Consider the following 288358-nt stretch of genomic DNA (forward strand, 5'->3'; position numbering starts at 1 on the left):
CTGCCTGCTGCTGAAGAGCAGCTTGTGTCAGAGATCACCTAGACTTGACTGCTGTCAAATATTGGCTGCAAGTGAGATGGGTTTCCTGAATGCTGTGTTTTACTTGGTGACATATCCTGAACCTTTGGGAAGAGCTTTTTCAAATAAGCTTTTCTCAAGTTTTTTGCAGATGTCTTTTTTTTTTTCTTTCTTTCTTCTTATAAAGAGTATTAGGCTATCACAGCTTTGGAAATGCTGACAAATTGGTGTAAAAGTCTTGTCTGCTATTCCTTTCCCTATCTAATGTTCATCTCTGCACTGTCCTCAGAGCATGTCCTGCCCATAGTTCCTCTGTTAACTTGTCCCTGCTCATAACACCCTGCACAAAAACTACAACTGGGCGCTTTTTGGTCTGATTAAAATCATGCTGTGCAATAGGAAATACAAATTAGCTCTGGCCTTTGGGCTCCTGACAAGTTTCCAGTGCTGCTTTCAGCACCACGCAGATTGTGTAACTCCATCCGTGCGTCCTCCGTGTGGTGACGTCTCCCCCTCCGTCATGAGCTGGGCTGGCTGCCACACATCCAGGTTCAGCTGTTAATACTTCAAGCAGCTTTTAGAACTGAAGGAGGAAGAGAGATTGCCAGCAGCCTTGTGAAATGCGGAAACCAGCTTTTTCTTGCTAGGAGACAGTGTGGGAAGGGGCAAAAAGAGGGTTTTTTCTAGGTAATTCCCCAAATTTTGATGTTTGTGCAAATACCTCCCTGTCTAATGAGCAATTGGGGAGCTCAGCACCAGGACAGCCAATGCTTCAGTACAGGATTAACCTCTGAAGGAAGAGCACAGTAGCATCTTATACAAACTGTGGCTTAAGTTTGCCTGGCCATGAAGCACACGGCACTTTCCTGCCTCCTCCAAGGATTCAAGCCGGGCAACTATGTTGCATCATTTCGGCATTGCTAACAGAAGGGCTCAGGCAGCAGCTACCGTGTCATGTCTTCAACAGAAACCTTTAAGTCTCGGCAACTTCCTCTGAGGATGCTGAAGCAAACACTGTCCAGACCTGCAAGTGAACAAGTTACAAATGACATCTCTGGTTCGAAATGGTGCGTGGGCGCGACGTGGGTGAATGTTCCCTGCCCTGGGTGTTTTCTAAAGGTCTCTGAAGCATGAGGCATGACTGAATGACTTGTGTTTTCTTTAAATGACGAGTGGGTGAATCTTGAATCATTGGTCTGCTTTTATTTTTGTTAGATGTGTGTGGGCTGACAACATGACTCAGTATTTTCTCTGCAGATGCAAAGATCGTACTGCCAATTCTCGGTATGCTTCAGACAGTTTCACGCAGAGAACTGGAACGCTTTTTCAGTCCAGAGCTTTGCTTTTCGGCAGTCTTAAGCCTCTTGATGTGAAAATAAATAAGTAATTTTAAAAATGAGTGCTTTGCCAGAATCTGCAAAAATACACCGAAGAAATGGCCAAACATGGGGAAAGTACCTCTACCTCAATGTTTCCCCAATAATTTTGTCTGATTTTTTTCACGTTATTCTGGAAATGGCCATTAACATCTGATTTCTCTTTGTGATTCTCCCTAGCCTCAGTTGCTGCTGGGCCATCTCTCTGTCTGCTGAGTATCATCTCTGGTGTTTATTTAACCACCCTTGCCCTGCTGGGTGAGAGCCACCATCCTCGGACTGATGGCTGTGAGTTCTCCCCTCCTCCCAAGAGACAAATAGGCATATTTGTGGGTACCTGTATGTGGTTCGGACAGAAGTTCCAGAAAACGTTCCTTTCTCCCTTCTGGCAACCTCGCTGCCTTGCTCCCCCTTCTTTATCCTTCCTTTATGCCATGTACAGCATATGGCACGTGCTTTGGGAGATATGCAAGGCTAGGCATGGGCTTTGGATGCTTTTACTGTGCAATGGTGAGTGCTCTCTTCTCCCATATCCTCTTTGCTGATGTGCAGTGTGCTGGTAGTCACGTCCTTAATAAGAATGGCTTTCTTCCTAAGACCCTCATCTGTAATCATAGCCCAGCATCTTACTGCCAGCAATAAACCATTTTTCCCTGCTGATAGCAGCCCTCAGCCTGCCCTGGACCTTGCTGAAGATTTGTGAATGGCTAGAGAATGACAGACTAGTGGATGGAGGATGTTGCAGAGCAAAGGTTGTCTATGAAGACGATGTGACTATAGATTTGCTCTGTAGAGCATGCAGGGTGAAATGAATTCTGTACACTCTGTTTATTTGATTGCTAACTTCTACCACAGAAGAATTTTCACACTCAACCCCTAGCAATGTCCTTGGCTAATGTGACCTGTACTTAGCAGAAGGACCAAACCCCGCTATGACCCTGACTCTGTACTGACCCATACAACAGTGAGCCATACCTGGCCCATATATGCACAAGCATATAATACAAGCATGTATTATAGTGCTAGGGAACTGTATCATCTTTCTATCATTCTAGTTGCTCAGTCCTAAGATTTACTCCCTATTCCTGGCATTTTCTCTACCTTCCACTGCCTACCCATGGCAATCTTTCACCCCAGGCTTAAGGCTGAGCACATCCACCATCCCTACAAACTTCACGGAAAGCCACTTGATGTGACTGGCTCAAGTGCTTTTGCAGCTGTATCTCATAATGACAAGAACTGGGTACCAGGCCTTATAATTTCTCCACAGTCCTCACATTATTCAGGAATAATCCTACAATTTAAGCTCTTTTTACTCCACAGCCTAATTCCAGCCTTAAGCACAAGCTATCAGCCAGCACTCCTTGAAACATGAGCAGAAGCATTCTGCTTTACTGAGTACCAGCACTCAGGCTTGCCCTGAGGAGGAAAGAGGTGGTGCTCTTTAGTCCTCAGAATCCCAATCCCTAACCTTGACTTTAGTGTCTGAAGATCTGATGCTCTTTATCTCTGTACCTCTGAGTTCCAGAGCCACTCACCCCTGCCAGCCCCAGCCATGTGTTTCTAAGGTGTTGGCTAGATTCCAGGCATGGGGATGGAGGCATCCACTGGGACTTGCTGGGTTTAGGGGCTGGAAGTTCTGTTTGCCAGAAGTTGTGCTTGGTGGGGCAGGGCACGTATGGTGGAGTTTAGGGTGGAAAGATTATGGTTGGGTACAGCTTGAAGGATCAACTGGCTTACTCCAGCTGCTGAGGGGATGGTAGGCTGGGTGCAACCCAGAGCATGGGGCGAGGGGGAGTGTGACAGTGTCTGTACATCAGACAGACACTGATGGTGTCCACTGATCACTCTCCTTTCTTAAGAAAGGCTTCTTTGCTCCTGCCTCCTTACTTCTCACTATGAGCTTTACTTTGCACTCTTAAGATCACAACTTCCTTTTTTCAAAAAAAAAAAATAAAAAAATTTCCTGTAATCAAGGCCTGTGAAGGGAAGCACCCACAGGGTGCTGAGATCAGCCTGCTGCCTCATTCTTTGCACTCTCGTGGGTGGGCAGCTTTCTTGTGTGTCAAGTGAAAACTTCCTCACCGAACCCCATAGTGCTGGACTCACCCTGAGCCAAGCCAGGTCTCCTCCCACGTCCCTCACATTTGGCAGCCTCACCCCATCTCTTACAGGAATACCCAACCTATGCAATGTGTGCCTTACCGAGGCTCTCTTGTTTGCAGACACCTCCTGAAACACAACACATGTGCATTTTTATGGCCAATTTGGACAAAGTCATCCCTCCAGATGGTAACTGCAACTTCTAGATAAGACCTGACATGTGACAACCCAAGAAACACCAAATTGAGGAGGGAAGGAAGGAATTGTCCATTTTCAGACGCCAGCGTGGCTACATATACTGACACTGTTGCACAAACACAAACAATTTTATCTGGAACAGTTGCCTCTTGGTAGTTGTTCCATTACCTGTAATTGATTATGCCAGAGCTTGCAGCCTCTATGATCAGAAAGCAACTTCCTCTGTGTGCTTTTGAATCAGATTAATAAAGGGAAACAATATTTCTACTGAGAAAGCCTCTTGGTATGTATTATTTCCTGAACCCCTGAAATTGACATTTGTTACCTTGCTGCTGTTTCTTACCCCTATGAAACTTAACATCAGCGTTTTAGACAACTGATATGTCCGTGGTCACATTTTCAGTTGTTGAAATACTGGGATGTGTTGGGAACCAAAAGAGTACTGAAACACCCACTATCAATGTCCTGCAGGTCAGAACCTCATGCACTTTCTAAATAGGTCAGGGTTTGGTCCGAGAATCTGGTGTTTCTTGAAGATATCCTTTACGTTTCCTTTATATCTCTATTTCATTCTCCGTTCAGTCACAGAGCCTGCATGCTGGATTTATTTGTTTTACATTTTTTTGCTGTCCAATTTGCTGCCAAATCATCATCTCATATTGCTGTCTTATATAAACGTTAACATTAGCAAGCTTCACAATAACAGCCTGGAAAGGAAACATTTACTTCTGAGCTTTCCCCTGCCAAACAAATGTACAGCGTTTGCTTTTTTTGTGGCTACTGGTTAAGGCCATGGGATATAAAATTATAATGCTGTAGGCAGTGTTAGTCTATTACGGTTATGATCACTGTAACATGCACTTCAACATATTTATTGTTTTGCTTTTAAATTCCTACGTTCAGTGTGGAGGACGCGAGTCCCCATTCCCTCACATAATCTCCATAGCTCCTTGAGAGTCTGCAGGAAAAAACCCTCCATTTTTAAGCTCTACTTTCTTGTTCTGGGTGACACATAGTGAAAGCATCGATGTTACTTTTCTGTCCTGAAAGGAGGGGTAACGGTGTGAAATGGAATAATGATGCAAAAGTACAAACGTATGCAGAGAGCTTGAACAAGAAACAAACGAGTGGAACCCGCAGCTGGGCAGCACGGAAACACTGGCCTGTCCTAAAATCAGACGTGCCTCTACCCCGAGGTCCCTCCGGGAGAAAGCATCAGTGCGTGTCCACCAGCATTCCGTGTGTGGAATTCAGTTTGTGCCTGATGAGTTGGGGACAACACTTTTCAGAAATTGTAGTATGCGAGTGGTACGTCATTGGCTTCCTCTGCCCCTCGGCGGGGCCCTTCAGGTACCTAACTCGCATGAGGAGGATTCAGCCGGAACCGGGGAGACCAGCAGAGCCCGGCTGGCCCCGGCAGCTGCTCCGACCGACCTGCGCCGGCTCCTCGGGGACAGGACGGGAGGAGAGGGGACAGGACTGGAGGAGACAGGGCTGGACAGGGCAGGACGTCCCGACCCTCAGGCGCCGCCGCCGCGGTCGTTACATAACGGGGGGGGGGGGAACGGCGCGCGCCTGGTCCCGCCCCCCCCGCCCGTGTCCTCGCGGCACCCCGCCCCGCCCCCTCCCCGCGTGACGCTAACGGGGGGGGGGCCCAGCGCGTGCCTCCCCGCGCCCCGCCCCCCGGTAGGGGCGGCACGTGCACGCCCCTCCCCGCGCGCCTGGCGGGGGGGGGAATGGCGCTCCCCCCGCGCACGCTCAGTGCCCGCCGCCCTCGGGCCGGGCCGGGCGGGGCGGGACCGGGCGGGGCAGAGGGGGGGTGCTCCGTTCGGCGGGGCGCAGGCGCGGCGGGGCCGGTCGCCGTGCGGGGCGGGGGGGGAGGGCGGGGCGGTTCCCTCCTCCCCCCCCCTTCCATCCCCATCCTCCTCCTCCTCCTCCTCCCCCCGCCTCCGCGGGGGCCGGGTGACGCACGTGCGCGCGCCCCCGCGCGCTGTTGTCCGCTCGCTCCCGAGCCGCCCGCCCGTGCGCGTGCCTGCCGGCGGCGGGGGGCGCGCGCGGCGTGCGGGGCCGGCACGCGCGCTGTTGTTATTGGCGGCGCCGCCGCGGCCGCGGCGGAGGGAGCGGGGCGGGGGGGACGGGACGGGACGGGGAGGAGCGGGCGGCTCAGTCAGGGAGTTCTTTAAAGATGGCCGGAGCGGCGGCCGCCGCCGCGACCCCCGTGTACTGCGTGTGCCGCGAGCCCTACGACGTGAGCCGCTTCATGATCGAGTGCGACATCTGCAAGGACTGGTTCCACGGCAGGTACGGCGCCGGGAGCAGCGCCGGGGTCGGGCGGCGCGGCGGGGCAGCGGCCGGGGCGGGCGGCCGGGCGGCCACCGGGCACAGGCGGTGGCAGTCGCCTCCCCCCCCTCCCTCCCGGCGAGGGGACAATGGCTGCGCGGCGGCAGCACGGAGGGACCCGCGGGCGCCCGGCCGGTCCCGCTCCCCGCGCGGTGGGGACAGCGCCGGTGCCGGCGGGGGCGGCCGTCCCCGGGCACATGGGTCCGCGGCTGCGAGGGGGCGGACGGGCCGGGCCGGGCGGGGGGGCCGGTTACGAAAGAGCAACAGATGCGGTGCCGGGGCCACCCCGAAGTTGTGCGGGCTGTGCGGAGGCGCCGCGTGTCCCCCCGCGCCCCCGGGGGGTCTCTCCCGGGACAGGGCGGTCTCCCGGCGGCGAAGTGCGGGCGCCGGGGCTGCCCCCGGCCGGGTGCGAGCTCCAGGATGCCCGTGCGTTTTGTTTGCGGGGCGGGGGGAGCGTAGGAGGAGAAGGGTCGCCCCGCGCCTCTCTCTGCTTTGACGTTTCCAGCCCGGTCCCGAGCGGCCGCCGCCGCCGCGTGTGTGTGTGTTTTGCGACCCGAGCGTGCGAATAATAAAAGGCCCGGCAGGAGGAGGAGGAGGAGGAGGAGGCGGCAGCGGTGGGGATCCACGGGCAGTTAAACAAAGGAGCAAGTTGCGGGCCCGCGGCGGCGGCGGCCGCTCGGCCGGGCCGGGGCTTGCGGGGGCCGCGCGGTGCCGCCCCCGCCGTGCGGGGAGCGCCGGGGCGAGCGCGGCGGCCCGTGATTGACAGCGCGGCGTTTAAATACCCCGAGCGGCCACAACAACAGCGCCGGCCGCCCGCGCCGCGCCCCCTGCCGGGCAGGGCCGGCAGCGCCGCCCCGGCCTGCCCCCGGCGCTGGGGGGGGAGCTCTGCTTGTTTTGTGCCTTTATTTGTGGGTTTGTTTTTTTCTTTTTTTTTTTTCTTTAATTTGTTTCCTCTCCTCAATGGCAAAAGGCAAGCGCTGGCTGAAAGTAGGTTGCGTATCTAGGTGTTACTTAACAGTGATTGTTGCGCACGGGTGTTTTCACGCCACGTTTTTTTAGGATGAAAGGCAGGCTCTCAGCGTTTCAGATGTTGACTCTTACGCCGGGGTTGATTTGTTCTTTGTACACGGGTTTTCCCCCCCGGCTCGAACCGCAGTATAATAGAAACTGTGAAAAGGGGATTTGTAAACCATAAAAACTGGTCAAAGCAGAATTGTCATACCTTGAAAACAACTCCTCGTTAATATTTTTGTCTAGATTACTGCCAGTAAAAAGATGCTGAGCATGGTCAGAACTTTGAACGTGGAGTTTAGTAGGGCTTTTTTCTCAGTGCCGGCATCAGCCACAGATGTGTTGTGCCATCAAGGTACATTCGCGGTCTTGTCTCTTCTGTGGCTCTTTGTGGCTCTTGGTGTGGCAGGGCTGGGTTTGTGTTCGTTTTCCAAAGAAAACTCTTGCCAGTGCTGTTGTTTGGAGCGAACTGCACAGCAACTCTTTCGGGTTACAGCAGCTTAATACAAGTTTGTCAAAACTCGGTCACTGCCTAGAGTAAAGGTGCAGACATCCCGTGAAGGTGTTTGTGAGGTTATAGGTTCTCTTTTTTCCAAGTGTTTTTCTTCATTTGTGTAGTTGCTCTTTCAGTCTGTCCTGGCAATTGCTGAGGTTCCATGCAGGCTGAACTTAAATCCCAGCCTTGCACATCAGTATTACTGGGGTACGGGGGAATTAGTTTTTGGAATTGTTATGAGGAGGAAAGTATTGCCTGATTCAAAGGTGGGACAGACCACTTGGTAGCTTTCCTGAATCCTGATCCGCAGAAAGTTCCACAGTGGTTCCTGTGATTGAGCTCTGTCATGTAATGGGTAGAAAAACTGTGTTAGCACTGAACAGCTTTGACAGTCTGAAACCCTAAAAGTGGAAAATAAGCGAGCCAGCAGGAACTGGCAACAGCCATGCTGCTCTGGGATTTAGTTGCACGCTCACCCAGTCCCGTGACTAAGGGACAGGTTTGTGGGAGACCCGATTCCCTCTGCCAGCTGTGGTCTGCTCTGGTAGTGCCTTTCCCCTTGTTTTAAGAGTGTCTAAAGACTGTTACATAGCTTGTGAAAGAAAATATACACTCTCAAATCTTGAAGTTTTTGGTGAACTTCTTGGTTTCATGTTTTCTTGATTTGATTTTTTAAATTTTTTTCCCCTGGCCTATGGAATGGGAGTGATGTTTCTTCTGTATTAAGAAATATATAAACCCAGATTTACTAAAGGCTGTGAAGGCTAGCATGATACCTAGCACGTATTACTGGATTATGGACTCTTTGCTGCCTTCCTGTGTATAGTCAAGAGAGTGTCTGAACAGTACAGTAGAGGCAGTACAAAGCCTGTTCTGATAGATTGGTACTTAGTCCCTTTAAATTTTATGTGAATTTTTTCCCCCTGTGTTTCCTTCTTGCACTCTGTCTTCAAATGACTGTATTTTGGTTTGCTCTTACGAATACAGTAGTATTATCAAATATGCATTTTATTGCTTCTGGCAAATATTTGTATAAAACCAAATGTTTTGTTGTGCCTGGCAATGCTGTGAACCTACATTGTGGGTTTTAGTTACTCTACCAGTGGGCCTAACATGCCTAACATCCAGCCACAGTCTTGTGTAATTACCCCTTGCTGAACAAAAGAGCAGAACGTGTGCTGTGCAGCGTTTGAGGCTTGGTGGCTGTCTTGAATAGCTTGCAAGAGTGGAGAGATTACAGAGACTTAGATGTGACAAACTGTCAAATCTCTCAGATGGGCAAATCCATTTATACTTTAGACAATTTTTGTGTTTTTTCCCATCTTTTTATCTTTTTTAAATGAAAATGTCACATTAAGCTGCTTCCTGCTTTCTGACTTGTCTAGGATATACTCCAGCTAGAATGCAGCATAAAAAGTCCTTTATTCTACTCTAAGTGTTCAACTTTTTCTTGGATCTGTTCAGTAACTCTTGAAGCCTGTTTAATTTCTTGGCTTCATCTTCAAATGATGTGTATCATAGAATGATACTTCTCTGTCTCCCTTCATTTTTTTTATGCTCTCCCTCAGTTATTAGGGTAACTACATGCTGTCATCTTTTCTCACTTGTGTTTTTTTGCTGTGATATATGTAACCTTATGCACAGAATATCTTTTTTTAAACCGATCTTGCAGTCAGCTCTGTTCTTGAAATATGTTTGTGAAGTTTGCAGAAATCCTATTGTCAGCTTTGAAATTTTTGTCCTTTTTTGTGTTCGTGATATCTGTACTTGACTAGATTTATGTGTGTCGCATAGATGTCACTTATTTCTGTAGACTAGATTTCAGACAGGTCACAACAAACTGAAGTTTAAGCATATAATTCAGGTGTTGTCTGTAGTGCTTCAGGAGTAAATGACTGTAGAGTTGGCTTTTTGGGGAGGTTTGCTTTGTATAGCTGCACTGGTTGTATCCTGTACTGATTGTAAAGGAGCAGGGAGAAGTCAGTCAGGTAAACTGAAAATTAAAAATGCAGGTGCCCCTATGAAGTCTTCTGAGCAGCCCTTTTTCTGGGGTTGTTTTGTTTCTCAACAAAAATACAGTAAACTTCTAACATGTCTCAATGATGAATAGGTTAAGAAATTATCAAGTGCGTGGATGTCAATTACAGTAATGGCCTCTGCCTTTTGAAATGCCTGCAACCTTTCTAATGTATTTCCTTACAGTGACAGAAAATTATTTTTTTTAAACAGAAGAAATGTTTTATTCTTCAAAGTTAGAATAGTGGGGAATGGGAAAGGAAAACATCCTTTTTTTTTTTTTTCCCCCCAAAATTAGTAGTTTTTCTGAAAATTTCATAATGGTGTCCACTCTTATGTCTTCCCTCTCAAGGAAAAAAAAGACAGAAAACAGCCCATCCAGCTTTGCTCAACTCATATCTTCAGTGTTTTGTGTAAATGAAGCTTAAATTTAGAAGCCATAAATATTTTTTCTTTTATAATTTTTTGTGTTTACAGAAATAAGCATTTAATTTGAGCAAGTGAGAGGGCAATAAAGGAAACACAACACTAACCTGTGTGTAGTGTACGTATTCATGCACTTCTGTTGTAAAGCAAAGTCAAATTGATTAAATTTATACGGAATTTTTAAAAAATTGATAGCTCTTGCTCTCAGGATTAATTTTGTATTCTGTGTAGTCTTGAAAGAATTAACTTTCCTTTTCCCTTTCCTGGAGCAGTTCATTGATGGTATTTTGCCATTAGGTGTTTGATATTTTTTGCAGCTTTGTCATTATTGAAAAACATTTAATAACATCATTTGAAAAGAAAGGTGATTCATGTACCTTTTGAAGATGATTATTTAAACTGCAAATGCCTTGAGGCTTTTTTTCCTCAGATGGAGGAAAAATTCAGCACCAAAATCACGTCTGAGTGAAGTTCACATAGGACATAGTTTTTCTGATATTGTGTAGATTTGAACATGTCTTCGTTTGGTCTCTGAAGAAACATAAAACTTCTCAGCCACTCCTTAGTATGATCTTGATTTAAAGTCAAGGTTCCCTCTTACAGCTGTTGGGTTACGTGCTGCAGGTCTCTCTGAATGCACTGGTTTATACTCTGAAGGCAAGCTTTCTCCTTAAGAAAAGAAGGAAATGTACATGCTATAGTGACTATTTTTCCTGAATTGGTTCTTTGTTTTGGAGCTTTATACATGAGGTTCTGCACGATGGGCTTCGCCAACTCTTTACTGTTGAAAGAGGCTGTCCCACTCCTGACTGCATGCTACTATAATTCCTCTTTTGCTGGTTCAGTGCTTGCCTGATTGGTAAATCAACTCTGCTCACAAAACTGACAGAACCCATTCTCTTGCTGGGTTAGCTTTTTGTTGGGTTACTGAGCTGAACGGGCTCATCAAAGGTTAGGATGAGTCTGAGGGTGTTGCAAAACACTGATGAGGACTGTGTTGCTGGAGATGATGATAGTGGGTGGGAAAAGACAGAAGAGTTGCTCATTTTTCTTCCTCACTGCCCACTTTGGGATCAATAGCTTACCCGGTCTTGTGGAACCTTGTTTTTGTGTCTCAGTCACCATATGTGATTCTGCTTTGAGTGCGATGGACTCGGCCCAAACCCAGCTGCTCATCTAGCGGGGTCTGTAGGAGTCAAGGACTTCCAGCGCCACTGCAGGAGTGCAACCCCAGAGCATCATCTGTTTGCAGGGGCAGGTGAAGCTCCTGCATCTGTCTTAAAGGGACTTGAAGGACAAGGCATGGTGATGCTTATGGCAGGAAGTGTGAAGGCTGCAAAGCGACTATTGCAAATGCCTTCTGGTGCAAATGCCTTCTGTTTACAGAAAATTAAGGCCTTGTAGTTAGAAACTACAAGGGACCTGAACTGAATCAACAAATCCTTGTCTGGTCAGTAGAGCTTTGGACTGTCATCAGAGGCTCTTGAGCTGACTTTCTGGCGTTTGTAATGTATATGCCTTAAATTCTTTGGGTGGCAATTTGGTGTATCTCAGGGAAGTGTTTGAGACCTCAAGGGAAAGCTAATGTGTTTGTTAACCTTACTTTTCCTTGTCTTAGCCTTGTTTCCTCAGAAGTAAGATGGAAGCCTCAAACTTAAGTCTAATGAGCTGTGTGTCCTCTGCCAAAGAATTAAGTAACTTCAAGTGACTTGAGCTCTTCTAACAATACAAAAGCTGAAACAGTTTTGGTTAAACTGAGAAGAAACTAGTTATAATGAGGCTGCTAGACAAGCACTTGTGTTATTGGGTGTGTGCTTCCAACCCTTTTATATTCTTCATTTGAGCAAACCATATTTTTCCTTCTTGGTTCCCATCTGTGAAGTGGGAAGACTTATTAATATATATTAAAGTTAGATGTATTCTACTGTACTAAGCACTGAAGAGTTGCAAGTATTCAAATTTCTTCAATTTTGAAGCTGTATAATAACATGTGGAATTATGTGTAGAAGTTTTTTTCTTTCTAGTTTTCTTGAAAAACTGGCTTTATTTGAAGTATGTATACTTTGGAAGTTAACGCTTCTTTCCTTTAGATCTGTAATTTGGTAAATTTTTTTGTTTGCTGTTTTGGAATAGAAGGCAGTAGATGTTTTAGAATATGCTTTCTGACATAGTAATTAGAACAAGAAAAACTGTATTTCCAACAAAGATCTGTAAGAGAACTGAACGGTACGTAATGCAGCTTTTTTAATTAGAGCTCCAACAAGATTCTAGTGAGTTATTAAATGATAGTAGTTCTAATTTCTAATTAATTATTAGAAATTATTTCTAATTAATTATTGCCTTTTCCCTGTTAGTTAAAAGATACAGGTGTTCAGATTTAGTGATTGAAAATACCTTAATTTTTTATAATATTATAGTTGACCTGTATTTTTGGTACAATATTTTTTCCTTTGGCCGTTCTTGACTTTACAAACAAAGGCACTGTTAAGTATTTATGTGTAATTTAACTATGTAGTAGTGAATTTTTTATTAGCTAGTACAGTTATGATGATTTTATACTCCAAAGTGTCATTTGTTGGTGCTTATGTAGCACTTCAATATCTTCCTTTCCTTTTGTTATGTTTAATACATGCACGATTTGACCGAAGTGTTCAAAATGTTTTCAGAAGGCTCTATTTTGTGAATTTTGTATCTAGAAACTACTCAGGTAAGAGACTGCTGCTTGGTACACTTAATTTCTATATATATTTGCTAGGTGCTACAGTGCAGAGTGTGAAATATGTTCTTTTATTTTAAGCTTATCTCAATCTGTTGATAATGCTGAGTTCTCTTAGGGTAACACAATGGCAGTAAAATGGATTAAGCCTTACAGTGGAGTATCACTCTGTTAACTGCCAGTGGGCAAAATCACATTAATTTTGTTTTCATTCTTCATTTGTGGTTTCTAGCTTTTCTTTTTGTGGACAGTTTTCATATTCATTAGTAGGTTTTTTTATGCTCAGTGCAGTTTTCTATGCACTGTCTGCATCATCTTTTGAAAGATCATGTAAAACAGTGTCTCCATTCTGTTGACATAATAGTTTGCACAAGTTGAAGATGAACTAATACTCTTCATGTAAATATTTGTAATTTCCCTACATCATTGTAAAATAGAATACCATTGTCTCAAAACAACTCTGAGTAATCGGTAAAGACTTCTGTAGGTACAACGTGCATGCTTAAAACCGTAAACATGCTGAAATTTTACCTTTTGTCTCATTGCTCAAGTACGAAAATTCAATTAACAACATTGCTATTGCTGTATTGTCGATGTAGGAGAGATATTTTAGTGAAATATATAGCTTTTAAAATAGTTTAACTATTTTTCATTTGTCAGTCCTTTCTAATGTGTTGCAACATTAGCTCGTGAATACACAGAACTAACAGTCTATGGAGTATGAATAGTCTTGAGATGTCTGCTGTATGGTGGTAATGTGGATTTATGTGGCTAGTTACATCTCCTCAGGTCAATTCTGCTTTTGAATGGAATTAATATTTAATACTGGTTTCTCCATTACTTCAGCATTAACTAAAGTAGACTTCAAAACTGGTTTCTTTTTGAAAATATTGAGTTCATTGTTGCTCAGGCAGGCATATATGCTGATGTTTGCCACAAAAGCAAGAAAGCTTTTTTTACAAAACCCTCCCACATCATTCTGTCTTAAAAGCCAACTGGAGTGAGAATGACTGTTGTAGATTTTTAATATATTGTGGTATGAAGTCTATTTATTTTCATCTGAAACTGTCAGCTGACACTGCATCTAGCCTGGGAAATTAATTTCATAAATTTAATTGTGTTTATTCTGTTTACATTAATGCTTTATTCACTTAAAGGCTCTTAAATCAGTATTCATGGAAGTGAGTGCAAGGAAAGGTGACTCTCTGAGAAATGGAATCTTTGATATTGAAGGCATGGGATTGATCTGATCTGTCATTCTTGCCACTTGTCAGGCAGTATTTTCTGAAGAGACTGACATTTTTCTTTTGGGATATTGATGTTTGACTGCCAATAAACAAAGGCCAGATCAGATAAATGGAGAGCAACCAAAGAAAGTGCTGTGTCTTATTACCCAGTAGTACTTGTAAAACTTCTAGTTGGCTTGCCCAAGGTACAGATTTTTAGTTTTGTTTCAATAACAAAAATATTTGGATCTTTTCACTAAAGGATTACATCATGTGCTTGACTTAAAAAACTCGGTGTCAAGAACAAGCAGAAGAGAAATGAGGTATTGCGAGTTAACGTAGGGCTTTCGGAGGTGTTGGTGGGTGCATCTGTGAGCTGTGGAGTGCTGTATGGAGCAGTCTAGGAACAGTATCAACAGCAAGGTAGCTGTGCTCGTGTGACACTGTGCTCAGGCAAATGTTGCCAATCTGTCTCTCAGGATGGTGTTATCCCTTTTTATTTCATGAAGGTGTGCTGTGTTGACATATCACAGCCTCAAGCCCAAACACTCTGTCCTAGGTGTTTCTCTGTGCTTCATTGCTTATGTAAGAGGGGACCGAAAGAGTGTTAGGAAAAAGGTGTACACATGTAGTCTTCTGAATCTCAAGTTATGTTCTGACTACAGTATTTGTCTGCCTGGAGGACAGATCAGTGTGAGGCAAAGGTGAGCAGCAACTTTCTGCCCCTGATGCTGTGCTCTCCTGTGTGAACAGCGAGGGCATCTGGGGGCATCCCTTCGCATCTCTTAACACGGCGGTAAAATGTGCTGCTCTGATGGAATGAATATCACAGAAGGAGTTTAGAGTGCTGTTCTTATTCTTGCTAAGAACGAACGGGACAGCTGTAGTATTGAGTGATTGGACTAACGTCCTCGCTGAAAAGTGCTTATTTAACATTTAACTGAGTGAAAGCAGATGCCTTGGCTGTACTTACACTTCCAGCATGGTCAGCTGGCTTGTGCTTGAGGCATCATGAAGCTGGAGGATTTAGGTATTAACTAGAGTTAGAAGCGTCATTTGAGTAAATCAAAATTTTCTGAAGTGAAGGTGTATATCTTAAGTGCTTCTACAAATTCTGTCATTTCTATTTTACTAGTAAGGGCAAATTCCAATTTCCCTTTGTTTTTTTCAAATTGGTGTCTTAGCTACCATCACCAATAAGAATGCATTCATCTTCCTGGCCCTTATTTGACTGTGAAAATAATTCTATTTTCTAATGAAAAACCACAAACCCTCTACTTTGTAGAATAATAAACCTTTTTACTCCTAGTTAGTTCTGGTACTGGATACTGAATAGATTTATTACTATAAGAGAGATCCAAGTCCTGTATATTGGTGAAAGGAGGATATCACTGGTGGCAGTGTTTAACGTGTTAATGCCAGGTGTCATTACTTACTTCTGACGAAGATGCCTTGCATACAAGCAGTCTTTTCCCAAAGGTTATTCCTAACATTAAGGAATAGATACAAGATTTGTCTACAGTCCTGTTTGTTTATTGCACATTAGTGCTCTTGAGCCTTTTTTCTTTCTCCCCAGCAAGGTCTCTAGCTGGCTGAATCTCTCGGTCTTTCATAGGGTTGCACTGTATCTAATGCTCATTTTTCTTTGATGCTACACGTAGTCTTAAACAGTGATGTTATGTGTGGAGGAGGACAAGGAAATGAAATAAAGTCATGAAAAAATGGTAAAACATGGGCAAATAAAGCTTCAGCCTTTAAATATGGTCAGATGATCAGTGAAATGATTCTGAGCAGACATCTTGTTTGTCTGGACTAAGCTTACATGAAGCAGGCACTGATACATTTACATCATGTGATTAAGAGTGAATTGCAATGCATTCCTTACTGCTTTTGGTACATGTGTGCTGAGAATGGAAGTGAACAAATCTTGTAGTATGTGAGGTCAGTTTTCAATGCAAACTACATGGACAATTCCCAGAGAGTTGCTTGTGGACCATATAGCAGACTGAAGCAGTAAAGTCTGTCTGCAGTTTTCCACACCATTCCAGGGCAACACTAGTAAACTATAACATGCTTTTCATAACACATTAGTAAATGCTTTGAATAGTCTGTTTTTCTGTGGAGCTTGCTTTTTTCTTTTCTTTTTGGGAGGTGTGCGTGTGAGGTTTTTTTGTTGGTTTGGTTAGGTTTTTTGTTGGTTTTTTTTTTCTTTTCTTTTTCTTTTGGTACAGTTAATGGAGAATTTGGAAATAGAAGTAGCATATAAATGTGTTTTATATAAATGTGTTTGTTAACACAATGTGGTAAAATTCTATTTCTTATTATGCCAACCTGAGGAAGCTGGACAGGCATCTTTCTAGTGTGAATGTAGGCATTGTTCTGAGCCTCTGAGAAATTCATCAGCTTTCTATGAAGTTTGTGCACCATGATACTTTGGAATGGGGTTTTTGTTAGGAAATGTGCTTTGTCCCTTAATATGCTTGCCATGTGTTTAGAAGAAAAACTGTAAATCTCTAGATGATCATTGTTGGAAACTTACTGAATATATGCCAAGAGGATGGGAGTAAGTAGATACTTCCTTTTCAGAATTCCGTACCAGACAGAAAGTAACTGAATGGGACTTCTGGTTTTCAGGTGTCTGAAAAATTGGAACATCTGTTCACATGGGGTATCTACAAAGGAAATAAGCAGCCTAGTGAAGAAGAGATAGTCCTCTAGGTGAAAAGCTGGATGGAAAGGTGTCAGAAAACTGAAGACAATGGGGAAGAAAACTGTTACCAGAACAAAGAATACTTGGGGGATATTAAAACTTCCCACTCTTGCAGTAGAAGTTAATTTTGAACATTAATTTGTGACTGAAAAAAAGCCTCTGTGCTAAAATGTCCATTACAGTGGCCAGTCACTCTGAAGTGATGTGTGGAAGATCCAAGTTCTAATGCAGCCAGTAGGCTTGGTGATGCTTGCTGATACAAATGCATGGCTGAGTTATTGGTTAGGTGGAAACGGCTTTATTGGTGTGCAGAAAATAAGAAGCTATGATTAAAATTAATTTAAATTTAAAATGTAACTTTCAGTAACTTTCTCTGAATGGAATGTAATGTGAATCAGCTGCATCAAGTCCAATTTTAATTATTGCATTTTCTGAAGATAGATGTGCAGTTTGAGGTTGTCTTATGTAACTCTACAACTTGCATTGCTAAAAGAAAAAAAAAGTCTTTTTAAAGAAAGCTGACTCTGAGTGTATTTGAATTAATGTACTACAAATTATATTGTAAGGTTGGGGAATTCTCACTCTTCAAATAGCTTGATTATTTTTTTCTTAGTATTTTTAGTTTTAGTTTCATAGCCAGTGCTATGTAATTTAAACAAATTGATAAATAAACTTTTCTTCTGTAATTGAACTGTAAGAAAATGGCTTAATGGTTCACATTCAGTGAATTGTCAGACTCATTAAAGGCTCTTTAAAGATCATTGACCTCTAAATCTTTATCTAGAAAACACTTGTGGTAAAGGATTTTTCTCCTGTCAAGTATTTACTACTTTTTGCTAATTATTAAAGAAAAATCTTTTTGGCACTTTCAGATTACATTAGTGGAGGTTGTAACAAAAAAGCAAAACATTACTATTACTTTCAAGCTAGAAAAGCAACAGCTTCCAAAAAGCCTGGCAGGTATGAGGCAGGTTTTAGGCAAATTTAAAGTCCTCTCTGGTTCTTGAAATATTTAGAGAAATGGACAGTTCTACCTTTTTTAAAAGGAAAACAGGTGCATTCACAGTCACAGCATAGACTATTATGTTCCTGTAAGAAGCACTATTAAATCAGAAGACTAAGAAAAAGTATCAGTATGTCTTAAGACCTGGAAAAGATTGTGCTGTAATTCATGTTTACTGTATGTATATGTTCAGTAATGTCAAGAGCAGGGACCAGAACTCAAGATAATCTTGTCAAAGTCTGAGTGCCTTAACCAAACACTTGTGTTTGGGTCATGTTACATTCTGTTCTGGGCATATAATTCTTGGATACTTTTCTGCAGAGTAGGAGGTCATAAGTGGGGGAGATAAAGAGTATCTTTATACGAAAAGTAACATGGAGGTGAACATGCCCGTGAGATGTGTGGGCTTGAACTCCTACACCCTAAATAAGCGCTGCTGCCATCTTGCTTGGAAAAACAAAAGCTTTTCCCTTCATAACTACTTTTTAGTGCCCGGTAGTTTGGAAGTATGGCAGCTGTGCTTGCCTTGTGGCTTAGATGCCAGGGAATGTGGCACATGCTGGCTGAGTTAGAGGTTTTCTCTCAAAGAATTAATTTTGTGTTTTTCACAATAAGCGAACCTTAATGTCTCCTGTGATTTTTTTCAGGAGACTTTTTTCACTAGGTCCTCTGCTTCATGCTTCATGCTTTCCTTGTACGTTTTTTTGAGCATTCTTGTTTGAATTATGAGAGTTTTCTCCATTATGAAGAAGAAGGTATTGTAAGAGCTGTATGTACATACACTATACATACACTGATACATGGATAAAACCTTTTTTTTTCCTCTCCCCATATAAAAGCTGTGGAGCTGAGGAGCACAGACTGAATTAAAGATTACTTTTGAAAGTGTTTGTATGTAAAGTCTGGAATATAAGATGTAGATTTGTGGTTTTGCAAATATTATAGATGATTCTAAATAGCTTTATGATAGAACAAAAATAGTTTTGGTAACCTGGATCTGAACTTTTAAGAATTTGAGATTAAAATCAGCATGTCAGATTATATCCAGAATAAAAATAATGGATGCAGATAAAATTCATTCTTAGTTCTGATGTAACTCAACCTCAAAATTCTATTTACTTTTGTTCTGCACTATTTGAAGTTTCCACATGGTCTGAAAATTACTGTGCTCCATTAATTCCATCTGAAGAGGATTGAACAGTTAGATTTCTGTAGATAGAATAATGTGTAAAAGTAACTTCTTGAGATGTTATGGACTGCATGGATGCAGTTTTGACTGGTATGCCCCTCTGGACCTCTATAAGCAGCTGAGAATCCAATAAAGATCTCTAAATTATAGGCATTATCTAGTTGGTTGAAGGAGCTTATTCTGCTTACAGCTCTGCCAGCCAGCCAATGTAACATCTGATATTTAGACTCATTATCTGTGTATCTGAAACAGTTTGCTTGTATCATAGCTTAAATAGAAGTTAATGTAATCAGATACTCCATCTGCTTTTGAAACGAGCATGGTGAGCTAGAGATGATGAGCCAGTTTGCTCTCAGATTTCTTCAGAAATGAAGCATCTGTCTCTACTTGCTATTGACTGCAAGTCTATTTGCCTTATAAAAGTAAGGTATTTCAAAGCTTTAGGAGCCATCATGTATTATTTTGTGTTGTGGTTAGAAGATGAAGAAATTATTCAGCTTACTAAAAAGCTTACTAAAAAGTTCTTAGCAATGTCTGAAAAATATTGTAGGCTGGAGGAGGAATTACTCATCTGAGAAGCAGAGGAGTTTAAAAATGTCTTCGATTTTTATTTTTCTTAAAGGAGAACTACTTAATGAGTTGAATTTTGAAGGCAATAAAAGATTTATTTCAGGTACAGCTGCAGACACTCTGAATGCTACTGTGGCTTTTAAGGCTACTTAGGAGAAGGCTCCAGGAGGTCTTTAAAACCAATCAGGATAAGAAATTTTTAACCCAGCTAGGTGGTAAAGTGTATTTGGTGTAAGGAGCCAATTAAAAGGTGTGTAAAGGAGGCTGAAGCCAAGTTTGCTGTAGCTGCAGTCTGTAAAAGTAGTAAACCAGACACACAGTAACCCAGAATAAGGCATTTGCAGCAATGTGGTTTTAAGGTTGTGCTAATACTGGTTGCTGGTGCTAGAATGTGGGAGACAGAAAATGGTATTGTCTAGTATCGATAGGAGAAAATCACATTTTCAAATTATTCCTGACATCATTTTCCAATTAAAGGAGCACAGTTTAAAAACAATAATTAGTGTCCTAATCAATGCCCTCAGGTTAGGAAGTCATTTTGGTTTGTTGTTGTTCACCTCCAAACCTTTTTTTATCACTTGAGATACTTCAGAACAAGACAGATCGGATGGTGTCTACTGGCAGTGTTACTCAGGATGTCGTAAGCGTTGCAGACTGTGCATTGCATAAAATAACACAGTACTGATAGTACTTGTCAGGCTTCATGATCTTTTTAAACAGCTCATCTTTATTAAACAACCTGATCTTTCTAAACAGCTCATCTTCATTAGGCAACCAGAATAACCAGCTAATACTCTCTGTAGGAGGCTGCAGTCCGTGCACTTCCTTGATGAGGAACATTCAACACTTGTAGCTATTGAGACGGAAATGGAACCGCTGAAGACATACCAAAACATTCCCAGATGAATTTAAAAATGCTTACAGTGCAGATTGCCTAAAAAGAGGTGGTTGAACTAAAACTAGTGTTAGAGATGTTTGTTACATAAATGTTTTTTTTTTTTTTTTGTGAGACTTGGGTGTAGATAATTCTGGAATTTAGAAACTGCTGTGAGTGAGTATGCAAGTCAGTGAGTGTTAAAGAACCATTAGTGAGTTTTTTTTCTGATCAGCCTCTAAAAAATAAACCCCAAACATTAAACCTTGTTGTTTCCCTGATAGTGATATTTCTTTAAATAAGAGCATATAGATATCTTCCTGCTTCAAAATCCTCATCATGTTTCTTTTAAACTAGAAGGTGAGAATCTAGCTGAAAGTTTGTCCTTCTAATCTTGCCCTGCTTTATGAAAACCCATGTTTAGAAATGTATCTTCCAAACTGTTAGGATTACTCGTTTTATAGTTACTGTGGTACTTTAGTGAGATATTGGAAAGAGTGTTTTGTAAGCAAATAACATACCGGTCATGACATAAGGTCAGACATCTGCCTGGTACTTGCATCAGCTGCTCCTGTAACTGGAGCTACAGATAACTGGTCTCAAGGAGCTGATTAGGCACTTCATCAGAGAAGGACTGGGTACCTAAAGGCATTCAGACTAAGACCATCTTAAATGTTGTGCTAAGAAAACCTTGGCTCATATATAACATCTAGTGCCAATGCATGCATCTCTTGGACTTAGTAATGTCTCCCTTGATGTTATGCGGGGTGTATGATTAAAGTCTAGGAAGTTTTCCACATTGCAGGGATGTTCCCTGCAATCTAATTGGTAAACTATTGGCAATTTATCTATTAGGTCGGAGTAGTTCTAGGTATTACTGAATAATGAAGTCCACTGGTAGGCCTGACCAGATATAGTGACTTGCATGGCCAAGAGGAGCAATCCTACTTCTCATATCCCTCTCTCTAGATTGCGTAGCTCCATTCCCTCTCATGAATTGGCTCTGGCAGTTGCCCAGCTGTGCTGTAAGCTAGCTCGATAAACAGACAAAAGACTGGTGAGGTTACTTTCTGTCAGAGAAACGAGTGAAAACAGGTTGCCTTGTAACCTGGCAAGTACCAAGGCCATTGCAGGGAAGGGGAATAGGAGTGCTTGCTTGGAAGGGAATGAGTAACCTGCCTCTTCCAGTGGGTGCAAGCTGTTAGATTAATGCAAGCTATATCATGTAATGGCTTCCTAGGATTTGTTTGGCATTTTGGGTTGACCCTCAGTTTCTCTTCATAGGATGTTTCTGTGTTTAATTCTGTTAATTTCTCTTTTCTTTCCTTCCCTTCCAATGTCCTCTCTCTTAGAAACAAGTAACTAATATGTCTGTTCTGTGTATAAAAGGCCCTCGCTCTACTTAATAGGAAACTGCACTGGCACTGAAATTTCTGTTGATTGTGGTCAAAAAACTTGGGATGCCAGTAGATCTTAACCATATCATGTGCAATGTTTCATTAGGATGGCTAGTGGGAATTAACAGGAGTCTATGGGCAAGTTGGAGCTGAAGAAGCTCAGGACAAAAAACTAAGAATGTAAAAGTTAGGTGGGCAAATGTGTCTGGACTATATATCATTGAATCATGGAATCATTAAGATCAGAAAAGACCTCATAAGATCATTGAGTCTAACCATTGAATTAACACTGCCATGTTCACCACTAATCCATGTCCCCAAGTGCCACATCCACACATTTTTTGAACACTTCCAGAGATGCTGATTCCGTAATTTGTATATGATATATATATATAAAAGGCCATATAATATATAGCCTTAATTTGCTGTATTGAAGTTTCATAGTTGCTTTATTCCTGAATGACTGAAAATTTAATTAATTTGTATACTGACTTCCCTTTTTTATCTTCTCGTTATCTCTGTAGAGCTTAGCTTATTTCTTCCTGTTTTTCTCCTGAGCAGGTAATGGTAGCCATTTGGAGTAGTAGTTTGTTCTTGGGTAGAATACAACCACACACAAGCACTCAGTTTAAGATGTCTCTCAACTATGGCAGCTGTTTTAAATGGTTGAAGATTTTGTGGTTTGGTGGTGGGGCGTGGGGCGTTTTTTTTTTTGTTGTTGTTTTGTTTTGTTTTTGTTTTGTTTTTGTTTGTTTGTTTTGTTTTGTATTTTTCTTTTCATAGAATCGAGACAGAGTGTCAGTTCTGCCTTTAAAACCTCTGGTTTTGAAGGTATTATTTTAAAGTACTTATTTTTTGCTTGTTTTAAGTTTTCGATTTTTTTTTCTTATTTGTAAGCACAATTGTAAGAGAATAATCCTGGCTGAAAATTGAAATAAGGCAAATTACCTAAATAAGATGCAGTTATGTGTCAGGGGGTTTTACTAGGTAGTGGTATGTCTCAGGGGAAGAGGTAAACTTCTGTTGACTTGGAGTCTTGAGGAGGAGATGAAAATACATAATTGAAAAACTTTCTTAAACACCTAGAAAACCTTTGTCATTAGTATATATGAGGGCGATTATTTCTGTCTTTTTTTTTTTTTTTCTCTCTTGCAGTGCTTTCTCTCTCTGAAACAAATACTAATATGTGTATTCCTTTGTGTATATCGGGCCCATACTACCTCCTAGGGAAACAGAACTGTTGTAGACTGTGCATTATAACCCGGACTGAAATTCATGTTGGCTGCGGTCAGATAAATTGGGACTCCAGCGTTCCTAGAATTAATTGAAATCCAATGTTAATCCTCTTTCCTGCATCAGTTATGGGAAGGACAGGATAGCTCTCATTTATTCCAACAGGCTTCAAGCAATTGCAACTCCACTAAGATACAGTGCCTGAAGTCAGACTGGACTATTGTTCCTCCTTCTCTTTGGTGTGTCAGTCTGGCCGCGCTGGGAAAATGAATGGAGAAAGATGAATCTGAACTGCTGTAGAGAATGTTTGTAATTCCTGAGCACTGCATTTTGCTTCGTATACAAAGGATTACACAGATTGTTGGTTTTAAAAAAGAATTTCTTCAGGACAGATCAATGGATATTTTTTTCTTTCTTTCCTACAAATCTTATGTCTTGATTCTCTTGCTGGTATCATCCTGGTTTCTGTCATTGGTTTCACACTGAAATAAGGCCGTCAGCTGTCACAGCTGCTTTTAAAATGCTTTTTTCTCTGCTCTCACTGACAAGCTGTTTAGTTTCGAGATCTGCTGTAGTTTTCTTAAATATTATTTTTCTGATTGTCTTGAGGCAGTTTGTTTTACCCAAATCTACACTAAAATGTCTAGGCACCTTCAGACCTTCATTTCTCTAAAATAATGATTTTAAAAGGACAGGGACAAAAATTAATTGTAAATACTCTTTTAAAGTAGCTTGTTGCAATCAGTAATCCCATTTGGCATAGGAAGGACAGAGAAATTTGGTATATGCTTACCAGATGATACAAAGCAGAAGGAATACATCAGAAGTACTTCTGTAATGTTAAGTTGGTTCTGTCAGAAATAGTGATTATGAAAAGTACTTCTCATAAAACTGCTGCACATTAATACATGATGGTTGAGGCCATTATGAATTAACCTGGACTGTGTGTCTCTTTCTAACAGTCTTACATTGTAGCAAAAATGTTGTTTAACCTCAGTGTGTACTTTTGCATGTAATGCTGTTTGGATTTTCTGAGCATGTAGTTCTTGGTCTTCAGTTGAACAGTCATTTTGCTTTATTTTGCTTAAATTCTTAATAGTTGCATGAAATTGTTGTATAGAAAATCAGCTTTCCACACAATCTTTTTATAGATGATTAGAAGTAAGAATATGTTGATTATACCAGATATTCAGTTATCAAAGTATTTTGTAAAAGTTATGACCCTTTCTTTCTTACCTTCATTCTAGCAATTTCAATAAATTGAACTCATTGTACTTAAAATCCAGATCTTGGAGAAAAAGCATGTGTTAAGTTTTGAAAACATACCAATTTGTTTTCAGAGTGGACTGGAATTGTGGAACGAAAGAGCCAGTTTACAAATAATGCACCGCACTGTTGTTTCCCTGAGATTTTGGGTAGCATCATGATTGTGTTGAATATGCAGCTACATCGTAGATGTAGGTAGAAGGTTTTATTGTATTTGTAGCTGAATATATTTTATTATGTAACTTGATAGCTTTGTTCCATTGACCGTAATTTTCCTTTTGGGTGTCTAGTTTTCAGAGTCTGTTCTGTGGAGTTGAGTTTTCTTTGACAAGATTTTATTTATCTTAATCTCTGTGCTTTGAGGGAGTGAAAAGCACTGTTACTTGAGAAAGAAATGATGTATACTAATTTTCTTTCTCAATGGAAAATTGTGCCTGAGTATTGCCATTAAAACTGTCTTCTGAAAGGACAGCATTAGCATAGCTATCACACAAAATTTAATTTCGAAAGGTGCAGGAAGTTTGAGTCTTTGGAAGGCCCTTTGGAATTCAAAATAGGTCATATACCTTTCTGCATGTGTGTGTTACTGCAATACCTCATTTCTGAGAAATATTACATAATTTAAAAGCAATAGGTTTCCATTACATTAGGAAAGTCTAAACCTATGTAATGAACATTAGCATTTTTAATGTGCAGTTTGATGGTTAATCGGAAGTAGACCGTGATCTCTTAGGACTTTGGAAGTATCAGAACAGATGTCTCTGTGCAATCAAAGGTCGGAGTTTTATGTATATTGTGGCACACAGCATTGTTATTCTTGGGATTCTTATCTGTGTTGTAGGATGATGCAATATTTAATAAGTTAGTATATTTTCAGGTATTTTGAGAGTTGACCTTACATGTAATTTTCTGTCCTTAAGAACTTGGTTGGTGGAATGTGTGTCAGTGAATATGTACTAAAACTAGGTGTGCTGTTGGGCCAACATGCATATATTTTATGCAAATCTTAAAAAATGTATTATTAATTTTTTTTTTCCTGGAGAAAATTAGTAACTTTGGGAGAGGGGAATGTTTGCTACATATAACTGTTATTCTGTTTTTCTATTTTTTAAATTGTTTTTTAAAGTGTATTTATGCATGTTCATTAAATGGTGTTTTGTTTTGGAAAGTGAATATGGCAAAGTCAAAAGGTCAAATATTTTTATGTTGTGTATTTTATTCTGATTTATTTTAAGGCAGTATGGTTCTGTATCTAGTGCATAGAAGTTTGGCATTTCTCTAAAATTGTTTAATTGCCAAAGTAAATCCTTGTAAGCCTGCTGTGATTCCAAAACTGTTGCCATGCTTATCATGGCAAGGTGAAGAGATAGCTGGTGTTTCCTTTCACTTTCTCATGTTGCTTTGTGGTTTCTTTTGGTCAGTTTTGTTCCTTTGGTGTACCTGCATTCATTTTGAAGAGGGGGCTTGGAGGGGAAATCTAGCTAGTTTGAGGTTCAGGTTTTTAAAGCTCACTACATTTATTTTAAGTTTTAAACTGTTCTTCAAATAAACTTCAATTTTTAGCTACTTTGATGCTATGGGATGATATGGAGCCTGTCAACAGTATTGTCACACTAGGACTTTGCCTTTCTGTTCCTAATGAAGTATTTAAATATTGTGCCAAATGAGTGGCAGATGTGGCTATTTGATTGTGGTAGAGACATCTTTAGAACTTCCATTGTTTAAACCTGTAAATATTGCATACTTGGCATCCTTTTCCCACTTTGGAAGGCAGAGGCTTGAAGTAAATGACCAACCAGAGTTCCTTAAAATTTGCCAAACTGGCGTCCTATTCTGTGCTTATCTTTGCGTTCTTGGGATGGAAAAGGAGAAGCTGTTCTTTGCATAACTTGCAAGCTTGCTAATCAATTTTGGCAATAAATGCAATAGTATTTTGGGTTTTGTTATGCTCAAACAGATTAGGACTGAATGTAGCAACTGCAGACCTTGTTACAGGTAAAATGGAAATTTGTTATAATGCTTGCCTACTACTTACAGTGGTATTTGCTCGGTATACTTTACTGCTTGATTATTTGAAATTTGATAATAAGGCCTGATACTAAAAAGCTATATTGTCAGCATAAGATTGCTAAACAGTTGTCTCCTTCCTATGGTTTAGCAATCATTTTTAGAAAGACAAAACAGTGTAGAAATGAAATAACAGAATATTTTCTTTCATATATAATGTCTCTAAAATAATATTAAGCTATATATTTGCTAAATGACTGCATATAACTGTAACATGTACCTTTTTATTTATAGGAATCTTATTGTTAAGGTTTCTAAAGCCTATCTGAAAAAGTGAGTTGAGTGGCAGTTAGTTTCTTTTCCTTAGGATCAGTTTATTGAACTGACTTGTCTTGTGGCTCCCTGGTACTGGTGAGAGAAACTATGGAAGCCCATGGTCAGACAGTTGGAGGAAGGAGGGTGGGACCTTTTTTCAGCATCCACAGCTCCGCTGAGTTTAATGTTATGAGAAGCTGTACCCTGTGGTAGTGACTTCAGTTTTTGGACAATTAAGGCTGTCCTGTTACTAATGAATCTTTACTACTTCTAGAAGTGACTTGTTCCTTTCCTCATTGCTGTTAAGATACAGTAGAGATTCAATATCTATGTATCTTCTTGGCTGTTCTGTGGATTACTGGAAATTGAAAAACAATTTTGGGAATCTGCTCTGTCAGATGATAGGAAACATGCCATGCCCCTAAGTAATTGTCTATAGCCCCGCATTCCTGGTAAGGGGGAACATGCTCTGATACCTCTAGTATTTTTCCACTGTTCCAGGATTTTTGTTGATTTCTTTTTTTTTCCTGTTGGATGTCAAGACCTGTGCTTTTTTTCTCCTTTTACAGATAAAGCCTGCAGTGCTCACTGAGGCATAGCAAGGAGAGGTTGTGGGTGCTGATGCAAGGGTGGACATGAAGAGGATGTGCCAAGTTTTTGTTCAGAAACAGGATAGTACAGAAAGAAAAAGATTATCCATAGTGTTTATTCAGGGAGAAGATAAGGGGATCTTGGAAAATGTAATGTTAAGTAATTTTATAGCTTGGAAAAGGTGCAAGGTTCTGCGCCTAATCAAATGTACTAGCAAGAGCCACTAATGTGCATTTTTACTGCACAATTACAGCAAAAAAAGTCAGACTGTTGAGATTAGACTGTGGAAAACCAAGAGGTCTTGGGGCTTGAACTTAGTGTGTCCCAATAAGAAATAAGAGACTTAAAAAAACCACTTTGGCTGAATTTTGAGCTGTAAATCAATGCCTAGTTGTAAACCAATATCTATCCAACAATATCTGTTGAAGAAGTGGGCAAACATGCCTGTGATGGCCTGTCCTGTGAAGCTTATAGATGCAAAGCATCATGCTGGTGTGCAGAGAAGTAGAAGCTGTTGTGGGAGACTTCTTAAAATGTACAAGTGCATCCAGAAAGATGAACCTGTTAGATTGGTTTGTACATGCTACTCAAAGAGGTGAAAAAGGACCTTATAGAATTGAAGCAATAGGGGAAAGGAACAGAAGATGGAATCCAAGAGGATTGTGCCCCATGTACAACCCAACATCTCAACAAATTAACTCTTTGCTGTTGATGGTGATTCATCCTTTTTCTCAGTCCTTTTATTAGATCGTTGAGAATTGCTTACATCTCTCAGTTTTCAAGATTTATATTTTCAGTATGCCTTGTGTACAGGGAATCTTGGAAATTTCCTAATTGGAATATCTTGCCAATTAAACTGAGAAAATGGGCATTCAGACCACTCATTTTTTTTACTTTTGTAGTGCTATTTGTGTAATCATTCCCTTTTATAGTTGGAGTTTTATGTGAGGGTAGAGTACATATGGTACTTATCTTAAGAAGACAATGATGATAATTATAATAATTTAATAAGAAAATAATTAGTTTTTCAAGTAGTCATATCTCTTAAAGGACGCTGAAAATAAGACCTTGAATCAAGTGCTTTGAGTTTTTTTCTTAAACCAGGATTCTTTGTCTTACCAACAGAGGCAGTTAAGCAATCTCTAAAATGTTGTGGTCGTACTTGATAACATCAGAAGTAGGCAAGAAAAAAGCCAGACTGGATTGAAAGCAAGCAGGTATTAGATTTGGAAGGTGCAGCAGCCTGTGTGGTGACTGACATGGATCCAATACTTGTTTATGTTGTGCTGCTGTAGGAGAAATGTGCCAGGTGCCTTGGGTGGCTCACAGTGTACAACCATGCAGTTTTATCTTCAGGCGTAATACTTCCTTTAAATGTTTTGGACTTTTGCAAATTCTTTGTACAAGACATTCTAGCATAATTGTGAAATAGTTGTTGAATCCGTCATGCTGAATAATCTGTACTCATCTCTTAAATTCTAAATTAATACTGCAGTAGAGACCAGCTTTTGCAGGATTTTTTTCCGCCTGTGAAAGAAGCCTTATTTGCCCTTTACAGAAAAGCAGAGGTCCATTGGTACCTCTCAGAGATGTTAGATCATCCTCTTCTGGTTGTTTTTGATTTACACTTGCTGCTTTTACATTGCTACAAATATAATAATCAAATGGAAAGTTCAGACTACATAAAAAATATTCACCTTCCAGTGAGATTTAAGTGTGGAGAACGGGTTCCTCCAACTTCTAGTAGCAAGAGATTCCTTCAGTTGCCAGGTACGGGCACGTTCTTGTGTGTGAAAAAACTTAGTAAGTTCCCTGATTCTTCTGCTACCTCTTGCTGGCTCTGCCTTGATAGTAGACACCTTGGGGAAGTTATGAGTGTCTGACCACTCAGACTGATGTCATGGAATCTATTTTTAACTAAATTTTTCTACCTTGCTACTCCTTACAGAACATTTCAACTAATATTGGGCCTGTTTAGCCCTTCCACCTTCATGAATAGAATTAGGGATGTATTTTTGCATAGTCTCATACAGTTGGTTTTTAAATTAGTATTATTGTATTCTATTTTGTAATACTATAAATATTTCACTGTTCCTGAGGATTAGTCTACCACCTCCCTGCAGGAGATGAGCAATTTAAAAACTAGGTAATATATACTAAAGGCATTTCAACCCAAATGGATTGGGTTGATTGCAAGGTGAAGGGTAATAATATTTCATTCAGAAAAACATCAGTGGATTGGGAGTGTTGCTGTGTTTGAGTATGTTAATGCTTTCCAGGCTCTCTGCTACCTCTTGGTGACCTTGCTTTGATGCTTGAGGTCTGAAGTTGCACTTACCACAGTAATTGATTGCTTGCTAGTAGCCAGAGTGATTAATGTCAGAGTCATCTATGTGTGTTGGAGAAAGGAACTCAGGAAAGTGACTTGCTGTGTGTGATTGATGGGCACTGTGGCATCCTTGGCAATGCTTGTTCCTTGGCAATGCAGGTGCTGTCACCTCGTTTTCTATTTGCTTCAGTCAGGCAACTGCTACGAGATTCACTTCCATGATGCCCAGTTAGTGTTTCGCCTTTCCAGTTAGTTCTGAGTTTACAGCATAAATAGTAGACTGAAAATGTTTGCATTCCTTATTGAATGGATATTCCAGCTATTTTAATACCATTCCAGTCTCTGTACACAAAATCCCATGTACCTTCCTGAAAGGTTATGGAGTTAATCAAGTCAGAAAAGTGGTTAGTGCTAAGCCTCAAAATAAAGCAGAAATTCTGTTACCTGTAGCATTTTATAAGAGATGATAAAATTAACATTCTTAAATAGAATATGACAAACAGTTGTCAAAGCCTGAAGGTATTACTATATTTTTATGCCAAGTTCTTACTGTTAGAAAGATAACCTGATTGGGGTGATGATGAATGTATCAGATAAACAGAAAGAAAAAGGATGAAATGCAAACTTGATCAAGATACAGTGGAACATAAATATCTTTAGCTGTTGAAAAATTAGAAGTTTAGCCAAAATAATGAGATTCCTAAGGATGTATAAAATCAGCCTTCTCATTTGGGGCTTTTAGAATGTACATTTAAAAACAATTTTCCTATAATACATAGGATTATGAGTCACTTAACTATTCTATAAAAAGAGAGGGAACACAAGCAGAAGGAAATGGGACATGCATTTTTAAAGACTGCTTCTGCCTTCCTTTTTGTTTATGTGTCAGCTGGATTTTCAAGTGATAACAATTCCTGTAGTTGTGGTCTTAAAGCAGATGCTAAATATTGCAAGAATTGCGATGAACTATGGCAGCTGAGTTTTGTATTTAGATTTTAAAATAGTGTGCATATAAAAAAGCTATGTAATTTCTAAATTTCATGTGGTATGTACTGCATGGAGAAGTAGAACTAGCTGAATCTGTTTACAGAGTATTCAGAGTGATGTACTTCTCATTGAGAGTTGCATGGGAGATGCTCTTCAGTTTCAGATTGGATTTGCTCATTGTGCTTTCAGTGCTAGACTGCTTCGAGTATTGTTTTGGCAGCATGTACTGACACTTGCTGGAGCGTGTCAGCAGTTTGGCATTAGGCTGCTAGGGAAAAGACTTTGTGGAGCTGGATCATTTCAAAACCTCAGTGCTTAAGCAGTCATTACACTTCTGATATGAAATGGGTTACGTGACTGGAGTACTGTTCAAGTTCTTATGTTACTAGAGTGCACTGAGTAAACATATCTAATTTTGGTGCAAATGTTCAGTGTTGCAGTCTTGCTTCTTATTGACTGTAAAGTCAGCAGTTTTGTAAGCGTCCATAAACTTTTCAGAGAATGAAGAACTCTGCCAGGATTCAGATTTGACCAGCAAGCAGGGATTACATTTTTTTTCTTGAGAACTTTGTGCAAAAACACGTTTTCTCCAATTAACCTCTAGTATTTCAGCTTCTAAGAAAATGTACTTAATTTTGTCTTTAAAATTCTGTTATTTAGATATCAGTGGTGTAGATACTTTGTCAGGAGTATTATAAAGATTTCAATCTTAATCCCACTTTGACTTTTATCGGGGAAAAATGTGCGCTGGGAAAGCACTACATCTGTGTAGTGCTCTTTAAAATACTTGTTGCTATTTTAAACCAAAAACACTTCTACAAAGTTATTTGTGTGGTCACTTGTGTAACTTAGGAAGCTAGTACTAGTGTAACGATTTCAGGAAGAACACCAAAGTATTCTTCATTAATTTGTCTTGGGTGTAGGAGTCAGTTATGTGCTTTCTGCAGAAAAAAAAAAGAAGAAAAAATTGCATTATATCTTCTACAAATTGACAGCACATGAACTTCAGATTTTTTTTAAACTCACTGTCTATAACGAAAATTGCATAAACTGTTTCCTGTAATTAGGATCAAAGGTTTCTGGGGAGCTGAGAGGTAATGGTGTGTATATATTGTGGATTTGCTCACTTTTATAGAAATTTGATTCTTGTTTCCTTTTTATGATTTTTTTTTTTTAATGGCATTCTCTGTTCAGTGGTAAAGAAATTATTACTCGAAATTTATGTGGCAACCCAGTAGTTGAGATAATTTGGTATCTCATTATAATTTTGTGGAGTAAGCATGTTTTGATAAAACCCTAAGATTTAATTATTTTTAGCTTGAAAAATAAACCTTATATGTATTCTCATTAACATTTAAAAAATATTATTCCAGCTGCGTTGGGGTAGAGGAGCACCATGCTGTTGACATTGATCTATACCATTGTCCCAACTGTGCAATTCTCCATGGACCTTCTCTAAGTAAGTATGGCTTATTCAGATTTCATTTTACATGTTCAGACTGTTTTCTCTCCATGTACAATTGAAAAAGACCGTTCAGAAGAATAGTCAAGATGAGTTTGATTATTTAGAAGGTACTGGTTCTACATGACTAACTCTGAGCTGATTAAAAACCCACAAAATAAACAAACCATTCTGAAAGGTTCCCTGATGTGGAGATGCAAATAGAATAAAATATAAGCCACCGCTATAGATTAGAGAAATCGAAGTGCACAGAGCTAGAAGAAAACAATCTGGACTTGGCAGAGAGTGAGAGAATGAAAATTAGGGAATCGTAATTAAAAAAAAAAAAAAAAGGAAAATACAAAAGATGGCTTCAAGGTTCCTACATTTTAATTATCAAAATTCTAATACCATGGAAGACAACTTTGAAAAAATGTAGGAATTAGGTGTCCTACCTTTCGTGCTGATTATAGGCTATTTGCCACAACACTCTAGTGAAATCTGAGAATATGAACATCCTGTGAGCAGTGTTTGGTTGGTTGGGTTTTTTTGGTTTTTTTTTGTTTGTTTTTGCTTTTGTTCCCCCCCCCCCCCCCCCCCCCCATTTATGTCCTTGGAAGTTACACAGCTCTGATTTGTAAACAGGTTTCCACCAAGGTCAAAATGAGTTGCTAGAAGAGTGTGAAACAGAGAGCAAGAGACATCTCTGGTTCTCCTTTCAGTGGACAAATTTGCTATAGTGATCTGCAGTGGGAAAACGGAATAGTTTTTGTCTGTCTGTAACTACTGAAAGAATACTGCTTTATTCAACTCCACAGATTTCCCCCCATGACTTCTGTTCTCAAACGGAAATGGAATTGTAAAAAAATCTAAAAATTAATTTCATATTTCCAACAATGAATTAAGTTTCTATGTTCAGACCGGAAGAATATGTATATGCAATGTGTGCCTTTAACCTCCAAACAGTCGTGGTCATTTGTGTTTTCTAATGTGGATTTGGTTGTGTTTTAGTTTGGTGGTTTTTTTTCTCCTTGAAGGCCATATAATGATTTATAGTCAACAGTGACTTAAGATCTAGAATATTTTTCAAAGCTAAATTTACTTTACATTTAGAAATAAGTTTAAAACCGCTACACCCTCAGTGATAGTCTTGTGGAATATGAACAAAATGATAGTGTCATTTTTTGATGTAATTAGTATATGTTGCATGATATGTATCTTGTGTAATATATGGGTTCAGGGTCAGTCTGCTAAAAGGTAGGATAAATGCTGTTTTATGTGCTTGTAGTTTTTTAGTACTCCAATGATAATTTTCAGTTAAAAATCTGCTTATTTCTCTTATAAATCAGAACACAAACAACAACCATTTCTTTCCCCACCTTTCTGTCTCTTTTTTCCTATGGAATAGAGGGACTAGGAGGAGGAGTAGAAGAGGGATCATATCAGTAAATTTGAAACTTGTTTTCACCCCATGACTTGGGAGAACTAGTATGCTTCACCCTGATGCCTGTGAATAACCTTTCTTGTAATGCGGAATTTGACAGTGAGATAAGAACGATTTTTATTTTGAAAGTTTTTTCAGGAAGACAAGAATCTGTGGTAAAAATTATCCTTATTAAATTATATTGCTTCAAGTGTGTAGATCATCTAGATTTAATAGAAGCTTCAGACATGTCACTTACCAACCCAAGCAGAGGTGATATAATGAAATATGTCTTCACAAGGAATTTTATTAATTGTTCTCAGCTGTCAGAATCAAATCTATGATAGTTTGTGGTTTGGGCTCTGCTTACTTCAGTGTTTAGAGAGACTGATAAAGTCTCATGACTTTTAAGTGTGGCAGCAATGTTCCAGAGTGCTTCAGTCATAAGAAATTATGTACGTTAGTAAAAAAAACATTTTTATTTACAGCTTTGTATTCTAGAATCACTTTGTCTAAGAGTTTTGAAAGAGACAAAAATTCAACTTTGTAAGAAGCTGAATCATATCTATGATTTCAACAGACATTAGTACATATAATCAAATAAGATAGCGCAAAAAAATTACTTAAAATATACAAGAAACACATACTTTATAGTACAAATGGGTGGTTACTTTCAGTATCCTACAAAATTAATTATGTAAAAGTTCCAATAATTAAAAGAAAGCTACTGCATAATTAGATAGAAAGATCAAATTAACTGATCAGTTTCTTCATGCATTTCAAACAAAACATAAATCCTCTTCTTGATTTGAAAGAACAACCATTTTATAAGACCTTTATTGAGAAACTGTGTATGTAAAATGCTAAATAATTAATCCTAAAATCCTAAACAATTAAAAAAGAACAATTAAAAAAAATAGTACTATACTATGGAGGGTTTTTTTTAATATTATTTGGTTTAGAGTCTTCATATTATATTATTTTCTAAATTTTCTCAGTGATCCTGAAGTCTGAAAATGCTGTATTTGCATGAATACTTTGAGTCAGATCTGCAACCAGACTCTAGTGTCCAGAGCTTTGAGAGAGCACAAGATGCGGTGAATATTAACAGGACTGTGTTTGTCAGGACATACTTTCTTAATCTGTTTTTTGATTTCTCAAATTCTGAAAATACCCTCCAACCTGTATTTTTTTATCTGTGGTAGTAGTGTCTGTGCTTGGTCTGAGCTGACAGTATGAGATGGTGTCCCAGGCCTTAGCAGTGTACTCTGTGGTTTACTGTATGCTCCTTAGAATTTTTCAGTCTTCCCATGGAAAAATTTCTCTTGCCCTTTTGGTCACTGGGAATCATCTGAAGTACCACTTCCAAGACTTGGAGCCTCACTGTAGGGTTGTTCACCTCTTGATGGTCCCCATTTGCAGTCTGCCATGTGGTGGTCTCTGAGGCAAACTGTCCAGCAGTGTGAGAAGGCAGGGAATAGTGTCTGCTAAGTAGGTACAGTTATTGGCCCATTGTTTTGAGGGTATAAGGAATGTAATTACAAAAAAAAAAGTAAGCTTTCTGCTTACTTTTCATGAAAACTTCCAGCACACTCCTTTCTTTTTCTAACCCTCCCTGCAACTGTCTGGTGTACTTTTAGTGTGTGTGTTTTTAGTGTTGTCACAGCGAGTTTTGCCTCAATTTTCAGGAACACCAAGGGTGAACACTGCTTCCTTCCACTAGTTTGGAGTGATTGGGAGGGGAGGTGTTATATGTCTGTTTCAACTTCTCTAGGGTTGGTTTGTTTGTTTTAATTTGAGCATTAGGATCCATTTGGTTAAATTTTTTTTTTTTACAACTGTTACTGTAATGTCTTAAGGGGTTAGAAAAGCTCTGCAATCAAGAGATATGTAGGCAGAGAAAGTTTTCATTATTGTTTTCTGTTCTTCAGTGTTCTCTTAGTTATGAAAGGATGATATATATTGCCAAGTACAAGTAGAAGAATTACCTTAGTTCCTGATTTTTAAGTGTTGGAAAGACAGACTTTAGAAAGTCTTTCTGTGCTATAAAGTCTCTTAAGCAGCTGTATCGTCTTACAATTTTAATGACCTGTTATAACAGCAGTGAATTTATGGGAAACTACTCTGTTGCAAATTAGTATTAGCTACTAATTTCTTGTATTATTATTTATGACTGAGAAAATAGCTTTGAAAACTTAATAAACCTGGCTTCATTATTTATGAAGTTTTACAGTGTTTGGATAGTTGGCTCATTAAGCAGCACTGGTTTTCAGTTTAGCAAAGAGCTATAAATGTCAGTTTATTCTCTTAAATGTCTTCTAAAGGGTACATGTTGTCATGTCTGCAGGATACAGATCATCAGTAGGAATAATTGCCTCTTATGTGTAATGATGATATGATGCCTGTTATTCCTATATAACCAATTGTTTTTTCTGGAGAAGCACCAATTTTTTTCTTTTTAGAAACTATTTTCTCCCCTCCTACATCTGTAACTTCCTATTACAGTTTTCAGTATTGTTAGCACTTTTTTAGATTTTTGGGAGCATCATGACTTACGTAAACTTAAGAATGAGCTGTTCCATAAAGTTAAATTTTTTATTAATGCAATTCTTTGTCTGGGTGTCATGTTTACATTACAAGCTGTTTGGTAGACACCTGTAAAACACGTTCTGTGTTGACAAATAACAGTAATTTTTCCCTCTAGTGAGTTTCCTCAGCGTATGTACCTTAATTTCTGCTTAATATTAGTGGTTAAGTTATAAATCTGGTGTTAGTAAATCATCTTGGGGCAGTCCTCCACTAGCAGCTATCTAGCTGTGGAGCAGAGTTTGGCTTTTTTAGGAAAAACTGAAATGCGACCTTAAAATGTCTGTACCCTTACTATGTTTCTTAGTGTTGTAAGTGATAGGCTGGCAAGTAAATAGAAAGGTAGGAAGTTCACCACTCCTGGAGTTTCTTTCCAAGACTGAGATGGTGATCCTTTTTGCTGAGGCACCCTTTTGGTGATTTGTTCTCAGCTTGTTGAAAGCTTGAGGATGACAGATGCAGGTTTATTTGCAGAGAGAGGAAATGCTCCAGAGAGCAGTTTGCTAACAAACGGGTGATATAACCAAGGACTTCCTTTCAAAGCTGTAAGCTTGTGTTCTTTATAAATGAAGATACAAAATGAATGGCTGGTGAAGTTGAATGTATGAGATATCCATTAGGAAATGATTTGTCGTGAAATAATGAAAATTTGAAGACAGGCACTAAGTTCACTACGATATCATTGGTCACTTTGTCCTCTGCTTCACTCAAGGTAGAAAAATTCAAATGGGGACGCTGCATACAGCTTACAATGTTTTATAGTACAACCTTTAAATATATAAAGGGGGCTTATAAGAAGTAAGATAACTTTTTACAGAGGCCTTTAGTGAAATAGCAAGGTCACCCATTGTCACCCCTTGTCACCCCTGGCTTTAAACTGAAAGAGGGTAGATTTAGATTAGATATAAAGACAAAATTCTTTAGTGTGAGGGTGGTGGCACAGGTTGCCCAGAGATGGTGTAGATGCCATAACTCGGAAGTGTTTGAGGCCAGGCTGAATGGGGCTTTGAGCAACCTGGTGTGGTAGAAGGTGTCCCTGCCCATGGCAGCAGGGTTGGAACTAGATGATCTTTAAGGTCCCTTCCAACCAAAACCATTCTATGAAAATATTATTTTTCTTTTTTTCATTTGGGTATTTGTCATTTGTCATGGGGAGCTCACTGCAACAGTTTTTATGAGAATGTCTAGTTTTTCAATTTCATTGGCCCCTTAAGTATAAGGAACTGTTAAAAATGCAGTTTTGTTGCTATTGAACTCTCAGTTTCAGATTCCCAAAATTGTAATTGAACTTTAATTTATCTTTTGTTTCTTATTAATATGCTGTAACATTGCATTAAAGCTTCAAATCACTCTGAAGTTGTATGTTTTGGGGTGCAATGATTGTGTTATATGTATTGCAGAAGTCATTCTTTCCCAAAACAGTTTGCACCCAAAACCATTAGGGAGACATAAGCAGTGGATAAAAGAAATAGCATATGGTAGTGAATAGCAGTAATATTATCAGACTGGATATGGGCTTGCTCGTAGGATGATAGCATAGTGGGATTAGGTCTTGTTAATTTTGTGTGAATTTGTAAAACGAAGTCTCTGGATATTCAAGACGTGTGATTCTTCCATATATTAAAAAAAGTCCAAGGAATTTAGGAAATTAAAGCTCAATTTCTAGTTTCGTTGCTGATTTTTTTAGATTTGGACAACTTTCAGGCTGCAACTGTTTATTTGTGTTGCACTGGATATGGAGTCTTGAATTGTGTATAATGTGCACTGAGGTTTTCATGTAGAAGGAGCTATAGAAGTAGGGAGAATTACTGTTGAGTGTCCTGCAGATTTCATTTGTTGAAAATGGGTAGAGTGTCACCTGATAAAAACAGTAAGATTTGTTAATCGTAGTAATGTGATTGAGGCATGTCTGTCTCACTGATGGGATGACTGCTAATCTGAGCCATCTGATTTAACTAATTCAAAGTTTAACGCTTCTGAAACTTGTAGTGAAGAAGAGGAGAAACTGGCACAGACATGACTACACGGAGCCAGATGATGGTTCCAGACCGGTGCAGGCTGGAACACGGACCTTCGTTAAACAGCTGCGGGCTCGCTCTTTCCCAAGGTACGGACTCTTACACGTTTTGGTGGAAAAAGCAAAGAAACATTGTCGGCAGAGTGTGTCTTAGGGGAGGCAGCTAATATTTCTCTGCTTCAGAAAATGAAGGTCAATGATAACTTCCTTCACCTTTACAATTCCCCACACCCCATCCCTGTTTCAGATGAGTACATTTGCCTTTTCATGCAGTAGCCTCCCCTGTTCAGTTTTGCACTAGGTTATGTTGTCTGTTGGGACTGCTGCAGGATGGTGTGAGAGGTTTTGAGTTTTGGGGGGTTGTTTTTGTGGGGAAGTGGGGGCAGTAGCATGACTGATTGGTTTTTGGTTTTCTTTACTGTGCTTCAACTGTCAGAATATTGTCTGTCTATTCCTGTAGTTCATGAATAGTTCTCAGTTTCATTCCAAATAACACAGAACATTCATATGGGCTGGTAGTCTATCCGTTCTCACATGCTTTAAGGGAAAGTAGAAAAATGTGGTTATACTTTCATCCTGGTCTTTATTGGATATCTCACTGAACCATGATGGTTTATAGTTCTTCAGAGAGCTGCTGGTGGTTGTTGTTGTTAGCAACATGTACTTTAATGCTTTCTTTGAGAATTCCTTTTCCCCATCCTTTCCGATGTATAGAATGACTGTGAGTTCTCAGGTTATGTGTGCAGTAAAAGTTTCTTTGCTTGTTGAGTTTGTTTTCTTTGTCTTTTAGCTAAATGCTTAATATAAATGTACCATGGATGGTACAATGCTCTTGGATTCAAATGTAGCCATTCCCATCCATCCTCCCCCAAACTGAGGCTTCTTTTTCAGTAGTGCTTTTCTGCTAATACTCCATAATTTCTTTCCACCAGTGCTGATGAAGTAATTTTGAAAATGCATGGAAGCCAGTTGACACAAAGATACCTGGAGAAACATGGGTTTGATGTTCCCATTATGGTTCCTAAGTTAGATGGTCTGGGACTCAGACTTCCTCCACCAACTTTCTCCGTTTTAGATGTGGAACGCTATGTAGGTAAGAGTCACTCTGGAGAACTTATTAAAATGATCCTGTCTGTAAATAAAATAAATATTTGCATGTTTATAAGAGCTTCCAGAGTGCTAAATATTTATCGTAAATTCAAGACTAGCAGAGAATACAATTAAAGCTGTGGTTTGGAGTTTTTTTCTTTCTCTCTTTTTTCTTTTTTTTTTTTAGTGTGTGTCTGTTTGGATATGTGATAGGACAACAGCTTTCTCAACTTTCCAATATGTTAATTTCAGTGCAAGCTACATGTGGAATGCTGGACCTTTTTCTGCTACATGTTGTAAACCAATAAAGTATAATGGGAATTGAATTAATCACTCTTAGGATTAATAAGTTTAGTCATTGGTTAGACTATGTCTAAACTTAATGTTTTAGAGTTAGTAAATTGGCCTGTCTGAATTAAATCTTTCTTCCTGGAGAATTTCCTACCTTGACTTCCTTTAGCAGGAGAGCTGGAGCTTCCTAAGAACCATTTCTTTCTTATCAGATCTCTTAACAGTCTGTAATTGTTTCAGCCTCATGTAAGTGTGTAGTACAGAGAAATAGAGACTGAGCCAATTGCAGCAGGGCATTTCCTGTAACACGTGGTACAGTTGAGGAGTCTGTGTATGGCCTTGTCTGCGTTCTTGTGATCTCCTAATGTAACGAGTTGTGCTGAAAGTAGGTTTTCTGCCCATCAATATTTTACAAAGGCATCAGAATATGGAATGTTGTTACAGTTACAATGTTAAACAGTAATGTGCATTCTGCTTTAAAGATTAATTATCATTCTGATACTTCTGAATCTTTTGAATTACTGTCTATTCAAATAGAAACTTGATTATCTCACCCTTATGCATACATTTTGACCTGCCCGGTTGTCCAGTTTAGGGAAAAAGTTGGAATGTGACAGGTTTAGCTTTCTATTATTGAAATTAAAAATAAGAGAATTGAATAAGTACTGTTCCAACTGGAATTTATCAAGGTGATATAAACTTGCTGTTTTAAAGTAATTATATATATAATGTACATCTAGACACGTTCCAGCATTCCAAAATAAATTGTCAAATTTGACCATTGTTTAACTAAATGGACATAAAACAATTGCTATTATAATATTGTTGTTAGTCCTTTCTCTTGGCTAAAGGTTGCTTCTTGCTTGTCTAGTTCTCTAGATGTATCACTTCAAAATACACTGTGTATAAACCAGTCCTTGTTATCAGAAATGAAGGACGCTTGTGATAATTATTAAATGAAATGGCTGTGCTTGCAAGTTGTGCACATATATAAGGAAGGTCGAGGGTTGCTGATGATTTATAGGAAAAGTGAGGAATAGATCTGCCTTGATGACTTTTTCCATGCTAGTGTTTCCAATTGCAGCCATAACCCCCCGCCCCCTTTTTTTTTAGAGTGAGATACAGTCATTCCATACTATTCTTTCTTTTTGGTTAACCACAGGAAAGAGGATTTATTTTTAGTGTTTTATTTTAGTGTTTTCACTTCTGTCCTTAGCTGATTATAGTAATTAAAAAAAACTAATAAAAAGTTGTTTTATGCTGATCTGTCTCTGATCCAAGAGAATACTGATAGTAGTGGAGTATTTGTGCAGAAATATTTTTATAAAGGCTGGAAAAAAGTTAAATTTGTCTTAAACAACTGAAGTTTTTTAATCTGTCATAGCCTTAAGAGAGTCATCCTGTTTTTCACAGGTGGTGACAAAGTGATAGATGTCATAGATGTAGCAAGACAAGCAGACAGCAAAATGAAGCTCCATAATTATATTAAATACTTCACAAATCCTGACCGACCCAAAGTATTGAATGTGATCAGCCTGGAATTCTCAGACACAAAGTGAGTATTGACTTCAATTCCTTGAATATAGGAAGTGGTTTTCACTAAGCTAAACAATATGTGGAGGCATATAGTGCCTGTAGTAGGAAAGAGAGGAGAATGAGTATTTTATGTAGACAGCTACTGTGATGTAATGTGGGTATGAAACATATTACTTATGAACTAATAAATATCTTTGTAGGAAGCTGCCATTTAAAGAGACGTGATTACTCCTGTTTATATTTACAGTTCTTTTTTGTTTGTTTTTTAAAAGGATGTCTGAATTAGTGGAAGTACCAGATATTGCCAGAAAGCTTTCGTGGGTGGAAAATTATTGGCCGGATGATTCTGTCTTCCCTAAACCTTTTGTTCAGAAATATTGCTTGATGGGTGTCCAGGACAGCTACACTGATTTTCATATCGATTTCGGAGGAACATCAGTTTGGTACCATGTTCTCTGGGTATGAATGCTTCTTGGTGTACAGAATCACAGAATATGCTGAGTTGGAAGGGACCCATAATGATCATCGAGTCCAGCCCTTAGCTCTGCACAGGACCATCCCCAGGAGTCACACCATGTGCCTGAGAGTATCATCCAAACGTTTCTTGAACTGTGTCAGGCTTGGTGCTGTGACCACTTCCCTGGGGAGCCTGTTCCTGTGCCCAGCCACCTTCTGGGTGATTATGACTACGCAAACCAAAATTTATTCAGCATGCAGCCTTCTGCTATGGCATTATCACCTGTGTGAAATGTTGTACTTGAAAAGCTGTGGGAAGAGCTTGAAAGTGAATTACTGATCTTTGGTGTTGCATTTTTATGTTTTTATTGTAGCATGCCACTGGTGACTTCTAGACTGTAATCGGTTTACTGATCACTTTAGTAGACTGGTAGGTGATGTAGTGAGGTTTTAGTAGGAATAAATAGTGGAATGAAAATTGTTGACATACTCAACTTTTTATTGTTCTCACAAACTTTGCTGTGTATATATCATAGAAGAGGCATGTTTTTTCATTTGTATGTATGTGCATATCCATAAATTCTTTATAAAAGCTGGAATTTTTTACACTCCAATGAAAAGTTTTGGTTGGTTTGTTTGCTTCCTTTAAATCACAAGATGTTAACTGCTTAGTGTACTATATCTAAACTTTTGGTGGATTACAGTTGTGAAACACTGACACTGGGAAGCCCAAACATGCCATAGTGGGAAGATGGAATACTTACCATTTAGATCAATCTGTAACTTCATTAGGAGTGACTCAGAGGTTGTAGTATACCTCTAAGAGGACATTAATTTATTTATTTGATATTTTTGTCTTAACAGGGTGAGAAGATATTCTATTTGATCAAACCCACTGATGAAAATTTGGCTCTTTATGAGTCTTGGAGTTCATCTGTTACCCAGAGTGAAGTATATTTTGGGGACAAGGTTGACAAGTGTTACAAATGTGTTGTGAAGCAAGGACACACTTTATTTGTTCCAACAGGTAAGATTTTACTCTTATTATTACTCTTATTATTTACTCTTATTACTTAGCATGTTTAATCAACAGGAATTAAGAATATAATAAAATAAATGTGTTGTCAACATTTGGTATCCCCTAAAATTTTGGATAAGAAAGAATAATAAAAGAAATTTAGAGATTTAGATTTTCAAAACAAGTAATTAGCTTTTAACTTTGCCTGACAGTCATAACAATTACTAGGGAATGAAAGAGTGTTACCCAATTAGAAGACAACAAATTAAAGTTTAATTTGATTATCAGGGAAATAGTTCCAATTAATAGAGCACAGATTTTTCACTATTCGGTAGGTATCCAGACTGAATTCTTATCTTAATTTTATAATACAGTTTTATTTTTACAGATTTGAATATTGCAAGACCTACTAGGCATAATTAGTACAAAAACATCACATAAACTTCTTATGCTGTAGGCTAGAGGATTAAAAATACAAGTTGGGTGTTCTTTTTGGTTTGGTTTTTGTCGTGAGAAATGCCAATCAAATTAAACTTCTTTATTAAAAAAAACCACAAAGCCAACAAAACAAACCAAGCCCCCCCCGAAAAATCCATCAAAGAAAATACTCTATCCCATTCAAACTCCCAGATAGCATAAACTTGCAAGTCTTTACTAAATCAAACCATATTTTGCCAATAAAAGTGAGTGCCAGTTTTTTGTATTTTCACTTATCCAAACTATCCATATAAATACTTTTTATTATTTAATTATTAAAAATTATATTGGGTGCTATCTTCCTTTTTTTGGGGGGAAAGAAAGCTTTAAATACACAGAACAGGAAAATGGTTTATGATTCTATTTCTGGAATAAACCTTGAAGATTATAGTCAGTACCTTATTCTTTCATGGATTTCCTAGACTACTACATTTTTCCCATGTCTCATCTCTGCCCGTGAGGTTCAATGTTTACTGTTCTTGTTCATAGCTTGTGCAGAATAAATACTCCGTGGTGAGGACTTCTCTGTGTGCTTAACATTCCTGAACAGCCAGAGCTTTTAAAACCATATATTTTTGGCAAGAGATTGCATTAATTTTCTGTGTTTAAGTGTGAGTTCACATCTAAGAACAAAGAATGCAGAATTACAGAATGAAGAACTTTATTGTGGCCCACAGATCTTTGAAAATTGTTACTGCTTCCCAAAGTAATCAACTGAATCTGAGCTCTCACTGCAGTGTGGCCGTAAAGAAAAATATCATCACATGGTAATTTCTAATGTGTACAGGTATCTGCATGTGTATACACATAAAATGGTACTTGTAAATGTAAATATGTGTAAACACATGTGTGTATGTGTATACACACATCCTTGTTCATATACTTCCGAGTATAGTGTAAGAACCAATAAATGAAACTAGTTTTCAAGACAAGTGTTTAAGAAAATGGGAAATTCTGTAAGACTGAGTAAAGACTTTGAAAAAAACCCCACCCTGATCTCTACTGAAAACCACTTTTGCTGTTCCTGCTTGCCCTGATGCTAATGGATATCATAATTATTTTATAATCTCTGAAATATGTTCAGAGTAGTCTTCTGATTTAAAATTAATCTTGCATGTAGGTGAATAGCACTGGAAGGGTCTTTAGAGTTATTTAAACATTATTCAAGATATTCTGTGTGGTCTACACTGAATTTTCTTTCCTTGTTACATAGACCTTGACCAAAATTGCAGCATAAAAATAGCAAGTGGAAGTGTAAAAAAAAAAAATAATTAAAACCTTTAGCTGATACAGGTATGCCATAAAAATCCTTGGTGTTGATGCAACAGTGAGGAGGCTTTGTTGTCAATTTTGTCAGTGTCTGGGGAGATGTGTGTTTAAAGGACTGAAACGCACATATCCCTTGGAGAGTCAGAGGTGTCTGTCTACTGTGATGATGATGAGTGAAAATGAAACCATGTACTTAAGTTGCTGCTGCCTGGAGTTAAATGCAACAGTAACTTAACTTCCTTCCCTGCTACAGAGTAGGTGTGTTGCTTAGTCAGCGTAACTGTTAAGTTTCAAGTCTTTTTATATGTGGTACCAACACAAGTAGAACTGGTTGTTATTAACTGAATTAGGGCATGGATTTAGTGGTAGTTTGTGCTGGGTAGTTGCTTGTGACTTGGTCTGGTCTTGCCTCAGGCTGGTAAACTTCCTGTGTTTGTATGTCTTGCCTACCCTTGATGAAACCATGAGTTAATCTGCAAATGTCTGGCCAACTCGTCTTTTGTCAAAGATCACATCTGTATGAGTGCAAAATCAGAAAGAAAATCTTGAAAGAAGAAAGCCTATTTGTAGTTTATTTACATTAAAGCTGCACAGTGTAAATTTGAAAGGTAACTATTTTTAATCAGGAAGCTCAGGTCATACATTCTGCTGTGTACTTAGTTGAAATTATCCAGTAGTAATTAGCCAGATCGATAGCATCATATTGGCCATGCTTTACCATGTTGAATAGTGCAGTTCACAAGGACAGTATTTCAATTATGTGACAAATTTTTATAGAGTGTCTAGACTGGGTTTTAAACTGTTCATAGTTTCACTTGACTTAGAGTGACTGTATTTAGAATAATTTATGGAACCACTTCTGAATTCCTACTTGAGAAACCTCAGTATTGCTAAATGACTTTTTTATGTTGTGCAAACAACCCGGTTACTGTAAGCAACATGTAAATATTGAAAGACATATAATTTCTGTTTTATTTTTTATGACTTTATCTTTTGTTCAGTATATTTTTTCTCTCCGGACTTGCTTATCTTTGTGGATTGGAATGAAAACTTTTACTTGAATTTTTACTTGAATTTTGGAGGCCGTTTTTACTTGAAAAGTTGGCTTTACATACTTTCCCCTCCCAGTAATAAATTTCTTAAGCTTAACTCCTTCAGAAAATTACAGTTCACTAGATTTCTGAAACACTGTAGTTTACATGTTGTTAAAATTTAGATTACTTGTTCCTAGCACAGAATACAAATTTGTTTGCTTTTTTCTTTCAGGAACAGTGTTTTTACTTATATATGTATTTAAAAACAGTCTTAGAATAATTCATATGTATGTATTAAGTTTCACGATCTGTCATTTCAGGCTGGATTCACGCTGTGCTCACATCTCAGGATTGTATGGCTTTTGGAGGAAACTTTTTGCACAACCTCAACATTGGCATGCAGCTCAGGTTAGTCTCAGTTCTTCCTATACTTTTTCCTCAGTCAGTAGGATATTCTTTTCATAGAGATTTCTCTTCATGTGCTTAACCAGGATCAAATTGGTACAGGCTCTCAGACAATAGTGGCATTTTCAGTTAGAATGTATCAAGCACATTCTCTTATTTGACTTCTGCAAAGTTTCAAAAGCAAAATGAAGGTTATGCAAGAATTTGAGTGAATAAAAGAAAAAAAAAGGAAGAAAAAACCTCTACTTTGGAGATTAGTATAAGTGAGTAAAACAAAACTAAGCAAGCCCAGGTGTGCGACACTGAGTTGAAATGAGCGTCCTCAAGTCAGCATTGCTCTAAGGGCAGCTGTATTTAGTTTTTGTCCAAGATGTAGAGCTGTCTTCTAAACATATTGTTTTTATTTATTACAGTGGAATCCTGATAAAATTCCATCTGTTAAAAGATCACACATTGGGTTTGTATCCTAGTTTTTTGAAGTCCAACTTTATTCTTAGAAGTGCCGCAGTCAAACTTGATAAGGTCAGAGCCTGAATGAGACCAGAGTTCAATCTTGTCTGTGGTCTTGTTGGGGTTTAACTATGTGGTACTTGACTTCTTTTATTTATCATGGCCATGGTTATTTTATTTTATTTTATTTTGGACATTGTGTCAATTTGAATGATTACATAGTTGAATAACGAATTTGATAATTAAAACATTCATGTTTTCTAATATTTGCATTTATTCAGGTGTTATGAAATGGAGAAGAGGCTAAAAACCCCGGATCTTTTCAAATTTCCTTTCTTTGAAGCCATCTGTTGGTTTGTGGCCAAAAACTTACTGGAAACATTGAAAGGTAATTCTTGTTTTGTTTTAAGATATGCACTCGTATCTACTTTCATAATTCTTTTTCTTTTCATGGATAATGAAGAAAATTGCACTGCTGTTCTGTGAACAGAAGAGACTTTTTAAGCTGCAAAACTGGACTTGAATTACTTCTTTTTTGCCTTTTTTTGGAAAGTCACATCATTTTTTTTACGAGATTTTAGGGAGTGCTGCAGTGTGACAGTTCTAGATCCAGCAGTTCTTGGTTTTCATAAATGATCTTTCTAAAAACTACTTTGATGATTAAAGCTAGTAATAACCAAGAGGTGATTAAAGGTAATAATGAGTAACTTGCACTGGACAGAAATGTTAGTGCATTTGATGGTGCATGTAACTCACACCTCACAGCCTGCTGCTGGAACTTTTGAACTATTTTATTAGTGTTTTTCATCTAATGCTTATGCTGTATCCAGTCAATGAAAATATTCTAGATTAGAAAGGCAGAGAATCTGAGATGCTTGTACATTGCAATTGTACTACCAGCCAAATAGGATTAATGTGCCGTTATCTCACAAGACTTTTTAAAGGAAGACAGGAAACTTATTTCCATGGCGCCAGTTTTTCTCTCAGGCTTCCTTCATATAATTTAAGATCTTGGAGTACCCTTTGATAGCCTTTCCTTTGAGCAAGTGATTCTGTGAAATGATCCCACCAACTTGTATCTGTGGATTTCTTCTTGGTGGCTTCACAGCTGAACAGAGAAATTTTCTTGCACTTCTACAATTTTCTTTGACCTTTTCAGTCACTGCCTGTTGTCCTCTGCTCTTGGTTGTGAAGAGAAAGGTATCTGTGAGGGCTTTTGTGGGAAAGATGCATCAGTTCCTAGGAGTTTGCTATTCTTTTCCACACTTCCTCATCTATTCTTTAATTGCTATATTTGTACCCATGTATAATTGAGCTTGATAGAGTGTCTGTCTGACTTCACCTTCTTTTCCTCAAATATCTTGCCCTCTGCCTGCTCTATTTAATTTTAATAATATGATGTATTTCAAAGGACAGAAATCAACCTTCAGAGGAGGCTGCTGAATTCAGCTTCTGCTTTGAAAGAGATCAGAGTCTAACGTAACCTTTTTCTAATGTTCTAACAGTTACAAGTTATTGAAAATTATTCTCCTTTCAGCAAATGAAGACACTGAACAACCCTTGTTTCCAAAATGAGCATTTAAAGTTTCTGGTGAACCTAAAGCAGCTCAGAAATCTCACCAAATAGAACAAACTTGCAGAAAATTTTTCCTTCCAAAAAGAAAGTATTTTTGTCTTGAAAGCTTGCTTTGATTGGCCTCAGTCCTGCATATTTAATGCTTACAAACTCATCAGAAGACACAGGAACTGTATTCCTGCTGGAAAAGCAGTGGAATATGTATGTTTCTATATCACCTAGCTAACTATAAGCTGTGTCTGTTGGCCCCACTCTTCCCCCTCCCCTTTTTATCCCACGACTCCTTGAGTTCATAGGCTAGGAGCCTCTTGTGACTTAGGGGAGGAGTATGAAACTTATTCTCATGTTACATTTAATCTTTGGCTCAGCAGATGTTTGTTGCTGAACAATGCTATGACCTATAAACCCATTATAAAAAATGGAAATTGAGGTTTCCATGGCTAGAGTGAAGTTTATGTTGGGCTTTGGCATGAAGACTTACATGAATTAGGTGTTTTCTTGTCAGAATCCATTGTTTTATAAACAAGGGATGACACCGGTTTGGTTGTGTAAGGTAATGGTGATGTCCAACCTCTAAATTATTGAGTGCATGGTTGTTGGCAGTACTTTATAAGAAATTCAGGTCAGTAAGCAAAATCAATACAGCTTATCTTTCGGATTATTTTTATAAAAAGGTAACAGGGTCACAGACATACCAACTGAGTCAGCTAGTGGGCAGGAAGACTACTGCTACAGCTCAAAGTCTGCCACTCCTTCTCATACCCTTTGAAAAGTAGGAGGCCTTTGAGATATGAACAACTGTTTAGTAACAGAACTTCCCTTTTTCTACCAGCATCCTAATACATTATCCATAAGAACAGTGTTTTATTAGTGTATTCTTTTAAGGGAATAAAATGAGCCAAGTAGTTCTAGTGTTGATCCATTTGCTATTGAGAAGTGGAAATATTTGTCAGGAACATGAGGAGAGATTGTAATCTACTTTTGGCTGTTTATGGAGTATGTCTTTTCCCTTCTTTTTTCACCCCCGTGAAGGAAAAGAGAAAAGAGGTTGCAATTACTCGAGAGCACCAGCTTCCTTAAGAAGAGAAGCTTCTGTAGCAGAGTGGTTTCCACCTCATGTCCCCTTTGATTCTGGGAGGAAAAATGCAGTAAACTGTGTGAGGGAGAACTGTGATAACTGGAAGGGTTACAGAAAATGTTTGGGGAATGGAAGTATGCTAGTGTGAGCCATTTGCAGAGTACGTATGGGAATAAGCGATACAAATTCTAATTTAGAGATACATCCCACATTCTTCCAGTCCCCTTTGACTAAAATATTTCTAATGAAATAAAGGTGATTTCTTTCTGTATTTTAGATCTGGGGTTTTCTTGTAATTGACCTTGAGTATGATGTAAACTAACCCTAATTCACACAAGAAGGTTTTATGTAGAATCACTTTAGTGTTGGATTTGGCTTTTGTTGTTATTGTTACAGTATGCACATAAATACAGGATGACACGTTTCATTTGCTTGCACAATTTTTCCTTTAATGTGCTGTTGCACAATGGCAACTTTATTGGCTGAAGGGTAGGTATCATTCTATTGTTTTCACTGTTTCTAAATTGGTTGCTGTATCCTTTTTAGAACTGAGGGAAGATGGTTTCCAGCCTCCAAGCTATTTAGTGCAAGGAGTGAAGGCTTTACTTACTGCTTTAAAATTATGGATGAAAAAAGAAGTAAGTATAAGTGATTATGTTTGGTTTTTTGTTGAGCTCTGTTTTGATTTAGAACTAAGTGAAGATCTGTGCCCTTTTAAAGTTCAAGATTATTTTTATCTGTTAATGAGTATGGCAAAAGTCTATGGAGAGTATATACTGCTGATCTGGGGAAGAATCATCATGACAATTTTATATTCCATAATGCTAATAAAGTCTATTAGACCAATTAATAATCTCAAGTATTGTAGCTGATAGAGGTAGAATCTTGTTCACCTCAGGATGGGATAAGAATGCTAGAGGATAAGATGATAGGGTGGGGCTTTTTTTCTAAGAAATGTGTTTATGTACTCAATTAACCCTAGTCTGATGCAGTGGAGGGTGGAATGCCCTGATATTAGTCAATAATTTGGAAAGCACATTTCAGCTACATCTGCTGAAAAGTCGATTTAGATTCAGACTGAGGAATATTGACTTCAGTTGAATACTGTCCTTGCTGAACATGGATTGACTCTTGTAAAATCATTAGTATGGCATCAATGCTGGCTTTGCTGGTGCTGTTCTCTCCAGGAAAGCTTACCTGTTTTGGCACAGAACTGGATCTGGCCTAACCCCGTGTGTTTTTTCATGTGCCTGTGCTATTAGGCCCCCTTGGAACTGGTGCTCCAGGGAAGTGCTGTGTGCTGACAGGCAGTTGGGTTCTGACTGAGTTTGTTAATTCTAGTTTGTTGCTGGCCCTGATGACTTGAACTGGCTCTTTGAGATCTCTTTGGTCTTTCTGCCCACAAGTCCTACTTTTAAGAGAACTTACTATACAACACATATGATAATTGCACAATGCTGCATCGAACATTACGAGCTCTGTGGAAGTAAACATGAGGTACAAATGCAGAACTGGTTATTTTATGTGGAATCTGCTGGGGTCCAGCCTGTGTAGCATTACTCATTGCAGATGAAGCTGTGCTGACTCTCTGAGTTGGTTCTCCAGTGTCTCTTGGTCTGCGCTGTTCTGGATCAAAGCTAGATAGTGAGCAGTGTAGCAGTATTTGCAGGATGTTGTGCCTAAGCTTCTAAACCACGTGTGAATCCAAGCTATCTCTGCATCTGGGGCACGGATGATAAGCAAGCCAGATAATAAGACTGCTGATAACTGAGATCAAACATAGCCTATATAAATCCTTATTTTAATTTGAAATTGGATTGGAATTTCTTTTTTTCTAGATCGCTGTAGTACAGTATTGTAGCATTTGTGTACTGTCTAGTAGCTCATTAAGTAGTTTGATTAATACTGCATGTGGAATGTGATATGTTTTCTACTTTTCTGTGGAAGAAAAATCAATTGCACTTGCTGCATTCTGAATGATTACTAATGAGACCTGTGAGTATTCCCAAACCAGTGGCTGAACAGACTCATCAATTGTGAGGAAACTGCAGAGCATCAGTGATGTAGCCACAATGCTGTCTGCTATCCACCAGCTATCATGTTTTGTACCTTGTGTTCATCTAGTTACTGCTTCATATGTGAGCTAATCTTTTCTTTGCAGCAGGCCATGTGTGTGATAGGATTGTAGTTGTATGCAGGTGAGAACAGGAGGAGCTTTGTACAGTGCTGTATGATCTGCTCATACTGGGGGTTTCAGACAGATTCTGAAAAAGAAATGGCAAATGTCTTCTCCTCACTTGAGAAGCCTACTTCTCAAGCCTACAGGAGGCTTCACATTCGTATCATGGAGTATTTCTTTTCAAGACATATGGAAGTTTTCTTAGAGAATTATATAACATTTACTAGAGAATTTCAAACTCATCTTCAGCAGGGCGGTGGTATCTTCATTGCTGCATTGTTTAAAAACTGCCAAAAATTAAAAGATGCTGAGGACAGAGGTTGAGTGCTACTAAAATTATTTTAGTTCTCATGTCTTGATTTGAATTCAGTTTGTGCAAGGCTTTCATCAGTGTGTATGTCCTCCAATTGCTTTGGTGCAGGCCATCATTCTGCATTCTAACTGATACACACAGTAATGATGATAACCTGCCCAGTCATCTGAGCTCTTGAATTTTAGCTCTGACTTCCTTCCAGCTTGCATAAGCAACAGGTCTCAGAGTCAGTTTTTAAGACGTTTGGTTCATGTAAGATTATTTTGGGCAAGATTATTGGTAAGATTATTTTGGGCAACTGTTTTGTGTTTTTAAAAAAGATATTCCTAGCTGTTGTGAAGGAAAAAAAACAAACAGGTTTTGTTTTTTTTTTTGTGAGGAGGAAGGTATGTGGGGTTTATTATTTCAATTTTTATTTTTTGTGCATATTTAAGTGTTGATATACCTCATTGTCATGCTACTCTGCATTAGCCTACCAGGATTTTTTTTATCTATACCTCTTGTTTTAAGACAAGTTTCTTTTTCCTTTGTGTATTTCTGACACTTGCAAAACCATTTCTTGAAGCTCTTGAATGAATCATAGCTTTCTTTCATTGTTTTCTTTACCTGCAGTTGACATCTGGCATACTTAGGCTGTTTTGTTGCTACTGGTTTCCCTAGAAAAAGAGAATTCCTCAGTCCCAAAGGCTGCATGTTTCTTTTCCAAGAAGATGCAGAGACAACTTAAAAACAAGTTATTTAATAATAATGATAATTTTTCAGACGTGGCTTCTGAAGGTACTCATATCTCTCTGCCGCAGCTTAATTGAGAAAACTTTGGTGTAAATAGATAGCTTTTATCGTGACAAACAAGTGAGCTTGCCTGTGGAACTCACTTTGCTCAAGAAGTTACTATAAATCATACTGGCAAAATAACGTGTTTCTGATATAAACTACATTTGCATTAGGAAGGCTTTTTAGTGTTTTTAAACTAGTTTTTGGGAGGATTCCATCAGTCACTTCCTCTTGAAGTCTTCATGAAAAGGAAGACTTTTGGGAGAGTGAAGTCCTTAAGCAGAAAGGATTGAATGATCCTAAAATGACCAGTAACTTGCTGGGAAAATTATGCAGTTTAGTGACAGAGATGCTGTGTTCTCAAGTGTGAATGTGTGGAGGTGATGCATTCAAAGAATGAAGAATGGTGGATAATAGCAGCTGATTTAATTTTTCCTGTAGAATTAATGACACTGAAATGAATGATTATACCATGATTATACATTCATGTTGGGGTTTTTTTGGAGGGGGAGAAAGCATTTGTTTTAATGACTGAGGGGAAGCCAGGTTCAATGAAATGCACATACAGTATCGAATTGCTTCTAGCAATCATTTTGCTGCTGAATCTCATTTTTGAAATGTGGGTAACTGAAAGTGTTTGGGATGTTTTACCATTTAAATGGTTGATTAAAGGGATAGCAGAATTCATGTCAGTCATTCTGGTCTATGTGAGTGCTGTTTTGTCTGTTTAATTCTAACTAAAAGTGTTTTGAGATTTAAACATTTAAACTACATACAAAATATTAAACATATTTTTTACTAGATCTAACTGTAGAGCATTTGGAATTACTCAGATTGGTTATGTGTGTATATATGAAATCTGTCTCTGATATGATTTCAGAGGATTAAAGGGAACATAAACTCTTATGGCTTTCTATATTTTGTTATAGGGACTGATTATTTTTTTTTTAATTACATTCTCCAACCTATTAGATTCTAAATAAGCTAAGAAGGTAATTTTTAAATATTACATGTCAGGAAGAGGTCTAAAAATCTGCATCTTGGTTACTGATGATTTTTCTTGATTTGCTCTTTAGATTAAATGTTTGCCATGGTGAAATTCCCTTAGTCTTTAGCTTTAAGTCTTTAGTTTCGAAGGTCACAACTCTAATGAATGTCTGAAGTATGGCTCTATGCTGACCATGCTGAAGAAAAAAAAGAAACTGATTACTGTACTGAGGGTAAAAAAAAGTTGATTGTCAGTATGGCTTTGTATTACCTCTTCTTTGGATTCTTGGAGCCATTGAGGGATATCTGTTGCCTATTAAAACTTGGACTGGAAGATTCTGTGTGTGTGTGTATCATCCTAGAAGCCTACAGTCATTATTATAGAAATGAATCTATTTGGGATTTTTTATTTTATTTTTTCCCCTGTAGATTTGTTTATTTCATATTATTTCTGATTTTATCTGAAAAAAATTAATTAAGTATCTTTTCTTCCCCCTTTGCATGCAGCTTGTAACAGAACATGCCTTTGAAATTCCAGACAACATTAGGCCTGGGCATCTCATCAAAGAGCTCTCTAAAGTGATTCGTTCTGTAGAGGTAAGAACAGAGGCAACCTACGTAAACCTGCAGAAAAAAATCTTTGAATCAGGGAACTCCATAGTAGTTATGCTTCTGATTGACTGTATTCACTTTTTAATTTATTAAACATTCATTTAATAATAGAAGATCAAGAGGAAAACTCTTGGGAATACTAAGCTATGGGTATTTCAGATAAAGAAAATGTATAGTGAGTGTTTATGGCTTTTTTTTAAATTATTTTTAAATTTTAATGGTGAAATTATTTATAGGTCAGTGTTTCTAAAATGTTCTCACTTATAAATTCTTAAAATAATTACCGTTAACGTAATTTGAAATTCTGTGCATATTCCTTTCTCCTACCCACTTGTTTGTTAGTTTTTGGTCCAGTTGTCCTCTCTTTTGCTCCCTCACGTGTTTTGTGGCTGTTTGTTACATAGTCAGTGGGGATGTCTTTTCCCTTCCTTTTGTTTTTGATTGCTTGTACATACCAGTGTTTTTCTCCTTTATTCCTTAATGAATATTGATTCTTGGAAAATTCTCACATTTGTATGTGGAGAGAACAGATCTGAGATGTGACCTGTTGTGTACAATACAGGTCTACCCGATGCTGCCTGAACAAAAGCGTATGTTTTGGTGGTAGCTTTTGGTGTTAAGCACCACTGTTATGGAATAAGCGTAAAAGCCCCTAATGGGAAAGAGGTGCAATAGAACTAAGCTTTGTTCATCAAATCCAAGTGAAATATGTACTGTTTCTCCAAAAGGTCTAACAATTATTTGTATAATTTATATTTATTAGACGAACAAGAGGCAGCACTTAAATATGTGAATTTATTCCTCTGAGACTATTCTAAAATGTGTTTTTAATTACAGGAGGAAAACAGCAAACTAGTTAAAACTCAGGGAATTCTTGGTGTGTCTCCAACTTCACGATCTTCACATGAAACAGCTTCCCCTCACCACTCCAGACGAAGGGTGAGGAAGCTGCGAGACCATGCTACCAAAACTCCTTCTAATCTGGACATCCTGGAACTCCACACTAGGGAGGTACTGAAAAGGCTGGAGATGTCACCATGGGAGGAGGCAAGTGTTAAGCTATGTGCAAGAAAAACAAAACTAGAGTAGGTTTCTAATCTCTGTTGATAAGGAATCACTTTAAAGATGCGTAAGAATACAGACTACGACTCTTTGTCATATGAAACATGGATAGATTTGGGTTTGATTTCTTTTGAGTTTTTCTGAGAGGAATATCTCTTTTCTGTGATAATTTTTTTTGTGGAGGTTCCTGCAAATTATTGGTTCAGAGGATGCCCTGACTCCACTACCCACTTCAAGTATAGTTTTTGAATTACTGTAGTCTGCTGTAGCCGTCAAGTGCTACTTTGAATCAATTATCTGAAGAAGGGAGCTTGCAAAGCCCTGATTTGGTGAGGCTCTGAGCCAGCCTGTTCTCTGTGTTTTTACATAGCTGTTTCTAGTAGTTCTGTATAGTTCTTATAGTTACTGTAATTTGGTTAGCCTTGCTTTTTGTCATGTTCCTATTTCCTATGTGACAGTGCCTCCCTACCATTAAGCTTCAGGATGCCTTTGGTCTCTATAGTGGGGCCATGGACTCTGTGGCTGTATTACAAAGATATCATAGAGCAAATGAGTGAAAAGTACTCTCTTGAAAAATACCTCTTTTCAGGTTTGATGACATTATTTCAAAGAACAGCAGCAGAAGTGGAAGAAGGACTAAGAGAAGGGAAATAAGTAGCTTTATGAAAGCAAATAAGTAGCTTTTTGAGTATAAGCAATGCTGACAAATTTAGCTGGGAGAGGATGGACTTTCATAGTGGAGAAATACTGATTTGGGTCTTTAGATTGACCTTCATAAGGCATGGAACAAGAGACATTCATTTTAGCCCCCAAAGACAGGAAGCTGAATTTAAAATTTGCCACAAATAGTTAACTCATGCAGTGCATTGCTGCAAACAAATGTTTAGGAGAATTAGTCTTTGTCATTCAATGCGGAAATATAATGCTCACTATCAGTACAGAGATTTAAAAAAAATTGATTTTACGTGTTCCTGGTTTGGGGCGTAACTGCATTGCTGGTTGCTTCAGAGTATATGTCGAATGTAAGTTACTTTGAGCTAAGAAAGTTCTGCTTATGGCAGGTTACTTTCCATTACTGATGTTTTACTGTCCTCTAAATTAGTTCTGAGATAGTAATTTCAGGGACCAGATACCCAATCCTGGAGCTGCCATATCAGTTCCAAGCCCAGCTTCTGGCTTGGCCATCTCTACTGGTATTTCTCTAAAGGAAATGTAAAAGGAGTATTACAGGAAAGTTGTAGTTTTTTCAGATGCTTCAGGAGAGTATAGGTGATTCAAGGAAGGAGAAGGTGCAGTCACCTTCTGAAGTTTTTTACATCCAAACATGTTTTTTCTGAGCTTTCTGCAGTTGGTTATTCAGGTGGTAACCATCCTAGTGCTGAGTTTAAGCTTTTATGGAGTGCAGAAAAAAACAATTTAATTTATAAGAATAAATAACAAGCAACATTACTTTTACTTCTTTAGGATATCGCAGGCTCGAAACTGAATGGGAGATTTAACAAGCCCTTTCAGCCATCCTCTACAGTACCTGAGTGGCGAACAAAAGACAATGATCTTCGCCTCCTGCTGTCAAATGGAAGAATAATTAGGTATAAAGGATTGGTTGTGGATCACTTTTTTGTAGTCATTATGGTCTGGAGTATGGTAATTGTTAGTAAGATTTTTATTTGTGGAGCTCTGAATTCTTTTTACCAGTAAGATTCATATTAGGAGTATAGAAGGAATGTCTGTGTCTGCTGTCCCCTAGTGGAGCCATGATTAAGGAGTGAAGAGGGGATTCTTTGCAGGTTCTTTTGTTACAGCATTTCATTCAGTTGCTTAGTTGGGTCTGTACTGAAGGGAATGCTTCAAAGTAGAAACAGTTTTTTCTATCCATCTATTAGAGTGTTTCTCTTTAAAAATATTCTGGTGTTTAACTTCATATGTTTATGGAAATGATAGTTGTACAGGAAGTAAAATGGGAATAAGTACAATTTTGAACGAAGAGATGACCATAAGAGAATATTACTGTTGTATCTCAAGAGCATGTTGTAAATAATGGAAGGAAGCAATTGCTTCAAGTTTCTAAGATTAATATGAATTTTTCTTTACTACTGAGACAGAGATGAGAGACGTCCATTTACAGATCGCAGTCTTTACACAGCAGACAGTGAAGATGAAGATGACAGGACAAGGTCGAAAAAGTCGACTGTTAAGGTAGAAGACCAGCCCTCAGGATTTGAAGGAGAAGGGAATGCAGATGGCCAGAAACCACTGAACAGTAAGATTGTCTTTAAGTCCTATCAGTTGAACATTCTGATGATCTCGAAAAGGGTCTAATGACTATTGGTCAGTCTGACTGAAATTTTACCAAAATATGAAGAGGATAAAGTAATAAATCAGAGGAGTAATACTAGAAGTTACACAAAACACTTGTCAAATATTATCTATCTACTGCAGAAGCCAACAGGATAGAGATGAAAAGTAAAACTCACTTTTTATGTTAGTGCCATCTTGAATACTGTGTACAGCATTTTTCAGAGTGGAGGTTTGGTTAGTGTTCTGGATGAGTATTTGTTACTTTTGGTCTGCTTTATAATATAAGACTGCTGATTTTTTTTTTTTTTACCCAAATACACTTCAGTGTGAAAAGTTCATCACATCTTTCACTGTATAGAATGAAGGATCATAACACGCAGCTAATTTTAAACCTATCTTATATTTCACTTTTTCTGTTCCATTTGATGATTACCTACTTGATCATAAAATTTTGTATGTTTTGATAATGAGTAGGTTGATTGCATACAAGTGATAAGACATAATTTAGCATTAATAAAGTCTTATACTTTTAACTTTTGCAAGACTGGGAAAGAATTTAGGTTATTTATGAAAAACTTTAACCCTACTTTCCAGTGTTTTAAACCATCCTTCACTAGGAATTACTCTTTTTCTGTCTTTCTATAGCATGAAACCTTCCTGCCAAGTGTTCAGCAGCGATGATCACACAGTGTATTAGTGAAGTATCAGTATTGAGTGCCTGTTGTCAGTGCCTGTTTTTAATCGTACACTCTGTGTGCAGTGACAGATTGGTCCTTGACATAACTATTCATCTCTCTTTTTATTTATAAAAGTCACATCCTTTCCACAGTAGAGCTTAGAAGGGCTCAAAGGGTATGTACTAGGAAACTGAAGTCAACACGTAAAAGATAATAAGACTCCTCTAGAGATTTACAGTTTTCTGAGTTTCCTGCACAACAGTTCATAACAACATTTGAGTCCACTGTCAGCCTGCATAAAATATGTAATTATTTTCATTAACAAAGCAAATTATAATCCCTCTTTACTATGCTTCCAAATGTTGCAGAGGACAGTATTAAGAAACCTGTATGTGAAAGAGATCTCTCTTGGGTACTCATGAAACAACAAGGCAAACAGTTTGTTGAGTGAGGCTTACTGTGATGTTTTTCCACTTCCAAAAGCAGACTAATTAAATTAAAGTAAATTTTGCACTTGAATCAAAGATTAAATCATACAGAGAAAGGGTAGATTTTCTTCAAAATTGTTGCTCTTATTTGATACAGAATGAATATGGGAATGGGTATCCAAATGTAAGAAATGTACTTAGAACTAGAAGTGAATGTTGAGATTGTTCTTCCAGAAATTGAGTACTTGGGACTACCACTAATATTTTTAATTGAAGATTGAGAGTCTTCAAACTTCCTTATTAAAGATTACCTGTGTTTGATTATTTTACCTTAACTGAGAGTCTAAAGAGAAAGAAAGGGGAAGGTATTGTCTTCAGAGAATTCCATAAAAGGAACTACCTGTTTCTGTAACAGTTTCCAACTTCCATTGTGCTTATTGGGATTAAGGCCAAGAGGCACTGTCCACAGACAGATGCCTTTAAACAGATCAAGCTCTATAGAGCTTTGTGTGTCATGCCAAGATCCTGGTTTTAAATGGTGACCCACTGTTATCAGAGAGACAAAGACCAAGTGCTGTGCTTAATAGAGCAAGATACTTTGTGTGGATGAAGGGAAGGTGATTTAAGATATTTCTTTAAATTCACAGTAGCTTAGCCTGATCTTAGAGATAATGACTCCTGCCATTCACCTGATTTCTAGAGTATTCCTCCCAGTCTCTGGAAGCATACAGAGCCATAACTTTTCTTGGAAAAGGCAGTAGTCTAAAGGAAAATTCTTTGAGCTATAAAATGATGTTTTCTGTATTGTGCATGCTGTTGCTTATCCTAGAATTTGTTTGCCTTTTTGAAGTGAGCCAAAGGCTTGAGTTATCATCAGAAATTCCTTGGGTTGTTTTCAGCTGCAGTGATTTAAAATATTAATTTTATTGTCATATGTTAAGCATTACTTTATTTAGCTTGACTTCATATATAATGATGTTGCTCATTTAATGTGTTTAGATAATCCTCTTTCTAACACTTTCTGAAGTTTAATTAGTCTTCTCTAGCTTTTGGTACCAACTGTTCATTTTGTTCACTTTCTGATAACAAGTCTCATGTTTAGCTTTCTTCTGAATCTAAAAATAATTACCATTATGCAGTGTTTAGAAATTAATAATACCCTTGAAATATATTCGATGCCTATTTGTGAACTTTACCACAGTTTTCAATAGGAGCAAAACCCTATCAGAACTGCAGTGTATATATGGTTACAGATACATCCTCTATTCTTGCATAATTAGAGTTAGGAAGAATTGTGTATTGTTTATGTAGTTTCATGTAAAATTATGCTGAAAGCAAACCAACATTTCAACTTTTCTTGTGTTCATTCATTCAACATAGTTTTGTATGAAACTGTAAGTACTTGAAAAGTGATGTTGCTTTCTTTAGCTACTACTTTCTTGACATATATTCATAATTTTTTTTATTCTATTTGGCTTTTCTCCAAAAAACTTCTTCTACTTAAACTGCATATTGTCATCTTCAACAAATTTGTACTTAATCAAGATTTTTGCCAGCATCTTTGACATAGGTACACATGCAGCTCACTGGCCTCGAGCTGTGGATTCCAAACACTTATAGAAATGTGTTTCCTACTTGTGGTTCTTTGAGACGTATGCTGTCTCTTAAGAGTACAGGTTTATGAGAACTGCTCAGCTGCTTCATATTTTGAGTTCTTTCAGCACTTAAAGTAAACCATGTGGACTAGTTAGCTGCTTTGATTGATTGCTTTGTCATATTGCAAGTGTTTTTGATGTCTATTTTGACACCTGATTCTCTTATTAGTTCTTTACCTTAGTACTAGCATAAAGCAAGTCTAAGGTTGGTATTTCCTCATCTTCCTTTTCAGGTCATTCTGTGATAAAGACAATGCAAGTATCATCACAGTAATACTTTAATATTTAACAGTTCTGCATTTTAACCTGATTGGCAGCTATGCCAGTAATGGCAGAATATGCCAGTAAATTGTGACATGGAAGTAAAATTGCAAGTAATGCAATTTTTTTACCTTTAAATCATTTAATGTCCTTTGACTTCCATGTTTAGTGTTTCTTTATAACTGCTTTTGTTTTTAAACAGGGAAATCCCAGGTTCAGAGAGCGTAAGGCAAAATAATATTGAACATTATTTCTGATTAATGTTTTTTGAGAGCCACTTCTCTGACTCCACCCTATACACAAAAGCAGAAATTGCCCAAGGTGCCATCTGTGGAGTATGTGCTCTATGGGAGAGAAAAAAAATATATGCTTCTTCTGCACCTGATGTATCTTCCTGTCTTCATCCAATCAATTGCTTGAGGAGTCTATTGGTCAGCAGTAGGCAATTTATTATAGTTCTAAGCAGAATTGTCTTGTGAACCAGATCAGTGTGTGGATGTGCTTTTGTTTGCAGGCTGTTAGAAATTAAATATGTGTTTCTTGATTTTTACTTCCAAAATAATAGTTAAATATTATATGTAATAAATATTGGGTCTTATATTTTAATTTTTCTCTCTGCAGTGTTCTTTGAAAGTGTGAAATCAGAACTCAGGAATGGATCCTCAGAGTACTCTGATATTTCTGATTCAGAAGAATCTGAGCCTGATTGCACTACACAGGTATAGCTAGAAAAAAAGTCACAAAAGTTAATGAAGCCATTAAATATAATTTTGCTCACACATTTCAAATTTGTATGGTCAAAGTTTGTGTTAAAACCGCAATAACAAAGTATTTAGTTCTTGTTCAAGTTAATATGTCAGACTTAATGTTCTGCCTCATTTTTCATTTATTCTAGTGGTGAGAAAAATTATAAGGTATGCTATCTTGAGCCAAATTTTATGATCTCTATTGTCATTGAAGTGGGGCTGGCAGAGGATGAGCCCTGCTCTGGAACAAGCAGTCTGAGAAAAGTTAGAGTTGCTTTGTTTATTTATTTTGTAAAAAGCCCAAATTGTATCTTTTGAATTATAAGTGTCTACCACACAAGTTTCATTTTAGTACATGATTAGTTGGAAACAATCTTACAGGTATTCAGTTTTTTTAAATAAGCTGAAGCAACTAAATTCTCTTCAGGTATTTTAGACTACTGGAAGTAAATGGGAATCTTCCATTTGAGTGTCTAGATTGTAGTGATTTCTTTAGAACTACATGAAATATAAATGCAAACACGTGCATATTTGCAAGCATATATTTTAATACAATGTACATATGCATATATAAATGTTGTAATTATTTTTTTTGTTTGCAAATTGTGCTCTGACTTAGTAATTTCAATTTTTATTGGTTAGCAGTAGGGTGGAGTGATTACTTCAGATTTTTGTTTCATGCTTCTGGAATACTAATGTTTTGGTCTTTCGTTCAATTTTCAGCCTATTATTAGACTTTATAACAAGTCTTCAAATTCCTACTTTTTCCATAATGGTCAAGATCTTTTTTTGATATTTGTTGTCTTTCATCATTACTTTATCTAGATGTGGGAATAAATGATAGGAATCTTCATGATATGGCTTCTTCTGGTTTAAACTGCATTGTCAGCAACTTTGGCTCAGCAGGTTTCCTTTTCTAAGACACAGAATCATTAATTACTCAAATGTGATATATCTCATCTTCCCAGGAGAATGTAGCCAGTTTTGGATGACTTTGTAAATGAGTGAATGTTTTATATTAATGCTATTTACTCTCTTAGTTCTTCCCATACTCTTCTGCTTTTTAATTTCTAATATCTAATGGAATAATTTTTCTGCATGTTTGAATTTATCTTTTGTAATAACATATCCAAAATGAACTCTCTCAGTAGCTCCTGTAAATCCTTTAATGTTGTTACATTGTGCTGAAGATGATCTTAGCAAAACAACACCTTTTTTATTATTAACATTGAATCATAGTTATAATTTAATTGCCCATTGGTGTCACTTTCTAAGTGTCAAAGATTAACAAGCTGCTCTTGTGAATGAAACTATTGAAACTATTGTATAAAAATATCCCTTGGTGGTGCAATGCACTTAATTCATGCCAGTTCCGTTTTTGTTGATAGTGGTGTCAGTCTTGAAGGATCAGAACATATCCATGTTCCGATCTTCCACTTTCAACACTTTTTTATTGAGTGTCATGCATATTCCTTGGCTTGAAAAAAACACTGTAATGTTCTCTGTACTTGTTGAAAATAGATTAGTCTGAATTACCAAGATGGAACATATGTATGGTAGCCCTTGCTTCATGTAAAGGCATATTGAGTCACATATGGTTGCTCCACCTTTGAGAAGCTCTTACCCGTACAAGCTGTAATCTCAGCAGGAGCTGAAAAGCTCTTTCATTCATGAAATGAAGGCTGTCCCACTGTAAGAGAGACAACAGCTGTTGTGTCTCTGTTCCTGCTGTGCTCTGGATTTACCTGAGAGCTTCTGTCGTTCATTAGAGAGATGGTGCTGCTGCAAGTTAGATTTGTGAGAACAGGAACCAGAAGCGGTTATTTGGGGCAGAATGTGTCCTGTTATATGTAACATGCATCAGTTCTGACTGCTGCTTGGAAGCACACTTCTGGGTTTTTTTCCTCTACCTTGAATTAGTGCTCTCTTGAAAGAGAATACAATGATTTGTATATGGTTTAATATTTGTGGTGGTTTGTAAGAACGTGGATTTTGGAAACGCTTTTTATACTGGAACATGTCCTCACCAGTATTACAAAATTTGGATGTATAGCATCTCAGTTGCTTTATTCAAATCAACTGCATTCTGAATACTATATATGTGAAAAAGTTAGACCTGAAAGCTTTTGAGTTATTCACTTATAAATTAAGGTAGTGTCTCCATTTAGGGGGTCTGGTGACCATTCTGCATTCTGTTTCCTCTTGTTTCAGCAGAAGGATTCCTCCACAGAGGAGTCAGAAAGCTCAGGTGATGAAGAGAAGCAGGAAGTAACATCAAATTTCAAAGAGGAATCTAAGGTCATGAGAGACCTTTGTCAAAATACCCAGAAGCCATCCAGAAATGAAACTCCCAGTAAAAAGTAAGCACATTGTGGGCATTTTTTATAAACTGTTAGACCTTTTCACGTATATTTATTGTTCTACCTTATACCAATGTAAAACTCAGTCCTTCAGAGGATTCTGTTTTGAACTGCTTACTACTCCTTTATTTTTCTAGGGAATGTCCTACCTCGACAAGTACAGAAGAAGAAGCTATTCAGGGCATGCTTTCTATGGCAGGATTGCACTATACTACATGTTTACCAGGTCATACTCAAAGCACAGACTGCACAAATAAAAGAACCTCTCTTCAGGAACACAGAAGCTACGCCAGGAGTCGGCATAAAGACAGACAGCCATCTCAGAGCCACAAAACAATAGAATGTGGTAGGTATCTGAACTAATGACACTGTTGCTCTCTGCTTTTGGACAGAGTGCTCAGCATAAGCACTTAAATTTACATTTTTAGATTTGTAGTCTTTATATTAGTAGTTTTTAATCAGACTGACGTTTAAAGCTGTGTTCTTTGGTTTTGTTTGTTGTTGGTTTTTTCTAGTAAAAAATAAGTGTTACTTCTGAAAACTGGGACAAACTTAGCTTGTCATCAGAAAACCCCTTCTAAATATTTCCATCTAAAAGTTTTGTGGCATCCTTATAAGACTGGCAAAGTTTTGGCTTTGCCAAATGTAATCTCTTTCAGAAAAGACAGAACCTTCATGGTTGCAGCTTTCATAACAACTGTGTTGCTTAGATATCCTTAGGAATCTGCTTGGTGATTTTTCATGTGTCTTTGGAAGGCATATTTGGCTTTACTCCTGAAATTCTGCAATGAATACAGTGCATTAAAAGAGGAGAATTCAGAGGTCATTTTTTTTGTCAGTGGCATTTTGATGTCTGTGGAAAGCAAACATCTGTTAAATGCATTTTGGGAATGCAAGACAGGAGAACATTAACACTAATCCCCTCAAAGGAATCAAAATCACTTATTGGAACAGAGAAAAAGTCATAATTTGTGAACATTCTTTGCTTGAGAGAGAAATGGAAGAGGATTATAGCTTTGCTGATGTGAAACAAATAGAACCCCACCAGCAAGCACAGTGCTGATTCAAAGAACTGATAGTATGTTGATATTTGTTTACCTAGATAACAGGAAAGCCTAATGTGATATCATGGACTGTGTTCTGGTAACTGAAGCTCTAGGTCGTTCAAACCCACCAAATAAACAAACAAACAAACAAACAAACCTACAACCAGCAGGAAAAAAAATCCAACCCAAACCTAGCTAGCAAACCACACAGACACATACAGTGTCTGTCCACCTTTTTAACTTCATGAAAGTCATAAGATTCAGGTTTCCAGATTGTGATGGGTTGACTCAGGCCAGCAGCTAAGCACCCACACAGCCTTTTGTTCTCTCCCCCACCCACCACTGTGGAATGGGGAAGGGAGTAGAAATAGCAAAAGTGATAAGATTAATGGATTGATATAAAGACAATTTAGTAAATGAAGAAAGGAGAAAAGGAACAAGTGGTGTAAAGGCAGTCACTCACTACCTTCTTCAAGCAAATTGATGCTCAGTGAGTCTCTGGTCAGGGGCTGCCTTCGACTGCCTTTCCACAAGCCTCTTCCTCTACCCCAATTGTTATTGCCAAGCATAACATTCTATGTCTATTCTGTGGTATGGAATATTCCTTTGGCCAATACAGGTCTGCTGTCCTGGCTATGTCCCTTCCCAATCTCTTGCCTACTCCTATCTTACTTATTGCAGTGAGCAAAGGAGCAAAGGAGAAAGTTGTGACACTGTGCAAGCACTACTCAGCAACAGTCAGAAGTTTGGTGTGTTATGAACACTGGCTCAGCCACAAATTTACAACACAGCATTATATGGACTGTTAGGAAAAAAATCTGTTCCAGTCAGAGCCACTACATGTGTCAAACTACACGGGTGAAGATGAAACTGTGCTTGTTAGCTAGCAGGTTTCATAAAACCTTTCAGTCTCTCCAAATGCAAATTGAATTGGTGTCTTGGGATACCCTTAATTTTACAAGTTAACTGTATTGTAAATGTATTTTCAATGCAGACACTTCTTTTATAGGCCTATCAGCACAGTTCTTCCTTATATTGCACCTGAATAACACATCAGTGCTTAGAAAAAATACGGTCAATAATACCTGAAAACGAAATGTCCATTGTTCTATGAGCTTCTCATGATACAAAGTCATGGTAGAAAACTGCAGTTTTAACAAAGAAAGTAGGCTGTCTTCAACATCAGGGCTTTGAAATTTGAACGATTATATTTGTCTGACCTTCTTACTGTGGTGTATTGATCCTTATTTAGGTTTATTTATGCTGTGAGGTTTTTTTCCCAATTTAGTGTGTAGAACCAAGCAGCTGTAAATTTTAATTTGTATTCAGGAAATATTTTCCATTGGGTTTTCCTTTCTTTCTTGTTTTGTTTTTAAAGTCACTCAAATGTATTCTTAATTATTGATTTTAAAATTTAGGCTTGTTGAACTTCTCTTTAGGTAGGTCTGTGAAGGAAGAGGAAAGAGACTTGGGAACTTCAGCATGGACTAGACACCTAAATGAAGCTTCAAGGATTACCCCTCAGGTAAAGCAGTGCTTTAAACATTTTGAACTCATTTTTGTAGGAGAAGAGATCACGAAGGTGTAAGTACAGAAAGCACAGTAGACAGGTCTTTCCACACTGCATATCTGATGATAGATACTTCTGGTTCTGGTAACTGGGTATTATATTTTTGTCATGCTTTTTTTCATTGTTGTTGTTTAGTTTTTTTTTGCTTTCAAATTCTCTTCTTCCTTACTGGCTAGTATGAAGATGTTCAGGGCAGTATCTTGAAAAATCAAAAATACTTTATTCAAAAAGCATGAATTTACATTCAGTCTAACTGGGGAAGCACTTTATTATTATTATTCCCAACCAGAGCTTAAGAACAAGTGTAATATGTTGATAGTATTTGTAATAAAGATACTTGCTTAGGAAATTGGTACTGCCAAAATGATACAACCTTTCAACAGCCAACAGGTAGGAATATTCTTATTTTCTGATTTCCAGATGGAATCCAGCAAAGAATGATAGGTTGTGTTTCTGACAATCTGAACTTTTTTAGTATTTCTAAACTTGTCTGTATTAGAAGTATTAGAATAATTAATGAAATAGAACAAAGTTGCAAAATTGCAACTATTAAATAACACTGTTTTTTTAACTGCATGCTTTCTAGTGTTTGCTTGGTAAGAATATGTAACTACATGGTACTCGTTAATTCCCGATTTAGCATTTGTTGTCTTATCAGCTGAATATTGAAACTAGATTACCTGGTTACATATACATATATTATACATATTATACAGTGGTATATGTAATTAACCTGTAGTGTTGCCCTTAAATGCATATGGAAAAAATTGCACAGAGACTATGTTGTATGTTATTTTTAAGAGGTATCTATGATGGAATCATAAAGTGTTCAGATACTAGTGGAACTAAAATATCTTTTCCAAAGACACAAATTAGAATTACAAAAACTGGAGTGAACCTGTAGCCAGAAGGTACTAACCTCTACATTTTTTCTTCTCATTTCCATACTAGGACGCAAATAAAACTCAAAAATATATCAAGAAAGAGGGTACATCAGAAGCCAATTATAAGGTTCAGGAAAACAGAAGCATAGTCCACAACAACAGCTTGAGTTTTCAGCATGGCAAATACACACGAGACTCCAGTCTAATTCAAGGAGAATGTCAGCTGAGTGATGGCAGCCTTAGCCCCGACAGGCCGTATGGTGAAACGTCCTTGTCTGTACCACTTCATCCAACAAAGAGGCCAGCATCAAACCCACCCCCTATCAGCAACCAGGCAACAAAAGGTAATGGTTATCTTCATCCTCTTGCCAGGGGAGGGGGAGAAAAAGACTAGGAAAAGGAGCTGGTAAACATCAAAAAGAGCTGTTAGATGCAGAAACTGAGTAAAGGACAGGATTAGACCTTGAGGAAAAATACAAAGTGAGCATACTGTGGACACTTAGATTTTGGCACAGAATGTGTGAAGGTGAATTAAGAGTGATCTAACTGGCTGTGTGGCCAGATGAAGCTTTCATAGTTGCAATTGCACAGGATATTTCTTATGCATTTATTACAGGGAACAGACACAACTATTCTCTGAAACACTGACCTGAATCAGATTTCCTTATCAAAGTGAAGGTTTAAAAATTCTGACACTTCAGAAATAGTCCGATGAGCATACTATTTAGTGTTCAGTTTCTAGTTTATATTCTATAACTTAAGGGAATAACTTGTGTAAAATTCAGGAAGCTCAGTTTAAGTTCTCTCCTACTACACCCGCTGCCTATTACAGACTAGAAAGGTTTGTAAATAATATAATCATTTTATTTATGAGAATGCTAGCCAGAGTTTAGGAAAAACGGTTCCTGGTTATTTTTCCAATTCTGATTCCCTGCTTGTTTGTTTGTTTTTGAAACTGATTTGGGTGAGAATTTTGCCTGCTTCAGCTTGAACCCTGCGTTTCATCGTTGTTCCACAACGACTAAAGCTTGTTCTGAAGTTCCTGATTAAAGCACTTGATTTCATTTTTCAGGCAAACGTCCAAAGAAAGGAATGGCAACTGCTAAACAGCGCCTTGGGAAGATCTTGAAGCTGAACCGGAATGGCCATGCACGCTTCTTTGTTTAATGTAGCTGCTACTTCTACTACTGCTGTCTTTCCTACACAGACCAGTACTGAGGTCGACAGAGCCTGGAGCTGCTGTTAGTCCTCTGCTTGAAGCAGACTTGCATGTACCATCTAAAACACTGCCTGATGAACAAAAACGAGAAAGAGAAAGAAAAAAAGAAAAAAAAAACCACAAAAAAACCCAACCCAATGCTGCATTTTCACTGTGCCACACCTGCTCAGCAATAACCATACGGGAACGGGGAAATCTTCAGAGAGACATGGACTGTGAGAAATAGTCTCTCATCAGGGCTTGAATATCATTTGTTGCTGGTAGTTTCTGACCTAATTAATGAGGGGAAGATGATGAAGGTGGTTTATCAATAATTTATTTCTGATAGATTTTCACAACTTTTAAATTCATTTAAAAAAACTATTTATTTGGAAGACTTTTTCTGTGGGGGTTATTAATTTAGATTTAATAATGTGAAAGTTTTAAATTGTTTTGATAATGTGTGTTTGGTGCAGTGGAGAGCCACATTAATTGTGATTAGTCTGGACTCCTAAATTTGATATTCAGGTTATAGTCTTAAATAGGGGTGAGATGCATTAATAATTATTTTTTAAATTAAGGCATATGGAATCTTATTTTTTTTTCCTGCTTTTTGTAAGCTATTGGCTGGGCTTCTGTTGACTTGCAAGTTGCATATTCTCTGCAAGCTTGTTTATTTTTTGACCTGTCCTCTTTATTATCAGATTTATTTATTTAATGGACTAGAAGAGACTCCTAAAGACAGAAGAATCTTCTTATGTCAGTCTAGTAGCTAGCTTGTTTTAAACTGCACCTCTTTCCTCCAAAATTGAGTGCATACTACTCCTCCTGATGATCTCTCTGTGATGATTTTCTTCTGTGAAAAAGGTCCCTGAAATTGTATTTGTACAAGTTATTTAAGAGTTGGTACAGAGGAGGAAAACCCAATATATCTTTTTGGAGGAACGGGGACATCAGTTAGGATAAATGTTTCTTCAGAACAGTTACTCTGAAATAACTCGTAAGACATACGTTGCAGTCATAAGATTTGGCATATTACTTAATGTAGCATGGAAGAAGCATTAAAATGTTATTATTGTTCTTTAAACACATTTTACTGAAGAGTCAGGAAAGCAGGAGAATGTGCGTTGCTTTCAAAGCTGGGTGAGACAGCCAATTAAAAGTCTTAACTGGTGCATATATAAGCATTTAAGTAGCTTACTGGTATCAGAATGATCATTTGTGTCAGGCTTCTTACAGAGCTGATAACAAATGCCCTTTCTGAATTATTGTAAATAATTTTGATTTAAAATTTGTATTTTTCTGTAATATAAAATTAAATATTTAACTTTTGAGGGACGGGGATGAAGGGGAATACCTTTACTTGATTCTGGAAAAAGGGCATTTTGTAGGGTCCAGCCAAAATGTAGACGTTAATATGCTAGTGACAACAATGTTGTTGGTTGGTTAGGGGGTTTTTTGGTTATTAAGAGTAAAGATACTCCTGTGTCACTGTCCAAGTCATCAAATTGATTTAACTTTCCACACCAGTTTTTCCTTCCTCCATATTCTATACTGGAATAATTTTCTCTTGTTGTAGTTTAAAAGCAAAACTCAGTTTTACTTTCCAGAGTATTTGTGCAGAGTTATTTTTGTTTAGGCTAGATTATGAATGCCTGTAGAAATTTATGAAAATAGTTCTGATGTCAGGTGTTTTTAATTGTTGCAGGATCAAAACCAGTTAGCACTATCCTGTTTCTAAATGGAGAAGCATCAAAATATAATGCAACTGCAAGTAAGTCAGGTAGCTTTCACAGCTTTACTTCATCTAGAGCTTGAAAATTACAGGAGTGTTTTTTGCAGCCCAACTTTTACATTATATTGACTTGGCTTGTTTTGTGACTTGTATGGGTGACCTTTTTTTACTTTTTTGTTGTTTGCTAATTAATGTTTCACAAAAGCATTTTTTCAGTCTTTTAAATTTTTTATTCTTGTTTAATTTAAAACAAGTTCTCAACCTCTATAATATTGGGAATGGAGGTAAAAAAGGATTTCTAAGAAGTAGAAGATAAGCTAAGAGGTACTCTAAGGGTGCTGAAAATTACTATAAGGAGTTGTGATTCTCAGGTGCTATGATTTCCATAAGGAAATAGTTAAAAGAGAATATTTTAACTATCTTCTAATACGTTCTCACCAAAGTCAGTCAAAGAAAGAAATTGTTGTCAATATTAGTTAAAATTATATATCCATATGAATTTTCTCTGTGTTTAAACTTGAGCAAATGCCTGCCAGGCTTTGGAAGCTGTTTTAGCTTTAGCATATTGAACCAAACTGTTTCCTTCCTGCTAGCTGAACAATTTCTAATAATAGAAAATTCCAGTTTAGAGCAGCAATCAGATTCAGAGCGGAATGAAGAATGAGTTCTCTCTCCTTAAAGGCAGATTTTTATCTGAAGTAAATGTATGCCAGAATAGAATCTGGAGTAAGGAATTTTAAAATATGGAGTATGCTTTCTTGTACATGTGACTGGCTTATACAGAGACTCTTTTTTGACCATCCACATTATTTATCTGTACCTTACTGTTGGAACATAGATATGGCTGGACCCATATATATTATTTCTTCTTGGTTTTATTCTTTCTTTTACTCTGCTTTCTACCTTTTTTTTTCCAAGTGGCTCTCCACTGTCATGAATTTATGTAATAGTCTCTTCACAGGCTGTCAACAGGCAGAGGTTCATTCGCATTTTCTTCAGATAATCCATGCTTCCAGCAGAATTTAAATCTGATGTTCCACCTTAGAACAAGTAATTTAAGAGAAATTGCCATGATGAGCAGTATTAAAAAAAAGAAAAAAAAAGAAAAAAAAAAAGAAAAACAACAAAGGGGGAAAAAGAAGTCTCCTGGTAGCTTATGAAGAGGATGTGGTAACCTCACTTGTTTTGTGTACTTGTTTGTAGGGATATTTTTATTGTGTTCTAGATGAAATCACTTCTGCACCAATCTTTCTGTAGATGGACTGAACCTTGTGTTGTTGTAGTGGAGAGAAATACCCCAGTTTTCTTCCTTGCTGTCACACTTGGAGTAGAAGAGGGAGGGAGTAGGGAACACTGGCTGAATGACAGAGAATCAAGCCAGCTATGGTAGTTCGTTTTCAAGGATAATCTTCTTTGAAAAGTCAGGGAACTTGGATTTGGCATAATTTTTTTTTTTTTTTGTAGACAGAACAATAGGAAATGAAATATTGTAGGGGTTTTCCCAGTCTCTTAAGTTCTCTTATTCCTACAATGGAAAAAAAAAGAAACAAACAGGAAAATGGAAAGACCACCTAGAAACTATATCAAAGACTCTTCCAGCAACTTTCCCTTTTCTTCTCCTACTATACTTGCTAATAAACCCTGGCTACAGGGTAGCCTTTGTTGACCTCTGAGGTAGATTACCTATGCAACCTGTAATACTCTACATTAATTCATTCTTCAAGAGAATTTTGAAAGGGTTAGATGTTGAGAGTTAAAACTGTTGTTTTCTGATCACATGGGAGGCTTTGGGGGTTTTGATTTTTATTTTTTTTGGTGGTTGAAGTGCTTGTGTTACCTTTGGTAGAGATGTAAGAGAACACAGTGTCATTATAACATTTTCCACGCTTCAGCTTTCCCTAGGCTTTGCTATAAGGCATAAGCTACTTTCATTCACAAGGCCATTAAGTTGTAAATGTTGAAAATTTTTGCAGGATTTCAAAGCCAGAGCTGATGAGAATCTGGCCAACCCCCTTTTTGGTAGTTGTGGAGACTAAGCAGAACTGAAACTAGAATGACCCGGTAACTAGTGCCCTATTTAGGCTCCACATGCCCACCTATCTCTTCATACTCCCACCATGACCCCAAATCTTGTGTCTTTCCAGAGAGTCATTCACGTAATACTTCCAGACCATTAAAAGCTGTTTATAGTTCTGGGGTTGAGTGATCCCAGAGCTACTCTTTCACAGAAGAAATACAAATGGAACCGAGGGCCTTACTATTTGTCGTTAAACAAGATTAAAAGCTGCAACATCCATTTTTCCACAAAATAAACCCAACAAAAAAACCCCTGGTAACCCTCTTTGTGGGAGCCTATGAGTGATAAGTCATGCAGTGGATGGGAAATAAAAGTAGCACTGATAAGGAAATGCATATTCTTCGTAGGCTGCATTTCTGTTTGGAAAAAAAAGACTTTTTCTACTTTTAATATAAATTAAGCCATAAGAGTTTCATGCTGTGGGAAGGGAATGAAAGGGATCACTTTAAGAGATTATATTGATATGTATTGTCACTTCTGCTGGGAAATGTCTATTGCTGCCAATGCTTGGGTGAATTTTTTTTTTTTTTAAAAAACATGGAATTTGAAAAAAAAAAGGGGCTAGTTCTTGGCTATATTTACTAGTTTTGTAGTAATGTTTTGCTGGCCCATTTGTCTTTTCCTCTCCTTTTTCTACTCTCATAGTCTAATTTCTATCTTTCCTTCTTAATGTTTCTGAAAATATTAGCTTGTCTGCTCAGTAGGGATCGGTGTATGTGTGTCTTCCTTTTTACAGAAACGCACTACTGTGTTAAGTATTTGGCTGGGAAATGGGATGCTGCAGCTTTAAGAGCATTTTTTTCAATTCATAACAGTATTTCCCATCCTCTTTTGCCTGCAGGCAGGGAAAGTGTATGTACAGTATTTATTTTGTTTTGATTTTACTTTAAATTTGTAAGTTTCTATAAGTAGTTCATATTGATTATTCTAGGGGAAGATAAGTGGCTTTGTTTAAATTTGTATTTGATATTCATAGTTTCCACTTTCTGTACTTTAAAATACTGAAATTAAAAAATTGTATTGCTTATGTTTTGATTTTAGCACTCTAAAGCGTTTAATTTCTTCAGACTTCTGCTTTTTTGCTTCAGTGTAAATAGAGTAAAGTGTACAGAATATCGTGAGGAGAAGAATGCTTTTCTAGGCCCAATCTCTGTGCCCTTTACTTGTCACAATTTAAAGAAGAAATTTTGTGGAGAAATGTGAGGGAATATTCTCATACTGTTTTTTAAAATTTATTCAAAGTGCAAATTTTCATTTCAATCCAAGTATGTTATAGGGCAACTGAATGCATTTTGTGAAGATGTCTATAGTCTTCTTGAATCCTAATATAAAAAGGAGGTGGAAGTTTTTGTGATTCATCATATTATCAGATCCAGATCTATAAGAAGAGTGTCAAATGGTATTTACATGTTTTTGCTCTTGGTTTTTGTTCAGGTTTGTCTCATGCTACTGATGACTGACTCATCTCTTGATTTATTTTTTTCTTTTTTTGTTCATTTTCCTTTAAGTGTGTGCAGTTTCTGGAAGAAGAGCTTTCTCTTTCACACTTTCACATGCTTAGACATACTTGCTTTTATCCTGGATGACTTCTCTGCTGATTTCTCCTACCACATGTCATCTTCTGGTTTATAGTTGTCGGTGCTCCCTATTTTGACTCCGTATGGCAGTGCAGTGTTTGCATGTGGGTGCTCTACTTGGGGGTAATGGAAGCATTACTGTCTCACACTACAGCTTTGTGTAATGCGTTTTCTTCTGCATGTAGTGCTCAGTGCTACTGAACTGCTTCAGTGCTGTGATGATGCTTAGATTCCAATGGTGGTCATTTTATGGGAGCCTGAGATAAATGACATGGCAATGGCATTGGAAGAACCAGGTGCCAAAAGGTGTTTAATGGGAGAACCCTGTTCAGCTGTTCAAGTTTCCTTTTTAGCTTGGCTTCTAGTTTACAGAGAATTTAAGGTTGACTGTAATGAGAAGGAGATCTGTTGATTGACCAGGACTTCATTGTGCCAGCTGCTTTACAGACAAAGGACAAGAATGCTGACCTCATCAAACCATGTACTGCTTAATGAAGCAGTTTTAAAAAACTGAACAAACTAGAAAGTTTTGTGGCCTAAAGTTTAAAACATGGTAGTGTTGTAGAGTTTAGAAGCAGAAACTTCTGTGCTTTTTCAAAAGCAAATTTCATAATGGTGTAAGAAATCACGAGGAAAAATCATGAATCAAGTACGGGTGTTGAAGATGAAACATTTATATGTCCAGAAATCTGTTCCCATTGTATTTTGACATGTCTTTACATCTTTTAAATTAATGAGTTAAAACTGATTTTAAATTTGGTTAGCCCAAGATTTGCCAAAGATCTGAAAGAGCTGTTTGTCTGTCAGAGCAACTATGTCTTTTGAAAAGGTTTTAATCACTGTGATTGAAGAGCAATGCTACAACCTATGCATATCCATCAGACAGACTCATCTGGATTTGTCACACTGAACTCACTGCTCATACTAATGTTTTGGTCTTAAAGTGATAGACTTTAAAAAGCTCCTCAGTGGGCCACAAATACAAGTTTCATACCCATCTAAAAACCTACATCAGCACCTTTACTATTTGTCCTTTTGTTTTTCGCCAGCTACACTTCAGAGATTTTTTCTGTGACTGCTGTTTAGAGACTAATAGGATAATACACTGGAAAACATGAAATATCTCAAGTGCTGCTTTAAATGCTACTGGATAGTCTTCAGCAGCTGGAGATGTATTTCCATTAAGAGTCAGAGTTTCTGGTTGTCTGCTTTTCTGTTTGTGGAGGATGGGAAATACTTACCTGGATTGTTCTTTCCTAAGGGAAAGATGGATTTTAAAGATTTCAAGGCTACCAAATGTGACAAAAAGAATTGAATTTCTAAAGTCAGGGAATGGACAAGATACTCCTCTTGGTATCTGAAGACTAAAGTTACTGGTTTTGGTTTTTAATCAACAGTATTCTATTACATTTTAGGTAAAGTACCCCCTTGTAAAGTGCCTACAGACTTGATTTTCTGTCCATTTCGTGAAGTTCAACTCTTTCTCTAGAGGGTTTGTCCTGACCTCCTTAAGTTGTGAAACTTTTGTGCTGGTGGCTCTTTAGTTAACACATTCAACCAAACCTTTTCCAGTTTGTTTTGTTTAGATAGAACTTTGGATTGATGATGGAAACCTGACTAGAAGCATGAATATGTGGAAGTCAATCATGCGGAGTGTTGGTTTCTATAGAAACTTATTTTTTTCTCTGTCTAGAAGTAATTGTCCTGGGAACCCCTGAAATTACGCTTTTAGTGCTGGTAAGTAATGCCAACTGTCTCAAGGCAAAAGTTAATGAGGACTGAAACTGTAAAACCAGAATGTTATTGTTCCTCCTTCTGATATGACCAGGATTGTTAAACACCTTTGTTTCTACAATGATCAATGACTAAAGATTTTTTACCTGCAGAAAAAACAGCTGGTGATCAAGACAGTGAATGAAATCTGTCGTTGCCAGAGCTCATAGTTTTCCACCTAACAGCTGGCTACTGGGACAGTTTGCTTTGTCTAGACTAAAGTCTGATTTCTCTGAAGCCAATTATATTCAGTCTTTAGAATACTGCAAATTTTTGAAGAATTGTGTTTGGCTTAATAGATCTATTTATCTGTACTGCTTCTGCTGTATTTGCTTTGGTCTTGGAAAAAAATACTCTACTTTGGAACATATAAGCCAACTAAAAGAACAGTATACAAAGAGTCTGCTTGTTTGTGATGCTTTGCCCTGAAGTTTATTTCTCGTAAGAAATGTTTTGCTGCAATGACTGTGAGTAAAGTTCCCACCCATACTTGGAGAATGTGATATGTATCTGGAAGAAGCATTTGCCCATGAATTGTACACCTTGGTGATAAGTCATAAAGATACAAGTCAGCTTTTTGTTCTGGTTCAGATAAAAGTCAACAAAACTCTCACATCAACTGCTACTCTGGTCTCCTAAAATAGGATCTGGGCTATGGAAATGTGGTTTAACTTGGTGGCAACTTCAGGCTAGTATTAATTTGAAAAAGATACTAAATCATGTACTTCCTTCTTAAGTTGTTGATTTCGTGTTACAAAGGTTTTTTTTTTTTTTTTTTACTTTTTTATAAAAGGTCCTCAAATAGCTCCATTACAGGTCTGGCCCAGTAAGGATTTTCCTGTACTCAACCAGCACTTGTAGAAATAGTTTTAAATTCCATCATGAAATAGTTACTGAACAGAGCTGTTCCCATGTGTAGAAGTGCCTCTCCTCAAGAGGCAGCTGACCTCTGTGTTCCCACTGAGTGGCACCTATCGAAGGAGAGCATTCATAGGGTATTTCCCGTGCCAGCTGCCCTGAAAGTGGTATCAGAACTGGGTGACTCAGATGTGGTTCCTCATCGAGAGGAACCGTTTTGCTTCCAAGTCCGTCCATGTTCAGCTCAGGTCCACTGGGAGGGGGGACATAAATCTGTGAGCTGTGCAGCTCATCAAAATGAGTTGATCATATTGCAAAGACTGCTGGACAGCTGTGCCTGTCGTAAAATAAGTGCCACAAGTGAGGTTGAATTGCCATAGTCTTAGGAGGGAGGCCAAGCATTAAATGGGACATGGCATGTGAAGGATTGCTTTCTCCCCAGGCTTTTGCAGCCACTCAGAGAAAGGTATTAGTGAGATGCTTTGGGAAAATGTGAAAACACTGTATAGCATACCTCTTCTGGTGCTACAAGAAATTAACTTAGTCACTGTTTCTGCATTTTCTTCAATATTAAGAGGGTTTCACTTAAGGTTTGTACAGAAAGCTGAAAGATATTTTATGCACCCTACAGTCTCCTTATGAGTGAGGTTTATAAGAGGAAGTGATTTGTAGTAGGAAACCTGACATGTTTGAAGAGTGGGAATTAATGTGCACCACTCATGGTTCACATGTAAGACATTTCTTCTCCACACAAACTTTTTGTACTCACAATACAGGGCCACTGCTATGCACTGGTGTCTTATAGACTGTTTTCAGTTATGTTGCCATTGGTTTTCTGTTGCCTCTTATCTCAAATAATTTTGAACAATATAGAATGTCAGCTACCAAACTCCAATAACATTATTATTATTATTGCTGTAGCTATGATTTAAAGAATTTCTTCATTAATTTTTTTATGGCACATTTCGATTGACAATGAAATAGTGCTGTCAATACTCTCAAAATACTTTATTTAAATTCTTTTCTACTTGGTTGGGACATTCAGACGTTTCTGATTTTTTTTTTTTTTTGCACTGATGCTAACTCTTACTATATTTTAGAATTCATGACTTGAAGAAAAAGCTGAGTTATCGTTCTGTGCTAGACTTGTGGTTCACTGAAAAGGACTCTTAAAAGATTAGGAACAACACAAAAAGAAATCACTGATCTGTTAAACATTTTGTGGAGCCTGTACCTCCAGTCATTAGGTAAAGCACTAAAGCACAGGTTATAGTGTATAGATGCCATGTTGACCAATCAGATCAAAATGTACTTAGTGGTGGAAAACAGAAGGGAAACCATATATATAAAATGAAGTAATTTTTTCTCAATTAGCTACAGGAATACTAGATCTTTTACTGTTTCACTTTCATGGTGGAGTTGCGCTGAATGGGCTTAATACCTGAAAGACTAAGGTAATAGAAATCACTGGGCCAAAATAGGGTTGATTTCCAGTTGATTTCCAGCTGGAACCACCGTGGTTTTCCTTTTCTAAGGAATAATCTGCTTAGATTTGCACACCTTGGCTACCTTTAATTTCTGACCAGTTCAGATACTGATGGTGCATATAATGATTTTGGTGAGGGTAGAGTTAATGCCTCAGCTGATGTAGTGACATATCTTTAAATATGTATCTGTGCTTCTAAGGCTTTTCAGGGGATGCTCTGGTTTGCTCTTTTGAGATCCTTGATCAAGACTTAAGATCATTCAGAACTCTCAGAACTTTTTCTAGACTACTTTGGGAAGGAGGTAGGATGACTCTCTGCTGCCTGGGAGTTGCTTTCCCCTGTGCAGGAATTTATTTAGGGGGAAGGCTTTGGACTGTGCTGCTATATCTTAACCTTTATTTTGCTAATATGATAAGGGCCTCTGGGGTGTACTGGTGAGGGAAAGAAGCAGCAAGGGCAGAGTAATTGTCCAGTCAGCAGATTATTCAAACCCTGCCAGCCCATGTGGTGAAAAGGATGGAAGGGATGAGACCCCCAAAGATGTCCCTGCTTTTCCCTGTGTGGGGGGATAACCAACAGCCAGACTAAGGTCTGACCAGTCTCACCAGGCCATCCTAGAGGATGGCTCCCATCCCTAGGCACTGCCCACTGGGGACTGCATCCAGACAGGGAAGGATTCCTTGGTGTTTTCCTAATTCAGCGGCCTCTTCCTGTCCTTTGCATGGATGTCAGGTTTGGAGAGGTTAAGCATGTTTCTGTGATAAAAATGACAGAAAATAACATGGAGTTAGTTATCCAAGCTGGTACCTGGAATGATGTGTGCAACCCCTGGGGGTCAGCTTGAGTTTTTTGTATTTTGAAGTAATATTTAAATCTTACTTTGCCATATCAGTCTTTCACTTACACTACTGGCATAATATGGAATGAACCTCTCAATTTTGCAATTTTGGAAAGGTTCTTTCTGAACCATTGTCATTTTGGTTGTTTCATTCTTCCTTACCTTGAATGAAATTGCATAGAATCTAGCTTTGTCCAATGTTCCAGCCACCTAATAATGTAGCAGCTTTGGCTGGAAAGCCAAGTTAGCACTGAATCATCAGTGTTTCAGTCACTGCAGTAACAGGATGGAAGGACATTGAATAGACACATTTCCTTTTCTATAAAAACATCTGAACCGAACATCTAAACCATGTGACCTCTTGGAGAATTGTTTAAGATCTCTGGATCCCTCTTCTTGAATTTCTTTATCAGCTGCTCGGAAGATTGGGGTATAATGGATGCAAATTCTAGCTGATTTTGCAAAGGATCTGAACTGGAGGATATTTACTGACTCTTCAAATTTTTTTCTTTTTATCTGTTTAACTTCTCTCATGTTTTGGCTTGTATACTGTTGCAGCCAAGTTTGATGCAAGTTAAAAATCACAAGTCTGAAAAGCATTAAATGGATTATTTCTACAGATTTTTAGTTTTTGTAGCTGAAGGCTACACTGGGCATTTTAGGGATCTATATTGATTTTTACTTTTTCTCCACTTAGTTTTTTGTGTATGCTTTCAGTGTTTCTGCATTGAAATACTGAGTCCTTTTCATTCATGTGATTTTGTATGGAAGCTTTCTCTGGCCTTCCGTTCTGCATTTTTCAAATTCTCTGTATCTTTGGGGACATTTCTTAGTGCAGCTCTTGTTAGTTGATTTTCCTGTCTCCTCAAATGATGTTGGTATCTTAAGGTGCTAATTAATGATGCAGCGTGAGCCCCAAGGTTGCCATTCCTGTGAACAGCTGGTAAAACTCAACAGCCCAAAGGGCTTTCAAATCAACACAATCAAGATCATCATCAATAGCATCAATAGCTGGGAAATTAAAAGGTGTAACAGTAAAATTTACAAAAACAGACTTTTCTCTCCTGGAGATGTTATGACAAGGAACTTTTAGATCACTTTCAAACATAGGACCTGCATCACTATTATTTTGTAAGGTATCTTAGAGGTGTGCAGAGGAAAAGACATATTTCTGTGTATGTGTAATGCATCTCATTTAATCCATGCTTTTCCCAGAAGTGAGGATTGACTGCTGAGGTAATTACTGTCTGCACAAGAATGCAGTCTGCCACAGAGCCAGGCTGTGCCTCTGATCTCTGGTGTAATCCACTTCTCTCTCTGTGTGACAGTACCTGAGCAAAAACTAGGTTTTGGAAGCCCATGGTTTGCACCTCTTATGTGGAATAAGTAACAGTGATCATGAAGAAGGGAGAAAAAAAGGAAGAGATGCTGAAGATTGCAGGAAAAACAACCCCTCTGATGTTAGATCAGCTATCGAACAATTCTGTGCCAAGTCATCAGAAGAATATCCTGGACAAAACATTTCTAGAAAGAGTCTTTCTAATCTGAGATGTTGAGTTTAACAGCTCTGACATGAGACATCTTGGCTTTGTACTGAAGATGGGCAGGATTAATGCTGGTCTGGTAGCACACCCTGAGGAAGACTGTCTGATGCCTCGTCCTAAAAACTTCCCAGTATGTCAAGTCAGTTTTTGACAATAAGGCTCTGAGCAAAGGGAGATCTGATGCCAACATTGTTTCTGTTACCTGGCTAGTAGAGTGTGTATAATGAATTAATATAATTTCATTTATGCATTTATTTACATATTCATATATTTAAATAACTTGTTGTTAAAAGAAATCAGAAGATGCTCTGCAATGCCATAATATCATATTCTAATGGCTAGCCAGAAAGGGAGTGGAGACCATTGCTAGCGACAATCTCTGCAAAAACTATTGTATTGTTTTCTTTCCTCCCTGCTGTTTCACTTGGGCGTTACTGCTTGTTCTTTGTGATGTCTCTTTTCTGGGATGGCAGCTGTTGGATGCTGGATGCTCGTGCAGTGCTTAACAAACTGACTTGGTTAACATCTTGAGACAGGATTACCTATAATTTATCTTTCTGTAATATTTTTACCCATGCTATTTGAGTAGAATAGAATTTCCCATTCTATCCATTCCATCCCAATCTCAGAAGGTGACAGGGATAACTCCTTCCTCTTTCCCTCTTCCTGCCCTGCAGACTCAGCATGGAGAATGCTTCAACGGGCATAAATATTTAGGAAGGGTGTATTTCATTGGCTGTGGATCATACAAGAGTGGAAACTGCAGCAAACGAAGTTATTTCTTCTGCTAGGAATAAAATGTGAAACTCTTGATTTTTATGGAAAAAAATAAACATGAGGGATAAGGATGTGTTCATTCCCTTTACCCACATCTGCAAGCACTGAGGAATGAAAGCCTTTACATCACTCACAGAATATATGGTTTACTTTATGTTTCCAGTTTCTTCTCTTTTAAACTCAAGAAACACATAGTGTCAGAAAGCTGTATTTTTATTTTTGAGCTCGAAACACAGGGAAGTTAATACAGTATTCCTGACCACCAGGAGGAGCTCATGACACAGCCTGCAGCGTTAGCCTTCTCCCCGCGAGCTTGTCAGAATTTCTCCAAAGAAGGAACTTAAAATCCAAGCAGTGTGGGGGCAGCCATCCCCTTGCAGCTGTCAGTGCTGGCATTTGACATGGACAAAATAAAACTACACCTGGAAAAGGCGAAACGACCCAAAACAGGGAACAGGTGGGACAACATGCCATCATGGGCAGATGCCATGGGAGGTGAGAGAATGTAATGATTCATCATATTGTGAATAGCCTCTTATACAGGGAATTCCAGCATTAAACTTCACTTCCAAAATCTCTCTTTTTCCTCTTTGTAAAAAAACAAGCCAAGATGGCATAAAGATCAGCTGGCAGCCAGAAGAGGGGAGTGTTCACATGGTACAGCACTTTTTAACATTTTAGTAAAGCTCTTTATAGGCAGGTTAGTAATGCCACTCTGCTCACTAGTGTGAATGTTCCCAGCTATTCAAGGGCAGCAGAACAAATTTGTAAGTTAAAGGATGGTAGTTTTTATTATGGAAGTGATGCTTGATTTCACAAAGCGCAGAGCTTCACCTTGCAGCTGCTAAAGTTTCCTTTGTTCAGGGCAAAGCAGGAGAGAGCCATGAGCATTGAAATTGCTGGGAAAAGTATTGTAAAAAGTTTCTGTAAAACTGCAGGATGGATGAGAAGAACCCACTGTCTGTCACATCTGTTCTGCTTTCTGTCTGTTTTTGTACTCGTTTTAAAATCCAGTATTTAACGTTGCCTCAGGACTAACCAGTTCCCTTTTCACTGAGGCAAGAGACTAATGTCTGTAGCTCAGTGACTGTGGGCACCTTTCTTCTTGGTGAAATAAATTAATACTGAACAGAGTCTTTTTATCATAGCCATGCTCTTATCAGACCATCTCCCTTTATATTGCTTCCTTCCCCAGCCATTGTGGAAACAGACATCCTGCCCAAGGCATCGAAATCCGCAATCTGCTGCTTCTTCTATGGAGCCTCTGGACTTTTGCCAACAGCCCCTTGAGGTGGTCCCAGATGTGATTGCTTTTTCTGTGCTACCCTGAAAATATCCGGTAAAAACAAAGGGCTGCACTCACCCCAGTTACTGCTTTGGAGGCCAGCACTTCCTCTGCTGTCAGGGATGTACAGTGGGAGATGTTAGGCATGATGTACCCCAGAGAAACCATGGCTAAAACGGCAGGGTCACAGTCAAAGGGATATTCCTACAATAGAATAAAGCCAATCTTTTTATTGCATCTCTCAGCTGGTCCTCAAGTTTGCCTCCAGTTCCCATGAACCCGGGAGATGTGTCTGGGTTGTCTTTCCCACAGCATTCTTCTTCAGGGAAAATGCTAATTCCTTGCACCTACGTCGTGTGTGAAAGGAGATCAGGTTTTAATACTGCTTTTCTTCAGGGGAAAAAAAAGCAAACAACTCTGTTTTTATTTCAAAGTAATTTGGACTTAAATTGCAAAACAGCCAATGCCTTAAAATAAACCCAAAATGTTTTTTTGACTGACTTGATAGCTTTTTCGGGTGAAAGCTGAGGGAGAGAGGAGGGAAGTGGAAATACCAGCTCACAACAGTTTTTGTGGCTTGGATTTGTAGGGGCTTTTTGTTTCTTTGGTAGGCTTGATAATTTTCAGTAGTCCTGTCTGTCAGAAACCCAACACTGTAGTCCTGGATGTTACTGTAGGTGGCTGAAGATACCCATGAGGAGTCATGGGGATGAAGGTAGAGCAAAGGCATCTTGCTGTTTCCTTGAGTAATGTCTTGTAACCTTCTGCTTTTTTCTTGTTTCTTTGATCTCCCTGCAGCTTCCCTGCTCTGATGTAAGTTGCCTGACTCCCAGAGTTCCCACAGAGTTCCATGGACATTTGTGCATGCAGTAAAACATTCAGAAGGGTTTTAGACCAGTCATCAGTTTTTAGGCATTCACTCATTGAGGGAGGACAGGTGAGAATCCAATGTGATTTCTTGTGTGAGTTTGTTCTTGTTGGTTAAAGGCATTACTTGAGTGTCACAGGAAAGAAAAAGTTCAAATGTCTGTTGGGATTAATCTTGCAATCTTTCTGCCACTAAAATGAAAAGATTAGAGGAAAGTCAAAGAAGAGAAGAAAAAAAATGGATCCCAATGAAATCTACATATACCGTAATTCAACAACTCTAGAAGGCCACATGTGGTTCAGCTGGGCTGAGAAATTGTTATAATTGAAGGCATTTTATTGCTACTTTATATTACAAAAAACCTCTACTCTGCAGCTTATTTTCCTAATTGGAAGTACTTTGAGTTGATGTTGCACTTTTCACTTGGGGTTTGAAATGTCTTTTGGAAGAATCTTTATGTAGACCCTGAAATGACTATGGCTTTTTAGGGCTGCACTAATTGAGTTATTCTCCCTCACATCTTCTCACCAGTCTGCAGGTAAATCCAGCCAACTTTCTGAGATTCAACTCATGGCTGTCCTCAGGGCCATGTGGTAAATTTATGTCAAGTTGGGGTTGTGTGGTCATGTGCAATATGGCCTTCGGGTTTATTTCCAGAAACAGAAGTGTATCTCTGTGGCATGTGTTCTGTTAAATATTGACCTTCTATCAACAGTGTTAGAGGTAAGGAATCTCCCTGGAAAAATCAACCCCTGAGGATTTGCATGGTGTTTCTATGGCAGGAGCACAATTTTTTTAGTTTGTTTAAGGAAATTGGGGCAGAGGGGCATTTTGAGGTGTCTCTTCATACAAGGCAGGAACATCACTTCAACAAAGCACAAGGGCTGATACTCAGTCCTTTGCAAAGCAAGACTGATAAAGCAAAGCACCTTAGTGACTGAAAGTCTGAAATCCATTGTAAACAGTGCCTGCCTATTTGTTGTTACTCTCCAGAAATGCCCTGACGTTACTAACTTGCAGATGGGCTTTTCTTAACACTAAGTGCTGTGCCAGCTCCAGCCAGAAACATAGTACCCTCTGTAAGCAAACATTCCAAAATAAAAGGTCAGAGGTGGCTTGTAAAGGGTCAGTGAGCTTAAGCCCACAGCATGATGCAACCTGCCACAGGAGAGGAAAATACAAAACTAAATACGATGATCCATGAAAAACTGGTGATAACATCTAAATGGATGTGTAGACAAGAAGTATGTAAGTATATTTGTGCATTTGCAAGCACAGTGGCAACACAAGACCAGTCTACAATGCTTCCACGTGGCACGGTCTTGACTTTCTTGTGTGAGAAGGAACACTGTAAAATGCTCTTAGGTGGGACTTGTAGCTGTCCCCCTACCTATCACATGAGCTGACTGCTAGTCAAGGAGAGCCCATGTCAGCTGATGGCAAGGGTGGGTCTCAAAGGGCTGACCCATGATCAATTCATCCGTAGCCAGGCTCCTCTCATTGCCTTGTCCTCCTCATGGAGGTCTTGTGTCTGAGATTGCTGATGGCTGCACCCTGTCAATGGTAGGAGAGAGGACGTCTCTCAGTGAATGTTCAGGATGATTTGTATTATAGAGCTGAGCTGTGTGGGCCATCAGGTGCACTGTGCTCCCAGGGCGATTGATTATGCTGAATTTCTCTTTGTCTTTTTATTTGGCAGATGTAATTCTAAAGGCAAGTATCAGTCTGATAATTGAGAGCTGTAATCTCTTTATCCCGCAGGAAAGAAAACAAATGGACCCTCTCTACCCATTTATTCCTCAGCACTTCTGCCAAGGCTTCAGTGAAGAAACCAAGTGTGTGGGTGGGAGCTTGCCCTGTCTTTCATACATGTGTGTTACCAAGACCACAACAAAGGAGAGATGTGCTATTGCCTAGTGTAATAGAAGTAGTGTTGTGCTAAAGACACTAAAAGAAGCTGACTGCAGGGCAGGGACCTCTGCCTGCACCCCCAGCTCCCCAGCTTGGCAACCCGAGAGTTGGCTGTGGTTAGTTCATTTCCAGGAAAGAGGCTGATGCTATTGACCCTGAGCTATTATTTGCCTAATGAAATACAGGGAACTGAGGTGTGGGGGCTAGATGTGAGGATCTGAGGCTTGCTGTTTTTCCTCCCTACTTCCCTGGAAGAGTTTTGCAAGAATGCCTCAGCACTGCCAGAACACTGGTGTTGATGGCTGGTAGAAATGTCCCTGCTTCAGGGGTGTCATACCCTGAAATATTCAGTTTCTGTCTGCAGCCCTTACAGATGGAAACCATGTGGCTGGAACTTTCCTACCTGACAGAGGAGCCACGGTCTTACTACTCCAAGAACTCTTGCAGCAGGATGGTGTTTTGCCAGGTGCCCTCAGCCATCTTTTAATGGTTCTAGGCAGCCCCTCATGTCTGGGGTTCTGCCTATGATGCTGAGCTGTCACCTCATCTTTGCGGACCAAGCAGAGCATCCTGACCATTTTTACAGGATTGTGTGACTTGGAGCATTCTACTTTAGCAGGCACCAGGAAGGTATGGCCCTGACAATGTCCTGCCCCCTAGGGGTACTGCAAGGATTTGGCCTTGGGAGCAGCCTGACCTCAGCCTGTGCTGCTGGGCCAGGTGGGCTCTGCCTGAGCTGCTTGCTCCATCAGCCATTGTCACGGAAGGCGGAGGGAGGCAGGTCATGTATCAAGCTGATTTCTGGATAGCGCGGAGTCTTTGTCTGTCAGAAAGCCCAAATGGATTTGCAGATCACAAAGAAAATGCCGTCTGCCTTATTACTGAGCTGCAATCTGTTCTTGCTCAACCCCCCCAGTTATATTCCCCACCAGGGATTCATTGTTCCTTTTCAATCTGATGTTTTAATCTCCGATTCCCCCCGTCTTTACCCCTGTTGTTTCCCTTTCCAGAGCTGCTGCTCTTACTTGTGTCTCCCCTGCCCTTGCCAGCTGGAGTGAGACACTTGCAGAGTGTCTCACTCAGAAGTACCTTTAGCTGCCCATCCCTGCTAGCTGCCAAAAGAGAGGAGCTGGCAGGCATGGGCTATGGGGTTTTCAGGAGAACCAAAATCTAGGGGGGCCATTGCATCTGTGTTTATCCTAAGTCCTGTGTAAGACAACTTGCACCAAAGCAAAACAAGGAAGGAGAATATACATATTTGCATTGCTGTTGCATGCACAGAGCTTGGCCAAGGTCCGTGCTACCTTTGTGCTCAACAAGTTCTTGCTCTGGAGAATCTACAGGAAAGCAGGAAATAAAATGGCCCTGGCTGCTTGCTCTGCAGAGACAAACGGTGGCAGCTGAAAACAAAGCCTTTAGTGACAGGGCCATCTTTCCCTGCAGGTGGAAGCTGTCTGGGAGAAGGGACAGAGGTGTACTGCATTTGAAGAGCTCCCAGAAAAGCCTGACAATTACATATTTCAGAACATGTATGCTCTTAGATGAACAACCAAAATATTTAAGCCTAAGGCAGCTAGTGATGTGGTACAGCAGGGACATACTGTTTATGCCTGAGTGCCAAATCTACACCCCTCCTCTGTGTTCCCATGTCTACGGCGTGTGCTGTACAAGAAGTCCTTTCTCTCCCAGAAAGGGACGTGTTTCCTGTGGTTTGTCCTCTGGTGCTTATTTTTTAGCTTTTCCCGCTGAGAGGACACAAACCTCCAGTGATGCCATCAGCTGAAAGTGAGCGAGCAGCTGCGGCAAGCCTGTGTCCCCCCAAGATTGTCCGTGCTGGCTCCGCAGCCCCGGCGGCGCGTGCCAGGCGTTGTGCAGCTGCAGGGCTCGGTGCCAGTGGTGTGGTCGCTGCCTGTGCCGCAGAAAGCCTGATTCAGCAGCAAAATCCTCGAGCTGTCTCCGAGCCCTCCTGGAAAAACCATCTGCAGGCATCCCACTTGGGTGGAAACATCCAGTGCTGGATGTGCTTGCTGGCTTGCTCCGTGTTCCACGCGTCGTGCGACTCCCTGGGGATGGAACAGCCCCCAAAGGCTTCACCTCGAGCATCCCAGCTCCTTGCTACTTGAGGGTGTGAACAAAGCACAGGGGTTTGTGCTGTTCTTTCCTTCCTTGCCCAAAGGTCTTAACCTGAAGCCTGTTGAAACCTGTGGACAGACTCTTGTTGGCTTTCCCATGTCTCGGGGCTGAAATTACTGCTTGCTTCTCTGTCAGCTACACACATGTATAGCATTCTGCTGGCACCTTTTAAAATTACATTTCTCAGGATAAACCAGAAAGAATATAGGGGAGGAAGAGGGGAAAAGAACACAATAAACTCTTTCCTTCATCTAAAACAGCAGTAGGTGGCTGGGGAGGGTTGAGATAGTTAAAGGAATTGCCAGAACTTAATGGTCTCATATCCTCTGTACCTGCTGCTGAGGAGTCATGTGTTAAGTAGAACCAGTTAAATGCATCTGGGCTAATCTCTTAATGCTGCTCCTACTGTCTTCTTGCCGTTGATCTGCAGGATATGTTGCATCTTCTTTCTGGATGTTCTTTATGAAAGTACAGCAAGATGTGTTTTGCATGTCAGTACAGTTGCACAAGGTATATATGGCCCATTGATCTGGGGCTTTGATCTGGATGTTTGCTCTGGAATGGTAACTTTTTCTCGGCTTTTTGCATTAAACTTTTGTTAGGATGCCTGTCAGATGGTAGCCAAAGAGACACTGGGAAAGGAGAGGGTGATTGTTTGACAACCTTGGCCATGGTGGATGAATCCAGTGAGCAACAATGACCACCACCTCGCTCTTGATTTGTCTCTGTGTCTCTCCAAGGCTCAGCACCAGTGGGCCAGGTCAGCTGTAAGCAGGGGCTATGCTGGGGTGGAAGGTGGGTTGGCAGGGGCTGGCAGCTCCTTGTGGTGGTGGTGGTGAGGTCTGGGGATGCTCAGCATCACTGCTGGTTAAAAGTAAGGACTCTTGGTGGCCCAGAGGTCCAATTCTGAACAGGACTGAGGAGTATTCCTGACATCTAGTTAACTCATTCCAGCTGATCGTGCTTCAGTCCCAAGCTTTGACAAGCACAGAAGCCCAAACTGTGGCCAGAGGCCCTGTGTCCCTTTGTGTGGCAGGGGAGACCCACATGGTTCACCAGCACTGTGACAGAGAACAAGGGCTTGGCCCCAGCTGTGCAGTTGCTCCCCTTGGAAGTGTTTTTTCTGTTTTTGGAAGCAGCACCTCAGCTGATGCAGATTGTGCTGGTCCCAGTGACACGTGGAGGCTGTTACATGCTTACATCAATCACAGCATGCCAGTTTATTTTCTTTCTCCTTAGCTGTAATTATTTTTCATAATTACATTTGAGCAGCAACATCAGTCTGGGATTTGTACAGATGTCCTGAATTCTGCCATGTTCTCACTCATATGAGGCACCTCAAAAACCACTGATGCCCCATAGAGGATCCCGCACGGCAGCCAGCATTGCTGACAGTGCCACAGCCTCTGCCAGAGCAGTGATCTTCCTCAGGTAAACAGTCTCCTTGTTCCCCCTTCTATCTGGTAAGCAGTAGCTGCCCTGAACAGTCGTCCCACTCTTGTCTTACATGGCAAGTCAGCTGGGGACAGAAACAGCAGAGGTTTGAACTGCTGGTGCAGGTGCAGCAAGTACTCCCAAGATGGAGCTGTGTGAAGAGGCCAGGGACTTAGGGGTATTCTGGTTGGTATTGTTTTATGGCATCCAGGAGAGGAGCTGAATTCAGATTTTCCATATTAAGGATGGTGACTCCTTGGTACTGGCCAGAGTGAGCCCAAATCCCAGTGCCTTGTATGGCTGTGGCCCAATCCTGTAACAGTAAATCCTTCCTTCCTCTCTCCACACATATTCTGCATCTGTGCTGAGCCACAGTGACAAGGAAAACACATGGTGTTTCTTCCTTTGTATGGCCTGCAGCAGAGCCTTGGTGAGCTGCCCTGGCCCAGAGCTCAGTGTTGTGCACAAAGAAAACCTCCTCCTGAGATACCCCACAGTGCTCAGATTTGTCTCTGTAGCAGGAGACGAGGTGACCTCTGTTTCAACATGAATAATCGCAATTGTAGTTCCTGCCCTTCCAATGATGCAGGTCTTTATTAGAGCTGACTGGGGTCTGTAACCTCTGCTGGCTGCAGGTTCTCCCAGCTGCCGGCGTGCTGTGTGAAGTGCTGTTTGTTCTTCCTTCTATTCATGCTAACCTTACCTGCCATGAATGATGCAATCGTGCGGACAAGATCATAGGGAGGTTCAAAGTCCAGGATGGAAAAAGGAGAGAGAGAAAAAAAAAAGAGCCAAAAATAGAGCTCCCAAGGCTAGAGGTCATTTGGGTGTGGGGCTCGGGGGATATCACAGGCATGCTGGAGCGCATACTGGGGCCTCCAGATTGGAAGGGAACATCCACTTGGTGCCTTTCACTTGCCTGTAGCTCTCTGTGCTTAAGCCATCACAGCTGCAGCTGTGTTGAGTCCACGGACTTTAGGGAAACCCGAAAAGAAGTGAGTCTCTGGGGGCTGGTGGAGCCCTGTTTGCAGGAGAGGGAGAGGTGGCAAGGACCGTCACCGAAGACCAGTACGAGGTGGTCTGTGCAGGGACAGGTGAGGTTGAGCTCCTGAAGGCCTCCAGAGTGGTAGATGATATGGCCGTTGATGACAGCCACAAGAAGTGATTGGGACGTTCAGGGTGGCCGTTGGGAGAAGCTTCTCCCTGGGAGGGTGGTGCAGCACTGGAACAGGTTACCTAGAGAGGACAGAGACTCTCTGACCTCAAAGGGTTTTAAGATTTGGCTAGGCAAAGCCATGGATGATCTGAGCTAGTGTTGGCAACAGTCCTGCTTCTTATGGGAGACAGGACCAGAGACACCCAGAAGTCCTTTCCAGCAGATACTTCTATGGCTGTACTTACATTAAAATTGAATAAACATGCCCTTGTGTTGACTTAACCTTTTCAGTGAGCATGTTGATCTGGTTTTGTTGACACTCTTGTTCCTAGAATCTGATTCTCATTAAATACAAGTGAAAATAGGGGGTGGCCTGTATGTTACCTGAAAAAACAAGTGAATTAAGTGTTTGGTTAGTTTCTGGTGCCATCCTTCTGGCTCTGGGAAGCTGGCAGGGGCTGCATACTCATTCCTGAGATGATATGGTGCCAAATGCCACTTTGTAGCAAGCTCTACAAAGATTTCTCCTTGTGATCAGGACTCTAATGGCCCTTCAGTCTGTGTTCCTTTTCTGTCTTTGCACTTCAAATTCTGCTGCAGGTAAAATGGGCTGTAGCTGCAAGGGCATGGGGACTCCAGTGACAGATGTTCATTCCCTCACCTCTTCTAAACCAGGAGATATAATGATGTGTGGGATTTCTGTGCACAATTGCAGATGTTCCTTTCAGGCAAGGGGTTAGAGCTCTGCCCAAGCTGCTCCCACCATGGAGCATGCTCACCCCTCCCCTCTTCCCCCTCCTCTCATTAACTGCCATCCTTAACAAAACCTCCTCCCACTCCTGTCACCCACCAAGACCCTTGTCTGGCAGCTGCTAGCACAGTCCATACCCTCATCTGGGCTAGAGATGCCCTGAATGTGCTGGCAGGGCTGAGCATAAGAACCATTTTCTTTCTGACCAGAGGGTTTGCTGTCTAAGTCGCTGCTCCCTGCTACCCAGGACAGACCAGGACGTGTGTTCCTGTGTTGTCTCATGGGGGATGAGGTAGTGGTTCTGGTCAGAGAAAACCCTTCTTGTTCCTCTTCCTTCCATCAGAGGCACGGGGAATGGTGAGCAATTAATCTGAAACTTTGCACAGTAAAATGTAAATCCCCATAGCCTGACAAATTCTGGGTAAGAGCCAAAAAGGGTTAACAAGGAAACATGTTCCTTCCAGCGTAATTTTATATTTGGCTTATATTTTAATAAATGAGTAACAGCTGAGCAGAAAGGCCAAAAGGAGAAAGTCCCCCCCACCCTGAGGTATGATGAAGGCAGAGTTTGGGCTGTGTGCAAGTCAGGTGCCAGAGTGGGTGATTTAGCATAAAACGTGGAGGATTAACTATGGATTAGGCAGTGAGCAGCAGTCAAAGTGAGTGGCTAATGCAGGTGTAAAAGGTTGTTGGTTTTAAGTGTTTAAATTTTCTTTTGAATTCCCTAGAGGTGGGAAGAGAAGGAGCAAACCCAGGCACTGTGGTTGAGTCTGAAGGGAGCTGGAGACCTGGGGTGATAAATCAACAGCACTGCAGTGAGATTAAGGGGAAAACTAGTGTAATATATGAGGCAACATGGAAAGAGGAGTCTTATTACTGCAGTTAGTTCTCAAAGGATTCCATTCCAGATGGTTAAAGCAGGGGTAGATCAGGAGCCCCCATTGATGGGGCCCACCATCTGACAATAGTAGAAGCAGAGGAGAATTTCCTCTGACTCCAGAAAGAGTTTCACCTGGAGAGAGCTGACTCCATAGCAAGATAAAATAGCTTGCATTACTAGGCAATTACCTCTTTGTGAGGAAAGCTGGTGATGAACATGGCTATTTTGGCATTTTCCCCCATTCGGGAAATGTGTCTTGTTCTTGGAGAATATTTATGGAGAGGCTTTGTGATTACTCTGCCACTCTAAAGCACAGGGTGGTTCTGGATGATGGTGTCATTGGCCTGTCACTGATGGGAATACTGGCCTTGATAAAGACTACCACCATAGCAACTCCACAGTCCCAGGGATGAGTAACAGTTCCCCACACAATAACTTGAAGCTGTTAAACTTGTTTTTGCTAAGTCACCAAGCAGTGGCTAGGAAGCAGTATCTTTTAGAGCCCTCGGCCAAGGCAGGAGGTAGAACAAAGACCTGGTTCATGGAGGAATTTTCCCTGCAGGATTGAGAGCTGTTGAACATTGGCACTGCCCAGCTCCAGATCAAAGGCAGATAAACCCCTAGACTTCAGCACTCATGCAGTGCCACAAACTGTTGAAATGAGGGGGTATGTTTCTCTGTTATGGGATTTATTTTTTTTTTTAATTTGAAGTACTTGAGAAGAATTCTCATTTGGGAAAATTTTGGCTGTACTTTGCTACAGCATTAACTTCTCTGTTGGGTGTCTTCTGCTAGAAATGTTTAGATTTATTTTTGTTTGTGTTCTGTCTTACGCAGCTAAGAAAACAGTTTCAAATAGGACAAATTGTCTTGTTCCAGGGAGGAGGTCTGATCTGGAGAGTGAAAACAGCTTGCTACTTGGAGAGCCGTCCACAAAAGAACAAACCTCTAAGGGCAGTTCCCTGCATTGTGCCCCACAAGACATACTGTAGAGCCAAGATGTTGGCCTCAGGAAGCACCACTACGTGAGACAGCATCTTGTTAAGTGGCTTTTTTTTTTCCCTTGGATTTTTGTGTTCCAGTGCCTGGTCCCCTGGGTATTGCTCCTTTGGGTCTGATGGGCTGGGAGGCAAGTGCCTTGAGTATTCTCTTCTGCTTGTAAGAAAGGAAAACTTATGAATGTTAGTTCATTTCACAGGGATGCTGGTATACCTTCCTGATAGTCTTTAATAGTTAGTGTTGTAGAAGAATACTTGAGTCTATTTTAATCAGTTGTGCATCTCTCCCATATTTGTGTTTTGTGTGTCACGGGCAACATGTGAGGAAGAAATGCTCATGAAAGGGTCCATATTCCTCTACAAAATTAATGGGAAATTAGTTCTGGATACATAGTACAAGTTCCTTGTAGCAGATGAATGGAGAATTATACTTGAATGCTTAGAAAAGTGAGATGACATTATATGATCTGTACATTCTGTGAGACTGAAACAGAATATTATTTATAATATTTAATAATAATAATATTATTGATAAATTATTATTAAAACATCTTCTTTTGAAGTGTCTGCTTTGGCAGACTGGTCATAATGAAGAACTATAAACTTGCTGTAGAATATAAATCCTGGTAGGAAGGAACTCTGAAAGCAACAGCAATTTAGCTGCTTGAAAACCAGACTTGGTTTAGTCTAATTTCTAGCCGAAGAGGTAAAGTGTGGATTCAACACTTTTTAGGTTCTCAATTAAAAGGTCATCCTCATATCATCAAGAGGTCCAGACTCACCATATCATCAGCCTCCTCTCCTGAAAAAGTCACCCTTGTCTGAAGGACAACTGGAAATGCCTAAATGAGATGATAAATATGGTGTGACCTGAGCCAAGAGCCATTTTGCAGTCAAGGCAAAAAAAAAAAAAATCATTAAGGCAGATATGTTAGGAAACAGTAGTCTTTTGGTAGACAACTCACAAGACTATATTTGTGAAACTCTGTAGAAAGAGAAGCCAATGGAAATTATTTTTACATTTACATCTAAGGCAATTGCATGGATTTATTACTACATCTGGGGCTGTGAGCCTGAGTCTGATTTATTAACTACTGTCCCTTTCAGTTTCTTATCCAGGGTGGCAAACCAGCTGTAGAAAGCTGAAAAGAAGTAGAGCTGCATGTCTTGTCCTTTCAGTGTGTTTCTTGTGTTCATATTGGTCTGTAAACAAACATCTCTCAGGTCTCCTAAATAGATTTTCTGATTGAGTTCCCAGAACAGACCACCACCGGCCTCATTAAAGCTTATTTATGCTACTTTCATGCATGAATAAAAAAGCTTCCATTCACTGCTGATTTTATTTAGTTAGATCCTGTGCCTTGTGGTGGACATTGAATTGGAGTGACATTTTTGGCACACAAAAAAAATAAAAACAGTGGGACTGTGAGGAACTGCTTAACGCCTGCATCTTCTGCAGTGTGAAAAGGAAGGGGTTAACCTGTTCTTGGCTGTGTGGTATTGATTGAGGCCCACACAAAGAAAACAGCTGTAAATAGTTAGGAGTATTCCCTAGTAGCTGGGGTGTTTGTTGGGGGGATAGGTCATTGAAGTGGAATTCTGGAGGTACAGTCTGTTTCCCAGGGATGCCACCCACTTCCTGTGTGATAGGAGGAGGAAGGTCACTGGTTGCTCTAGGTCTCAGCTCCCCAGCTGAGAATGATGCTGTCTCCCTCCTCTGCTTTTTCCAACTTGCTTGTTTATCTCACTAGCTTTTCAGCAGAGTAACATCTACTCTGCCTCTGTGCTGACCACAGTGGGTCCTGCTCTCAGCTGGGGCTTCTAGACAAATAACAGACATGATTTTCTCTTTATGCCTGTCTTCTCCATCTCCATCCATGCTGCGGTGCCTGTGAGGTAAGATTAACAGCTAAAAAAACCAAACCAACAATAAAGTCAGTATAAATGAAGAACAAGGGAGTAAAGATCCAGTATGTGTGGTAAGTTGTGAAATAGGTTTGAGCAAGGTTTTTCTCCAGCCCTGCTGACTGATGATCTGTCTCATGCAAAGGTACCCCATATTGGGACAAGAATGATTTGAACCTGTATTTTAAGTCAAAGGAGTGAACAAAAAGCAGCTTTGCCTGTTTCCTTTGTGCCAAGCACATTGTGAATATTCTTAAGCATTGCCACAAGGATTAACATCTCTGCATTTTAATGTGCCTGGTGTTGGACTGTAGCTGGAAAGCAGAGCAGGCAGGAATGGTCTCTCCAGGCGGTAGGCTCTGCTAGGTGACTCTTTGAAGTGTTATTCAATACCTTTCTATTACTTTTTATATTATTTTTCCGTTTACCTCTTTTTTTCGTCCTCCTTCAACAGCTTCTGGAACAAATCCTGATAGATTTCATGTTTCTCAGATTTACTGGATTGGACTGTTTTATCTCCAAATACTTTTGCATGGCAGCGGTATTTAAAAAAAAAACCAACAAAATAAACCAAAACAAAAAACCCACGAGGACAGAAGTACGGAGTTTGATGTTTACTTTGGATCATTAACCTGGTCAGCAAATTTGATTTGATCTCTCCTTTTTTTTGTTCCTCCCCTTCTGTCTCTGTGTAATTTCAGAGCCTGCAAAGAGACGCTGTCTTTTGCTGCTTCGGGATCCCAGCAAGAAATGGGAGTCTGATGGATTGTAAATGCACCTGCTTGGTTTAAAGCCCAGCCAAACAGATAAGTGCCCTTTTAATTATCTCAGAACAGTGTTTTAGGCACAGCTGTGCACAGCATCTCTCTTCAGTTTCAATTCGGTGAGCCTCTGTGTTTCACCCCTGCAAATGAATGCTGTGTGGTTCTCACTTCAGCTGAGAAATACCAGATGATATTGGTATTTCACGTTAAGATAATTAATTGGTGTCTGAGGGAACTGCAGCTGAGGGGTTGGGAAGCTCCCAGGGGTCTTTCCCTGCTCCTCCAGAGCCACTGTCTCCAGCAGCCCTGTGAGGTTTTGGGACTCTGAGGAGCAGCTCTGTGGGACCAGATGAGGCTGATGTGACCCATCTGAGCCTTAAGGAGTCCTCTGGGACTCATTAGGGGTTTAATAACTAAACTTGGCTGGTTTGATTGGGAAGATGCGTGTGCAGGCTTGGCATGATCTCAGAGAAACCAGCTCATGCTGCTGGCAGGAGAGAGGGCTTTCCACATGTGCTGGACATATGTGTGCAGAGAAAGTGATAACCCCCACTTCCTCCTGCTGGTCTCCAGGTGGGAAAATACCTGGGGATGGGGGAGAAAAGCCCTTGGTTATACTGAGTTTACACAGGGCATGCAAATAAGTATCGTGGGTGACTGGTAACAAGAATTGTCCCCCTCAAAGTTAAGGGGACATTTATATCTATAGGTAGAAAATACAGACTATCAAGAAAGCACTTTTTGGCTACTTAAATTTGCTTCTATAGGTGACCAATATCTCCTCACAGACACACCACTACAATTATTAAATAATTCAATAAATCCATAAAATAGGGTCTAATGTACAGTGTAACTTCACAATAGTATACAGACATGCAGCTGTGGCAAATATATATATATATATATATATAATTTATATATATTTGCAATTTACTGCATTAGAATAATGAAAAAAAAAAGCACTGAAGCTGAGGGTCTGAGTATTGGTGGGGATGTGTAGGGATTATCTACTACTTGCCTTGCCTGCTCTACCGGGGATAATTAGCAGTGCAAAGTATCTACCTTGCTGTTACAAAAACTACAGACAGGTTTGCTGCAGCAAATTGGACTGCAGTAACTGATCTGAATTCGCCTTACATACCTGAGCAAAAGGTGAGTTCCTTGGTGAAGGTGGCAGCCTAGGACTGAGAGACAGGGGACAGACAAGGCAGGGAAGTGGGTGGTTGCTGCGTTGGGAGCAAACTAGATCTGGATCAACTCATGTGATCCCTGAAGTCTCTGAAGTTCCCTCTTTTCTAGGAAAAACTTCACTGCTTCTGTTACCAAGAAAGTTTTTATATTAATGGAAGAAATGACATGTCTGATAGTAATGACTATGCTCTGTTTTGCAATTGTAAACAGTACTTATTTCTGACTCTTCAATACTTTGAGAGCAAAAAGGCTTGACACCATATTAAGAAACACTGGTAAAGTGAAACTCTAGTGAGAAAAAACAAGGCTTGTTTATTCAGGAAGGGTGGATAGAAAGCAAAAAAGGTTAAATCATCTGTGCACACCAACTAATGCAGCTTAATGTTTTTTAACCTCAGATATCCTCAAGGTCTTAATTGTTAGGTTTGCAACTTTAAATCTGTTTTCTGCCAGCAAGCTGAAATCAATGTACCCCCAAATTAGGTTCCATTAAATTAACCCTAACCTGACCAGTTCCAGTCTGGGTATCAAAGTCAAATTTGCAAATCATATCCTGAAATGTGGCATGCAACATGTAATGCTCTGTGCTGCTTGACAGAAGAGGAAGAAAACACTTAAAGTGCCTCTTGGGAGCTGTACTGATGTGAGAGATGATACCAGTTGTGTTCTGTGCACTTGCGTTTGTTTGGTGCATCCTGCAGTTGAGGAGAACAGATTCAACAGATCTTGACAGGTTTCTGAAAAAAAATCTTGTCCAGAAAAGAAGATCCTCGAATCCCTAACTCCTTGTCTTACAGGTGAGCCTTGAGGACACTTGGGAGACTGTAGCTTCTGAATGCATGACCTTCCTCTGTGATTAGAAGAATGGGGAAGGACAAGAAAGAAGAGGCCATCTTTCTGAGGCAAAAGATAACTTTGCTGAGGGCTTTCTCGCTCCTCATCGGCAGCATGGTTGGCAGTGGCATCTTTATCTCCCCAAAAGGAGTACTGAAAAACACTGGCACTGTGGGTTTCTCCCTGGTTGTCTGGTTTGCCTGTGGGCTCCTCTCAATGTTTGGTGAGTGGTGAGCTTTGTCAGCCTTTGCTTAAGCACCTGGGAGGTGAGGAGAGCCTGCACGTTTTCATGTATAAAAAGCTGGAAGATGAACAAACTCAAAATACTTGGTTCCTACTGCAAGGGAAACAAAGGTTTAACAAGCCAGGGTGTGGTCGTTAGTTCAAATGATTCCCCTGGGGTGACTGACAAAATTCCAGCACCTACCATCTGTGAATATCAATTCATGTTTGAGTCCAGGGCAGAGGAGTGACGGTGACTGCAGATGGAGTCTCAGTCTGGAGGACAATGAGGGGACTCCTTCTATAAGGTGGAAGGGAGATGTAGGCACCTAAAAGAGAATGGAAAGGCTGTGCTGTGCTTCTCATAGGCGCTGTGAAAAGGGCAAGAAGGGACAGTCTCAATATGCCACGTGGGATCCCCTTTCTGTTGGAGAGAATAGCAAAGCTCTAGAGCAGAGTGCCTGGGGAACTGCAGAGTATCCAGCAGCTGGGGGTGGGTGTCTGGGTGTCTGTCAGAAATGGTGTGGGTATGTCTGATGCTGCCGTGGAGCAGGAGATGGAGCAGATCAGTTCAGCCCCACTTTCTGTGCATTACCCTTGGCTTGTTTTCTGGCATTTAATACTAGTCTTTTCTCACAAAGGGTTGTCTTTTTGATGACAGTTTCATTTTAGTTCTTCTGAAATAATACAATTCATAAAGTTAAAATGGATAAAACACATGGCTTTTAGTTTCTTTCATTAACTGCATAAAATCACCATCTCAGAAACTCTCTAAAGGTGCTATTAGGACAACTGCAAGATCTCAGCCCAAGAGAGAAATCTGATGCTTATTACAGTGGGTGACTTTAACATTCTTCTTCTGTTGTAACTTAGAAAAAAGAAACAAAAAAGGGGAAATACTCCATGTGAAAAAACCACTTTGACACCGTGACATGTACATGCAAGTTTAGAAATCGAGACATTCAATTGTTAATATGACAACAAGAGTGGTTCTTGCTCTTAGTGTATGTGTACCAATATTTCACATTGCAGCTTATGTGTGGTTGTTTGGTGATTGATACACTTTTGCCTGAAGAAAATCTTATGATATAATGTGAGCATGGTGTTTCTTTTAACCAAGCAGAGCAGTAAATGATAATGTGTGTGCTAATCATGTAGCCCAAGTTCTGCACTTGTAAAGGTTTCTCTCTCCCCTGCATCCCTTGATAGACTCTGCTGGAAGGGCCCTGGGAGCCTCTTTATGAAGCTATCGTATTTTGTAGCTGAATTTGTTGGTTTTTTCCTTCCCTTTTATCAGCTTGATGACCTCCCCTGGTCATTTCTCTGACACCTTTTTGCAGTATGTTAAAAAGGCTGGCTTGCTTTCTTTTATGATTTTTTTTCTTTCATGATTTTTTTTTCTTTCAAGCGTGGCATTGCAAGTCCCATTGCATGAGTTCAGCAGAGCACTTAAATGCATGCTTAGAGCATGTAAAGGGACCCACTGGAAAAAATGAGATGAGCTGTCTGCCTACATTCTATGCTTTGAACAGGGATTCTGCACAGATTTCCCAACAGAGAGGCAGGAAAAATTGAGGTTGCCACCATTGACATGACCTGAATATGGCATGATTGCCACAGGACTTAAGGGCATGACCATATCACCACCAGGTTCCTCTGCACTCTCCTTCCACAGCCACCTGAGCTGGCTGAAGAAGTGGACAGCACAGCTGGAGATGCTCTTACTTCACAGGGTCACATCCAACAGTGCTCAGTTCCACTGCAAGTAGAGTCATGCTCAATGAGAGAAGTGTTTTAGGATTTCTTTTGATGAGCAAATCCAACATAGGCGGGGCTTAAGATTTGTAAGATTTGTACTTCTTCCTCTAATTTATTACTAACTTTAAATGTATTCATTCAATCCCTGAAAAGTCACACAGAAAAGGGAAAATCCATGGGATGATTTACTCAGGACACTTTTACCTGAACTTTTCCAGGTGCCTTGTGTTATGCAGAGCTTGGAACAAGAATCACCAAGTCTGGAGGACATTATATCTACATTTTGGAGACGCTAGGGCCTCTGCCAAGCTTCTTATTCCTGTGGGCAGAGTTTTTTGCTATCAGGTAAGAGATTTTGTTTGTTTGCCTTTTCCTGGATGCAGTGACAATTTAGAAACCAAAAAGTTATGATGCCAGGTAACAGTCCAGGCAGTTTGTAAAGGAAAGAGTAGAAACAAGTTGAACAATTTTTAAAGATTTTTCAGTGATAAAAAGAAAAAGGCATTATGAGTAAACAGTTACACACGTTCAATATGTTTTGTGCTTGAAGAATATCTCTCTTCTCCCCTGGCAGCTGGTTTCCCCCAAGAGCCATGGTATTTTTCAGAGACTGACAATAGATGCCAGATTTATTTCAGATCTTCTGTTTTCATTGTGAAACTTTTTTGGTTTCTCCAGATTCAGAAAGTGGAGACAACTTTCTGGCTTAGCCCCAAGTGAAATAATTTAGAACATTGCAAATGGCTTCTTTTTTTAAGAGTAAAAAGGAAGTCCTCACTTCTCAATAACCTGTGTCCTTCATGTAAGCTGAGATGAAGCAGGACATATGAACCACACCACGTTGCTCAGTATGATTAATCTCAGCTTTTGCTTTCAAGCTGGGAATTAATCTTTTTGCAGCATGTGGTTTTTAACCCATTTACTGAGGAAAAAACTATGAAAAAGACTCTGGGAACTCACCATCTGCATGAGTGAGCAAGATTAAGCCAGGTGGGGAAACTTGAACCCCTTCCCAAGTTTTGTGCAGTTTTACCTCATGCCATTTTTCGACTGTCCTCAGACCAGTTTGTGCTCAGTTCCCTCCCCCACTCTGACCCCTCTTCAGGCCTGCCAACAGTGCTGTGGTTGCCTTGGCGTTTGGACGGTACATGCTGGAGCCGTTCTTTGCCCCCTGTGCAGCCCCTGTCCCTGCAGTGAAGCTTGTGTCTCTCATGGGGTACTGTAAGTACTAACATTTATGGGACTGTCAGTTCTGGAGCCTCTCTGCCCCAGACCAGGGGCACTTAAGGTGCCTCTGAATATCCTCTGAAATAATGGTGGGATCTGGCTCCTGTTTTACCTCCTCGGCTACACAAAACTTGCTGATTCAAGGTGGTTGATAGTTTTGGGTCACTGTATTCTCCAAGAAGAGGAATGGGCCTCCCTGTTGAGCAGCTGGAGCCCTAAGTCAGGGAGATTTTGCCAGGTATGGAAGCAGAAACTCTTCATGTATAGCTGTGCAAATGCCACCTGGATAGAGGGTGTAAGGCTCAAGATTTTGGACTCCTTGCCTGGTGCATCCAGCCTGTGACACTGTCCTGCCTGCTGTGGATTGCTGTGTGCTGGCACAGGCAATGCTGTGCAGTGCATCTACTGAGATGTCCCGGCACTCTTGCACCTTTCCCTCAGACAGGTGTGGATGACCTGGCAGGAACCAGGATCCTGGTCTCTTTTAGGAGCGTAACCTTCAAATGCTGTACACTGGGCCACACCTGTGATGTTTTCTGACATGTCTCACCCTAAGCATCCTGCATAAAGATGCAGTCTTGTCCCTGGCATCCCTAGAGCAGGGAATGCCTTTGTAATTTTTCCTGTGCATGTCAAACATGGGCTACAGCTGTAGCAGTGTGGTCTTCTCTCCAGACATGGTCCTCACCCTCAATTCCTGGAGTGTCACCTGGAGTGCCCGGCTGCAGACGGCTCTCTCCGTTGTTAAACTCCTGGCTCTTGCACTCATCATCGTGCCAGGGATGATGCTGCTGGCCCAGGGTAGGTGTTGCTGCTGCATGGCTGAGGGAGGGTGCTTGATGTGCCCGCCTGTCACAGCTTTTATCAGTCCCAAGTGACAAGTGTGGTGTTCATTTAACTGGCAGGAGCTTTCTCTGTCCATGTGCTGGATGTGAATTATTTGGGAGATAATCTGGGACCAGCGTAGTTGTCACTAAGCTACATCATAGCACTGGGCTGATGCACCTGGCTAGGTGGTGCTTTCTCCAAAACTAAGTGGGCGTTAGTGCCTTAGGCTGTGTGATCCTACCTGGGGTCATACAGGCACCTTGCTCTGCAGATGGTCTTTCTTTGGAGTCAGACTTGCCTGTTCCCAGCATGGCTCAAAATCTTTCCAAAGCACAAATTTGAAGGACATTAAGGGTGTGTGAGAGCATCCCATGATGACCTGAGCCAGGCACAACTGTGCAATGAGTTACTAGCCCTCAGCTGAACCCTGGTCATGGCATCTCTAACCTTTCTGTGGCTTATGCTAATGTTTTTTTCCTCCAAATCCAGATGGGCAGTAATTAAGGGAACTTACAAAGGAATCCTGCAGGCTTGCATGCTCACATTCACAGTGGGGGCTAAAATACCCTACTAGTAGTATCTTCTGGGAATGATACAAGAGTATTGGCTTTCATCCAAGCCTCAGTTTATAGAAAAACCCGAGTCATTCCCACTCAAGGGAGGAAACTTGCTCCTTGCTCCCTCCCTTCATGCTATTACTTTCCTCTGCAGAGAAAACACCACAGGCAGTGGGCTCCATGTTCATGTTTCTTTCTGATGTCTGGAGTTGGCTCCTTTGAACATGCAAAGATCCATCCCCCCTCCCCTTCCCAGGCTGGCAGCTTCTGAACTGAAGGACTGCCCTGCAGCTAGAAATCCCAAGCCATTATTGTTAGGAATGCCTTCAAACGACAATCTGGAGCCCTGGCATCGGTCCTCCAGAGGGGAGGATAAGTGCTGGTGACATCTGGAGGGAGAATTCACTAAGAGACCCCAGTATGACAGGTTGTATTTAATGTGACTCACAAGGGACAATGCATTGGAGACAATAAATCTGTTTTATGCACCATGACTTATCAGCCATCATTTTAGAACATAAAAAGTGTACCCCAACAGGCCCACTCCTACATTTTGGGTTAGGTTTTTCAAATCTATTTTCACTTTGACTTCATTTCTTTTGTGCTTAAAAATCAGTTTTGTCCTTTTAAACCAGTTTGCCTGATTCCCCTGCTTTGTTCTGCCTTTTTTTTTTTTTTTTTGTTGTTGCACTTTTGTCTTTTCCTCTGCCATTATCTTCTCTTTGGCTCAGGTTTATTTTAGAGACCTGCTGGGCCAGCATTTCAGACCAAAATGTCCAAATTTCATCTCTGAACTTCTTGCAGAAGCACCTCCATAGAAGAGGCCTAACTTTCTCCAGATGCTCCATGCCATTTCATCCCTTTCCTGGTGAAGTCCAACTAGAAAAGCTCCACACCTCTTACTTTTAAAGAGACTTTAATATGGAAAACTGAATATAGACATAAAACCATACCTTCAGCCAGCTAGATTTGAAAATGTTGGAAATGCAACTATTTTTAACTATGTTTGAATGAGAGGCCATAAGACATTTGTCTAAGTTTTGGGTTTTTTTTGGAGTTAGAGAAAATCCTGACTTTGGGGTTTTTTTTGTTATGTTTTGTTTTGTTATTTCAAGCACAGAACTTGTAGGAAAATTGGGGGAGTTGGAAAAACAGGTTTTCTATCTGAGCCACCTCTGCTTTTTAAATCTGTTTGTTTTTCTGTCTGTGTCCTTCTCGTGTGGGCAAGCAGGGCTGGTGGGCAGGGAACCTGCCTGGACAGGGGGCCAGACTTGGCAGTCCCTGCTCCTGTTCCCTCCTCCACCCGAGTTCCCATGCTCTGGCCAGTGTAGGGCTGGGGTCAGTGCTCCGACAGCGGGAACAGGAGGGAGCACAGTGAGAACCGAGTTTGCCGCCTCGCTGGCTGCACCACATCAAAGAGGAGTGTGTGTCCAGCTCCTTAGGGGGCTGGAGAGGGAAAATGGGGGTCAACCCAGAAAATTAATTTTGGGCCTGGAGGAAGGACAGGACTACGTGAGTCTTCTCCTCTCCACAATCTCCTGTTTCCCATGGCAGGCTCTGTTGGAAACAACCATCTGTCACTGTTACCCTTCCTGAAATGTCTCCTGTAGCTGGACAAGGGATAGATTTCTTTCTGTCACTGTGGGGAAGTAAATGTGTCAGCAACAGCACTGCAAATTAAAGCAATGAAAGAAATCTGAATATCTGGCTCCAAGGAAGTCACAAACAATACTCCCAGGTCTGGATGAGAGGTACAAGGGATGTTATCCCACAGGGAAGGAAGGCTCTCTGTGACATTTCCCTACTCCATGTCCATTGTTTATCTCCTCTGCAGGCCACACCGAAAACTTCCAGGATGCTTTTGACAGAGAGTCACTGGTTTTGGATACGCTCCCCCTGGCTTTTTACGCAGGCATGTTCGCGTATTCAGGCTGGTAGGTGGAACGGGGGCACTTCATGAGCAGCAAACAGGTGCCCTCAGCATGATTCAGACTGACTCCCTGTTTCTTCCCAGGTTTCAGGCCAGCTTTGTGCGCGAAGAGTTGGTCAGACCAGAACGGTAAGGCTGGGAAAAAGTTGTCTTAGGTTACCAGCTTCTGGGATATCAAGCTTTGCCAAATGCAGCATGGGAGGAATTAGTTTGTGGGCTCACCTAACCAATGCCAGTGACAGTCTGCAGTAATACCGTGCATAACAAGGGATAGCAGCATGTTCTTTGTGTGTCTGTCTTCCTCTTTCTTGTAGAAATATCCCCCTGGCTGTCATCATCTCTGTGATCACGGTAATTGTGGGGTACATGCTCACCAACGTCTCCTATTACACAGTCCTGGGAACACAAGATGTTCTGGCTTCTCCTGCTGTGGCTGTGGTGAGTTTTTCCACTATTCTTCTCTCTTCAGCGTGGTCAGCTTATGCTGTGATCGTGGCAAGACTTTCAGAGGTAGTTTTCCTATAAAGTATTTTGTTGCTTTGTAATTTCTGTGGATTACTGGGCAACAGTAACGTCTTCTAGTCTTGTCTAAAAGATAAGGAAAAATAGCCTGCAGATGACAGTAGAAAAAGCGAGATTTAGGAGTAGAGTTTTTTCTCTTTTGAACCTGATGTCTCCTAGAGATCACCACATGTTCCTAAAGTCAGGCTTGCTCTTCCTCCAGAGCTTTGTGCAGCGAGCCTTCAAAAGCCTGATCTCTGTGGTCCCTGTCCTTGTCGCACTGTCCTGCTTTGGAACCATGAATGGAGGAATCTTCACATTTTCAAGGTCACATCCCTACAAATTTATTATTCCTTTGGCTTACTGAATCAGAGGGAAGCACCAGCAACCTGTGCAACTCTCCATACACATAATGGCATTTTAGACACTTCTGTGGGAAAAATAAGGCTTTGACTCTCACGTTGTCAACTGCATGATGGTCCCTATTGGCTAAGATTCTGTTCTTTCTATTTGTGGCCAGGCCTGGACTTTGCTGGCTAGGTCTGGTCACAAACAAAGATTTTTATCTTCTCCCCCCACCCTTCAGTTTAAATCCCCAGTTTAAAGTGAAATGTCAACGTTTCTGTTGAACTAGAAGCTTTGTTGACGTTGGCAGCTGCTTGGTGAGACCTGGCTCTTCTTTCACTGGGTTCACCCAGCTGCACTTCTGCAGGGCACAGGGTCCCTCTGTTGTGAGGATCTCTGGCCAAAGGCAAACTCTCCCTTGAGGACTTTGAGGTCAGTGAAATGTTATCGGGATGGGCTATTCCTAAAACAATAGTTGATGTTCAAAAAGTCTTGTTGTAGCAATAAGAAACACTTTGTTCCATGGAAAAATTAACTTTCCAGCTTCACTGTCTACCACACTCTGTGTCCTTATTGGAGCCTTGAGGTTGGAGAGGAGGACAGAGCTCACAGAGAAGTAAGTTGTACTGGTCCTGAGGAGCTGAGAGAACTCTCTGGAGCAGGTTCTGTTTCATAGCTTTGATTGCAAAAGGAAAAATCAGTTGAAATGAAAGAAATGTTTCATAGCATGAAAGATAATGAGATATTTGATCCACTAGCCTGAAGTCCTGTATTAAATACAGGTGTGGAGAATCCTTCCTGTTAGTCCTCTAGATAGTGGTTTTTGAGGATGAGAAGTCTCCAGACAGCGCAAAGGTTCTTCATGTCCCCTATCACCTTTCTCTCCCCTATCCTGGCGTCATTAACATAATCACTGCAGAAAGTCCATATAAACATCCATGGGGCCTCCCTGGCTGCCTGCCAGCCACACCCCTGCAAAGCCACAGAGACAGCAATAAAACCAGTTGTACACTCATGCCCCAGCTGCTTTGGGCCCTGCTCCAGCCCAGCTGATGCTCTGGCATGGTTTGCTTGTGGATATTAAATTTATAAAATTGGATGCAATTGCCTTCTCCCTGCTAATTGCCCTTTCATGAGTCAAAGGAGGCATGGAGGCAAGGAGCTCTATGCTCTCATTTTGTAGCTGGTCTTGTGTATAGCTGGCCTCTTGGCAGTATGACAAAATATATATTTTCCAACAACTGACCTGAGGATTGAAAATCCTCTATTATTTGAGGAAATTGCACTTCATTTTTTTAATACACATTTTATATATATAAATATAGGCGTCAAGACCGACAATCCCCTTTCATAAACTCAACAGCTTCTCTTATAAAGGAATGAAAGTTGTGATCCCTCCACTTCCTTTACCCTGAAAAGACTAACCCCTTTTCTGATGGTGAGACTTTCTTGCTCCTGTTTCCAGCCTGAACTCATTCATGGTCAATTTGGACTTGCGCAAAGGTCTCTGCTAATGAGCCACCCAAGGGGATGCTGCCAGCGGTCCTGATGGTGGGCTGTGCTCTGTGTTGAACTAACTGGTTGTGGGAGAGCTATGGAAACTTAGCACTGGGTTTTTCTTCCAAATGCCCCCGAAATGGAGCTCTGAGCAACCTGGTCTAGTGGCAGGCGTCCCTGCCCATGACAAGGGGGTTGAAACTAGATGATTTTTAAGGTCTCTTCCAACTCAGACCATTCTATGATTCTCTGAAAGTGCAGCTAAAGGCAGAACTGTGGCCTTGACTAGGAGACCTAGGCTGGGTTAGCAAGTGGGTGCCTTGTGGCCTCAGGTTGGTTCAGTGACTGATTTCATTTCTAGTCTAGATGTAGGATGCTAATGCATAGGGCTCCCTGTCTTTTCCTAGGACTCTGTTTGTGGCTTCCAGGGAAGGACAGTGGCCTCCTCTCTTCTCCATGATCCACATTCGAAGGCATACACCCCTTCCTGCTGTCATGTTAATGGTAAGGAGATCTGGCTGTGTGAACATGCTCTGTTCTTGCATTCTTGGCTTTCCTGCAAAGACTGGACAAGCTGAGGAGTTTTAAAGATTGTTGAGACATTAATTCAGCCTCTGAAAAATAAAAAAGGCATGATACAGGAAATGGCTGCAAAGTATTACATCCCCTTGAGCCAACAGTGCCATCAGTATACAAATACACTACTTTAAGTCCCTGCCTTATAACCTTGGACACCTTTTTTAAAAGTGATCTCCCTACCACCTACCACGGTTGCTGCTTGTTATTGTCCTGTGAAAGCACCAATAAGCTTTGGCTTTTTGGAAAATGAAAATTCCCAGGTGCGGTGGAAATGCTGGGAATGAACACTTGCAGAGATTGTTTCCTTTTTGGGTTGGTTGGTTGTTTGGTTGGTTTTTTTATGGCAATGGTCCAGCTACCTCCTAACTGCTGCAGTGCCTCTTAGTCAGCTTGGCTGACCTGCTGAAAACTTAGCAAGTGTCTTTGTAGGTAGCCTGTGTACTGGCAGGCCTTTGGATCTTGCTTGTTTTAATTGCCCTGCCTTGGACATAAGGCATCAAAGATCTTGCTGATCTTGAAAGGATTGCTCCTTTCTGTAGCACAACAGAAGACTGTGTTTAGGCCTTTTGCCTTCAGTCTGTGACACGTTTGTAAAGCTCTCTGACCTCTGAAATGTTGGGCCTGTGAAGTAGCTCCCTGGGGCTGCAGGGGGGCTTCAGGAGGTGACCCATATTACCCTTTCTAGTCTGAGGACCATGACAAGGCTTTAATGACTGTGTTTCATCTTCACACTGCTCAGTTCCCTTTGGTCACTGCCATGGTGTGTGTTGGAGATATCTACCATCTAATGAACTTCTTCAGCTTTTCCCGATGGCTCTTCATAGGATTAGCCACCCTGGGGCTCATTGTCCATCGCCACCGTCACCCGGAGCTGCACAGCCCATTCAAGGTAATGCACATGGCAGGCTGGAATGTGCAGGCTTGTCAAGTCTCTCTTTTGTTTGCTGGTAATTAGAGCATTACATGGTCATAGTTGCATTTAGGCTCTAAGGGATCTCAATCCCTGGTGCTCAGTAAAGGCATGTGGAGAGCTCCTGAAATTGGTTGATGTACCCAAACAGCCTGATGTGATAAATCCTATAAAGCCGGTTGTATGTGGTGTCACTAGCTGCATCTGTTAGAAGAACACTTGCTCCTGGGGACTAAGTTTCAGGCTAGGAACTGGGAGATGTATAGAAAGCAGTTCCCACACTCATCTCTTGTGGGCTACAAGGAGGGACCCTTGCCTGGGTTTTATTTCAGTGGTAGGTAATTCTCAGCTCTAGCTGAGAAACAGGAGAGTATCGGGCTTGGGGTAAAAAGAGTGGCCAGAGGGGTCCTGGGAGCAAACCTGACTCGAGAGGAAGCATCTGCTGGCATAGAAATACTGTCTAGTATAAAGCAGTGGTCCCTCTGGTGGCCCTTCTTAAGCTGCTGGGTGCTGGGATCTTCCTCATGTCAGCTGGAGCAGCTTTCTTGCGCTTGGGGCACCTTTCCCACTGCTGGATAATGTGTAGAAGGCACTTGGCCAGGGTGGTGCTTGAGGCAGGCACAGTTTGTTCCTGTCTCTGGTGATGCCTGCATGGTGCCTCCAGCCAGGCCTGGGGAGGAGAAGAGACTTCAAAGGCCACTGGCAGTGGGCAGCTGGTCAGCAAGAACCTTGGGGGACAGAAACACTTCCTGTGGCTCCCAGGGCTCCTCCTTGAGCTATGTGCATCCTGATGGAAAGTTTGGGGTAATTTTTCTTCGTGCTCTTTGCTGTCAGACACTGTGTTTGAAGCTTCCTAGTTTGTTGTCTGGCTGCACTCATGCATGCCTCCAGAACCAGACTTTAAATAAGTTTTTGCTTTTTCTTTCAAACCAAGCTTCTCAGGGGAGGTTTATTAGTGGGTGGCACTGCTGATCATTTCAGTTGCTGAGATTTTGCCCTGTTTTGCTTTAGACAGAGAATCAGAATTTTAACAGCTCCTAAACACTGGTTAAGCAAGGGAGGGAAATACTGGCCTTTTGGTCAGTCGGGTTGTTTTCCGCCCCTTCTCCCCCCAGTTTTACAAGCACTCGAAGCCCCCAGCGCAGTCCTCTGCAAGAGGAAGAGCTGCGCGCAGGTGGCGCGGGCACATGCTGCGCTCTAGTGGCCGGACTCAGGCCGGCTCCTGCCGCGGGCCTGAGGAGAACGAAACAGGACACACGTGCGACTGTGCTGGTATTTATTCTCCCTATAGCATTTTGAGTTGAAAATGGTGAGAAAACACCGGTAAGAGGAGGGGGAAGTTCTCTCACTCGCCTCTCAAGCAGATGAGCAGCATGAGTGTGTACCCGTAGGAGAGGCTGGCAGGGGATGCTCTGGCTGGAAAGACAGCAGGAGCACATAAGTTTGATGGTTGGATGTCTGCAATATCTAGACCAACTGATCTCTTCCAGCTTGGCATGGTGAGCATCCCAAATAGGATCTTTATTACTGGAAGAGAGATTGTCACCCTTGATGAGAACAGCAGCTCCTTCATTCCATCACCCACGGCAAGGAGTTACTTACTTCAGTTTGGATCCAGAGATGGAGAGGGTGTTTCACAGTTTTCTTATTTATTGCAGTCTTCTGATTTGCTCTCTAAATAACCCAGATGAATTGGCTCATCCAGCAGGGTATGGCTAAAGTGCTGACTGCTGCTTTCATCTTCCATCAGGGTGTTGCTGAAGCTCATGTTCTTGGTAGAGGTACCATAGAGAGAGGGAGTCTGGCTTATCCTGTTTTAGTCACTATAAGTCTTAGGCAAGCTGAAGGCACGTCAAAACAAGTAGTGAGTTTTATAACTAAAGAACAGTTTGATTCAAAGTGTCACTTCTATCCTTGGCTTCAGATTTTCCACCAGCAGTTGCCCTAGGTGACAAGTAGGTATATGTGCATGCACAGGAGCAGGGCATTTAGAGAGCAATGGTGCATAGGTGACTTCTCTGCTTGCTTGGTTTCCAATTGTAAGTGAGGTTTATATTTTAATGCACATGAATATAGGAGGCATGCACCTCACAGGGCACACTGGTCTCTGAATCTGATACAATTGTTTGCAATCTGATTGTACAGAAGTACAGTGCAGGACAGATACATGCTTCTTCTCATCTTCTTTAGATGGAGAAGTAAATACAGTGTGTGCTGGCATGTATGGAGTCTGATTTGCTACAGCCATCAGTTTTGCCTGACAGTCTTCTGTACTCTTTTCCCCAGGTTCCCCTGTTCGTTCCTGTCTCTTTTACCATCATCTGCCTCTTCACAGTGGCTATGTCTTTCTACTCAGACCCTGTGAGCATTAGCATCGGATGCACCGTGGTTTTAAGTGGTTTTCCAGTCTACTATGTCCTAATTCATAGGCAGATGTCAGACCGTTGCCGTAACCTGTTTTGTAAGTATGCGTTTGAGTATTGTGGACTTAAACACACTCAGGATGCTGGTTTGTTCCCAGGGCTCATCTCTAATGCAAATTGTTCCATAACCAACAGACCTCATGAAACCTAAATCATGACCCCTGGCACCCCTTAAGCAGCTTTCCCAAGGCACAGCCTCCACAGCCAAATTTGTTTTAACAAAGACAGGGCTGAGGTCTGCCAACACGGGGAACTGAGAAGGTCGCTTTCACCCCCCAGCCCTGGTTCCTACTAAACTTTATTGTACCTTTGAGATCACCATCTCTGGGTCAAATTTGCCTGAGACTGAGCACCAAGACCAAAAGTTAGGATGGAGACACTGACAGGCGGACACTGTAACCCCTTGTTATTAACAAATATAATTGCTGAAAGGCTGGGGGGAGGACTGGTAGGAGAAGACAGTGCTGCCTGAGGTCTGTCTGCTTGGGGAAGAGGCCAGGATGGTTAAGGCACAGATGTGGGCATGTAAATGAAATACATGTCCGCTCCATGTAGTGTTTAGTACAGATTTCCTTTGCATGTAGCTCTTATTTTCAGCCATATATCAGGATTTCCTCTGGACTAAGCTTCCTTCCTTTTTTTCCCACCCTTTCAGATTATCTTACACACAAACTACAGTTACTGCTGGAAGTTGTCCAACAAGAAATCAAGACTTATTGAGAAAACTGTCAGAACTCACAGGAGAAAATAAAATCTACTTACTCCATTTCTGACACCTTTGATCCTTCCAAAAACAGGCCATGCTTTTATTCTTTTAGTGACTGCAAATGAGGATGAACCTGGGCCAAAACCTTGCTGCAAGTGTTCCCAAGCTTGCCAATTGGGATTGGGATGCACGTATCACATCTGCTTCTGCCCTTTTCTTTTTTCAGAAGAAAAAAATTAGCTCTCTGAAATGAGCTTGCTTTGCCTACAGTGTCTTTGAAATCAAGATCCTAATTTTGCAGCCTAGCCTGGTCCTGAGTAAAACTGTGTGTGTATACGCACACAATATTTTATTTTCCTAACTTGGCAAATAGAGGAAGGGAGCATGTTGCAGTACATAGAATCCAATACATGGAAGCCAAATGCAGGTTTCAAACTGAAGTGCTATAGTATCTGTGCTGTGGGCAAGCATTATGAAGGGAGAGGGGTGGGGAGAGCAGATTAGAGAAAAGGCAGATGAATTGGAAAGGAGGAGGCAGGGGAATAAAACTTCATTCACCAAAAAGTAGAGATTCAGGTTAATAAGATATTTTAAAACCATTTCAAATTCAAATATTAACAAAGTAAGGTCAGAATGTTTTACTTTGATTATTCTATAAGCAGAATAAGTTTTTTTAGCTTTGAAATCATCTTTCAACTTTGAATTTTATTTTTCTGAAATGACATTTTAAAATGTACAAACACATTGAACAAAACCAGCTGAATATCAACTGGAATACGAAAGAATAGATCCTGATCCCTTCCTCAGCTTCCCAGCCCCACTGCTCTCCAGTGAATGACTTGCTGATTCAGTATGTAAATGCTCATTTGAACTAATGGCATAGGAGAGGTTTCGGTTATCGGATTACTTTGGTTTACATTATTAATGTGGCAACGTTATGTCCAGATAAAACAGCAATTAGCTATTTCCAATCACATAATTGTTAATCGTTTCCTAAAAGGTGGGAAGTAGCATGCTGGGACTCCTCTGATGATTGCTGGAGAGAGCAACAGCAGAACACGGAGCATTTTTAATCTTTTGTATCCAGCATTTATGTACTTACAATAAAAACAAAGTACCATTTACAAATCCGATGTCATCTACTGAAACTTGTAAAATTTTGGAACTAAGTAAGGTGGGTGTTTTTTTTTCAAAGCAATTGAGAGTTATTCTTGTTATGACTGCTTCCTGTTCCTGTGCTGAATTAAGCTGGGACAGCAGCAGTGTGGTTGGTAGGGCTCATTTCCCCACCTCCTCCCCTCCAATTTAATTTACAAGCTGCTGGACATCGTCCAACAGGAAATCCAGTCTTATTGAGAAAACCATTGAGAAAACCTACAGGAGAAGATACTGGCTTTAAATGCTAGTGTGGTTTCAAATGAGATCTAGAAATGTTTCCAGGAACCCAGACAAGAGTTGGTCCCTCCTCATGCCAGGCTTTGCTGAAGCTGAACCCCTTGGCACACCTTTCCACAGCAGCCCATGGACAGGACCCTGTGCGAGTGGCCAGAGAACCAACCTGCAGAAGACCTTGCAGAACCAGGTGAGCCTGGTCACCCCAACATTTCCCGAGTCCACCTGCCTAGGTGCTGATTTGGGGGATTTTCCACAGCTTGAGGTAGAAGCATGAGGTGCTGTCAGCCTGGTCCCATGCTGCAAGACCCCTGTGAGCACAGCGTGCCCATGCCGTAGCACCAGTACTCCCACATCAAACCTTGGAGCAGTTTGAAACCGCAACAGAGCTGCTGTGTGTCTGCAGACAGGCACAGGGAAAGGGTGAAATGTCCCTTCTTTGTTTCCTCTGAAGAGAAAAAGTGAACAAGAATCGAAATTCCTGGGAGAAAACTAAGAAACCCTGCCTGGAGGACCGTGGTTTTTTTTAATACAGGATAAATCGTTTGACATATGCAGGGAAACCACACTTGGGTGCCTCTGCTGACTGTGCAGGAATATGATCTTGCAGGGCTGTATATATGATGTCTGCTCCAAGACCTGTCAGATACTGGAAATACAGACAGATATAGGACTGTGGCTGCACTGACAGTGAGAAATCTGAGGTTCAACAGCTCCATGGATGACATTGCAATTAAAAGGGATAAAAACAATAAAAAAAAAGATGCTCACAAGGTATCGATTTACAGTGAGCTCAAGTCTCCAGTTTGTGGAGAGTTGTTTGCTTTTAGAGAGGATGGTATGCTGCTCCCAGCAAAGCTATGTAAACATTTTCTACCAAGCCAGAATGTTTTTCCTAGAGCTATCTCATGCATACTGAAGTTCTTAGCTTCAGTTCAGAAGTGTATTTTACTAGAGAATTCACATAAGCAAAAATGAAGCTCTAGGACCTGATCCTATAAATCTCATCAGTCAAAGGGAAGCATAAAAGCATAAAAGTTATGCTACTGTGGAGATGAAAGCCAGATACTACATAGCAGGTCAAAAGCCAGACAAGACAGGCCAGATGCAGAAGAAAGTAAGTTCAGCTTCATAATCACATTTGTGGCGTTATGTTTTGAATTTTTTTTTTTAATACTATGTCTATGAAATGCACTCAGAGTGCACCCTTTCCAGAAACTCAAACAGAGATTTATGTGTTTCAGCCGCTACTGATCTAGTGTGACTGGATCATCGTGAAATAAAAATGTTCAGGGTAATCCAACTGAACGCAATTTGTGTAACAAAAAAAAATTAAAGTAATGTTTACATCTGAAAAAGTTTGCATAGTCAAGACTACTTGACCTGTTGTTAAGCTTTATGCTTCAGTGCTATGTTGGGAAACACTGTCAGCTTTTTAGACTGAAAGGCTCGAGGTCAGACTGGAAAGCTCCTAACCCTTCTCTGATTTCCATGGGGAAGAGCAGAGCTGAGGATCAGACTTCAAGGTACAGGAATGCAAACACTTGGGACTGTGCACAGCTCAGAGGGCTGACTGAGCCTGCCTCACAGGGCTCTGTGCTTGGCACACACTGGTTTGTGTGGCTCCATGCAGCACTGAATACTGCAACCCCACCAGCAGTGTGATAACCAGCCTGGGGAGAGCATGTTGAGCGTTGTACCCACTTTCTGCACTGAGGTTTGGGGTTCACTTTGCAAGGCATCACCAGCTTTTGGCTTTCAAAGAATGATGTTCAGCAGAAGCTACTCCTTGATGAAAGGAGAAGGTCCCGAATATCCCCGGCCACTAGAAAGTTGGGAGGAATCGGCTTCAGGTAAGTGCTGGTGTGCAATGAAGGGGAACCAAGCAGTAGGAATAAAGCATGCTGCTTCGTAATGATGCTGATTTTGCAGATGTATCTGCCAGAAATGTCTGCTGCGCCTGGCTGGGTGTGCTCACGCCTGGCAGACGCGCATGCGTATGTCGCAATAACCATAAGGAAATGTTACTCAGCTCTGTTTTCCTGAGGGTCTGTGGCACAGAGGTATCCATGCTGTCCCATGGAGAGAGGCTTCGACAGAGACAGCAAGGTACAGATGTGCTGTTGGGAGTTCACAAGGAGTTCTCACAGGCCAGTTGTACTTTATTTTCAAAGGTCTTACTGCACCTGGGGCACCTTTCCCATGCGGAGCAGGGGTTCAACAGGCTCATCCAACCTGTCGGGCACAAGGTTGATGCCCCCAGCTCCCAAGGGTGGTAGCTGGGCAGCCTTCCAGGGGGGGTGGCACATGCCGGGCTGTGACAGCTTTCCCGGGGTTGCTGCTGGGCAGGGAGGGTCAGAGACACAGGAAGTTGGGGATTTCATGGCTTGGCTTTAAGGTCTGTTGGAGTTAGTCGTACCGTAAGTCATGTTTATATTTCATTAATTCATCTTTTCTCCTTGTGTGAGAGAAAAGGTAGTATGAGGTTGCTTTTTATGTTTAAAATTCCCTCTGTATCAAGTTATTCCTGTAGAGATATAAAAAAATTTACAGATGCACAAGATCCGATAGAGAAATCTTCAGCAAAAGGTGAAGGACACTACCTGTCCTGCCAGCAAAGTATTTCTGTCTGCTTTTTAAGTGTTTCATGTCTGTTTATTTCTAGTTGGGGTTAGTTGGTGAGTGGAAAATCCCTGCAAGGAGCAGAAATTGGAAAGTGAAAGCAAGGCATAACTGGACATTTTTGAAGGTTCATGTGATTAGGGCGGACTGGGAGCCCTGGATCTTGGCAGGGGAGCCAGCAGGGGTTAGCATCTGCCTATGGAGTGGGGATAGAGCGAAGAGGGAGGGAGGCAGCAGTGGAGAAAAGCTGCTTGGAAGTATCATCCCACCCCACTTGCCTACTTTCCTCTCCATTTCCCCCATCCCCCTCAAATTCCACATTTCAAATCCACAAACTTCAAATTCTTCAACCAGTGCTAGCAGCAGCACCATTGTGCTGTGCAGAGGGGAGAAAAGGGATGGCCACATCCAAAGAAACCTCCTGCTGGATCTCTTGAATCTCCTGCAGTGGGACTGATCTCCTGCAATGGTCGAGAAGACGAGTTTGGAGCATTTTCTAGGAACAGACCTGGCTGCTGTTACTGAGCAGAAAGAGCGACCGTGGTCTGAAGGCAGCATTGGAACAAGTGACATCTGCAAAGGAGACTTGAGTCTTTCCTCACTCTTTCTTCTGGCAGTCCAGGAACTGCCAAGCCTTTGTTGTGTGGACCTTTGCACTGTAAATAACTCTGTGAGGGAGCTCCTCCTATAACCATTTCCTCTCACTAGCCTGCTCCAAATTCCCATGATCCCTGCCGAAGTATGAAGGACGTCAGAGCCGGATGCATGATCATTTCCAGTTTCTGTTTCCGTATTGTGTTCAAATTCTTCAGGCAGCTCAGAGCAGACCCTTGCCACAGACCCTTGCAAGCTCCACGGCTGGCAGGGGGGCATCTCTCAGCTCTGGGTATGTGATCCACGATAGTTAATGTTGCAGGGACAGTGAAGTGGTGAAAAAAGTGTTGTCTGGGTCCAAAACTGGGATATTGACTGGAGTCTGAAGCACAGCAGCAAGCAAAGTAAAATCCTCCGAATTGGAATTATTGGTGGCTACCTGTTTCAGCTTCTTCTCTTTGTAGGTGCTGTGTCTCTAGGGTAGAGTGCAGAGCAGAGACTTTGCTGGTAAGTAATGATATCCCCTGCTCCAAGGAATTTGACCTTGTCTGGCTGTCAGACACCTGGCTAGCTCTCACTCCTCATCCTCAAAAGGACAGGAGAGAGAAAATAAGATGGAAAAGTTCATGAGTTGAGATAAAGACAAGAAGATCACTCCCCGTCTTCTCAGATTCAACTTCACTCCCCTGTTCCTGACTTTTCTACCTCCCCCTGCCCCTACACCCCCCCTCCCCCAATACAGCAGGGAAGGGAAATGGATGTTGTCCTCGGTAACTCAGTGAGAGTTGCCCTCTGCACCTCCATCATGCTCAAAAATTTCCCATGCTCCAGAACGGTTCATTTCCCATGGGCTGCAGTCCTTCAGGATAAGCCTGCTCTAGCAAGGGTTCCTCTCCACGGACTGCAGCTTCCTTGAGGGCCTGCCCACATGCTGCAGCGCGGGGTTCTCCATGGGCTGCAGTGTGGATATCTGTTCCACCATGGTCCTCCACAGGTTGCGGGGAGGCAGCCTGACTCACCATGGCCTTCTCTAAGGGCTGCAACGGAATCTCTCCTCCAGCACCTGGACCACCTCTTCCCCTCCTTCTTCACTGGCCAGCGCTGTTTCTCTCACATTTTTCCTTACTCCTCACTGCTCAGCAGCTTTCTCAGAGGCACCACCAGCTTGGCTGATGAGCTCCGCTGTGTCCCGCAGTGGGTCTGCTGAGCTGGCTGTGTCTGGTGTGAGGCACCCCAGGGGCTTTGCTCACAGAGGCCATCCCTTCAGCCAACCACTGCCAGGACCTGAGCACCTGCACCTGGTACAGTACCTGTGAGCAGCAGCTTTGTTTTCCTGAACATTGAAGGAGGGATGATGCTATCAGTGCCTTCTGAAAGCACTCTGACTTCTGCAGCTGATCACACACTGCTCAGAAGCCAACTCTTATGCCTGTTAGCCAGGTGGCATCACTGGCCTTCATGCAACAAGCTGAATTTATTGTGTCAAGTGTATTTCCTTACTATGTGTATTTTAGAAAGATATATTGTAGAGAAAAACAGTGATACAGGTCCAAGACAGAGAGGTCAGGGTTATTTCTGTGGTGCTTACCATGCCAATGTCACGGGTTTACTTTTTCTAAGAAAACCAAATGGGAATTTTCCTTTGCCCTGCTGCATGTGGGGGAAGGATATTGAGTTGGGAAGACAGCTCTCTGCCTTGGGTGATTAACTACACAAAGGAGCTGGCTGGCAGAACTACATTCCAGGCTAATGGCCCTTCCAAATCTGCGGGGAGGGGAGTATTTTCTCCTCCTCTCCTTTCAAACGGGGAACAGTTCACTTTTTGCCTTAAGGGAGGCAAGGTGTGTGTGTATGTTTTGCACTCGACCTGGTCATCTGGCTGCTCTCCTCAGCTTGCCTGCGCGCTGCCCCTGCCTCCAGCCCGAATCTGCTCAGAATTCATCGGAGAGTTTGTGCTCGTCGGGGAAACGGAGGAGTCCCGACCGCAGCCAGCCGCAGACAAAGTGAGTTTCGTGGGAAAGAAACCGCCCTTCTTTCCCCTTCTCCCCTTCCCCTCCTTGGAGCTGGGAGATCTCCATTGCGGCTCCTCCCGTGATCCGGGCCCCCCCGCGGTGGCCGCCAGAGCCCAGCAGCGCTCCCCTCCCGACCGCCACGGAGCACTGCAGGCTCTGCTCCTCCAGCCATCCAACAGCGCTCCTGCCAACCCTGATCAGAACCGCGCTAGGGGACAGAGAAGTATCAGGCTGTTTCCGTTTTGAAGGGGACTTTTGGGTACAGGATTATTGCTCAGTTGTTTTTGTGTTCTGTTACTGTTTTTTGCCAATATACATATATCCTTTAAGAAAGGGTTGTTATTTCTTCCTTTTTCCGTGCTTCCTCGATTGGAGCCTTTTAATTTCGGATTTACAATTGCTGAGAGAGAGGAGTTTGGTCTACCTCATAACTCATCCTCCTTAGCAAAACACTCCAGTCTCTTTAAACTGAGACAGTCACATAAATGTGTAAACAGCAGTACCTTGGTTCTGGGGCAAACCTGCACTTCCCAGCTGAAGGGGGTCTCCTTTTTTGAGAAGTGATTAGATTTCTGATCAGACCAGGGATATTGCATACTTTGACAGCTTTGGAAGATCCTACTTGAATCTGGATTTCTCTTTCGATGTAGGGCAGAGCAAGCAGCCAAGCACTGATCAGCTCTTCTGCACCTGTGTTATCTCTGGATTCATCTGTCTGCTCCTGAAATGGAGTACTCCTGGTATTGGCTTGATGATTCTGAGCAGTGGATTGAGTATGGGGAAGAGGTGAGATCCATCTGCTGTTGATGCCAAAAGCTTTTGTTAAACCATCTTTGGACAGTTATTTAGGGCACGTTGTTCTGCAGCTGGTGTGTTCTACACGCACCGCTGGGTGCCCTTGCAGTGCTGCTCCGATGCTCGGGTCTTATTAATTGTCCCTCAAAGCAGGACTGGAACTCTGTGAAAGCTTTTAAAGGACTGGCTTTGAAAGTGTGTGCATTTTCCAGAGCTGACAGACATCTTTTGGCTGAAGCTGACCACACAGGCTGAAGGCTGCTTTGTTGCTGTTGTTACAAGCAGCTGTTCTCTGTGGGGTACCCCTCTGTCACTGCAGAACAAAATGCTTTAAACCTTGGAGGCTTACTTCAGAGCAGCATCACATGATAGAGGCCTGGGGAAACACTGGTACTTCCCCACAGTGACTCCTAAACCGAAGGGTGGTTTCTAACAGGTATAATTTCGTTGTTCTTTCTACAGCATCCAGATCACTGCTCTGCCAGTGTAACGTCTGCATTTCTGGAGAATGAATATCTAGCTGACAAGAACGCTGTTGTTTTTTTCTGGGCTGGTTCTCAGCACTATAAGATAAACTTTGCAGGTGAAGTATATCCTTGTTTTAAGTCTGTTACACAGTGCAGCTGGCTCAAAGGTATTTTCTTCCGTGCAGAGCTTTCACCCTATGTCTGCATCTCTTTGAACAGGTCTTTTTCCTCCTGCAAATTTTCTCCAATGCTACAGAACTTGAGCAGTATGTACATTTCTCTGCAGTTCTGAGATGCCTTGCTCAAGCTTCTACACTTGGGCATCTGTAGTCAAAAAAGCGTCTCTGACAATATTGTATATTCAGAAGAAGGGTTGAGAGTAAATGCTTTGCTTCATGGCACCTGGCTTGTTTGGATTTATACAACTAAAGAGAAGGAACGAGAAACCAGAAAGAAAACCAAAACAAAAGACTTAAAAGTCAAGTGGTGAAGAAGTGAGACCATAGTGGACATCTTGCAAGCTAATTATGGGGAGAAAAAGCACAGAGTGCAGCTAATGAAAATTTAGGGCTGGTTGCACAGAGAGAGAAACGGGAAAATGAGAAATGCTTTTCTGTTTCTAATTTATTTACCCATCTTAAAACTCCTGTTAGTTTTCCAAACTTTAAATCTGTTTCCTGGCATGAATCAAAAGTGGTGTTTAAAGGAGGAAACAATGGATAATTAGCCATGTCACACAGCGTGTGCTCTGTGAGATTGTTACAGGACCAAGAAGAGAGGGCAGACTTTCCTCTTAGCACCACGTAACAACCCAGTGCTGCCAGGAAAGCCAGGTTTATGGCCCCCATTGTATCGAAAACTCTTCCCTGCTGCAGGCCTACCATCAGACCTAGTTTTCTCTGGCTGGCAGCCTGGATGCAAATACATATGCAGGTGCAGTTGGTGATTGGTTGCCTTTGAGTTTCACAACCTGTGCTTGCTGATCTCCAAGTAGGAGCAGTGCAAGTGAGAACGGTAATGAAGTCTGGACTGGGGTGGGTGGGATAGAGAGAGCCCCACAATGCAATATTCAGGGCTACCTCCTCTTTTATTTTTACTTAACATATAAGAGTGTGTTCCTGGACAATGAATTTTTGAGTTATTGTGTTTTTCTTTGAAGACATGGTCCAAACAAATTTGCTCTTTAAAACACAAAGAAAAGTTATTCGATGGCCAAAACATCCGTTACCTGAAGGTGGACAAGACAGAAGGTAATATACATGCATTATTTAACAATGTCTCTATAGGACAGCACCTTTCTGCTAAGAAGTTCCTCCTACCTGTCTAAAATGCAATTTTAGATTTCTTAAATTCATTTTTAGATGACTCTAATGGTAAATTTTGTGGCTACAGTATTTGTAAATTATGCAACACTTCTGTGAAGCACTCTGGAGAGATGTTTGGTGGCAGTGTCTGGCAGCTGTGAGAGACCACTAGAGTGGATTTGTTCTCTCTGTGAGAGGCAAGGCTACGTAAGGCTGACCCAACAGTGCCAGGAATTTTTATTCCTTGATTTATGCCTCAAAGCTAATAAATAAACTGTGCAGAGATTAGGAGCAAGAGACTGCCAATCCCAAGAGCTGTGGAGCATATGGATACCATTCCCTGGAAAGCTGAGGATATATTAAAACACAAATTCAGGCAAATCCCCCTAAATTAAATGAACTAGAGGCACTTACTTGAGATGCCCTATCTCATGGCTTTTTTTGAAGGAAGTTCAGCTTAACAGAATTGGAGCACATCTGCTGTAAATGTCAGTTGTGCTACTGATTTATTTTAAAAAGAGCTGCCTTTGCTTCAGAAACTCACCAATAGAAAGTGCGTGTGAAACTGAGGGTTCAATTTAAGGGCTGGTTCAACCAAAGGGGGGTTAATTAAAAAAAAACCCTAACCAAACCAAACTATAGATCCTGAATGGATGATGATGCTCCTATTGCCTGGGTTAAAACCTGGGTGCCAGGAGGGCATAGTGCTGGAAGTTGTTGAGCACTGACTGTGCAGTAGTGCCTGCAGGGCACAGCTGTGCATCCACAGGCTCCTGGCTGGCTTGGTCCTGGGGACGGGTACCACTGGCCACCCATCTGGCCAGTGAATCAGAGAAGAGTGGCCGCATGGAAGGAGAGGGCTCATGCTCTGGTTTCCTTGATATGTTCAGGTAGCACACGTGGAGGGCTGTCTGGAGCAGTTGGATAAACCAGTGAGCTAGGAAGGTGTTACTTCTCATTTGAAGCTCTTCTACCAGTATCTTGACCTGCCAAGGGATGCATCAGTGCCGCTAGGATGTGTGTGGAAATCTAAACTGGGGAAAGGGATAATAGTTATGAGAAAAGTAAAACAAAAATAAAAATCCAGGGATACCTGAATGCTGCTGTAGAGCCCGTGATTGGATTCTTCAGAAGGGGGTTTTGGTTAGAAGTGTCGACTAAATTGCTTCTCTTTCTCTTCTGCAGCCCAAACACGACTCTATCTTGTTCTGTCTATCCTCCACAATGGGACCAGTCTGCACTACCTGACACTGGGTTCAAGGTAGGTCTTTCCAGCTCTCCAGCGGGTAGGATGAACTGTGTCCTGTACTGATTTTCCTGAGAACATGAGTCAAGGCAGTTGAGATGTTCCCAGCTTTTAAACGTGTCTTATAAAAGTAAGCAACTATGATGTGAAACAAGACTGACAGTTTCACAGTCAGAATAGATGTGTGTTTCCTGGGAAGCTCTCTGAGAAACCCCTACGATACCATGCAGGATAAGAAAGGCTCTTTTGGCCGTTACTGGTCTGACCTGTCCTTTGCACTGTCCCAAGGCACCTCCTCGTCTGATAAACTGGAGGAATTGCATCTTAAGGGGGTATTGTAATATTTCCCCCATTAATTTGAGGCAAAATGTTATTTGCTGTGGTAAAACTACAGCTTAGCCCTGTAGGGAAGGAGCTAGGGTGTCAGATTAAGGCAAAACTTTCCACTCTTCTCCAGCCTGAATACTGCTGTGCATTTTAACTTTAGGTTACTCTGAACTCAAAATAATCTGGATGCGGAGGTGTGTCCACCGAAGGAAGCTCATATGGGATTGCACTGATTTCCCTCAGTTAGTGTCTGTGCTTCCTCATGGGGAGAGGATGGTTAACAGGAAAAACAGAAGGAGCTTGTGATTTTTATGTAGATGTGAGGAGGTTGATGAGTCCTTTGGGAGGACTGGGAGTTGTTACTGTCAGTAATACCCTATTTTTGGTGTTTTTAAAATTTTCAGTTGATACAGCTCAGCTTTGATTCCCACGAATATGGAATAATCAAAAGGCTGTTTGAAAAGACGATGAAAGATTATTGCATCATTCAACTTCAGAGGATCCAGAACCCAACACTTTGGGAACTTTTTCAGTGGTTTGTATCTATTTTTTTTTCATTTTTCTTATGGTATCAGAAGACCAACATTTCCTAATCTATTGTCCTCCATAGCCTACCTTAGGAGTGGCTAAATCCAGTGGCTCAGCAGATGTGAGGCTGCCATGTACCTGTGTGCCTGGGTCTGGTTGGTAGTGAGGTTCAGCAGATGCTCCCAGTAGGTGCATGTGCATACACAGAAAATATATGAATACACACAGAGAAATCAACACGGGCAGCACAGCACTCGTGCAATTGTGAACAGCACCAATGGCCTCACTGCTGTCCCTTCCTCTGGCTGAACAGAAATGAGTGTCAAAATGAATGTCAATATAAAAGGCTGTTGATGGAATACATATACATTGATGGATCCCTCTAGGAGCTGGTCTTAGCCTACTCATCTGCTGGCTCCTGGGTCCTCTTATCCCCAGTTATGTTTTGCATAGACACATACACATGCAAATGGGTCTTGGTAGATTTCACAGTGTCTTCAGCGATTGGCCTGGACCTCCCAGTCCCACTCATAAGCAAGCTCAGACCTCCTGGTCTCTCCAGCATCTGGCCTAGACTTATGACTGCTCCAAAACCTGACTCCTGGGCCAGCTCCCCTCCTTACTGGCTGTCCAGCCTTTCACTGGCTGGTGATCACACACTGGCACACGTGCCCTCGTTTGCTGCAGTTGCTGGGGCTGTGGATATATGGCTCCTGTGACCCAAGGTCCTACTCCAGTTGCCACACACAGACCCCCAACACGTGCATGCACACAGGCTGGAGACTCCATCACCAATGTAAGAGTTAGAAATTGGAGTTTAATGAGAAGATAGGGCAGACTGTACTGATCAGGCACTGGATGTGGCCAAACCAGCCTACTAACCAGGCAGTGGCCTGTTTTTACACAACCAAGCCTTTTTACCCCCTTATCCATCTATTTTCCTGTTTATCTTTCTCAGACCATCCTGATCTCACCCTTCTCCCACCTACAGTTCCTCTTGTCAAACATCGCATTGAAAGTCCAGTGCAATCCCTGAATGCACTTCCCCTCTGTCCCATAACAAGTCCCATACTCTCATGGGCAGTACCCTCTTTATGTCTGTGAGCTGCTCTGGGCCTGTTCCGTTGTTCATGGTGCCAAGTGTCTCCCTGATCTGTGGGGTTGAGGCTTCCCTGGGGCTGAGGCTCCCGTGGGGCAGCCCTTGAAGGAGACTGGGGCTCCTCTCTGTGACTGGGGTTGTCTCTGTGTTCTTTTGTGTGTGTGGAAATGAGCCTTTTATCACATAACCTAATGGGTATGTGTGTGTGATTCTTGCTAGTGTTATTCGAAAAATAAATTCTTTTCCTTCATCATAACTGAGTTCTGGTATTTCAAGTTTATTCCTTTGGTTTTAGTTTCTTCCATGCAGGAGTTTAAGAAAAAAAAAGGGAGGGACTTTTTTTATGATAAAGGTGGAACAGAGATTATACAATCTTCACCATGGGTTCATACAGCTCAGTTTTATAATCATATTTATGCATTCAGGATTTATATAACATGAGAACTGACCATTTTCCAGTCAAGAGATGTTTGTCTCTTTACTCTCTTATGTGGTATGAAGTTGTGGGTGACACAGTCCATAGCGATGCTGAGAACTTTTTGTTTTGCTGGCACGAGCCAGCTGTGCAGCAGGGTACCAACAGAAGTGCAAAGCAGGCAGTAACCCCACTGAGAGTGGTTTGTGTCACTGTTTCTCCATGACCCAAAAGTAGGAGGAGTTGAGTTGGGAAGTTGTCCTCGTGTGAACCAGGATAACAAGTCATTCTTTTTTTTCTTTTTTTTTTTGGTCTCTAGGCAAAAAGAGAAGATGAAGAAGGTCAATAAATCAAAATGGGTGGATGAGCGGCTCCTGTTCCATGGGACAAATCCATCCCACGTGTCTGCCATCTGTGAGCAGAACTTTGACTGGAGGCTCTGTGGGACTCATGGGACAATGTTTGGAAAAGGTACAAGTGCAGAAGTGTGGCTGTAGGGGCTGTAGCAGCATGGACTGCAGACCCTGGCCAGGCTCGTGTGTGGGTGTGATGTGACTGACTGTCCCTGACCCCTGCACTCCTGCCATTAGAGCACTCTCCCCTGCCTCCAGCTGCATTGCTGCAGACAGCATCCACAGCAATCCCTTTCCAGGAGGGACTAAAAACACCCCTCTTTGCTTCAGGTACCTGCAGTTCTGCAAAGCTCTCGGGCAGGTGGGACCGGGAGGCTGATGGCGAAATATGACTGGAGTTTGTCGATGCTTTAAAATAAGCCAACGTGTGTTGCCATCTTGGCAAGAATGTGTGTAGGGCTACCTGGAGTTGTTGAATCACTGGCTACCAAAGTGCTGACCACAGATGCTTGTTCCTCAGCTGCTGTATTGTCTTACCTGTGCCTTTTTCTGGTCCCTAGGAAGCTACTTTGCCCGAGATGCCAGCTATTCTCACGAATACTGTTCTGCTCGCAATGGTCACTACACCATGTTTGTAGCTCAAGTTCTTGTTGGAGACTTTGTTCAGGGAAACTCTAAATACTGCCGCCCTCCAGCCCGAGCCAGCAATTCAAACAGACTTTATGACAGCTGTGTGGATGACCCAATAGACCCTTCCATCTTTGTCATCTTTGAGAAGCAACAAATTTACCCTGCCTATATCTTGAAGTACAGCGCTGAGACCCAGTGTGTGGTCCTGTAATGAATGGTGGAATCTCCTTTGAATTCACATTGAATAAATTACTCTTCATTAATTCTTTTTTAATCTTTGTTCAACTTTAGTAGTAGCTTTGGAACACTTCATAATGTGGTTAACAAATATCATTCCCCTGATGGTTTGGGTGGATAGTTTTTTTGGTAGGGGCTATTCTTTTTCCAGCAGAAGGTGCTAAACTTCAGCATTCACTCTAGCCTGGAACAAGGATGAGCTTGCCTTGCATACCCTGATGCAGTGACACCTACTGCTGCTGAAACCACCACCACTGAGTGTACAAATAACTGATACGATCACTTAGGGTTGATTCCTGCCTATGATGGTACTGATGTGCTGAAGGGAGACTGGGCAAGGAATGTGGAAGAAGGAAAAGTGAAAGAACCTACGTCGTGGTGCACAAGAGAGGAATCATGGCCTGTCTTCTCAGCAAATGGTAGGAAGCTCCTGCACTCGGGAGGCTTTGCAATTAATGCTGGCAAAGAACTTTGCTTTGTTTCCTGGTCTCATTGCTGACATCTCTTCTCACCTTGTTCTCCTATGTCAAGTTCGACCGCCTCTGTGACATCCTGTCCTTCTTCTGTCCCCACTGGGTTTAGGTCAAGAAAAGCAGGCATATTGCAGCTGCTGAAGTTAACCCCCCACCATGCCATGACACCAACAGTGAGGAAGTCTGTGGTGAGCTGAATAATGGCACACAGCAGTGTCCCACCAGTGCTGCAGAGCCACTGCCTGCAGCAGTGAGCAGTGAGACAAAGGGTCTGTGTGAGGGTGGCCACTGGCATGGCCACCTCCTTTCCACTCTGCAGGCTGAAGTTGGTGATGGCTATTTTGTGTTGCCCTGCTGCTGCCTGGCACTCCTCCCAGTGATTGAGAAGTTTCCCAGTGGTGTGTGCTCCAACTGGGATGATGTGGGGGAAGCTTGAGTTGTGGTCATAGTACTTGAAACTTGGTGGATGGTGGGATAACATTTAGGATGACCAATAGCATGGAAACAAAAATTTGTGGTTTATTTTAAAACAGTCTTGGTGTATAAGCTGTCATAATTCATCAAGAGTCACAAGCAGTTCAGCTGTGCATGCCATATGTGGAAGGAACCAAGAGGAGGGATGTGTGTAAGGTCTCATCAGTTTTCCTAAAGCCTGTTATTTTCAGGCACAACCAGTGCCCTTAGAAAATGTCAGAAAGACAACTGAGTGCAATGAGTCCCTGGGCTGCCCTAATTCATGCACTTCCATGTCCCACTGCTTTTGTGGGAGCCTAAGGGTTGTTCTTTTGCAAATTAATGATCTAATCTTGTCAGACACAGGTGAGCAGAGAACTTTCTATGCAGTCAGGAAGTAAAAATGAAAGTCACTTAAATGGACTTTTTCCCTGAATATAAGATATTTTTTATTTTAAAAAAATAAGAAAAGCACCTACCAGCTGCCACACACCTTTCTCAATAAGGAAAGTGGTGAACAGTTAGTTGCTCTCCTGTACTATCAATACTACTGCATTGGAAAACTGCCGTGATTTTGTAGATCTGTTTGCCATGGATTTGTCAGTTGTCCTAGATCTGCATCCTGTGCCTTGCCTGAACATGAACCTGAGCATTATTTGTACAAACAATAACAGAAAGTCTGTTTTAAGATGATAATTTTATAGCCAGCTGGGATTACATAGAGGTCTTTGTTTTACAGACTTGCTGCCTGGCTGTGGCACTCTGTGCTGCTGTGCATGGGCAGCCTTCACCCCTTGCTGCCTCCGAGTTGCAGGCTTGCAAGGATGAGAAGGGACTGAATAATGACCATTTTCAGCTGTCACCTTTCTTTGGTCCTTGCAACATTGCATAGCTTTTCTCCGTGGCTTCATCAGCTTATGGGGGGTTGCATGTGCAGCCTTTGGGCAGGACAAGGGCATGGAGATGGAGGGTTTGGGAAGAGTTTTGTTATTACAGAATTATGAGAGTTATTAGAAAAAATGCTCTGTGGATTGATGCTTTTGCACAAACCATCTTCTCCCATTCTTCTCCTCCGTGACAGAAGAAACCATCCATCATGTGGGAAAAAGTTGTTTCCAGCAAGATGGGCTTCAGAGTATGATTGCCAAACTTGTTGGGGGCAGGAGAAAGTAAGGGAGAGCCTGCTGAGAAGCAGGCCAGCCACTGAAAAAGGGGATGGGGGGGTGTTGATCTGAGAAAGAAGAAACCAGGCAGAGAACAGAGAGCACGTGCAAACGTGCACAGTTTGGAAGACAATGAGATTTTCCAGTAAGTCAAAACTATTTCTGACTGCAGTGAGAGTTTCTTGCAGCCTCCAGCTGCTTCCAGAATTAGGTGCTGGGTGTTATATTGAAAAGATCAGACAGGGCCTGGTGTGAGCAGCTGTAAGTGTGCTGATGTGGGACTGCTATGAGCTCTGCAGGTGCTGCAGTACTGGATCTGACATGGAAGCTGTCCTTGAGGAGCCCATGCTCTTTCACAGTCACTCTCTGCAACACTCCCTTTATGTGTCCCAAAGCAGCAGTCCTGCCTCCAGTGACAGGGAGAGTGGATGGGAAGGAGCAGATACAGGGCATTCACCTGCTTGAAAACTGACCTAATCAAAACCACCACAAAACACAACTCCAAAATACAGTGTTTGGCATTAGCAGTTTCCAGTTCTGCTTGTTTTGACATCAGTAAGGAAGCAGGGCGGGTTGCAGCATGAATTTTGACTGGCATAAGATGAAATTGAACCTCTAGCCCAGCAGATTTGGGAATCTAAAGCTAAAAGACTTGGGAATATTTCAGTTAGTGAGGCACTGAGAGCAGAAACTGCTAGTAAAAGTGAAAAGCAACTTAATCTGTGAATACTTCTTCATGGGAGTTTTGTTCAGTATTGTAAATTTGCTAAAACTTCTTCCCAACCTGAACCTCCTGCTACCTCTGGAGTGCCTGGGTGCCTTTGAAGTACTGAGCAGAAAGCATTCTTCACCAACCTTTTAGATGAGAAATGCTTGCAAACCAACATCAACATATGGAATAGTTGCCAGGCACTAAGTGTGGATCTGTGGACTTCTGAGTCATTATTTTTTTCCCCTGAAAAAAATCAGAGATCTCTCTTCCCTTTGTTGAGAATGGGTTAACTCAGATACATGGCACTGACAGTTTCAGAGTCACCAAGACGGTGATGGAAAAAAGTCTGGCCTGAGGAATTCCGTGAGTAGCCAAACTCATTTCTATGGAGTTTGCTGCTTCCCCAGTCAGCCAGACCGGCACCGGACAGGCAGGTGTTGGGGTGGGCTTGTCCTGCAACAGCAGACTCTCTTTGTGATCTCTCGGAGAGACAGCTGCAGGCACCGGCAGCTTTTCCAGAAATTTCATTAGCAATTGCTTTTCAGGAACGAGCAACAATTCAGAAGGATCAATTGCTTTTTGTAACCGTATAAATAATGCATTTCTTCTATGTACTCAAATGTGTACTGTCTTTGTCTCTGCCTGCAAAGCTGTTAGCTCAAGTGATCTTTTCATCATAATGTATTTCTAATTGATTTTCTTGTGGTGCTCTTAGAGCTTCACAGCATCCCTAGCTTTAACACAGTTGATTACATATTCATGCAAGTGTTCTAGGCTTTCTATTAAGTAACACCTCAGAAAGTTTTCAGGCTTTCTTTTAATTTACTGGTGCCTAGTTTGACTTTCCAGCATTTGTAAGAAACCTTTTTAACAATTTTGAGAGAATTTATTACAGGACGGCTGAACTGCAGAAACCCAATGCTTGATTGAACATGCTGAATGAGATGTTATTTTCCAAAACACTTAAACTTTTAAAAATCAACCTGAGCCCCATAACCTGGCACGACCACTGTATGGGTGCCAGGTGAAGAAAACACACATATTGTTCTTGGCATGACATGCTCAACAATTGCATTATTTAACAAGGCTGTTTCTAGTTCGAGGGAATAATTATCCCGAATCACTGTGTAGCTGTGGTAATGATGGGGGCTGAGGGTTTGGGAAAGGGCTTTAGGGGCCTGCAGGAGACAGATCTGTAGGAATCAGACTCTTATGTCTCAGGGAACAACTTTTTCTATTTGTTCCTGTTCTCTTGCAGTCCTGTTTCTTTTGATGAAGCCTGTTGTCTGGCATGTTGAGTGCTAGGCGCTATTTCCCAGAGCAACTCAAACTGTCTTTACAGAGTTACTTTTACATCTTGCTTACAAATGGTAGCAATAGGGAAGGCTGACCTGATTCTTATCCATCTGTTCTTAATAAGCTTAGATTTTTCTTCCAGATGGTTTGCAGCAATGTCAGAGGGCCTATTAATTGGTGTGCCAGTGCTCAACTTATAAATACTTGAGAAGTATCTACACATGATATCCCCACCACTGGAGGAAGCTCTGTCTTTACCCATCCCCAAAGAGAAGCTTTATTTCAATGTGTGTTCTCTGAATAATTTTTCTTTGTCTGTATCTTCAGCTTTGGTCTCCTTAAGTCAACATGGTTTTCTCTTTACTAAGTCCAAAGGAGATATTGGAAGTCCCACTGGTCTCCGCTTTAACACTTTGCTTTCACTCTTGCTTCTTGCAGGCTTTTTCTGACTGCATTTTGCAGATAGCCCCTTGCACCTTCCAGTTGGTTTTTCTTTTGAAAATTCTTGTAAGTTTATGGGGATTTTTACTATGCTCTGCAGATCCATCTCAAGCTGTGATCCATTATTCTGTCCTGAAGGCCAGATGACCTTTATTTTGCCTCTCAGCTCAAGCAGGTTTTTCTAAAAGTCTTTTTCCATATTCTTTTTCCTCTTTTATCCTCATACAATCTGACCTCATTTTTGCAATTACACAACCTCTGCCTTCACATAACTTATTTGACTAAATGTCCTCATATCTATCATAATGTCTTTAAAAAAAAAAACAAAACAACTCCCTTTTTGTTTTGCTTTATGGTGTTTTTTGTTTGTTGGTTTGGTTTGGCTTATTTGTTGTTTTGGTTTTTTTTCTTTTTCACTGGGCAAATCAAATTCTTTACTAACAGAATTCCCTCTCTTCATTTCTTTAGTCAGATATGTGATTAGTTTCACTGCATGAAACTGTAGGCTGCTAACTAAACCTAAACTTTGTGACAGTGCTACCAAAAATACATTTCTCCCATCAGGGCCTCCTCCAGCTGCTGCTATTTCTGTACAGTCTGAGTAACTCCATGATGTGTCCCGCTCACCGGATTTTCTTTTCTTTCCCAGATTGACTTTTGGATTGTTTTTCTTTCCCCCTCCCCCTCAACTTTTAGTTCTGCTTGCTCCAGTTAACATATGGCACCTAGGCAGTTCCCTGAGCTGAAACATGATTAATAAGACTCATAAGTAATGCAAAAGCTTCATTACATAGCTGGGAAGACAATTTGCAGGACTCCTGTCTATTTAAATGTTATCAACTGACATAAAAATTAACATAACCCTCTAACGCCTGTGAATTCAAGATCATTGTGGAAGTTTTTGTTCTCCAAGGGAAGCAGCTCCTTGCAGTGAGTAGTACAAGGGCCATGGACTTGGTAGCTGGGGGATCTAGTTCCACATCTGCAGAGGTTTTGTTGGGGAACCCAGGCAAATTCAGAAGTATTGACTTCTACAGGTGAAACATAGATAATACTATTGTTATCTAAACAGGGTCAGGCGTCTGCTCGGTGTATATGGGCTGGCATACTCAGAGGGCAGAAAATTCCATGCCTGGGTTTGAGCACAGGCAAAAAGAAAATCCAAACCTTTTAGGACTTTTTTTCTTCCCTGAGGATTTGGAAACTGGACAACTTTCTGGGCTGTGAAATGATGACAACAGTCCAGGAATTCCTGCAGAGTTCGGGTTTCCCTGTCAAGATTACTGTTAAGCAACCTGCCAGAAGCTGATAATCTTTTTCTTCTTCCTCCCTTTCCGTGTGCTGGCCTCCACATTGGGATGCCATTTGTTTTGCTCCTTGCATATGTCTTGCCTTGCCTCAGTGTCTCACCAGGGTGCACGGACATTTTGACGTATTCAGCAGCCTCTCATAATTTTACTTGTATCACTCAGGACCATAAGAGGTTGAGGTCTGACTGTTGTTTATTTTCTTGACCAAATCAGAGCCTTTCAAAATTGCTTTAATTTATTTTAATTTTTTTTTAATGCTGTGTGTCCATCTGTGAGGAGAGTGCTCTTTTCTTTTGGAAATCCTAACAACTTACAGCAGAGGACAGTGCCAGAAAGCTGTCCCACAGGCTGATGAGGACCATTTTGAGAGCTGTGGTGATGTTCTTCAATCCTGTGTGAAAGGGCTGAGGAGAAGGCAGCAAGCACCACAGACTGCAGAGATGGATGGTACTCTGGGAATACACCACCCTACCGGCCCTCAACCATGCATGCTGTGATGAGGAGGCAGCAGTGTCCAGCAAACACCTTCTGGTGGGAGGTGGGGTTTGGCTGGGGTGCACTGGGAAACTCCAAATCATAGGCCATTACCCCTGGCTAGCAGATAAAATGCTGTTCTGCAGGCCCTTTAAGCCAAATTTTTTTTTTTTTTCTGATGAATAATTCATCTTTTTCTAGTCTCCAAACGACTGTGCTGCTCCTTTAACCTCTACACAGGCAGAGAAGACGATTCAGGCTGACCAGAAAGGCAGCCTCCAGTTTCAAGACGTGTGTTCAGAATCATTGCGATAGACCCTGAAGATGGAAATAGAAGGGATAGAAGGGAGAAACAAACTAAGGGTACCCCAAAGAGAAGGTGACCCGAACTTCCACGCGTTGCTGCCGGTGCCGACGGAGAAGGTGTCCCGGACGCGCTGCCAGGCAGCCCGGTCCCTGTCCCTAGGTGGCAGTGCCAGCCTGGCCTCGGGAGCCTGCGGGAGCCCGGGAAGAGCCAGTCCTGCTCTGGACCCCTCGGGCTGGGGCACGGCATGGGGATGGTGGGGGAGACGCGGGGGTCGCGGTGCATATGGGGCTGAGCGGGAGCGGGGGGCACCGCACGCGCCCAGCGCTGACCGTCAGCAGCCGCAGGATCTGCTGGGTCCTGTTCCTCACGGGCGTCTGCACCACAGCCCGGTCAGTGCCCCCGCCCCAAAAAGTCACGGTTTAATCACGGCTGCTGAGTACTACGTGCGGATTAGTGCAGGGCAGGACGCACCGCAGGCAGAGCTGGAGGAGGATGTAAGAGGCAGAGCACGCCGAAGGGTAGCTTTTGGGAAGTGTAAATGCTTTTGGGACTGCCAGAAACTCATCTGCCTCATTCATTGCCCGTGCTTATCATTCTGCACTATCTGTCCATCACTGACAGGATGGAAAGCTGCCGGTATCGGCTGGACGGGCACATGTGGATGATTCAATATGGGAAGCAGGTGAGCATCTCCCTTCTCACGCCAGCACTCCATGCCAGTCACTCCCTTCCTGCTCTTCTTACCCCGAAGTGTAGGAAAGACTGTAGCGTACCAGGACAAGAGCTACAGAGAGCCCATACTCATCACTGAATGCCCAAAACCATCATAAGCTCAAGGCAGACCTGTAGCAATACTTTCCCAAAATGCTCTCCCTGCCTCCAGCATTTTTTGGCTTGGGAATCTCCTGCATCAGAGTTGGTATCTATATATGTAATAATCTCAGATGCATTCTTCTTTCAGTAATTATTCCATTGCTTTTTAAATTTATATAAAATTTTAGCTTCTACAATATCTTGTGGCAAATATTCTTGCAGCTAAATGGGATATTTTTTGATCGAGTCTCTCCTTTGCCTTGCTTTGAACTTAGCACTTGCTAGCTTTGTTTAATAAAAGGGATGCAGATATTCTCCCAATGTTTTCTTCATCACCTCGCACATTTTTGTCATTTTTTGCTGATTTTCCTCAATGCTACCAGGGAACTCAGCTCTAAAAAGAGGCTGCCTTTACAGATGGCTTGGGAATTTGTTGAAAAATCATTTTAATTTGAAAGTTCTGTGTATGTGAGAAGGGATCACTTTCTGCAAACTTCTGCTGAAAAACAAATTCCAGGAAACCACCTGCTTTTCCCACCAAAGCCCCTGGGAGACATCTCCATCTATAAGCTGACTTGGAAATAATTCCAGAGCCTGAAATCACAGCTCCTCCTTCTGGGAAGCCTCTATTCCACCCTTTGAGGACAGTCAGAGGAGAGTGAAGGGCTTTTGGGAGCAAGGAGGGTGGCACAGTGCAAGGATGGTGAAGGGAGGTGACACTCACAAGTGCTCAGACTGCACTGCAGCCACCAGCAGTCCTTGGTGGGGGACACAGAGAGAAGAGGTGGACATGAGAGAGCCCCTCCAATCTGCTGTGGTGCAGGGAGTGGCAAAGGGGATGTAGTGATAGGACAAGGAGTGATGTCTTTGAACTGAAAGAGGATACATTTAAATTAGGTATTAGGAAGAAATTCTTTAGTGGTGAGGGTGCTGAGACGCTGGAACAAGTTGCCCAGAGAAATTGTGGATGCCTCATGCCTGTAAGTGTTCAAGGCCATATTGAACAGAGCTTTCAGCAATGTGGTCTAGTTGAAGGTGTCCCTGCCCATGGCAGGTTGTTGAAATTAGATGATCTTTAAAATCCCTTCCAACCCAAACCATTCTGTGATTTCATGATTCCATGAAAGACATCAGAGAGACCCTGATGTAGCTTGGAGATGAGTCCATGACCTGACTGGTTTAAATCACTGGCTTTTCCCCATAACTTGTATAGACGCTAAATCCAACCTGTCTGTGACACCACTGTGGCTCAAAGCCAATTGCTAGCAAATATTTCTCTCCCTTGTCCAGAACAAGGTGCTGCCCCCATAACTTCTGCAGGTGTGGAGCCGTGGTTTCAGATTCATCTGTGCACTTCTGAATTTCAAGTTGGTTCACAGAAATACAAGAGAGATATCAAAGGTAAAAAAATCTGTGTGCTTACCTCTTGACATACAGGGGAACTAACTGTCATGCAGCTTCTTTTGTAAAATGCCATTGAAAATCCCTTTCTGCTTGAATGTGAAAGCAATGAGGAAATATTTCATGGAGTACAAGCAGCCTGTCAGCACAGGAAGAAGGGGAAGGAAGCGAAACATAAAATAAAATGTAAGCAGTTTTTGTAAACTAATCAAAACTGGTGGCTGTGGTCTGAATAGAGACTTTTTAAAGTAGTGTCTGTGTCTCCTTGATATTACGGCACGCTGAGCTAAGGTTGTAAATATGGGAACCTTCTTTATGTATTTATAACTAGGAAATCAAGGGCTGAAATAAAGATAAAAGTATGTTGAAGGGAATGATAGTGGTTAAGTCATCACAGATATGATGTCCCTCTTGTGCACACACAGAGTAGGTGGTTGTGTACATTGTAATTTGACTTTTTATATGTATTCGATTTACACTGGCACACAGTGAGCGTGACATGCTGACATCTCTGCTTTCCCTTGGCTGTGACTGTGCCATGCAGCTAAGCCTTTACCAAGCAAAAAAAACAAACAAACAAACAAAACCAAAAACCAACAAAAAAACCAAACCAAAAAAATCCCCACAAACTGGTGTGACTATTGCCTTGGGAGAGAGGAACAGGGAAGCAAAAAGGTCAGGGGCATAATAGCTTAAGCCAACTGTGGACTGTATTTGAGTTTCTATGGTATATATACATCCTATGCAGAGCTTAAAAAGAATAATGTATACAGTGATGGTTGCTCATGATGTATCATATTTGAAGGAGGCTGTAAGCTGTGGAAGGCAACCTTGATTAAAAGATTAAAAAGTGTTTATGTCATGCCTAGAGCAGGTAGTGTGCATCACCATATAGGATCTTCCAAAACTAGTTCAAGGGAGCAAGAGGGTGGTAGGATGTCCCCTTCTTATATCTGGGGCTGGAAAAAGAGTGTGGCTTCTCTGGTGCCCTTCTTCAGCAGCTGAAAAAAGAGAGAAGTTTGTTCAAGGTCTCTGCAGGGAAAGTGAGCTGTAAGCTGACCAGGGAATCAGTGCTCAGACAGTGCCCAAGCACTGCCTTGGTAGTTCCTTCTGAGTTTTACCTTCTCATAGCTCTGCTCCATTACTGTGCTCTGGTAAGTGAGTGTGTGGAGCTCTTATCCTTATGTCTTCCCCAGCAATAAAGCTGAGCCTGAGTCATCCAACATAATCTGGGCACGTCACTGGGAGCTGGTGATTCTGGTGCTCACCAGAGGGGCTGCCAGGCTCCTGAGGCCTCTGCAGGCAGCACACTGGGCTTCCCCAGCCTCTGAAGCATCATCCTCCGCTGAGCTGCTGGCGGGTGGGCAGAGCCAGCTGCCAGGTTGTGGGGAGAGGCAGGAATTATCCTGAGCATCTCCGGCAAGCAGAAAAGAGCGCCTGGGATGGGGGTTGAAGTACGAGGCACTATGTCACATCAGTGGAAAACAGAAAAGATGTAGTGCAAGGCAGAGTCTAGATCCCTGGAGAAGGACTACATGTTTCAGAGGGGCCTGGTTTTGTGATAGAGATCACACCACTATAAACGGATCAAAATGTTTGCTGGGTATCACCACCTGGAGTGAGGCACAGTTAAAAGAATGTCCACAAACCTCCACAAAACTTTCACAGGCAGCACTTCAAGTGCCTGTATGTTTTCCCTCTGCTATCATCACAGGTTCTGAGGGGAGAAGGTATCTTCTTTCAACACCACAAGAGGAGCTAGTGCTGGTTGGAAGCCAGGTCAGCAACTCTCAAAGAACTCAATGACTTTGGAGACAGATTCTATGTGAAGGGAAGAAAATATGAAGCTGGGATAATCAGCTCCTCAGTCAATCACTACAGCATGAAAAGACTGCACAGATCCCTCCTTACTGATGGCAAAAGACCTGAAGCAGAAACAGTGGGGAGCAGAGGAGGGGCTGGATTTAGGAGCAGCATGAGCACTGTGTTGCACAATGACATCTGCTCTCTTGGGCAGCATTCCCAGAGAGCAAAAACCTCCTTTCTCATTCATAGTGCATTTATTTGTATTCTCTTTCAAAAAATGGTCCAGAGACATCTGAATCCTCAGACTGATAAAAATCTGCAGAATTTCTAGTACTGCAATGAGTGGCAGTAGGAAGCAGGACAAGGAAAGATATGGGATGTCATGCTAATTATTTTCCTAGCTGTGGAAATAATGTCTGTTTATTGAGTCCTCTCCTGCTTCAGAATGACTCATTTATCTGCTGATGTAGACTTGGTGCAGGTAGGCTGGGCAGTGGGTTTGACAGTGTTAGCAGGCTGTCACTGTGACAGGCATGCTGGAAGGGGAGTGCACTGAGGAGAGATCCTCGTGGCCTGGAGACTGCCAGGGCAGCTTTCCACTTTCTGCTGAAGAAAAGTTACATGGCTGGGGGTGTTCAAAGAAGTCTGATGGAGATCGAAAAACTCCACTGTAATGGAATTTCTACTGTTGTGTTTTATATTCTTCTATTAAGGCTGATACTGGTGACAAGGTGAAATAGCAGGTCCAACTGAGGGATGCATAGTCATAGAGCCTGGAGAAAACATAATTTTGGTTTGCCACACAGCCTGCTAGTGAGCTGGGAAAATCAGGGAATAAGGCTGACATCCTGTTTTTTGGATGCTGTATTCTGGAGCAGGAGGAAGAGTGGGACTGGAAGAGCAGAGACATCAGTTCAGGGAAATTTGTGCAGTGTTGTTGGAGCAGGGATGGGTAGAGTCTTATAACAGTCAAGAGAAATAAGAGAAGAAAATGAATTGATCAGAAGAGGTCAATATGGCCTGCTGGTGGTAAGGAGAGGTAATGCAGGGATCATGCCTGTAGAGCTGTTGGTGCTTACTTTAGGCAGGTCTAGGATATGATATTATTAGGTATGTTTATAAGCATGTAGCCAAGCAAGGAAGGAAAAGCTAAAAGGCTTGGTTGAAAGCCTAGCGTGATGCATCTTACTGTAAAGCATCACTGTTACGTACATGGACATTCTCTACTTGTAGCTTGAATTAGTAAGAGAGAACAATTTATACAGAATATAAAGACAGAAGGTTTTCTGAGGCAGTCCCTGAAATATGACCAGGAGACTCTCTCGTGGAAATCCCTTGAGTTTGTTAATCTTGGTCAAACTTGTTTCAAACAGTCAGTCAGATGCTGTTCACATACAACGTTTCCTTCGGACTGGGGCCATTCAGCACTGCCTGAAATAGGATATGAGGTAAATATCTGTTCACACCTGCTCACTACTTTGGGAAAAATTGTAGTCTGTAACAGCTTGCATCAAATAATCTCAAATACATGCCTGAGTCCAAGAACTAGTTTTGTTAGCTTACAAATGCATCACTCCAAAATGTACAGCAACAGAGAGACAAGGATGGTTGTTTAGAAGAGCTTTGTTGGGGACACAGTTTTGTCCATTTACACCATAGCACTGTATATTTAAATGGCCAGTGCACAGAAATGTTGGTTTATCCATTATGCTTTTGTTTTGACCTAAATGACAGCTGATGATCTGATCTGGACATTAAGCCTCAGTGCTCACTATTCACGGGACTGTTTCTCCTTTAAAACACTGTCACGCTCTGGAATTTCAAATCAAAGCATGACCATCATCTCATTTAGTACTGCTATAATAAGGTTTAGGTCTTGTGTGTTTTTGAAACATCAGGCAGTGTGATTATAAATAAAGTTGCTTTGATGACTCACTACAGTAACACCAGGGCTTGTCTATAAAGATGAGTCAGAGTGCCAGAAAGTTAAGTGTGCACTTGATATAGAAAAACAATTTCACCTTCTCTTTTCCAACTGGGCACCTGTTCTGAACTCCCAGTGTCTTTGCACAGCTTTGCTTCAGCTTGTTTAGGACTGCAGTGTGCTCTGGGCAAAAGAAATGTGCTCCGTAGATTGCAATAGCTCCTTTCCATTATGGACAAGCTCTCAGAGTAGGAGTTTAGAGCCCACTGGGACAAGAGTGAGAGAGAGGAAAGGAGCATGAACAGGGGAGAGAGGGCTCTGAAAAATCCCAGGCCACGATTGCCTGGTGGGTGTTGGCTAGGCCCTCTGGGAGTGACCAGGGAGGTGTGACTGAAAGTGCTGTAACACATTTGTTTGTGTTGCGTTAACATTTTTCCAGCTAATAGCAAATAGAGGGAAATTAAAAGCCAGTAAAGGATTACAGCATCCTCAGGCTCTGGAGGACTCAGAGCCCAACGCTTTGGCAATTTTTCCAGTTGTTTGTGTCCACTTTACTTCATTCCCCCCGTGGCAGCGGAGCCATTCAGATAATGGCTGGGCCCCCCTCCCATTCTCACAGCATGTGGGTGGTTCCCCCTTGGCAAAAGGCAAACCCTCTTCCGTGCAGCCCCGTATCCCAGGCACATTCCTCGGGAATGGACCAATCTGATCCTCTGATTTATGATGGAATATAACCAAATCAAAAAATGGGAGGGGAGATGACAAAAAGGTTGGGGCCTGTGGAATTAGACCCGGGTTTATAGAAAATTTATGTTTTAATTAGGAAAATCCAGCAGCTGAAGAGGTTTTTTGTTACGATGATGGCTTTTATAAACCTGGGGTTTATATTCAGGGTGCATTCAAATTCTGTTTTGTAAGCCTGGCTTTACATAAGCCATTTTAAAAACTGTCAGATTCTATGACATTTTTAAGGAAAAAAACAGCAAACCCAGGCATTATAAGTTCAAGTTATACATACCCTCCCTGTTGGTAGAACAACATGATTTGGAGAAATGTTTTCTTTACTGTTTGGCTTCTTGCAACTGCGATGCTCTCATTCAAAATGGAGAAGGCCAGAGTTTTATTTGTTTTTGAGAAATCTGAGAGGTTGATTAACCACAGCTGGAGGAGTGGGTGGACTGTTTCCCCAGGACATGGGAGACCTACATTTAATCCTATACTTGAACTGAATCTGAAGCTCCCTGTTTTGGGTGCCTCCAACTATCATTTCACAATTGGAGACAGGATAGGGTCACTTGAGCTCAAGTGTAGCAACCAGAGATGCCAGTCCAGCTTTGAATTTTCCAAGGAAAAAACAGGACCAAAACTGAATGTTCCTGGAAAAAAAAAAAAGTGTGGTTCCAGTTGGCATGAGCATTTTCTACAAATTCAGAAAAAACATTCAGTCAAAGCTCTAGTGGATTGGCTCTTTGTTTTGTAGGTATAACGTGTGGTTTTACACATTTTCTTGTGTCAAACTTGGCCATGACTGAATAGAGCATGAGAAAGTAGTAGACAATACATCTAAACAGGTGACTGCTTCAGTTCTTGTTTGAGAACAGATATACTAAATTTGTAGAAAATGTGGTCTGCTTGCTGACCAGTGTCTTATCAGAAAAATTGTGGTCTGAGACCAAAATTTAGAGTGCTATTTCTATTTAGACTTAGAGTTTAGGGCTGGAGAGGAGCATGAAAGAGCAATCTTTGGCCTGTGACCTATTGTCTTTATCCCTGTATGAGATGTCACTATCAGCTATTCGCTATATATCAGAAACTCAGTTTTCTTCTTTTAATTTTCTTCTTCCCCATCGAGACAATCTTGTATTTCTGAAATAGTTCCTGTTATGTTAGCAAAGTTTCTTTTAAATATATTTGAAGCACAATGGAATTTTTTTGTTTTGCAAAGACACGGGGATTCCTTTTAGCTCCAGCTCCAAGTTCCCTTGTTGCGTCTGCTGGTTTTGCAGGGAAGAAGGTCTAAGACACTTTCCTTAGGGTGGAGGTCAGGCAAGGAAAAAGCAGGAGTCAGGAAGACCACTTGTCACACATTAATTATCTTGGCCTTTCTGGTGGTGATATGAACAGGAAAGAAGAAAACTCTTGTTGAAGGCCAGCTAAGGATTAAGCCACCCCTTCAGACATGCCATCGGTTCCAGCCATCTAGCTCAGTGTCAGGCCATGGCCTACTGAGATCAGATCTAGCACCACAGAAGAAAGAGATTGCTTTTCTTATTCCCCAAGTGCACCCTTTTTCTCTGTTGAGGGATTTTTGCAAAGGCGATGCTCAACAGAGAGTAGCTGTGGGCACTGGCACACCTGCCTTCTCATGGCACGCAGGAAACCACCACCAGCCAGCTGACTTCAGGTGGAAGGTTTAACCTGACAAGTGAGAGGGGAAGGCTTGAGTCAATGTGTGCAATATGCATGTGTTTCACCACACACTGGGATATGGGTCGTATGGCCACACCGTTTTTTTTTGTTCCATGTACCATGTTATTTTGCATCTGGTGGAAAAGTGGGTGGAGAAGGCAGCCAACCCCTAAAGATAAGTGCTTGTGCATGGGTGTATATGCATATGCTAATCCTCTGATATGTTTTCCTGTAGGTAGAAAGAGCACATGGAAAAGAGAAGCCCAGGGCAGGAAGTCAGTGAGCAACTCCTGTTCCACAGTATGAATCCATCTCACATACCTGTTGTCTGTAAGCAGAATTTTGGCTGGAGGTTTTGTGAGACTCGTGGGACAATGTATGGAAAAGGTGTAAGGGTGTGGGCTGGACCTACATCAAAATTCTTGGGGGGGTTTCAAGAATGCAGGGAAAATGCTGTGCTTTCTACTGTGTGGGTCTGATCCTGGCTCTTTAAACCTTTCACAAGAGTAAAGCAACAAAAATCAGTGGTGAAAGCTGCTAGATCAGCCCCATCTGTTGATGGTTTAAAATAAACTCAAACAGAAACACCTGGCAAGGATACGTTTGGAGCTACCCGGATAAGAAAGAAAAGAAGGTGCTTGTTGAGGAGTTGGCTGCCAAAGTGCAGATAGCAGATTGTTGTTACTTTGGTTTATGCATTTTTTACCCATGGTTTTTCTGGTCCCTAGGAAGCTGCTTTGCCAGAGATGCCACTTATTCTCATCATTACCATCCACTCAGCACAGACCACCACAGCATGTTTGTGACTGAAGTTCTTGTTGGAGATTTTGTTTCAGGGAAACCATGAATACTGTTGCTCTCCAACTAGACCTGGGATTTCAAACAGACTTTTGAACAGCTGTGTAGATAATGAAAAAATATCCTTTCATCTTTGTCATCTTTGTGAAACACCAGATTAACATGGCATATATCTTGGAGGATACACGTTCATTCTGATGAAGATGATGTTGGAGGTAACAATATCTTGCCTGGAAACAACACTTTAAGGTTTGACTTTTTTGAGCTCTGTGTTGCTTGTAAGAATCTCATGTCTGACATTCAACTATACTGCAGCTGTTTCACTTACAGGAATGAAACTACAAGTACAGTAACTTGGGAAATGGCTGGGTCCTCTAAGAGTTGTTTTCCTCCCAAACTGGCTGGTAGCAGTTAAATCTTAATAAATAATATAAGCATAACAACATGGTGATGATTTGGGTACAAGTGCAATATAGATTTAAATGTGAATTGTGGTTAATTTCTAAAACTAATTGCTTCCATGTAAAGTATGGTACATAAGTAGATGTTTTTTAGGACATGGGGAAATGAATACAGAAAATGGGGAAAATGGAGTATAAAAAGCATGTTTGAGGGGTGACTCTCTAGAGTTGTTTTTCCACAGAAAGAAAATCATCAGTATCTTGTCAGTGTAAGAAAAGTAGACAATAGACTCTGAGCTGTTTTTGTCCTGTGGTTTGGCTGCTTTAAATTTTGTGGCAAGAAAAGGCTTTTAGATCATATCCTAAAGGACTGTTACATCATGTTCCCTAATTTCTCTGCTGGTCCCATTTGGTTATCTTGCAATAAGAATCATAAGGGCTCCAATTGAGATGGAAAAAAAAAATGTATTCCTGGATAACAAAGAAGCAAATGACTCATTGGTCTTCCTCAGTCTGCCTTGGCCACTGACTGTGTGCTGAAGCCAGAGTGATGGGACCCATCTCCCTATAACCCTTCTGCGAGAGTGGGGAGATGCCTCAGGCTATACTGCAGTCCAGTCATACCACAAATCAAAACAACAGTAATTTCCTGCTCTTCTAGAAAGAGCAAAGTTGTTATTTTGAGCTGTCTGTGCCCTCCTGAACTGCAGGATGGGCTGGGATCTCACTTTAAGCTTATGCAACCTTCCTATACTGTAAGATTATGTAACCTTCTTCCCAAAACTTGAAGTATGAGTATGAAACCTTCCTTGGGTTCACACCAGGATATCATAGTTGACTTTTCGTAGGTGTTGCCACACAGGTGTGCAGCAGTCTGCTGTGTGCTTGGCCCTCCCATGCTGTGGGCAGCTCTGGCATGTTTGGATGTTAAACTAGATCAGGGAAGGGGGAGCAGAGCGGTGGTGCCTTTGCAGACAGCTGTTGCTCAGGTTTTGCTCATGGTGAGGAAAGAGCAAGCAATGTAGAAATGAGGAGACAGCAAGCTCTCCTGTGCTTGCCTGAGGATTGGCCATGGACCAGCTGGAAGCAGCTCCCTTGAGTTCTGCCCTGGTACCTGCCCTTACACTCAGCTGTCCTCCATGTGCAGCCCTGGCCCCTGTGGGTCTCGAAACACTTCAGCAGACCCATAAAGGGGCCAAAGGTGCAGGGCATCATGGCTACTTTCAGTCGCATTCTCTCTTCTGGGGATGTTGTCTCCCACTCTTGCCCAGAGCTGAGTTTGGGATTGTAATGTTAGAAACACCTGAGTGCTGGTGGCCCCATCCTGACTGTCCACTGGGAAACACCGTGAGGAGTTCTGCAGCTTCCGTCAGTGGGACACCCTGGGAATGTAGGATGATGATGTTAGAAAGCATCCTGGGAATCCCCTAACTAATGCTGGAGATGGAGTTTGCTTTATTCCCTGATTACTGCCAGGACTTCTCACCCTGTTTTTCTGTGTCAAGTCGACTTGTCCCGCTGGTGACACCCTATCCCAGACCAGAGCTTCCCTGGGCTTACCTCAAGAGAAGCAGGGATATTGCAGCTTCTGAAGTTAGATCTCTACTATGCCATGACACCAACAGTGAGGAGGTCTATGGTGAGCTGAATAATGGCACATGACAGCATCCCATTGGGGCTGTACAGCCAGTGGCTGCAGCAGTGAGGGGTGAGGTAAAGGGGCTTTGTGAGGAGTTGCCACTGTCACAGCCACCCCCTTCCCACCCTGCAGGGTGAATCTGGCAGTGATTATTTGGAACTACCCTGTTGCTGCCTGGAACTTCTCTTGATGATTGAGAAGTTTCCCAGTGATGTGTGCTCTGACTGGGATGGATGGGAGATTGTTCTGAACTTTCAGCTTATTTAATATTTTCTGTAGGAAATCCCCAAAGTAAATTAGCCCCTGGACCAAACCTTTGCATTTGGTTTGGTTCCACTGTCTTATCTTTCTGAGGGGAGTTGGAGGATTTGATCAGAAACTGAAGGTTTTCCTTAAGCAAACTAGAGCTCACCAGGAGCATTTTGGACAGAGGATGTGGGTCTCATTTATCACGGTTAAGCACAGGGCTTTTGAAAGCACAAGGTAAAAGTACATTGGAAGGGGTGATATTTACTATACAACAACTCCAGTTGGTGATAAGGCTGTTCTTTTAACTGTCTCTCCAATAAACAGCATACCAAATCCAAATCTGTTCTTGCTCTAACCCACCTGTCTTGCTTGGTGGTGTTGGGGTTTGCTGGGATGTAGGTGCTTTGCACTGCGCATTAATCAAATCTTGTATTCGTAATCCTGAAGTGTTCCTGTCTGTATGGATAGCAAACATTTCTATGTGTGAGAGTCTGAGGACCCCATTTTACTGATTCTCTAGTTTCTGACTAAGGGCTGGAGGTGCAGATGTGTGGGTGTCTGAGATGGACTCTTGCCATTACTGGGTACAAATATTTTATCTGTGATGCAGAATACCCCCAAGGGTTTTTAGTTAACTGCTGTCTGTGACTGACTGCACACACACACACACACACACACACACACACACAGGAGTCTACTGCTATGTTTTTTATGGAAGTCACATTTCAGATTCCCAATTTAACAAAAACACTCTGCATTGACAGGCTTGTAACAGAGCAAACACTGTTAGTTAAATCACATGCTTGCTTCCTTCCTGCTCTGTTGTTAAACCTTGTAACTCAAAATCCAGTCATCTCATTTCAGGCTTTTCTGAAAGTGAGGAGGGAGATGAGTATACTTTAATTTTGCAAAATGCTATTGCATAGAGTATTTTGTACTTTTCAGTGTTTGAAGACTTCTTTGCTAATGAAGTGCTGGAGAACTGAATGTAATATCTTGCTGGTTTGCTGTGCATCTTCCTCACTCTCCGGAAAGCTTTCATGTACCACAGCATTGGAGGATACTGTCCTTCCATGTGGTCAAATCTGAAAGGGACTATTAAAAATGTATTGCTATATTTTGATTCGATTATTGTGTGATAAAGTTAAACAGTGACTTCTGTTCATTGAGGTGCAGGAGGAAGTGAAAGAGGTGAACTTTGACTGGTACTGGAGAATACCTGCTGACCACAGATGGCACAGCTGGCTCCAGTGTATTTACTGGAAGAGGGTTTGGTGTTTGACAAGTAGATAAGACGTTGTCTAACCACCTGGAAAGCCCCATGTAGCTTAAAATGATTACTTATTTACCCTGCCAACAAATAAACTCACTGTCCCTATAACAGAGAGGTGACTGTGATAAATGTAACTATTTTCACTTTGTGGGATTTATAACTCTCATGGGAAATCATTACTTTTTGTTCCTGCAGGCCTAGATAAGTTTTCTGCAAGTCTAGATAAGGTTAATAGAAAATGCTCCAGTTTAGTATTAGGGCCTCATATAATTGTGTCACTTTTCTGGCACCAAGTATAGTTTGGAAGTTCAAAAAATACTTTAAAACAATTAAAATTTTCTTTAAAATAGTTCTGGGTAAAATAATAAAAATAAAAAAAAGTAAAAATTGTACTTACAGACCCAAAAAGCAAGGCAGAAAGAGAAATAAAACCAGTGGTCTTTCTGTGGATTTCAGAATTCCCTTCGCACTCTTTAAATTGTCTTTTTTCTTTTTTTTTTAAATATGTCTCAAGCCCAAAACCACACAATCAACAATTCCCCAGTCATCTTTTATAGTGAGGTGGCAGCCAGAGCAGGGTTAAGGTAGTTTAATGTTATCCCTTTCTAATTTAATGACTGTTTATTATCAAATACTCTGTTGTTTAAAACAGAATTGCAGCTTCAGTCCATATTGTTCTCTCAGAGGGAGTTAACTTTTCAGGGTAAAATTAAGCTCCACTGATTGAGGGGTTTTTTTTGAGTACTTTATATTACAACAGGAAGGAGCAACACTAAACCCCTCAAACCTCTGCCCTCTCAAAATTGCTAGCAGGTTAGAAAGCTGACTCAAATGTTGGGTTTCACCCAGAAAGCTGACTCAGGTGGAATTGCTGTAGGTCAAAGCCTTTGCCAGGATGCCACCTGCATGAACAGTACCAATTAGATGTTAGATCTTGTGTGAATTACTCAACTTCTCATTTGCTGGTGTTAAAATGTAGGTGTTGAGATCGCTATCATTGATACCACTGGCGTGGAAGGTTCTTTAAATATAAAGGCTAGATCTGCAAAATTGAAGTTTACAGCAGCAAATTTTAGATTTTCAACAACCCTCCCTAGTTTTCAGAAAAACAGAAATCAAGTTTTTTAAAGCCTAAATTGAATAGTAAAAAAAAAATTTTCTCAAACCAGCCAGAAGCATTTATTTGTTCCTTGACATTTATTTACATCTGGTCCTCTCCAAAGGATCTTGGAGACAGAGCTACCTAAATGTGAGCTGTGATCTGAGGTCTGAGGTGCATCAAACACATTCATTAATATGTCATTGTGGCTGTTTTATACAAATTTGCTTTGCCATCAAATTTTATTTGATGTCTACTTATTTTCAAGTAGACATACTGTAATACAAGGACAAAACACTGCCTATTTCTCAGAAGGTGCAAGCTCTGTAAAGACAAGCACCTCAGATAAGTTAAGCAAGGCAATCTAAATGTCAATATTTAAACTCTAGAAAATGTATCTCCATCAAATACACCATGTTCCTTCAGAACATCAAATAAGCCAGAGCAATATTGCTCTTTGAAGTGCACCTCTCAGTCTCTACTGTTGGTCAGGTTGGTTCATTGTTCAGAAATCTTTGAATATTCCATGAAACAGAGGCTGAGATTCAACAGACCATTGCACAGGAAGGAGGGCATGGTCTATATAAACCTCAAATACTTATAATATTTTATGAAGACATATTTTCTAGAGTCTAAATATTGACATTTAGATTATCTTGCTTAACTCATAATAATATCTAATAAAATCTAATCATGCATAGTTTTCTTTGCTATGTACATAGTTTTCTTTCTTGTCTCAATGGTTCCGCAAGCCTTTCTGTCCTTCTGTGAATATTCTCTGTACACTGTTTCTTTCTTGCACAGGTTACAAATGTGTTGTCTTTACACAACTTTTACTACTCCATAGTTATTACCAGAAGGAAAGGGAAGGATATTTAAACACACACTAAAAAAGTGCTGTTTTTTTTTTTTCCAAATATCATTTGAACATATTGAAAAAATATGGCAATTTACTAAATTAACTATGAATTAATTAAAAACAATTTTTATTTGAATAAATTCTGCAACTTTAGTTTCAGAGTAGCATACATATGTACATAAGCATGTGAAATTCTTCAGCCTTGACAGGACAAAATACCTTCTGGCTGAAGAAATGGATCATTCAATTTTCAATTTTTTTCTCCATTCTTCTTATCAAGTTTAACAATGTGTAGACCTAAATAAATGACATAGACAAACATCTGTCCTTAAATAGCAACAATTCCACCTGCCAATAAAATTGTTTTTCTTCCACCACACTGGGCCTTGAGTTCACAACGCAAGGGCTGAGCGAGCAGATGACAGCACATAGAAAGATCCCCATTTATTGAGACTGGGGATTACCATCTGGTTTTCTCCTCCTGCTACAAATTGAGTCTTAATAGTAGAGGGGGTGGGGGTGTGCTCAAAACACAGAAAGAACACAACATCATTTCTCTACCTGAGCAGATCTTGCAACGATTTTTTAATTAGTATTTTAAAATACTCAGTCCCTTTTAGGACGATGTATTTGCCTCTTAATTGCTCTTGTTTTGCAAAGTTGCGTGAGAACAAGTTCTGTGTCTCAGGTCACACTCATCTGGATCTTATTTCTTAATGTTTCTGAGAAACCAATTAGTGAGTGCCTCCTTACTGAATGAATTAATGAGGATTCCCAGTTCATTATACATTTATTGAGGTAATAGCTATGTTTGCTTTGGGTTTCTTAGTGTGGGCAAGGCTCCCAAAAGTGATACTACTGGTCTGAGGAGTTCTGTGTGCCATTACAATGATGCTCCTGCCACTTCACTTGCTATTTGTTTTAGCTGCTTAGCAACTGTAACAATGGTCCATCAGATTGCCGGTAACTCCGAAGGTTTTGAAAACTCAGTAGTTTGTAGCTGCTGGCCAGAAACACTTTATTACCTGCTGGCCTTTCTAGGCCTTTAGAAATAAACAAAACATTATCTTTGAGTTTCAAAAAGCTTAGCCTGTAGTGCACCTAGTCTATCTTCCAGAGGCATGTTTTGAATTTTAGCATGTCAGCACAGTGCTATTCCTTTTATTTTAGCTCCTCTCTAATCTCTAGAATCAGGCACTTTCTTACCTCTCTCCCTCCTTCCCTCTCTTTCTTCCGCTCAGCATGTTTTTATTTTTTCTGTCTCCTGGCCCTTAAAGATATTAATTTTATTAGATTAATTCTGAAACTTTGTATACAATGATAGGTACTCTTGAACAAACATATATAGATAAGCACAAATACAGTGTGAATGTTAGTACATATTAATACAAATTTTTATGCAAATGAAAAATGAGCATTTTTTATTTGCAGTTTTATTAGTCAAAAATACATTTACTGTACACTGTTAGGACTTTACACTTCTGTGAATGAACCTGAGATTACACGAGGACTTAGAATAAATCTTGCGATAAGGGCATAAGACAAAACAAAGAGTAACTTATGTTACTTATGTTTTAAATGTTATACGTTTAAATGGAAAGCTCCCATCCGCAGGGGTCAGTCATCCATTAGCCTCTACCCAGATCCCCCTCCTGGGAAGCATGCCCAGAGTGCTTTCTGATGGATCACAGTGCTGTTCTCTCTGCCGGCAGGGAAGCAACTCCTCAGGCTTGGGGGCTATTTTAATGAAACAGCTGAAGAGGGCAGGCAGAAAACACCTTCCACAGTCCTTACTTCTCTAGAAGCCCTCTGCCACCTCCCTCCCCAGCCTCCCCGCAGCCATAGGTTTGCATCCTGGACGCAGAAGAAGAGAGTACAGCAAGGGCCTGTCCTGCCGCAGTGTGTTTCACAGGAAAAGAAGAATGAGACAGACAACAATAATTGCAAAATATCCATGCTCTGAAATCAGGCAAACTGCCAGAGAGCTCTTATGCAAAAAAAAAAAAAAAAAAAAAAAGCTAGAAATTCAGCTCTCCCATGTAAACAGCTTCCTTTCAAAGTCAGAGTCCGGAGCATACAGGCACACATTCATATAAAGCTCGTATTTTCTGCTGTTCCCCAGCAGTCTTTAGACATCAAGTATGTACCACCCATCCAGTGTCAGCACTGTTTCTGTCATAGTCTCCACCAAATAGTGCAATTGGGCACTGCGATAGATCTGTTTGTTTTGAGTAATTAATTAATCTTCCCACGTTCTGTCTTCCCATGCAGGAGGAAAGGAATTGTTATCAGAAGGTAGTGCCTGCCAGAACACAGGGCGCCCTCTGACAAGCAGGACCTCGGCCCCACCAAACATCCCCACGCCCTCAGAACAGAAAACTCAATGTTCTGTATTCTTAAGGCTTGGAACAAGCAAATATTTCATCACAAGCTGTACATTTCTAAATTGATCTGTCTTGCACAATATCACTATGCATTCAGGCAGTTCACTCTAATTACCACATTACAACATTTTGCATCTGCTTCTGTTAAGTCACTGAAGTTCCTAGTATGTTTTCTTGAGTTGTTTTATTTTTAAACAAATTGTTTCTGTGACTGGCTGTCAACAGCTGCACTGTTCATTTTACGCAGTTTGAATACGCTAATTTTCTGCAGCGTGTCCTGATACTGCAGCTCAAACCTGAACCCACAGAATTCTTTTGATGGGCTGTTGATTAGGTTTATGGGTCATCCCTAATTTCAGTTTTTCCCCCAGAGTCATAGAATTTGCTCTTGAATAAGAAATAATACAATTTATGCCCTGACAGAAGTATAACAATGGTTAGTGGATCTTTTACAAGGTTTTCCCAGCGTGCCAAAAAGATCTCCAGCCTCAGCCAGAAGCAGGCTGGTGCATGTGGGTGAGATGTTTCACTCTTTGGAGCTAGCTGGTGTCACCCACTGCATCAAGGTGGTGGTTGGTCTTTTCTTCCAGGTAACAAACAAGACAATGACATTAACTTGCACCAGGGAAGGTTTAAATGGGATATTGGAAAAAATTTCTTCACTGAAAGGGTTGTCAAGCACTGGAACAGGTTGCCCAGGGAAGTGGTGGAGTGACCGTCCCTGGAGGTATTTACAAGATGTGCAGATGTGGCACTTAGGGACGTGGTTTAGTGGTGGACTTGGCAGTGCTGAGTTAATGATTGGATTCAGTGATCTTAGAGATCTTTTTGAACCTTGATGATTCTATTGTAGATTCCATCCCATTTGGAGTAAAATAATGGAAGTTCAAAGAAAACACAGAACAAAAAGTACAATACTTTTAAAAAGTAAGTTTATTTTTATAGTTCTAAATTAAATGCATTTTCTATGACATATTTCAATCATTTTTAAAAATAAGTCAGTATCCAATGGAAAAACTGTCTAATATATCTCTGAAGAAATATCTGTTGAAAACAGTCTACTGCAAAGTTTCTGATGTTCATGTTCATAGATATCGTCCTGGTTTCTTTCTTTCTGTGGTTCATCAGTGCATGTCGTTAAGTGTGAATTTGTTAAATTTAGTGGGTTTTTTCCTCCCTAGATTGTACCAATAGTAATTTCAGATGGCACTACATTGCCACAAGCTTGGGCAGACTGGCATCCATTAACGGTGACGTGCTGAGACTGGTTGAGGTGCTCAAATTGATGAGGACACCTGTATGGTCCTCCATTCTTCTATTGGTGTTTAAGAACATTCAAGTCAACAATTAACCAATTAGATACATGTCAGTATTTGTTTAGTCTTATCTTCCAGAGAAAATACCTAGGCAGTATCAGTTTGGACAAAACTCAGAGATTAAATACTCCAAGTGAAAAAGATGGAAATTTGTATATTTATTTATGCTGACATTCTCTCATGTTGTTCTGTGTGACAGTGTTCTTGCTGACAGCAACAGCAGTTGTTCATCAGCAGCCAGCATCGTTACTGTGCTCTAAGCAGTGAGGCATAAGCAAACCACCAGTGACGTATATTGCATTTAATAATTTTCAGCTGCAAGCAGGACTCAGACACCTTGATTTTAAGGTTTAGCTTTGGTAAAGTATTATTTTGAGACTGCTAAACAATAAAGTCATAAGTTGTCATACCGTGGTGGGATTCCACACTTTTCATGACTAGGTGGGTGACAAAGATTGCCCTGTCCCTGACAGGTGGTGTGTCCGGAAGGCTGCGATGGTACGTGTCCCTCGGGCAGAGAGGGCTAAGCCATGGAGACTGCCACTTCAAACAAAGGCTTGATTCATGTCTTTTCTTCCTTGAAGGGAATGAGAGAAAGAAATGTAAGTAAAATACACCAAAAGCTGTTGTGAAACAAGCCTGTTGCTGTTCTCTGAAAAACAAGTATGTGAGGATTCATTTGTAGAGGCACACTGAAGCAGCGGGACACCAGGGGGTGGCCGCAGCCACTCTTCCTCCAGGGGCTGTCACTGCCTTGCCAATGCCAAGGACTAAAATTGTCCGGCTTCTTAGAAGAGGACGTGGTCCTGACTGTGTGCCACAAAAAATGTCTGCTGTGCAAAACCACAAGCTATTTCCCACTCCAAAGCAAAATCTTTAATAGTAGCTGCTCTTGCAGTAATTGGTGGATGACTGCTGTGCAAAGAGGACTCCTTTCTGTCAGCATATCGAGGCTTGCAGGGTCTGAGGGGTGTCTGCAATCTCAGACAGGTGTTTGTCTGTGAAAATGAACATTTATTTCGTGGCCAACTGAAAGGTCAGTTTTCATCCAACAATTAAAAAGTCAAAAAAGCAAATGCCTCTATGGAAAACAGCTGATAATAAGTTTCTGTGGCTCATAGCAGTGTTGACAAATTTTACCACAGACAATGAGTTTTTTGATTCTGGCAGCACTCCTTGACCATCAAGAAAGTAGCTATTACTGAAAATTTTGGCATTGATTTATTAAGGGATTTTTATTTAGAATTTGGACATTCAGAAGCGTGGGACTGCACTTCTTGAAACTGGAGGAATGGTATGAAACTGCAGTGTATTGCTCTTACCTGCCTACATGGTTGTCAATACGTGCATCTTAGCATACAGCTCCAGCAGTTTCTTGCAACTGCACCAAAATGCACTTCTAAATGAAAGTCTGGAAGTAATAATTAAAAATTTCAAATAGCCCTAGGTAAGATCATGAAAAATAATTTTGAACATAGAGAGCTGTGGACTTTATGTTTCATTGTATATACATATGCATGTATATATATATAGATATGCATAATTGAAAGCTGCTAAATGAAATCACACTTCATTAGGCATGTTCTGTAGGAACACGGAGGAATATATGCCTTCGTATTTTGAAAAAATGTGTTTGTGATACTGCTACATCACAACTTTTAAAATTACTTTTATTCTGAAACACATAAACTTTAAATGAGACTTTTCAAAACAGGATTCAACCTTTTCAATCCAATTGCAACATGTTTTATTTGAATACACATACTGAAACACAAAATTATGACAATAATTATTCCTGGAATGTATTAAAAAGTTGATCCGTGTGCATAAATTGAATTATGGCTCTGGCAAAGGTGCAATATAAGCAAACAGACATAGTATAAACACTTAATACTCCTCTAGCATCTACTGCCAAGGTCCTCTAATGATTTTAAATCAGTTCAGACTGTTGCTGTTAGATAGCCTGCCTGTACTCGATTACATATGCACAAAAATAAGAAGATTAAAGAAAATGTCAAGAGGACAAAAGGGATTTCTTGAAAAAGTTAGTGAGGAAGGGCCAGGAGCAAACTTAGTGAAGATGGTACCGGCTGCAGTTTCAAGGACTGACTGTTCAAATTCCTTGAGCAACACAGAGAAACCAGAGGGGAGCCCAGCTGCCAAGAAGTCTAAAGGCATTTCAACAGCACATTTGTGAGGAGTAATTTTGCAAAGACTTATAAACTGACCACACTGGGCAGGTTTTCCTGGGATTAGCAAAAGACATGGTCTTGCTATGAAAACTACTGCTCTGCCAGACCTGATGTTCTGCTGCAAAGCATAGTTTTCCTCATGGAATAGATGTTATAATGTTCCTTGGATATTAATGTTGTTAAATAACAACAATAACCACAAGGAAACAGCTCTCCAACATGGAAAGTTTCAATATTTGCACAGAACAAAGCTAGCTGCAGTGGAAATCAAGGTGTTAGAGTGGCAGGGATGAAGCAACCCAGTAATAGTAGTCAGTGTTGTGTCCTCCACCCACTGCAGGGACATACAAGTGTGTATGTTTTGTTGCTATGCCAGCTACAAGTCAGCGCTGAAAACTTACTGCTCATCTACAACTGTGTGCTTCTAGTAAGTAAAGACAATTAAAAAAACTAATGGAAAGGTCTGTCATAAAGTGGGGTCACTGCTTTGACCCAGATGAATGCCGTGGGGGTAGATGCATTCAAGACTGGGAGACGCATCCATCTTGCAGTAATAAGGAACCACCAAAGCCAGTGAGAATGGCCTGGACTGTCAAAGCCTCCTTGCCTCTATCAAATTGTGTCATTCAAATGAATGTTGATCTTGTCGCAGGACTCAACGACTTGATCAAAAAAAAGGGAGATTCCCCCAGACATTGAACTTAAATAACATGATGGTCAGTTTGTGAAGAACAAGGCAAATGACCTAATACAACTTTTTACCTTCAGTCTGTATGAGGTTTACTAAGAATGCTGGCAGAAAATGTAGGATGCACTGTGATGTTCCTGACCTGGGAAAGAGGCTTCAGTTACATTTTGTCCCGTGTCTTTGGAGTCTTTCTCTCTAGGACATCCTCCACAAACCATGTCCAGAGTGCCAGCTGCATGAAGAAGAAGAGGGATCCTTGGAAACCATATACAGATGGGCTGAACCAATGACGAAAAAAGGGAGAGAAAGGACAGACAGCCTGTAGGTGATGGAGCATGTATTCTAAAGATCTAGACTGCCTTAAGCTAAAGCAAACAAAGCAAGCTGGGGAAAGTTACAATGGTTTAGATTTTCTAAGTACAGTGATTTTTTATTTTATTTTGAAACAATTTTCCCTTAAGGAATGTCCTTTCATTTTAATTTGCAAAAGGCTGACAACTCATCCTATGAAAACTGTTCCCTTTTGCTGGAAAGAATTAATCTTTTTTTTTTTGGCTAATCCAAAACATTATTTTCCACTCTCGTATTCATCACCCACCTTTCAGTATAACTTCCTCACCATTTCAGTCCAGTACTTGATGGGTATTTAGAATAAAATTTCTCCAATGGACGGATTTTCTCATATTTGTTCTCTTATTATTTTTGCCAAATAACCTGATCTGATCTGACATAGCAGTTTGTGTGCTTTAGGAATATAACTTTCTGAAGTGCTCAGATAACATGAAATGGAAATGGTGTCTAACTCAAGCTGCTCAGTGCCAAAACACAGTGCTGGAGGGAGAATAGGCAACTCAGAGATCCATCCCCCTGTGCTAGTTAGCTGTAGATGTTCGTTTTAAAAGTCTTTGTAGAGCATGCACTCCAAGCAGCTCAAAAAGCTTCCCGGGGCCCTCAAGAAAACCTGGAGGTCTGTGGTAAAAGACCCAGCAACTTCCTGTGTTATTTGATGAGAACAGGAGAGAGTGAGGGCACCCTGACCAGGACAGTTGAGTCCCTGTCGGGCAGAGCAAGAGGCAGAGACTGTGAAGGGCAGTAAGAGAAGATTTGGTTTAGACTTAGGTAAAATGCTTTGTACCAATAAAGACAATTCAGCCCTGCTACAGATTACTGGGGAGTGAGGATCCCATTCAATAAACTCCTTAAGAATATCAGTCAAAATGGTATGGTTGCTTCATCTGGAATTGGATGTTCTTCCATGGTCCTGTTCAGATTCTTCTCTGCATTTTTTCTGTAGTTCACAAAATGTTATTAGCTTTTTTTTCCTCTCCTGCTATGATTTGTCTACAGTACTTCTGAAACAATTTTCAACTATTTCCTCTGAAAAAGCATTCCCTGAATGTTAAAACTCTAAGCCTCTAACTGGAGGAAAAAAATAACAGCTGCAATATCTCCTGAGATTGCATCCACAGGAACAGGAAACCCTTAGAAGCTACATGGACCCTGGACATCTCCTGAAACTATGGCTTTCAAAGAGTTTAGCTGGATCATACCTTCACTCCTCATCTCTGTAACCATCCCAAATTAGCCTGGGGGCCACTTAACCCACTTCTGGGAGCACATCTGCCCTAGCCATGCTCAAACCTGTCCCTCTATCCACAACCAGATTCTCCAAAATCTTGCATTGATTAGCAATTCTCATAAAGGTGGAAACTTTCTGTGATGCTTGATCCAGGAGTGTGTGTTTGCTAACGGACATAAGGCCAATGTTTGGGGGCCCATGAGTGCCAATGGCACAGAAGGGACTCCCAAGAGGGTGTAGACATCCACGTGGTGCTGGAGGTCGGTGCAGGCAGAGCACAGACATCAGCTGCAGCCCGGAGAGAGGCATTACAGTGTTTTGCTCTTCTGACACTAGCAAACTGAATCACTGAGGTAAAGTTTGAGATCCATTTGTGTATTTTGCTGTGAACAGGAAGAGGAGCAAGTAAATAAGACTGGATGTGTTATGGCTAGCTGTCTTTCATCCTGTTTGATCACTTGAAAAGACAGATGACTGCTTACTTTAGGCTATTAGGCATGTTTGTTACACATAAAGATTCATGGGCTTTGTTATGCTTTTTTTTTTTAAAAAACTTGCTAGAATTATACTGAGTATTAATTAATGGGGAATGAAAAAAGGGTAAGTATCAAAGCACTAGTTCTCTACACCATGCTAATATAATGCTTCCTTATATTAAATGAAAACACAAACAAAAGAGAAATGTAGATAAATAAAGTGATAATCAATGGCAGATTTAAATATAGATACATGCATAAAGAAATAAAATCTCACAACTTTATTATAATTTATTGCCAAAGTAAAAATATTGCCAGAGGAGCAGTTTTTCATAGGAGGCAAAAATGCTGTGGAGCTGTAACAACATATGATCAACCTTTACACCTTGTTCATAAGAGGAAAATTTTATTAGATTACAAAAGGCCAAGTAATTTTATTCCATTAATAACTAGAAATGCAGAAAACAACAACTCACTGTGGGAAAATCCTGAGAACTGACTCATCTCAGAACTTGTTCAGAGAAATGATCTGAACTAATTTATTCACAGAAGGTTCATATTGAACATCACACTCAGTAACTAGCAAAATACATTTTTAAATTATGATCACTTATGGCATAGAAAAAGGAAACAGTTGAAAAAAATAAAAATAAAAAAAAGAGGTCATTTTGCACATAAATATCTTTTGTGCATCTCTGTCAGGACCTTTCAGCAAAGGGCAACTTGGTGGGGCAACTGATCCCAGCAGGCACGCAATCTTCGGGAAATTAGACCAGATGGGTGGAAAGTCCCATCTTAGTGCATCATAGTAGTTACAAATAGGCAAGAACAATTGCTTGTAGGATCCTGGGAGTGCTCTTTGGGTTTCCTGCTGTAAACAAGAGACAGTTAAAGACAAACCATCTTTAAGCTTCGTGATGAACTGAAGCACTGAACTGGGTTGCTCAGAAGGCTGCAGGAGTTCTCTGGCAGAGGCTGTCGAGATTTGTCTAAACCATGTAACCTGAAAAAGAGCTGTGGAAGCACAGGTTCAACAGAGCTCCTGAAAACTTATCGGAGGGCACTTCCCCCAAAAATGTCAAGGAGAGCAAACATTTTAAGGTCAAAAAAGGGCGTAAACCAAGGTCTTCTATGCTCTTGCTTAATGCTCTGCTCTGTTTATTGACAGGAGAAGTGAGTTGGCTAAAAGGTGGTGGAAATTCCTTTTGTTCTTCTCATTGAGTTTCTGAAAGACCAAATACTTATCCTCTGGATTTTCAGAGGGAAAACCTTCATGTTCTTCTTGAGAAGCAAGGTACACTGGAAATGGAAGCCTTCCTACAACTGAGACATTAGTGTTTAATTCACTCTGGAAATGGACTGAGGCTTACATGCCTTATTCTGACACCCATGCCCCTGCAGGGTCCCTCAAGTCCTGCTGTCCACCAGAGCCAACAGAACCTTTGATTCACAAATCCTCTGGGACCAAAAGTCAGTGATGCAGCGTTTAGTACTACAGCATCCAAGGCCCTCACCCTGCAAATTGAGATTGTAACTGATCTTCCACCTACTGCTCTCCTACAGTGGGTAGGATGGCTCACAAGATCATATCTGAATGGCACTGTGCAGAGCATGGATTTATGCCATGTACCCACATGTAGGAGAAATATAGAGTGTTAAAAGTTATTTGTCTCAAGCTTCTCTTTTTGCCTTTTCTTACCTGCCTGCTTTAATTTTCAAAATCTAAGGGACCTGCAAATACAAAGACATCCCAGCCCCAGAGGGGGGGGGGGATGTGTGTGAGGTGTGCCTGTACTGTGCAACACTTACAGGCATGAATTCACCCACTATCTCCTGATTCTGTGGGGGCACATCCAGGCTGATGACCAGGCGATGGGACTGACAAGGCTCATGAGCACGAGCTGCCCCCACCTGCATGAGAAGCAGAGCTGTGCTCAAGTTGCTTTCCTGCAAAGCTGCCTGGTGAGACAGTCGATGACCAAGACATGCTCACTGCTGTAGGCTTTGGCTTCCTCAACTCGGGAAATACAGGAAAGTCAAGGGGGGAGGGAGTTACTTCGCAATGCCTGTAAAGACAGTGATTTGTTTGTTTATTCTTCTATGATCACCCTAGGCAGATGACTAAGGCAGATCTGCAGACTGATGACCTAGAAAGAGTAGAGATAAATTTCATATGTAGGGAAAAGAAAAAATAAATTAAAAGCCATATACAGACTGTTCCTTTCCCAAGTTCAGTGGTTTACCTCTCAGCCCAAGCCCTGGCCAACACCAGGAATATAGCACAGAGACTTGCTCAGAGGCTTTTTTTTTTTTCTACCTCTTTCTCCTCTCAGGGTGAGGTAATTGAGGTTATCTACACCTGTGACTTCTGAAATTAGCAGTGCATAAGCTCATTACAGCTCTGGGTCTCTCAGGTGGGAGTCTTAAGGTGGCCTGTTTTTTTTTCTTGCTGAAGTTCAAGCTGCTGAGATGGAGGTTGCTGGTTTTATTGCACCTTTTCTTTCCTTCAGGTAAGACATTTGTCTTTGCAGTGGCGTGGAAAGAATGGAAGAGTGTCAAGTGTAGTAAGTCTGCTCTGGTAGCTAAGGCTGCTGAGCTCCTGCTGGGGAGGCAGGAACCTGTGGGGTGGCTGCAGTGACTTCTGAGGAACTGAAGGTAGACTGGAGGGCTGTAGGGGGAAAAGTGTTTCTTGTTGTAGCTTCAGGCCTATTTGTGAAAAACCTTTCTGTGAACAGAAAGCATCAAGCTACAAAGCAAAGTGGGTTGAAACAATCTACTGTAGACTAACTGGTTAAACTGTGACTAATATCAACCTGGTGCTAAGCTAATGCAAATGACTTTAGTATTTTGTTCAATTTTTTTTATTGATTTTTGACTGCAGTGATATTCCATGGGAAGCTCTCAGTGGTGCAACTGTTGTGTTTGGGCTGTTGGGCTGCTCTCAGCCTGTGATTCCTCGGTGCCAGTGAAGTGTCATACATGTGGCTCTAGCACATAGGTTCTTTGGGTGCCTATGGAACCTGCTGTGCCTCATCCCAGCACCTGCTTGTGGAAACATGTGTCAGGACTCTGCAGAGGGCAGGATTTCTGGTCTGTCTGTGTGTGCACGCCCATGAGAGGCTGCAATCGTAAATACAGTCAACCTCCTGGCTGAAAAGATCCAAATAGCTTTTCTAGCTTTTTATCAAATGCAACTTGAAAGTATTAAGCCCTGAGCAGCATGTGATCCTAGCACTAGAAAAATCTCTTTAGAGTCCTCGGTCATATAATCCTATGTGCAGCATGCAGGGCAAGGTGGGAAAGTTCTCTTCCCATCACATCCATTTCCAGCTAGCCAGGCAGTATCTAACATGGAGGTATTGGCCACTGTGTTCAAACCCCAACACCCTTGTTTGACTCTTTAATGACTGTAGCCATGAATTCCTGAAAGTGGCCCTGTATAGTTAAAAAGTCATATCATGACCAATCTTATGCTCTTTGATTTCCTCTTTTTTTTTTTGAGGAATATTTCCTAAAATATGTGACTATTTCCTTGTTCCTGTACCATGATATAGGCTGTAAATGTAGAGGCTAATGCATCTCCCTTATTATATTGTTTGCAACAGGAGAATATTGGCTTCTCTTCCTACCACACTAAACAAGCTAGTCTTCATAATCCATCATCTGGCTTCCTCGGATACCCCACCACAGTCTTTACTCCTTTCCAGTCTTGATTCTGCCAGAGACACTGTTCTGTGGAGTACCTTAGGCCTTTATTCCACACAAAGTTCATAAACCTTTACAGGGTCAAAATTACTGAAAGGCATATAACGTGTTTTCCTCGTGCTTTCTCTCTTCTAATTAGTTTTGGTTTGTAACTCTCACGGTCTAGCACAGCCTATCCACGCGTACACCATAAATGCTACAGAAAATACATACTTTACACCCAGTACTTTATTTAATTGCTGAGTTTTACCAGAGCTGGAAAATAGCTTAGGTGAGTGACCTTTCCCTGGAGATGGGTCACATCAGGGCCTCTTTCCTCAATGGACAGGAGAAATCCAGAAGAATGAAGACAAGTGTCCGAGCAATCTTTGCAGGGACTGACAGTGGAAACCTGTGCTAAGCAGTCAAGTTTGATTGAATTAGTTGTTCATGCTTGCGACAAAGTGAAAGTTTGGAGAGCAGAGAACAAGAATGGATGTATTTAGCTGTAAAGAGGATCAAGGAATAAGGTTTGGAGGAGGCAAAGGTAATCACATGAGGTCAATCACTAATGCCTCTGGAGTGCTGGAGCAATTGGGTGAGAACGAGGTGCAAATCAATGTCTTAATTCAGTTGTATCTGTAGAATCTCTGTGAAGCCTGCTGGGGTATGTGTTTGGTCAAGGGATGCTGTAGGGCTTGCTCTTACTATAGTAATAAAGCCTAGAAATGCAGTGAAACTCACTTTTACACATATTGTGATGGAAGGGGTATTCTTCCAAGATGGAGAATCCTCTCTGATAATATAACTGGTGTTGTGTCCAAAAGAAACAGCAAAGAGAGCAATTCGCATAGTACAAGGAGGGAAGGTTTTGATCCCTGTTCTGTAGGAGTGTTTTCCTGTCACCAGTGACCAGAGCGAGGTCTGGACTGGAAGTGACCTCCTTCTGAAGAAAGTACATTAAGTTTCTCAGCTACCAAAGCTACTCACTTCCCCCTTTCACCCCAATGGGTCTATCATTCAAAGTTGAAAGGTTCAGTGGGGTGGATGGAGCCAGATGCCTTCCAGAAGACTGTGTTGCTTGGTAACTGGATAAGGTGAGACATGCAGGTTTAAACCACATAAACATTTGAACTTGACTTGTTGCATCACTTGGTGGTGCTCTAACTGCTAAGGAAAGGGAGCTATAATGTCCCTCACCCTCCAACCATGCTCTCTGAGAGTGCTTTTATAGCCTCAACGTCTTGTACACCCAGAGACCAATTCTGGGAATGCAGGAGCTTGAGCCAGGACAGATGCAGATTGCCAAGAAACTTCATGACTGCTGGTGTGCTCTAAATGCCACAAATAGAAAAAAATTAGTAGAAATCCTAAATCATGTCCATATTTCTAATGTCACCTCCTACATTCCTGCTTTGTTGGAGGGTACAGCAGGAGGGTACTCCTGCTGTGAGGTACAGTTCTGTACCTCACAGAGGACCAGAGAGGTAGCACTGGCTTGTTGAATATGAGTGTGGATTTCTGATCCACAATTTAGAAGAACCCTTTTGAATGTTGGAGATTTCTCTTTGAAGTTTATCAAGTACAGATCAATATAGTCAATGAAATGTAAAGGTGATCTCCTTATCATCCTGTAGAAAAGCCATGCAGGACTGCAGTCCCACCGCTGTGAAAAGCAGGGATTAAGTGTGCAAAATATGCTGCCAAACAGCTGATTTGGGCTATTCTGGACTGTGTCCACCAGTGGTGAACATGTGGGATGATGGGGTCACCTTGCTGGGAAACCTCCTTACTTCACATGGGTGGCTCTGGGTGTCACCCTGTAGGTGGAAGCTGAGCGACAGTGGCATGAGGAGCAAGCAGTTTTCCTAAGAGATCACAAAGTTCTCTTGGCAACCTTTCCCCAGCATCTGTCCTGGCTTGGGAGAGCAACACTGATCAGGCTAACACTAGGGATGAGTTTCCTTGCACTGAGGGCATGTGGCCTGTGTTTTGTTCATCTGTACCTTGTGTCAGCAGAGTCAGTCCTGATTTGTATGTGCTGAAATGTTAGCAGGATCCTTCCCAGAGTCCTCAGCACCATGCGCTTGCAGGGACCTTTCCTTGTCATGAGTGAGGTTGCTCTGAGACATGTTCTAGGTCATTATGAGCTCTCATTTAACCTTTAATTGAGTGTGCATTTGGTCTGGTGCAGCATTTTGTCTTTGCTATGTTCAATGACCTTGGACTGATCTGAGACCTCCATCCAGGTAGCTCTGCAGTGTACAGAGCAGAAACTGAGCAGCTTTATCCAGTGGTGCCCCTCTGTGTGCATGTGTAAGTGTTTATACACACATGCATCCTCTTTCTTTGCAACTCCTTCTCTCCTTTTTCCATTTGGTTCTGCTTTGCATTTTATTTGCAATGTGTTGTCTTGTTGTGAGTATTGCTCATGCATGTTGAGTTAGGGTTCCCTGAGGAGTCTGACTGGCATTGAAAAATTAACTTTTTTTGGGGTTTTGCACTCTCAAAGCCCTTTCTTATAAGCTAGAGGTTTTGCTCTGGGGTAGTAGGATGTTGGGAAGAGCTGAAATATGGCATTGCTGAGAATCAATTAATGTAAAAACTGCATTAGTTCCCGACTGTGTGCTGATTGCTCCACCCCAAAGACAAATGTGTTTGCAGTTTAGGTCACAAGTGAAATAAGCGTGTTCAATCTCATTCTAACATGTCACTCTTACAGACTTTCTTCTCCTCCTCAGTGCTTACCTCTAGACTTGTGAATTGTGTCTTGTTGACAGCTGTGCAAAATACATTTTGAAACAGCAGATCCCTCCCTTCCCCTCCCCAAGGAAAATAAGGAAATTGTCTTGCAAATATCAAACCAGTTCATTTCAAAGTGTTTCAGTTTGGCAGATGGCAACAAGGAGACTGACACTACTCACAATAGAAAGGGGGTATCTCATCTTAAATCTACAAATTGAACTTACTTCTACAAAACAGATCTGAGTTTGTCCTCACTGCTCACTTTAGAGATCTGAGAAATGTCTTGTGTATCCCAGGCACGTGATTTATTTTCCTCTTAGAGTCCTTACAATACTGGCTTTGCTTCCGCACTTAAATGATTCACACTTTAAATTGAAGAAACAACTCTGGTTCTGGTTGTGAGATGATCTTAATTAGTTAAGGAAAGTAGCAGCCTCTCTGCTGTTGAATACCTTTGCACATCGCAAGGATATAGTAGTGGTTAAATATCCTGCCAGTCTAGAGGTGAGTAGCTTTCAGACTTGATCGGATACAAGAAAGGAATGAAGCGAAGAAGCCTCATCAGGTGAGGACCCTGCTGTGTGTAACCACAGGCACTGCCTTTCGTGGCCACCTACCTCTCCGAATGTTTGCAAAACTCACTTTCTGTCCTCGGTTATCATTAAGTTTTGACCAGGAGAAGAGATCTCATTTTGAAAGCAGAACACCCAGCAATTTGGCATCCAGGCCTGAATGGCACGCAATGGAGGAAAACTATAGGAGGCACTGTCTTCCTTCCCCCTGTGTTCTGTTCTGTCTACCCAAGATTGCATCCTAATTCTAGCTGATGGCTTGATATGGCTACTCCCCCTTTCCTCCACAGGACACATTATACACTCTTGTAAAACCTCTTGGGTAGCTTTGTAGTACAAAAATATGTGACATAAATCCAAAGGGCATTCTTTTAATATAAGACTGTAAAATGTACACAGCGCCGATCCCACTTCGCCTCTTACTATTTTCCTTAGTCCTCTTATGGGCACCTGGATAGTATTAGGGAAAATTGAATGCATGTCCCTTCTGAGACAGGGTCCTGTTCCAGATACGTAGTCTTGCGGAAGATGAAGCTCTGCCTCCCTGTGGGGAAACAAATTCAGCTAACCACACAAGTGTAGGGTGGGAGTGATGTCAGCCTACACACAGTAACTCTGTGGCGGTGCTTTCTTGTCGCTTCACCGACTAAACATGAGCGTGCACATGTCCAAGGGCCTGGGTGCTGCAGCTTCAAAGCACTGTGCTCTGCCCTGAGCTTGTGCAACAACAGGGAATGCCAGGTAAGCCCACGCTCTAACAAACAGCTGTGGCAGCTGCTTTGCTGCTGTGGATGTGTGCGTGTCACCTGGTTTTCTGCCTAGACCAGAGCAGCTGCTGGGCTGCTAAAAGAATCTAAAACGCTGCATCACTTCTTGTTCTCTTCGCTGAAAATTCGCTTGTGCATAGCTGAAGCAAACATCTTTGGTCTGGATTTCACTTCATTTTGCAGCTATAGGAAGAGGCACAAATGATGGGTTACTTACTATAGAAGTGAGTAAGTTTTCCCAGTGCCCAGTTGTCCTTGGATGTATTGTCATGTGTGAGTGCTATCACAGCAGGAGGTGCTGGAGTCCTCTTTCCTTGCTGATCCTTCCAGCTGGAGCAGGGTTCTATGCAGCCATTCTAAGTGATGTGTTTCACACCAGGCAGCGAGTCCAGTAGGACTCTGAAATGTGTTAGATGGAAGCAGATTTTACATGGGGCCGTGGTCTGGGGTTTCTCTCTCTCTTTGTGCAGCTGCTGGTGGAATGGGTTTCCCAATTTCCCATTTGCAGGCCTGTTTATTTCCCCTGTCCAAACATTTTCTTTGTAGGGCAAGTTGGAGAACAATGGGGAGAAATGGTCTGAAACTGTGCAAAGCTGGGGGAGAAGTGGGCTATACATCTGAAGCAGTCTCATAACTGATGGGAGCATTTGCCCCTGGGAAGAGGCTGAATCTTTTTTCATCAGATACAAATGAGGCAATGCAAAGGAGGAGGAGAAGGATTCTATTAAAATTAGAGGGGAGAGGAATTTGGTGGTATGACCTGGGCTGGAAGAAATCTTACAATTTCTCCTGCCTTGTTTAATCAGTATGGATTGAAGATTTGATTATATGGTATTTCCTGTTAGAGAGGTTTCAGCATATCATCTTCCTTACTCACACTTACAAGGTCACCTGATTTATCAGAATCTCAAGTGCTGCCTAACCTCTGGGAGAGGACTGTCTGGAAAGAGCAGTGAGCTGTGAAGGGGCTGGTGTGAGCATTTAAGCTTAGCATTACTTGACATTTGCAGTTGTAGACAGCAAGAGCTTTGCCAAACCTGGCCTGAACGTGGGCTGTGACTGGAGACTTGCACCTGGTCAAGTTACAGTGCAAAAATTTGTACAGTGCTACTGTTAAGCAGTTGAGCCCTGTGAGCTCTATTTAAGGCTTGTACTTATGAAGCAACTGGAATAACACATTGGGTATGGTGGTAACTGCTCCTCTCTGGTACTTGAATTTAGACTTGGATTGTTCAGACTTTTGACCAGCACCTCAGCTGTTCACAAAGGGGCAAAGCACGGCTTTATATAGTGGTTCTGAGCCCCTCTGGGAGTAGAGCTCCACCTGACCTTAGGATTGCCCTTAGATCTACACCAGCAGATTTGTTATGTGTCTTCTTCCTCCTCAGCTATCTCTCCCCCTCTTTTTTTATATTTCCCCTTCTGGTCTAAGTGGGTAATGGAATAAAATGGGAATTGTCCTTGGGTAACCTCCAGCAACCAAAATGTTCCTTTTTTTGGCATAGTTTCAGGGATTTACAAATGCTATGTAAAGGCCACCCCTGTTGAAGGAACCAAACTTCTCTAGTGGTGCCCACTGAGCTCATCCAGGGATGCATTTGCACTAGACCCATTTGGGAGCCTTTCCTGTTTCTCCTGTGAAATGCTCATCCCTGTCCCTCTTTGTCTTGGTTCTGAGGAGCACACCATGACCAAACAGAAGTGTCTCCATGAACTGTACACTCTGGCATTTTCCTGTTCCAGTCAGGGATAATAAATAGCAATGGTAATAAATAAAAACATATGCTATAGACTGAAGTTTATGTATGACACATTTTCCAATGGCAGTACTCACGTTCTAGTACATGAAGTTCTCTCTCTGTGTGTGTATGTTTTAGTTTCTACTCCAATATCCCTCCAATGTACCCCTTCTATGGCAGGAAACTGGGGTGCTTGGACACAGGAGGGAGGGAAAGTAGCCTTCTGGAGATGTGGGTGTAGGCTGATGCACCTATAGGCTGCAAAACCTGTTGAGCAAGCAAGTGGTCTAAAAAACAAATTCATGCTGAAGGAGTCAGTCTTGCTTACTCTGGTGTCCATCCTTCTGCCTCCCTGTTTCAGAGAGAGGACAGATTGAAGGAAATGTCCAGGTTTCAGCCTGGCTGTCTCTGTCTGATTTGTACCCTTTCTTGGACCTGCCAGTGTTCTGCTGCCTCCAAGCACGGTAGAAAATTGTATTTTTTTGATAACGTTTTCTCTTTCTTTGAAAATTTAGCTTCTTAATTCAGTATTGTCTTGGTCAGGATTTTATACAAAAGTCCATGTGAACTTTGAAGTGAACAGAAATTTTATTGGGTTAATATCAATTTGTGGAGCAGGAAAGAATTTTAAGGGGTTTTTAATTTTGAGATGAGGATCTCACTAGTGCTAGCTCCAGGTTGCATATGTGATGCTGTGCAATACCATCATTGAATAGCAAGTACAGTGTAACACAAGTGTCATACGCTTTTCCTGTGTTTCACTGAGGCCCTCATCTGACAAGTGTGTGTGTGTGTGTGAATTTGAACATGCTTATAATGCTTTATAATGCTTTATTTACATGTGGAGCCAGCTGGGGTGTTCCTATGGAATGACACTCATATATGCAGCTGAAGAATATTCTGGTTAGAGTGAAATGGGCTTCACTGCGTGAAGCAGTGTACATGCCTGTCTAATATCAATAAGCATATGTTCATATATATCAAATTCAGTTAGTTGCTCACTCTTGACTTTCCGTTACTTTAGCTGTACAAGAAAATGATGTTGGGTTGGATCAGGGTTACCTCACTGTGGTCTCCTCCAACATTATCCATTCTGTGATTCTGATTCTCCTTCACTCCAACTGAAATGGAATGTCTTGTTTCAAATTGAGTGAAGAATGTGCTATTCAGTGAAAATGATTTGGTTTGAACTAATTAGCCTGTTTTTGAGAAATCTTCAGTTTTACCAGCTGTCAGTTTTGAAGCTTCAGTTTTCAGAGTTAAAGCCTCCTAAGCCAAAACCAGAAATTCAGTGGATTAAATAGATTTGGCCTTCACTAGCAATAAGAGACTGATAAGACAAGAAGTAGTAAATGTCATGTATTTAATGCTCGTTTGAATAGTCTCACATGAAGTCAAAGCACCAAAAGTTGAAGCTTTCTCAGCGAAGCCTAACAGCACTGACTGTCCAGACCCACCTTGTTTTCAGTATTCATCGCTGAAGGGATACTCTGGATGGTCACGCCACCTGTGGACAGATCAGGTTGAACAAGTGAGTTCCTTGGATGAAGCAGAATATCACATCACTGATGCAGTTGTCTTGTGCCTAACAAACCTCTTCCTTGCAATATATATGTGACCTTCATGGAAGGCTCTTCTACTTATTTAGAAGCTGCCTGCTCTGGATAATCATCCCTGCATTTAAGGAGGTGACAGTGAAGCACCATTTTTTGGGCCTACTTTAGGGAGAGATGGGGGAAAAAACAAGAGTTTGGATGTCAGGTATTGTCATTATTTAACTCAAGCTTTTAAAGTGTTTTAGGAAAGGGGGATGGCTTCACTATGTGTGCATTGTGGAAGGCGAAGACTTCTTTGTTCAGGTGTCTAGAAAGACCCCTAGAAATAAGGGATAAATGTGTAAGTGTGAAGCAGAGGTCGAAACATCAGACTGTACTACTTTGTCTTATGCCCTGAGCAGGTCTGGGTCTTGACGGTGCTTTCTACAAGTGACTGCCACATCCAGACTAGGTCTGGCTGTCCTCTAGCTCAGTCTACATGTAGATGCTCTGCCAGGTTAATAGCATCAGGGGCAGGGAATTTACAAAGAGGCTTTGGGGTGACCCAGTTCAGGAGACAAAGGGATGTTCATGGCTGCATGTGACCAATGGTAGAGATGTTTCAGGCTTCACTTTAGAAACTGCATGCTCAGGGAAGATGCACAATCCAAGATATTATTAAAGGCAATAAGAAAATTCCCAAGGTCGACTTCTGGTGAAAAAACAACACTGTGTTTACCCATTATTGGCAGACTTGAGAGAGGTAGTTGTTTTCTGTTGTGGATTTTATTTGTTTGAGAAGGTGATGCTAAGTCACAAGCCCTGGCTTGCCAAACACTTTCCATTAGCAAAATGAAAAATTTCTGAAGAGCATTCTCAGGTGTACCATGGCAGCTGGCTGCCTTGCCTTACAGCAGAGCACAACAAATACTGGCATTTGTCCCAGCTGTGAATCGCTCCAGTCTGGGAAGGATACATTTCACAATATTGAAGGTAACTAATTGGAAGGCATCAAACATTTTGAATTGGTTGTGTCAAAACATTTCATTCCAATATTCAGCCAAGCTCAAGTGTTAACACATTAACAGATTGATTTGGTTGAAAAAAAAATAAAACAAAAAAAACCAAGCCACAACACTTTGGCTTGTTTGACTCCAGTATAATTTGATGATGTCTGAGTTGCCAGTGTCATAATCTCTACTTTCCATCTGTGGAGGATGCTGGCTAATCAGATCTCACATGCTCAATAGTCTGAATCCTTTAAGTGAAAATTATTCACTTGGAGGAGTCAGTGCAGCTTGGAATAACTGGTAAGGAAGAACAACTGTAACAGAGAATTGGGAGCACAAGATAAATCAAGCAGATAGATTAATGTAAAACTTGCCCTGCACAATACGTGTAGATTTCTCCAAGTGGAGAAGAAGCAATTTCAGATTAAGATTTCCTGAAGTACTCATATTTTTACAAAACCTCCATTTTCTTCTCAGATACTTATCTTGCTAATTCATTCCACTGATTGCAATATCCTGTTTGTATGGGCTTACTCATGCCATCAGAACAACAGATTTGCACATGGGACCCATATGTTATTTGATAATTGGAAGAGCCAGAGAAAAGCTGGATTTCTCCATTCTTGCTGGCATTTGCATCACAGCAGTCAAAGGTTTTGCACAAAATTGACGAACCGAAAGTCCTTCTGTAACAGGGTTTGACTTTTTCAGGTATATATTGCTGGATGAAATAAGAAATGTCTTTAGACTGGTAACTTATCTGTTGCAATGTCAATTCCAGACACTTCAGTGTGAGAACACACAGTAGGCATACATATATATATATATATATATATATAGCTGCTCCTTACATGGCAACATCACTTTTCCGATAAGGTTTTTTTCATAGAGGAGATCAGACTGTATTGAAGCATTTTCCTCAAACATGGCACTCCTGTGAAAACTACAGCTGCCAAAGTGCATCCTGTTTTCCTTATCCTCAGTGGCCTCCTGTGACCAAATTTAGTCTAATAAAGTAAATCATTTAGTTTAGTAGTTTTTTGGATTGTTGGCTTAGAAAGTTCTTCTTCTGTGGGCATTTGCATCCTTTCCTGGAAAAGACTCTTGCATTTGCACCAAGATTACATTTTGTGTATATAATCACTAAAAGTTTAAATGATATTACTACTCAATTTAGCTATGTAAAAGCAAATTATTTTGAATACCAAAACACACATAAGAAACTCCAAGGCCATTTGTGAGGAGCCTTCTGGAACTAACTGCTGCTAATTGATGGAAGGCTATTTTAAGTTTTAAGAAACTAAATCTTCAGAGCACTTGATCTTAAATGTGAAAGATTAACTTCATCATGATGCTTTTAACTTAGTGCATATCTTCCATAAGTTATGCAGCATAGTAAGTGGTTTATTTGTTTCTTTGCAACATTTCCTCCTATCTTTTGAGCAATGGTCAAGGTTTTGGAGTGCTATTGATGCTGTTATCCTGCTTTTCATTATTTTTAGTGCTTGAGCATGCTACAGTTTGGCAGGACACAGATAATCCAAGATAACAAGAGAAATGCATGGAAATGAATCTCTAGCATTTGGCTACGTATTGAGTGCCCTGAAAAGGGGAAAACAAGTTTGGTCATAAACTGTAGGTGCTCTTGAACTGAAGGAAAAACAAACTGCCTCATCCTCTGGAAGAGGGGATGCTGGGTCAGTCTGAGCCTTCTGGGATAATGCAGCCTTCAGGTGAAGCAAAACTACATTGGGTGGCAACCTTTAGGTGACAAGCAGCAAGAGATCAAGCCTTGTTAGTTCTCAGAGATGGTTATAAGTGGTTAGAAGAGATGGTTAGAAGTGGTTTAGCAGTCAAATGAGCTGTGTGGTTTTCTGTTTTCCTTAGAAGAAGGTACAACTCCCCATGACAACAAGGCAGGTAGATTGCTGTAGAAGATAGCATCAGAGGAAAGGACAAAACAAAGTTTCTGACCACTTGTGGTCACTCTTTTATAAGGAAGTGAGAAGGAGCAGAGCTCTCCCCAAATTAGTCCTGCTGTTTCATGTAGCAGTGTTCTTCATTCTTAGCCTCCTCTGTGGTAATTTAGGACAGGTTGCCTCTTGAAACACTAAGTTTACAATCCATAAGGCTTTGTACTTGAACAGCAAAGTGGCTTGCATAGCACAGAAGTGAGGGTAAGACACGTCAAAGTGCCCCTATTTGAATTTCAGCTTAGATGTCTACACTGCTAGGCAGGGATGATGCTACACCTTATCACTGCCTGAAACTGTCATGACCACATACAATAGAAAGAGCTTAAGGAAATAGGGTAGAGATGGAATAGCCAGATACAGTCACTTTCTACTAGGTGGGCTTTTGGCACCTGAGCTGTAAGGAAGTATTTTACACTTCTTTTTGCAGCGGGTCCAGGAGCATATTCAGGCCGCATTAAAGACCTCCCATACTTAAGCCTTACCTTTAAAATAAAGTTGTTTATACAAAAGATAATATTAAAAGGAAGATTTTTTTTTTTAAATCCTCTGAAAAAGCAGGAATGTTCTGTGAGGATCTAGAATTCCTCCTGTACTTACATTAACAGTTCCACGTAACGAACGTTTTTGTTCAGGGCTTCAATTTCTTTCATCTCTTTCTCAGTGAGGGAGAAGTCAAAGATCTAATGGAAGGAGATGTTAGGAATGAGTTCACATTTCTTGTCATAATCAACCTTCACATGTTCCAGATTTCAGAAGTACAATCCGTCCTTCTCCCCGTACCTCTCCCACAAATCCACGCACTGGTTGCATTTATAGTAAAGTCTCGAGGACATGAATAAGCCCAGTCACATTTGCCTACACTCTTTTGCAAGAAGGGGAAGGTAGTCTGGCAATGCTGAGCCACCAGCTTTGAAAGCAGCATGTTGCCAGGGAAAGTAGAGAGTAGTGTGGGTACTGAGTGCTGCAGGGGACACAAGAACAAATTCTTCATCTTTTTCGGGTGTGGTGGGTTGTGAATCTTTCTGTCACACTTGTATGCAGCAATCCTTCCCTAATAAAGCTGTCCCATACCTGAAGACTGGTCAGAACAATCAGTCATTCCTAAATACCTGCAACCTTGGGCTACTGAGGTACTGAATTACTTCATCTTGCTTGTGCTGCTCACTGCAGCAACTGGTGCTCTGGGACACACCAGCTGGAATTTTAGGTACTCCAGAGAGTTAAAAGACACCAAAAGTTCCTCTCTGCTTTGCTCTGTTATTGTCATATCATGTTACCTTTAAGTGAAGGGGACAAAAAGCATCAAATGTGGCAAAGGTTGATATTGGTTAAGTCTTGTGTACATCTACAGAAAGAAATGGAAAAATTGCCTTCTATAGGGGCGAAGCCAATGTGAGTGGATTCATCCATGTACCACTGGAGTATGAATTTACCTGGAAATTCTCTCTGATGCGTTGTGGATTGAAACTTTTTGGGATGACCACCACCCCTCGCTGGACGTTGAAACGCAAAGCAACCTGTGCAGCAGTCTTGTTGTACTTTTTGCCAATGGCATTCAGCACAGGATCCTTCAGTAAAGGAGGGGAGGACACATTTACCCTGGAAGAAATTGGGGAAGAAAAAGAAACCAAAAAATCCCTCATCTTTAATATAAAATCACAGAGGCATCTACTTCTTTGTGAACAGAACACTGCACCTTTTAACAAGTAGCGTGAAAGATGAGAGAAAAGCTTTGCCACTTAAGTTGGCGGGCTGTCAAAGGCAACTTCCTATGTGATGTCCTAACGTTGACTTAGCTTCTACTTCCTCACCTAAGCCTCACACGTTCCCAGTTACAAACACTTGCTTTCTGTTAGACGAGACCTAAGGCAACCTCCTTTACAGACACCTGGCATTCTTTGATGACAGCATGCAGCAGGAGTGTGGCAAGTTTACATTCACAACTGTAATATTTAGACATTGAAGTTCAAAACTACTTTGAAAAATGGGGACAAAGGTATTTTACACAGAGACCCAGCAGTGGAGAACTATATGATTCTTTTCCTGGATATTGTCCTTCTGTTAGAAAGTAACATGGAGACTTACCATGATTCATCCCTTGAGGTTCCCAGTGGGCTGTACCCAACAATAACAATGTCATGTTGTCTGCAAAATTCTGAGAGTTTGGGTTGGGTGAAGTAGGGGTGGCATTCGACCTACAGGAGTAACACAGAAAGAATAATTATCAACAGAACCAGATATAGAAGCAGATGGTATCTCAATATTTGTAGAGCTACAGAGCAGCTGATGCTTTCAGGAAAGGATATGTGTAAATTAGGAAAACTTAATCTGTGGTTACTGTTCTAATTGTACATTGCTGGGTGATGGATTTTTTTTTCCTTTTTTTGTGGACAGCAGATCAACATCTGTGACTATAATTTGGCTGCAGGGAACTTCCATTGCCTCCCAGTGAAAAGGTGGAAATAAGTGGAGGTGATGGAGGTGAGGGAAGCTCACTAGAACAAATAGACTGAGAAGGCAGTCCATCTCATGTGGGTCAGTTCTCTATTTCTCTGCCTCTGGCATTCAGGATGTCTAATCTGACGTTGTTTTTAGGGAAGTGTTGGCACAAGCTGTCCCAGATAGAAAGGTGAGGGGGGCATACGCAAAAGATGAGATTATGACCTTGTTGTGAGCTCTGCCCTCCCACATTGCAAATACCGTTGCCTTACAGGCAGGGATTTTCTGGCTGCGATCTCAGATTCTGGGAAAAGGATGTCTACAAGGTGACAGAGCAACCACTGTTTGCAGGGCAGTCTGAAGCTATCTGGCACATCTATGCTTGCTGGCTAGCTGCCCTAAGCTGGGCTTAATCTTTTGCCCAGTTTCCCTCGACCCCAGGAAGCAGCAGCAATGCTCAGCGCGGTCTTAGGGCACGCCAGAAACAGCAATTGCATTTTGCACCCGCTAGGCATGTTAATACCAGTGAAGGGTGCTGGAATTTCCTCCTCTCACAGGCTGCCTTTCCCGCCAGGACAAATACAGAAATGAAGGCTGTGGTCAGCCACCCTGCCCTGCTCCATGGCAATTCCAGCCCTCCAGGCCAGGCACTGAGAGTGGGAATTTGGTCCTGGTTGCTGGCCCCTTCTCTGATACTGCTAATGTGGATATCTGTTTGTGCCAGATGAGTCAGAAGAGCTTCCCAGTGATTTCTAGGAAATGCAGTGACCTGCCAAATGCTAGAGCCAAAGGTATTGGGCATTCAGATGGGTCGCTGCCACTTATCGCCTTCTCAGAGCCCTACTGCTGTAATTTAACTCAGACGTGCCTATCATCTTCATGGGCTTGTTCAGCTCAGGTCAGTCACCTAATGGGGTCTCCTGTAATTGAGGTTTTTCTCTAACTCTTAAGAATGTCTTATAGGAAAGGCAAAAGAGAGCAAGTGCAGAAAATTTAGGAGTCAATTCTAATGGCTTTTAAACTTGAGAAACTTAGAGTAACTCAGGATCCCCGATACTTAGTGTTGGGTTGGTGTCAGCTTCATCGAGGAATGGTTAGCTCTGAATGGTTTGTTGTGGGAATTTTTGGACTTGAAGTAAGGTACATGGAAAAGATTTAAGACCTGCATTGACTCAGTGTTCAACCTCGTTACGGAGCTTTGGCACAGAGGCACCAGTTTTATAGTCCTGGAGCAGAAACAGGAAAGCGGTTGCTCCGGCACATTCAAATATAGATCTTTAGCCTGGATAGGAAGAGTGATATTTTCAAGCTAGAAATGGAAGTGTGACAGTATGGAGGGCAGTGTCTGTGGCAAAGTATACATCACATTTCTGTACATGGCGGCCTAGGCTATGTGTGTGCCTCTGCATTCCCTAAAGGGTAGTGGCACTGTGGCAGGCATTGCTCTTGGCTTGCAGTCTTACCTGGTTGCTGACAGGTTTGTACTTAAGTCCTGGCTTGTTCATGATCATCTCCAGTTGCCTGCGGTTGAAATTGGATACTCCAATAGACTTTGCCAAGCCTGCATCCTTACATGCCTCCATAGCCTGCAAAGAAAGCAAAGACAAGAGGAGTCTCACATGTTGACTTTATTCCTCGTAGCATGCATTTTAGAGAGAGATGGAGGAAGTAACAGCTCTGTTAGCATGAGGGCTGGTGTTGTCCAGGTAGCCCAAACTCCTGTGGCAACATCCAACACTAATGTGTTTATCTGCTTTCCAGACCAAACCCTAATGTTTTATATCTCCTGTGAAGATAGAATCTGTCTGGAGAGCAGAAAGATTAACCCGAGATATAGATACTTTAATGCCAGGCATGTACTTTCAAAGAGTTTTGCTTAATTTACGCTGCTTTAGCATAAAAGCTGGAGAAGGAAGAGTGAACAAAACATATTGCTTTCCTGATAAGTCAATTTACTCCTTTAGATTGTAAGACTCTTTTTCATATGAAGTGTCTATCTGGTGAAATCCCCTAAATATCTGGCAAGGCAAATCACAAAACCTTAACAGAAAACATCAGTACAGTATAAAATAGAAAAAAAAAAAGAAGGGTTGGGGGAGAGAGGCATTCTAGGTATTTTGCATTTAGACAAATCCTAATAGATGAGAAATCCTTATGAATACTGGATATGAATAGGTGCCCTGGTCTTCATTAGCTTCATCTGCTGGGTTGTTAAAGGAAAAGGGGGTCCTTTCATATGGTCTTCCCATTTGCTCCCAGAAACTCTGCACACAAACAATTTAGTGACTGTTTGAGGCAGAGCAGACCCCACTGTGCAGCTGGATGCCCCTCCTACTGGTTTTGTTATTCCTTTCTGTCTCACAGGAGCTGAAAGCAGGGAGGTAAGAGGCACTGTGTGTTTGATGACCTCTAGTTGGCCTCATATGCTTTATATCACTTGGTGACAAGTCAGCAAATATAGTCATCTGGAGCCATTTTTGCCTGCTAGCACCATACTGAGAGAGTGAAATTATCTGGATTCAGTTGAGCCATTTTTATTTAGATTGATGTTGCTATTTGCAGGCACTCACCACCACCTTTTTTTCTCCAGGCTTGTTAGCTGAAGAGAGAGGCCTGCTATAGCGTAAGCATTACAATAAGCACCAGCTCAAAGATAAAAACATTACAGTGCTGTGAGATCTGTTGCTTTCAACATTTGAGCAACCAGCCTGTGAAAAAGAGAGGGATGAACTGCATCAGTCAAAGACAAGAGTAACATAAGCAGCTAACTTGGAAGTCCCTGTTCCCCCTGAAACTCAGTCTGGATGGCTCAGCAGCCAAGGGAAAGCTCAGTCCCACTCCAGGCCTTCTCCCGCTGAAATTTCACTCAATCTCACCATTCTCCATCTCTTTCTGCTGTACCTTGGGTAGAGCTAAACTGGCTCACACTATCCAGATCTAGACAGTACAAGCTGAAGTGGACCATTTAGTAGCACCTATTACCTCTCTTAGTGTGAACTGGGCTGAATTAGTGATGCTTTTTCATCAGACCTGGTGCAGAAGGAGAGCTGAAGAGCTCTGGCCATGAACTAAAGAATGTCCACGTTCTTGAGAGAGAGAAATGTGAGGAGATTGCTAATTGCGCTTTCTGCCTCACCCAAAATACTGAGACCAAGTGGCAGCAGGCTTAAGGAAACATTTGCCTACAGGTCTAGAACACATCACAAACAAATTTAGGATGCAATCTTTCAGGCAAATGCTACTTCCCTCCAAGTTTTCTAACCAGAAAAATCTTGTGTTCCCATCTGATAAGTAAATTTAGAAGTGAGTGAACTTGTTCTAATGGCAAGTGATGGCAAGGTCTTAGGCTTTGGTGGTTTTTTTTTGAGAAGGGAAGAGGTTGGTTCTTTGGTTCTTTTTTTTTTTTTTTTTTTTTTTTTTTTTTTGTTGTTGCTTCAGGGCAAATTCTGGTTTTTCTTGAAGGTGTTTTTTTTTTTTTTAAGAGGATCCAGTCTTTTCTTATGGCTCCAATTTTCTTCTTCTGTAAAGATCTGATAAAGGGGAAGGATTGGTAAAAACCTAATGATAAAAGCCTCAAGAAGCGAATGTAGAGTGCACTCTCTGAAAGAAGGAATGTGGATGTTGGGTATTTCAACGATGTTCTGTTTTGTTATAAAAGTAATTAAATGATAGAAAGAAGCAACATCCTTAGGGACAGAAGTCAAATTCATACATAGGAGCTAATAGAACCTGATCCATTTGCTCTGGCAAATGCTTCAACTATGTTTATGAAAACCACAGGTAAAATTGAGAATGAGAATCTGGGTTTTAAAGCATATATGGATGGATGTTGTGTTTGCTTACCTCCCAAGTGGCACATAAGTCTGTCTCATGGTAGATAAATTTTCCATTTTCATCTCTTGGGTAGAGTGCGTCTCCAGGCTGAAAAGTAAAACCACATTTTTGTGCTTTAAAGAAAAGTTTTTCACCCTAAGTGCAAAGATTTTTCCACAGACTCTCTTTCTACTAGCAAACAACAACAACAAAAAATATTGAAAGGCTTTCTGAAACACCCTGAGTTCAACAGGTCATTCATGCTGGGCTTACCACATCCTTGACTGCTGGATTACCCTTGGACACACTCCTGAACTGTCACATGAGCATACACTCAGCAGTTCCCGGATAGCCTTGTTTTTCGGTAAATTTTGACCTTTATGTTGGGGCATCCAAAGCACTAGTCTCCTTCCAAAGGGCTGGATTAGAGTACCAACCTGTATTCTCTTCTACTTCCCTCTTTCCTTCCTAGCCCTTCCCCTGATCCCTACTTGTGTCCTAGGCACCGAGAAAGAGTGTCAGCTCAGTCCAGTTCCCAACAGCTGGATGGACCAAGAGCCACTAGGAGTAAAGGGTTACATGCATAGCTAACCTCTTAAGTGCATTATCCCCTTTCTTTGGGCACTAGAAACTCTTTCTTCTGATCTCTATACCCTACAGATTTCAGAGATGAGTTATGAGCTGTTACCTCATGAGGACAGCTTTCTCTTATTTGCTGGTCATTTCACTGTTGTTGCAGGCAATGCATTAACACCTCCCTCCCTATTGTCTGATCACAATTTCACTCTTTTTTTTTTAACAACTCTTCACTGATGTTTGACATCTGATCTGATGTCAAACCGCTACATTTCAAAGGGCTGGGTACAAGATGTTGACATGGTAACTCCTTGGGAACATGCAGCTGTGACTAATATGATCAGTAACTGGCACCTCCCAATTCAGTCAAGTTCAAATTCAAGGCATTTAATGGGAAAAGTGAGCATAAGGAAAACAGACTCAGATTTCAGAGGGCCAAGGTCTAAGTTACAGGCATAAGGTTCTATCTTCCAAATGTGCTGGTTTTCCCAGAATTCGACAAAGACAACTTGTTGCTTGCTGTGTCTTGCTGGAAAAAAAGAATATCTTGACTAGAACGAAGTAGGTGGCTGTTGGGTACCTTTTTTCTATTAGAAGGCAAAATTTGCCATCATAATGTGAGGTGGAGAAGCCCTTTTTACACCTCCCCCAGCCCTCCCCCATGGTATTTTGGAACAAACCATTCATCCCCATGATACCCCAGCACATTCTCCAAGGACTGCAAGTTCAACATACAGAAATTGTACTTCTTAAAGTTCAGGGGATGAATCTGAATTCAGGACTTTTTTACTCTGTTCCACTTCTAATTAATTAATTTTTATTCAACATTTTCTATAGTAGTCAATAGACAGCAATCACATTAGCTAATTTATCATCCTCTCATTTTTCTCTGTCGCTTGTGTTCTAACAAATGAACCAAGTCAGGATGAATGGTGCTTGAAGATGAACTTCTCTTGACTGAGATAAGTGGTGTCAACTATTGTGGATTTCTAGGGGGATCAATAGGTTTTCCTGCCACCATAGAACTGTGCAAGGTTCTGAAGTACAGTTGCCTCTCCTCAATGGTCTCCAGGCAATACTTTCTCTGCCAAGTTACCTTTTTATTCAGGGGAATTCCTGAATGAAAGAACTGTTTGCAGATGCATAAAGTGCTGTGAGAAAGACAGTGATTTGACGGTGACAGGGTGGTGGTTATGGGGTCTTTGAAAAGGTCTTTCAGAAGTTGGTCACCTTTCTTAGCTCTGGGTTCTCATGAACTACACCATGCCAGTCATTTCGACTAATGTTGTTGTCTTCTCTTGCAGTTCTCTTGGAGGTAGCTTCACACTTTACACTAAATGTAAGGTGGCTTCCTAAGATGCTGCCCCATGAGCACTGAAATAATTGTGGCAACACTGTACAGTCACTGCCACTATGCAGGGATCACATCTTATCATGTCATGTTCAAAGTCTGGAGGCACTCCAAAAGATATCAGACAACCTACTTGCCTGTTTAAAACACAGCAGTTTTAACCACTGAGAGGAAAAGCCCTGCTCCCATTATAAAACTTTTCTCACCAACACAGATGCAGGAAGGCAGGTCTGCAAATCCCACTGCTTTCATAAAATGGTCTTTGACAAGCAGGCTTTCTCAAGAGAGCAATTTCAACAACTTGTGAATGCCTATTCTGTAAGCAGAAGGCAATACATAGTCAAATAGTGAGGCCGCTAGTCTCTCTTGGGTTATTCTTTCAAAATGACAAGATACTTAGATGAGACTTTTTCAATGTAAGGCTAAAATACCTGCTTTTCTGCCAGATCATGGAATAATTCAGCTGAGAGGGATTTGCAGATCATTTAATGCACACGTACCTGCTTACTAATAAATCAGTCATCTGAGCAGAGTCTCCTACAAAATCTGCTAGTGGGTATGAGCTCCCCAGGCAGAGGGCACGTGGTGGCCAGCAGGAGACCTGTTCCTGCTGGTCATCTACCTTGCTTGATTAGAGGGGCTGAGCACCACTGTTGGGGTCTAAAGGCAGTAAGGATAAAAAGTCCTAAAGGGGGAATCTACGTGAGGGAAAAATACAGGGAGGTGCAGGCTAATGTTGGTAGGTCAGTGAACAATGTCACCCCAGGCCATTCTTGAGCCACTGAAAAACGCTAGCTTGGTGGGGCTTTCCTCCTCTGAGTGGTGCTGTCTGAAACCAGATTGCTCTTACTCTGCCTGAAAGTCCCTATGACAGCTTGCACCAGTGGCTGGGCTCTGCAGGGGCATGTTTCTTACTGTTTTCAGAACAGGACTGTAAATTCTGTCTCAAGTACTTCACTGGTTCCAAGCAGAGACTGCTTTTGCTAGAAGGCTTTGGGAGAGACAGGAAAGCACCAATGTTTGCAGATTAGAGGAGAGCAGGAGTTTGTTAGCATCACACCTGCATACCAAAGGCAAGCATCACACCCAGGATGGGTGTGTTTGCGAGAGAGGGAGCAAAGGAAGGAAACCTGTCACCATTGCAAAAGGATGGGTTTTTTTCTTTCTGTATTTGGCACAAAAAAATGTATATTTCTCAGGCAGAAAGTGACTTCTTTTTTTCTCTCCTCTCATGGGGGACATGAATGAATCTCTAGGTCTGCTACTCCTTTAACAATTCAAGACTGTTGATACAAGCCTCGGGGAGTCAGATGTACATTACTTTAAAGCCAGCTGTCTATGTCTTTATATTGTGAGACAATGACCTTCACTATGTGGGAGAATGAACTACTAGAGAATACAAACACAGGCAAAGGGAAACAGGAAATTGCTAGTGGTGGGAAATTTTCAAAAATGTACCCAAAAGGATTCCATACGTGTGACTGTATAAATAAAATTTTAATATTAGAGTCTGGTTACTCCTATACAGGTCTTAATAGGGTATGGCTTCCTCAGGGGAAAAATACTGCAGATCTAAGGTGATAGCCTCGTTGATAAATTTCTTCCTATCTGATACTTCTGGTAGTTTGGAGTCTGTAGCAAAATATGATTTTAATAATCAGAGGTTTAATAAACGTTCCTTGCAAAAAGAGGCCAGTTTAGAGCTTAAACATATCTCAGAAACAATTAGCCAGCTAATTGCCTGACCTTATTCTCTCTAAGAAGAGGGATTTAATTAGTTCAAAACCACTTAAATATTTTGAATAACATACTTCTCATTTCAGTATTATTTCGTTTGCCTTTATATCATGTACCTGTAGAGGAAAATTGTAAAGCAAGTTACAAAGAGCTGTGAAACCAGAGAGTTTGCGGACTTACAAGAGCTGGTTGCAAGGCAAGAGGCATAAAACTCTGATGTGAGCTCCTTGCCTTGAAAGGTTTTACCTACAAGTTGCCCATAGCCAGCAGCATGAAGGGATATCAGACTAACTTTTGAGAGTGAGAGATGGACAACCCATATTTGGGACCAACTGTGGTCTAGTGAAGCTGTCCGAGAGGAGCACTGCAGTTACAAAGATTAAGATCATAATCATGATTTGCCCAGTGGCTTTAATTTGGGACAGAGTAAAGAAACCAACTTGGTGGTTTTTTCCCCTTTCCTGCTCCAGACTTTGCCCCTTGTGTATTGCTGCTTTGTATAACTTCTTTCCTCCAGTGACTCGCTCCTCATGGCTCAGAGAGGATTCGGACACATACACTGTTCCAGCTACAGTATTTCTTCAGCATAGGAAGCACTCTAACCCCAGTTAGGAGACCTGTCCTTCCACTAGAAAGACTCTATGCAACAGCTGTCATTTACTGTTCTCACACCACCTATGAGCCTCTCTTTGTGTGGATAGTGCACAGAAATACATGCATGCAGTATACACAAAACATTATCTGGTCAAAGTGCTACTGTCAACATAGGCTAGAAGTTGCAAGGAATACGTGGGATGGAGACCCTGGCAGGAGCCAAGTTCATGCACTTTTTTCAAGCAATTTTTCTTTTTACCTTGAAAGCCATTGGCAGCTCAATAATGTAGAGGTCAACGTAGTCCAGCTGCAGGATCTTCAGTGTCTTCTCCAGTGTGGGACGCACCAGCTCTGGTGGGTGGCAGGTATTCCACAGCTGGAGAGGCAAGCACAGGCTCTTTTCTAGGCCTCAGCAGGAACAGTGAGCCAGCTGAAGCCCCCCAGCACACACTCAATCCTTCACTCCTCAATTCCTCTTGTCCTCCTGACAGAGCCCGTTATGCACAGTGCAAAGACATTGTCATTTACATCACTGCAAGGCAAAGGTGAGGGGCCTTACCCTGTCCTCTGTCAGAGCCAGGTGCAGAGGTCAAGACAGGAATTCTTGCCCAGGGCTGATGTAGTGTTGACTCAGTAAAGCCATCATGCATTTGTTTATTACAACACAAGTTCTTCTGAGCTGAGTATATTACAAACTCTTGCTCAATGAACTTAGGAAGATTCCTTTTGTTTTCCAAGCATATGCTTTCACTGGAAAACTTAGTTCCCACAAGGAATCTGTGGTCAGTTTTATGCTTGAAGGCAGAAGTTCAGATCACATGAGTTAGCTGTTGAACAGCCAAGCACCCAGCACAAAGAGAATCTCTTGGTTCTCTCCTGTGGTCATGGAGCCCTAGTGACTGCCTGACCTAGTGAAGTTTTTGTTTACTCCCCAGTCCTCACCAAAAGATGTATTTGTGTTTAGTCCTTGCAACGCAGGTGTGACTAGTTAAAGCAGTCTAAACCTCTTTAATCCCACTTCTTCATTTTTGGGTTATGGATTGTGCTTAGTTGGTTACTGTTCAGTACTACCTCTAACTGAATTCTGCTGATGCAAATCTCTTGCAAGAATAAAACTATAGCATGGTAATTAGTAATCAAGAGCCCTCTGTAAACTGATTGTTGCAGTCAAAATCCACAAAACTCAAAATTAACACACAATAGAAGGTTTAAAGTGCCATTTGAATGCACAAAATAAGATGGACTATTTAAATTTCTTTTTTTTTTCAATGCACAAAACTGATATGTGGAGTCATGTTGAAGTTTTTGTCACTTTTGTTTGCTGGAACAACCTGTTGTTTGCTGGTGTGATCATTGTCTAGTCAGTTCAGCCTCCAAATCTGACAGCCACTGAATGCCAAGGTATAGAATGAATTTGTTCCTAAGACACAAAACACTTGAATTGCCATTTTTGGGAGAAGATGTTGATTATAGGTCCTAAAGGGTATAGCCTGGGTAAGTTTTAAGGTATTTAAGATGCTTGGCTTTGTTTTCTTTGTTTTGTTTCCAACTGAGTTATAGTTATTCCCTGGGAAAACCACCTGCTAGTTCTGCCAGCAGAGGCAAGAATACATTATCTTGAAGTTAAGTTGTACTGAAAGCAGCACATCTGACCCTGCCCTAAGCTGACAAACCAGAATAAGGTTTGGCACCTGGGAAGTCATACTAGGCCTTCCCTAGTTGTATCCTGCAAGGTGTGAAGAGTTTACGGTCAACAGACAGTGGAAAGAGACTGAGGTGTACTACAGTAAAGGGACCGAGGTCCTGTTCTCAAGTTTTAAGTTGTGCCACTGGATTTCCTGAAAGATTTTGGTCTATGTATTTTTTAAGCATTTACATGTAAAATGAGCTTAACTTGTATTTAAGTTAGGAATTGTAGACCCTTCATGTTCAGTTTGTTTTGTTACTGTGGTTTAGAAATTTGATAACCTGAGGTATATGCTAGTTTAGAAGCAGTTTTTCCGAGTGCCCTTTCTAGCTCGGTGCTATTGAGCTCAGCACTTGCTAGTGAATATACTTCCCTTTAAAAAACTGCAGAGTTCTAAAGAAAGAGCCTTTAAAAACAGCAAACATTTGTACTATGTCAATACATCGATGCCATGGAAACTTGAGAGTTTCATAACTGTTTTCATGATTTGTACAAGTTATTGTATTATCTACCTAAATAGAACCCGTGTAGATGTTAGAGCAGTAGTCAAAGCTGCCAGCTGGCTTTGGCATTTTAGGACACCACATTTCCTGGAAATGTTACTTCTAGTTTAATGAAAGAAATATCCTGGGATGAAAGAGGAGACCAGAAAGGTCTTGCTGTATAAGCCAAGTGAGATGCTGGCAGTTGATATAAAACCTCTAAAATTTCTGGATGCTGAGCTGCTCTGCCTGATCAGCCAGCAAGAAGTGAGAGCCAAGTGCAAGTGCTGATGATTTCAACTGGCAGATGCAGCCCGATCACACCAGGTCACTGTTCCAGCAACACTGCCACTCAGCGGGGCTGCTCTTGTTAGTCCCTGCTGACACATCAGCCTTCCATCTGCATCATCTTTGCTTAAGGAAAGGTCTGCATGAGGGGCTTGAGTCTGAAGGGTCTTGGGAATTTCCAGTACTTGTGATGTCAGTAAGGCAGAAAAAACCCCCAACTTCTGTTGTGCTTGACTGCTTCCAAGAGTGCAACAGCTCATGTCAGTCACTTACCAATCAATGCCTGATGTATCTACTGGTGGCTTGATATTTGCCAGTAGTTTGTAAGACACATAAGTTTGTGAGGTACATAAAACTAAAGATACATAAACACATAAGGCAAGGGACATCCATTCCCACTCTTCCTGGGAAGTTCAGGGCTCCTGCGAAAGTGTTCAGTGAAACCTGTGAAAATCCTGGATTGTGATGGATTGAATAGGTTGAAGAATATTTTCCACTTCTGCCTTTGAACTCTAAATTTAAAGACTACAGAATCACTACAATGAACTATTATCCTGAGCACCTGAAATTTTGTCAAGCACGAACAGGACACAACAATAAGGTAAATCCATGTGTGTCCCATCTCACAGAGACAAGGCAGGCTGGGACCACAGGCATTGATTGTCATGCTACTCTGTGTTGCAGCCCTATGGCTTACAGGATCTGCAGTTTTGCAGGTAACTCAGTGTTTCAGTAGTGATTATCAACTAGAAGAATCATCTAGTGATTAGATCAGACAACTGAATATAGAAAGGCTTAATAATAAAGTAAGTTTGGAAATTTTACCGGGAGGTGTGCTTTTACAGACTTTAAAGGTTGATATGGGAAAATAAACTGCAGGGGAAGAAGTTGAAAAAGTTAAAATACTCAGATTTGTTGGGACATCTGATTCTAACCTTTTGGCATGATTTGGTGGTTTTGATTTGAAATATTACTGCTAATTTGCAGTAGTGAAACTATTAAACAGTCGAAACGAAATATTTTCATTGATCCAAATCAACATATTTAACATACGAGAGACTGACAAACTTCCCTGATAAAGGCAGGAAATTTGAGGACATGAAGTTTTTCTCAGGATGGCAAGGTTGCTACCAGCAGAATCAGGCAGGAAACTTGGAAAAGAGTTGCATATTTTACAGATTGGAAATTGCTGTACTTGAATATTGGTCTATAGCTGCTGAAAATCCACTTGGTCTGTAAACTACCCAATACAAAGCTTAGTTTTCCAGATCATAGAACTCAACTAAATTGCTCACAGTGTTTTATCTCATGGGATCTTTCACTCTAGGAACAGTGTTTATTTGCAAGTCTGTTGAGTAACTTTTGTGCATTACGTCTTATTTGGGAAAGGAGAAAGGGAAAATATTAGGCTAATATGTTCAAAGAAGCACTGCAGGAAGGGCAATTTGAGGCCATAAGCTCCCTTAAAAACTGGATGGGAACCATCAACCCTTATTCTACAATGTGCAATGAGCTTTCTTGTACCTGGGATATAGTCATTGAAGTTGTAACAGCTTTTGTCAGACACCTCATTGGACAAGGGATTTGATTCTTCTAGGAGAAAGTAAATTTTTACAGCTAAGACTGTAAAGTATTAACTAGTTCGTGCATTATTCCAGCCTTGTTGCTCTAGAGCAGGAGTGTAATGACATCTTCTCTCCAAGTAAGTTGATTCATCATTGTAGAACTTTTTAATGACAGGTGATACAGTAACTAAGGGTGTAGCTTGATGAGTAATTTTCTGGCAGTAATATCAATGTAAGCACTTGTTGTTCTCCCATACTTAGACACTGGCATGCACATGCTTGCTCCCACCCCTTTCATTGTGCAACCTCATGGCAAACCTGTACAGGGAATCACTCTGACAGAAAATAACTCATTGGTAGGATCATTGTCCATATCAGGATCAGTGTGTGGCTATAAAAATGTGCATGACAGCACAGTGTGTGGTACAGTAACAGTTTAGGCAACACGGCTGAGTGTAGCAATGGTCTTAACTTGCAGGTACCTACAATACTAAGCAGAATGGATGTTTCATGGTTCCCATTGCTATCAGAGATTTAAACAGAGAAAAACAGTGATTCCTGTGCCTAGCAGAAAAGCTAGTGTTCATAAAGATCTGAGGCATTATGGTAATGCTAGGAAAGAAAAATAAAGGATGTTGGATCTGGAAGGAAACATGCCAGATGTTGACCACCGGCATTCTTAAGAAAGACCATTCACGGAAATCCTGGATTTAGTGTAAATAATCTGAGCACAGCTTCTCACCTTGCCACAGTAGAAAATGTCTTCTCGCTTGATCTTTCCTTCAGCAATCTTCTCCCGGATGGCTTGTCCCACTTCATGCTCATTGAAGTAGACAAAGGCACCGTCGATGTGGCGGTAGCCAGCATCAATGGCAATCTTCACTGCCTCCAGACAGGAACCCTTGGGGGTCTGGTGGGAGAAGAATAAACATAGCTTCAGCCTCCTGCTCACCTCGCCTTCAGTGCTATAGAGTCACTGAGATAAGCACAAGATTCGTGCTGAAATTCATCCAGTCTGACCATCCCTTACCTCCCCAGATATCTGTGTTTCAATTTCTAAATAAAAAAGTGCTGTGCACTTTTCCTCGAAACTGCTGTGAATGTGGAATTGGACTGGAAAAAGCAGCAAAGCAAAAAATTTTCTGTGTTGTGAAAGAGAGAGTACTAGAATCCTCAGAAAGTAGAATTGAATGTATTTTATATAAAAATTATTTCAGAAATTGTCATCTAGAGAGCAAGGACTTTCCCACAACAGCCATTTGATAAAATTCCTTACTCATTCTTTACCATTGGTGGTAGCACAATCCTAAGGGTGATAACTCAGGACTGTCTACTGATATTCCCAGTTCTGGACAGTTCCTTTATTGTGTAGTTAAGAACCAGTAGCTGTCTTAATATACATTTATATACACTTTATTGCTTCACTTTAAGATGAGCCCAAGAAACCTCCTAAAAAGTCCAAGTGACATTTTTGTACTGTGTACTGCATTTATATTTACTCATCATTGCCAAAATTCAGAATAAGCTTGTTTTTTTGTAACAGTCATATTTTCCATTAGCCACTGTGGCAAGCAAAATTACACGTAGGCTAAACCAAGCAAAAAAGCATAAAACTGGTTACCAAAATTATTTGTTCTGGACACTGGAATTGTACTGAAAACATCTTATTGTTCCTACACTTTGTATAATGAGAGAGCAGCTCTAAGGTGGTCAAGGGCTCTCAGCAACATGCAGCAAGACTATTCTCCCACCCTTTTCGTGGGCATTGCTCTCCTATGACAGGGACATCTGATTCACTTTAAGAAAAAGAGAAATAGGGGGAGTCAACTTGCTCTGCTGTGTTGTTGTCTGTCAGCAACAAATGCCAAGAGTTGAATTCTGCTACCTGCAAATGCAGGGCCAAACCCACACGGCTTCTCCTATGAAGAAAACAGATGTCAGAGACATCTGGAAATGAGAAGGTACGAAGAGAACGTCAGATTTGTTGTTTTTGCTGATGCCAAGGGAAGACGAGAAGCAGGACTGGCAGTAAGTGTTGTTAGGAAGGACCACTTTTCACCACAGCAATGGCTCTCTCTCCTCTCTGTCCTTTTACAGCTGCCACTGGCTTGGCTGTCCAGGAGTTTGCCATGAAATAAACAGCTGTTCTTCCATCACCTGATGAATTAGGTGTGAAACTCATAGCTGCTATAGGATGCTTCAGTGATCAAGGACATTGGTCTTCCCTTCCATGTTCATGTGAGAAAGGTCTATGAAGGATTCCTGCAGACACATGAGGGTCAACTTCTCTCTTTCAGTCCTAGAGCTGTGGGCTGGTGACAGACTATTCTAGGATAATAGGACTATATTCCAGCCTGCTTCCTCTGCTCTTCAGTGTCCCACCCCAACTGACTGCTGTTGGACACAAATGGACCAGCTTCTGTTTGGGCCTGTGGGGACTTTCTGCTCCAGCACACAGTGCCCAGAGGTTACTTAAAATGCAAAGCCGCTCATGCTTGCCCTGATTTATGACGAACATGAGCGAGGACTCAGAGGCAAAAATGGCACAATTTGGCACTCTACAGTATTTACAGCAGTGATGATGCAATGCTGTTTGCTTAATTGAGAGAGACAACGAAACACTTGTTTCAGTGCTTTGCTGCTTTTATTGTGGGAGCCTCCCAAAAGCACGCTTGGCTCCTGCCAGGGCCCTTTCCTAGTTGTTAGTAGGTTGTAATGAAGACCATGGCAGCCAACAACCTTTCAGGACGAGTCAATGGCTAGTTTTCACTTGGGGCATGTTGGGCAGCATTACAGAAGTGTGAGGCATGGAGTAGTGACAACCTCCAACATGTTCGCTGCTTTGTCCCTGCCTGAACCTGCAAGGAAAGATTTGAGAAAGGCATCAGGAAGAAAGCTCTGACATGAGTATTACAAGCCTGCTGTTACTGATGACAGTAACCTCAGACCTCTGCCCCAGCAATGAGCTGCACAAGGCTGTAGCCGCAGTTGCAAAGCTCAAACTGATTAGCACAGAACAACAGGACTCAGCTAAAGATCTGGCAAGCTCAAGTTTAAGTGATGATTAGTTGTCTGAAAGAGAAATGTATTTCCAGATTGCAGTCAGTGTTTCCTCTCTGAAACCTGATTTTTGAAACTATGTGACTTTTAGATTGCTTCAGCCTGTTTCACTTTTACCATTCAAGTGTATGAAAGCAGAATATTTAGTAATGCAGATCTTAAGAATTTTTTTTTTTTTTTACATTTTCCATTTGTTGAAGAGCCTGAAAATGGGGCGTGAACCTGGTACCAGAATTTTCTCTCTTCCTTTCGCATGCTTGAGAGATTGCATGAACACAGCTCCCTGTTGTTTCCTGAACTGTAAACCAAACTCCATCAAGTAAGGAAACATTGATTATTGAGTTGCATCTTTTCTTGGACACCAGGGCCACTTTGGTCAGTAAGAAAAGCAGAAGGAATAGGTCGGGAAAGGTAGAGTCTCACATATAAGGGAACAGCACAATTGCAAACTTGGGAGAAGAGTAGAATAGAGAAAAATGAGAAAGCTTGCAATTACTGCAACTGCTTTTGGCTGAAGCAGTTGACTCATGTTAGAGCTGAACTTCTACGTGTTTCTTAATTTTTGCATGGGACTTACATCTGTACAAACAATCTTGTGAAAGACTCTTCCATCTCAAGGAATAATCTTATTCTTCAGGGGCTTGGAGAGGCTTTTTTTGGATCAGACCTTGATTACCAATGGCTAGAGATGGGTTTACATTGAATATAAATATTTTCATTGCACCAGTTCATTTAATCTGATGTGGTGTATTAGTTCTGACAGATTCTGGTCTAAGGTGCTCCATATAAAAATGCAAAACAACCTAGGGAACAGTTTTTGGAAAATTCTGCCTCTATTGAACCATCCCAGCTGAAGATCTGAGACATCTGTGAGTCTGGAAACTTTATACCATATGTTAACTTTCATTCTAACAGAGAAACTATCATTTCTAGGATTTCATGTGTTTAATCCTTCCAAATCCTGCACTAATAGGCTGTGGTAAACTGTGCTGATGAGTTGCACAGGCTAGTCATGTTGTGGTATTGCTGCTTTTTAGAAGTGTTTCCTTAAATGTCACATTCTTGTTCCATTGTTTCCTGACAGACCATACTAAAGTTGGATGACTCAGATCACCACTGCTCATACGTCTTTCTATCAGAGAAGGTACAAACCTCAGTCTTTCCCCTCTACCTTGCTGCTCAGCCTGAGGTGTTTTAATCTCTTCTGTCTTTCATGGAATTAAAGTCTTTAGTAGTGACCAGATCAGAGATTAACAACTGAAACCCGGCTTTTATTTAAGCGTAGATGGAAGTTTATGATATGACTATGTTGTATAAGGACCGGCACCACTCCAACCACAGCACCTGGTAAAGCAGTATCTCCCAGGCTATTTGGCCATGGAGCAGCCACCTTTACTTGGAATCCCAGACCTCTTCCTTCTCCTTGCTGCAGCCTATACTCACTAGGGTCTGTTATCTAAAATGCAGTTGCCTATGCTGTCTACTCATTCCAGGTAGGCCTTTATTCTTGTGCCATTCCTAAATAAGCAGGGCTCACATATAGAGAAGAAGTACCAGATGAGGTACTGAAATGTCTCCATGCCATAAACTCTTTGTGCTTTATCAGTAGTAATTCAGGACTCTTTGGTTTTGGCCTTAAGACAAATCTTTGCTTTTTATTACTTTTTATTTAAGTGTAGATAACAGCTATGCTTGATCCTTAGCTATAATGAATGTTTCAGCTTCTAATCAGTGTGCCCTACAACTATGCCACTTTGATCAAGGACTTGTTTTAGAACTGGAATTTTGTAACCACTTATACACTGTAAGTCAGATATTTATCTTCGGTGTTCTTGCAGTCAGTCACTGATTTGTGCCAAAAAAATGTACTAAATTTATCACATGTTTTATGATAAAAGAAAAACTTCTTGATTGACTAGAACGATTTGCTCCATTGCTAATAAATTTCTTCAATAGCATCTATGTTATTCTTAAGATCATAAAGTTTAAGGAAACAATACACACAGTTATTCCCTCTCTCAATCAATAGCTTGTAAACCTGCTGATTTACCACCACACATGGCAGATTAAACCAGTATCAGTTCCCTTCAGGCTCCATGGTAAATAAATGGAACAGAAGGGATGGGGGAGCAGACTCAGATATGCACCTTCACTGGAAGAAATGAAGCAGCAATTTGGCCCCTTCTCCATAGATGAAGTAGCCAACTGGACAGTTACCACTTTCTGTGAGTCTGAAAAAGCAATGTGCTTCATCAGTCCTGTCTGTCTGAAAGGGTCTGCTCTCTTTTTCCTCTGAGACCATAAACTTTCTTATTTTTTAATGTTTATTCCAGACACCTTCCATCATATCCCATTTTGTCAAAAACTATTTTCCCTACCGTAGCAAATGAACAGTTGCAGTTTTGTTCATGATTGCATATGACCAAGCCACAGGAGAATATTTTTGTGCAGGCATACCCATGAATTTTTCTCTTCCCTCTCAAGTAGAACAGTATTTGCTCAGCAGTGTTAGTGGTTTTCCAAATTATTACTGTTATTTAAGTGTCACAGTTCAGCTGCCCTCCAATTCTTTTGCTTTTTCTATAGCATCTTTTTCTGGTCAGCAATTTCCATTGGCTTTCCAGCTGGTTAAAAGGGTTATCTCCAAAGACAAAGCTAACAGCACACATTGGTGGTAGACTCTAATCTTGCAAAACCACGCCACTGCTTGTGTGTCTTAACATCATATTGTAATTTATTTTTTGTTAGTCCACACAGTAAAGGAAAACAGTCTGACTCAGGCTCTCAGATTCTGCTCTGCCTTGTTTCACACGTGCAGCTCTATGGAGTTGCGCCAGTGTCAGCAGCACATGAGAGCTGAGGAAGCAGCACTTCAGGGAAGTGCTTTAGGAGAAGTGCCCTTTACCTTAGTCCTGAGCATCTCACCTGGTTAGTGCAATGTTATCCAGTCCCTCAGCTGGAAATAACGATCCTAGGAAGAAAAGCTTGAGGTGTTAGGAGACACAGGGCCATCTCCTGGAAAAAATCTGAGCTTAACTGCAGCAGAATTATACAAGAGACCCAAACTGTGGGCCAAGCGCTCCAGTCCTAACCTATAATTTAAGATGTGGAGTCGCTGTTTAGGAATCTTAGTCAGCTAAATACAGGAAGGAGAAAGTAGGTACATTCCTGGGCTCAGAGCCTCCTTCACCAGAGCTCGGCACTCACACACAAATTCTTATGCAAGTTTCTAGAAGCCCAATTCCTTATTTCCATTTGCCTGTTTTCCGGACAAACTGGCAAGAAGGATTGGCTGAAGATGTTAGGAACAGAGCATAGAAAGCATGTGTACTGAAGGCACTGCAGGAAAGCACAGGTTGAGTTTACAAAGCCAGAGGATATGAGCCACACAAGGGTACATTCTTAGAATTGTTTAACCTTGTAAAAGAGAAGCTGTACTGTACACCTCTTTCTTGGAAAATGCAACCGCCAGCACATCCCTCTCTCTCAAACACAGGAAAATCTGGCTTTCATCCTCCGGAAGCATTGGCAGCCACCATCCAGGAAGCACAACCCAGCAAAGGGTTCTCTGCAAAAGCAGGTATAGCTGGGAATGGAGGCAGAGAACAGAGCTGAGAGCCACAAGCTGCTATGCTGGCCCAGAAGTTTGCTTTATGTCATGCAGTGTGTTGCCTTGGAAGGTGGAGGACAACAAATATGGATTCCTAGAGAAGATGGGGGGAATGGTGACACTTGTGGCCTTGTGTCACACTGTGAATGAGCATGAACAAGGGATGCCTTTCTCCTCTAACCTGATGCTCTATCAGTGGCCTAAAGCGTGAGGTTTGTCCGTACAACAGAAATTAGATTGCATAACTGCAGATTTAGCATTTCTAGAATTCTTCTGACATTGTTATTCTAGCATTTAGCCGAAGCTGTCTTTAGGAAAGCTTTATTATTGTAGCTGGCAGAAGTTGCTGGAGTTATTTTTATCGCTTGATTGCAGAATCCTCAGTTTTAGGATCGCTGCAACTTTTCACTTGATGCAAATTTAGTTTATGCAAACTGAAGCTAAAGAGCTGCCTTTCCTCTCTGCTGGCAGCTAGAGGATTAAAGCAAACCAGGCAAATGATGTGCATGTGGGTTCCCATGCTTGCAGTGCTAGTGGAGTGGACTGAGAAAGTTTCCTGAAGAGCTGGAGGACACAATAGCCTGCTGGCAGGCCCTGGAAAGCATGAATCTAACTGGAAGGGTGGATGTTATCAAAACACCCTTCAGACAAGAAATGCAATCACAGGGATGTGTGAGGTACAGGCGGAAGGCAAAGCACCAGCTTGTGCAATAAAAGAGAAGAAAAGGTTGCCAGTAGTTCTTCTGCTTCGTTCCCTAGAGTTAAAGGGGAGAGGTTTCTGGCGCCAGTTCGAAGAAGTGTTTGCAAAGACAAATGTAAAACTTGGGGAATTCCACCACCTAGTTAGCTGAACCAAAAGCAGTCAGCTTTGATGAAGCCTAGAGAGGCATTTTCTGCACAACGTTTTCAAGTTTTGACAAACCTGGCCTCTTAGGTCAACCAAAGAGACAACCCAGATGTTAGCTTCCCACAAGAGCTGCAAGAACATGCTTATGCTGTTCTTTGGAGGACTGTGGGGAATCAGGGACACATGGGAGTGTACAGCCATATTTAACGTATGGAGTCAGTCTGGGACGTTTTAAAAATGGAGCTTTGCCTGGAAAATTGGGCTTTAAATGTGCTTGCCAAAAAGCGTATCTCTCAGTTGCGGTAATTCCGATTACTCACTCATAGGGGTTCAGCTTTTCCCCTCTTCAATAATGCCAGTGATTCCCTGTCCCATCTTCTGTAAAACAATCTTAACTTTTATTTAGATAAAATAAAAAGCCACAGGCTTTCCCTGTGGCTCTTCCACAGGGTTAAAAAACCCAGTATGTTTAGAAAGGCAGAGGAAAAGACAAGAAAAAAATTACTATTTTTTTGGTGTCAGTATTTGGCCTTAGTATCATTGCATTGGTAACAGCTAGCTTTGTAGTTTTTGGAAGAAGGTTGTATTGAAACAGCTATAGTCAGTGCAGTACACAGCTATGGAATGGAAAAGATCTGTTCTCTGTTTGGTTACTTTTCAAACAAGAATCTTGTGACTGGGTTTGAGTAATGCTACTGTCCTAAAAGCTTATCTGGATTAACCCTCTATTAATTTTGGATCTGGACTGATTGAACACAACTCTACCTTATGTCATAGCTGGACATGTACCTTGGTGGGTGATGCTGGCACCTGATATCCACCATCCAAGAGCTGTACTGACTTCCAGACAAAGTTGTCATCTCCTAAATGTCACACTGCTCTGAGAATGTTTTCCTCTGGAGCGCTCTTGCAGTGTCCAAGTCTGCATGTCTTGGTACCATGTCTTTGGGAGCCAAATGATGTGGTGCCAGGTGGGCTGTAGGAGCCAGGTCACCTGCTTGGAGTAAGCAGGCATCACTACACAAGGCCAGGCAATTATCTGGCTCTCAGAGGTTTCATTAGTAGAAGTCTTCTGCTCTGCAAGGGTGTATGTCTCTTGGTCCTGGAGTAGTCTGAAAGTGTTTTCACGCAGCAGCTGAGATGCCAGCATAGGTTGGAGGTACTATCTTTTTAAGAAGAGGGTTTTTTTGAAAGGCTTATAGTTTAAGGCATTCTCAGGTGGTAGGGGCGGGGGGGGGAAAGAAAGAAGTCATTCTAAGCACAATCTACTCCTCAGAGCAAACCAAAAAATCCCCCATTTTCCAGGACTAGCAATTTTGTGACCGTTTTGCTCAGAAGTCCTCCATAGGTTAATGAAATATGTAGCTAGAAAGCTAGTCTTTCATTCATACTCATCTACAATGCTGGGCCCATCCTCATTAGAAATTTTACATTTTGACCACTTCAGTAAGTGCAACTTTTAGTCTGCCACACGTGATTAGACACTGATTGTGTTCACAGCTGGAAACAGAAGCCATTGGTACAAAGTAGAGATTAATAATACTGTGAATTTGTTTTCTATTAAGCTTCAGGTTTCATAGAAATGAAGAACCGCAGAGATTTCAGCAGAGAATATATGTAGAGGTAAATGAGCATTTTGCAAATTCAGCAGTGTCTTAAAGCCATGGGTTTTGTGCAAATCAAAGTAATAAGAACAAAGCTTGTGTCTTCAAGAATGTTAGGGACAAGAATCTTTCCTCCAAACTGACAGAAAGCAGTAAGTCATTTTGCCAAATCTGACTTTAAAATTTGAAATTAATGGTTAAAGTACAGTTCTTACACAAAAGCTAGAAGTTCTAGAGTCTGCCATGTTTCAGAACAAAAGCATCTACCTTTTCTAATTACCTGTTTTTTCTTAGGGTTTTTTTTGTCTTAGTTTTCCTTTCTTAATGAGATAAAGATACAACCTTGCATTTATGAAAGCCAAAAATGTTCCATTGTATAACGTGAGATTACAGAGAGGTAGCAAGAATTGAGGCGTCAAGAGGTGGCTGCACACAGGGGAGGAGAGGTCAGTGTTAAACACCAAGAAGGCAAAGTGTTGAAGACACAGAAATGGAGAAAGACTGCTCCAGTGGCAGAACAGAAAAGTTGTATGGCAGAGGAGAAAAGGAGAATGCAAGATAAATGAGCTCTGCTTTTCAGGGGCAGTAAGCATGCCATTAAAGCATACATGAAAGGGATCTTTAAAATGTGTCATGCAACACTGAGTTTTTAAAGAAAGGCATTTATGAAATCAGAACTTGTTGGAGACCCTTTAGATTATTCTTCTAGTCTATACCCTCATCTCTTTGCTATAAAAAAATCCAATCTGTGAAAGAACTATCTTATTTGTGGAAGGATTTATCTTATTTCCTGGCATATTTTCCATCTCTGTAGCAAATAGCAGGGATGGATTAAGGCAATACTACTGCCCAGAGACACTACAGTGTCTTGAATCCTCGCACAGGCTCCTGCCCAAGAGCCATATTGTTCTGCTGCCTGCTAAAAGCTGATGCCTGCCACTCCACCTCCTCAAGCCATCTGGGGATCAAATACCTAGGCATCCTGCCTTTATCTGCTCTTGGCAACTGCGTCTTGCCAGTAACTGACTTAGTAGAGGAATAAGGAATAAAAACTGAGAGATTAATCAATGAGGGCATCACTCAACACCAGGATGCCAACCACCGAAGGAAAGGCATGCCATCTGCAGCCTGTGCAAGCAGAATCACCTGAGTATGGTTTAAATCCTTCAAGCATGAAACTAATTGAGTCACGACTTTGTGAGTAATCTGGCTACAGATATTTGGTTTCAGGACAAATATTGTTCAATGTGAAGGCTAGGCTGAGTTTACTAACAGGCAGGCAAGGAGCCCTCTGGGACACATAGCAGATTAGGCACAGTTGTCTTCCTGGGATGCTGTAATTTATCTCCTTCCCTTCTGCCCTTGACTCAAGTGCACAAATCTCCATTTGGAAGCACGGTTTTAGGATATCCTCAGACACCAAGGGAACATAAGGCTACCCTCTGAAACATCTCAGAAATCCCAACCCTGAAAGACCGCATGTTGCTACGTGTCGGGTAGCTGTGGCTCTGCCGCTCCAAAGCCCTCCCTGAAGACAAGAAGAGCTAGTACTGCATGAGGTAATAGTGCAACTTAAAAACCAAATGGCTTGAGAAAGCCAGTGGTGGTTACTGAAAGGGACTCTAAAGTGCACAATGTCCTTTGGAAATGCTGGTCAGGGGATATGGCCCAACAACTTCAAAAAAAATTACTTTGTTTTGGGAGCTTTATTCTCTTCTTAAATTCAGGGTATAAATATGAGGTTCCATAGCCAAATATCCCAGCTGACTCCCACAGATCTGTTCAAATCAGGTTCTCAATACTTTTTTATGGGAGAAAAAGGTAAAATATTTCCCTGGCCTACTTCTGTGATGATTTTATGTAGGTTCATAGAGATCGTTTCAGTAGAGAGCTAACTTCTGACTCAGTACTTGCTGAGTTCAAACACATATTCATGTGTAATCATTCACATTAAATGGATTGAGGTATTTTCTTTACATATTTATTTTACTAGCATGTCATGGGAAATAAGCTAAGGCTGTAAGAACACTTGGATATTAGGGCAGTCCCTGCTCTTACCACTGCTTCTCTCATCTCTTTCAAGAAAAAATCTAGAAGCCAAGTGGGAGGTTTACCTCAGGAGGAAGACAGTTAGTTGTCTGAGTTAGAGGAGAAATTTATAGAGAAAAGATCAAGAAGTAGAAGCCTTTAAGATCAACACTGTCTGCAGAGATCTCAGATGTCACTTCTCCCTGGTACTCTCAATACATGCTCTATTCTGTAGCTTTGGGTCAGGCCAGGTGACTTTCTTTACAAGTCACTTGAAATCATTGCTGTCTCCAGCCGATCATGTTTTGGAAGCCAGTGATGACCAGGAGGAAAATGGGGAATTAAATTGTGTGTAATGCCTCCCTTGCTGCAGCTGAGAGATCCAGATCCCACCATGGGGACAAATCACTTATTATCTCTTTTGACTTAACAGTAGCCTACAGCAGCTCTGAAGGCAGGCAGCCTGCAGCAGGGGTGCAGCCAGCACCATTAAGAGTGATTGAAATAGTTTGTGCATGCACATCCTTGTGTGAGGAACTTTTTGGCATAAACGATCCTATGAGAGCACTAGAAGCTGTTAGACCTGTACAAGGAAAAGTTACTCTGTTCAGCTTCTATCTTGGGTGTAAAAAGTAATTCAAGGTGCCAAAACAGTGTTTTTACTTATGCAAGACAGATTTTTTTACTTGGTCACTCAGACTGGATACAGGAGCCCTGGATGAACTTTTCCTCTTTCCCTGATTCAAACCAGCAATTTCTTCTTAAACAAAACCCAGACTGTCTGGGCACTCACAAGGGTTACTTTGTGGTAGTTAAAGATTTGGGGAAATGGGTCTCTCTCCCTCCTGGCTAGAGGCCATACCAAGTTCTTCAGCATCCAGAGCTGTGGGGCTAGTGGGCAGTGTGTTTTCCCATGGGGAGGGTGCTCCTCCTGCTCCAGCGTGTTTCTTCTTGCCTCTCTCTAGCTATCACATACCCCACGATCATGTTATATCCCTGAGCTGTGTGATATGAATTTAATCCCCAGAGGCTGAGTGGAGGACTGAATCTGGTTTCCCACCACCCATGTGGATTTCCTTACCAGCGGGCTATTCAGGGAAAGGCAACTGCTACCTCCAACTGCTTTAATAATTCTTTGATTCCTCAGCTTGTACTGCCAGTGCCCAAAATGAAATGCTTTGCCATTTGTTTTGCCTGAAACTATTCCACAAAACTGCTTCCAATTTATGAATGGATTTGGCTACCTCAGAACCTCATTTTTAGCTAAGTTGCAACTTGCCAAAAGCCCTCACCCAGTGCTATTCTTGAGTGCTTTGCCCAATCTTATGTTTCAGAAGCAGCGCCTGTGTACAGTGTGGTTGCTACAACCTTCCCTCCAAGCCCTGTCCTCCCTCAGTCAAAACAGGAAGGTAGGAGAGGAGCTGCAGCCAAGGCCCCTTGACCTTCCAGGGAAACAGCAAGTATTTATGTGGAGACACCGGACTGATGATCTTAGCTGTGTTGACAGGGATGAGTTATAAAGTGAAGCAGGCATAAGTGCAGTTTTAACGAGGCATAGGATTTCCAGGATTTAGGAGTGTTTTTAGCACCTTTACCCTCTAAGCCTGTTCATCCCCACATGCCATCAGCTTCTAGATGGGTACCAGTATCACTTGACGGGCGGAGCTGGGAACTAAGCATCAACGCTGGGAGGTGTGGGAGCGCAGGGTGGGCTGATCTGGTTCTGCTGTAGTGCAGGGCGATGCCACAGGCTCATCAAGGGGGCTGTCCTCCTCTACCACCCTCCCCTGTGGGGCTGCTCTCTCCCTCCTCCCCCATCTACTTAATACCCTGGAGAATTGGGTAAACGGCTTGGGGGCCCTCAGGGAGGGAGAGCTGGACACGGTGCATCTGCTGGAGCCTTGGCAGAGCCACTCCTCCACATGTGGGGTTTTGCCAGAAGGATCCACAGAGCCAGACAGAGGTAGAATTGGCCTCTAATTTTAAACGTCTGGAGTGCCTTGATAGTCCTGATTCACTGTTCCCACTGTGGTTCCCATCCAGACCCATGAGAAGAAGGGATATTTGGGAAAGGAAAGAGAATAGGGGAAGGAGTCAGTGACTGAGATTTCCAGTTTTTCACTTCAGTCCATCCTGGCTAGGATAAATAGCCTAGTTTATATAGTCAAGAATCCAGTACAACTCACAGATGTCTTTCCATATGTGAAGGAGAATGCAAATCCAACTTGAAGGCACTGAAATCTGCACCAAAAAGAAAACTAAGCTTTATAGTTATATAGCTTTAAAAATAAGGATAGGGAATACCAATTAAAGCTGCCAATAAAAAAATTAGGTTCTTTTCTTGATAAACAACCCAAATTTATGACTAATTCCATGACCCAGTGAAGACTCTTTTCTTTTGTTAGCAGATGAGCTGATAGCCAATGGATTCATTGTACTTTCTTGCTGTGGTAAAGAAAAAAGAAACCCCCAACATTGCACTTTTCAGTCTCAAAGAATTAGCTGAATTGTCATCCTGACCTCCATTAAATCAGAAGAAAAGCTCTGTTACATCTAGAGGGAAAGAGCATTCAATTAAAATGAATTGGATTATCAAACAGACTTTTCCACAGTGGTCCAGCTCTGCTCCAGTTGACTGATGTACTACACTGAGTCAGTAAATTCGTACAGGGGACCAAATTTCAGTCAATAGGTTTATTTTTTGTTCAGTGTTTCACAATCAGAGGAGCATGACTTATCTCCCAAAGTCGTCTTTGGGAGAACAATTAAGTTATTTAAGATGAGCAAGGCAAGCTGCTGACACATTTCAGTTTTGAAGGCACTGCTGTTCAGTTTATCCAGACAAAGCCTGAAACGTGAAAGCTGGCCTCCTGCCTTTGTTTTCTTGTAACCGACTGCCGAAGAAGCAGATTTCCCTGCTCCATGGCTAACTAGATTTGCCTGGTTTGCTTAACCAGTGAGCACATTCCTGCACTTCAGGAAGAACACTCCGGACTCATTACAAGCTACTGGGCTACAGCACGACATTGAGAAAACAGATTTGTTTTGGACAAGCTGCTCTGATGTGGAGGTGCCAGGGTGAATAACCTTTGGAAAAAAAAAAAAAAAGAAAAACAACAAAACCCCCAAAAACCTGCCTCCAGGAACAAGATGAATAATCTGACAAATGAATAGCTCTGTATTTTATATCAAAGCACAAAATGACTAGAAGTTGTGGAGATCTGACTCATGAGCAGAAATAGAGTGCTGGGGACGGCTTGAGCCGTCGCTACCACCAGCTGCCTGCCCCCACCGCTGGAGAATGGGTGGCTCAGATGCTGCTTCTTAAGCAATTCAGCCACAAAAGGCTACAGTTAAGCATTTTCAAGGAAACGTGTCAGCGCTAGTTTTTAGCAGCACTCGTTAAGATAAACCTTGAAACGGTCCCGAGTTGCTACAAAGCCTTTCAGCTCTTGAGGCAGGAGGAACTGGACAGACACTTTGCCAGGCATCCCGGTGGAAGTCGCACCAGGCATAAATCAGTACTCAGCAAAGCAGCTTGTCCTATCTAAGTGGCACTCCGCTGCCACGGCAAGGCGTTGATAGAAGCCTCCTCCCCGCCCCCTTTCCCAACCCTCTTATCAGTAAAGCAGCCTTTTTGAGACGGGCAAATTTTAAGCCCGTGACCTATTTAAACGTCCGGTCCCATCACCGACCAGCAGCGCAATTCTGCAACAACTCCCGTAGCACTCTGCTACTGCATTTCCCCAGCTGCTCTCTGTGACAAGTTCCCCGCCTCAAATAGAAGCCCTAATCCTAGTGTAAAGCTCCAGCCTTGCACCTTCAGATAAACATACATTGTTTCACCTGGTCTTCTGCGAAAATGGGACTGTGGCAAGGGCCTTATCAGTGCTGCTTTCTCTACCTCTTCTCAGCTCCTCCTCCCACCCATAACTTTCTAACGTGTTTATCATGCAGAAAGAGAAAGACAGCTCAGAAAATCAAACTCCTACAAACGCGGGGGGAGGGAGAACGGGTGGTTGGGTATGTGCACCCATCCCCACTGAGGGTACAGTTACACAGCAGCTTCAATTGCTCTAAATTGGAGTTGCCGTAGCAATGCCTGCCCTGCCTGCATCATCCTGTCCTCCCCACCTTCTGTCAGCAGAAAACAAAGGAGGTACATGTGAAAAGCAAAAAGTCACTACCTGTGGCTGATTCTTCTGAAAACCAGCCCTACCTAAAAAGTATTCTTTTTGGTTGGTTGAGCTCCATACAAAGGCCACTTTGAACCAAACCGAGGATGAAGGAAACATCGGGATTTTGCAGGATAGGGGGAAAAGAAGCAGCACTGTTGCTCTGTTGATTTTAGGACAACTGAATTTCTGTAGAATGAATTCTTAGCAGGGTTATAGCAGTGCCGAGAAGCTGTCTCCAAAAGCTGAATTCCCATCCACCTCCCCTCTCAGCTCCGGCAGGCTACTTGCCGCTTTGGGCTCCCTGCCTGAACCTTGGCTAATGCCACAGCATCGGACCACGGCTTGTCCCGGCTGCAGGTGGGAAGTGCAGCAAGGCAGGAGCCCCGCTGCTGCATGTTTCTTAACTTAAAACTACCGTAAAATTGCAACTCGAGGGTTAGGGGCACAATACAAAAGTATGGAAAGAAATGCTTCAAGTTCAATCAGAGCTATTTTGTCTCTGAATTGTGCAACATTCTGCTTTGCTACATTAAAACTCCTGTTAGAGACCTTTAATTTTGTTTCGCTAACCATTATTCAAAGAATGCTCTAGCTGAAAATATCTCCAGAAAGCCTAGTGATGTGGGGGATGATGACCAGCCTCTGAAGTTGTGAATTCCAACTGATTCGCCCCATGTGAACCAGCGCTGTTGTCCTGGGGATTTCTTGCACTCTGTCGGCATCACTCATGCAACAGTGTTTTTTGAAAATCTTCAACACCGTTATTTATACACCATAGTACGTTTAGCAGTTCGCAAATGGTTTTAATCAAGAGTTTTCTTTAAAAAGGTAATTGTAAATACCTGTGGTATATGGAGTCATACACAAAATATTGCATCTCAACTGATACTATTACACAAGAGGGGTCTGGCCACGATGCCCCTTTTCCACCCCTTCAGACAAACAAATATCAGGCAGTTTAGGAGAGCTTTATAAGGCAGTGGCTAGCGAATTGCGTTTGCGCTCCCAGGTGCGCAGAGGGAAGAAGCATCAGGTGTGCTTCCATAGCCTCCACACAGCCGACCAGCTACGGTTAGACGGGATGCCTGCCCAGGACACGCAAAACCGAAGGATGCAGAATATTTGAAAGTGGTTTGGCCGCTGGCAGTCAGCTGTGGGAGCCGCAGGAATCAGAATGCAGGAATTTGGGTCTTTGTTTCAGGAACATTCCTTGGAAAGTGTCGAGGCCAGCTGCAAGACGGTCCGAAATCCCTCATCTTATCTACGGTCGGCGCAGGGAGCTACCCGGGGGACCCGGCGGTACCGTCCCTCCCGGCTCCGGGAGACCGGGGGCTCCCGGCCGGCTTGCCGGGGAGCCGGCGCTCGCTGGGGGTCACATCCCTTCCCAACCCAGGAGTTGCTCTGCACCGCCCCGACCCCAGGTACCCCAGGACCGATGCGGGGCGGTGGGCGGCAGGGGCAGCTGCACAACACCGCAGGCTGGGCGGGATTTTTTTATTTCTTCCGATCTTTTCCTCATCTGCGCTCCGCGCACTGCCCGCTCTGCTCACGGGAGAGCTGGGGCTTTAACTTTGCACGGGGAAAGGAGCAAAAAGAGAAGCAGCCGGGACGGGAGGAAAGGAGGAAGGTAGCCCCGGTTCGGGGGTCCGCAGCGAGGGCGGCCGCCACCTGCCCCCGCCAGCGGCGCGGGGCGTCCCGGCGCCCCCGGACTTACTTTCTGGGGGTCGGCGTAGGTGCCCAACCCCAAAAGCGGGATGCTGTTCCCGTCGCTCAGCGGGATGCGGTGGCTCTCGGCTGTAAGGTTCATCGTGCCTGCAGGTAGGGCCGCCCCGGACCTGGGGCTGACTCCGCAGGGGGGCGGGAGCCGCCGCTTCACAGCCAACCGCGGCCCCTGCGCTCCGGCACCCACCGACGGCTGGACGGAGCGGACCGGCGGCGGCTCTGCAGGGGCCGAGGTACGGACTGCCCGCTCCCGCCGCCGGGGAGCGCCTTTTTGGGGGGCTGAGCCACGTGTGCCCGCGGCTGCCCTCCACCGCACCCCGCCGCGCACCGCCCCGCGCCCCGCCCCGCCCGGCCACCGCGGCCCCGCGCACCGCCCCGCGCCGGGACGGCCCCAGCGCGACCCCCGAGGTCAGGCACGGGCTGAGTGCGGGATAAAGGCTGCTCCATGTGAACCTCAAGGCGAGCCGGTGGGTGATCTGCACCCTGAGGGGCTTGGGGTGGTGCTGCTGCCCATTGCTAGGGACCCCCCCCCGGCCCGCCGTGCCCGGAGCTATCGGCAGCAGGGCACCGACTTCACACGGTTTGGGGTGTTCGGTCTTGGAACTTTTCCCACAGAGGTGTAAAACCCGGGACAGTTTCCACCCCTCTTTTCCAGTGGCTGAAACCCACTGCTGTAGAGGCAAGGAGAGAATGAAGGAAATTCCAGATTGCTGAGTAGTTCCTCTGCCTCAGTGTGAGTCCCAGATTATGGTGAATGGGCTCAAGTTCCTCACTATCAGGTTCTGCTCCACTGTAGAAAAAATGTATGTATTTCCAAACGCTGATAACCCAGAAAGGGATAATGTCCTTTATGAAATTCAACACATGGCTTTTACTCTTCTCTGATCCTCATAAAACACTCAGGGCCATCCATGCTTTTACACCACTCTGCAAGATGTACCCTGTCCTAACCCACCTGTCCTGTATCTATTCTGAGTTCTCCCCATTTGATTTTGAAGTGTATGGTCTTCTATGTCTTCCCAGATCAACCTGAAATTAAGCCCTCAGAGAGCACTATTTCTTAGCCACAGTGATGTGGCTTAGCCTGGCAGATTATTTTATCTTTTCTAATACCCCACTTGGTTTTCTGTGCGTGGTAATAGTTCAGCGGGTTATGCAATTCCAAGAGGGGTTGATGGATCCATCGTGATAAGTTATCTTTGCAGGGTTCTTGAAATCAACAGGTGTACTCTAGTTTGCATTTAGGGAAAGGGTTAGTGGCTGCTAGGGCTGGGAACCTAACTTGAAGAATACCCTACCTAGAGACCCTTTTAGTGTTACTGGTTAGATAGGGTATCCAGTGAAGATGAAAAAATTGCCACTTTCATGGGTAGGAATGTGTCAAGAAGCTCAGGACTAAGTGCAAGCCAACTTGATCCCAGCCCAAAAATTTCTAGCTAACTAGGATGCCCTGCAGGACAAAGGGTGTTGTAAAATGCTCCTTGGAAGGTGGATTGAGTGTGACTGAGGCTTTCCTGGCAGCCTGTGCTTTCCCTGAACAACACAATGCAAAGAGCTATCTGTAAGGTGACTGGGTTCCATCTCAAGGAGGGAAGCCGGGGCAAACTACTGTGGGCACACTCATCCTGCTAGCCCCTGTCTGCATGTTACTGCAAGCTCTGGGTACCTGCAGGTCTGACGTGGAGGAAGGAAACCCAATGACCGCCTCCATGCCTCATTGTTTCCATGTAACTGATTGCTGTTTTCTTGCTACAGGAGAAGCTCCTGTCTCCTCTCCCCATGCCAACCATGCTTAAACGTACCCTGTGTTTGTTGGAGGACAAGTTGATTCTAGCTGTATGTCTGAGCTACAGCCCTCATCCTCGTGTGTTTCCAACAGAGGAGCAAAAGCACGGAGAGAGGTGAAAATGGGGTGAGTAGAGAAGAGTCTGATGTGGCAGAGGGCACTCAGAGACCTCCTTATTTTCAGTCCACCCCAGAACCCATTTTTCCATAATTCCTCTCAATCCAGCACCTTGTGGGGAGTTTTTAAGGCACAGTTTGCTCATTTGCTTTGGGATCAGAACACATCCAGTTTGCTCACGTGCTCTGGGAAGAGAGTGATGTGTGTGCCCTAAGCTGTGCGTGATCCTGAGCTAAGCAAAGAACGGCTGCCTCGGTGGTGCCTGTCCTGGGCAAACGAGCAAGCGAGCCTCTCTGGCAGGAGTACACTAGTCTGATACATGATAGCCTTCAACAGCAACTGTGAAAAAAGGATTGATGGACCTGCCATAATTCAGAGAACAGGGAGCTTGAACAGGAAAAGGACTTGTGTTTCTAGGAACAGGCAGGCAAAGCAGTCTCTCACCCACGAGGCAAGACAAGAGCCCTTCTCTGCTACAGCACCCGTCAGGGTGTGGGTAACAAACAACCTTGAGGTAACAGGTAAAAGTCATCTTACTTGTAGCTTCACTGCTAGACCCGTCCTTATAAAATTCAGCCAATGTGTTTGTCAGAGAAATTGCAGAGAGGCAGAGGGTTTTACAAGTTGTTCCCCCCTCTCCTGCACCTTAACTGACAGCAAATAGTGTGAAGACTTTTTATATATGAGACTTTTTAAGTCCCATAGCACCTCTGGCTCCCTACCCTGCTGTTCTAATGCATTTTCAGATTTTATATTAAATCCCAGAAAACAGATAGGAAAATGCATTTTTTCCCGTTTACATCTGAGTTACTAACTCAAAAGAGCTTTATTTCACAGAAGCTAGAAATACTAGCAGGTTTTGAGCTGACAGTGAGTATCCTTTAAAGAACAAAGGAAGCCAAATAATGCAGCCCAGAGCCTATCACATACACTTCTTGTTAGTAACAATTTCTGTTAGCTGTTCAGGGGAGTACATGCAGCTCTCAGTTTCAGAGCTGAAATGACTTAGCCAGACTTTTTATGAGGACATGGTATCTAGCAATTCCAACTGCAAAACAATGCAAGTTTCTAGAGGCAAAGCATTGGCTGCTGGTTGTGTCGATCAGTAACTATTCAGGAGCTTTTATAAAATGCAGATGTGATTTCAGTTCTTTCTCTAGGAAATAAAAACAATGAAGTCTCAGCCTGATCTTATTAGCAAGTAGTGAGTGTTGCCATCCTATCAACCCAAGTTTGCCTTCTCTAGCAAAGCTCATAAAGCACACAAGAACACCTTCAAAAGCAACTAAGGGAGGTTTGTGATTCCTGTATTGATGGTGTAGAGTTTTACAGTTACATTAGTCCTCTCAGACAAGTAAAGAGAAGCAGTATCTTATGCTTGCATGTGTTTTGTTCCCTGTCCCCTGTATCCAGACATAAATAATATAGATTGAAAATATAGAACGTTAGATCTAAGTTTTTGGAGGAAAAGTGGGTCAGACATCTGAAGATTCTTACTTTAAAAACTTGCAGAAATCCCAGGTAAAGAAAGTACTTAACGGCCTCCTTACCTGAACAAACCTTGTCAGCGATCTTTTCAGGTAAAGAGGTGACCCTTTTACTCATTTTATCTCAAATTGCTGAGTATCCTGGGAACATGGGAAAATGTGTGAGGCCTTTAAATATAGACTCCCTAGTTCTTGGAAGAAGGAGCCATGGACTGAGAAGGACTGGCCTTGCCATCTTCTAGGTTTCATATTTTCTTGGACATTTGTATATTGTCTTTTTTTTTCTGAACTTTTGGTTTGGACAAGGGAATACGTTAAAAATAGTATTCTGAATTTTCTCAATCTGGGTGTGTTTACACATTGTAGATTAGATTAGAGAGATTCTAGAGGTGGCTGACCTGTAGCGCCTAAAAATTTGCTTTTTTAAAAAGGAAAATTGGAAGTACTTTTATAATACATGTATTTATTAGATAAAAAGAGCATGTTGCTACAGTTTCTGTTTTCTCTATGCGTTGTGCTCCACTCTGTGCAATTATCTGCTAGAATGCATACTCTGCATGTGTTTTTAGTTAAAATTTCTTAAAACACGGTCTTAAAGTCTGCATATTTTCAGCCTAGTCCTTTAATAACTCACATAAAATAGCATGTGTCTGTCCTGCACGTGGAATATCTACTTGCATATTTTCAACTATTTAGCTTAGAGATTTTGGTAGCATGTGTTAAGACTAATATTTCTTTTGCATTTTTGCCATTAAATATGATAAACTAATGCATCAAGGAAAAGCTCTGGTTTCACTTTTAAGCTCTAAGAAATAAGGTCTATGTAGTGTTTAGAAGGTGGCTATACATGAAGTTGCTTTTTTTCTTCTTGCTACTTTTCCAGTGTGGTAACAAATTATGTAAGCTGAACTGGACAACACTTCTACTAGTTGTTGTAACATCTTTTTGTTTTATATTCACATCATCACATGTGTCACAGTATAGTTCTTAAGGACACCCAATGAGATGAGGGTTACATCTCACTTAATCTTGCATTGTCTGCATGATTCCTTCTTTTGGTGACCAAGGAATTTTTCATATGGAAGCATTCATGATCTTTTTGATCATGCTTGTTGCACGAGGGTGATCACCATCATGATAACAGCCTTGGCTTTGTGGGAAGTGTGATATAATAGGCATTCTTAGCAATTTCTGTGCAAAGACCTTTTTTCCCTAGCTCCCATGCTGCATGTAAGATACATGGCAAACAATGAAACGCTTAAATAATGTGTTCTTGTTTTATTTTGATTATTTTTATGTCTGCTAAGGACTTGTTCTTGGTAAGTTCTTCTTTGAAAGACCAAAGTTTGCTTTCATACTTTCAAGACTTACAGCTTAGCAGTGATTGGAGTATAATATATTTATACTTTTAGTGAAACTCTTCACTGTAAGTCCCACAAAGCAGTACCTGACCTCCAAAGACCTCATCTGGCCCAACTTTTCCAGAATTGGTACAACACTTCTGCTGGATCCCTAAGGAGAGTATGAGGACAGGGAGAAAATTGTGCCTACCCTCTGTGCCTGTAGAGAGATTTCGGAAAATACTTGATGACTGGATCACTTATCCCTTCTGCTTCCTATAAATGCTCTCTGGCTCCAGCTGTGATAAAAGGGAAATTCCTATGTATCCTTGACACTGTTCCATTCTTCTAGTAACACTGAAAAAGTGAAGCCACTTTTGAGGCCTTTGATCACTCCTGGGGTACAAGAGGAATGTTGCAGCTGCTCCAGATTATTGTGCCACCGCTCCAGTGGCTGTGGAAATGCGCTCGCGCTGCATCAAGGCACAGGGGCTTCCCCACACACCAGCCTGGCAGTGGCCATCCTGGTCTGTTCTTCTTCCCATGACACCTTGGAGCAGGTGCAGAGCCCCAGGCTGTGGCATCAGCTGGAATGAACGTGGCGACAGCCCTGGTGCTGGGTGCTGTGGGGTGCCATGGCGGGTGGCTGTGCAAATAGTAGGAGTCTGCTCAGCACTTTAATCCCCCTCTTGTTTGGACGGTAGTAGCTGAATGCATTTGTGGAGGATGCTGTACCAGAAGCAGCAGCCACATGGGAGAGCTCCCACATCTGATGGGAGTAGAGGAAGCAAAACTTCACAACACAAGAGTCAAAAGTAGCCAGATTATATATACACCACCACACATTTCCTATGGCACAGCAAAAGGGCAGCCAGCACTAGCAGTACAGCCCGTAAAATGTATCCTTTTTCCTGTTGGGGTCCTCTTCTGTGGCTGGATGTGGCACTTAGTGGCATGGTCTAATAACTGCGGTGGTAGTGGATCAAGGGTTGGACTTGATGATCTCAGAGGTCTTTTCCAACCCAACTGGTTCTATAATTCTATGATTCAGGAGCTGAGTTGATCCATTACCTTCCAAGGAGTGTTACTTACGGCCTGAAAAGCCCCATGGAGGACCAGGAGCTCCTTTGGAGGATCAGGAACTGTGGGGAGAGCAAAAGAGAGACTCAATTTGAAAAAGTAATCCTTTGGAAAGGTAATCCTCTGGAAAGGTAATCCTCTATTTCTTTACGCGTGTCATTTACATAGGCACTGCCTCATGAGCCTGCTGTCCTTTGGGCACTGTCCTCATGCTCCAATTTGGTGTTAGCAGGGCTTACAACAAACCAAGCCAGAAGTCAGCTTTTTTTCCCCATCACGATCTGTTTACTGATGTTATCTCTTTCTTCTAGCTATAGTATCTCAGTTTCTGATCCAGACTGTCTTTGCTGTGGCACATGCCCGACCTGGGAGCTGGTGAGCACTGCCTCTCAGATCTAGGGGCAAAGGTCAGTAGCTGCATAGTGGCCTCTGGATTCTTCAGATACCGACCCTCATCATGTGGGGAGGCATTAACCTTTGGCCCTGAGTAAGTGTCCTCATATCTCACCTCAGTTAGTCTGCCCTGCTGTTTGATTCTGTTCAATATAAAGCCCTTTCCTTTGGCATCCTGCAAATCTAAGACCTATCTTGATGTTTTCCAGCATGCTATCCCCTGATGCTGGTGGGAAATACCCTGTGTGTTGCACCCAAGGCTAAGTAAGTAGCGGCAAAAGGGGCAGCCTGAGGAGAGGTGATCATACATTCACAGCCTCTTTTACTTCCAGAGAGAGCAGTGGTGGTGGCTCCCTCTGTGTAACATTTCTTCCTCACCAGAAGAGGGATAGACACCATGGGAGGTTACTGTCTGTATCATGCAACTAAGGCGTTTTGAGAATTTGAGGTTTGGGGTTTTTAACTCATGATTCAGGGGGAGGGACTCACCGAGAGTCCTTTAATTCAAATCAAGCTCTTGGGACAGATCTTAGTGCCTTCCAAAAATGCGAGATTTCCCTTGTCTCCTTTTAATGCAGAGCTTGGTCAGGGGTTCACCTCAGTACATGACTCCTATTCCAGCCAACTCCTGTGTTTACCTTATGCGTAACTTCACACGGCCCCCTTGGGTCCATCTCAGGGCTGTACAGGAGTTCTTAGTTCAGCTCTGATGAATGATCATTTTACTTCCTTGCACTGGATAAACAGCTGTTTTCCATGTTACCTACTTTAGGAGCCTCACTGGCATGTTGTTTCTTTCCTTGCCTCCAGCAACAAGCAGACATATCTGACTAATTGCAACAGGGCTGCACCGGCACCTTCTTGCAGTCGGGACTGCACAAAAGTCGGACAACATTTTTCCTCAGTGCACCACATGGCAAATAGCCAAAAGAAAACATAGCAGGGAACAAGCACTTGCAGTTTCTTTTCCTTATCTTTTATTCTTCAAAAGGGTTGGAAGCAACACAGGCTTGGAGATGAGGGTCCCATAGTGGCCTGTCCCCGTTGGGGACTGCACTTCCAGCTTTGAATCTCTACTGGGGAAGCTCTTCCTTTGAAGTACATCTCGCTTGGACAGGAGCCAACGTCACGAGGAGGAAACTAATAGCTTGTAAAGAGAACCCCACAGGTAAAATCTAACAGCCTACTGGTTTCTTTGCTTACAGGTATTTCCTGTGGATGCTTTAAAAACAGATGGTATTTTGGGTTTTGCTGGTGCTGCCTGCTAGTGGGCAGTGCTCTGTGTCAGAACGAACAGGGATTTAGAAGATTAGACTTTAAAGCATCCCATTGATGCTCTTTACCCTACCTGTACACTTTTCAAGGTGTTCCAGAATACTTTAAAAGGACAGATAAGCTCATCTTTATGTGAGTTAGTCCTTGTCCTGGAGCTGTCATGCTGGAAGGGGACCATCACGGCAGCCCAGGAGGAGGGCAGTGCTGGTGGGAGCAGAATGGTGCTGCCAAAGGAGGTGAAGCCCCACCTGAGTGCTTGTGCTTTATGAACAGAAATTTTATCGGGGCTGGTGGGATTTACAGCTGTGTTCAACACTTCATTCCACATTTAGTACCCAGGTGCTGCATGCAGACCACAAAGATGGTTTTTTACTTTCAGTACACTCTCAATTTGCAATGGCCATTCCTTTTGTCTGCTTTGCAGCCCAGGTTAAAAAAAAAAAAAATCATCTTCTGCTTTTCTTTTCCCACATTGCCACTGAGTTTTTGGTGTTCACATGTACATTGGCGAATTGAGAAATCTCCTGATGTATTGTGAAACCCACTTATCACATTCTGCCAAGCTCTACGAGCCTATCGCTTGTCTTCCATACCACCTTGCCTGCTGGAACTTCACTTGCATCCTTATTCAAACTTATGCCCAAATAGCTACCTTTTATAAAAGTCTTGACCTTCTACCCTTCCACTTTTCCATGCCTTGTGTCATCTTGTGCAATGAGGCAGCATGATGTTAAACCTGCTCTCTCCGGGGCATTGTGTGGCATCTCTGCAAATCAAATGGTAGGGTTACAATTTGGGATTAGGAAACAGAAATAAACGAACTATTCCTTGTTTGCATAAGACTGGAAAAACAGCTGGGGCAGAGCTGGGGCTAGAACCCAGAATAAGTCATGGGGCTGCCTGTCATAACAAGAAAGGGGAGCTTGCAGCAACTTCTTTTTTTGAGATGATTTGTTAAATCTCCTGTAATTGCTTTAGTAAACACTATAGACTGGAAACAAAACAAAAGGTTCTCTTCCAGCTTTCATAGGTTACTTGGTATCTCCCATAGCCATATGGGATTAATGGTCGCTGTAGGGTAGGATTGTATGATAAAATTTTCTTAAATGTTTTAAAGCCAATTTGAGCTTTCTAAAATTTTGCAAAGTAAATTTTTTCCATTGTTGGCACAGTGCCTTTGAAGTGCTAGATCCTGAAATTTTTAATCATTTAAAAAAATAAATAGCCATATATTCTCTGCAGACCTGACACTGTGACAGCAATTCCACTAGTTATGCACAGTACTGTTGTTGTAGGCAGACAACAAGTAAAATTCTCCAAAGTGGAAATTCACTTTTTTTATCTTCCTTCATTTACAGAAGTATTTTATATCTTACCTGTAGGCTCATTAAATGACAGTTTTGACAGGAAGGCTTGGGTTCTCCTACCAATTCGATATGTCTTTCAGATAAGCCTTCCTTAAAACTTTTGAGTCTCCAAACTGAGAAATGGGAAAATCCATTTGTGAGTATAATAATGATTATTAGAAATTCCATGTGTCTGAATTGTTGACTTTCCTGAAAAACCAAGCTTCCATTTCAGGTATTTAGTTCCACTTACTGTAGGCACAGATATAAAATGTCTTTCTAATCCATGGAGAGCATGCAGCCTATATTTCAAGGAACAAGCAGGCCTATGACAGGAAAAGGATCTGCAGGGCTCAGTGTCTAGGGTAGAAAAGAAAGGGCTGGATGTAGACGCAGTCAGTTTGTTTTCATAGTTAATAATGTATTTGCAGTAGTGTGAGAATGCTCATCTCTTGATGCAGCCCAGGACATGGTTGGCTTTCTGGGCCACAAGCCCACATTGTCGGGTCATGTCCAGTCTTTCATCCTCCACTGCCCTGAAGTCCTTGACAGGGCTGGTCTCGATCCCTTGATCCCCCAGCCTTTATTGATACTAGAGGTAATTCCTTTTGAAGTTGTTACTATGATTAGAACTGCAGGATCCTTGATCTTTACATATAAGGCTGTCAGGGCACCTCTTGGGCTGCTATAGCATCCTCTGATGGACAAAAACACCTTCTCGGTACCTGTAGTCCCTTGAGTGTGGTCCACCTCTGCCGTGAAAGGGCAGCAGAGGCTGGGGCAGCAATACCTTGCCTCTCCTGCCCAATCCATTTACAGGGTTCTCTTGGTGCACATCCTCAGCTCTGCACGTTGCAGAGGGCAGACACGTCCCTGCAACGTGCCTGGTGATTTCTTGCACACTCGCAGGGCTGATGTGTACTTCGGGGAGTCCATCGAGGCTGGAGGTGAGTGAGCCTTGGCACTCAGTCACTGCCTGGTCTCACAGCTCATTGTTCACCCGCAGCTGGGACCAACAGACTTTTTTTGTCTCTGTTTTGTATAAATCCTCGTCGCTGTAGCACTTCATCTGATATGACTAACACGCATGGTTTTTCTCTGCTCTCTCCCCTGAGGAAGGTGGGGGGAGAATAATGTAGGCAGTGCAGTATTTCTGCTTCAGTCTGGTTATTTCAGAAACAAACTTAAAAACATATGTTCTTTTCAGTTTGTTTATGTGACAGAGACAAGGTCGAAGAGATATGCCTGGAAAGTGGAGCTGAAACCTCCCTAAGAGCTGGACTAGGTTGAGGGATCCTGTTACATGGAGTTTATTGCAGGCTGGTATTTAAGTTCACTATAGCCTACCCCGTCGTTGTACTTTTAAAGGTCCCTTTCTTTTAGAAATATCTTCATTTTGTCTCCTCCTGTTTTTATATTTTCCATTTGTTTTTTTTCTTTCAGGACAATTTAATTTTTTGAAATACTCCGTTTTGCAGAAATCATCATGTATAATATAGAAACACATTTGTACAAATATTGATAGCCCAAATTTTCTCCCTGTCTAGATCTTCATTGTGTTGCATGTTGTGTCCTTGCTCCAAAATTCCTATCTAAATTTCCACTACCGGTGAGGCAGTCTGTACCCTTGAAATATATGCATGTTAATAAGGCAACAGTTGGGGTTGGCAGGAAATGGTGATGGAAGATTTCCTCATGAAAAAGTGAGGATTAGCACGTCTGGTTTTCATTCTTCATCAAAGCAAAAGGAGAGTTTTATAAATGATGTTGTGAAGAAACCTGAGGAGGGGAGATTTCAGGAGATGAAACCCTGCCTGCTGGGCAGGGACGTAAAGGGGCAACTGGCTTCAAGCCACAGCTCAGTTAGACCTGGATGTAGACCTGAAGCCCCTGTCTCTTGCTGGGTGGGGCTGTTCCCCCTGTTCCCCTCTGGATCAACGTTTAAAGATGTAGAAAGTGAGAAGAAAAGTGAAAAAACAAATGGCAATTAACTTAATCGTGAGAGCAGAGCACCTGAGTGTGATGCAGGAGACAGAAGGTCAAGCCTTTGCTGAAATCTCTCACAACAAGGAATTAAATTTTCTCCTTCATGTTCTCCTCCGGCACCGTAATCCCTGTGGTTGCTGAAGTTCATCCTGCTTCTCAGCGGCCAGGTTTTCCCTGGGGCTGGGAACTTGCAGCCATTCAAGCACTTCTTCTGGGAACAAGTTGCCATAAAGTGCTTCCCAACACTTCCAGGACTGCAAAAGGGATTTGATGAAGACAGCTGTCATTTGGTTATACCTGTATGCAACATCTTCTGGTCTTTTGCACAAATATAGTTAGAAGCTTGAATTAAAAGGTGGAAAAAGGTAAATTGGGAATTTTGGAGGGATTTTGGTAAAGTCTTGCACTTTGTTGTTGCGGTGATGCTATGGAAATGTGATTTGTGGGGCCAAGGGGAGTCTAAGTTGGATATCTTTGTGAAAAAAACTCATGGTTTTGAGCACTCCTTTTTAATCTTGCACCTTGGAGATGTGGTTAATTTTAAAGGGAACAGGATCAGTGTATAAACCATGATAAGCCCCCATTAACTGGAAATGGGAAAACACCTACTGAACCAGTTTTGAAATGTCTGGATGCAAGTAAAAGGGATCAGAGGTCTGTTTGTTGCTCAGAGAACGTATTTGACACAGTGGACTAATAAATTTTCTCGGATTTTCTTTAAAAAGTTAGTTAAATGAAAGGTCAGTCCCGTTTGTAAACAAAGCTGTCTGAATTTATTGTAAAGTAAAAGCATCAGGGGCTTTTGCAGTGCTTTCCGCTGTGGCTACGTGCCAGTACAGTTGCTATTTAGAAAGCTTAGTGTGTATGATTCTTTTTTATTAGAAAATAAATGGAAAAGACGTGCCAATCAGTAGCTTCGAAAGGTCCTTACTGCAATATCAGTGTTAGAGCTGTGCAACAGCCTCCTAATGAAATGGAAAGCAGAAAAATTGTTTTCAGGCACTTTGGTAGAAAACTGAAGCTCTGGATAGCTTAGTGGAAGGTTTATGAACCTTCTGGAGAGTGTCCGCTATGTTTACCCAACCTATACTGATTTTTTGCTGCTTTTTTGAAACCAACTGAAAAACAGTAGTTTGAGGAGTCAAACCAAACAGAAAACAGGAGAAAGGGACACTCTGAGGATGGGAAATCTTGTACAGACACCTGCAAAAATCAAGCAGCTGTTTGTTATGTTGCACTGGCAGGAATGCTGTGCTGAGCAAGGGTAGTGGTTGCCTCACGAACTTTTGGGTGATGACATCCTACTCGCTCTCCACCTACCTTGTGGCTGATGTTGGCAGTGCTGCCTAGTTCTGTTCACATTATCTGTCCAAACTAGAGATCTATCAGACACATGAGCCCCCTGCAACACAGTGGGAAAGAGCAGCTCTGCGTAGGGACCCAGGCTGTGCAAGCTGGGCAGCTGCAGCAGCGGGACTGCCTCTCCAGCTATCCCTAATTGTTTTGCCACAGCAGTGCCAAGTTTAGAGTAGACTGCATTTGGCTTTTTGGGCAGGACCTGTAGCGGTAGTCTCATCATTTGAGGCTAGTGTGGATATCTCTGTGTCTGGAGTGCTTCGTATCCCATGCCTGTGCTTCCTTTGCTTTTTATGTAATGTGGCTTGTACATGGTGTCGTTTTACTAGAACAACGCTTCTTAGGCACTGCTGTAACCAGAGATACCCTGACCTTACTGTCACATGCTGCCTATTTCTTGTGCCAAAACAAAAAGGTGAGAAAATAGATATAAAGGGATACAGCAATTGCCATGTATGTATTTGCCTGTAAATAATCTAGTGGCAATGTTTCTGTTTGGGATTTCTGCTTCATTTCTGCTTGGCAACTGGCTTTGGAGAGGCTTAGGGGGTTTTATTTGCTTTTTCGAGGGAGAGAGAATAAAGATAAGAGGAGGCTGACTGAGGCTGTCGTGAGACCAGTGAAGCTGCAGCACATAGGCTAGGAGCATGGCTCATCCTTCACGTGTGCTTAGGGAAACAGCCAGGTTCCTAGATGGGATGGACAGCTAGCTGGGAAGGAAAGGATAGCACAAAAATATTCTATGGTCACATGGCCAGGTTTTATTTGGGCTGGCCTTCACCCCCTGTCCCCATCACCTTTCCTGGGCAAGGCTCTCTCTTGAGGCTTGTATAAAAAAAAAAAAGCTACACCCTTTTAATTAAAGCCGTATATTTAAGCAGGTTTCCAGTAAACTACTGCAAGTGCCTGGACTCTTATTTCAGCATGAAGGTGTGTTTTGTGGGTTTTTTTGTTGTTGCTGTGTGGGTTTGGGGTTTTGTTTGTTTATTGTTTGTTTGGTTTTGGGTTTTTTTTTTAAATAATTGACTTTTGAGCTATTTTAGCTTAGGAAAAACAATTAAGAGCAGATGGCAATTAATACACCGTCTTCACACCTCCTCAAAAAAAAAAAAAGGGTCACCTGAGATTGAATGAAAATCACTGGAACATTAGCTTGTATGGGAGAGTGTCCCACCAGATGGAAAGGCCTCATCACAGCCCAAAAGCTCTTCTGGAATACCTGGCTGAAGGAACACAGCTTTTGTAATGGCCACCTCTTGGCTCTAAGAGAGCTTATTTCTCTGAGCAGCAGAGCCCTTTTCTGCACCACTCTGCCTTTGAACCAAAGAGCATGAGACCTAAATGATGCTGTGTGACTTGCCGAGTTTTGTGATATGCACGGATGGTTTGGCCAGCATTGTTCATGCCAAGCGCTCAGATAGGCGGAGGGGCTTTGCATGCGGCATGTCCCCTCCGAATTGTCCCACAGCGGCCCGTCCCAGCGGACCACCTCGATGGCTGAATGAACAGCAGCTGTTCATTAACACGGAACAGAGATCCGGCGCTGGTCATAGGAAGTAAAAGCCCTAGAGCACACTGCAGTAGCCTTGTTCTCCCTTTACAAAGCTGCTCTCTGTTAAACTGTGGTATCGACCCTCATTGGCGTACAAATGCCCTTCGTTAGGGTTTGCACGCTGTGTTATATGAGTCCGCAGTTAAAAAGCAAATGAACAAAACCTGCTTGTGGTAATTTACTGTAATGGCACTGGAAGTCAGTTTAATCAGGGAAAAAAATGTTTGGGGCGATTATGCTTAACTGGAGTGCTGGAAAGAGAGGGACGCTTGGGCGCTGAGGTGGTGACTTCACCGGTGACTGGGGAGGAGATGGATTATTTGCAAAATCTCAGCCTGACATGGCTCTCCCAGAACAGCCTGCTCCTAAGACACAGATCCTTATATGTTTAATAAGGTGTTAAGAGCAGAACTCGAAATGTTCATTCGCATTCCTCTGTTCTGGATCATTTCAGTGACCACCTGGTGCCCCTTTCTTCTTTTTCTTTTCTTTAAAGAGGCTTTTGCATCCTGTGTATTACTTTCTCTTTACCCTTTGGGCCCCAGCTTGGCAGAGTGCCATGGAATGTGTTTGGTGTCCTGTCCTTTCCTAACTCAGCAAAACACTGAAGACAGTGCATAAGGATAAGCTGTCGTGTTTCCGCTCCCACCTCACTGGGAGAGCCTCATTCTACCAGCTGCTAGAGTAGCCTTTGCTTGGAAGGTGGGAGAAGGATGTTAAAGTTTGTACAAACAGTACTTTTATTCCCAGCAGATTTTTAACATTTATGTTGGTGGCTTGGTCAGATTTGCATACTTGAATAGTGATAGCAGCCTGGTATCAAAGCGGTAGGAAGGAGTTCTGTTCAAATAGAAAAATAATTTGCTTTCATAGGTCCAAGAAAGTTTACTCTCAGACATCAGGAGCTGAAAGACTTTCCAGCTGAGGTGCCATTTTCCCTGTGTTAGTGCTACAATTGTGAAGGTAACTGTGATTTGCAAATTCAGTTAATTTGCTTAGCTGGAAGCAAAGCAATAACTCTACCCTTCCTGAAATGATCAGAGTGAAAGTCTGTATTTTAACCTTAAGAAGAGGTAGCAGGTTTGGGGAGTGTCATGAGAAAGTGGAACTCATGAAATAACACTGAACAGTGAATTGCCTATCTTTTTAGTGTTTCCGTGTGCGTGGATGTGATTGAGAGAGGGAGAGAAAGGATGAATCTGACACAAACTGTATTAAGGAACCTGGTGTAAATGGCTGTGGGCTGCTGCCATGCTGAGGGCCCCTTTGGCCATCAACTCTGCATCACCTCCAAGGGACACAGGCTAAGGCACCTGAGTCTCCTTCCAGCAGCAGCACCCAGCTTCTGCCAGGAGAGGTATTCTGGTGAGGGGACAGAGCTGGGGTGATCCCCATGTCCTGAGTGGACCCTGCTCTGCTGGTACGATACTGGTCTATAAATTATCTAAAAAGATAAACCAGCTGAACTGTTTTAAGTTTAGTTTGTTTAAGCCTTTTAGAGTGGTGTGAGCACACTGAGTCTTTCAGTTGTCCTTCTACAGGTATCTTTTGCTTTGTCATGGTGATGACGTGCTTATCTGATCTATTTAGCCCCAAGGTATTTTGGCTAACACTATGTTGTCCTCTGCTCCAGGAGGCCTCTTTGATTCAGGTGCCACCACAGCTTCTGCCACCACAGCTTCTGTAGGAAGCAAGCCAGGATTTTTCTGGTAATCAGAGCGCATTGCATTTGTTCACTGTTGTTCCTCTTCCCTTATCTCTGTTTGTATTACGTTACCATTCAGGGCGTTCCCGCACTTGTCCCGTGTTTGTATGGTGCCCAAAAGATGGCACCTCCGTGAGCTTGTGATCTCTGTGGGGGACAAAAAGTACCAGAGAGAGTAGCTAGAGATTGCTATAAAGATCTCAATGTTGTATTTTTCTGCCCTAAATGAAATTCCTGCTGTAAGTCTTCCTGCATGCTGAAGTGAGGAATCTGTGTGAAAGTGCCTTCACTCCATGCGTGTTTATTGTCAAAGTCCTTCAGGTTTTGTTTGACTATTTTGATGTGTCCAGTTTCTTATCTGATGCTTTCTGGTTACCTTTCAAATTCACGGGCAAAGTCCAAAGAAAGATTGGCATATACTTATGGAGGGTGGAGTTGGCAAAGAAATGGTTTAGTTCTGCCTCCTTTTTGATTGGAAAGTTGTCCCTGTAAAATAACCCCAGCTGGTGTCTGAAAGAATTTCTGCATCTTCTGTGACTGCCACTGTCACAGTACCCAGAGGAGTATATTTCATTTCAAATTAGAGGAAAAGACTGTTCCCACTGTGTTACTGTGGTACCAGAGAGGTGATGGGGCTGGGGACATGTTCAAAAGGAGAATCAACTTCAGGCAAATGTCTCTTGGGGTTGCTTTCATGACCTGTCCTCAAGGATGTCCAGTGTTCAAGGTCCCACACCATCCCCAAGTGCTCCGCTCCACTATTTCATCATCCCTACTGCTGGAAAAGAGGCCTTTACACCTCACCTGAACCTCCCTTCCTGTGATTTAAAGACTTACTTCTTGCCCTAACCCCCCAAAAACTTCAATGCATATACGTTATGATGCTCTGCCTGCTTTAACATATAATGTTTGAATTTCTGAGAGAACAGAGAAAAAAGCCAACTCACATCTCAGAAAGTGACTTAGGGGCCTTTCTGGCTGAGCAGGGTCTTGACTGGAAGACAGAAAACTCCACTCTTACCATTCCAGTACAGATTTAAATCACCTACATGTGTCCTGACTGATAGTATTTAGTGAGTGGCAAGGCTTGGATACTGTGAAAGGAATATGAGAAGGAATATAAGAAGGTGTGTTACAAAGAGATTGTGTTTTCTTGGTATGCGTTTGCGATCTGCCATCCTCAGGAGCAGGAGCAGCAGTGATTCTGGAACCTCATTCTGATTAGAGTGACAATTACAGGTGTGTACCAGAGTCAACAGTGAAATACCTGAGCGCACTAAGACAGCAGGAGATCTTGTGGTGATTATTAGTGGAATATTTGTAACTATGTCCAAGCAATTTACTTGATGAGTTACTCACAATACTCCCTGTTGGCAGAGAGATTATTGAATTTATATTAATGAGGAGCGAAAATTATTAGGGAAAAGGTTAGTGGTTGTGGCTTTAATTGGGGAGCAGAAAGAAAATCCTCCCTTGGGTCATTTACTCTATTCTCTTGACACTCTGATAGAGCAGAACTTAACTCTCAACTGATCCTTCTATCCCAGCTTGAAATGCCTGAAGTGATGATGATCTCATTCTTTTGAGCTATGACATAAAGTGTGAGTGTCAGTCTCGGCAGGTGACCACATCTCTCAGGGAAGTTCCCTTGAGAAGTTTTTCAAGCAGCTAAACAACCCACTTCAAGTGGCTGTGCAACAGATGATTTTTCCATGTTTCACCAAAGCTTCAGGAAAAGCAGTGTTTTTTAACAGTGTTCCACAGCCGTTGTTTTAATTTTGGAAAATCCATTAACAACAACAACAACAACAACAAAAATCATTCTAGTGAGCTGAATAAAGCTGAACTGGCAAATCGCAGATACCCAGAAGGAACAGTGTCTTGTTTATAAGGAAAGAGTGTGGTTACTGTGGTCGGACAGCTGGGCTACAGGCCAGGTCATGCCTCCTAAACATATTTTATCTAACCTCATGTCACAGGCAGGATGTGGGGAATGTAAGATCTTCTCTTCTGAAAGGTAAGGGCCATTCACAGAGAGTGTAGACTGACTCCCTTGGCAGCTGCTTTGCCTTACACCCGCTGAACCTCTGCTTCTTCATTAGGGTATCAGAGGAAATTTCTAGACCTGCTGGGATCAGAATTGGTGCAGATCCACCTCAGTGGCTTTCCCCAGGCAGTCAGAAAGGCAAAGACAGGCTGCAACCAGGCCTGAATGGACCCGTTCTTCTCAGCCAACCGCTAACACTTAAGGTATGTTTCTGCTTGGCAAGCACGGGGTCTGACAGTAGCACATAAATCATGGGTGCAGCTAACATGGTCTAAAAACTGTGAGGTGGTAGGTAGAGTCTCTGGAGAGTCCTTGCTCCTTTCCTGGCCGCTGGTGTTGCACAGGGTGGCTGGAAGAAGCCATCAAGGCTACGGAAGCACCTCGGCTTGGTTGGCTAGAACTAAGGGGACGTCTAGTGGTGACATTTTAAAATCCAGATTTCCCTTTAACTAGAGGCATCTAGTTTTTCCACTGTTGCTGCAGCTTCCTTTAAAGTGATGGGCAGAGGCAGCAGTGAGATTAAAGGTGTCTTGTGTCAAATTTCCCTTGTGAAAGAAACTAGCAAATTGAATTACTGGATACAGGTAAAGCTCAGCTCTTAGTCTCTGTGCTGCAAACCCTGGGATGGTGGTGGGACTTCCGAATGCAGAATGGGTATAACTGGTGTAGAACTGATGCTGTCTTCCTGAAATAGCCTGATGGGTTTTATATTACCTCTGTCTCTGCAAGTGGAGACCCCAGACCATAATAAAAAATAATTTAAACTTTGTAATTTGATTTTTTAATGTGAATTTACAGAATATGTAAGAGATTCATGACTTACACAATGCAGTGAGACCCTGCTATATGACACAGACCTTCAAAAGTCAGTTGCTGATTTCTCAATACAGTACACTGATTTTTGCAGTCATATTCCATGTCCCCTTGGACAATAACTGGGGACTTAGCGTGGGGTAAAACTAAAAGAGACAACACTGTATCCCCTTTGTCCATATGCTTATATACTGCTGTGACTAAGGAGAATGTATGTAAATATAGATATCCATGCAAGGCAATGCAGTAAATAAATATTGAACGCAGATTAAAAGAGGTTCACTAATATCATCCTGTTTTCTTTTAGGATTTACGAAAAATTTCCTTGGCATTATGTTCTTGGTGGTAAGCTTGCTCTGAGGGAATGTGCTCATAGAAGGACAACTCTTTGGCAAAATTATCTTTGAAGCTGTGCCAATAACAGCTAGAGGAACTCAGGTGCAGCTCCAAAAAGGCTGCTCCCCCACTGTGAGGACCATTGCAACAGGCAGACATGGTAATGTAGTGCTAAACTGCCTTCTCTTTCTCCCTAGTCTGAGAAATGCAAAGTTTTCTCTATGCAAAGGAACTAATTACTTATCTTTCAGGCTATTAAACCAAATGCAATGTATACATGCCCCCCGATGTGCTCTGGCATTGTTGCTGCTGCAATCACAGCAGGAAAGGATTTTGCTGCTGCTGTTGTCATATTTTTCTTGTGGCACGTTTTTAGACAAAGCTGTGTCTTGTTTTTGGATTTTTTTCTAATGCACTGGGAAACTTCTGCTCTCGCTCCTTGGCCAGTTTACTTTTCCAAATCCCAGAATTAATTTCTTTTAATGTTTCTTTGTTATTTCTCAGTAAGTCTTCTTTTTTTTTCCCCTTTCTCTTTCTCATATCATGAGGTCTTTTTCCCCTCCTCAAACCAGTGACCAACAGAAAGACCTTGAGTAACAATCTCTCATCCTTAACCATCTAATTTTTTTAGTCCAGACTTTTCTCCACCATTCTATCTTTTGTGTGTTCAAAGCCAGTTATTACCTTGATTACAGAGCATCCCTTCATGATGAAATAGCTCTGGTGCTGAGCAGGAGCACAGGCAAAGCTCAGATACCTACCCTTTCTTCAGACAAGCTTTCATGCTCCTGTGCTTAGAGATTGATAAAATTCCCCATGTTATGTACTGAAGTACTCATGTACTGGTTTCCTTTTCCATGGATCCACAATGAAATGTGGTGGGTTTGTTCTGTTTTGTTTTCTTTTTTAAAGTTCCCACCCAGATGTTTCCAATTGATTACCTTTTCTTTAAATTTAACTTGTTTCTATTTAATTCTTACATATTCTTCCTTACTTAATATTTTTGCCAAGACTTATACTACTAAGAGCTAAGAGGAGAAGGGCTGCGTGTGGAGGCAGTATTTTTTTCCCAGTGAGATTCTCTCTGCCCCTGCTACACAAGTGTAAGTAGTTTTAACTGTCTTATTTTATTTTTTTGAGTGAGGAGCAGGTAAGGTAGTTGTAAAAAAACAGGATCTGAGTTTTCCTTTTGCTGTGCTCTGACTTTTCCAAGCCTTGTGAAGTACTGAAGGGGTCTGGGATGGGAAAAATGAACAAATGCCTCTTCCTTTGTAACAGCATGTTCTGCAAGGGCTGCCTTTCCGTTGTGATATCCCCTCTTTCAGCCTTGCTTTGCTCATCTACACTAACTACCACTACTTTGGACTGCACTGCAAATAGCAAACCACTGAAGGAGAGGAGGGGCCCTCTTATTTGGAAAAAAGCTTCCCTTTTCTAGATAGTCTTGGAGTGAGTTTGGAATTATCTTGTTGCTTTTGTGAAGGATTTTGTCATTTGCTGCTTTGTGACATGTGGCAAATCAATTTGAACTTCCCAGCTCTTCTGCAGCACATCACTCTGTGTTCCACCTGTCCTGCCAGACAGATTAGATTTGCACTTGTAGAGTCTAAGCAAGCATGGTATTTGTACCAATGATGGAAATATTTTCTCCTTCCTCATGACACGACTGGGCAGAGTGTGTATGAAGAGTGGGTGTGCTCAGGTACAGGCAATGTGTGTGTATCAGGACTGTGTTTACAAGTGATGCTCAGAAGACCAGTCCCTGGGCTTGCACTCTGCTGCTGCTGCTGCTGCATCCTTGGCTGGTGCTGCCCGTCCCTTCTCCCGTGGAACAACAGTGCCAACTGCTGGCTGCCGAGCCTCTCCTGCCAGAACCGGCTGTGCCTGCGGGTGGAACCGGTCCTCTTAAGCTTAGTTTTAGGGTCACCGCTACCTAAAACAAAGCATCCCTTTGCTGATGGTTTGGGTACTTGACAGAAATATCTCGGTTTGGTGGTCCTTGTTTCCATACCAAAATAATATTCTACTGAGCTCAGGTGAGCCTGGGCCGGTTACCTTTCCTTGTGACATTTCTCACATTCATTTCAAAACTAATTGTTAATGATGTTTTAAAACTCTGTGTCTCTCCTCCTCTCCCAGGGCTGGCTGCTCAGAGCGAGGAGAAGGTTTCTGCTCTGAGCAGTGGAAGGGCCATGAAAGGTGTTGTATGCTCCCTGGAAGATTTTAATCATGGAGTTGTGGTAGCAATTTGCCATCTACAGATTTGAGATACACATACGTGTTATAGCCACAATGAACTCTGGGGAAAATGAGATGGTGGTTTATGTATTTCTGCACAGGGTACTACACAGTGGTTTTGTTCAGGGAAAAAAGGGAAAGAAAACGGGGAGGATAAGAAAAAGAAGACAATATGCAGATGTACACGTAAGTGTCATTTTGTTTGAATTCCAGTGAAATGCTTTAATAGAAAAAGTAGTTTGTTTGAATTGTTTTTTGTTTTGTTTTGTTTTTCACTAAGAAGAATATCAAATGGGAAAGACAGGCCTGTTTCTTTAAATATTTCCCATGAAAAAGTGCTCACATTATTTTTTTGCTCTATAAGGCTCTGTGTTCCCTGTCTCCTTTCCTTTTTGGCCTGTGGTCTTATTCTGGGAGGGTTACAGTGTTTGCAGGAGGTGGCAGTAGAGAGGACACATGTATGTGGAGTAGGAAAGGGGAAGGGAAAAAAGTATTAAAAAAAAGAAATTTAGAGAGCTTTGCAGAGAAAGGGGAAAGACGGTGAATGGGTAAAGCAATAAACCTGGGAGAGATGATCGGGGGAAGTTTGCAGAGAAAAGAAAGGGTAGGGATAGGAAAAGACAGGCAGCCAAACAAACTGAAAGTGAGTTTAATGAGTCAGTGTTTCTGTGTGTTTCTGGCACCTCTCGAAGGGCCATTTTTTACTTACTCCCAGCCACAAATGTTCTTCATAATTTTTGGAACAGAACATAAGAGGAAAACTAATAAATCAGCTATTCTTAAACATATGTGACAAGTCCAGGCTGAGGCGCAGGTGAACCACAGCCATGTGAGGTCTCTTAAAACCAAGTTGGAGAACTTTGGCCACCACCACAGGTTTAGCACTGCTTCCAGCCCTCTGTTACTCTTTCACTCATGTGGTGTTGTGCTCCCCCTCCAGCCCCAATGTCTTCATAAGGAAATCTAAACGAGGCAGAAAGGAGAAAAAAATAAAACCAAACCCCTCAAAAAACCAGCAGTATTTTGACGCTGCCGTAAAAGACAGGAACATCAAAACTCCTCCTGTGGAACTGAAACCTCAGGTTTTGGGGAGTTTGTTTTCAGGTGAAGCTTATAAATCCTATGAAAAAAGTAGCCCTCAGGCAGTCTGTCATTGTAGCCCCAACTGGGAGCCCCAGCTGGGAGCCCCAAGCTGGCTCTGGGCGCTGTTGGGGGTGGGAGGGCCACCACACTCCACTCAGCAGCGGAGAAATTGTGTGCAAGCGCAGTTCTGCTTGTGTAGCGGGTTCCATGCCAGTCAGGTGTTATGCTAAATGTCAGGAGTGGGAAATTGGAGCAATTAGGGGACAATCTCAGTCAGTTTTTCAAGCCATGCAACAAAATATTTCTTGTGAAAGAAATTGACATTCTGTGAAACTGATTTCTTAAGTATCATAAATCACAGATTTTGGGTTAGAAAGGACCTTAAAGATCACCTAATTCCCACCCCCCTGCCATGGGCAGAGACACCTTCCAGTAGACCAGGTTGCTCAGAGCCCCATCCAACATAAACACTTCCAGGAACGGGGCATCCACAACTTCCCTGGGCAATCTGTTCCAGTGCCTCACCACCCTCACGTTAAAGAATTTCTTCCTTATACCTAATCTAAAGCCACCCTCTTTCAGTATGTACTACTCTGTTTCTAATGACAGTGTGTTGAATTTTTATTAGTGATGTGAATAATTAAGCCGGATGTCATGCCATTATTTGTTATTTCTTTTAATTAAACAAAATGAAAATTTTGCCAGGACACGTGGTTACAATTTTCAAGAGTCTTGTTCTAATCACACACTGATTTATTTTACTTTCACACAGACAGGCATTCCTCCTACACTGCATGTTTCTCCGAATAAAGGGAGCAGGCTACATGCTTTCCTATCCATGGCAGGCCTTTGTCACTGAGATAGCCAGCCTCTTACTGAAAATATATTTATATGTATAATATATTATTATATTATTAAGGAAACCTAATGGTGGAGCAGAACTGAGCCTACTCAACGGAGAGAAAGTGCACATAAAGGTAGGATGAGAGGCTGGGGAAGGCAGAGAGCTGTTACTCCCTGTACCAGCCATAGGTTTTTCCTGCGGTGGGGTGGGATGCCATGGGGACAGGTGAGGTGGCTGTGTTTGCTGTCCCTGCAGCCTGAGCAGTGGCAGTGGTGCTGGGAGCTGCAATGCCGCTAGATGTCCCTTGTCACCCGAGTGAGGTAGGCGGCTCATCCCCACCCCTGAGCTTCAGGCATATAAGATGTAGTGTTATAAAGAAGCCTGTGTTTTAAATATTAAATATGGAGAAAAGTTGTGTCTGTATTAAAAAAAAAAGTCTTGTATCAGCCTGTGAGGTAATGTTGTAGGTAGCAAGGAAAAGGGTACTTCTTTAGCCACTTTATATTTAATTTTTGTTGGAACATACTCCACCATAGGGAAGATTTCATTTTGAAGGCGTATTTATACCAGGGCAATTAAATATTTCCTGGTGGAAAAGAAATCATGCTAGGAAATTCTGTTTTGGTGAGCCTAACACTGTGATTTCAACTAACTTTTCCCTGCTGACACAGACCTGTCTGGTGCAAGATGGGATCCTGGCATCCTGCACCAGTTGAGCTGATGGAGGGGTTTGGGGGGAAAAGGACCTACAGGCTTTCCTTGCACCTGCTTAATGATTTTGCCATTTTAGGCATGTTCATGTTGAAAAAGGCCAGAAAAAAAGGTCACTTCTTTGAAGAACTCAGCCCCTCCACCTCACTGGTGCAGCTGTAGCCCCAAAGGCTCAGTGTGCCCCTACAGAGCGGGGAAAAGGCTGGTGGAAGAGGGAACAGCTGCTGAGGGAGGTGGACTGGCGTAGGCATATGGCATGGAGCAGGTAGAGCTAAGGGCAAGAGGCTGCCAGCTCTTGGAGGCAGTGTCTAAAGGGGGCACAAGGAAACCTCCCAAACCTGCTTCCACCTGGCTTTCCAAAACCTTTCCTTATGTTTCCCAGCCCTTGTGTCACTCAGTGTACACAGATCCATGTGGAACCCATGCTGCTCAGCCACATGGCTTGTGTTTGCCTTGTGGCTTGATCCTCTCTCCAGCCAACTGTGCTGGTGCTGCCGTGCCAGTGGTGCTCTTGCCCCTCCAGACCAGTGTGACAGCTGAGTTTGAAGGGCAGCCTCCAACAGCAGGAGTGTGCCAGCCTCTCAGCAGTCCTGTAAGAGTTAATGCCTCCCTGTGTCCATGTTTTCACCACAGTGGAAGCTGTGTTTCCATATGTCCCTAGCTTCCATAGCTGGCGCCTTGGCGTGGGCATCTGTGCCACTCCGCATGCCTGTGCCCTTGCAAAGACTCACCTGAACTTGTGCTGGGCAAATCCTCCCGCTCCTGGTCTCCTGCAGTGCCCCGTGTGCCCTCTGCACGTACCACGGCTGCACAGTGGGGTGTGCATGCCCCTAAACTGCCCTGAAAGCAACCACATGGCTCACCTGACCAGCCACTGCCTACCATGTTATGGACTTTTCTCCAGTGTAGGTAATAACTGATTGACTGTCACCTGTTTCTCAGAATGAGCTGCTGCAGTGCGTGACTGCACAAACCAAGCTGTTGTGTATTCAGAGTCATATATGCCTGCCTGGATGACAGAAATGAAGCATTTGCTGCTTTCTACTTCATTTAAACCTGCGGGAGCCCATGGGGCGCATCCTCCTTGTGCACCAAGGTGTCCATGTGTGCCACTTGTCAATCAGGGACTTCTTCTTCAGCAAGTGACATCTGAGCAAATCTCTTAATAACAGAGGGACTACACACAGATTATTGTGATCATAATTTCACCAACATAACCTTTATTACTAATGGTGATGTTGGAGATGGAAAACCCAGCTCGATTCTCAGATCCCTGCTGGAAAGTAATAAAATAAAGAGGAACAAAATCTGTGCGTGTATTTGCTACCAAACCTTTGAAAAACACAAAAGTGGAACCCTGCCAATGCGATTGCTGGCAATTTTTCAGAATGGAGCCTCATTCTGAGGTAGGACTAGAAGTGGAAGTGCATTTTGTGTCTCTAACATTAATGTCATGTTGTTGTGTACAAACGGAGGGCTTACAGTCATTTGGCATTTGTTGGTCTCTATTTTAATTATTGTGTGCCACTCTTAACACCTTCAGAGTATTTTTGAACACCTTCTGATAATAGAATAATTAGAAAATAACTTCATCAATCATAAAAAAATGGTACCTATTTTGTTGAGGCGAAGAACTGACAAAAGAAGTACTTCAGTGGAAGTGGTCTGATAAAAATGGAGCCGTGTTTCATTTTGCTTTGTTGAGAACATAGATGAAGGCAGGCTGGCTTTTATATAGTCTTTTGTTCATCCCTGGGCAATGGCAGAACTCGCAGCTAAATTGTGGTGTCAGAAAATTCTCTGACGGTAGCTGAGAATGATATAATATCATGTATACTCATGGCAACAACAACAAAAAATTCCTAACCCATAGCTCGGATTTTGAATATCAGAATGAGCCTTCAGTACTAAGAAATGAGCCTGCAGTACTAAGAATACAGAAAAAAATTACTAAAATTTGTCAAACCCAAGTCACTTGATATAACCAGGAGCAAAAAAAAAAAAAAAAAAAAAAAAAAAAAAAGGAATGTAAATGTAATTTTAAATTATTTATTTCATTCTCTCTCTTTTTTCATGTTAATGTATCCTTGGCTCCTAGTTCACAATGACATGCTAATTACGAATGTAAGAAAACCTAACTTTTTATTGTGCTAATTAACCTGTATGTCACATAGACATTTGGGGAGAATTTCCCATGCTTTCTAGTGTGAATGGAAGGAAAGAGCAGCGGTGCTCACTTAAAACTGGATTTTTTTTCCTAGTACCTTGCAAAAAGGCATCATTGTATTTTGATTAATCCATGCTTGGTCCATCTCGGATGTTTCCATGGAAACAGAATTTTTTTCCTTGATGGAAACTGTTAGGCTCAGGAAAGCTCCTCATTGCACAAAACCATCAAGCTCCTAAAGAACCACTTGTTGGAAATTTAATGTGCATAAACAAAACTCCCAAATTCCTCCTTAGTGTTATTGTTGTCAATGCTAATAGAGAACTGTTTTCTTAATGACACACAGTGGTGCCTTTTCACTCCACAAGAAAATAGAATAACAGTAGTATTCTTTCCATTGCAAGAGAGTACTTTTCCTGGTCCAGAAACAATTAGCCTGCAAACCTTCCAAAATTAAATTTTAAGAGTTCTGATGTGTGTATATTACTTATTTCTGGATCCAAATAATTTGGCTTAATGGCTGTTAAATTGTAATTGATTTTATAATGAAGATTATTCTTGTGTGCCTCAGTTTGGGTTATGGAGTTTTGTTGGGGTTTTTGTTTCATTTGGTTTTTGTTTGGTTTGGGTTTGGATTTTTTCCTCCCCAAAAGTATATACTCTCTTAATGGATGCTACTGTGATATTCGGAATACCATTTGAAAATCAACCAACAGAGGGAGCATTTTTCTGTTATTATTTATTTAACCAAGTAGTTGGAAACCTGACCATTATTTCTCCCATTATTTTTGGACAACATATTTATTGCGTAAAATTATAGGATTTCTTGACCATTAAAATGTCTTGGTTCAGAGTGTTTTAGTTTTAAAAAAGTCCAGTCTTAACTTCTGCTGACAATGCAAGTAGCTATTTTAAATTGTTGGGTTTATTGCTTGTAAATCTAGAAGTTTTAGACCACAGAGTATTTATTACTTTGATTAATAGGTAATTGCTGGTTAAAAATACATTGAGGAAAACAGTTCAAACTCCTCTAATTTATATTTGCCTTTTATTACATTGGCATTTAGGAGTACTACCCAGACTCCAAGATCCCATCATACAAGAGCCCATAAAAACACAGAATGTAAATAGTTTTGTTACAGTAATGCCCTGATGCTAGTGCTTGTGTGAGGGCAGAGAAAGAAAAAATCTATTGACTTGTTCACCTTTTTTATTTTTTGTTTCATCTTTGTTCATCATGGTAGGGAATCTGCCGAATGGAAAAAGGAAAATCACTTTGAGAGCTACCACACTTTTTAAACTTCTTTGAGACATACCAAAAACAGCAATTACATATCAACTAGAGGAAAAGAAAGTGGAAGCCTAGGTATTTCTTGATACTTCTTTTATGTGTTCCCTATTAGAATGTGAATAATAATAATGATGATGATGTTGATACATTCACTATCAGAATGTGCATGATGATGATGATGATGATGATGATGATGATAATTATAATGTTTTGCACCCTGTGTTCTATCCTAATCTTTGCTCTTAAGATTTTGGGGTACTGTTACTTTTAACTCTAAAATACTTCTCTATTGTCAGCATGAGATGTAAAGCAATTGCTGCTCTTTGCAGTGTCTCAACAGGTCGGAGTCAGGTACCCAACTGAGTGACAAGGGAGGCTATGCAACACTTCAGAACTATTAAATAAGTAGAAGACACCAGGACCTGGCTGCAGCAACCTAAGCGAGACTTGATGCAGGTTCAGGGCTGAGCATCCCTCTTGGCTGGGAAACGTGACAATGCCCAAAATGGTCACGTAGTCAGGGTCTGTTGGTGACATACCACAAGCTTGACTTTGCAGAACTGTGCTGCCCAAAGACCAGGGTTTCTTTGAGGACAGTGTTTCTCCTTTATAGGTGGAGCTGCTTTAATGAGTGTTCATTTTGAACCTCAAGAGAATAATGCATGAGATACTTTGAGGTAGTAAGGTCTTTTAGTTGCTGAGATTTTTTTCCCTTGATATTGCTTTCCCTGCTGATTGAGATGGAACTCTTTGGATTGCTATTTGTCTAACACCCAAGAATGAGCAACCCCAGGAACCTGCAGTGTCTAGGCCTCTTGGGAACAGGAAGACACAGTATTAGCAGCATTAACAGTGCCTTAAAATTAAGTGTAGAACAGTACAGTCTGCAGCACTGCCATGTGCAGGAGAGGGAGAACCCTATTTATACGCCAGCAGGCTATTCTGGGAGTGCTAACACTGGGAGTGAGCAGCTGTGAGAAAAACAGAGAATAAGTGACAGTACACTCTGAAATGGAAATCATAGCAAAGCGCCATATGTGTTGACTGAGTAGTACCGCCAGCGCCCTCGTTTCAGTGCTCTGAAGTGATAGCTTACAACTTGCTGGATGAATTTTCCCAAAGCTGCTGTTCCACACAGTAATCTCCAGAATTGCAGCTGTTCTGACTTGTATACAGCACAGGGGATAACAGTGGTCAGCAAAATTCAGTCTTGAACGCTGCTGGAAGACCAGGCAGGAACTGAAATATTTGCCTTCCCCATTGCAGACCTCATTAACACATGTACATATCATCCCCTGGGAATGCAGTTTCCTGATCATGAGGTTCTTCTATGAGCAACAACGCAGATGGATTCCTGCTTGCAGGAGTCATGCATTGCAATGTTTACATTCACCTCCTAAAGCTTTCATACAAATATGAGAACAGAATATTAATTCCCTTGACAAGGTTGCTTTTTCACACAGTTAGGTTGTTTATTTGCCTACCGTGGTTACTATCAATAGTTTCCTTTCAGTTTTGTTCTTGGGCTCTTTAAAGATTTGAGAAGTTCCTGTGGGCTGTGTTTGTCTGTGCAATGGAGTAACTCCTGCCAAGCATGTGTATGCAGCCAAGGGCAAGCCAGGACTTGTGATAGTGGGGATCTGAGGTGGGCTTCCTAAAATATGTGAAAAACCAGACTATTAAAAGAAGTCAGGGCTCTGTTATGGCCTCATCTCTCAAATCACTCTGCACTTAACATGGTAAAGCCTTGAAAATCCAATGGTTCTTGAACACTTTGGCTCCATCACAGGCGTTAAGCCCTTCACAAGTGTTAAGCCCTTCTCATCATGGCAGCTCCAGGCATCAGTTTGGAATCACTGCAACTGCAGCCATGTGTCCATCCTGGAAGGGCGTCCCAGACCCAGAGGTCTGCGCCACAGCTGTGACCCCACTTCTGTGCCCTCCTTCTTCCTCACCCTTGCAAATCCTGGGGGAAATCCGTCCTCAGATCAGGTATTGCTTTGAGAATGTCTCAGTTCTCCATCTTTGCTGCACGTGCATTGCTCTGCCAGCACGCCTGGTGGTGTCTCAAAAATGCCACCATGCTTTCTGATATTTCCTGTGGGGGAAACACACTGTTCCCTTCCCAAAAACCCTGGGAGGACATGGACATACTCACTACCTGCACGCTCAAGACCCTGGAGTGACCTAGGCCAGGTATTTGACAGCTTCAGTGTCAGTGTTTTTTCAGTGTTCCCCACCTACAATCTTCTTTACTTTTCATTTTCTATCTGAGGTTCATGTACTTATGCATAACAGTAAATTGTGCACCTAATATCAGAGGTTTTCCCAACAAGTAACTCTTGTGTTTAATTAACCCTGGCAATTTTGCAGTCTATTAGCTTTTCAAAAAGGTATGCATTTGTCTTGTGGGAAACACCAGGTAGATGCCAGATGAACTAATTCTGCCAATTTATTCTTCTGGATTATTTGGAAGAAAGAAAGAAACAGCTTTGTGGTTTGGTACCAGAATAAGTTAGGCGTCAGAAGCAACTAAATCCTATTTTCAAAACTGAGGTTTAGAGATATCCAACTCTGTGTGTCTTACTGAAAATCCTGAGGATGCAAGAACATAGTAAAATACCTAACAAATCTGAGAACCTAATGGTGCTGTGAGCAAGCCAAGAGATTTCCAATTCTAATGACTGTAGATATCCAGATCTCACTGACTGTTGAGTTTATGTGCCTTACCATGGCTGTTTAAAGGTTATGTTGAAAGATTAAATACAAGGGGTTTCTTGCTGGTGTTGATGAACAGGAGTAATTTGCTGTCATGATGCAGCAGCAGCAGCTGTGCATGGGAAGATTGTCAGTGGGAAGGTGCTATGGATTAAGTTAAGCACAGGGTTTGGGGCCACAATTTTGGAAAACTCTGCAGCCGTTGCTTTCATCTTAATTGGCTTCTTATTTGGGATTGTCCTCTTCCAGATGGTAAACTCCGAGATTGTGGAAATCCAAGGTGAAAACTAGGGCACCGAAAACAGCTCCTGACCAAAATTCCTCTCATGACTCAGATTCCTCTCACCTCGCCGTGGGCGAAGAGCACTGATGCGAGAACAGCGGTTCCCACAAAGAACCGCAGTTCAGAGAGCAGAATTATAGGCACATGCACATAGCTGTGTGGTTAATCGAGAACGAGTGGAGTGTGTTTGGAAAATGTTGCATAATGTAATTACTCATTTCTGTGCTGCGAATTCCTCGGGGAAATTACTGTTGTTTGAATGTACACGTTAGACATATGGCCATTGTATTAATGTTCTGTTCAGGAAAAAAATACGTTGGTCAATAATTTGACCTAAGTTCATGGTTCTCTTATGGGTCATCAAATTAGTCAGAACTGTATTTGCTGAACTTTAAAGCATAGTTATTTTGGGGCCCATGGGATTTGAAGGTTCTTAGTCAAGGAAACAAGCTCCATAATGTTTTTTATTGACACCAGTTAAATATTCTTTCCTGGTGCATTCAAATGCAGATAATACTTTTGTGTACCTCCAACTCAAAAAACCCAAAGAATAATTAATTTTTCTAAATATTCACTCTTTAAAAACTAGTTGCTTTAAAGTGTTGTGAGCTGAGTACAAAAATGGCTTCAAATCAGAACAACTAAGGCTGGGTGTAACCTTCGGAATTATCATTCTTCAAAAGCTATTACCATGCCAGGGCAAGGGAAATAGCTGAGAGAACTTTTGGTAATGGTGTTTGAAAATACAGTATGTATGAAGAAAAGAGAAATTGCAACCTAAAAAAAAAAAACAAAAAAAAAACAACAATAAAAGGAAAGGAAATTCTAAACATAAAATACCAAGTGGTCTTTGATCTGCTTCATTCCAAGCTTTCTTAAAAGTTGGCCTATTCCACTTTCAGTTCAGACTTTTTGACCTTGTTTTGCCAAATCAATTTGAATGTAAGTATAGGTGCCTGGGAAGGTTACAGAAGTTCATAGGTCCAGACTCTTGGGGCATGTCCCTTAGCTGTCTTGTACTCAGTTACTTCTACAGAGTTTTGCAGACAGTGTAAGCCATGGCTGTGTAATCAGGGTCTTTCACAGCCTCAAGAACAACCTGTGGAAATGCCTAATGAGAGTTAATAGGCCTAACAACCCCATTGGCCAGTCTCACCTGGACCCTCCAACCACACCATGGGCAGGGGGGTCATTTCACTTCAGCCTGGAGGTGCTGGTCCTCTCTTGAGTTTCTGTGAGGCTGTGGTTTCCTCTTCCCCCTCCTAGGTGGCTCCTGGCTCATCCTTTGCTATGCTCTAGACTGTCAATGGACACCACTACCATGTTCAGCATTGTAAGTCTCTGCCTCTCAGTGAGGACCTGGATGGTATGATGTGACCTTCCTCTCCTGCTTCACCCCGTTGTGAGAAAGCTGGGCTTGTGTCTCTCCAGTGGTAAGAGGCTGATTCCCAAGCCAGTTTCCACCAGGATGATGATGTGGCTGTTGTTACCTGCTGTTGCTTAGCATGTAGGTCAGTAACCATTTTTATATCCTGCACCTGAAAAATTTTTAAGACAATATTGTAAGCTTCAACCCATATTGTTCTGATGCTCATTCTTGTTTATCATAACTCATGTGTTTTGCTGTATTTTGTTGTTATTTGCTGCTCCCTTTGTTGACATGAAAATTTTCATCCAGTTATGATGGGTATTAACTAAGTTAGCTCTGTACCATCTAAAAGACCTTAAATTGAGGGTTCTAATTCATTTTAACTAAAGCTTATTTGATCTTTTGTAGCTCTAAAATTGCAGACTTCAAAACCAAATTCTATGTTTAACTTTAGTTTCAAAAAATATTCTGTAATTTAACTCAAATTCCAGGTTTTATTTTGCTGGAAAATATTATTGTGTGCCTGTAATGGGAGTTTTTGAACTCAACAGTCACAAGACACACAAAAATAAATAGTTTTTCATGCGAAACGTTCCTGTTTACACTTAAAAAACCTCAAACAACAAAAAAATACAAACAAAAAAATGAAAACAATCACCTTTTTTATAGAAGGCCTCAGCAAAATAAAGGAGGGATTGCCAGAGGTTCTTGGCAGGACCAAGCAAACCTACATAGCTTACATAACTTCCTTGACTGAAGGTACAATGCTCAGGAAGATGATTTTGTTGGCTTGACAAAGTATTCTGCAAACTTGGGCTTGTTCAGCACTCCAGGAGGGAGCCAGTTCTGGAGTGAGATTGCTGTAGTCTGTTGGATGTGGTACTTGCTGGAGATGTGAGGCTCTGTCTCGGGCCTTACCTGGTGAACACAAATGCTCTTTTTGCGTGGTTGTGTTTTGGTGGAAAATGAATCAGTTCTGTGGAGATCTGGTGAAAGAAGCCTTCCTGGCAAAAAGTGTAAGTCTGCTTCATGATTTGACCCCATGTCTTGTGGGGTTGTTGTGTCCAAGCACATTTCACAGCTGTCCAACGAACTGGGGCTGAATTTTTTTGTGTGTGCATCAGCCTTAGCCTGCAATGCACTTGGTGACCCTCGAGACGATGTGTGTGTTGGTATTGTGAGGGGAAACGGGTGTGCTGAGGGCTGATGGGGTACTCTCAGAGTGGGGGAGAGGAAAGTACACCCAAAAGCTGGTGTAGGATGAGCTCACCGCAGAAACTCAAGGACTGTGCAGTTTAGCTGCCAACAGTGACAAAAGCGTGATTGCATGTGAACTGTGATGTTTCAAGGGCACATGGTTTTCCCTCTTCCTCTGTGGTTCATCATAAGTTTGGCAAGCAGCAGACCTCCCAGCTGAAGGTTATTTTCCAATCCAACTTTTGGTATCTCTTCTAAGGACTAGGAGCCCTAGGGCAATTCACATTAAAGGTCACTGAGATTTTGTTCCATAGGAATTTACTTCTATTGCCCTGCTCTCTGGAACTGCTGAAGCAGAGAAAAAGCATGGAAAAATCTCTCCAAATCTGTGATTCTTACATCCAATATCTACCAACTTTGCCCATCTATGACAAATGGTTTGTTTTCTTGAACCCAAGGAGCCCTTTGTAAATGATGCAGTTTTCATAAGAGTTAAAAATATTTTTGCCTTTTTGGTTGTGATTTTTTTTTTCCAAGTACAGTTAATTGAATTTCTCATATTAGCTTTATAGTCTTTCTGGCATCAATAGAACATTGCTAAGCTATTAAAACATGTGACCAGAGCCCACTCATGGCCTGGCTGGTATTGATCTTGTTGGCCAGCAGCACCAGTGCAAGCAGCCCTGTTGCTCCATCTGCGTTCTGTCCCTTGTCTGTTTGGGAATTCTGGCCAGTGCAGGGCACTGGTGGAAGAAAAGCACTGGAATTGCTGAGGAACAGTGTGTGCAGGGGGAATAAGTGTGCTGGGAGCTGCTGAATCTGATATTGCCACTGAAAAGGAAAGTAATGGTCAAGCTACAGCCTTAACTCATGCATGCAAAGAGGGCTTAGCTTTAGTGCTGCAGTGGTCAGAACCATTTATCCTACAGCATGGAAACAGAACTGATGTTCTTGCCTCTGTTAACACAAAGAGATGCAGAAATGCTCCCACTGCTGAAGTCTGGGTGAATTATTATGCTGGCTGATGAAGAGGTTTGTACTCCAATTCCAGTGGTAAGCCACTGAGAAAATAAGTTTAGTTTCATCCTAGACCAATTTATTTCCACCACACTTGGACTGAATCACTTTTGGGCACACTTAAGAATATTTGTGCTCTGTAAAATGGCACAAGTAATAGATTTTATAAAGGTATAATACACTGGTTTGAGGCTTTCAGTGACTCACATGCCTTATGACTGTCTTCTACCTAAAACATTCATAAAATAAAATCTGCTGTAATTCACTTCCCAGATCTTACTGATAGTGTGAAACCACAGTCATCCAAAATGCAAAATATTTATGTCAAGCAAAATTCCCACTTTGTCCTGTGATTTAGATCTCAATTTCTTCTAACTATAGTTATTATCCATCACTCTGAGTTATTGCTTGTTAATGATGTGTTTGTTTCTTTGATTAAAGGGTTTAATGTCAATAAATTTTCCAGTCACTGTTTATCTCAGACTTCTTAATCACCACAACAGTCACCACAATGTCTAGTCAAGTAAATCCCATTTTGACCTTATTTTTTTTTTCCCTGAGGGAATGCATTCTCAACTAAACAGCTCTTTTAATATGTTGGACAATATTAACATGCCTTATCATTCTCTCCAGCATAAAATAGCTTCTAGCACTCCTCAGATAACCAGTTCAGCATCTCTTTTTCCTTAAGCCTAAAGTAGAGTTCTCAGCACCAGTTTGTTCTTGATAATGTCACTGGACATGAGGCTAAAGGCAGGGAAGTTGGGCATTTGTCGGTGTAGCATGCAAGTCTCCCAAAACAAAGATTCTGCAACTTGAAAGCAGCTCTCCTACACCTTCCAAATGCAGATCTGCTCTGTAACTGCAGGGATGACCCTCTGAAAAATGTCACAGTTATCTGCTTTTCCCCTTGAGCTTGTCTACAGGCAAAAATATGCTGCTTAACATCTCCTACTATCCAGCAAAGCGTGTACGTGATCGCCATTTTCTATTCCTGCACATAACTATTAAGGGCATCAACAGGAATTTTTTTCCTAGTAAGCATAGGGGAAAATGCTTGGTGGCACTTCTGGGTTTCTCACTGAGCACTTGTAGCAATGTCTCCATGTCCAACATGGGGTATAATCTGGGTAGTCAGCAGCTTCACGACTTGGACCAGTACAGAGAGAAAGGGTGGTTTTTTAGGCACATTGAAAGCTGATTTAACTTGAAACTTGCTGAGGTATTTGTAGCAGCCAGTTCAACACAATCTGTAAAATTTACCAAAGGAGACAGGTTGATATCTGGGATGCTGGTGGTAATGTCCCCAATTTCTGTGGTTAAATTGCTTTCAGAGTTCGACTTGCTAGTGTAAGAGTAACTTGGACAGATCCAAGTGAAGGGCAGGCAGGACTATTGAGATCTACTGTCTTGTGTAACATGGTAAAAATTATTTTCCACAACTCATTTCTGAAACTTGCTTTAAACGTGCTCATTCTTAGGTTAGCTGTGTACTGCAGCGTGCACCTGCTGATGATTGATGGAAAAAGATGGGGTATATTAAACTGTTACCACGCACATTTTGTCTATGGGTCTGCTCAGTCAATATATAAGCGTGAAGAGGGCCTATGTTCTTTACAAAAGGGTATCTGGACTTTAAGTTCCTACCAGAACTGGCCAACATTTGATAATCTGTAATTCAGAAATCAAATTGTATATGCATTTAATACATAGCAAAGCACTGGGTAATTTACTTCTTGCTACATTTTTTCTGCTCTATACGGGAATCATCTTTGCAAGAGCAGTCTTAGGGGGCTTGTTTCTCACTTTCTCAGTTATCAGTGGATGGTGTGGCAGGTATGAAGGGGTGCAGCTGTGCAGCCCCCTGCTAGGAGGGGCCAGGGACTTCTGTACTTTAACAGAGAGGCAAGAGTATCTTTAGTTGTCATTTCCAGGCAGCAAGTTCTTCTCCCTGTGCAGTTTTCCATATCATGTGCTGGTGGGTCTGTTATTGAGTGAGCATTTACCTCTAAATATGAATATGAGAGGTGTCTCTACTCTTTTTCTATTTTTTCCACACATCTATTTTTTTTATATTTTACTTTTTCATGAAAGTATTGTGCAGGAAGCAACATCTGCACATTTCTGTCCTGTCTCCTCAGCATTTGCCACCTCTAGTGTCCTGTCCTCTCCAGATCCCATCCCGTCTCTGGAAAGCTGTCTGCAACACAGCTCCTCACTCCTCCTTGTCATGGTTACTTTTTATTCTTATGACAACCCAAACTCAATTTCAGCTGACTTGGATTAGATATCTTTTGTGGGAAGTTACACTTAAAAAAAAAAAAAAATACAAAATTGTCACTCACTCTTTGACAAAAGCTCAATAAATCATGTCAGTTTTCCTCTACCTCCAGTTCAAATAATTCAGCCTTTTCTTACTGTCCTTACCCAAGAAAATACTGCAGGGGGTTGTTATCCTGGGTGTCTTCTCCTTAAAAGACACACAGGGGACTGTTGTTTTGGTTTGAGTTTTCTGTGGTTCAGTTGGTTGGTTTATGTTGGGGGTTTGGGTTTTTGTTATTGCCGTTGTTGGTTTTGTGGATTTTTTTTTCATTACACCTTAAATATTGTTATTTATTGATTAAAAGGAGGTCAATTTTTTAAAAATCAGAATAGAGCTAACAACACCATTATGTTCACTGTTAGAATAGCACAGGTACAGCTCTTACCATATGGATGCTGTGGTCCATGCTCACCAGAGCTGTAGAAATCTGCCTAAGTCTATTCATCTTATACTAAATGTGAATGTTTCATGTGTGATCAACAAGGCTGGTGTTACATCAGAAATGGAAGTACTTTGAAGCTATGCAATAGCAAACTGTTTGTGTGTGAGAGGGAGGACAAACACCAACCAGATAACATGAGCCACTACTGGAATTTTTTCTTCTTTGTCCAAGTCTTCATTACCCACCATAAAATTTTTTTAGTAACTGATCTGTAGGAGACATTTCTACTTTTCTATAACTCTGTAGGTAGAATTCACTTATTTAGTATGCATTAGTTGACCTGGCAGGAACGGACGTGTTTATATTTCACAGTTATCAGGACTGCTGTAGTTGGTGATGGTTAAGTTACTCGCCAGTTGTCCAAGTTCCCTTTGGCATTGCTTTCCAGCTGTGCATTCCAAGTCCATTGGATTCACATTTCAGGTTCAGCTCTAAATTCTTGCTTGATATTTTGCATAAACTCAGACTGGATTAAAAAGTTTCTATGGCAGCTAATAACCAAGCTCTTTGGAAGATCTGATAAGGGCATTCATTGCTCTCAATTTTACTTTTGCAGGAATACAAGATGGAGTCTGAATTCCCGAGATTTCTGAAAGATCTGCTAAAAGCTCACTTGTTTATTCCCTTGGGAAAGATTTGCTGATAATTTCATTCCTTTTGCTGAAGCTTCACATCTTCCAGTTACTCTTTCCCTGCAGAAGTTGTAGTAGCATTGTAGAACAAAACCTTGGACAAGACAAATGCTGTTCTGCACAAATTAATTCCAAGGCAATCAGTTACTTTGTCAACATGAGTAAATCTTCTTTGGTTTACCTTCCAACTTTTTGGATATACGGCAAGATATATGATTGCTGAACCTATTGCTCAGGGTTCCTAAATCCAGATGTCTGATAGGAAAGAGGCTGCCAAAGCTCCACCCCCACAGGTCCAACTAGCTGTGTAGCTGAGCATGTATTCCCAATAGATGTGTGCACAAACCTGTGTACACACAGAAGGACTCACAGGTGAACACAGGCAGAAACACTCATCGCTCATGCAAAGGCAAACAACGCCGACAGACTCATACTGTTCCCGTTTCTGGCTGATCAGGTTGAAGGTCTGTTAGTGGGAAATACAAATATGCAATGTGGGTCCATCCAGGTGATGATCTCAGACATTCCTTCTACTCTGCAAATGGCTCTTGGATCACGTAATCTCCAGCTGCCTCGTGCATGGAAACACATATGTTATCGCACATAGATGTGCATGTACATTCAAAGGTATCATTCAGTTCACCCAGTGGTCTCTCTGGCATTAGCTCTGGGTATCCTGCTCCCGCTGTTTTTGCCTCAGAAGCACATTTGTGTGCATCTTGGCTTCCAGCCCACTTATCTTCCAGTGGCTGTCTGGCTTGATATTCACTGGTGGTCATGCACTGACATGTGCACCCTTGCTTGCTGCAGTTGCCTGTGCAACTGTGATGAAGACTGTGGTGATCTGATGCTAGACAAGATGCCAGCCCTGCTTATATGTGACTGGCCTTCTTTTTCCCTCTTATCCTTCTACTATACAGAGCAGGTTTTTCTACAAAAAGTCTTGCATCCTCCCTTCTCCCACCTACAGTTCCTCTGTTCTAAGTCTTGTGCAATCCTGGAATGCTCTTCCTCTGTCCCATATCGAGTCTCATGCTCCTGTAGGTGATACCCTACCCCTGTGGATGAGGATCCCTTGAAGCAGCCCTGAGAGGGCCCAGGGCTGGGGCTCTTCTCTCTGTTATCAGGTGATTGAGGTTTCCTCTGTGCTCTTTTTGCGTTCATGGAAATGAGCCTCTTATCACATAGCCTAACACCTAGCACAGCTCGAAGATGTTATTAATGGTTGTGACTTGCTGGATGAATGGATGCCTCCTTGGAGGCACTGAATTGCACGGTAACTTCATAGCAATTAGTAGGTTTCTGATGACAACAGTATCTGAATTCACCCTGACTGTACTTTTTTTCTGTTGTACAGCAATTTTAGATTATTTGAGAAGCTCAGTTTCCTCGACTGGGTGCTTGGTTAACTCAAAGCAGAGAGATTTGCTTGTAGTACTGCAAACTCTGTGGTATAATGTAGTCTTAGTCTTGTTTTGCTGTCATAAATGGTTGTCTGTGGATAACAAATGAAAACTTGCTGAAAGGTAACATACATATATGGGTAAATGTTGGGATTTTTTCTGCGAAAATTTTGAATAGTGAATCTTCCCTTTCTGGCTGAGGTGCTGCATCCTATGCTTGTTCATATAATCAGCAAACATAACAGAAAAGTTCAGTAGTAATTAGGTAAGTAAAGAAGCAGTTGTTTGCAGGGTTGCAATTAAAGCCAAACTAGGTTCTTCATTTGATTTCACATCCTACTTCCCAACTTCATGGCAAAGAATCCTGAAGGAAAAGCTTCTCATCTTCTGAGAATGGGTCAACCATCTGGTAGAGCCACAATCCCTTTACTGGCAAAACCAGAGGTTTTGCTGTCCGTCTTCAGTACTGTAGGACTTGGTACTACCCCTCTGCATGTGGCATCTTTTACTTACCCAGTATTTAATGAATCTGAATCCTTTGGATTTTTTTTTAAGGTACTTGTTTTTCTCCCAACAAAAGATGTATTCTACCTCGTAATATAACATATTATCACACTTGGAGCATGGTGACTTCTTGAAAATTTCTCTCTTGTTCTTTGTCAGGGTCATTGGTGTCCCGTTCTTTCAAAACAGTGTCATCAGAAGTATGGGGGTTTTGCATATGCTGCAGAGTTTTTGATGGTGTTGATCTGTGACGTTTTGTCCTATTCTAATTTTGGCAATAACTGACTGAGATCACAAACCTGAGCTTGTAGATGGAGAACATTCATTCAATTTATATCCTTAGGTGACGCTAGATTGGCACAAGGATTTTCTGAAGAGATGTGACTCATGACCCTTCCATTATTGTTAGGAAAGGCATTGACTTGCTTGTTCCACTCTCCAAAGCTTCACAGATATTATCTATGCTTCAAGTTTGAAATAATTATTTCAGAATAATGTACAAACTTATCTTTGCTGATCAGAGATCAGAAGTGCCAGCAGGTATGCAAGCCAAACTGATATTGTGACATATTTTATTTCGGCAACCTTTTTTTTGAGAAAAGCAGCTCTACCTAACCATGTTAATAAATCTCTCTGCCTTAATTCTTTTTCACTTTAGAGGATGCTACCATGAACTAAATGTAAAAATAACTATCCTAGTTGCCGTGTGAATGAGAAATTTTTCTGTTTTTTTCTGTATAATACCTTTCAAAACTTCTAGCAGTAGGCATGAGAAGCATGATTACGGCTTTTTCCTTCTTGGGAAATAAATAGTGTTTAAAATCAGCATGCGAAACAGCTGGAGTGGGTAGTGTCTCGGGAAAGATTTCTACAGAATCTCTGACTTCCCATAATTAATTTCTTCAATCTAATAATTATTAGGTATGTTTTGCAGTCTTTCTTTAAAGCCTGGGAACACTCTTTGTGTTTATGAATAATTTCAGTTTTCTAGGCTCACATTTGAAAAGCCTACAAAAAATGCTTTTTTAACCAGCTGAATTGTTCGGTTGGTCTTCTCAGGAAGCTCAGTACACCTGAAAAATCTCTTTTCATTTAAGCTGTTTCCTACACTGCCCAGTTCCCAATCCAAGACCAATGGTACAGAATATACAGGAAATAAGTCATAAGAAATCCTGCAAGGGCACTTGAATTTGATAGAGAAAAGGCATTTTGATGGTGGAGGATGGGTTGCCACACTGCATGCCACAGACACCTTTAACACTTATACATTTGAAAGATAAGTATCCACAAATCTGTAGCAGTCCTGCAGTGGAAATGCGGACTTCTCATGGGTAATAAAGTAGAAATTCTTATTATATTGAGTACCATGATCCTGGACTTTACGACTTCTACTGAAAAACAGTGGCTTCTGCAATTACTTCTATTGATGAAGGTGTAATTGACTTTTTTTTATTTACAAGAAAATAAGGACTAGACAGCATATCTTCATGCAGGAGGTTGTAAAGTGGGTAACAGCCCTCCTCCCCATGCTGATAGATTGATATTCACCCTATAATTCTGGTAGGGCAGCTTTCTTTGGTAGTGACCAGAGACAACTCCGGTACTGCAAAGGTGGAGCTGCTGCTGGAGACGGTGGTTGGCCTGTTTCTCCCTTTCTTTAGTACCTTGTTCTCACGAGTTATATCTTGTGTCAGAGTCACCTCACTGAGAAGCGAGGCAAGGACGCTCAGCATGACACTAATCAGAGAATTTATTTTCTCATACTATCTATATGCAAAGTGGTGTCACAGCCCAAAGCATGAAGGAGCCTTATAATGGAGTGAGGTGTGTGACTGAACTAGTGCCAAGGTCTCCTTAGACAAATATCCTATTGTGTTATTGTCTGCATGTGGTGTTCTCAGCCAGTGAGTCTGTTTAGGTTGGGTCTTCAAGTCACGTTGGCCCTGAGGTTTTAAGTTCATAGTGCTGGGTAGTGTTTGTTTTAAGTAAGTCATACAGCATAATTGCCTTGCATTTCCTATGTGACTCTGAAGAGTAAGGTATTTCTTGCTCTTTCCCCCCTAAATGGCCATTTCTAAGGTTTGTTGTACTGCATTCATTGCTAACATCCATCTGTACTTTGGAGTAACTGCCCTGCTGCTCTTGTTTTCCACTATGAATCATGCCCAGAGCATATGCCTTTGAAGAGAATCAGCAGAGGACCTCCTGTCATGCACAGACTTGTCTTGGCAGAGTCAAGAATCTGGTGTCTTAATTTCTGCTCAAAAATTTTTTTCTAAATAAAGGTCATTGGGAGAAGTTGCTAACAAAAAAAGAAAAGAAATATTTTATTTCCACATGTGTGTAAGCTGCTCTGTGAGCATGCAGAGGTTTAGCCATTACTGCTGGCAACTTGACCCCCTTTCCAGAGGGCCAACATTGTGGTTTGTAGTAGGTCATGTGAGAAATTTATGTCTCAGTCCAGACTTGCAGGACACTTTCCACATCTGTGGTCTCAAGCTGGTGAAAACAAGATAATAAAATTGAGGAGAGGTGAATCTCCTCAGTGGGTAGCCCTCTACATGCAGAAACATCAAATGAGTCAGTAGAGTGCTAAAAATAGCCAATGGTGGTGTCTAAAGATCTGGAAAAGTAGGTCACGATGCTCACATATAAAAATTATGGATGCTGCTGACAAGGATCAAGGGAAAACTTCGCAGGTGGTAAGGTATGAGGAGCAAGTGTGTAGCAGAAACTATAGCATTTTATCCAATAATTCTTGTGTGTAGAGAAGATGAGTCATGTGTGGACTTAACCTTAAGCATGTTCTGAAGTATATTTTTAAAAGAAATTTTGCTTCTTTTCAGTGCTCTGGTTTTTTCTCTCTCCTCTTTTCCTGGAGCAGAAAGAGGGAGAGATTAGACAGAACCTCTTGATAATTCTTAATTATTTAGCACAGTTAGAGGAATGAGAGGCAACAAAGAGAAGTGAAATTTCTGTTGAAGTGAACTGTTCAGTTCACAGTCTCTCTTACCTGCCTTGTGCTTAGCTTTACTTTGGTAGTATGTTGTCTAGATTTGTATCTTGTGGCATTGGGATGACCTTTTTGGGGGAAATGTATTAACAGAGATAAGGTAAAAACAACAAAAAAAATCACTTTAAAGAGATCTCCTTTGATTAAACTCCTTTCTTTCTAAAGGATGATCAACTGAAAAGCAAATAAATTTAGTACTGTGATGTAAATATAGTCATTTCCTGTGTCTGTTCTTGGTCTTCATCACTACCTATGACAAGAGAAGCTCAAATAGAATAAATAATAGTTGGATGACATGCAATATAAAGAACATTTTGCATGTAACATAACTAAATGAATAAATCCATCAGAAAGCAACGACAGAAAGTAAACACACATACTCAGATTTATCACACTCTTTTCCTAAAAGAAACGTGTTCCAATGAATAATTGAGAACTGGTTCTTTGGGATTTGTCCACAGAAAGGAGACAACACTTCAGAAGCATTCAGTAGTCATTTATTTAATAACAAAACCAATTCAAGTTAAGATTCAGGAAAATTTTTCACAGGTAATGAAATATGCAAACTCTAAATAACTTAAGAACAAAGGGCTCAGGCCTGTATTTGCTTAGTTTCGTAATGTGTATAATGCCATTGAGATCATCAACTTAAATAAAACCACTGAGGAGTATCTAAAACAAAAAAAAAGCAGCATAAGTTCATAAAAATATAGTAAATGAACAGGTGAAGAAAGCATACAAGTTTGTCAAGTTGAGCAGGGAGAAAATCAACCTATAATTAATGTGAATGAGCTAATGCATAAAGCAGAAATATTGCTTAGAAAAAAGTACTAAAAAGCTTAACACAATAATATGACATATTTAAACACCCGGAATTGTTGATGGACACACAAAAAATATTTTATATAAATTAACACAGTTCAGGAGAAATTAGCACAAGGTAAAACTGCTTCCAGAAACATCTGAGGATATATTTCACAGAAAGGAAAAAGTACTGTGTGAATCCTGTTTAGACACCATTAGTATACAACTATATGTGCATATTTAAAATGAAAATAACTGTGTGATCATCATCATATTCTCTTTTTGGGAGCATATAAAGTACCTTTGAGCTTTTTTTTGCTTATTTTTATAGTTGTTCTAAGCCAACAACGATTGAGTTTCACAAGAGATGTGAATATATTGTTTCATCATAGAACTAAGTTGGATGAACAAGCATTTTTCCATACCCTTGTATGTAAATTTTATTCAAACATCTGAGTTACTTCAGGTGTTTTCTTTCATCAGTTCCTCAGTATTCAGAGATATATCTGTCAATGGTTTACAATCTTTTAATCACTTTTGAGTAGAAACTACAACAGTGAAATCAAACTTAGCGGACAGAGTTTAGGTTTGTGCACCTAGTACGTAGTGTGATAAACTGAGATGGTGAATTGTGGCTGCAGAATACTGTTTTATTTACTTTTACTTAGAGATGACATCTCTGAGAAGAAGTCAATAGTAAGTTTGATATGAGAATTACACTTAAGGTCTATGTTATATACTGTCAGTATAACTCAAGGTTTAAATTAGCATATTTTTTCTAGTACTTAGCTCACATTTTTACTTACCAGCTTGGATTTCTTAGATGTTATTTTGAGAAAAGCGTAAATTATATAAAAAGAGAAGAGGAAATAAGCTATGTCTGATCGCTCAACTTTTAGTTGTTTGCAATTAAAGAAGTTTACAACTGGTAAAGAACAGCATGTCTCGCTCTTTTGCGTGGGGGGCTTTTTTGTTTGGTTGTGTGTTTTTGTCACATATTATGGATCCCAATCTAGAGAATTCAAAGGGCCTGCACATTTTACAGGGTCTTAAACTGTAATGATAAATTAGTGCAAGGAGAAGTATGTCAACCACAAAGTTAATACTTGTCAGAGATCTTTAATGTATTTTATTTTAGAAGTGACAGGAATGCCATAGCTTAAAAGACTTCTGTATGGCAAAGAGTCATTCCCTATATGTGTTGATAATCAAATTCTAGTCCTAGCACACGGAGAAACTGCCTACAACACAGGACAAAAACAAAACTTTTTTTTTTTTCTTTCTTCAGACCAAACCTATAGCATTAAATTCAACATGGGAAGGATATCTTTGTAAAACGAACAGCAACAACAATGAAAACAATACGTAGTAAGAAATTAATCACTGAAGGGTTTTCCTCAAGCTTTGTGAAAAAGAATAACTGCCTAAAATTTCCATTGTTTTATAGAACCTTAAAGATTGAAAAGAGAGTATAGGGAATTTAGTGAGCTTCGGGATAGCAATAGATATTTTTTGAGGTTTAAAATGTTCAGTGAAAAGCAGTATGTAAAGCTTTATTCATTATGTTAAAAAGTGACTTCACTTGGCGTTATCTACTTAGAACAACCTTCCTACAGTTAATATGGCCTTAAGCCATATTAGTTAGATAATTCTACAGTTCTTACAGAAGTGGGAAAGTGTTTTAACAGTAAAAAAAGTTATATTTTAGTACTGGAAATATTTTTAAGTGTAATCTGTTACATTAATGGAAATAATTTAGTAATTTAGTGTAGAAAAAGATCTGGGATACACTTTCCAGTGCTCGAGGCTAGAGTAGATTAAATTTATTTGAAACAAAAATCATTTAATAGTATATATGAAAAGTGAATTTAAAAACTCATAATCAAATTAACTTTGAGAGTTTTGAACGTGGAAAGCAAGGTCAGACAAGAAGTAACAGTGATTGCTGGATGTTATGAGTGGAGTTGAGAATAAAAAGTGGTGCTGGAACACCTGCATTAATTTTGTTAAACAGTTTATTTTTAATTAATGCAAGCAGGGTGTGGAGACGTGTAGCAAATATTAATGACCTGGGAAGGGTGAGGGCCAGTGGCTCATGGCCATGGTGACTACGCTCAGTCGGGTGTCCAGGCAGGTGGTGGTGCTGAAGCATCCCATGGGTGAGATGAGAGATGCCTGGGCAGGCAAGGCTCTGGGCTGGGCAGGAGGCTTTCCACAGCACAGGTGCAGTTTAGGCCAGGACCAAGGCATAGGAATGAAAGTCCATACTGAGGTTTCTCACAGCTTCTCACAATTTAACTGTTTCCACCCAGTCTGATTCAAGAGTACAGGTGCCTTTTATCAGGGCTTACCTAGAAGAAAAGGCAACAGGGCCTGTTGGTGGGCCAAGGGCCACCCTAGATCAAATGGGGATGTCTGGGTATGGAATCATCCAGAAAAAAACAAATGCGGGGTGTACAAGAAGTGTGCTGATAGCACCTAGATTAGCAGGTTGTAAAGATCCCCGCCCACCTACATTCCCTTTCTCAGGGCACTCCAAGGAAGAAAACAAAGGTCAGCCAAAATAAAGGCCAGTTTGCAGCCATTTAGAGATATAATGGGAAGGTAACAGGACTGGAGATAAGACAGCCCTATAAAGAGAAGAAGGAGCAGTGTGGAAATCATAGAATCATAGAATCAGCTGGGTTGGAAGGGACCTCCGAGATCATCAAGTCCAACCCTTGATCCACTACTGCTGCGGTTACTAGGCAGTAATGACTGGCAGAGGTGAGATAGAGTGAAAAGAGAGAGAATCACAGTTGCTGTTCCTGAAGGGTACATACATGCAAAAATAACTTGAGAAGAGCCCTGAAGAGGTGGTGAGGATTTGTTAACTGTACACCTTGTCCTCCTCCACAGCAAGTAATTGTGACCAGGTGTCTTGAAGACCTGTGAGCCTGATGGTCAAAGGCATCAGGCCTGTGCATCTTAGTCCTTGTAGGTATGAGTGTCAGTGGGTGAAATCTGTTCGGCTTTGAAATGGACGCCTTGCCCTCTGCCTCCTCCAATACAGTCTTGAAATGAGATTTACTACGTTGACAATATTGTGTTGCAGCATTAATTGTGTTCCTTCAGCTATGTGATGAGAAAGGCGAAGATTGCAGAGCTTTCAGGCAGAATAGGTACTCTGTGCTTGTGTTGTGATTTAACTCCAGCCAGCAGCTGAGCCCCATGCATCCACTCACTCACTTCTCACCACAGTGGGATGGGAGAGCGAATCAGAAGAGTAAAAGTGAGAACTCACAGGCTGAGATAAAGACAGTTTAATAGGTAAAGCAAAAGCCATGCATGCAAGCAAAGCAAAACAAGGAATTCATTCACCACTTCCCACAGGCAGGCAGGTGTTCAACCACTCCCAGGAAAGCAGGGCTCCAGCACGTGTAAAGGTGACTTGGGAAGACAAATGTCATAACTCTGAATGTTCCCCCCATCCATTTTCTTCCCCCAGCTTTATATGCTGAGCATGATGCCATATGGTGTAGAATATCCCTTTGGTCAGTTGGGGTTAGCTGTCCCAGCTGTGCTCCCTCCCAGCTTCTTGTGCACCTGGTGGGGTGCTGTGAGAAGCAGAAAAGGCCTTGGCTCTTTGTAAGTGCTGCTCAGTAATCATAGAATAATTTAGGTTGGAAATACATCTAAGATTATCAAGCCCAACCCTTAACCTAACAGTGCCAAATCCACCTCTAAACCATACCCCTAAGTGCCATATCTACACATCTTTTAAATGTCTCCTGGGATGGTGACTCACCACTTCCCTGAGCAGCCTGTTCCAATGTTCCACAACCCCTTCAGTGAAGAAATTTTTTCTAATATCCAATCTAAACCTCTCCTGGTACAACCTGAGGCCATTTCCCCTTTCCTCTCACCTGTTACTTGGTAGAAGAGACCGACCCCCACCTCACTACAATCTGATTTCAGGTAGTTGTGGAGAGTGACAAATAACTAAAACATCCCTGTATTTTCAACAGTTTTCAGCAACAAATCTAAACATGACTCCATACAAACTACTCTGAAGAAAATTAAATTTATTTCAGACAAAACCAGGAGAGTGTGAAAGCATAGCCACAGCAGATTTAGAAAAATCTGCAATTAGTTTTCACTCTGGCATGGTTAAGCCATAAAAGCAAAGAGAGGACAACAGAGATTTTAGCCTGTGTTAGTCACCTGAGATACATTACCTATTTTCAACAGTCGTGGAAGTGATGAATTGATCATTGAGGGGTTCATCTTCAAAATGTTTGGGACAGTGATAGAAGAATTAATATCAGGAGCTTCCTCCAAGGTAGTATTTTTTTCATTCCCAAGAAAATATATCAAAACCATCAATCCATCTGAGCTGGAAAATTACGTATAAAAGAAAAAAAACAAGCTGATAGATTCAAGCAAACTAGAAGTTAAACAACCCTACCCGAGTCTTGATCCTGATTCAGAACCTATATTCGTTCTCCCATTCATGTAGTTCTAGGAAACAAGCATCTTATCCATGGGGGTGCAAAGCGATTTCTTTAGCTGAGCTCTTCATAGAATCTTGTATGAAACAGCCAGATTTTAATCAAACTTGCTTAGGAAAGAATATTTCTTAAGAAACTCAGAGAGCTTTCAGCCTTATCTGAGCTCTGCAAATTTCAGGAACTGATCACCCTGTCCTATTTAAGTGGGAAGAATTTGAAGAAGCCCTACGAGTTGCTCAGATGCCATAGGACAGCCCCATGTTCTGAACAAAGGAGCGTTTATCCCACTAGTGAGTGGGATGTGCTGTTTCTCTACAAAGCAAGGAAAATAGGGACAGAAACCTTGTAACATAAACCTTCACCCTTTGTGATGATGGGATTCAGATTCTATATGAGATATATTCAATAACCTAAGCAACTGCCAGACAGATTAGATAAATATTCTTCTTCAATTAATGAAAGGGGTACTGCAATAAAGAACATAGAGAAAGCAACGTATTCATTGGTGCTAAACCTGGAAATATGTACTTTTGTAGAAGTATAATTTTGTCACACCCTTAGAGGCAAACGTCTGTGAATCTCCAATTCCACTTTGGTGCAGAATTTCCTTATCTTCTTGGCATACTTTAAGGCCAGATGCAATGGCAAAATTTTATGATGAAGTAAGTTAATTATCTTGAAATGGTAGTGTGTAATGTCATGATATTATAGTAGGAGTGTGATGCAGCGTTGTTTTATTGCTGTTTGTCATCACATTAAGTTGGCTTAGTTGGGAATTGGAGTAAGGACATTAGCATTCACAACCATTACTGCCTTGAACACTGTCCAGCCTTTTCACTTCACTCTCTCTCTCCCCACTCGTTCAGTAATTCTGCTTTATGCCTTTTTTGAATGCCAAATAGATTCTATCAGATTTTCTCCCCTCTCCTGACTGCCTTTGCTGGGAACTGCTGTAGAGAGGAAATCTGTCTTTAAGTTCTTAATCTTGTTTCAGCCCTGTGATTATGGATGACCAGTTGTTTTTTGCACCTTTGAGTTTTTTTCATTTTCTATATTGGTGAGCTGTGAAAGCCTTTATAAATTACAAAAGTTGCACAGCTTTAAGCACTTTAATTTTCATTTTTTATGTGTCAGAGAATCTGGGGACTCCAAGCATGCAACTATACAAAGTACAATTTAGGACAGGTCAGACAGAAGATTTATTAACTATGACCATAGTGAGAGCTCCTGCTCCTCTACTCCCCTGCTCCCCTCCAAGTGATTGCAGAAAACCAATTTTTTGTTTCAGAAACACAAGAAAGTGGTGAGGAAGTCAGTTCAGTGTTAACAAAGCCAGGTATCCATCCCTCCCAGCGATGGGCTCCTTAAGTATCTTGCTAACTGCTACAGTGTTAAGGAATCAATAAGAAATAAGGGAGAGGTGGCTTTTGATGGAGCCTATAGGAGTGGTACACTCAATACAATAGGTCAGAAATGCAGAACTGGAAACAATCACAGACTGTCAGCTTTTGTCAAAAGGAACATTCTTTTAGTAAAGATGACTTAGACCTCTCAACCTTAAATATTAACAACTTTATTCCCACACATGCATGTGTTAGTAGAGATTAGAAAAACTGGGGATTTCAACACCTCTAGAATTGGACTAACAAACAAAAATAAAATGTTTTGGTTGGGAAACTTTTAAATAAAATGTTTCTTCCTTTCTGAATATTTTTTTTTTTTTAGTAAATACATCAAATTCGTTTTCCATTTTAAGCATAAATTTTAACCTCATTTTCCAAATGTAGTGAAATAGAATGCCTAGAAAGTCCACACTGAAGTCGGTGGAGGTCTAAAATGGGCTTAGTGAAAGCTGAGTGAACCCTGAGTTGCACAGAGACTTGTGGAGGGGACCTTCTGTTTTCACACAGCCCTGCCTTCTGCTAACGGCATGGTGGGATGGGTCAGGTTGTCATGGTCTCGTCCAGTTGAGTTTTGAGCTCAAAGATATAGACTTTGCAGCTTCTCTGAGTGTCTTTGCCAACAACTGACCACATCTAATGGGGAAAAGTTTTTGTTAAGATCCAACTGGAATTTCTCGTTACAACTTGTCTGTTAGCTGTTGCACAATTTTGCCTCTTGTGCTTTCGCTGTGTACATACCTCAAGTTTCTCTGCCTGTTCTGCAGATTGTTGAAAACAGCTATAAGATCTCCCCTCAGGGTTTTCCTCCTCTTATGGCTGAACAAGACCAGTTCCTCAGACTCTTCTTATTCTTGTGTGAGCCAGGCCTGTGTTACTGGCCCTCTACTGGTCTCATTCCAGTTTGTCAATGTCTGTATTCTATCAGAGATTCCAAAACTAGACGTGGTACTCCACATGTGGTCCCACGGGTGCCAAATAGGAGGGAAGAGGATAAATTTTGTTTCAGCTGCTGGCTAGACTCTTGCTAATACAGCTTGGTACCTGGTTATTCATCTCCATCTCATGGACTCACAGCTAAACCACAACGGCCATATGTGTCAGAGATGACAGATAAAGATGTTACCAACTGCTCAGGGTGATTTAAGCCTGTCAGTGCCATTGGGGACCTGAGAGTTGGACTGTCCTACATTAACTTAAAGTAAACTTGATGAAGATTCACTATCAGTCTAGACTCACTTTTAGCTACCAAAATTTAAGGTATCCTTTCTGGATGTCCCAAACAGGTGGATTGAATCATCCTCTGAAATACTTATGCCTGCCTGCAGATACCAGGGGAGAGACAGACACTAAGTTGAGGTTCAGCGTGTAGGCAGCTAAATTCAGATGAGATGACAATTCAGATGGGATCATAGCATCAGATGGTACTCTTGCACCCTTGGAGTAGAAAACAAATGTTTATGCTGAGTTTCGCTTCAATTTAGAAATTTCTTCCTCACCTTCAAGCCTCAAGGTCTTATCTTCAAAATACCTGGATGCAAACCATGGTTGCTTCTTGCTCGTGTTAGGACACGGTAGAGTTTTTTTTGTTCACTGATGTGGTTGCCTGTGCTCCGGATAGGCTTGTAAAAGTCTCAGAAGTTACTCTTCAGGGGTTTTCCAGCTAAATCTGTGTAAAACATGGCTTGCTAGCGTACCAAAGAAAGCTCCGTCTTGAATGAGATTTTGAAACCATTTAGTAAAGATAATAGGAGCGTGCTTATGGTGCTGGAGGCTCTAAACAGATGCTATCCAACATCCACCTAACCTGTCTGGTGTATGGTTTGAATAGAACTGATGAAAGAAAAACTCAGTAAAAAGCACGACTTGCTAAGAAGGGCTAGATGGCAGGGTTGGGGGAGAAGGAATTTAATCTTCTGAGGACACACCAAAATGTAAAGGTGTTGGATTCTTCCTCTCCCCCTCTTCCCGCCCTCCTGCCCATATAATACCTATTTGGGAAACTTTCAAATTGACTTTTTCAGTGGCAAATTTTTTTGTCATATGAAATTCCTTGTCTACTCTACATATAAAAGAGGTAGATTAATGGCCCATGAATAGAGCTCCTGTACCAAGGCAGTTGTAAATCTCTGATGCATCTGAATATGCTAAACTATCAGTCTGTGCTCAGCAATAGAAGCAGCTAAGCCTCTTTTTCTGTAGCACAAAACACAACTGGAGCCACCTGGCAAGATCATGAGATGCAAAGGGAGAGTGTGGTAGTGACTGAGTTTCCTGGATTTCATGTTCTAACAGGAAGAAGGCTGGAGAGAGAGGAGCTGGGGAGAAACCACGAGTTTAATTTTTCTCAGGAAATTCCATGATTAAAAAAAAAAAACAAAAAACAAACATTTTGGAGTAGAAGGTCAGATGTAGACTCTTTGTTTGTTTGCTTTAGAGAAGGTATGTTGTCCTGGCTGATTGCAAAAATATACTTTGATGCCTTGTTTGGCATTTCTGAAAGTAGGACTGCTGTAAATATATATTTGTTCAATCTAGTTTGTGCCTCAAATGTTGCTCAGAGAAGAGAAGAAATACTGGGTTGGCTTTTCAGAGGAGCTACGCAAATCCAGGTGTCTCTGAGTTTAGCTGAAATTGTTTCAATTGAACACTTGAAAAATCAGGGCTGTGACAGTCATACATTGTGTGCATGAACTGGAACAATCTTTAGCTTGAAGTGATGCGTCGGTCAGACTATGGAGAAAGAAAAGGGCTCTTTCCTCAGATGTCTTCAAGCTTTGTCTGTAAAGGTCTTCTCTATTACTTTGGAATTCAAAATCTCAGGTTTGATTAGCAGTTTTCTCTATTGTATCTCAGCTGTTGATTTTTTAACTGTAAAACTCCTCTTTCTGTTTTCATGAAGTGCTGAGAATATCATTTAATTAGCAGAACAGGGATTGCTCTTGAAGCACTAGTACCCAAGACTCTTGACTGTGACCACCTGCAGTCAGCTTTGTGAGAGAGACTGTGCTTTATTCCATTAACAGTTATTATGAAAGCTGGGAAGAAAGGGAACGGGAATGACATGATGGTTAACATCTTTGGAGAGGGCATTGATGGGGATGAGTGTTTTCCTTAAATTTAGGGAGGAAGGAGGGCCACTGACACAACTCACTCTAATAGTGTAGGATGTTGGCAGTCCTTACCAAGGAAAGCCTCTCCTAGTCCAGGCTGGGGGAGGACATTACAGTGCAAACACTGTGAGCGCCTGCCATTGGCCCTGACCCCTCTGGTTTCCAGAAGAGCACACCTTTTTCCTTCTGTAAGCCCTGGGAATGGCATCACAGCAGCCAGCACAGAGTTTTAAGGCTTCGTACACCCAAGTTGCTTTCTAACTCTTCTGAAATCACACTTAGCAGTAAAGATGAAAGCAAATGTAAATGAGAATTTGTTTACATAGCACAAATGTCTGCAACGGTAATTACAATGAATTTAGAGACAGAACTAAGAAGAAAAATGTTCTTTTATCCACCCATACTTTAATGAACTCAAAGAGGTCTTTCTCTATGCAGTGAAAAACGTTTAACCAAATTTGTTGCCTGGGATCCTTTCTGGATATAATGTTTACACCTAATTTATTCTCTGTGGTTCCATTTAAATGTGGTTTAATCAAAATGTTGATTTCAATCTTTTCCCAAGGGTTTGCCTCCCATCTGCCACCCCACTTTCAGAAATACTTAGTTTCACGTAGCCATGCCCGAAAAACATATCTACTGCTTAGATGATAAACAGTCTCTGCTAGCAGACCTTCTTCACTGTAAAGAAACCCCAGATTTACTCTAAGCAAAATACTCCTGTTGGTTTGGTACAGTCGCATTCATGGCTCAAGGCTAAAAGCTTTTCTCACATGCTGAAACTTACATTTGCATACATGTTAAAGTTTGCCTCTAACTCTGCAACCCTATTTCAAATAAGCTGATACACAAAGTTATATGTGCATGCAACACATTTAGTGCTTGCTTTCGACTGGTATAGCTGCCAGTAGGAAACACGTTGGTGTGATATCATGTTAGTGCCCAACCCTTGGGATAGCTGTCGTGATTTAATAAATATTCTAGTTTAAGTAAAATATTATAGCAAGCACGGTGTCTCCCAGTAGCTGTCAGAAAGTGCTGGATACAGAGTGATTTAGTGAGTTTGGTTTGGGGTTTTTTTTGGTGTGTTTTGGTTTTTTATTATTGTTTTTTTCTGATGACACAACTTGCATTGAAATGAAGTCATTGCTAGTTTAGGGTTAATCTGTTCCTGATACTGTTTATTTGCTTTGGAAGCTCAGTCATAATATTTTATTTGCAGATTTATCTCCATAGCAACTAATTGTGATTTATTAATAATAACACTAGTAATGTAAACAGAGGTAGGGAAACTATACTATGTACCAGACATGTTGGTAAAATTGTTTCCAAATAAAATGTCTTTCAAATCTTTTTGAAGAAGTAATGGGTGATCTTAAGGCAATGATTGCATATAGGGGTGGGAGTTTTTGTAGACTCTTCCTGTACAACAGAATGCATTTAGATATTAGCACAAAATTTAAGTTACACAGTGACTGATCCAAAACTCATTGAAAACATTGATTTTGGTAGTCTTGGGATCAAGACCTTGTTTAAGAAATTTCTGAACCCACTGTCAAGCAATCATTCAGATTTTACATCTTTCATAAGAGAACAATTCAATTGGAAAAAACTAATTAGATTTAAATCTGCTGTTGTGATGACGAACAGGAAATTAAAGATTAAGGATTATGTTTGACTGTGGAATTTATTCAGTAGTCCTATAAACTCACTGAGGAACAGATTTCTTTTACACACTGAATAATCAGGCTTTAATAATTTAAAGAACTTATTCCTAGAGCCTACAAATCCAAAGTCTTGTATATTTTCTTTAGAGATGAGGAGGACAGAGCTAACCAGGATTGGATTTTTACATGTAAATCCCAGGGATTACAAGAGCCCTTCCTGACTCTGTGCCATCACTCTTCCAAGTAAAGCCTACAAAAGTGGGGCAGGAGACCTAGAAAACATTTCAACACTCACTTGAAATTTTTTTTCCTACTTATGACTTGGTTGTGGGTTAGAGGTGGGGAATGAAAGTCTTCTGGGGCCCAAGGAAGGAAAACATGAAATCCTTGAGAACACAGACGTGCCAGAGAGGTTATGTTAAATCTGCCCCTGAGCTTGCAGGTCTTGTCTGCTCAAGAAGGCTGCTGCTCTTGTGCAGCCCCCTCTCCCTTGAGATCCTCAGTAGTTTTTCTTAGCAGCAATAGGGCAAAGCATGTGAGACTGCTGGTAATACACCAACATGTGCTCGCAATGTGAAAGACTTGTTCTGCTTCCCATTGTGGAGTCACAACTGGCAGGGCTGTGCTAGTACTGAGATCCCTAAAATTCTATGATGAGAGAGATTAAAACAAACAAACAAACAAAAAAATACCCAAACCAAAATAACCCCCCCAACAACAACAACAACAAAAACCCCAGGTGAACTTGTGATATTTGTTGCAATTGTAGCAATAAATACCTGCATAAGTGACTCTGGACAATAAGATCCTACAATAAACATTTAGTCCATATAGAAAATCCTCTTCCCATAGCTCACCCCAAAAAGTCCTATAGACCTGTCATGTCATGGTAAGGTCAAAGACTTGACGGAGGGACAGTACATGACTTCTTTTCCAGGCTGCTGCTTTAACATACAGGAGAGGGAACCTGTCCAGAAATTAGGTTGCTAGCCTTGAACTTGGAAGATTGGATTCAGTTTTCTCTTCTGCAGTCGGTTACTTGTAAGACCTCAGGGAAATAATTTTGTGTCAGATTCTTCAAGTTATAACACCTATTTGTCTTCCATGGAAATTGGTTAAGGTTAGATGCTAACTATCTTGACATTCTCTGAGGTGTACTTGAATTCAAACCCGAAATATGGAGATGGGATGATTCATATACCTGATAAATGTACTAAAAATTGTGAAGCTGTTATACCTAATAGGTTTCTAAGTCATACTCTTACTGCAGATAAAACCATATAGTTCCACATCCACCTTTCCATCTTGTTTGAAAGGATATTTTTTGCTGTAAAGATGAGCTTCTTGAAATATTGAGATCAGTGGTAAATTTTATCATTGCCTTCCATGGCACTGACTCTTTAAGGGATTTTATTCTTATTTATATTTTTTCTCCATAATAATTGAAATAATACCTACATCACTAGGCCTGTAAATTAGCCCTACAAAAGAAACATTTGGCATCAGTCAAGGCAATGATAAGTTTGTCTAGATGGAAAAATACTGTACCTTGCAGATGGTGCACAAGAACCCGAAGGCTACATTTTTCTCCAGAGCTTGAGAGATTTATATTCAATCATCCTCTCAGGACCAGGCACAGACTAGCCAGGATAAAGTGCTGTTCTTAATGCACTTCTCAGAAGGGCTTTAGTTGCTTTAGCTCTTTGAGTAAGTTCATTCAGGGTCCCTGTGTAGCCTGATATTGTGCCATGAAGATGTACCCTGAGACACTGGACAGAGTTCAGAGGTGTAAATAAAGATTGCACATGGTCACAAGCTAATCACTTTCCACTTAGAGCTTTACTGATGGAGGGTTTCTGCCCTGAAACACCTCAGAAAGTTGTTGGCTGTTTTAGTCCTTTCATTTGACCTCTGCTGTTTGCTGCCTTCTCCTTCTGTGGTTGTCCTCTTCTACCTGTCAGATGTTAATTTTCTGGCACAAACCTGCATTGTTTCCTTTTCATTTCACAGTGCACAAGTACTACAGGGAACTTCATTAGTAGGAGAATTTGCCACCCTGTGCAAAACACTTCTTATTCTTTACTTGCTGCTGGAGAATCAGTAAAGGAAAATTGGTATAGGATTTTTTCCCCTGCTTTTTTTTTTTACCTTTTTCTATTGAATTTATTTATAAAAAAATAAATAAATACATCGGTTGATTCATACTTCTTCCACCCAAGATGCATTGACTTATATTAATGCACTTGTCAGAACAGAATTAAATGCCTTGGTCATGATGAACCAAGAGAATTCTCAACCTCGCCTTCCATGAATTTTAAGAAAGGAATATTTATTTTTCTTGCGTACCTTCAGTCTAGGAAAGAACTGAAATTGTTCCTCCGCATTGTGCTGAATCAATCACAGGAAATAAATAGTGGTGTCAAATTGCCTCTTAAAGGACCATTGGTGCTTTATCTCAACTTAGAGACATGAGCAGTTTTTGAGCAAGTGACAGAATGCTATGGACTGGTCAGGACAGGATCCAGGCAACCAAGTGTAATCCACTGGTAGCAAATAAAAGAAGTCAACTCTGTGTTCATTTTCTGTAAGCATTTTCCGTATCACGAAAGTAGGATCTGGTAATAACAGGCTGTTGTTGTAATGAAGGAATCCTGACAGCCATTTTGCTCATGTTAACCTTAATGCTCTTAATGTTCAGAGTTGGCCAGACTCCGACTTACGAGGGCTGCTGTGGGATGCTGACACTTAGTTACACCTTTATCTGAAAGACTGTGAGGAGAGAGGGCATTGAGCAGACCAGCAGGACAAGTGGTAAAAATCTATAAAAAAAAGAAACGCCTGTGTGCAGACTTTCCCAGACTGCCTTAACATTCTACATATTCAATATTCAGAATTATTCCGTGAATAATTTATGCAAACATATTCCAGTGGTACAACTGTTTCACTGGGTATTTGCTATTTTGGGACTTGTGGTTGGTCAGCTATTTCCATGTGTCAGTCACCAGTTTCTGCATGTGTGATTCTTACATGTGGCTCTTTTGGGTGAATATATTTAACTATTTGCTGAGCTTTCCTTATGCGTAAACACATTTTGCTTTCACCAGTATGCACACGAAAACCAAACACAGATAAGGGTTGCAAATACTGTCAGGAGGAATGTCAGTACCAATGAAATGCATCGCTACAGCAATTTCTGGTATTATGACGTTCCAGTTGTAAAAACTGCATTTCCAAGAGGTTAGGAAGCTACCCCTAAAAGCTACTCCCCGAGTCAGTTTGCGGAGTGCCTGGAGGGGTGCCTGGAGCCCTCCTGGCAGCTCTGAATCATAAACTCATAGAATAGTTGGGGTGGAAGGGACCCTTAAAGGTCATTTAGTCCAATCTTCAACTAGATCAGGTCTCTCAGAGCCCCCTCCAATCCAATCTTGAGTGTTTCCTGAGAGCAGCCCAGCAGCACTGGGCTAGTGCTCTAGCCCTCATCAGCCCAGGGAAAAGAAAGCCATGCTGTGAAGCCTGAACTCTGGTTCTCTGCACTGCAGCACAAAGCCTGCCTGGCTGCAGGAATGAAAATAGTCAGGGATGGTGGTTTGTCGTGATTTATGAAAACGTGAAAAAGGTATTGATTTTTTTTTCCCCTGCTTTCTTCCTCTCCATTATTCTATCCTTTGTCTTGGTTAGAAGTATCCTTTCTGGGGGGAAGAAGGGGAGAGAATAAAAAACCAAGACACCAACACATCATATGGGCATGGCTTCTTATTTCTGTGCTCTGCCATGCTCAGTTGCCACTGGAGTTGCTTGGAGAATTCTCTGGTGCAATACTTTGCCGTGCAGGACCGGACAATAAAGCTCCATGTCATGGCCGTGTGGTGCTGCCCAGCGCTCAGGAAGCAGCATGCAGGGCTGCAGATGGCAGGGACATTAATAAACCCGGTGAATTTTCAGTTTTCTCTGGGTGTGGGTTTAGCTGTGCTCTCTCCCGCTGTGCGAAATGATAATGAGGCAATCGATCGTAAACAGGTGCAGGCGAGGAGCTGCTCAGTGCACAGCAAACCTTCGCGCTCCATTGCCGTGCTCGGCGTCTGAATCTTAATATCATTCCAGAAGGAGTGACAGAATAATAACTCTCCTCTCATGTTAAGGTAGAAACTTGTTAAATGCAGAACCTTCTAGAATTAATGCCATCCTTTTCATAGGTTCTTTGCATTTGCCAAGCTTCATTTCAGGAATTCCTCGAGCAAGGAAATGTACCCTTAGGAAGTATTTGTGTAATGAATTATTTATTCATTATCTGAAGTTGCACAACATTTTATAAACCTTCAAGTACTTAGAGGTTTTATTTTTTTTTAATGATTTTTTACTATTCCATGTTTTTAATTAATTTTAAAAACCCAACTGGGTTGTGTTCACCTTTAGTCTGACTTGATGCTGTGATCTTAATCACCTTGCATTGGAAAGCTAGAGCAGAAAACACACACATGCATGTGTACACACCTCTCTAATTCTAGTGTATTTAACCCGTGGACAAAAAGACAAGACTTGATGGATAATTGCTGAGTTTCAGTAGGACAGTGTTCTTTGTCCACAGAGGGGGGGAATGAGGATCCACTTTGGATAAGTATTGACTGGGCACAATGCTGTTACTGTTGGAGAGAGGGGATAGCACAGTGCAGGGGCACCTCCTCTTACCCTGCTCTTCCTGTGATCCCAGTCTTGCACAGGTTTTTTTTTTTTAATTCCTTCTCTTTTCCTCCTTTGTGTTTTCACTGTATAGGAGATTTTTTATACCTATTTAATATCAGTTCCTTGTTCCCTTTTACATGTCTTCTTTGTTATGCCCCAAAGCAAGCCCTGCCCAGCTCTCAGGGTTGCAATCCTTTACTGACCATCCTTGACCATTCATATTTGTGCTTTTACCTCTGGAGTCATCCTGTGCCTGTGCTTTCAAGGGCTCTGCTGTAACTCTGTGAGTGTATTCTTGGAGACCCCTGTGACAACTTGCCTAAAAACTCCTAAAAGGAAAAAAAAGGTGCAAAGACTCACATATTTATTTGTGTCTCAATCCAGGAAACTTCTACTCAGCTTTAAATATATGCTGAAGCAACTTTTCCAGTATTTCATTAATTTAAGTTGTCACTGGAATGACATCTTTTCCTCTTGCTCTTTGAAAGGATTTTATCTGATCTTCTCTATGTTTTTGTGCCTAGAAGCTTCCATAGGAACCTCTTCTGCTGAGAAACATATGTACACATGGCTCAAAAACCATCTGCTTCTTTGTCACCTGAAAGACTTAGCACAGAAAGCTAATGCATAATTTATCATAGACAGTTTTTGTCACATTTCAAAGTTGAAGATTTTTTACCTCAGCTCTACAGAGGGGAAGATGCTTTTCCTGGACCAAATAGCTTAGGATCCAGTGTTAGCACTGCAGATAGAGATTTGCATGCTTGGCTTGGCCAACATCTGTTCTGTACCTGACATGCTGGCCATGCAGTGCTTTTGAAGGCCAAGTCACTCTGTAGCTCCAGCTATGCATGTTTGACTTCTTGACTACCTAAAGAAGTTCAAGCCTGTGGGTTTCATCTGCCTTTACTGGATGCAATGGACAAGGGCAACTGTCTTCCTCTTTCAGTACCATATTAAGGATGTTACCCGTGACTCCTCAGTTTCAAAAGAGAAAAGTTCAGTAGATATAAAAATAGTTTTATATACCTTATTTAGGATTTATTGAAAAGCAGCTGCCCAGGGTACTGGAACCGCAGTGGGTGAATCTGAGATACAGCTTGGCTATAGAGTTTTGACTTGTGCTTTCATTATAAACCTGAAATACATGAAGTGAAACCCTCACCTGTTGTTTGTGCCATGTGCTGAATAGTAACTTGATATACATCATGTTTCTAAATCTGAACTTGTTCTTTTGGGAACTGTATACAGCAGTGGGGGGAATGGGGGTGAGGATGCCAATATGAGCACATTACCCATGTAATGTGCTTCGTGTAATGCTTCATGTAAAATCTTCTTTCTAGGAACTTGTTTTAGCCAATGGCTGTGGTGCCTTTGCCTTTTGACATTCATATTTCTACTTTAATACTGCCCTACTACATACCATATGGAATATTTTTATAAAATATAACTAGAGTACCAATATGTACCATTACATATTTGGAAGTTATTCTGTCACCATCCTAAATATGAAAAAGCAGATGTTTCCCTCTTAGGTTCTCTTTCTCTCTCCTATTTCTTTGGACCTTTCTAGTAAACTATAGAACGCTAATTTGAGCTTCACTAGACTATTAAATGTTGTTCTAAATCACTTTATCCCCTCCCAGGTGGTCTTAAGCAAGTCTTCATAACATTGTCAAAGTGCTTGGCTGCCATATGTGCTGTTGAATGTGACAAAAACCACTGAAAATATTGCACCTTATTATATTATTCTACTTGGAGTTTTCATGACAATACAAAAATAATGTTTTTAAGCTCTTGCATGAGTTTCAAAATGCTATACTTCCTGTCTTAAATTTGTCATTTCTGTTATTCTTCCGTTACTTCTTTTGTTTACTGTTCTGTCAGAAAGACTATTTCTGATTTGGCAGTAATACACACTGCTTGTGTTTTCATGAAACACTTAACCAGCGGGTTTGAGGGGGTACTTTCCAAAGGGATTTCTTTTATTGATGCTTATATTAGTTATTAATTTATTTTTACATAAGATAGAGACATTCTCTGATGGTGCCATAGCAGAAATTGTAAAAGGGGTATGAAGCAACTCTTTACCTGGCAGCAAATGCTGCTCTCAGTCCCCCAAGGCCCAGACAGGGACCATCATCAAGATCAGGGCAGATCACTGCTGCTGGAAGCAGAGTGCTGTGAGTACTCCTCCTGCATTAACTTCTTTCTTGGCTCCCATTCATTATTCTTTATCTATGCTCTGTATACATGCATTTTTCTGGTGAAAACAATATGGGTTTTCTTTAACTCTGAGAAAGGAGCTCTGAAAACTTAGTTTTTCCAAACACACATGAAAGGGACTCAAACATGCTGTTTTTCCTGGTGCTGGCAGCAGTTCAGCGATCCCAGCGGTGGCCTCAAGGGTGGCAGGAATGGTCACAGGAGCTGCAGGAATGGGAGCACAGAGAGCAGCAGGAGGCCGTGCCTGTCTCATGAACAATCACATCTTGCCTACCAGAGAACATTCACCATTACAAGTGAGGGCACACAAAAATGTAAAGAACTTTACAGCTAAATTGACTTATGTCTTTGAAATGAAGTATGTTGCAGCACAGCACCAATAAATAACCTGTGAAGGCCAAGGCAATAATTGTGCTGGCAAAAGGCAGCCACTGTTGGTCAGTGAAGTCCATTTTTAAAAAAGTTTTGGAAGCACCTGTCCTCACTAGCAGTATATCATTGGTATGTGTGGCCAGAAGCCCAGTGAGAAAATGCAAAGGACAGAGGGAAAGCTTCCACCAGCTTTGGGTTCTAAAAACATAGCTGATATTCCAGAATTCATTACATGTAAGCATTGCATCATTACTTCTGTATTTCCTTCAGCAGTCAGCAAGCATAAAACAGCATACAGCTGCTTTGGATTAATCTGATACTTTAGCATCTTCATTTTGCTATGTTAAAGCCATGTTACCTTGGCATAATTTCATTCAGTGACTCTAATACATCCAGCCAAATACTGATTAGGGGTTTTTTTGTTCAGAAGCCAAACCAAAAAAGCAGGAAAAATGTCTTGTGTCAGAATTTTCTGAAGTTTTCTTTGGCAAAATGAAACCAAAAAGCTTATCATGCCAAAACCTTGAATGAACCAAAGTGTTTCATTCCACCAAAATTGAATTGTTTGTGTTCTGATTAGTCTTGTGTTTTTTGAATTGAATGGTATTTTGAACAAATAAGTTACAAAATTTTTACTTGCAAACAGTTGGAGTGGAAATATTTGCCATCTTCAGAAATCTATAACTTTACTCTTCTTTCAACCAAGAATTTAACTGAATTCAATCTGAATTTACTCATTGTTTCAAGTTTTTCTTCAAATGCCTGTGGAAAAATATCCCCCAGAACTTTTCTTCTTACTATTGAACTGATTCTTAAATTTTCTTCCTGCCCTGTCAGTGAGATATTCTCCTACTTTTACAGGTTTTCTTTTGACTTCACTTTTTTCTGATGAAGAACATTTTAGTTTCGGATCTAAAAGTTCCTGTCATTTGCTGGGGAGTAAGGTAAATTCTGTCCCTGCCTTTTTTAGAGCAGATGTTGCTGTCAATACACTTTCCTCCTAGGTTTGCTCTGATTTTTCTTTTTGCTTTTTTTTTCCTCAAAACCTTTCCTTTTTCTCTAAGGAACGTTCAGTTAAAGCACAAGTGCGAAACTGTGCAATGAGAGATGAATCAAAGATTCATATTTAGATTGGCACGTTGCATGCTCTCGAAACACCTCGTGCCACAGGGATGCTCGGCTCTGCCAGGGAAGCCCACAGTCCTTCAGGCAAGAGTCCATCTCTGCCCAGAGACGTTTCTGTTGCTGTTTGTTTGTTCCTTGGCCCAGAAGCCTGGTAATGTACTTTTCCCAAAGTACATATACTAGTGGGCGTGGGCCACCATACTGCATCCAGTGCGTTTGGAAGATATCTGTTTTTTGGTTTTATTATGGAAATAAGAATTCTCAACAAGAATTTCCAATGAACTTCTCTACAAAGCTGGAATCTGGGTTTCTTCCCCAAGCTCTGCACAACATATATCCTGCCATCTATTCACCTTTAATCTTCTGCATGTGCATTATAAATATCCAGTAAACAGTGTGATTAAAATGAAATTATTTTTGGAGGATGACTGTTGTTTCAAAGGCTCATAATTAGCCTCTTCAAACCCTCAAAAAAGTCATGCTTTTGAAAGAGGTTTTCTAAGTCTGCTTTGTCTGCAAAAGTGAGTTTTAAATATTCCCATAAAAACCGTTCATTTCCTGTGCCATGTGCATGAAAACACACTGTTTAGTTTGTTGGGGCAAGGGAATTTGAGATTTGAAAAAAATGCTGCATTTATATAGAGTTAAATAGGCTTGAAAATAATCCTTGTAAAAATTTAATTTACATGACCAAAAATAATCAAGATCTGATTGTTTGAAAACTACAGTATGGAATGTCAGTAATACTTTAACAAGCAAACTAATCAACTGTTCCTCCTACTGCCTAGTACTGAAGAAATAAAGAGATTGTTATTAATTCTGCACTTAAATGCTTGGGAGCCATGCAAATTCTCACTGGTGAGAGCCAGATGGGTCCCTTGATAGCGAGATTCTTTTATAGGCTCATTCCTTGTTTCTGTGGCTAATGGTTTTCTCCTAAGGAGGAGATTGTCCCCACTGATCCTATTTCTGGTAACACTGTTGTTCTCAGAGGCAACAGGAATAAAAAACATGGCTGGCATGTCATTTTGGTGGCTGCACCGGGCACTTAGATGACACTGAGACTTGAGCCCTCCTCCAAACCCTTGTTGCTGCTGGGAATGAAACCTCACGCCGGACTGAGGATCTTCACTTGTGCCTGGTGTCTGGCCCCCTTCCTGGCAGCTCAGCTCTCAGAAGAGAAAGGGGGCTGGGGTGAGCTGTCCCAGGTGGCTGGTCTGGGGGAGCCTGCTGGACCACTCTGAACTTGGTTACTGGGCTTTTTGGTTGGATGAAATCTTCCTTTGTAGCTTAACAAACCTAAAAGTCTCTAACACATTTTAGGTGCAGTTACATCCTTTATGACTTTTCATGTTTTGGGGTTTTTTATGGCAATTTCCTTCCATCTGTGTTTATGTCCAGGATAAACTTATCAACATGCCTCCTGCAGAGCTCAGGATGGATTGGCAGATTCACTTCTTGCAGATCTTCTTACAGAACAACCTATTTGTGCTTGGGGGACAAACCATGACACTATTGTAAGTCTCTCAGACATCTTTAAAACCCAAATTCCAAAAGAATTGTTGAACTTTTGATTTAAAGTGGTTGTGATAGTGTTGCAAGGGGACAAGAAAGAGTGAGCCAGGCAACAAGTTGTCTCTTGGGACTTTAGGTCGTTGAAACTCTCTTACTTTCTTGTTTTCTTTAAAAATTATCTGCACTTGGCTACCTCTGATTTGACAGATGGGGGTTCCCACAGCCAGGGCAAGCTCAGCACCAGAGATTGTAACAGTCTTGGCTGGGGCCTGGGAAAATGCTTAGCACGTAGAGAAAGCCAGTGTCTCTGGGAATCTGCTTCCTCACTGCCTTTGCTTGCACTTTCAACAGCACCAAATACATCCTGGGCTGAGCATGGGCCTGCATCTATGTGCCAACCTTCTACAAGGCTCAGGGATAGGGAAGCTGCAGACCTCTCTGCTTGCTTTTACAGCTGAAATGTTTTTAGTGGTAGAGGAAGTAAAATCTCCTAGAAAATGCCCCATTATTAAGCTGCAATGGGGAGCCTTGTTGGAAGGGCAGAAGGCAGGTTTTTGACTATTGCCATCCCTTCCAAGGGTGGGATTTCTAGCCTGTGTGTGCCTGTGCATTAGAGTGTCCCAAAAGAGGCATGGGAGTTGCAGTGTGAGCTCTCCCAGCCTTGGCAATTGGCCTTAAGCAGAAACCCCACTGGAAAAGCATAGATTATGGGAATCAGGTCAGCCTGATTAGCAGCAAAAGCCTTTCCAGGGATATAAACAGCCATATGGGACGGGCTGGCTGAGCCCCCTGGCTATAGAGACCTGATTGCATATCAGCAGTGGAGAGCCTTGTGCTGGACTTCAACCAGAACTGGATGTCTGTCAACCAGAACAAATCCATAGCTGGAAAGTGTCAGATCCTGAGCCTGGCACTCAGGAGTGGCAATGCAAGGAGGGAAGGATGAATGCAATTAAAAGGCTGCAGGAGGCAGGGAAAGTGCCAGCTGGGTGCTGGTGGGCTTTCATGGGAACAATAGTGGATCCTCATTTCTGCAACCAGGGATGCTGAGATGAATTGTGTATCTTTTTTGGTAAGAAGGATCAGAGAAGTGCCCTGACCAAGGTTTGACAGGAATTACTGAGGATTCCATGAAATTTGAAAATGCTTTGGGCAGTGGGAAATTTTGGAAGCTGACATTCTGACAAGAACTGCATGCAGATTAGAGCTTAAATAAGACAGAGCCACATCATGGGCTTTTGCTGGTCAGTAAATTCTGGCCCCTGAGGTGCCAGAGGCCCACTGCAGAGTAATGGGTCCCAGCTGAGTCTATGGCAGAGGTATTGTCCCTGGAGTATGTGGAAATAGCCCTCCTCCAACACATTTCAGAAACCTCTTCCTTTGAGGATTGCAAGACTGCCAGAAATGCATGCTGGATGTAGCAGACAGTTGTTAGACAAATTGCTTTGGGATTTCACAGTGATGTGAGACTTTTCTCAAAGAACATAAATTAGGACTAATTTTCTCTAGTGAAGAGTGGAGTAGGTCTCAATAGATGCACAAGGCCTGACATCTATTTGGGAACTGCATCCCTTGATTTTTGGTTGCTAGGGGTATGTAAGGTACCTATAGTGGAATATATAATAATAAATGCTGCAACAGGGGAAAGAATATTACAGCCCAAGCAAAAACGCAGTAGCTGCAGACAGCCAGAGATGCCTAGTGAGTGACTTTTTTTACTGAGAAGGCAACACTGGCTGTTGACTTGCTGTTTTGGAAATACAAAAATAGCTGTACCTTCCCAGTCAGGACATTTAGCAGCAGAACCTCTATGAAAATGCTGCTAAATTAGGAGAGATCTTATGTAGTATTCCCTGCTCCGTAGAATAATATAAGAAGCATAAGAAGACAAGCGTTGGCCAGCCTCTCCCATGGTGGTGCTGGGAAACCTGTAGGTCCCATCTCTCTGTACTGCTCTGGGCAAGTGACACGGCACATTGTATCTAACCAGCAGTATGCATACTTGGTCAGCAGGCTTGTTTGGGTTGTCCCTTCTACTTGTTTTAAACAGAAGTCTGCACAACAAAAAAGGTGCTTTTAGAGGTGGAGCAACTGAAGAGCGTGGGCATAGTAATATTCATGTGTGTGCATGAATTTGCACAATTTGCTTCTTGTCCATCCAGGGAAAAGGCCATTAACAGCTATAGACAGGGAGCTGATTCTGTGTGGTGTGTCTGTCTGTTCATGTCTGCCTTACCCTGCCAGTGACTTTTTGCTTCTTTTGCCTACAAGAAGGAGACCTGGGATGAGGTTATAAAACCAGATGTTTATCGTTGCAAGTCATGTGACAAACCACCTGTTTAGCTTTCTTTTGCCACATTTCCTCAGCTCCGTTTATGTGCAACCAGGCAGTATGTCTGCAAACAGTGAGGGTGCCATTCCCTGTGCTTTCTGTGTAGATGGCTGTCTTTGTGCCACAGCTCCGTCCCTTGGCTAGGGAAGAAGAGCTGTCCCCTGTGCCATACAGCACTACATTAGCTGCCCCTTCCTTGGCTGTCTTCACAGACCTGACAACTCTTCTACCACCCCAAGGCAGACCAGGTGCACAGCAGACCACCAATGTTCCAGCCACAGACCCATGGCTGTGGCTATTGACACTGGTGTGCCTGGTCAGGGCTTCCTTCTTACCCTGACTGCATTGCCTTGGGATACAGGAAGCTTTGAGGGCCAGGATCTATTTCTTCTCTGACAACACAGCACCTACTGTCTTGGTCCACTGCTGAGAACTGTCACAAAACATGTCATAAACAACCAGGTATATTGACACAGCATTACAAAGAACAGCATCCTAACCTGGTATCTGGATGCTCTCTGGTAGCTCTCAGGGACCACTTGGTGTAAAACTAGTCTATTCCATGACAGGAGTACCAGTGGGGCAGATCCCGGTTCTGTTTCCTGCCTTTTCTTTACTGTGTTAGTAAAAATTCACTGTCTCAAACTCAGGGGTTTTTTCTTAAGCATTTTGCAGAGAATTAGTAATACTCACAGGCTATATGCCTAAATAAAGACCATACAATTATCTACAAATTCTTGTCCTGAGACCATGTTTGTAAATAAATCACAGATGAGGAACTGAGTCTGCTTTAAAAAAGCACTCCCAGGGTCTTGCAATGATAATTATTGTGATCAAAAGGGAAGCTGTTACAGGCTAATAAAGAGGTTAATCGAGATGGTTCACCCTAGTCTAACTGTATAAAGCATGAAGTGGTATAATTAAATTCGGAGTCTCTACAAGCAGCAGTCCTGTGTTGTATGAAGTTTTGACAGCTCTAGGAATGCGCAATAGAGAAGTCTGGTAATGTCCTGTAGGAAACCCTACAGTGAAACTTAGACCAGAAATCATTGGATTACAAACCTCAAAGGCAGATGTATAGTAGACTGGGAGAAAACAAAATATCTAGTCCAATCTGGTTTTAAATAAGTTTATTTGGGGTCTGTAATTCCTTGGCTTCAAGGGTATCTTATGTAATCAAAATAATTAATATGTGCATCTCTTTGGCTCCATGGGCATCTTAGGTGATCAAAGTAGTGGATATTTTGATTTCCTAGGTTCACCTGTCTAACTCTGGGCAAACTTTCACATGGATCAGGCTTCCGCTGTTGAGATTTCTGCAGTTATTTACTTTTTCACAATAAGTTGAAGTTAGTTAATTCAACTTTTTATTCACTCTTCTGTGATGAAATAGATCAAGTCATGTTGAAATGAACAACTTTTGAGGACTGCTGTCATGGTCTGTCTGAATAGTCCAGATTTACAGGACAACATACTCTGTATACTGAAGTATGTTATGAGCTCATTGAAAAAGAAAGAAACACAACAAATAAGGGCTCAGTCCCCTTTGCACAGACTAATCTACCATGTGAATTCACTAATTCATCACATAAGTCATGAGGTTTCTTTCTAATTTACAACTAGCAACGGACAACTTGTAACTCAACCGAGGTGCTGATGAGCAAAATAGTTACCTAACTTGTGGTGAGATGCTCATCCTTCCTCTTCTGTCATGGTGCCAGTATCCCTGCTACCACACTGGTAAGCACAACAGTCCCAGCAGCGCAACTGCTGTTGGATCAGATTCCAAGGCTTTTTGCTTTAACTGGTGTTTTTATACCTTCCAGCCTGGAAGTTTAGTCTGTGCCATTTCCATGAGTCAGTGGATTCTGACAAAACTGCCAGACAATCACCATACAAAGACAGTGGCTGCAAGAAACAGCAATCTGCACGTGGTAATGGTTCTTTATCCCTTCCCGTCCTGACTATTTGATAGTATTTTAATGACAGAGCTCCCAATATTACATCAGACATGAGCCGATTTAGCCAAAAAATCTGACCTTATCACTCTCTCCAAATATCTGAAAGGCAGTCATATTGATTTGGAGGTCAGCCTTTTCTCCCAGGTAGTAAATGAAAAGAAGAAAAGGCCTTAAGTTGCACCAGGATATTAGGAAAAAATTCTTCACCAAAATGGTTGTCAAGCACTCGAACAGGTTGCCCAGGAAAGTGGTGAGTCACCACCCCTGGAGGCATTTAAAAGATGTGTAGACGTGATGACTTAGGGACATGGTTTAGTGGTGAACTTGGCATCATTAGGTTAAGGTTGGACTTGGCAATCTTAGAGGTCTTTTCAACCTAAATGATTCTAAGAGTCTATAAAGCTTTCCCAGGAATTGTCAGGTTAGTGAGTTCCAAACTCTGAGAAAACCATCAACTGAGTTTCATATGGAGACAGTAATTTGCTCTCTTGCAGCCAGACCCCAATTCTGTTCAACGTAGCCACCATTTTCAAATATCTGGTCAGACAAAAGTCCATTTTAAAGTCATTGCTACTATAGCCACATCCAGGATTGGAAAAAACACCTTTATTTTTTTCCCTGAATATCAGGAGCAGGGTTGAGGATTGGTATGCATTTATTATACATCTGCAGAAGGCAGTTGATGGCTGTGGCTATATACTGCTCTAGAGCTGTTCCTGTATTATTTTATCACATTGCAGACAAATTGCTGCTGGATTTGTGTAGACTCATTATTTAACCAACTGTCTTCTAGTGTTTACATTTTGTTACCATTTCATAAGACTGGACTTTCTCCTGTACATACTGCCACAGGCCTCTCACTGCTTAGTTCTAAAATATTGCATCTCAGTGACCTCGATGAAGGATGCACAAACTGCTATGGAAAGATCACAAAGTCATAGAATCATTTATGTTGGAAAAGACATTTAAGATTATCAAGTACAACCATAAACCTAATACTGCCAAATCCACCATTAAACCATGCTCTTAAAGGACATGGTGACAAACTCCATGGGAATGTTTGCATCGTATAGCTTTGAGCATCTTCATCTGCCAGCGGTGAGGGCTTAAGAAGCATTTTGGCACACAGTTTCCTGCTGCTCTTTTCTGCCCTCTGTGCCTGCACACTTATTTGTGCAATGAACCAGATCAGGGAGTTGATTGAGCTGGAAAATAACTATTTAAGGAGTACTGACCCTAATGGGTAACTGTTGCCTCAGATGTTAGATTATTTTTACAGCTGTACTGTGTAACATCTTTGGCCATGATTACCATTCTCACAGGGGTCCCCTTGCACTGCTGAAGTGAAACAGAGGAAACAAAGCAGTCCTTTATTATTTACAGTTATTTTCTCTTTGCTTATGATGGAGTGGACCTGTTTTACTATAAAGGATTAGCCTTTAGATATAGGAAGTAACCTAAATCTATGTGAATGTTGGTGGTGACCAAGTATGATATTTGTAGATAGCCACAGACTGAAGCAGTTTATTTTTCCTGGCAATAATCGGGCTGCTGTGTCTGAATGCAGCCTGTTCCACAGTAATTTAATGGAGCCCAAACTGAAAGTTCACCTGTAAGGAGGACAGAGTACAGTATATGGTAATACAACTACAGTAGGTACTACTTATTCACATGTAAGCAGAGCTTTCAGCACTGATGGCATAAGGCTGTAACCCAACCTTATATTCCCAGTCCCATATGGAAATTAAATAGTTTGAATTTTTTTTCAGCACCTACCTCTGTCTGGTCCTATATGGATTTATTCTTGTTGAAAGTGCTTCGAAAAATTAAAATGCTAATTATGCTGATGTCACAACTTTCTTATTTAAGAAATTCTTGCTATGGAAATGATATTTATTAACACTTTTGAATGTTACAGTTGCCTGCAAGATATTTTAGTACTTGACCATAAATGATGAATGGGGGACTATCACAAGCTCATAAAACATTTAAAGGTGTGTACTATAGTTACATGCTACAGGAGTTTGCAAAGCCATTAATAGGCAAGGGAGGAGTGACTTGTTTGTTAAGACTGGCTTGGCATTTAAGATCCCCTCCCCAGCCTGCAAAGTTTATCGGGTGTCTTAGTGGACTGACAGCCTAAAACTTTGAAGAGGTGGACATCTGGTAGTGGAGATGGATATCATCTTTCTGCAGGCAGTAGAGGCAACTGACACAGCTTGTCAGTGTTACAGAGGACATAATGAAGGACTAGGGAGTGATGGTGGATCGGTGAGATCCTCTTTTGAAATCTATGTAACATTCCCTGTGCAACAGTCAGATGCTGCCTTGCAGGAAGCCAAGTAAGCTGTGGCCCTGCACGAGAGCCAGAGACATATGGCAATGGCCATGGACACTCAAAGCCCTTCACCATGTGCTGGTTGTTCTTCATTTGACCTGGGACTCAAATCAAATTTGATTTCTGCCAGGAAATCACACCTGTGAGCATGTGCTGCTGCTTAACTAGCACAGCCCATTTGCACATTGAGGCTGAGTCCCGGCAGGAGCATCTTCACTTGCCTGGTGGGAGGTGAACCATGGAGGGGCATCCAGAACTGTTCTGCAAAGCTAACTAATGGAGCAACCCTCAACAAGAGACAACACAAGAAGGAAATTTATTTTGCTTTGTACAAACCAGGTGTCACTTGTGAACAGTCAGTCTTCTCATAGTTTTACCTACTCATTCTTTCTACTAGGAAGCTTGAAGGTGTGTCTGCACGCAGTGTGTCCAAGAATATTTGTGGTGACAAAGGGTTAGGGAAGCTAGCTATTTAGAGCTATTTAGTTCTCATAGTTTCTTCTTGTCTTCCGGGTTGTTACTAGAGGCAGCCGTGTGGTTGGTTTATGAATGTGTCTTTTACACCTTTCAAAAGATGCCAATGACTGAATCGTTTGTCTCTCCCTCTGTCCCACCTCTGTGAGTCATTAGGCAAAACTGCTGATCAACTCATTGGTCTTTTGTCTCTTGTTCTGGGTGTAGGCTGCTGTATTTAAGCTACCAATTGTTTTTTTTCAATTTTGGTATTTATAAACACTGTAGATAATTGTTCTGGAGACTTTAAGACCTACAAATTTAGGTGCCATTAACACATGCTTTTCTATCACCCCTTTTTCTTCCACTTCTTCCTGTTCTTCCACATTGACACATTTTCTACTTGTGCTCTATCCATACTGAGGCTGACATTTCTACTACCGCTCTTCACAGAACTAAGTGCAGGGCTTCTGCTGGACTTGGGATCTAACGGGTCTGCAAAGGCAGAGGACTGAGGATGCCATTTTCTATTGAAAAGATTTCCAGCTCATTACAGCAGCAACTCAGGCTTGTTTCTGCTTCACAGGGAGCAACGTAAATATGAACTTCTAAAATTAAAGATAGCTCATGTGAATGTGCAGGATCACTATAAAAGAAGCTCAGTACACTTGTGTCCTTCAGGATAATCTCCTTGAGGTTTGTAATGGAGAGTTCACCAGAGCAACTTTAGAGGTGTACACTGCTGTAAGATCTAGAGCATCTTTATAACTTCCATGAGCTAGTGTCTCCAGGCACTGAGGTGACCATGGGTGACAAGGAGAGAGCCATGGATGAAGTCGAACCCTGCCTGCTGTACAGTGCCAACCTTTCTAGAAGTGTGGTAGAACCAGCTGAACCCCCTGTATGTCCCCAGGCCAGCAGCAATGTCCCAGTAAGTGCATCGGTGTGGGAACTCACTTTGTCAGGAAATCAGTGATGGGCTATGAGCCCAGGAAAGCTACAAGTAAACAGACTCTGCTGCTCAAGGGACACATTTTGGCTGGCACAGAGGAGAGGCTCTCTTCCAACCAACAAGGAGGAAGGGCCCAAAGGGATGCCGTAGCTGTGGCTATGGGAGGAGCAGGAATACCAGGTTGGCTGAATGGGATGGCCATATGCTCCATGCTGGCAAGACCACAGCAAGGCAAGTTGGATGTAATGGCTGTAGCTGCTGCCATTTCACGATGCAAGGTAGGAAGTCAGGAATCTTCTGGTGGCAGCTGTGAGCTGTGGCCAATGGCATTGCTCCCCTGTTGTGTGCTGCAGCCAAGTGGAGCAGCCACTCAAACCCTTGCTGAACACCTCTAGCACTAAGACATGAGGAGCTGTGGGAGCAGCATCTCCTGCAGGACTGCCTGGTTCATTTGAAGGAACACTTCCCTGATTCTGGTTACACAGTGGTCCTCTCTCTTTCAAGCAGTAGGTTTGGACAGGTGGTTGTTTGCTTTTTCAGGGAAATGCCTGGTCAGACTTAAGGCTGCAGACGGCCCGGTGGGATAGACTTGCCCCAAAATAATCAAGGGCAGAGATTCACTGGCTTGCCAGATGGCTGGCATGGTATTCCTGCAGAAGGGGCTCCAGCTTCACACCAGGATGGAAAAAGGAAATGGTGATAGGTAATTTCTTCAAGAGGAGACACAAATAGGAATCCAGCACACAGGAATGTGGGCTTTCCTGAAAAAAACAGATCAGTCCTTTGTCATCTCACACTATTCCAAACCATAAAATAAGAAAAATGGCATGTCCTTTCAAAGAAGTTGGAGATATTAATTAATGTTTGTGAAGCACTAAGAAGTATAGCAATAAATTACATGGGTGATCCTATGAGGATATTACTAATTGTGTATTCAGGGTAGAGTTTGAGTAGGATATAGTAAATGAGGCATGAGGCCATGCACTTAACAACGAGGATAAAACAAGCTAATGAATAGTTGCTCATTAAATGTATGCCCTCCATGTGCACAGAAAGGCCAAAGGTGCCATGTAAAAAGGTATATGTTATCCTGTAATTAAAGATTTTACAGTGCACATAAGAGTTACAAGTTTAATTTGTCTGGGAAACTTTTAATCAGGCATTTCCTACCGTCTGAGTATCCAACTTTGCAACCCTAACATTCTTTGAACATAGGTTTTTTATGGAATTGTTTAAATAATGTGTTTCTCATGCTTCTTTCACCACAGCTGGCAGTGAGGTCCTTCTCCTGTGCTTGCCTTTGCCGACTGGAACAGACTAAATGGCTTCCTGAGTTGCCTTAAATCCCATCACCATGTCCCATCTTTTGGACCTAGAATTCCTGTACATCTTTCTCATAAAAGAACTCAGTCTCATTTCTTGACCAAGCTTGGCTCCACTAAACTTATGTCTCTGTCAGGTCTTGTCTTTACTTCTCCACTGTATTTTCATACTATAAATACATGAATCTATAAGATGTCAGTACATCTGCCTACATTTATTAATATAAAATGAGACCATAAGTGATATTGTATTCTGAAGTTTTCCATGTCAGATTAATTAGTTCAGAGAAGTGTTTAGTTCAGTCTACATTAGGTTTTAATGAAATAGCAGCAAACTGACTGACTATATATAGAAGCTCAGACTGACTGGTCTCTTTCTAAAGAAATTTGAATTCCAGTATCCTGCTGAAAATAGTAAAGGTAAATAAAAAGCAGAGAATCAGATTGCTTCCAGAATTGGATATCCTCCAATATGTTTCAGTTTTCTATTGTAGATATATTATAAATACAGTCAATAGAAAATAAATATCCAACAGTAAAATGGATACAGAGCAAATGCAGTATTGATACAGCAAGCACATTGATTTCAGTGCCTTTGCTGTTGTTAAACACATACTAGCTGGATTTGGCCCAATATGTTCTGTTTCTGAAACAAAAAAGTGTAAGGATTTGGAACAGACTTGTGGCACAATGATGTCTCTGATCAGCACTTTAATGGCTTTAATAATTGGCTTTAAATATAGGGTAATGGCTTTTTAATATAGGGCAGAAATAACAAGTAGTGCAGGGGATGTTTTGACTTGGCCATCAGCAGAAAGTGGAGATGGCACTTGGTGTCCTTTGTGTTGTGCTTTTGTTTCTAATATGTCTTTACTCTAATTGATCTTGTGGTTTATTGCTTTACAACTTTTCTTAACTCCCTTGAAGCAAGGAAGCCCTGTAGAGAGACCTCAACAAATGAGAGCGCTGGCCAATCACCAGCCATATGAAGTTCAATAAGGGGAAGTGCTGGATTCTGCACCTGGGATGAGGCAATCCTGGATGTACAGACAGACTGGGGAATGAGATGCTGGAAAGCAGTGCCATGGGAAGAGACCTGGGGGTCCTGCTTGATGGCAAATTAAATGTGAGTCAGCAGTGCCCTGGCAGCCAGGAGGGCCAACCTGTCCAGGGGGGCATCAGGCAAAGCATCTCCAGCCGGTCGAGGGGGGGGGATTGTCTTGCTCTGCTCTGCACTGGGGTGGCCTCAGCTTGAATATTGTGTGCAGTTTTGGGCACCACAATATAGGAAATATATTAAACTGTTAGAGAGTGTCCAAAGGAGGGCCATGAAGACAGTGAAGAGTCTAGAGGGGAAGCTATATGAGGAGTGACTGAGGTCACTTGGTCTGTTCAGCCTGGAGGAGACGAGGGGACACTCATTGCGGTTACAGCTTCCTCGTGAGGGGAAGAGGAGGGGTAGACACTGATCTCTGTGGTGATTAGTGACAGGATCCAAGGGAATGGCCTGAAGTTGTGTCAGGGGAGGTTTAAGTTGGATATTAGAAAAAGGTTCTTCCCTCAGAGGGTGGTTGAGCACTGGAACAGGCTCCACAGGGAAGTGGTCACAGTACCAAGCCTGAGAGAGTTCAAAAAGTGTTTGGATGATACTCTCGGGCACATGGTGTGACTCTTGGGCATGGTCCTGTGCAGGACTGAGGGTTGGCCTCAGTGATCCCTGTAGGTCCCTTCTAACTCAGCATATTCTGTGACTTTGTGACTATTTTATAAGATATTAGGTTTTGTTTTCTACAAAATTTAAATATATCAAGCATGTTGGTTCTTCTTGTCACTCTGAATTTTTCAAATTGGCACCATGTAATTTCTCTTTGCTTTGGATAAGGCTGTTACAGTGATGCTATTATCTCTGCCCTCCTGAGCCTCCATGGCTTTGCAGAGATAACAGATCAAATGCTCATGTCCCACGATTTTTCCTGGGACCACAGAACCAGTGATTCTTCAGACACTATAAACTCTCCTAACTCAACCTGAAAAAAGACAATCATTCATGTGCTATGTGAATTCAAAATTCATTTGTACAGTATTCACTGCATTCTGTGTTCTTTTAAAGAGAAAATAACCCTAAGAAGCATACAGACAAAATTTAAAGAGAAGAAACCAATCCTTCCCTACTGACAAGCTAATTTATAGCATTTTAAAAATTACAGAATGGAGTAAAATTATTTTATTGCTTTCTTTCATCATTATACCACAGTACTAATTATGGTCTTGGTATTCTAAAGTCTATAATGGTATTTCCTGTTGCTGAGTTTCTATTTCTTTATTAAATTAATTTTTCCAACAGTGGTTTATGCTTCTGGTAAGGACCTGGTAGCAGACTATCATCTTACAATGACACCAGTGGGTAGATTTTATCTACTGTGAAGATAGAAATGATGGAACAATGATTGCATAAAATAGAAACAGTAGAAAAATTATTAACATTTTCCAGGATGATCAGCATATGCTGCCACAGAGTGAATATGAAATCATCACATTTTAATATGGAAAACCGATGAAGTCTAGAGCATAAATAATACAAGTTATGCAAACGTATCTCTGCATGCATATAAGAGACTGGTGTATGGAAGGCACTACATTCTGACGGATACTTGCTTTGCTGCAATCACTGCTTTGCATAGACTTCAGTAAGAGTGACCTTTTATTTCAGACACTATTCCCAGATGGCTTCAGAAAGATCTAAGGAATTTCAACCAAGGAACGAGCACTTCTCTGATAAAGGTAGACCCACTGCCACAGCTCTGATAAGCTTAGGGCTTAACATGGAACAAAGGGTCATTGCTGTCTGGTCTGGGAAGCGTTAGCAAACTGCATGCAAACATAGGCAAACTTAAAAATAACAATCAGTTTCAAGGTGCTTCCCGATCACTGCTAGAAAGAGATGCATGAAATATGACTCTGTTCTTGTTAAGTGTATAATAAAGTTATTGAGACAGAGAATACACAATCGAAGGATTAACCTCCAAGGAGAAACAGTCCCTCATGGGAATCGAGCTTGCGCTACTAAAGGGAGTGTCTTATGGCAATTTAGTCCACGGGCCAATTGCAATAATACTTCAAAAAATGTTTTAATGCAGTCCTTAAAGTAATGTTGTACCTTTTCCCATGGCTTCTAGGAGGCTTTTGGCAGCTGGGGATTTCTGCACAGAAGCCATCCCTGAGACACCCCTATGACTGGAGCTGCAAAAGGTGATGGCAAAAGGCTTGGCACTACACTGGCTGTAATGCTTCTGGGGACGTGCTGGAGAGAAGTCCTTGGCCAGGGAGGAGTGGTGAGTTAGTGCAGCTCCTTTCCTCTATTTCAGCAAAGCTAGGGACTAGGGCCAAACGTTAACAAATGCTGAGCCCATAGGAAATTCCAGTGTTAAGACTATTACAGAACACATTAACGCTTGAATGAGGTCTCCAAACATAGGATGCCTGTCCTTAGTACAGTTGCCTGGCAAAATTTAGTGGTGTGGGTTCCAACTATACTTCCAGCAATTGCCATAGGCTTGTTTGGAGACACTGTCAGACATGACTGGAATCTTTATGCTCTTCTCCATATTTTTCTCTCCATTCACTGATTACAGGTCCAATTCCGATAAAACCATTGGAAATCACACCCAAATATTTGGCAATGGAAACTTAGCCTGTTCATTTGAAGCCAGTGTAGCATTTTTCCAACATCTTTCAATTAACTATAATCAGGAAGTTGTTTATGTTTTTAATAAGTTGATGGTAGACAGTTTTATTTTTAAGAAAAAAACCCATTTTTTTCTTTTTTTCCCTCACTAAGGTACAAGATTTCAGGTATTGACTGAAACAATGCATAAGTGAGGCAGATCATGGCAAGATTTCGTTTGAAGAGCTTTGTCACTGTCTTTCCTGTCCTAATCACTACCCTATTTAAACATTCAACCTTGTCTGCATGAAACCACTAAGTTAGACAAATTATTGCAGTGATTTTGTCATACAAGCAAGTGCTTTAGGCAAATTTAGATCATCAGAATAATTTCTCATTTTTCCCACATTTATAAAGTTATTTTGTATTTCACTTTGTCTTGTTGAGAATTATTTTAAGAGGGGCTTTGTAATAGAAAAGGAGATTTGTCATCAAACCAGTCATTTCTCTGGCACACTGCACTGCGAGTAATGTAATTGCTTAAATAAAAATGGTGCAGCTTTAACATCTAATCACTCATTTCCTTGCCTTTCATTCTAATAATGTAAGACATAATGAACTCGTGGTAGATATAGTAATACCCCATAAGTATTTCTATAGGATTTATGTTGTCATTTAATATTATTTCAAAGGACAAAACATAATTCTTGCCATTTTGCTCCGCTACTCATTTTGTGATTTTTATGTTCTCCCACTATCACTGAAAAGAAATGATCAAATTAACCATTTTAACAAGCATTTGCTAGTTGTGCCTACGTACAATTCACTTCAATGACTAGTGAAATCAATCAAATAATGGGGCTTAGTCTCCTTTCCCTGAATAATGACTTCAAGGAAGATCCACCTCCCTCTCAGGGAAAGAATGGATAGCTGGGAATGCTCAGGGGAATAAAAGGGTTTAAAGCACCACACATAAAAGGCTGAGTAGAGGAGTCTTTGAAAATAAATGCAGGCTTCAACAAAGGATGAGAAAGAAAAGGGTACAGAGGGAGCGGCTTGGTGTAGATATGGACGGCGCATACAGAAGAGGTTACTGAGGCAGTGCATAATACCCCAGTTGAAGGGCAAATGGGCTGTAGGTGAGGGGTTGTGGGCTGAGGAAAATGCATTTTGATGAGGAGCACAGGATGTGCAGAGGCTGGCTATGGCTAACAGGGTAACGAAAAGACCTGAAAAGGAAGCCAGTCTGGAAAATTAAATGAATTATCTCAAAATGAAGTGTTTGTATTTCCACTAGTATACAGTGACCTATTCTTCACAATCAAAAAATTATGGTGAGAAAAAGAGAGATGGGGCCCATATTAATATTTTTTAAATGACAGAAATTATAACAATTCTTTTCAGTTTTTCCCATATCTCATCTTTAGACTTAACTGAAAATAAAAGGCACCTGATTTCTCATCATCCAGAGCGGTGAAAAAAAAAATCATAATATTGCCTCACAGTTAAACACCTTCTGTCTGGATTCTTTGCATTTGTAGTGAAGTCACACTGGAAGATTCTCTCGGAGGAGGGCTGAAGGAGGCTGTAGCATTTCTAGTGAGTGTTTACATCCACTTCTCCAGACAACAAGCAAACACAGAAATGATCAAAGGAGTTGGTAGGTAACCTGCTGGCTGCTGTCTCCTTAGGTTAGCATCCTTTGAGTTCAAAAGATTGAAAACTGCCTATAATTATTTTAAGCCATTTTCTCAGTTTTTGTTATCAGTAAGCTGTTGATACGTTAAGCATGTAATTAAAAAGGAATTGAGCAAGACTTCAGTGAAGTAGCAGATTTGAGCTGTTGTAGCTGAAAGACAGATTTGATATAACATGGTGTCATGGTTTAATCCTGGCTAGAAAGGAAATACCATGCAGCTCCTCGCTCACTACCCCACCAGCAGGACTGGGGAGAGAATCAGGACAAAAGCTTGAAAACCTGTGGACTGAGATAAAGACAGTCTAATAGGGAAAGCAAAAGCTGCACACATAATCAAAGCAAAGCAAGGAATAAATTCCCTGCTTTCCGTGGGCAGGCAGGTGTTCAGCCAACTCCAGGAGAGCAGGGCCCCACTGTGTGTTAACTGTACTTGGGAAGACAAACTCCACCACTCCAAACATTCCCCCGCTTCCTCCTTCTTCCCCCCACTCTATATACTGAGCATGATGTCATTTGGTATGGAATATCTCTTTGGTCAGCTTGGGTCACCTGTCCCAGCTGTGTCTCCTCCCAACTTCCTTGACAGTGTGGCAGTGAGAAAAACAGAAAAGACCTTGAGTCTGTGTAAGTGCTGCTCACCAATAACAAAAACATCTCTATCTTATCAACTCTGTGTTCAGCACAAATCCAAAGCACAGCCCCATACTAGCCATTGTGAAAAAAATTACCCCAGACAAAACCAGCACACATAGTTAACATTTTTCATTTTGTTAGAGCTAACAGCTTTATGAAGATATGCTAAAAGATCCTCACTGCCTGACAAAATTCCAATAATGTATGTTCAGCCACCTCCAATTACTGAAGGAGCAGTTGAGTCACAAGACTTACTCATGGATATTTAGCTTTACTCTCCACCTGAGATTACCCAATGGACTAGAGCAGCCAAGGGGCTGACCCAGTACTGTAATGGCAATGTTTTAAGCTCTGTTTTTCTAGGAGTGTTTGCAGTGCTCTGGGAAGATCTTGTTTAGCAGTTTGATGTCACTGAAGAGCTTAAAAATGCAACTGTCCCTCCATAATACTTTGTTGAGACTCAAATTCTGCAGTGATTTTTGAATATGGAATACAAAATTTAAAATAAGTGTTAATATTGGGACTATGTTGACTGTGACAGATAGACTGGATAACCAGCGGTGGGCGCAAGACTTTTGGATGATGAAGGGTATCATCAAGGCCCTCTTCTGTGAGTTGGTGCCATACCTTCACCATCCTCATGTGAGATTTCAGAGCCCATAGCTGTGTCCAAATAAATGACTGCCATGTTTTAGAGTCTTGCAACCTCCAACCATTACTCCTTGATCACTAATTCCTTTGAGGTGATCAGGTACACCATGGGCAAAGAGGTTACGGAGATTTTGTCTTCAATAGTGCTGTGGGTGACATCTAAGAAGGTCTCCAAGTCTTCCTAAATTGACAAGAATCATATTCTCCTTCTGCTTCCAGCCTACTGCAGATACAACTACATATGTTGTAAGGCTTTGCTCAACCTCTGAGATTACCACTGTGTTACCTTGCCCCTTGAGAAACTCCTCTTTCTCTCATGGTACAGGTTTGTGGGAAACATCATATCTTCGGGGTGCAGACTGCAACTACCTGAGTTTTTTGGCAGGGGTAAGAGGGAGCTTCCAGAGGAGACAGAAGTGTGGGGGGAAAGTAATACAAAAAGGACGGGTTCAGCAACAGAAGGCAGGAGAAATGAGAAGGGAAATGTTTCAGATCTGAAATCTGGATGAATGAGGATAAAGCAGCAGGATAGTCACTGCTAAAGCAGTTGAGGATGGGCAGCTGGCAGCAAATAGAAAGATAAATGCTGACCGTGCAACCTCCTTCAGGGTTTGAGGCCGCTCTTCAGGGAATGCATGTACCTTAGTTATGTGCTGGAGGTCCTTGTGATGCAAAGTCCACACAAGGATTCAGGACTAATTACTCCACTGAGTGTTGAAATGCTGTGGAGCAAAGCTCCTGGTCTGGTTTCATTCAACAGGAATCTGCTTTGTGCCCACCAACACCACTCTGAGTAACCAGCTAACATATGACAAATGGGGACAGTCTGAGTATTTGCTTCAAAACTACTCTATTGCTATGAACCAAATTACTAAGATAGAATGGCTGTGACTTAAAAGTACCTGAATATGTCTGTTCATGGCCATGATCAAGAATTACTACTATTATTTTTTCCTTAAAAGTTCTACTTAAAGTTGTATGATTAAAAAGAAATAATATGATTACTGCTTACTGTTTCTGGCTTTCTGCAAAACGTTGAAAAAAAACGAAAAAGAACATTTTGTAAACAAAACAGCTTTGCAATAACACAAAGAACTGCATTCATACTTTGCTTTTCTGCCACGTTGTAAATATTTCAAACCCAAATAAGTTTGTGTAGTAGCTGACATATGTATTGTTTTTGCAAGTATAAATCTTTGAACAATGTTATCTGCATTTTTTAAAAAAAGATGAAGTAAATTAAGAGATCTGCAGTCCTCAGAAAGAGAGGACATAGTAACCATCTTTGAAACTTGATTTCTATATTTGCGCCACAATAGTGAATTATTTGCATATTCATTAACTAAAGGTTAACTTTTGTTGATTTCCTAAACCCTAAAGAATAGAGTCTGAGCCTTCAATTTTGCAAATGTCTGAAGCTCTGCAGAACTGACATTGATAAGCTCTATCATCTTGAAAACAAGCTCTCTTGTAGCTTTCATGTAAGTAATTTTCTTTCATGTTCTAGTTTTGCTAAGTTTAGCTGTGGTTGAGTATTTCAAACCATGACCACGTGGGTAGTTATGGCTAGAAAAATACTTCTCCGCCCTTGCTCTCCACCTGTGTCCTGCGCACCAGCTGTGATCTGGAAGCTATGGGGCTGGTTTAGATGAGGGAGAGGGGTTTTCAGCAGCCTTGGAGATCCACACATGTGCCTCTCTAGCTCCCAAACTGGCCTGAATCCCAGCATCCCTCAGCACACACAGTTCATTTTGTTTCTGTTGGGTCCCTACCCATGTAGCTGTGCCTTTTCTTAATTAAACTTCATCTTCATGAAGGCTTCAGACATCTTCTACAGTAGGTCATCTCCTTTTACTTATCATGCATGCTACTATTACTCAGGCAGTAGAAATAAGCAGGGTAGACTTGGTTTAGTTTAATATGTAATGCAGCTTTCAGGAACCCCCAGAATATAGCAATGTCATCCTCTGTTGATAATAATCATGAAGTCAGTCTTTAAATGCAGGATTTGGATTGCCTGTTAATGATTGCACCTGTTTGTTATCTCATTCGTGGAAAGTAGAGATCAGAAAGATGCATTAACATCTTTTGCTCCCTCAGTGAAGAACCATTCTCTCTATTTGATTTTTTTCCTTAGCCTAGCTTATTAAAAAGTTCATAAAATGGCACCAGCCAGGAGAGTTCAGTGTTAATGAATATTCTTTGATGCAATATTTCACTACATTTTTATGGGTGAACCTACAACTGAACACACTTTTTTTCCTAGTGAAGATAGATTATAAAGTTGTATCTGGCAAAAGGGGTTTTCCTATAACTTTTTCCTTTTATGGATGATGGTTCTTTGCACCTTTTTCTGAGAGCTCAGAGTTGAACAAGGCAAACTAGTAAACATAACTAGAGATCTGGACTGCAGAGCAATGTCCTCACAATAAGAAACTGATAGGGGGACTGCAGAGCAATGTCCTCACAATAAGGAACTGATAGGGGCTGTGGCAGGAGGATGAGAGATGTTTTGGGGAACTTTTGAACCTCAGCTATGTTTATCATACAAGCTGTCACCAATGGGGCCGTACTGTGAAGAAGTGCAATCCCTGAACTGGGCTAGTGGAGAACTTTAATGTTATTCCACCCAAACAGCAAAACTTCAGAAAGTGTGTCTGTATCACGCCACTATTTTACTGAACTAAAGTCTTGGTCCTTCTGCTTCTCTCAGCAGAGAGAATCTTTCCTTTATGTGGAAAATGGGAGCCAAGAACAATTCTTGTACCTAGGAAAGGGCTGGAGACAGAGGCTTATTGAATTGCAGTGTGAGATGAGGAATGGCAAAAAGAAGATCCTGATTGGTACAGTTTGTCACTTCTCTTCCTCTGTAAGTCAGTGCCTTTCTCTGTTCATGCTTCAGTGATTCTCTCTCCCATTAGGCTCAAATTCTGCATCTGAGCAGCCAGGAGGTATGGGCAATAAATCCTGAATGCAGACAAGGGGTACTTAAGATCAGGAATCTCAGCCCGCAGGATGAACCAAGAAGCTGGAGACAGCGGCTGAAGTTTGCCAAGATTCAGAGGAGCACAACAGCATGCCAGACCCTTGCTGGATCCGAGTGTATCAGCCTGGTAATTGTCCAGTAAGGGGGCCCAAACTGCAGTGCTGTTTTTTTGGTACAGTATCAGGATTAAAGTGGTTTTACTACACAACTCATCTCAAAACCTGGCCAGTTTTCCCAGCTAATGTAGGGCAAGGCCTTGAAGACAAATAACATTGTATTCATACAGTGCATTTCTTTTTACCAGCAAACATGAAAAAAAGCACATTGATTCCAGATTACAATGTCAGAGATACATGAAGAACATCTGTCACTATGACAGAATCATAAATCATTGTGCTGAAATCCTGACATGCCTTTTTTCATTGGCAAAGTAATTTTTTAAAGTGGGATATAATTAAGTTGCTTAGCGCCACACATTATCTATTTTAAACCTGTTATTTTTCTCATGTGAAAAATGTCAGATGAAGCACACCAGTTTTGTTTTGTTTTGTTTTTAAATGAAGCTAGTAAAAAAAAATATGACTACTATATATTGCAGCAATTCAGGGTGCTGATAAGAATTGTCCCATGTGAAGACATTTTAAGGAAAATAAACCTGTGAGTAAATGAAACGGTGCTGTAGGTGTACCAGCAAACCATCCTGATGTGAAAGACAGATTAGTAAGAGACCAGTATAGCTGGATCAGGAATTCTCTAGTGACTTGAATATTGAAAAGGAAATTCTGCAAAGAATGAAAGCAAGGGCACAGAAGTGAGATGAGTAATAAAGCAGTGGCACAAACATCTAGGGATAAAACTAGAAAGAATCAGTCACAAAATTAGTTACAACTTTCCTGGAGTAAAAAACGGAAGAGGTTCTATAAATACCAAGAAATTAGAGGAAGAGAAGTGTAGAGGGACAAATAACAGACACACTAAGCAGAGTGAAATATTTTATTATTTATTTTGCTACGTTCTTTACATGCACATAAACATTAATGACAGGTACTTAACAATACCATTTTTAACAGGGAAAAGACATATGCTAGAATAGGGGGAAAAAAAAACAAGTAAAAGAATGTTTGACTAAGTTATACATACGTGAGTTTCTAGAGCTTGCTGAAATTCACTTAATACCTACTGGGCTCTTGACTTATCTCTGAGAGGTCCTGCAAGAGTGGTTAAGTCACTAGGGCCTACAGCAACTATGTAGCCTAAGATGGAAATACAGTCAGCATCATACTTCCAATTTTTGGTAATGATCAGACATCTGATACTACGAAATACATTTTGAAAATTATTTTAAACCAAACACCTGGTGGGTTTAAAGGCTTTCTCTTCTTTAATTCTTGCCATCATGGAACATGGTTTTAAAAAAGGAAAGGAAAAGAAAAATTTGTAAGGTTTCTTAAATGTGACATTAACAGCAGGCTCTGATTTTGACACTATTAAGAAGTGGTTGGCTGCAGCCCTGGTTTGCAGGATTATAACCATTTCTGCTTTTAAAAATGGGAAATGAAGAAACCTAGGGAATTACAGAGTACTCAGCCTAAGTTCAATACTGAGAAAGATAATGAGACAAATTCTTGAGAAGTAAATTGATACATGCCATGAGAATAAGGTGATAAGAAGCATCCAACATGAATTTGTCAAACTAATCTAATTTCCTTCTTGAATAAGGCAACTGGTCCAATAGATAAGGAAAAGCAGTAGAAATGACCGTATGTTGACCCAAGAAAGGCTTTTGACACTGTCCTGTATGCACATAAATGAACTGGGGAAAGCTGTTCTATTTAAAATCACATTCTAATTCATCATCATCATCATCATGGCTGGGCTTTGCGAATGAAGATTTGGGAAGGCTCTATCCACATTTGTTGCAGGCACGCTGGTGGCTTATGAGGCCAATACGAGACAGACATATCCGATTGCAAAAGGCACAGCAGAAAGACTCCTTAGATGGTATCTTTTGCAAGACACAGTTCTTTCTGCATTGCCTTTTCTCCTCAAGAGTGATCCTGCGTGTGTTCTCAAAGGAGACAGCTGCGTTATAGATGGTGTGTCTCCAGGCCTCCCGATTTGAGGCCAGAGTAGACCAGTTATGGTGATCAATATGGCCAAGGCTGAGATGTTGTTTCAGGGAGTCCTTGTATCTTTTCTTCGGGGCTCCCCTCATGTGGCAGCCAGTGGCAAGTTCACCACAAAGCAAGATCTTAGGGAGGTGGTGATCTTTCATCCTGGAGACATGTCCTGCCCATCGCAGCTGTGTTCTCATCAATATGGCTTCTATACTTGTGACTGCTGCTTGTTCTAGAACAGATGTATTGGTCACAAAATCTGACCAGTGGATGTTTAAGACTGTACAGAGGCAGAGTTGATGGAAGCGTTCTAGGAGACGCAGGTGGTGGCGGTAGATGACCCACGATTCGGAATCATACAGGAGAGTAGACAGCACTATGGCTTTGTAAACACTGATCTTGGTGCTTTTCTTCAAGTGTTTATTACGCCATACTCTTTTGTGGAGTTTTCCAAAAGCACTACATTCTAATTCAATCCACTGTTAAAAGTAAACCTAATACCTGGTTGTGGGTAGCTGTGCTAGGGGGACGTTGAAGGTGTCTTGCACAGCTCCTAAGGACAGGCTTCTGTTCAATGTTTCAATAGAAGCTTAGGTGACAAAATTAGAAGTAATTATATACTTAAGCCTGGTAGGTGGCAGCATGTAAGGATTTGCAAAATGTGCTCAAGGACAGAATTACTATTCAAAAATATCTTAAGAGGTTCTGAAGTCCAACATTAAATATTCGAATAAAGACAATCACACAGGACTACATTTGGGAGGATGAAATCAGAAGCATAACCACAGAATGGCACAGTAGATAAAGATCTAATGATTAATGAGGGCCATGAATGAGTCAACAGTGTGACGCTGTTGAGGAAAAGAGATAAATGTAATCCTAGATTCTCTTGAATTGTCTGCTTGAAACAATATAGGAACAGTATATGTAAGACGAGATAATTAGCATGCTCTTCTTGGCACTGGTAAGGCCTCAGCTAAAATAGTGTTTTACTCTGAGGCACCTTAATTTAAGAAATATGTAGATCAGCTGGAAGCAATCCAGAGATCAACTAGGATGAAATTTGGAAAATTGGATCCATAAAGCAAGGTTGAGATTTTTAGTTTTGTTTTAATCTAAAAAAAAAAAATAAGGTTATATGGGGTTCAACAGTCTTTGAGTACATAAAAGGCTAATATAAAGAGAGTAGTTCTATGTTTTTTCATGCCCACTAATGATATAGGCAGAATGTGAAGGAAACCTTTTTTTAGGTCTACTATAATAGGTATTACAGTAGCATGTTCTAACTAGAAGAAAGATTACTGCTGAATATATTACCCAAAAAGGTTGTATAATCTCTGTCATTACTGTTTTTAGATACATATCAGAGGGACTGCCATCCACAATTATCAAGACAACTATGTACTTTCTTCAAGGTTAGGAGATGGACCAGACGAATACATTAGGTGGCTGAAATCCCTGAAGCTGTGACAAAGTGTACAAGTTATTACAAGGTAATCCATAACAGATCTTCACTAAGAAAGCATTTGAAAATACCATGTGTGGTTCTGGGCACATTAATTTGCTGTTATGGAATATTGCACAGGTTGTTCTCTGGTCTTTTTAAAAACAAAACAAAAAAACCCAAAACAAAACACCCTTGTTTCCTTTGATTTTGTCTTGTGGGATTTTTGGTTTGTTTGTATTTTACCTCAGGAAGGTTAGGTACAGCTTTGATTAAAAATATTGAGGAATAGCAGACTACATAACCCCTTGAGATTTCACCCACGTCTACATTTCTATGATTCATATACAATCTGCAGTATTTTTTTCTGACCCGTTGAAGAGCTTTGCAAGCAGAAGTTAATTATTAAACTAGTTCTTTTCCCAGGGTAGTAATGACCTAATCATTTATGGTTGTGCTCAAATGAGGAATTAAACAAACATATCCAGAACAAACACAGATCAAATAATCTTTGCCAATGGAAAAGTACAAAATCTTGTTTTCAGGCCGGTGAGTGTGCAAAACAACAGCACAGATACAGACCTCAGCAAAACGAACAAGCCAGGATTTCTCAATCTGTGAGAAATTCTGTATTTTAATAATTATTTTAATTCAAAATTTTAGAATTTTTTCTAATTTGGAAAATTTTAAAAATGGGAATGAGAAAAAATGAGATTATTTTGGAAAAGTTGGAAAGTTTTGAGGACTTGAATTACAACTGAACATTTCAACATTCAAACCCCAAAATATTGCAGTCATGTTGTACTTTATATATATATCTTAAGTAGGGGAGCACAGAACTCTATTATACACAAGAAAATGCCAACAAAAATTACTGTGCAAATAAAGCAGCATTCTGCAAAATTATATTTTTTGTTAGCTCAAAATAAATCTCTTTAAAATCATACTCCCAAGGGAAAACTGAGCAAAACTATTTATTTTTCCATTTTATTTTTTTTTATTGTTTAAAACTAAGTTTTTCAGAAAATAAGCTCTTTGTTAGAAATTCAAATCCATATAAAACTTTTGACAAATTTTGACAAATTTTTATATTGAGTCACTACTCAATATAAAAATAGCTAGCTCAAAATATTTTCTAGAGAAATCTGTGCTCATCACAGTCGACTGTGGTGTTGACCAAAATATGACTGCAAACACTGGTAGTTTTTGCATTCACCATTGTTATTTTAGTCTAGTAAAAGATGATCATAAGACTCAAAGATAGGGTCATGATAAGATTATGACTTTCCAGAAGTGCAGAAATATTTAGGTTTGATTTTAATTGATAAACCATACTTCAGTGAACATCCACTGGTCCTTTTCTTCTTTTAAAAATATGCATGATATTTAGACACCAGAATAATGATTTCATCCTGCACGAGAACTTTCTCTCTTATAAGCAAACACTGGAGATTGTGAATTTTGCTGTGCAAATGGGTAAATATTGACCTAATGAATCTGGCTAGCTTCAGGTATACCATTACACACTTCAACCCTTGGATGAACAGCAGTAAAACACCTGCAGAATTTCAAAGATGCCAGGACAAATCTATCAGGTGTCAAGGACAGCCTTAATACCAAAGCCTAGAGGGACAATCAGGCAATGGGAGTTGGAATAGATGGTCTTTAAAAGTCTCTTCCAATCCAAGCTCTTCTATGATTCTGTGACCCATGAGAAGAAAACTCAGCTTGGCTGACCTTGCTTAGAGCAGCCCTGGTGAGGCAATTTTGTTGCTGGGACCTGTAAATCTGAAGGTGGACTGCTTGGTTTGCAGGCCAGGATGTTGCGTACAGCCCCACTGCACATGCCAACAACCTAAAGTGTCTTAAGCAGCTTAAGTAGCTTTAAGCAGCTTTGAAGACTTAGATACTTTAAGCTTATAAAGCAGTTTAAGCTGCTTAAACCGCTCTAGGACTTTAACAAGGGCCCCACGATGCTGCTCCTCGCCAAGCGAGCGAAACAAAGGTGCCTGCAGCTTCCTCACCATTGGCTCGAGGGATGGAGCCACAGGGTTGCCACAGATCCAGCCAGGAATCTGCTGATATTGATATATTTTGTCAATGATGATGTATAAAATAATGTAACATATACTTTCTCCCCTTGGTTAACTCAACGTTTCTTTCTTTTTGTAGCTACCTCCCTTTCCCAGCCACCTCTGTCCCTTTTTTTCTATTTTTGCCCATTTAGCTCAGGCTCTTTCAGTATCTCTTTCGTCTCTAATTAATTCTTCCTGAAGAGATCAGTGGACTGCTCTTGCTGCAGTGATACACTTTTATGAAGAAAACATGTCTTGATTCAGCCTATTCAATCCACAGAACCGTGCTGGGGGTAACTGTTCATTTGTATCACTATGGTTTAACCTAAATCCAGAATTTTTTTCACAGAAGAAGGGCATGAGTTGATAGAAGCATTATGAAAAACCCAACTGTGTAATCCCAGGAAGTACTGGTGCCAGCCATTAGGTTATCACCTACAAAAGCAGGTAACCAGATGGGATAGCATTGTTCAGAAGAAGGAATACAATGCAGCGAATCTGTGTTACATTTTGGAGGTTTCAGTAAGGATGTAGGAGGAGCAAGTCTGGGGACAGCTGTCCAGAAAAATGGGTAAATGTGTCTTCCTACACCGATGATCTCTTAGGGCTGAAAGGACTTTGTTTTCAGTTTTTACTCCATCTGTCTGAATTTGGGTTATGCTGCATAAACCACAAGTCATCCTGTTCTTACCAAAGGATATAACACCCCCTCCCACTTAGACACAAGACAGCAAGTGAGTGTCTGTTTGGTTTAGTGACAATTCACCTTGAACTGCTGTGTTAATAACTAGGACAGTGGTGATGATGTACTGGAGCACTTGAGCTGGATGCGGTGTCTTTGGTGCTGAGGATTCACTCAGGCCTACATCATCCTACTTTTCTCATGTTTGAATTCCCTTTCTAGTTCCTTTAGAAGGCACATTCTCCTCTTCTCTTTCATATCCCTCACCCGTTTCCTGGGTCCATATCTTAACTTCTCAGGTGTTCTCTCTCCATAGTCCTCAGTTTAACTGGGCCCATATTTTTCACAGGCTTATGGAGTCCATCACATGCGACTTTGTATATATC

At 41.4% G+C, this 288358-nt stretch overlaps 4 protein-coding genes and 1 long non-coding RNA gene across 12 annotated transcripts; 4 read left to right on the top strand and 1 right to left on the bottom strand.

The window, feature by feature from the left end:
* Positions 1-551: 551 nt before the first annotated feature.
* On the top strand, positions 552-3966 carry LOC120323625. Its single transcript, XR_005564275.1, has 2 exons — positions 552-1085; positions 1575-3966. It is a non-coding gene; the product is annotated as an uncharacterized LOC120323625 (long non-coding RNA).
* Positions 3967-5852: 1886 nt separating this feature from the next.
* On the top strand, positions 5853-75155 carry KDM7A (lysine demethylase 7A). 2 transcript variants are annotated; one of them, XM_027743816.2, is made up of 20 exons: positions 5853-5996; positions 31771-31856; positions 37837-37954; positions 38797-38957; positions 40658-40799; positions 41053-41239; positions 42101-42263; positions 45355-45442; positions 46171-46277; positions 49090-49181; positions 53304-53393; positions 54246-54455; positions 55935-56059; positions 56573-56730; positions 60411-60508; positions 62747-62895; positions 63033-63241; positions 65381-65466; positions 66463-66739; positions 67468-75155. In XM_027743816.2, exons 1-20 carry the CDS (start codon positions 5881-5883, stop codon positions 67560-67562), a joined length of 2757 nt encoding a protein of 918 aa, XP_027599617.1. In that variant the 5' UTR covers positions 5853-5880; the 3' UTR covers positions 67563-75155. The 2 variants fall into 2 exon arrangements, with proteins under 2 accessions (XP_027599617.1, XP_027599618.1); XM_027743817.2 differs by having other exon boundaries at positions 62750-62895.
* Positions 69302-109912, top strand: LOC113999964 (cystine/glutamate transporter-like). Of its 6 annotated transcripts, none has more exons than XM_039383136.1 (17): positions 69302-69367; positions 82343-82481; positions 87059-87216; positions 87729-87887; positions 91557-91717; positions 94282-96592; positions 98568-98694; positions 99455-99570; positions 100252-100377; positions 102796-102895; positions 102976-103020; positions 103206-103329; positions 103616-103719; positions 105642-105738; positions 106553-106702; positions 109010-109184; positions 109802-109912. In XM_039383136.1, exons 6-17 carry the CDS (start codon positions 96400-96402, stop codon positions 109864-109866), a joined length of 1422 nt encoding a protein of 473 aa, XP_039239070.1. In that variant the 5' UTR covers positions 69302-69367; positions 82343-82481; positions 87059-87216; positions 87729-87887; positions 91557-91717; positions 94282-96399; the 3' UTR covers positions 109867-109912. The 6 variants fall into 6 exon arrangements, with proteins under 6 accessions (XP_039239070.1, XP_039239075.1, XP_039239076.1 ...); XM_039383137.1 differs by lacking the exon at positions 69302-69367 and adding an exon at positions 81543-81598; XM_039383141.1 differs by lacking the exon at positions 100252-100377.
* An 85-nt stretch (positions 109913-109997) lies between these two features.
* Positions 109998-123899, top strand: LOC113999965 (protein mono-ADP-ribosyltransferase PARP12-like). Its single transcript, XM_039383143.1, has 8 exons — positions 109998-116463; positions 117123-117258; positions 117730-117850; positions 118894-118984; positions 120224-120299; positions 121016-121146; positions 122973-123124; positions 123567-123899. Exons 2-8 carry the CDS (start codon positions 117199-117201, stop codon positions 123845-123847), a joined length of 912 nt encoding a protein of 303 aa, XP_039239077.1. The 5' UTR covers positions 109998-116463; positions 117123-117198; the 3' UTR covers positions 123848-123899.
* A 37374-nt stretch (positions 123900-161273) lies between these two features.
* Positions 161274-199600, bottom strand: AKR1D1 (aldo-keto reductase family 1 member D1). Of its 2 annotated transcripts, XM_039383194.1 has the most exons (10): positions 199410-199600; positions 183111-183278; positions 178606-178722; positions 174119-174196; positions 171739-171861; positions 169922-170031; positions 169270-169435; positions 168434-168516; positions 164773-164822; positions 161274-161353 (listed from the first exon to the last, which is right to left on the bottom strand). In XM_039383194.1, exons 1-9 carry the CDS (start codon positions 199500-199502, stop codon positions 164780-164782), a joined length of 981 nt encoding a protein of 326 aa, XP_039239128.1. In that variant the 5' UTR covers positions 199503-199600; the 3' UTR covers positions 161274-161353; positions 164773-164779. The 2 variants fall into 2 exon arrangements, with proteins under 2 accessions (XP_039239128.1, XP_027599574.1); XM_027743773.2 differs by lacking the exon at positions 161274-161353 and having other exon boundaries at positions 164662-164822.
* Between the last annotated feature and the right edge of the window lie 88758 nt (positions 199601-288358).

This window comes from Pipra filicauda, unplaced genomic scaffold (genome assembly GCF_003945595.2).
Source record: "Pipra filicauda isolate LSUMZ 115617 unplaced genomic scaffold, ASM394559v2 scaffold2_size9829703_pilon, whole genome shotgun sequence".
Classification (NCBI taxonomy): domain Eukaryota; kingdom Metazoa; phylum Chordata; class Aves; order Passeriformes; family Pipridae; genus Pipra; species Pipra filicauda.

Bases quoted from the DNA above. Each gene is read 5' to 3' on its own strand.
- KDM7A (XM_027743816.2), top strand. From the start codon at position 5,881: ATGGCCGGAGCGGCGGCCGCCGCCGCGACCCCCGTGTACTGCGTGTGC. The intron at 40,800-41,052 runs GTGAGTATTGAC...GTTTTTTAAAAG, and splicing joins CTGGAATTCTCAGACACAAA to GATGTCTGAATTAGTGGAAG. The intron at 46,278-49,089 runs GTAATTCTTGTT...TATCCTTTTTAG, and splicing joins CTTACTGGAAACATTGAAAG to AACTGAGGGAAGATGGTTTC.
- LOC113999964 (XM_039383136.1), top strand. From the start codon at position 96,400: ATGGGGAAGGACAAGAAAGAAGAGGCCATCTTTCTGAGGCAAAAGATA. The intron at 98,695-99,454 runs GTAAGAGATTTT...ACCCCTCTTCAG, and splicing joins GCAGAGTTTTTTGCTATCAG to GCCTGCCAACAGTGCTGTGG. The intron at 100,378-102,795 runs GTAGGTGTTGCT...TCTCCTCTGCAG, and splicing joins GATGATGCTGCTGGCCCAGG to GCCACACCGAAAACTTCCAG.
- LOC113999965 (XM_039383143.1), top strand. From the start codon at position 117,199: ATGGAGTACTCCTGGTATTGGCTTGATGATTCTGAGCAGTGGATTGAG. The intron at 120,300-121,015 runs GTAGGTCTTTCC...TAAAATTTTCAG, and splicing joins TACCTGACACTGGGTTCAAG to TTGATACAGCTCAGCTTTGA. The intron at 123,125-123,566 runs GTACAAGTGCAG...TCTGGTCCCTAG, and splicing joins TGGGACAATGTTTGGAAAAG to GAAGCTACTTTGCCCGAGAT.
- AKR1D1 (XM_039383194.1), bottom strand. From the start codon at position 199,502: ATGAACCTTACAGCCGAGAGCCACCGCATCCCGCTGAGCGACGGGAAC. The intron at 171,862-174,118 runs GTAAGCAAACAC...CTTTCTTTGCAG, and splicing joins ACTTATGTGCCACTTGGGAG to GCTATGGAGGCATGTAAGGA. The intron at 168,517-169,269 runs GTAAATTCATAC...TCCTTCCATTAG, and splicing joins GCATCAGAGAGAATTTCCAG to ATCTTTGACTTCTCCCTCAC.